The 288,358-nt window shown below is 44.3% G+C and overlaps 1 protein-coding gene and 1 pseudogene across 1 annotated transcript; one reads left to right on the top strand and one right to left on the bottom strand.

Annotated features, from left to right (window-relative positions):
- The first annotated feature begins 28,643 nt into the window (after positions 1 to 28,643).
- On the top strand, positions 28,644 to 47,324 carry LOC138492884 (protein fem-1 homolog B-like; annotated as a pseudogene).
- A 51,632-nt stretch (positions 47,325 to 98,956) lies between these two features.
- On the bottom strand, positions 98,957 to 246,863 carry LOC138491484 (eotaxin-like). Its single transcript, XM_069618001.1, has 4 exons — positions 246,644 to 246,863; positions 229,135 to 229,255; positions 144,001 to 144,078; positions 98,957 to 101,672 (listed from the first exon to the last, which is right to left on the bottom strand). The coding sequence occupies exons 1-4, from the start codon at positions 246,780 to 246,782 to the stop codon at positions 101,648 to 101,650; spliced, it is 363 nt and encodes a 120-aa protein (XP_069474102.1). The 5' UTR covers positions 246,783 to 246,863; the 3' UTR covers positions 98,957 to 101,647.
- Positions 246,864 to 288,358: the final 41,495 nt, after the last annotated feature.

Here is a 288,358-nt window from a genome sequence, read left to right as displayed (position 1 = left end):
ACTTCATCACCGATCTACCTCCATGCTCCGGATACAATACGATCCTAGTAATCGTGGACCTATTCTCCAAGATGGCGCATTTCATTCCACTCAAAGGCTTACCAACAGCAGCAACTCTGGCCCGAGAATTTCTCGAAAAACATCGTCCGACTGCACGGTTTTCCTTCAGTTCTAATTTCGGATCGAGGTAGTCAATTTATTTCTCATTTTTGGCGAAGTTGCTGTCGGTCGGCTCAAATTGATGTGAGACTTTCGACCAGCCACCACCCTCAAACCGACGGACAAACCGAGAGGACCAATCAAACTCTGGAACAGTATTTGCGCTGCATGCTACAACAAACTGAAAAAACTTGGAAAGATATCCTTTGGATAGCCGAATATGCCTACAATAACTCTATCCACTCGGGAACTGGGAAGACCCCGTTTTTTCTTTTATACGGTAGTCACCCTCGAACCTCGGAGTTGGATCCACTCCAAGATCTTGGAACACCAGCAGTAGACCACCTGCATTCTACAATCACCCAAGCCTTTAAGGAAGCCGTTTCTCACCTTCAAAGGGCTAAAGAACAATACAAGGAAGGAGCAGACCAACATCGGAAGGAAGCCCCCCAATATCAAGTAGGAGATCAAGTCTGGTTATCCACCAAATATCTACCTCTAAAAGGACCACGCACATTCAACCCAAGATACCTTGGTCCCTATTCCATCACTACCATAGTAAATCCAGTAGCGGTCAAGTTGGACTTGCCCCCTCACATGAAGATACATCCGGTCTTCCACGTCTCTCTATTAAAACCCGTGCAACCTCAAACCCGACTAACTACATCTCCAAAACCTATTCTAGTTGATGGAGAACTCGAGTTTGAAGTCAAAAGCATCCTGGATTCCAAGATCTCCAAATCTAGACTATTTTACCTGATTGACTGGAAAGGCTACGGTCCCCAAGAAAGATCCTGGGAACCTGCAGAATATGTCCACGCGCCTCGTCTAATCAAAAGATTTCATCGAACATTTCCTAACAAGCCCAAACCCCCAGAGAAGCCCAGTTTGGGAGAGGCCTTGAGGGGGGGTGCTGTCATGATCTCTGCTTCCAAAAGATCAGGACTTGCCCGACTCCCTTGGAAGCAGACCCATAACCCCGGTTCCGAGTGCCAGCCAGTCCCAATTGGGACCTTTTGGACCCTGTCCTGGCGCCAGTGGCACCAGGCTCATAAAGATGCCCAGTCCCAGCGCTGGAAGCGCCTGACTCATAATGCTTGGGTGGACTTACCTGCAGCAGACCATGCTGCTTACTTACCTGCCAGTTGAACCCCGGATCCTCTTCTGTTTGGGACTACTTTTCCTGTTGGGTGGGGCAGGAGCCACTCCCTAGGTTCAGAACACTGGAACTCTTCTGGAAAGCAGGAACTCTTTTCTTACCTAGGCGTGGCTGTGGAAGGAGACATCTAAGCACTACAGGAGGCTATTTAAACCACACCCGATGGATGAATCTTGCTTTGTGTTATTCTGCATTCTCTGCAGCAGAACGCTCATCGTGTCTTCTGCTTCTGATCCTGGGCCTAAGGAAACAAAGGCTTACCATCCTGGAATCCAGTCTTCAGCAGCACCTGTAAAGACAAAGAAAGAACAGGTTAGCACTACGGTCTTCAGTGGCAGCGCATCTCTTACCTGGTCCATCGGCTGTCACCAACGCCTCGCGCTGCATTCCGACATCTGAAAGACAAAGGCTTACCTACTCTTCGCATGTTCCGGAGGTCTTCGCACTGCATTCCGGCATCTGAAAGACAAAAGCTTACCAGCTCTTCGCACGCTCCGGAGGCCTTCGGCGCTGCTTCCCGCATCTGAAAGACAAAAGAAGGTGCTTTTAAAGACATTGGGCAACTTTATTACTCACGTGCCATTACTCCTTCCCACGCCGAATCCAGTGGGTATTCCAGCTTCCTTCAGCTTCTCTAAAGCTCCGAACTTGTACCTGCAAGATAAAAGGGACAGTTAGTGCGCATCGTGAAGCAGGCTACAAGCGCTTACCTACGTGCTTCCAGGCGCTTCTATTCCTCACGCGGGTTCGATCCTCAACTCTCATCAGCCCGCCATCCGCCATCGCCGGAACTCTGCAAAACAAGAGATATCATTACAAAAGACTTTTAAGACATTTGAAGCGCCCAGAACTTACCGTTCGTGCAGTTAACGACGGACAGCAGTCCTCTGAGGTCAAGAGGCCTGCACCCTTATCCAGTGAACGAACTGGTTACGGCACCCTGCCCCGAGGCAGATGGAGAGCTCGGCGTTCACTTACCTAAGGTGAGGGCGTTAACCTTTGGGGTTCTACAGGAGAAGAGAAAGGGAAGAGGAGAGAGGCACCCAATAACCCCAGTTCATTAATCCCATATTTTCTATCTGCAGACATCTTACTCTTCGAGTCAGACATACAGTGCACAGAGGTCCAGCCCAAAGAGCCAACCGTGTGTTACACATCACCTTTGAAGATACGGCATTCACCCAGTCAAGACCGGCGCCTCTGCGGGAATCAGGTGAGCGTTACACTGGGGGTCAGATGTCTCCTGGTTGTGGTGGATGGCAATGGATTGTGTTTTTAAAGATGGCCGCTGTGCATTTTCCTGTTCATGTGCGATGACGCTACTTCCAGATTTGCATATTTACGGTCACCGCTAATAGCAGTTCCCGCTATTAGCGGTGACCGCTAATGCCGATGGCTAGGATGCCGGAGGTGCTATTTTCACTGCATGCAATGCCGGTAAGGGGGATTTTTCGGCCTTTAGTGGCATGGCAGTGATTTCATTACTGGCATGGCGCAATGCCCGTGCCTGCAAACTCGTAATGGGCCGCTTTTAGTGGTCCATTGCCAGCACGGACATGGTAATTGCGCCATGCCGGTAATGACCGATAATTACCACCAGGGTCGTAATGAGGGCCAAAGTCTTGTGGGAGGTTACACTTTACCTTAGCACCTATGGTTCCATTTGGAGCCAAGGCAATTACTTTATTCACCTCGCTTTGCATCGCTTCCAAAGACCACTCCATTGACAGCTGCAGCCTGTTTTCCTCTGCAGACGACAAGTTATTAAGTTACGTTAGCACATTCGGTTAAACTGTTATGTGCTATATCAGCACAAAGAGCCCCTCCATTGACATCCGCATCTATATCAGATGTAGAATGTATCACAGTGTCCGACTCATAAGAGTAAGTACCACTTACTTGATCTGACGCGGCTCCGGGTGGCATTGTGAATGTATCCGATGCAGCTCGAAGGACTTCCGATGGGCCCCCTTTCTTGGTTTGAGCATGAGTCTTGAAAAGTTTAGGCAGAGGGGCAACAAGCATCTCAGCACGGAGAGTCATTTTCAGAGCCTCGGCAGTAGTGGCAATCAGCTGACCAGTATCTGTGTCTGCCCACTCTGCAAAAGACGCAAAACAGCACAACAGCAGTACCTCGCCCTTTCACCGAGGGCTTACGCCACAAGGGCGTAGAGGCGGCCTTAATATAGTCAGCTGTAAAGAATCAGCTGACTCTTCTCCGTAAAGGCACACACACCTCTTGCAGATTGTAGATTGAAGATTGCAAATTGCAGTTCTCAATGTAAACAAAACAAGTTGCGCTGTTTGAAAAGCTATGTACACCGCTTCAGCTTCCTCCTCCACACACAGCAGCACAACAGCAGTACCTCGCCCTTTCACCAAGGGCTTACCCCGCAAGGGCATAGAGGCGGCCTTAATATAGTCAGCTGTAAAGAATCAGCTGACTCTTCTCCGTAAAAGCACATTCACCTCTTGCAGATTGTAGATTGAAGATGGCAAATTGCAGTTCCCAATGTAAATGAAACCAGTTGCGCCATTTGAAAAGCTATGTACACCACTTCAGCTTCCTCCTCCACACACAGCAGCACAACAGCAGTACCTTGCCCTTTCACCGAGGGCTTACGCCGCAAAGGGCGTAGAGGCATCCTTAATATAGTCAGCTGTAAAGAATCAGCTGACTCTTCCCCGTAAAGGCACACACACCTCTTGCAGATGGTAGATTGAAGATTGCAAATTGCAGTTCTCAATGTAAACAAAACAAGTTGCACCGTTTGAAAAGCTATGTACACGGCTTCAACTTCCTCCTCCACACAGAGCAGCACAACAGCAGTACCTCGCCCTTTCACCGAGGGCTTTGGGAGATTTTGATTAGAATTGATAGTGAGAGAAAGGCTGGAAAGAAACCTCCACAAGTGATTTTAACTTTGCCCTCACGGATAGTATTGAAATTGAAAACTTTAGTGCGCGAGAAGAGAATTGTTTGGGATAAATTAAATACCTGTTTACAAGGTAAATCGGAAGGAGCGATGGAATTTTTTAACCGATTTGAAGAGGTATTTGCAGATTTTAGTTGTCAAGGTCTAAGTACTGAACCTGGGAAGAGATTGTTTGTTGATGAAGACATCTGAAATTGCATGGCAAGCTAAGTCACAATCTGAAGTATTACACATGGCCCAATATTTTACCAAAATCAAGTGAATTCAGAAAAGGATAAGGAAGTAAGGAAGAAGGGAGACTTGAAAACTAGAGTATTGCTACAGCAGGTAGCCAGAGGAAATAGAGGTGGCAGAAATGCACCATCGAGGGTCCAATTTGCACTATCATCTCACATGCATGGGGGTCCGATAGGTATAAATAAATGTGCCTCTTGCAGACAAGAAGGCCATTGGCGAGCACATTGCCAGCAATTAAAGAGATTGAATGGAACTGTTTCAAGAAGACCATTTAGAGGTCGTCCAGGTATAGGTGTGGAATTGGATCAAATGAGGAGCCTGGGATTGTTATTATTAGAAGAATCATAGAACCCATTATTAGAATCAGTACTCTCTGTAGATTACCATTACCCATTATTAGACTCACTGTTAGAGAATCATTAGAATCACCTTTACCTTGCTATGGAATCATTCCATTATTGCATTCTATTTAGTTCTGATCAGTACATTGCTGAAGTAGACACTATCCACATTATTAGACTACCACCTTTGTATGCATTTGCAATTTGCTTATAGATTGACATGTTATGCATTGTCTGAGAGAATAGGACCTTTTATATGAAGGGTTTGTTTAGTTATGTTATGACAGAAAGAGTTGCTTTTAGAATGATATGTTATGACTTATAGTGTATAGTGCTTGCCATTAGGAGAGGAACATGCTAGACACTTTGGAGGTCATTACAACCTTGGTGCTAAGTGCACCAACTTTACCACCATGGTGTAAACTCCGTTTACACCATGGTGGATGGCGGATTTACCGCCCCATTCCAAGGTGAGTGGGGAGGTAAATCCCCATTTCCCATTTTCCCTTCCCCATTCCCATTTTTGCCCCATAGGGCATAATGGGAGTGGGGAAGGCGCTAATTACGCCGCCGTAAATTACGGCGGCGTAATTAGCACCATGGCGGGTTAGCGCCATGGATTTTAACGCCTGCTAAAAGCAGGCGTTAAAATCAGAATCAGGCGTTAAGGGTTAACGGTGGCGTTAACCCTTAACGCCTGAGTTGTAATGAGGGCCTTTGCCATTTGCAATAGAATTACACTTGCACATATTTGAAGTGCCATGATTGTGCTTTAGAGACACGGTATATTTGCAGCGTGACAGAGAATGACTTGCTATGCATATATGTTTGCATTACAAATATCGCTTAGGCAGAGAGAAACTTTTTGTTTGCAGTCGAGCAGAACGAATTAGGCCTGGAATGACACACACAGGCATATTTGAAATGCACATAGAGCCATTTAGAATGACACACATGTATGCTTTGTAGAGACATATGAAGAGAATGTCATGTATGTATGTATGTATGTTGAGTCACTTAGAATGAGTTTGCATTATAGTGCTTGGATTTGTGGTAAACGCTAGGGCGCATTTAGCAAGAGGCATTTGAAAGCCATTTTCTGATGGAGAAAGACAGAAGTTGGTTTTGCACTGGGCTCAGCGCGAAAAATGTATGGTTAACATAGTGTACCAGGAATATGTAAACATTTGCTTGGCAGACACAGATAGCATGAACCCTTGTCTGAGAAGGAAGCTTATCAGCTTGGGCTCTGAGCTTTGCGGAGACAACACGAGGGTGGGGACTGCACCAGAGAGCGACATGGAGAGATGGGGGGAGTGCTTTTGCATGAGAGAGAGACTGGACAGAGAGAGCATTTTGTAATGCAGACAGAGCCAACAGTGGAAGTGAACGGAGAAATAGGGGAATAGATGGTTTTTCGCACCAGACACAGATGGCCATGAAAGAAGATATGATGTTCAAATGTCATGCTGACAGCACACGCAATGACAGGACACGAGAACAGGAACACGCAAGCAGACTGGCAGGCATTGTTAAATGCTGACACGAAGGGAGAGACATTTTTAGGCTTATAGAATGTATGTAATCACAGAGATATGTGCGTCATGGGGACTATAACCAAAGGGGGAGAGGAGAGCCCACATGAGAGTTGAAGAGAGTCACAGAGAGAGTTGCTGAGGAGTTGTGAAGTTGTTGGTTGCTGAAGGTGAGTTTGGGAGAGTTGCAGAGTGTTGGCTGGAGATTTTTGCAAGACGAGATGAGAGAGAGGTGTCTTGGTGCAGCAGAATCCATTGGCTCTGATGAAATCGAGAGCTTGGCAGTTGGCAGTTACCAGATCTTGAGAGCTGGCAAAGACAGAGCTGGAAACACAAGCAAATGGGAAGTATGGTTCTGTATGGACTGACTGATTGATTAGAACAGACACTCACATAAGGGGAGAAGGGGAAACCCGACAGGGATTGTGTAGAGTGAGAGTGGGATGGATGGTGTGGATTGGTGTGGCATTTGGATTGGTGTGGATTCATCCATGAAGAGATGGATGCTGACACTTGCATTTAGATTACATTAGACATTATAGGCTTGCATTAGAAACCTGAAAGGCTTATAGTCATTACATGGTTGTGCTGCTGATCAGGCCCTGATGCCCCCGGGCCTGATGGTCTGCGCGTCATAAATAAACAAATACAAATACAAATTGTAGCTTTGCACCAGAAGTATAAAAGGTGCAAATTATACATAGCATTAGAACTGCCTGCATTGATATGCATTATGCTTAGCTGTGTGATCATAAATAAATGTATCCCATTGTTATAAATTGAATTGATTCTTTGTGTTTTCTTTGTGTGGTGTTTTATGTTATTTATTATTGCGTCAATGGTAGTAGGATAGGAGTAACACAGTGCACATAGGGCCTGAGATACGAATGCAGCAAGGGGTGGTATAGTGATCCATAACCCCCTAGGAGGTTGTCAAAGATTGTCTGAGACCGGAGCGAGCTTGCCCGGGGGGGGGGGGCAAGACGACGGTTAGGGATTTTGTTTTTTCAGACTGACAAATGGAAGGGACACCCGGATCTTCAATAAATGCTGACTGATAAAAGGTAGATTGCAGCTGGTCTGTTGGTACACTTATCGGTTTTGCAGTAGTCCAAGTTTGAACATCTTGTGCAACTGTGTTTTGTGTTATTTCTTCTGTTAGTTCGTTGTGGGAAGAGATTTTTTTGTTTTTTGTTTCATGTTTTGTCTGTCTTGACGATGTTATGTAATTGTTATTGAGCATGCTGTCGGCAATTTCGTTTGTCGTAGAAAGGGGAACGTAATTGTTTGACCTTGATTTGCCGGAATTGCTTGACATTAGTCACATTTGATTGACATTGACCGAGAGCAGTATTTCATAACTGGCAATGTTTTATGAATAAATGTACATTGATTCACCGAGCGATAGAAACAGTTTTTTTTCTTGAAGACGCTCGTGGTAATTTGTTTGGAAATCCGCAGTGACTGAGACTTTTTGGTGAAATTTGAACTAGGTTTTGGTTTCCATTTGGTTGAAAATTTGTGTACACATTTTTGGCAGGTTGCCATAGACTAGAGCTGTTAGTTTTAGGAGAAGTCTTGGAACTTGTTTTTTTTTTTTATAAACTCACTGAGGTGTCATCGTGAGTTTGGGAGGAATAATTGAAACTGCAGAATGAGTTCATTTCTTAGTGACCTGAAGGCAATAAGAAATCAGCTTAAAAATATGCTTGAGGCCTGGAATGTATGCCAGGGATCAACTGTATTGAAAGTGAAAAGTGACATAGCTATGAGAGAGGGGAGCCCATATATTGTTGATTTGCATTTAGTAATATATAGTCTCAGAGATATGATTAGTAACTGGGAAAATGTCCCATTGAAAGCAGAATCAGACCCATTGAATTCAATTTCATCTGCAGTGATGGGCGGGAATATAGTTCCTATAATAATGCATATTGTTCATGGGGAGCCAGAGTTACCTCAGAATAATGGGAGAGATAGTACAGATGTGACAGACATGTGCAGTGTGCCTAGAGAATTGGCTAGAGAAATGCATAGAGGCTATGCCTATGAAGACTTGAGGCATTGTGATACTGTGCCATTAAAAAGACGCCTGCATGAAAAGAGTTATGTGCATGAAAAGAGTTATGTGCAGATCTTTGATTTGAACAGGAATAATGACAGTTTTTGCAGTAGTGGTAACATTAGTATTTTTCCTACGTTTTCGAGTGAGAAAAAAATATTGTCCAATGGGCCTCATTACACGGAAGGCGGTAAGGGTTAACGGTCACCGGTAATGCTACCGGTGACCGTTAACCCTTACCGACTTACTACGAGGTCCCTTTGCGGGACCCGACCTTAATGGCTGGTGTAGACCAGCCGTTAAAGTAGGGACCCGCAAAGGGACTTTGGTGCTGATTACAGTAAAGCAATTTGCGGTACCGTAATTAGTGCCTTCCCCATTCCCATTATGCCCTATGGGGCAAAAATGGGATTGGGGAAGGGCCATGGCAGCATGGGGAATTACCGCTCCGCCAACCTCGGAATGGGGTGGTAATTCCCCATTCTGCCATGGCGGAATCGGTAAATTACCGGCATGAACCATGGTGCTAATAGCACCATGGTTTAGCACCTACCGTGTAATGAGGCCCATAGATATTTTGACAGCATTGCAAGAGAACGTTGATAAAGGGAACCGTGCTAAAATTGGATGCTTTCAAAGCTTGCATGCCTTGGATTTTTGTAGTTTAAATGTGTGCATGGAAAAAAAGTTTGTTGACATTGGAGATCATGCAGGACTGGCAGACTGTGTATTTGAAGCACGAGTTAGCAGTGCATTTCTCTCAGGAATGCAGGAATGTGTGAATGTGAATTGCATTGTATATGAGAGAGGCTGTTTGAATGAAACAGATTTCATTTTTCGGCATGTAGTAATTCAACGCTGTGAATTCTCAATGATGAAAAATGGGGAGAGTGTTGTGGCTAGAAGACATGGAAGTGACACAGAAGAAAATGCAGGAGTGAAATTGACTGCAGTTGTGCCATTTGTGAATGTGTAGCACCTGGAGTATGTGAAACTGGTTGTTTCGTTTTGTTTTGAAAAAGATAGGGATGGAACTGCAGGAGTCATGCATTAAGGATGCATGCATTATGATGCATGGTTAGACAGGCATGGAGAGACAGGCACAGTAGTTAGAGGCACTGACACATTGATAGAACACACAGGGGATATAGCATGGATGTCCTTTGAGAGACATGAGAAAGTGTAGAAGAATAGATGTGCACTTCAACGCACAATTTTTGGCTTTGAAAACACCTGAAACTGAGTAAGACTGATACTTGCACTTTTGTTTCTTTGCATGAAATCTGGAGAGACACCTTGACCAGACCGAGATCGCATTGATGACCAGACCAGATGGCATCGCCGCATGAAATGACCAGACCATGAGGCACCAGCATGAGGCCTGAAACCGGCATGACCAAAAATGACCAGACTTTGATGACCGTCTGAGATCCATGATGGCTGACACCTTGTGACTTTGCATGGCTGTTTTGAAGCAGCGCCAGAAATAGACTGGCTTTTGTCACCTTGTAATGTGACTTTAATCATGGCTGTTTGTTTGCAGCAATGATGAGACATTGGCATCTAACCATTTGACACTTTGCAGCAGCACTTTTGGGGAATGCCGACCCACCGATTTGAGGACTTAGTGTGTGGCCTTGTCCAATGGCTGTGCGCTGAGAATGTACCCAGAAAATCTGCTTGCTACCCAAACTAAAAAGACTTTGTGGCATGACAACTATTGCCATGGGAAGTAAAAATCGTGACCGACTGTGCAGAGAGAATACACCTTGCAGCATCCTGTGCCAAGTGAGGAGAAAGAACAGTGAAAGAAATTGTTCAGCAGAGAGCAGAGAGAAGAGAGAAATTCAAATTGCTTTGTGAGCAGCTTTTGTAATCTGCAGCGAGAAGAGAATCCATTTGGAATGCCTTATTTTGTGAAGCAGCAGCAGACAAGTTTGTGCCTGAGCAGAGAAAGAAAAAAGATGCAGGAATGAGCAGGAATACACGCTTTGAAAGCATGTGCACTCGCATTTAACGCTGGCTGTCCCTCATTTGAAGAGCACGGGACTGGCTGGCATGGCAACGGCATGGCAACAGCATGACCTGGCGAGAGGAAGAAGAGAATTTGAAGCTGGAGATGGGCCTATGGAGAAGGGCCAATGTGCATGAAATTGCAATGTGCATGGAATTGCACTGGAGAGTAACCATCTTGTAAACACTCTGAATGAGTGCACCTGTGCTTAAGACCTAGGGAAAAAGGGAGCGTATGCATCAATTGGCATCAATTGAAAGTCTTGACACGCAGGTTTTCCCGGTGCTACCTTTGCAGTGAAAGGGCATATGTTGATTCCCCCATGGAGACAAGTGGGGCACATATGGTACCTGGCACTTGCTTGCTCCTGTCTTTTTGGAGCTATGTGCAAAATCTTGCTGCCATTTATCAAGCAGGCCAACCTGAATTGGCTTGTACACGTTTCTGCTATCTGAACATTGATTGGCTTGAACACTTTGCTGTTTTCACACTTTGTTGCTGTGGAGAACACTTTGCAACCTGAACTTTGACCTTTTGCTGAACACTGAACACTTGCTTTGTTGACACTGCATCTTTGTTGACATTCCTTGGCTGAACCTTTTGCATTAGAATTGATTTGTACTGACATGGAACTGTGCACGGTTGTGAGGACACACATTCCTCATGAGTGACTTGGAAATACCTTGGACTGGAATATAACTGAATTGACCTATATGACCAACATTGGTGGTATACACTGATATGTATGCATTGATCTATGGAATGTTTGGCCTGTTTGGCCACTGACATCTGTACTGACCTTTGACACCTGTGAAAGTGATTGTCATATTTTGTGCTTGACACATTGAATTGGAAACACCAGTATCTGCAGCACTTATGCATTGATTTTATGCATTGCTTTTCGTTTTCTGCTCGTAGAGACATTTTCACACCTTTGACTTATAGACACTTTGACCTTTGACATTTGGCTATGTTCTAACACATTTGCAGTTTTGCATTTGATATTTTAGCTTGTCACTGATAGAGTGAAATGCTAGCTTTTTTAATGAAGGTTTTTTCTGCATCATGAATGATATATGCTTTTTCCTTTCTTCTGTAATTTGCTTGGTATTAGCATACCACAATTGCTATGCTATGTTTTGTTATGTTATGATTTATCTAATGATAAAAGGGGAGAATTGTGGAATTGGATTAAATGAGGAGCCTGGGATTGTTATCATTAGAAGAATCATAAGACCCATTATTAGAATCAGTACTCCCTGTAGAGAACCATTTGCCATTATTAGACTCACTGTTAGAGAATCATTAGAATCACCTTTACCTTGCTATGGAATCATTCCATTATTGCATTCTGTTTAGTTCTGATTAGTACATTGCTGAAGTAGACACTATCCACATTATCAGACTACCACCTTTGTATGCATTTGCAATTTGCTTGTAGATTGACATGTTATGCATTGTCTGAGAGAATAGGCCCTGTTATATGAAGGGTTTGTTTAGTTATGTTATGACAGAAAGAGTTGCTTTTAGAATGAAATGTTATGAATTATAGTGCTTGCCATTAGGAGAGGAACATGCTAGACACTTTGCCATTTGCAATAGAATGACACTTGCACATATTCAAAGTGCCATGATTGTGCTTTAGAGACACGGTATATTTGCAGCATGACAGAGAATGAATTGCTATGCATTTATGTTTGCATTAGAAATAGCGCTTAGGCTGAGAGAAAGTTATTGTTTGCAGGAGAGCAGAACGAATTAGGCCTGGAATGACACACACAGGCATATTTGAAATGCACATAGAAACATTTAGAGTGACACACATGTATGCTTTGTAGAGACATATGAAGAGACTGAAATGTATGTATGTATGTATGTTGAGTCACTTAGAATTAATTTGTATTATAGTGCTTGGATTTGCGGTAAACGCTAGGAAGCATTTAGCACGAGGCATTTGAAAGCCATTTTCTGATGGAGAAAGACAGAAGTTGGTTTTGCACTGGGCTCAGTGTGAAAAAATGTTGTGGTTAACACAGTGTACCAGGAATTTGTAAACATTTGCTTGGCAGACACAGATAACATGAACCCTTGTCCGAGAAGGAAGCTTATCAGCTTGGGCTATGAGCTTCGCGGAGACAACACGAGGGTGGGGGCTGCACCCGAAAGCGACATGGAGAGATGGCGGGAGTGCTTTTGCAAGAGAGAGAGACTGGACAGAGAGAGCATTTCGTGATGCAGACAGAGCCAACAGTGGAAGTGAACGGAAAATAGGGGAATAGATGGTTTTTCGCACCAGACACAGATGGCCATGAAAGAAGATATGATGTTCAAATGTCAGGCTGACAGCACACCCAGTGACAGGACACGAGAACAGGAATACGCAAGCAGACTGGCAGGCATTGTTAAATGCTGACATGAAGGGAGAGATATTTTTAGGCTTATAGAATGTATGTAACCATAGAGATATGTGTGTCATGGGAGACTATAACCAAAGTGGGAGAGGAGAGCCCACATGATAGTTGGAGAGAGCCACAGAGAGAGTTGCTGAGGAGTTGTGAAGTTGTTGGTTGCTGAAGGAGAGTTCGGGAGAGTTGCAGAGAGTTGGCTGGAGATGGTGCAAGACGAGATGAGAGAGAGAGAGGTGTCTTGGTGCAGCAGAATCTGTTGGCTCTGATGAGATAGAGTGCTTGGCAGTTGGCAGTTAGCAGATCTTGAGAGCTGGCAAAGACAGAGCTGGAAACACATGCAAATGGGAAGTATGGTTCTGTATGGACTGACTGATTGATTAGAACAGACACTCACATAAGGGGAGAAGGGGAAACCAGACATGGATTGTGTAGAGTGAGAGTGGGAAGGGTGGTGTGGATTGGTGGGGATTTTGGATTGGTGTGGATTTGTCCATGAAGAAGATGGATGCTGACGCTTGCATTTAGACTACATTAGACATTATAGGCTTGCATTAGAAACCTGAAAGGCTTATAGTCATTACATGGTAGCTTTGCACTAGAAGTATAAAAGGTGCAAATTATACATAGCATTAGAACTGCCTGCATTGTTATGCATTATGCTTAGCTGTGTGATCATAAATAAATGTATCCCATTGTTATACATTGAATTGATTCTTTGTGTTTTCTTTGTGTGGTGTTTTATGTTATTTGCTGTTGTGTCCACAGTAGTAAGATATGAGTAACACAGTGCACATAGGGCCTGAGATACGGATGCAGCAAGGGGCGGTATAGTGATCCATAACCCCCTAGGAGGTTGTCAAAGATTGTCTGAGACCGGAGCGAGCTTGCCCATGGGGGGGCAAGACGACGGTTAGGGATTTTGTTTTTTCAGACTGACATTGGGGGCCTGAACAGAAGTCAGTTCCAATCACAATTACAGGATAATCAGAACCAGCAAGAGAACACCATGAAAGGTGTGAATGTCTTTGATAATCCCTCCAATACATATTATTCTAGAGACTTTACATCTGATGATGTACTGTTCCCCTAGGACAGCCCGAAGCAGGGTTTTGAACCAGTGCCTATTCCCGTTAATCAGAAAGGGTCCTACATAGAAATGAAGGTTGGGAATAGGGAGCATACTATTCTAGTGCACACAGGTGCACAGAAATGTTCAATTGACTATCAGCGGGTTCCAGATAAACCACTGTCAGGGCATAGCAATGTTTCTGTAGGGTTCTCAGTTACACCAGTAATTAATCCAGTCTCACAGCCAGTGCCAATCACATTGGGTCCATTCACTGAATCTTGTCAATTTCTTTTGATGACGAATTGCGGCGAGAATTTGTTAGGATTGGATCTGTTGAAGACTTTGAATGCTGTAATTTATTGTTCACCTGATGGAGTGTACTGGATGATTTCACCACAACAAACTCCTGTGTCGCAATTCATGACTTTACCATTGCCAACTGAATTAAGTGAAGTTCCGACTGATATATGGGCAGTAAATGACAATGATGTAGGTGTTTTGAAAACAGAACCGATTAAGGTTGTTCTGAAAGAAGGAATTACATTACCACGTATTCCGCAATACAACATCTCAACTGAAGATGAGCAATCCCTGAAAAGCATTGTATCAGATTTGATTACTAGAAATGTAATTGAAGAAATATCAGGAAGTGTATGTAATAGCCTGATTCTTCCAGTTTACAAGAAAGGAGGTAATGAAATCCCATACCATTTTATAATTGACTTAAGCGCAATCAGCAAAATTGTTGCTCTGCAATTCCCGCTAGTCCCCGATGTCACCACAATTTTGACTATGATTCCAGCCTCTGCATCACATTTCAGCGTAATTGACTTGAAGAATGCATTTTTTAGCCTTCCCGTTCATTCACACAGTAGATACTTATTTGCATTCACTTCAGGAGGACGCTCATTCACATTCACACGTATTCTGCAAGGCTACACTGAAAGTCCAAGAATTTACAGTAGAGCATTGAAAGAACAACTGGACATGCTTGAATTACCGACAGGCTGTATTTTGTTGCAGTACATTGACGATCTGCTTATAGCAGCAGATTCTGAGGAAATTTGCAAAGAGAGTACTGTGTTATTATTGAAGCATTTAGCAGAACACAAACACAAAGCATCATTAAAGAAATTCCAGTATTGTCGACAGGAGGTGGCCTATTTGGGGTACCTCTTATCGAAGGAGGGAAGGAGATTGACACTAGAACGTATAGAAAGCATTTCTGGTATGCCTAGTCCAAATACGCAGAAGGAAGTCAGAGCTTTAATTGGCATGACTTCATATTGTAGACAGTGGATTCTGAATTTTGCGATGATTGTGAAACCCATAGTAGCATTGACGAGGAAGGATGTTACCTTACCTTTGCCATGGAACATGGAATGTCAAGAAGCTTTTGACCTGCTCAGAGCTGCGTTATGTTCAGCTCCAGTTTTGGGTACGCCAAATTATGAAAAGTGTTTTATTTTGTTTGTACATGAAAGCAATGGATTTGCTTTGGCTGTTTTGATTCAGGAACACGGGGCAAAAATAGACCATGCAGTTATTTTTCTTCCACATTGGATCCTGTTGCATGTGCTTTGCCACACTGCTTGCGAGCTGTTGTTGCTGCTGCCGCGTCAGTGAAACAAACTGAGGGGATGGGTTTAGGTCACTCTTTAACCGTGATGGTACCCCATTCAGTAGATGTTCTATTAAATAGAACACAGATGCAACATCTCACTTCTGCCCGATTAACAAGATACAAACTGATCCTATTTGCACCGCATATCCAAATTAAGAGATGTTGGTCTATGAATCCGGCTGAATTATTGCCTCCTCCAAGTGAAGGAAAAAGTGAGGGGAAAATATCACATGATTGTTTAATTATAACTGAGCAAAAGACAAAAGGAAGAATTGATTTAACCGATACACCCAGATAGAGAATTATTTTGTGATGGCTCCTGTTTTAAATTACCAAATGTCACATCAACTGCTGCTTACGCCATTACCACACTGAAAACTGTTGTAGAGAGTAAACAAATCCCACATAACTCAGCGCAAGCTGCGGAAATAATAGCCTTGACCAGAGCATGTGAAATTTCTGAAAACCTTAGTATAAACATATATACTGACAATCAGTACGCCTTTTGGGTGGTCCACAACTTTGGCTCATTATGGGCAGATAGAGGTTTTCTGACGTCCCATGGAACCAAAATTCAACATGGCACTTTTTAGTGAAACTGCTGTTAGCAGTTGTGCTTCCTAAACGATTAGCGATAATGAAATGTAACGCCCATAAGAAAGTAACATGTGACATAGGAAAAGGAAACACTTTTGCAGACAGAATTGGGAAACAAACTGCCACTGATTTACACACAAAAATGTATGTTGAATCCACAGAGAGGGTGTCCTGCATTATAGATGATGGAATTGGGAATGTAAAAGAAATACACGTAGAGGCTTCTCCTGATGAGATAAAACAATGGTCTGAGGGTCCAGCAGAATTAGATCCCGAGGGTTGGTAAAGAACACCATAGATGGATGTTGTCAAATGCATATGTAATGGCAATGGTTACTATGGCCCACGGTCCAACACATATTTGTGCAAAGAAAATTTGTCAGCATCTTTATTCTGTATGATACAATGACAACAACATTTACCATTAGCTATGTTGTCAATGTGCACAACTGTGCAATGAAGAACTGGTCTCTCCCCATGTGAGATCGTAATGGGGAGACCCGCTAATGTATAGTATGTGCCACGACCGAGCAAATTGAGGGAAATAGAGTATCCATTGCTTATTGAATATTGTAAACAGTTGACTCAAAACTTGCATTTGATTCATCAGCAGGTTCAGGAGGCTCTTCCTGTCAGATACACAGGCCCAGGTCATCATCTGCAACCAGGTGATTGGGTGCTCGTTAACAACTTTGAGAGAAAATCTTTGCTTGCTCCACAGTGGAAGGGGCCTTACCAGGTACTTCTGGCCATGCAGACTGCTGTTCGAGTGAGCATTCACAAACACTGGATACATGCAACGCACACAAAAAGAATTCTGCATCCGTTGCTGCATGAGAAAGAGACTGATGATTCTGATTTCAAGAGTGAACCAGCTTTAATTGATCACAAAGACATCACCGAAATACAGCTGAAACTACTTCCTTAGCCCAATTAGGGCCTGGGGAGATTGCAAGAAAATCTGAAACATCAGAGTTACCTCAAACTTGCTTGCTGCTTCATCATAACCAGTTTCTGCATCATCAGTTGGCACTGTTTCTGCATCTGCTGTACACTACAACAGTGCTTTTTTCATCGATCACACAGTACCTGATGCTATGAGGTACAATCTGCATCCATGAAGTCAAAAGTGATCACAGCAGCCCTTGTTTGGGAATGGAGGCCTAGGGAAAGGGAGCGTATGAGCTGTATCGGTTGAAAAGCACTAACATGAGATTTCCCGGTGCTATCTTTGAAAAGTGGAGGGCTTTGCAACCTAGTACGAGTGAGCGGGGGCAAATGTACCGACACTATGGAAACCTGATGTTGATGCTTGCTCCTGCATTTTGGAGCCTCTGAGGTAAACACCAGCTTGTTGCTGTCCTTAGCAGGCTGAATTGAACTTGCTTGCATCCTGAACTTCTACTTACTGACGTGTGTTGCCGCTTCGCTGAATTACTGAACAAAAGCATATCAGCAAGGCTTTTCTCTATGGACGCTGAGAAACATTTCAAAATCCCTTTTGGCTATGCCGGTATTTGCTCCTGCTGCCCCTTGCGCTGATGAAAACATCATTAGAACTATTGACATTGAGCCTGCCCCGAGAAAAATTTGGTCTATGAAATTCTTACTGATCATCGTACTCATTTGCATTTTATTTACCCTGATTCCAATGACCTGGTATTTGGAAAATATGTATCCCGTGAATACTCTATTGCCCACTGTTAGTGCTCCTACTATGACCCCTGCATATGTGTTTTCTTACACTCTCCCTCCACATCTGTTAAACACAGAAAGGTTATGATAACAATACTTTGCTATTAGTTATGAATATGGCACATGAATTTTTAACCAATCTAATTGTTGGGTGTGTTCGCATTTACACCAGCATGGAGAAAGAGGAATGGGTTGGTATATACATCCTTTACCCCTGAGTACTGCTTGTTATGCTGCATTAAGGGCTCTTTTCTTTGGGAGACGGAATGATAGTGTCACCGGAAATTTTGATGGAACTAATATAAATGAATTTGAGAGATTGGTATTGACATCATTAGGGTGTTCTGTATTTACAAACAAGAGTAAAATGACCACTGCCTCGACCAGTCTAAGTGATAGACTCTCTAGACCGTACCAGACGATGATTACTTTTAAAATGTCTCCTGTGGGTATTAAGGATGCCATTCATTCTTCCTACACTATTAACCATGGTCCACATTCTGTCTCATTTTGTCTGCAGAAAAAAGGTTCTAATGGGTACATTTACCAGATGTATGAATACTGCTGTGCTTGAACATGAAGAAAAGCCACTATACATAGGAGGTCCTGTTTATTTTGTATGTGGGGATGAAGCCTATCCATGGCTACCTAGAAACTGGTAAGGTACCTGTTATTAAGGGATACTTTTACCTGGTGCATTTCTCACTAGAACCTCAGAAATAGCAAAAATATCCAGATCTCGGCCTCGATGAAATGATGCTACTTTGCACATTTTCGTTGACATAGCCAAATCTTTTATACCTTTCTGAGGACAAGCCATACATTCATGGAATATTAGAAGATTGTCCAGAGTGTAAGAAAAAAACAATTAATGAAACCACTGACATATTATACAACATGACACTATAACAAAAAGCAATTAGACTAGTTGCACTTCAGAAGAGAATGGTACTTGATATTATTCTGGCTGACCGTGGAGGTGTATGCAAATTAGTGGGATCAGCCTGCTGTGTTTTTGTAAGTGACTCCCCCCTTACGATATTTGAAGCAATCAAAAAGTTACATGTTCTGAGTTCTGAAATTCATGTTCCCACAGGTGGATGGAATCTAAATTTGAGTGCATGGTTCTGGGAACTGTTGCGATCCTAGGGATGGAAATTGATCTCCATTTTAATTATGATTCTCAGTATCCTCATACTTTGCTGTTGTTGCATACAATGTCTGCCAGCCATTTGCTCCATAATCACGAATGAATGTATACAGATAATTAGTACCAAAATGCAAAAACCCAAACAGAATATGATAAATAATGGTCTCGAATAGGAAAATGAAATAATCAAAGAGTTTATGGTAATCAATATTTCTGATAATTATTATGATAGTGACTTTGGTAGTTAGGACGGTGACATTTGGTTCGATGAGAATGCCTTGTACGGATGATGCTATTTGCTTAAGGCCAAAAGGAGGGTTTATGAAACTGTAATGCAATCGCACAACCCGAATGGTATGTTTTGTATGTTGGCCATAAGCAAATCGCATCATGTGACAAACATTGCAAACCATGATAACCTGAATGTGACCATTGGGAGACCATTTTGTAATTGCCCGCCATTTGTTTTTTTTTAACGCTTTGCAAATATATTCTGTGCTTCAGGTCTACACAAGGTGCAAGGCCACGGCCTGAACTTTGAATGCTAACATAGGCAGGAATGTGAAACCCTGCAGAAATACATTGTTTTTCTTAGTCTGCGAAACCTTGAAGCTGTACATATGCAGCGGCTAATCAGCAACCCAGGTGCCAGCCTGTCTTGCAAACGCCATTTTACAGAGCAGTTAAATAAGAATTATATGTGACTAACAATGCTCCTCCATGAAAGATGGTATTATTACCTGCTTCAGAACTGTCTGACCCTTAGCCCATGAGCAAAGCAAATAGATAACATTGCTGGAATATCTCCTTGCTAGAACATGATATCCTTCCCTGTGCCAGAGCCCCGTGTTCCCCAAAACAGTAAGCTGTCTCTGCAACCTCAGCTAAAAATACTGAATGTTTAGACTGAATTAAGTTACGTGCCTAACTGTCAATTACTGAATTGCTGTATGTCATGTATATGGGCGCACCAAATAATGCCGTACAATGATGATGTTTTATATACATATATTACTGCTTTATCGACGGCTCTCTCTCTCTCCTCTCACAGTGTTTGTGAGCACACGTCGTGCAGTGTTGAGACTCGGTCGGACGACTGAAATACTCTGAAAATAAACCAGACTTGTTTGGGAAGTGAACCTCGCGACTAGCGTTTCATTAGTATATGGTTATTGTGCCTTTATTCCATGTATGGTCTTACAGAATGGCTCAGCTGGAAAAGTAATATAGCCGAACAGCCGTGCGTGTGAGTTTAATTTGTATATATCCATGAGGCTTGTACGGTCTACTGAATACCATATAAGATCTTATTAGATAGACACTTGGTGTATTTTCATGTCAGTCTTTTCATGCCCACAGGGAACTGTTTCTCACTGTATGGAGCATTGCATATGTCTTGGAATTCGACACACGTGCTGTAGCATTTACTAAGAAGCATTTGCGAAGGTTTGAACTGAAAAATGAACACACACGCTGCAGATGTTTGTTAAAAAACACATTTTAGAGGGTTTGCAGTGAAAATAAATAAATCAGGACATCGCGGCTACCTTATTCTCCTCCACAGCTGAACAAGTGTGCAGCGAGGCTCCGTTCGGAATCTCACGCTGCTTGTTTTTCCAAAGAGTTGTTGTGGCAGCACCTACCTACTTTTATGTTGGCGGCTACGGACACGCTGCTGTTGCGTTAACAACATCTAACAGTGGCCATCTTTGAATGTTTTTTTTTTGTTTTTAGGATGTCAAGCTCATAGTAACACACTAGTTCATAATTTATATGTATCGAGTATACACGTCTTTTACTTAATAGGAGAGGCTTCATTTCTTTGCTGTCTCCCCTCAGTATGTTTTATGCAATTGATGTCATGGAAAAGCCTAGCACACCTCACGGAGGGTGAATAAACTACAAGGTACCTTACCACCTGCAAATAGTCCCACGTGAACTGCTGGACAATTCCATGATAAAAGTCTAGGAATAACGATACCAAACTGTGTTTTTATGAATCTTTTTTCTAACACATTCATTGTTGCACCAGAGCAAGAATTGCTCTTCTTCCTATCCCTCTTAGATAGGCGACGCACCAGCACAACCCAGGGCGAGAACATCACGGAGGGACAGAGTGTTCTTCTGATCAGGGTAAGCCACCGGGAACACAATAACAGTTGGAACTAAATTATGTAAAAAATTGACCCCGTACCTGTCCTTTGCATTGCTACAGGAGACATGGCACAGGGGCACAGGGATGGGTATTGAGTCAACTGGTAGGTTGGCCAAATACAGAATACATGGACGCACAGATGGGCTGGTGTACCGCTGTGTACACATTGGTGGCAAGACACACATGGAATGTTGGCTCCCAGTAGACGCTCATGAAAGATTGCCCGTGCCAACACCTGCTTGGGAATCATTCCACACAATCACATCAAACAACATGCCTACCTGACCGCTTGACCTGTGAGCATAGTACACATAAATGCACTAATTGCAGAGGCACATGTCAGTATGCCAAAACCCCAAGCACATACACATGGCATGGGCACACATCAACTCAGTGTACACATGTATTATTATTGTGACCATTGGTTTGCATAAAAGCTTACACAAGTTAAAAGACAGATGCATAAAATGCAATTCTCACCACAAATGAGTTGTGACTAGAACAATTCCTTAGAATAGTCCATAGACAAACTGTCTAATTCCCTGTGGAAGCAGATCGCTCTGACCAAGCTCAAAGTAGTTTTGCAATCTAAAATCCCGGGTCTCAAAGTTTCTGTAATAGTCATTCTCTTGCAGAAGCGACATTCCAAAGTGAAGGCCCTTTCTGTGGATGCAATTGACCAATTCTTAGTTCTTTCCTTCGTATGGAATTGGTTCAGCCTACATTTTAGGAACACATAACGAGACTTGGCACATGGAAAACATTTAAGATAAAACGACAGGTGACCCATTCTGCAAGGAAATCTGGCGTACTCCCCATATAATTAAGAGTTCGACAGGGATTCCAGCATCATTCTCCAATCATCCCTAAACAATTTAAATTTGACTGCATCAGGATTACCCATTAATTCCAATTTAGCAGAGATGATTGGCTCCAACAGATTAAGCATTGTTGCCCTGTACGCGTTGACTGATTGTACAGTGCGATCTTCCATAATATGATGCAAGTCAGTATAGCGAGTATTGAGCAGAGGGTTAAGAAACTTAAAATATGTCGATAGCTGTCTCCAGTGTAACTGGTCCTAAAGGGAAATCAGATTCAGTTCATGTGCAATGATCACATTCGGGACTGAAATAGAGACACCTAGCACCTTTTTCCAGATTGAACCCTGCATGGTATCCAGACAAGGACCCAGATTTACGGAGTCCACTGGCTCAATCTTTCCCAAGTAATATTTCAAGGCAGGAAGAATGGAAAATCTGCATAATTTCCCAAAAATATGCTTCATATGAGCTAATAAGGGAGACGTCTTATCTTCAGCGTTAGTCTCCACATTTCAATTGATGTTGTGTTAGATAAATTGTGTCCCAAATATCAAATAGCGCCCCCCACCGATCAACAATTTCTGTCTCCAAGGACGAAAACATAACCTCAGGTTTTCTTTCGTTAGAAAAAATGTCCCACTTTCATTTGGCCCCATTGGCCACCAAGTTATTCAGTAGGGTATAAGAGTGAAGGATTTTAAGTTTTCGTTGGAGGCCTCGTGGAGTCCTATCAAAAATAATAATGTTGTTCACGAAGGCCAACCAATACATTCTTAAATGACCCAACTTAACAGGTATCAAATCGTGGCTACCCCACAGATGCTCAGTGTCACTGAAATGCATATTGAAAAGCGTTGGTGCCAGAGTACAACCCTGTCTGAGCCCCAAATAGACCTGAATGGGATTAGAGTCTGTCCCTTCCTTAGTTAAACGCATTCTCAAAGATGCGTTGTGATGCAGCACTGCAACTAGCTGAACAAGCTTGCAAAGTGCCTCAAGCCTTAGAAGTTTGTTTCACCGCCGCTGTTGCACAACACAGTCAAATGCCGATGACAGATCCAGGGAGACCACATATTATTTCCCCTCTGAGAGGCCTTGATACTGAGCTGTAGATGTTTAACAAGAGCCGCATTAAGAGACGTACCCATCTGTTGGGAAAACCCCACCTGAAATCGGGATATGATATTAGCTATACTTAAAAAATTGTTCAGATCTCTAAGCAGCAAAACAGAAAAAAGCTAGATGAATCGATCAGGGAAATTGGCCTATAGTTGGCCGGATCGTTGGGGTCGCCCTTCTTGTAAATGGGGACAATAATTGACTGTGTCAATGAAGCCGGCACCGTATGAGTGCCATATATAACATGAAAATAACGCTTGAGGAAATAGGTGCAGACAATCGGATCCTTTTTCAACAAGAATGGCGGTAATCTGTTGGGTCCAGATGCCCTGGAATATTTTAATCTGTTTATTGCCCAAACTATATCATCAATTGCCCTGGGGCAAGGACCATCAGTAACATGAATATCCAACAGATCTGAGTGAAAGTTCAATCCAAAAGGGATGCTAAATCTTTCCCCAACAAAAAGACATCCAGAGATTTTCTTGAATTACATCACCCTGACATATTGAAATTGCATCTGATTTCATATTAATGCAACTCCAGAATTGTCTAGTATCGGCATTCAAGAGCATCCTCAACATGTGCTGATTATCCTTTAAAAAGAGATGAAACCTCAATGCTTTCACAACATTCCTATGACGTTGGCACTCAGGCTTTTTAAGTTTGACAAAATCCTCCCTCAAAGAAGCCCTCCCCCTTAACAATTTAATGGCAAGCCGTTTGTCCCTTTTCGATGCTTTAATTTTGTGATCAAATGAATGGAGGTGAGATCCTTTGACTCGTGCTTCTGTTTCAAACACTTCCCTCTTAATACACTCACAAATATATAGATGCAAAGGTTTATGGCCTAGTCACAGAGGGGACCTAACAGATCCAAAATCCCCTTCTCTCCACTCATGTCATCCTGGAAAATATATGTTTGGACATTTATTATACAACAACAGGTTAACCCATTCCTGTCAGCTCTTACAGTTACTAGCGTGGGACACACTTCATGCCTAATCATACATTGAGAAGTTTATCATCAAATGATCACTAACCGCAGAGTCATGAAAGAACAGATTACAATACCTAGATTTAAGAAGGCTGGAGACAAAAAAGAGACAATCCACAATGGTAAAGTGCCCCTATGCCAAGTAAAAGGAAGTACATCTCGGTCTGTCAAACCTGTAATTGGTGCTTGTCCCAGGTAGACATGAAGGTATCCCACCCCAGACCCCTCGTAAGGTTTTTAGTGAACGTATGTGGGATAAAAGAGATAGAATTAAGGTCCTGACCCTCTGCACAATAGGCATTACAATCTCCCCCACAAACCTAGCATGCTGATAGCCTGCCATCAGCCAAGATTCAAATGTCTGAGATAAAGCAGAATGAAAAACAGAAATAGATTGTTTAGCCGGGTTCCAATAGATATTGACCAACAGAACATCTCTGCCTCCCTTTGGAAAGCAGGCATGCACTGCCAGCAAACCACAAGGAGGATGTAATCAGCAGCTTGATGTCTAAGGCGATGGCCATGCCTCCGCTGCATCTACCCTTCTGCACATACGTTGCTGGACATGTGAAAGTATAATACCCCTCCAAAACAAATGATCCCATACACATTGTTTCTTGTCTAAACAAGATGCTAAAGTTATGTATATCAGGGGGGGGCTGTGTACCAATATGTGTTCATCCCACAAATGTTCCAAGACAGAATCTAAATATCCGTTGTGCTAGGGTTGATTAATTCCAACTGTAAGGGACACAAAGGTTTAAATGTGCAACTCAATCCAAGATAAATCCTGTCCATCTTTGGTCCTGGTGATAGATGGTAGCTCTGCTTGTATGGTAGCTAGTACACGTGAGGCCATGTCATTCGAGAATTCTGGAAGTTTTCGGGACAATAGCAGGCGGTTATAAAAATAGCTTAGCTGCCTCGCTGGACTTAAGTTCAAATAAGTCATATCCCAGGTAATTAAATATGGACCTCTGTGACCAAACCAAATTAGAAACAATCTCACAGAAAACGTATGAGGCCATACGGTTGTTGGACTCCACAGAAATAGAAATACATTCAATGTTCCCAGAATGTAGAGACCTCAACAGGGGGATTTGGGTAAATAAGTCCAGTACCCTTGTCCTGTTCAACCAGGTAAGGCCATGTCTCTGTTTATTAACCTCCCAGCCAATAATCTTAGAAGAACAGGCCACATTGAAATCTGTAAGAGGTCACTGGATCCTTAAGGGATCTGTCAAATTTGTGTTCTTAGGGCCTACCACAAAACATTCTGGACCTATACCTGTCCTTAGTGTGGGATGATCCTGTGGCAATGTTGTCAGATTTGGGTTATTGGCTTTAGAACTTAAACTGTGAGGAGTCCAAAAGTAAGTAATTTTGGACTGATAGATAAGCTCATTCCCAGTACATTGGTCAAGCTCGAAGCCAATAGATCCATTTGACCCTTTGTAAGCTGTTGATCACTCATTGACTGTGGACTACCAACAGTGAGATCCTGATTAAAGGGATCAGTACCTGTCTCTTTGAGCCGCACAATAGGGGTAGTTGGCCAATCAACCATCTTTGGTGCAATTTTGAGCTTAATATTCTTGGCCAGTTTGTTTTGCTTCAATGAAACCCCCACTCTGTTAGTTGTTATGGACCCTGACCCCACTACGGGGGCCAGATGATCATTGCCTTGGACATTTAAGTCAATGATGGTATCAATAGCTTACAACGACTTACATGTTTTTTGGAGACATTAGCGGGTCTGGACTTTAATGGGGGTTGGTTTTAAGATTTTTTCCCTTTATTAGCTTTCCTCAACAAGGAAGAGAGGAATAGTCCTCCACAGAGGCTTGAAAATAACCCCCTGCAACAGAGTTATCCTCCCCTACTGTTATGGTCTCCAAGGGTGGGTCCGGATGTGCCACAGGCGGCAGTGAGCCTCTGATTCTCTCCACCAGGGTGTAGGAGAATTTGTCGATTCAGTGATATCCAAAACCCATGTGCCCACACAGTCTGTCACTGGTATGGTGGACTTTGGGACAGGTACATTTGGCCTAGCTATGTCAGTCCCCCCCCTGATTTACATCCAAATTATAGAAATTAAGGTCACAAGTGTCTCTACAAGAAAGCCCTCTCAGGTAACCCTCCACAAAAGATACTTGTTCATTTATCAGATTCACGGTTTCGGTGTTGGACATTACCGCACTGGAGACCAGTTCTTGTTGGGCATAAAGTTCTGTTAACTCTTTATCAATATTTGTGGAGAATTTACCCCAAGTAGACTCTTCTCTACGCCTGTAGGACTGAAGTGGAGGAGGTTTGTTCCAAGAATCTCCTGCCAGAGATGAGGAAAGCAGAGAATGCAGGACTTCTCGCACCACTGATGGATTGGCTGCCTGCACCTTCAGTGTCTCGATGCCATGTTTTTTCCTATGTTGCACAGTAAATTGGTTAGGACCTGGAAGTCTTTACCCGCCTCCCCAATAGGCAGGCTCCTAGATTGAGAGCCTTGATTACTAAATAGGGGCGATGTACACATAAGCTTAGTGTGTGACTTCACGTGATTATTAAAGTTGGTCTGGGTGCCTTCATGACAACCTATAAATGGCTGAACTTCTGAATCCCAATACCCGCCCATGTTCTGGATTCTGTTGATCTTCACTTGCTCCTGCCCACCAATGCCCCTTTTGGAGACCATAAAAATGGCTTTGGGAACTTTGGTCATTTCACATCCCGACACCAATTCCAGATCTGTGATCTCTTTAATAATGCCCTGGTCTCCTTTGTTCACATGAGAGTTACCATGCACATTTTTATCCAACACATCTTGTCCCAAATCATAGTCCACAGAGGCGTTGCTAGGGGTGGGCTAAGGGGGCTATAGCCCCTGGTCTTTTGGTTGTAGCCCCGGATAGAATCTAAGGAGCTACAACCAAAAGGCTAGCTAGCCCCCAGTCCCGACAGTTCCGACATCAGCATAGCCCCAGGTCTTTTCCAGACCTAGCAACACCCCTGATAGTCCATATATTTCAACCCCACCTCATTGCCTAATGGCTCTTTAAACCTAAACCAGTGTATCCGGTGAGAGCTGAAAACAAAGGCATCTGCCATGGAAGTTTGTCAATGAAGTCCAGGCAGTGCAGAATGTGGACATATCTGTAGATCATCCCCTGCTTTTGGAGTAGAGGGCGGAAAAGCAGCATGAAAGCAGATTGAAGATTGTTTACAGATTGAAGGATTGATAGGAGCTGCTAGCATGTTGCATACTGTTTCAGGAGGTATACATCTTTGTAGAGATGTGCCTGTTCCCCAAGACAGTTTCAGGGAGGTCGAGCCAACCTCTAGTGCCTTAACAATCTATAAACCACTATTGACAGACTCCTGTGTTGAAGATGACCCCTTTTCCAGCAAGGGAGTCTGTTCCCAGGTATTTTCTGCATCCCCTGGCGGTTCTGACTGTGGCTCTCTGGTAGTGAGGAAACAATGTTGTTTTGTTGGCAAGATGCCACTAACTAGGAAAGAAGGGGTCCAGGCTGTGCCCGAAAACAACACTGCCCCATCCTGAATTGGCGTTCTGACATGGTGAAAAGACACTTCAGAGATGACACAGCACCCTCTATGTAAACAACATGGAAACTGACTCACAAGTTGTTTGCCTGCGGTTATCAGCCCTTTTTAAGTTGTAGTATGACCAAATATCCAAGGCTGTGGCCTTGTGGATTTCACAGAGAACTGACTCAAAGGCAATAAGACCACAGTCGTCAGACCTCTAAGAATTGTGAAGTGCTAAAAAGTTCTAAAAGTTCTCAGCACAGTAAAATACCCCAGAGTAGGCTGACTCAAAGGCCTTCTGCCGGCAGGCGGCAGTCCTCTGGTTGCAATGCGCTTAATCCAATACGACCGATACAAAGATTTGATCCAGAATAAGCAGATAAATAGTCACCTTGCCCGCACAGTGTCTGCTAAATGCAGAGTGCCAGAAAAGTGCTGAAAAGGAGGAAGCTTACTATATGTAGGTCAGGGTTAGGTCACGTTGGACAAACCACTTACATCCAGTCTGCATAAAACATAAAGTGCTTAGTCCCCAACTACGGGGCCTGCAGGCTGACCAGTCTGCACAGACTGCAATGACTGCCTCTCTACTGCCTCTCTGCAGGGAGAAAGAGGTTTCATGCATTAGTGCTGACTCTTCCTCACGGGCACTGTAAACAGATTGGGACTGCGAAAAAAACAGGGCTCCTGCAATGACTGCCTCTGTGCCGCCTCTCCGTGCTGCTCCGTTGATGGCAGCCATGATGGTCACCCAGATCTGCTTGCTTCCGTCAATTCCTCGTTGCTTTTCTGGGTCGAAGAGGGCATCATAATTCTCCAGGATGTGATCCACCAGGATGTCATCTTCTCTGGAGCTGAAGTTGTCAGCCCTCTGCCTCTCAGCTGTGGGGGTGCTGCTCTGTTCAGAGAATGATGGTGTAGACATGGCAACCCCTGAGGCAGGTGTGGGTGGGAAAAGTGGTACTGGATATGGGCTGTTTAGCAGGGGTGGTGGAATGGAGAGGTGTGAGTCCAACATGGCAGATGAGGTGGTTACAGGGCCGGACACAGGAGCACAGGCAATGGCAGGTCAACAGGCACTCTCAACGCAGTGAAGGTGGGCAGCAGGCACTCACACCAGGCAGGCAGCAGAATATGGCAAGGTGGGACGCAGCACAGGCAGGAGGAGGCAGTACAATTGGCACAGAGGCAGAAAAGGGGTGGCTTCTGTGTCTAGCATCGAAGGCAGCCGAAAACAGAGTAAAGGCCCTTAGCCTACGCGGCTCACAGCAATGATGGTGATATTTAAGGGTTGCGATGTGGTACACTGGTTGTGCGCATGAAGGTTCGAAGACGGACGAGTATCGCATTCACATATTTGGGGGTGTTACGCAAGAGGGTTCCTTCAGGTAACACGTACCATATTTTGCTGGGTACTGCATATGGAATTTATGTGTTTAGGGGTGTCTCTGCATATTGCGTACTGCTTTTTTCAACTTTTGGAAGCTTTCCAGGTATTGCATATGCAATTTGTGTGTTGTGGGGTGCTTCTGCGTATTGTGTACCGCTTTCTTCACCTTTTGGTAGCTTTTCGGGTATTGCGTACACTATTTTCAGTTTAGGGGTACCTCCACGTATCATGAACACATATTATTGCTTTTGGGGTATATTGGAGCCTTGCGGGACCGCACATCTACGTCGCACATCACATAGACTGTTACCTTCCTAATATTGCCCAGAACAATGTCTTGTTGTTTTCTGACCTAGAAGAACTTTTATGAGATATAACAGGCTTGTACCTTCATGACCTAATTGGGGTTACTTTATGATTACTTTCCTTTTTAGAGTTTTTGTCTTTTGTGGTTGATTCTTTGTCGCACAAGTGTAGGTCACTACGGAGACACTGAGTCCCTCTACTCCGTTTTTTAAACTATAGGAGAAGTTGCAACTGTGCCTGGACTTATTTGCGCCAAGATAGATTGCTGGTGTATTTCCTTTTTCTATGAATAACAAATCCAAAATTCCATTGTATTTGATAATGTTTTTTATTTTTTATTTTCAGCCCCCCCAAAGAGGGGACCTCGTAATGAGGCAGTACGGGGTAAACGGCACCGGCACCTTTTATGGCACCGTTTACCCCGTACCGCCAGGGTCATAATGAGGCCCTATGTCTAAAGCTTTAGACATTATTGCACCCATCAAAATGCGTAGAAGTAAACAGAGTGCACATCTGAATGCCTGGTTTTCACCACAATTTAAAGCCCTAAGACTACAAAAAAGAAAACTGGAAACCTTATGTTGACATACCCCTTCTGATGAAAATAAGGTGAACTTGACCAACTTCGCAAACAACTACAAAAAATAAATAATTCTTACTAAAAAAGATCTCTATAATAAGAGAATCACTAATGCCAATTCCAATACTAAGGAACTATTTGTGATTCTATGAGAAATGGAATCCCCTATTCCTCCTACAGACAATCTGATCAAGGACAAGCCTTGGTGCACAAGCATACAGAATGCCTTAGCAAACAAAATAATATTAATCCAAAATAAGATTGCAGACAAGAAATCCACCCTACCTAATCACGAGATGCAATATACAAGTGAATCTCCAATCACACTAGATCAATTCATATTTTCAAAAGTATCATCCTTGAAATTGAAAAAATGATCTCTTCCTTGAAACCGTCTATGTGCCAGGGCGACAACTGTCCCGCCCAAATAATCAAAGACGCAGCTAGAGATCTAGCGCAGTTCATATCTAAACTAATTAACACCTCCTTCGAGTCTAATATTGTCCCAAGTGACCAAAAAGAGTCCTGGGTCTTACCTTTGCTAAAAAAAAAACCTCTGGACCCTTTCATTCTAACTAACTATAGGCCTTTACAACGGTGCCCTGCTTTCTTAAAATACTTGACAAGTAGCGTACCTCCAAATACAGAAATATCTCGAAACTAACCATCTCTTAGGTGTCCACCAATCTGGCATCAGGCCTCAACACGGCACAGAAATGGCACTTATTGATTTAAAAACCCAAATTAATGAGCACAATGACAAAGGGAAAACTGCCATTCTACTCCTCCTCGACATGTCGGCTGCCTTTGACCTTGATTGACCACGAAGTTCTGTGCAAACATTTGGCCTCGGCTGCCCACTTCTCGAAGGACACAATAGCATGCGTCCAATCCTTTTTAAACAACAGGACTATGAGAGTCTTCTCCTCATCACCGTCAGCAGACCCTATCCAGACTACCTGCCGCACTCGACAAGGATTGTGCGTATCGCCAACTATGTACAGTATATTTTCAAAGCCCCTGTTTGATAAATTGGACAGGCTGGGTGTCACCTACACTAACTATGCAGATGACACCCAGATCCTCGTACCCCTATCGGGTGACTACAACAAGGATACGGCTTTGGTAAATAAAATGCACTTCCTCATTCAGGCATGGATGGCAGCCCATGGCCTCTGTCTGAATGATGACAAAACAGAGCTCCTGATTCCTGGAACAGATGCCAACCTAAAAAAATTGATCTCCAACTATTCTGCCTTTAACATTGATGGAAATACAATTAAGGTAGTAAAAGAAGTGAAAACCCTAGGCTTCTACCTTGACTCTACACCAACCCTAAGTAAACAAGTAAACTCTATGACATCAGGATCCGCCTACACGTTTAAGTTAATCAGGGCCTGCAGACCTTTTTTATCCAAAGCCAGCTGCATTATCCTTGCTAACGGCTTAATACTCTAGAAATTGGATTATTATAACGCCTTAAGCATACTGATTGCAGAGGGCATGGATCAACTGCCTGAGAACATGACCCAGCCAGCAGTCCGGGATGAGCAATGGCTGTAGATCATGCAGTCTTAAAGCCGCTCCCACTGATTGGCCATGGAGGCCAACATCAAAGGCTGACGGCCTGATGTGAGGTGTCTGCAGGAGTCCCTGCATGCAGATTCTAGTGCACATAGAGAGGCCTTGAGGCGTGAGATGTCGCATCTCGTAGATGAAATTGCTGTGAGATGGAGAGATTGAGGACTGCACTGCATGATGAACTCTCAGCCACAAGGACACTGCACCACGAAGAGATGGATGCTTTAAGGCAGATACTGTCCCAGCAACTCGATCCATCATGAGTGAGTGTGCATACATACTCTGTAGCAATTTGTGATGAAGCGAATCATGACCTCACCACCATTGGGATGCTGGTGTATACATCCGTGTCACAGCTGGCTCTGGCCAATGAAGACCAGGCCTTGGCACTGTGTGGATTGGATCCACCACCACACCCACCTGCAGAATAACCTCAGGATGGGGGGCCCAGCATACACACGCCTCCTCATCCACCATTGCCGTGATGTCCATGAGCCTATGTTTTTTTTTTTTTTTGATCCACTCATGTGAATATTAACATGCACCCTCCCCCCTGTATCCCCTCTCTAGGTTGGAATTTCTTTTAGCCATAGTCCGGGATGGACATATTTTTGTTTTTTTACCTGCCCGATGTGGTCTGATTTTTGTTTTTGTTTGACCCCATGATTGGGATGGACCCATTTTTGTTATTTTTATATGCCCCTGTCTAGGATGGAGGCACGTGTTGTTTTTTCCACAATACAAGATGGGCGTTTTATTGTTATTTTTATTTTTTTCCTTGAGAGATGTGCTTTTGCCCCCTCAAAGTAATAATGAGTGCAGTACTGGTGATGTAGCCATGCACAGTGGTGTCAACTGCCATGGGTGCCTTTAGAACAACAGGATGACGTGCAGGTAACAATGAGTTGATGGACTTTTTTCACATATGTGCTGGATGCATGATTTTCTACTCTGGCTGGTGACATACCATGTCCCATGTTGTTGCAGTGATCCTGATTCATCCAGTGACTGCACTCCATGGAGGTCCGCCCTACACCCTTTCACCTTCCTTGTCCCCATGCCCTCTGCCAGGCAGTGGTCATCCTTTCACAAATGTGGAGGTACAGTTTCCGGTGGAGGTGATGAGGGATTCACATCAAGGCAGCTCTGTCAGAAAGTAAGTATGAGCACAGTCACTTGTGTTATGTATGTGTCACCATGATATTTGCGTGCATTCTCACACATTTTCTCTTTGGGGTGTAATGATCGGGTCACTGTAAATGTCAGTGCAGATGTGTGTTTGTCCACAAGCATGTGGTACATGATCCACATCATCCACTCCACCCACCTTCTGTTCATCTGTTGTCCCTGGAGGTGTTGCCAGAGCACCCTGTGATCCACGCACACTTACTGGGACAGTCATGTCCAGGGTGTTTGATCTGTTGGAGGGTGAATGAACAGCTTTGAATTGTTGTCATGTCCATTTACAGTGGTGGGCAATGGGGGAGGGTGTTGGTGCAGGTTACGGGGATGTTGACATGTTTCTCTTTTTGGTTTGCATGGTATGGTGTGTTCTGCATTTTGCTTCTGTGATGTGAAACTGCTGATTGACTTTTCACCGGTGGCCTTAGTTTTCCAGTCTGCCCTTCTCCATCACCCATATTTGTCCTTCGTTGACCCCAACATGTGCTAGTTTTCCATCTATATGTCGTCCAGGATCTCTGACCATGCTTGTTTTTATTAATGTGTTACTGTGTCTGTCTTCCTCTCGTGCCCACCTTCTCTCTACCCTCACCCACTGTAATGTCCTACATGTCTCTCCTCATCTCCCCACCAGCCAGTCTCCTCATTACACCGCAATTCCCCTATCCCTCTCTCTCTTTCTCCACTCCACTGCTATATATTCATCACTCAGTGTCCTGTCTCACTCTTGCCCTCTGTCATCCTTCTCATCAACTATTACACTTGTACTTCCACTCCCGAGACCATCACCTCCTCACTTGGAGTCCTTTTCCTTCACTGCATCCATGAGTGACCCAAAGGAACATGTGACACCTGATATTGGGTGTGCAGGACTTGTATGTCTGCAATCAATGACCCCACGGGGGAATTATGCCTGTTTCCAGGGTGCATGTTGTGCAGTGCTTGTAATCTGTTTGCTACACTGCCAGTGGTTTATCTGTTGGTAGGTTTTGCTGTTGGTATGTTGATAGTTGAGGATACTTGGTTTTTGTACTTTAGGACGTTTACAATGGATGGTCCATGGTTATTTCTTGATCCATACGGGAGTTGACATGACTGTCCAGTATCTTTACATTGATGCAATGCATGTCTTTGCAAGTTCAGAATGTTGTTTCAGGTGGCATGCTGCGGATGCCAGACAGGTAGGTACATTGTGCAGGAAAGTCGAAGGCGCTCCTGGTTGCACTTGTTGTGGTGTTGTTGGTGGCAGAGAGTCTGGCACTTTGTGGGGTGTATTTTTTGTTTCCTTGTACTGAGGTGGGCAGGTCTGGCTTCATGGGTGCGGGAACACATGGTGATGGTAGCCTTGTAGTTGTATGCTTGCTGTGTTTGCATGTCAATCAGGGGGGTACTGGTTGCGGGGGGATTGTTGTGAGGGAGGCTGTCACTGTCAGAAGTTTATTGATGAGTTGTCTTGAGGGTGGCCCCTCCGGCTGCATGGGTGTTGGGACACATGGTGATGGGAGTCTGGTGAGTGAGTGTTTGCAGTTTTTGCAACGGTGTTGCCTGCCGCGCAGCTTCCCGTTCACTCAGCTGTTCATGTCATTTCTACCCACTCTGGCAGTGCACTTTTGCACTTCTACTCCTTCTGGGGGCAGTGTCCCAAGACAAATTCACATACAGCAAAGCCTTGCGGGCCATTTGGGGGATGCTATGTTCACCATAGACACCAAGAACACGCCATTGGCCTGGTGTTTTTTCTTGCCATGGGGACATGTTCTGTGCATGGCAAACCAGCAGATATTTTAATGCCTGTTGACTGCTGCTCAGCGCATCTCAACACTCCCTTCATTTTCCAGAAAATTGGTCCCCATTCAGTCCAGTCCCTGTGAACTCTGCCTTCGCTTCCTCTTGCCTGTTCCCTACTCCCTTTTGTGTGGCATTCTCCTTGACTTCCTTTTCACATTCCTTTCTCTTGTCTGCTTGTCTCTTTTATTCCAGTTATCTCTGTGCCCTTCATTACTGTATGACGGCTGGATCTTTGACCAGCTGCCTTGTGTCGGATCCTGTCTACATTGCAATTGATGAGATATTTGCATTCCGTCGCCTTGGACTTTCCATCAACGGCTCCCCTGCCAGTGTTTACTGCACTGTCCTGATGCCATGTTAATCAGGAGAAGCCATTTTGTGGCACTGGGAGTTCTTTCAAGTGAATTCTGGGTTTCCAAACTCTCAGTGATCTCTATTTGGGAGTCCTCTCAGTGCCATTCTGACTCAAGCTAGATCAGTGTGTTCACAATGTCCCCTCATCAGGACAAGTGGTAATTGGTACCTGGTCCTTCAATGCATGGCACTCTGGGGGGACATTAATGTAGGTGTTGTGGGTGGGGAAGGTGTCACTGTGTGGGGTGATTGAATTGTATTTGCCCAAGTAGTGTGGATCTGACTGCAAGGGTGCAGGGACACATGGTGATGGGTGACTGGGGAGTTCTTGCTTGCCTTTGTTGCATGGCACTCAGTGGGGCAGATGTTACAGTGTGTGTGGGTGCACAGATGTGTTACCTTACCTTCTCTTGTGTTTTTTTCTCTACTGAGGCATTCTGCGGGGGAAGTTGGTTACTGCAATTGAAGGGGACATTGCCTTTAGATGCATGCATGGGACACATCTGCAGAGTTGGTTGGGATGCAGACCTATCGAGGGTAGCATTGATGCATTGGACAGTACAGCTGTTGCAGGCTCAGAAGGGGAAAGATGTGAGATGAGATTTTGCAACTTGCATTTCTGAAAGTGTGCATTACTACTTTTATGTGGATTTGTATTCTGAGCATAATTGTTGTCATGGAATGGGGTGACCACTCCACCTGTTTATTGTTGAGTGACATGCATAGGGTGGCCAGGGCAGTCGTGACATGTGTTACTTGCTGTTTACCATTTGGTGCTGTCTTTCTACTTGTGTTCTACTGTGTGTTGTTGGGTGTCTGCATGCATAATAGTTGATGGTGTACATGTGACAGTGGACAGAGACTTGGTTGCTTGTGTTGTGTGCTTTGTAGTGGACAATGTAGGGTAACCTCACAACAGACAGACATTGAATTAACAGCCCACTAGTGGAAAAGGCTAGGTGCATGCTTTTTCAGGAAGAACAAGGGGTTTGTTTTGTATAATACATAGGAAAATGGTGACAGGGTATTTTTAGTCCACTGCCACAAAGCTCTCTGTCTTAAACAAAGCAAGCAGCACAGTATAACCATGTAAGACGTCATGTGTGACACATTTCATGTACAGTGTTCAGCCACCACACTCATAGACTACTACCTACTTACATGCTTATAGTCACATATTGTCCAGTCTCCCATTGGCCCTGTCATCTTATCCTCCAACTTTTTCACACCTGGGTGATGGTCTCTTCACCTTGGGTCACTGTGAAATGATTGGTTAGGCGTTCGATTACTCCACCCTATCTTGGGGTCTAACCACGTGATGTGCACCTAGCCATCAACATAATCTCAGTAGGTAACTTCGAGGCCAGCCTGGTCCTTGCAAACAAGGCAACTGTTTTCTTAACCCAGGCACGGCGGTCACCACCATCAGGCCTCCCTGCCGCAATCTTATTGACATTAGCATCACCCTTTGCTCTCCCTGGTACATATGATGGACCTTGCTGTTCTCTGTTCCACCTTTGTCAGGTACTCCTCCGAGGGGGTAGGCCTAGAGTTCCTGCATGTCCCACTAATCCATTTGATTCATAAATGATTTATGATATTTATCCCTGGGTGTTTTGTGATTCAATTGGGATGACCATTATCCTGGGGGGCGCTGGTGTCCTAGATCTTTTTGTTTTGGCAGCTCAGGACCTCTGCCCTAGCTCCCATGAGTATGACCGTCACAATCGACCACAGCACCACTCCATTTCACTACTCGAATTCTTGTCTAATTGTGCAAAGTTGTAACTTGATATATTTGTATATGTATGTATGTGCATTTTCCCTGTCTTGCCTGGGGTTGGTGATGTGAGAGTCAAGCAAGAGAAGAGGCCTCGTTGTTTTGTGTTTCCAACACAGCTTCTGAGGATTCAGACTTACTGTCCGATACATTGTTAGTTCATGTTCTGTATATCAGTGTTTGGTGCATGTTATATTATATCTAGTGGCCACACACAGTTTGCCTCTCGCAGACACACATTCTCAGGGTATTGTTATGGGCATGGCAGATATTCCCCAAATCATCATTACATTGCACCAGGACGTGGCCTCACTGAGTGTGCTCCCAGGGACAGGTTTTCACGTTAAGTATGTTTGCACCAGCTGGTTGCATGCAGCCTCTCCCTGTGCCCTTTGGCGAACCAAGGATAAGAGTGGTGAATGTGGCTGAGGGAGATGTCCCACCTACATATCAACTGGTACACCATGCTGTGTGGCTACATTGTGCAGTGCACACATGCTGCAACAATGATTTACAGACTACTGGTGGGGCATATAGCAATATCCCACCTGAGAGGTATAGGGAGCTAAACGTGACTTAAGCACCACAAATGTGTGCTTCACTATGACCCTTGGGGCCACATGTGCTGCATTAGATCTTACCTCAGCTAGTGTGGCAGGATTCCTGTATGGCTTCATCATGAACGGTGATAGCGGGTAGGCACTGTCCCCTGAAAATGTTTACATGGTTGTTATTGCCACTTATTGGCATGGTCTGTTGTTCAGTGTGTGACGTGCATGCTTGCATGTAAGTGCAAGTTCTTACTCACCAATGAACCAGGTGTTGCAATGTTTTCCTGATTCCAGGGGCCGTGAGAGTGGTGACTGGTGGTAAATTTAGCCATCATGTCAGCTGCCAGGGAAATTGCCATCGACTTGCATGATCACTCCATTTGCGCCACAGGCAACGTGCATGTTTATGGAATGCCAGTGCTTGCGATTGTGGTATATGTTCTCCGTCATTGGGGGGGGCGTAGTGCAACATGTGTACAGTCAATGGCTCCAAGTACAAGTGGAAAGTCTTCAACCACATAGAAATCCATTCATACTCTACCTATCCTCCAGTGTTCTTGGCATATATATGTGCCTATGCAGACACGCGCATGATGTTAATCAGGCCTGACCTGGTGGAGACTGTGGGATTGTGTGGCTTGTGATATCCCACCAACTATGGCAGTGATGCACTGGAAGAAGCCTGTGGCAATTAAATGTAGTGCTCTCAGCACCTTTTCAAGGGGGAGCGGGTAAGGGCCTGGGAGCAGATGGTGGATGATGCTAGGTCTTGCTCCCACTCCCTGACAAGGTCAAGGATGATATAGGGTTGTAACCGGTACCTGGCATACACCTAGTCATCAGGCATCCCAAACAGTGTGGTGCGTATATCATATATCCGGGGCCTAGGCATCCTCCTCCTCCTTCTGTGTCCATGTACAATGGCTCCCACTATTGCAGTGTTCATCATGGCTGTGCAACATTAGTACGGTGTGCAATGCATGATTTATACGTATTGGATCCTTTGCGTGTGAAACTTTACGTCTGCTATCTTGTGGAGGTTGGATCACAGGGTTTTCATGTGGCTTTTCCTGATGTGAGGTGTTGCACATTGAAATCCATTAATTCGTTTGGGTATGCAGTGGATTGGGCATGCAATTGCTTTGCGTGTCCCATCCCTCCAAACGCCCACATTCCTTCATTGTGTGTGAAAAAGGGGGTATTTGCATATTCCCCCCTATTTTTATCTCTGCGGAAGCCCCACCCATTCTCTACGAGGAGTGTAGCGCAATGCGCTCAACTGCGCACAGACAGGGACCCCGCAAGGTCCAGAAAAGTCCTGAAAAGTTGTTTCCATAACTTGATGAAAGGGGGTTGGCGTGCAAAATGACCTGCAAAGTCCCTATTTTCCCTGCAAACTATTCCAGTAATCAGGCCCCAAGTTGGGTGTTGCACATGGACAATTTTACTATATTTCCTCTTTCCAACCCTACCCACTAAATGCTCAAGTTCTGTGCTAAAAAAACTACAACAAACCAACCAATCCACACACGTACGGATTCTTGATACCCCTCCCAACAGAACACTGCACCTCTACAACCAGTTTACATAGTATAGCACCGGCCAATGTATCAGAGCACCCTGGACAAGCTAGGTCTCCTTTCAGGACATGTTCCTGACACTAAACATCTAGAAACTCACCCCAAGCAGGGTTGCATGCATGCATCAATCCAAGAGCAAAGCGATGTTGAATTTCCCCTTTCTCCCCCACTAACCAAAACCACCCTTTTTCTTTCTGATCCATCATTGTGCCAAGAGATCATGCAAGCAGCAGGAAGATACATCCTTATAACATAACATACAATAACATACAATAGCATGGGACGAGTGGGTTATAGATGCATACAACCTTGTGCAGTTCATTCATTAAAATGTAAAATGTTATGTATTTGTTGTATGCAACCTAGAAGAAAGACAGCATGTTGTATGTACCATGGGAGTATGCAAGACCCCATTTCAATTCGGAAATTACTTGCAAACACAGTCAGGCAGGTGGTGGCTTGTTTCTGTTTCTCTCGGGTAGTTGTAGTGGTTAACGCCTAAGTTGATTGCATCCACTATGCAGGGACATTTTCCATTATCGTCACTGCTCCTAGCCACTACACATATGACACATTGCATGATGTTTCTTTCTTGTGGTTAGACTGAAGCAAACATGGTGTGACCATTAGTCTCATCCTGTTAACTGGTCACTTCCTGTGACTACCACGCGGAAGAGCATCTCGATCGTCTCCTAACGACACCTCTGCATTTTGGACTGGGTTTTAGCTGAAAATGCCTTTCTACATTTAATGAAGGATGTTCAATGTAGTGTTCTGCCTAATGTTGGTTCTTCAATCTATTGGATGTTCACACGTAACATAAAGGATTCTGACAATTAGTCTGCCACAAATTAGCTCCAGCAGAAGGAAGCTGTCTCCATCCCTACTTATCAAGCTATCGAAAACAGTGGGACTAGTGGTATAAGTTTAACAAAAGAACTAGTGGAGCTGTGACTCTGACAGGTTTCAGCCCTCCTATGAGACAATGGCCCTGATTCATGGAACTATTTGTGTGTAAAATGTCTACACTCTTTCTGCGCATGCTCCCTTGCTAGCATTAGTCCGAGAAGTAAAGGTTCTGGTACAGGCAACGCAGCAGCATGTCCCTCGCCTTGCAGTATGATTGATTAAGTCCGCTCCTAACTCCTATTCTTTTGTTTTAAAAATTAAGTGTTCTACAATGGTTTCTTTTCAATGAAAGTATAGGAATGATCAAAGTGCAAACAAGGGTATAGGAGCACTGCTCCCAACCGCTCCTGCTCACTTTGACCACTGTGCTACAGTGGAGGGTAGCTCAGGGGCTACATGCTCGCCTTGAACGCAAGACGACATAGAGCACCACTGGTTCGATCCCTGAGTCCGGGCTCAAGCGCATTATAAATATCATATCATAAGAGGTCTTCTTAGATCGAATACTATTAACACAGTTTTTAATTGTCAGCAATTCAAAACTTGCCATTGGTTTCCATGTACTGATAGGTTAGATGGTAACTAAGGTATAATGAACATAAAACAGAGGTACTTTATTAGAAACCCCAGGTAGCCTTGGCCAGCTTGTGTCTTCTTCGTCCTGTACTGTAAATGCTGCCTTGGAGTCCAGGTGCATGCACATTTTTCTGTGCATGCGCTCATGCTGACGCTGGCCCCACTGTGGTGCTCTCCTCCCATCCTCATCAAGTTCCTTGGATGCTCCTTCTAATTCTTTTAAGGTTTCCACGTGGGAATAAATTTACAAGGGGTGCACAGCCCTCAATATGTTATGAAATATTGGTAGTCCACTTACTAGCGTCTTTGCCCTGACAAGTGGGAGACACGATGTAGTGTACAGGCAAATGCAATACCTGTTTCTCTTTCTTAAACTTACATTTGAACACACTTTCTACTTACCAAGTTTTTAAGCTTCAGCATACCATAGTGCAATTCCGGCCTCACTTTTTGGCATGGTCGAAGTGTACGAAAAGAAGTAGTGGAACTATGTACCCTGCTGGCCTGCACCCACTCCCCACAAACCCCATCATGACGTCCCCTCCCACACACAATACACATCACCAAAAACTTGCTCCTGCTGTTTAAGGGAACAAAACCATTCCGGAGCGGTTCCTTTTTAAAATAAAAGTATAGGAGCTGTAAAAGGTAATTTAAAAAAGTAGAGGAGCACTGCTCCCAACCGCTTCCGCTGACTTCGGCCACTGCTTTTTGGGGACTGAGGGACCCACACCTATTCAACAGCATGTTACACAGTTCTGTTCCTTACTCACTGACAGGCTGGACAATCTGTTCACACTGCTGATGCAGACACATTGTTTGTTCCTCAGTGAGTGAGAGATGTAATGCATTGGCGCCTACGTGATGGATGTTTATTTGTTTGCATACCCTAGCGCTCAAGCAGTCAAAGTTAGATTGAATGCTCTCTTCATAATCCTCAAGACATCCTCATTTGGAGGACTTTCCCAGCATTGGCAATACTGAGACTATTTCATTTTCCCCACTTGGTATATCTTTTATCCCATTGTACACACCAGAGTCCTTGGGTATCATTTGAATTTATGCCTGGGCCCCGTGTGAAACTGCATGCTTAAGGAGGTGAACAGCACTTAATTCATTGCCAAGCATTAGTGTCCCGAACTAGGTTTGAGTCTGGGACAATTGGGCAGATACCAGCCACAAACTCACTTCTGTGTCTCACTTTGCTAGGGCAGTGGGATCCAACAATTATAATAGCAACACGTGCTGTCCTACATTGCATCACACAGTTTAGGCTCCTGACACGCTGCCACACCAAGAATTGTATTACTCACTCTTGCTGCACATGAATTGAGTGTCCCTTACTGAGTGGGCACATGTCTACATTTGTCTAGTAGACTACTGTATACTTTACCAAAATGAGGAAGTTTAGATGCTGTCCATAAGTAGTTTCTATTAGGAATAATTGCAATGAAAGCTCTCCACATAACCTTGAAGCTGTCCTCATGTGCGGAGTCCAGCCATCAGTAGAGACCATTGCACTACTCTGATCCACCACAGTATTCCTCCAGCACAAAGGACTCCTTTACAGTAGAAATTGGCATATTAGCACCCAGCAGGTGCAGCATTAACTACACATATTATGACCCGTTTTCAGCCACCTGTGGGTGTTGCTGAACCTTCTATTTTGTCTCCCTATTGGTGCATTTCCTCTGCAACTTCAGCAGCGGGACATCCTCAAATCTGCCTGACAACCCCTTCTCCCTTGCTTCTCCAAACACCCATACAGCTCGGGGCATACTTTGTCAGATCCCAATAAAGCTCACCCCTTATGTAGTCCTTCCTTTAAAAAAAAAAATGTGACCCATCTCCGTCTGTCAGTGCGCCATGCGGGCAACACAGGTGCAGCATCAGCAAGTACGACTACCATCGTAACCACCCAGAGGAAGTAGCCTCCCGGTCAGTGGAAGGATTGTTTTGCGAAAAGTATCCATATGGGAAGAGCAGAGAACAACAGTTAGGGTAGAAAGCAGGGAATGATAATACTCATCTCCATGCCAATAATAGTATCCAGACTCTCTGTCATATACTAGGAGTAATTGAGACGCTATGGCATGGAGGCTCCCTATTATGCACGTTCAAAGTCACTCTAAAACAGCTCGAGAAGCGTGCACAATAGGTTTGCAGTAGAAGCAATAGAGTATTACTGCATTGGAGCAATCTGCCGAGCACAGAAGGTCCTGCAGTTGTGCGCCTGACAACAAAGCTCTAGAAGCCCTCATTACAAGTTTGCCAGTCTGGAAAGAAAGTGCTGGTATTTCCGTATACCGTCACTTTTGCTGGTGGGGGTTGACTGACTTACCTCCAGCCAAGTGCTGGAGGTAAATCAGGCCACCACTGGCAAAAGCAGCTGGTATTACCGGTGCTGGATATTCCGGCGTTCCCCTCCATGGAGTCCTATAGGAATCCATGGAATAGAGATTTACCTCTGTTGTTGGAACCTGTAATATCCCGTTAATACCAGGATATCAGGCGCTGGCAACGGTGGATATGTATCTTGATATCCCGCCGGAATTACCGGCGGGATACCGGTAAACCTGTAATGAGCGCCATCTATCCAAGCCAGATCTATGACCCATTGCTAGCATCAAGACAGAGTGGGGAAGGAGACAAGGTGAAAAGGTTAACAAAAAGAAAATAACAGGTGATCTGATGCACCACGGACCACAGCCATTCGAGAATTATACTCATGAATACACCAAACCACATAGAGCTCAGGGAAACCAGGAAAGGAAATAATAACACAGCTGGATTTAGCACAGCGGTGAGCATGAAAGCGCACCTCTGCCTCGACTGGAAATGTCCAATGCCCTGTTGTCCCCAACTCTACGAAAGGATATCAAACCCATCAACATCACCAGCTTGACTGAGATAGCCTGAAGTGACAGTTTGTTGTTCCCCATTCAATCCCTAAATAAGGTCAGCACCAGGTTAACATCCCACAAACAGAAATACCCAGATGCAGAGGGGGGCCTGGATACCTGCATCCGTTTCAAGAGCCTACAGATCTGCGTGTGCTCCTCTGACAGAAAGCCATCAATAAGGGCATGATAAGAAGAAATAGATCAATTATAGGTGTTAATCATATTGCCAAATAAGGAGTCCACCAACCCTGCAAGAAAACTTGCCACCTGAACAACCCCAGCATAAAATTGATCCAAACCCCTTGAACCGCCACAGCAACCCAGGCCTTTCATGCCCCCTCGTATGATCTGAGTATGCTCGGCCACAAGATCCCCTGATGAAGGTGCCATCTGACTGCAAAAGACCTTCAGGGACCAACGACCCACTACAGTGGCCAGCCGACTAGGCACAGAGAACTCTGAAGCACCAGCGGATCAGGGTTAAAGGATGGACTTAGAATAAGGTTTGGGGAGATGAGAATCAGGGGCACCATGACCAAGCAAAATTTGAAGCAAGAGGGGGAACCATGGCTGACTCCAACAAAGAAGCATAATCACTACCAGGACCTTGCTCTTCATCTGCACCTGATGGAGTGCACGCACTATCATGGAGAAGGGAAGTAAGGCGTAATACCTGCTCAAGCCCCATTGCTGAAAGAGCGTATGGATTGCTCTTGCAAATGGAGCCATCACCAGCTGTAATATTTCGGAAGCTGCACATTCAGGTGAGATGTGAAGAGGTCCAAGCAAGCTTGAAGTTCCAGAATCAGGGACCGTCTGAGTCGCTAATTGCTGTTATCTACTGAGCATTTGCAGCAAGATTGTGGGCCCCTGGTATTTACTCCCCTATACCTTGATACAGTGCTTCAGGCTGAAGCCCCAAAATGCCAACGCTAGGTCCACCAAAGACCTGGACAAGGTGACTTGCAACTTGTTGATGTACCAAACCGCTGCCACATATCCATCAATAGCTGGACAACACAGTGAGAGAACCCACTTGCAAAGCATCTAACCATTAACTACCCAGCAAGAAGCTGCAAACAATGTATGTGCCATAATGGCTCCCTCAATGACCATAGTCCCCTATTCAAGGTCTGACCTCAACACACCTATCCAACTCCTTTCACGTGCATCAGATTCTAATTGCAGATTGGGGGTTGGGGGGAATGATAGCCCTGCCCATCCATGCATTTAGATGTCTTACCCACCAGTGCAGCTCTTCTTTTGCTGTGCCTAAAAATGTGGCACCCAGTCAGAATACCCTAAACTCTTCTTTTGAGCCTGCCTTTTCAGCCTCTGAGGAGCCCTTTAATGCAGAGGACCCAGCAAGATTGCCCTATAAGGCTCACAAGCATCTGCTCTGAAATAATGCCCAAGGGGAGCACCCTCCTGATCTCCCTCTTGAGCCTCCAAAGTAATCCTGTGGGTATCCCGAGAGAGGCCACCTTCGAGTCTATGATAAACCCCAGGAACCCCTGAAAAACTCTGTCACTGGCCTGAGCAGTTTGGTATAGCACGAGGGTGTGGCAGATAGACTAAAGGAAAGGACTGAAAGCTGGTAGCACCTTCCATCCCAAAGAAACTGTAGAAACTGCTGGTGTGGCTTGACCACTGGGACTGTGATATATGCGTCCTTTCAGATCTAATCTCACAAACCAATCTCCTGGCATCAGTACATCTTTTAACACTGCAACAGTCTCCATCTTGAATTGGTGATAGATCACAAATTGCTTTTACTCCTTCGGATTTATCGCTGGTGCAAACCCTTCGTTCTTCTTCCTGACCAAAATGATCATACTGAGAAACCCCCTGGTACAGATGCGTGCACATTCTACTGCCTGCTTGTCAAGAAGATCCCTGATTTCCTGCAGAACTTGGTCAAAACCATGCCTTCAAAGGAATTGTGAAAGCATGGGCCGGGACAGCACAGCAAGCTATAAATTCCAGATGAAACCCATTTACTGTTTGCAAAATCCACGAGCCCAAAGAAAGCAAAGCCCTACTGTCATGAATAACCTTAAGCGCCTTTTGACAGGCCCATGTATGTCATGTTCAAGTGAAGTAACAAACCTGGTTGAATGAGGCTCTGCCTCGACCACCTTTGAATCCACAGCCTCAACCACACTGGGCCCTTTTGGGTCGAAGGTTGGCCTGGGCCTTTGCGGCATGGCAACAGATTCTGGCTGTCTCAAGCCTGCTGAGCCCGGAGGCTGGGTGTAGCGGCCGGTTGCACGGCCCCAGCGACCAGCTCTGGAAGCGACCTGAGAAGAAAATCCTTTTGAGGGAATATTGGGCCTTCTCAAAAGAAGTAAAAGTAGCAACATAATGACCCAACAAATTCATGCTTGGAGTGGCGTTATGCCTTTGTGTAAGGAGGGATAATGGCACCATGCTGAGTATGTGGTTTCCTGTCTTGTTTTTGTCCTGCACCATTCATGAATTATTTCTTTATATTTAAAATTAATAAAGTTTAGAAAATATTTTTTTAGTGAAAATATTTGGACTCATTACGAGGCGCTATTACCCTGCACTTTGCAGCTGAAGCTGGGCGCTTGGAAATTGTCAGGGAGCTGGTGTGCTGTAATGCAGCCATGGTCACAAATGGCCATGCCATGACCCCCTTGAAAGTTGCTGTAGCGAGCTGAAAGGCAGATGTAGCGGAGTTGCTTCTTTCTCATGCTGACTGTGACACACACAGCAGAATTGTGGCACTGAAACTCCCTGGAGCCTTTTTTGCAAATGATCGTGAGAATTATGACATCATGAAGACCTACCAGAAACTCTACTTGGCTGTGCTTGAAAGATATGGGTCATTACAAGTTGGGCGGTAAGGGATACCACACGTCCTTTACGGGTCCCGCTAAGGGACCAGGACGCTAATAACAGGCTTGCTATTCGCGAGCCCGTTATTAGCGCCCTCCCCATTCCCATTGAGCCCTATGGGGGCTCAAATGGGAATGGGGAATGGTTGGTTAAATGGGGACTTACCGGTCCCTCCAGGGTCGGAATGCACTGGTAAGTCCCCATTGAACCAGACCGGTGCCGGAGCTGGTATTGGAGGCAGCCATGTCGCAAATAGCGCCATGGCTACCTCCAATCTCGGAATGAGGCCCATAAAGACTCCAGTAACATCCTCTTGAAAGAAGTCCTTCCTCCCATAGAGGCCTATCAGAGGATAACTGAATGTTGAACTCCCAAGGAACTAGATGCAATAAGGCACGACACGGATTCATTGCACATGAAAGGCCTTCTAGTTAGGAAACGGATTCTGGGCTCTGATAACATAGATGTTTCACATCCCATTATTTATCGCTCTGCTGTCTATGCAGACAACATGGAGTTTGAGCACTATATAAAGCTTTGGCTTCATGCGTTGCACTTGAGACAGAAAGGGAATTGAAATACACATAAGGATCTCTTAAGGTTTGCTCAAGTGTTCTACCATATGATCCACTTAAATGAGCCTGTCAAAGCTAAGGACATTGAAAGTGTATTAAGGTGCAGTGTCTTGGAAATCGAAAGGGAAATGGCTAGAATCAAGAACCCTCAAGACACAGACCTGCACACTGCCTTTGACAACTATCTATGTAATATTTGTACCTTCCTCCACCTGGTCTGCATCTCCACCAAGACTCGTTGTGGCAATGACGAGCAGTCAAGAATCAACAAGCACATTTATAACTTAATTCAACTGGACCCCCGCACACAGGATAGGTCAAGCCTGTTACACCTCACTGTCAACTGCAGCACACCGGTGGATGACTTTCACACAAATTATGTGTGCAGCTTCCCCAATGCACTGGTCACCAAACTCCTGCTGGATTGTGGCGCTGATGTCAATGCTGTGGACAGTGCAGGAGAAAGCCCCCTTCGCTTGATCGTACAGTACAACCGACCCATCAGTGACTTCTTGACTTTGCACGCCATCATTATCAGCCTTGTTGAAGCGGGGGGAGCATACAGATATGACAAACAAACAGAAAAAAAACACCTTTGGACAAAAGCACCACAGGGGTAGCTGAGATTTTACTTAAAACACAAATGAAGCTGAGCTTAAAGTGCCTGGCTGCCAGGGCGGTACGGTTGTATGACCTTACTTACCAGAACCAGATACCCAGAGTCCTTGAAGAATTTGTTGAGTTTCACTAGTGTTGCTGCTGGATTCGATCTTTTTTAATGCAGTGCTGTAAAGGAAGGGTGACCAAAGCCATGAAAAAAACAACAACAAAAAAAAAGAAAAAAAAGGGAACTGATGTTACATCATGCCCATGATGCTATAGCTGCAGGACACCGGGGTTCACAGAAAACTTTGGAAATTTTAAAAGATAATGCTTATTGGCCACACATGTCCCAAGATGTTGAACTATACACAAGAGGGTGTCTAGTATGTGCACAATTCAATCCTGCTTCTCCTACTCATAGATCACCATTAATGAAAAGCGGTTTGACCTTTCCATGGTCTGATTTGCAAATCGACTATGTCCGGCCTGTTAAAAGATCTGCGGGGGGAAACACATATATGTTAATGGTAGTTTGTTAAATGTCCAAATGGGTGGAGTGCAATCCAGCACTGGATTGCTGTGCACAAACGGCAGCCACATTACTTGTGAATCATATTTTTTCAAGATTTGGTGTACCCTAAAGGATAGAGTCAGACCGGGGAAGTCATTTTACTAATACATTGATGACAAAAATATGGCACATTTTGGGTGTGAAAAGGAAACTACACATCTCATACCGGTCTTCCTCTTCAGTTGGGGTGGAACGGAGCAACAGGTCAATTGTGGATATATTCAAGAAATTTGTGGCTGAAGCAGGTTCTAGTTGGGATCTTCGGCTCCTATTGCTATTAATGGTGATTAGATTGACTCCCACTCAGCCCTCATGGAATACTGACAGGAAGAAAAATGGTGCTGCAGCATTTACTTTACAAGACCCATGAGCAGACACTTGTAAATGCTTCCACAATTCACATATGTGGAGGAGTTGAGGAAGCACTTACAACATGTGTTTGCATTTGTGCAGCAGAATTTGGAAAAAGCCACTGACAGTCCAAAAACATATTATGATAGGAAGACATTTACAAAAGAGTATGAGGTAGGAGATCAGGTTTATAAATTTAATTTTGGAAAGGGAAGACATAAATACATTTCTTGCAGCATGTGAAGGGCCGTATAAAATGACAGACAAGATATCACCCATAGTTTATAAAATAGCTAAAAAGGAGGGTTAGTTGACAGTGGAACAGTTTGGCCATGTGAGCCAAATCAAACTTTTCCACCTGAAAAACATGAGGTGAAGAGGCTTGACCAAGTTGAGGCTATTTAAAAAAAAAAAAAAAGAATATTGAGTGCAAAATGGAAGGTTGCCCTAGCCAGGGTGTCAATATAAATATAACTAGTACATGGAAAGTGCTAAGGTGTTCTGGTATAAAGGTACAATGTGGGGGGAGGTGTATATTTTTAAAATGGTTTTAGTTGCATGACCTGTTATGTATATCTCTGATTTATATGATACATTTATTTTCAGGTGTATTATTTATGCTGGAACATCTGAAATTAAATGGTATTATTATTATTATTTAGTGCAACCATAGGTACCCGTCCGCCATGCACCAGCATGGCGGACGGGTACCTATGGTTGCACTAAATAATAATAATAATAATAATACCATTTAATTTCAGATGTTCCAGCAGAGGAGGGATGAAACATTTAGGGGGTAATTCATAGAATTTAGCGCACGTGGCACACGTGGCTGGTGCACAGAGTGCGCGTGCAACAGTCTGCGCCAGCCGCGTGCACCACAACCCATTTTAGCGCACAGCGTATTCATGGATTTCAACATCCATAACCAGCCGTGGCGCAGAGCGGCGCAGCGACCCTGCATCAGCGGCAGTAACGCCCCCAACCCGCACCGTGCGCCAAAAACATCGCACAAATCCCTTACATGGTGCAAAGGCCAGTGGACCAGCATAGAGCCCCCCAGCCAGGAAAATGTGTGGAAAATCCCTGCACACCCCTCGGAATACACGTACCCGACTCGCACTATCGAAAACACGTGTAAAACTCCCCACGCACCCCTCGGAATACACGTACCCCGCCTGCACTCGCGAAAACATGTCTAAAAGTCCATGCGCACCCCCGGAATACATGTACCCCGCCCGCACTAGCAAAAACCCGTGTAAAAGTCCACGTGGACCCCGGAATACATGTACCCCGCCCGCACTAGCGAAAACGCATGTAAAAGTCCACATGTACCCCCGGAATACACGTACCTCGCCCGCACTAGAGAAAATGCGTGTAAAAGTCCATGCACACCCCCGGAATACATGTACCCCACCCGCACTAGAGAAAATGCGTGTAAAAGTCCATGCGCACCCCCAGAATACACATACCCCACCCGCACTATCAAAAACACATGTAAAACTCCCCGCGCACCCCCAGAATACACGTAACCCGCTTGCGCTATCGAAAACACGTGTAGAAGTCCACGCGCATCCCCGGAATACGCTAAGGCAGCCCATCCACCCTCCCCATGCCCCACAGGCAGCCCATCCACCCTCCCCATGCCCCACAGGCAGCCCATCTACCCTCCCCATGCCCCACAGGCAACCCATCCACCCTCCCCATGCCCCACAGGCAGCCAACAACACAGGGGACTACCCTACAACCCTGGGCATGCCCTGCGGGCAGCCCACATGGCACCATGCACTCTGGAGCACCGACACATGTCCCCCACCCCCCAGCAGTGACGGGCACCTGCCAGGAGGCCCCGACACATGCCCCCCAAATACCACCCACCCAGCAGTGATGGGAACCTGCCAGCAGGCCCGACTCATGTCCCCTGCACCCCCACCCACCCAGCAGTGACCGGCACCTGCCAGCAGGCCCCGACTCATGTCCCCCAGCCACCCGACACACCCACCCACCCAGCAGTGACGGGCACCTGCCAGCAGGCCCTGACTCATGTCCCACTGCACCCCCAGAAACCAACCCACCCAGCAGTGATGGGCACCTGCCAGTAGGCCCCGACTCATGTCCCCCAGCCACCCACCCACCCAGCAGTGACGGGCACCTGCCAGCTGGCCCCGACTCATGTCCCACTGCACCCCCAGAAACCAACCCACCGAGCAGTGATGGGCACCTGCCAGTAGGCCCCGACTCATGTCTCCCAGCCACCCACACTCCCAGCAGTGACGGGCACCTGCCAGCTGGCCCCGACTCATGTCCCCCTGCACCTCCACCCACCCAACCAACCAACCAACCCAGCAGTGACAGGCACCTGCCAGCAGGCCCGACACATGGCCCACCAAACCACATGTCCTAACAAAACAGACCCATGTCCCTTAATGCCAACCCTAATCCCCCTTGCCCCCCAGTACAAGCATGCAACCATCCACATAACCCACTCCCAAATTACCCATGCCATGACAGTCCTAAATGAACCACCATGCCCATGCAGGAATGCACAACGCAGCCACACAGTGGCAACACATGACTGAGGCAATGTTCATTGAGACATGCACAAAACCAATGATAGAACACAACACCAATCTTGAAGTAAGAATAAATGTATTAAAAACATAATGGACTAACATAGAGGAAATGAAACTTGAAAATCAATGTACAATTACAGATATAACCAAAAAAGAAGTTATTCCAATGAAGAAAAAAAGAATGTGTCATGTTGAATAAAAAGTGGTCCATTGCCAATGTCAATAAGAAAAACATAATACAAATAAAAGAAAACCATTGATCCATGGAAATATTGAAAAAAAAAACTATGTACAAGTCTGCAACTATATACAATGGAAGTCCAAATGGTCCATGATACACAAACAAAAGGAAAAATACAAAATAGTCCTATGGAGAAAAAACGATATGCACGAAGTGGAGCAATGTCCATGAACTCCAAAAAAAAAAAGAAAAAACAAAGGAAACCTAACACTAATGAACTATTTACAAAGGCGGCGGGCATGTCCTACGGCTCACTGTTTGATGTCTAGGGGGTTATGCCATCTACCTCCATATCTCCCTGTGGGGGCTCAGCTGCCCCTTCTGCTGCCGAGGAGTCCACCTCCGACCTCCGCCTCTTGGACCTTCCCTCGGCAGCTGCTGCCACGGAAGCGGCACCAGACTCCTCAGTCCCCGAAGAGATGACAACCCGGGAGGGGAGCTTGGCCTTGCGTCTCAAGTCTGGTGGCGGGATCCCTGCTGCTGTGCTCCAGAGCCCCGTCTCCGCCCTCTTCATCAGTTGACGCTGCAGGCAGGGAGAGACAAAACACAGGCATCAGGGCACTGTAGAATGGTCTGATACACACAAGACATTTGCACATGAGTGGCAGTGTCAAACTTCACAGATGGCATCCAACTCCCCAACACACATATCATTTGAAGCTACACACATGCGCAAATTAACAGTAATTTTGCAGCAGGCAGCAGCATCCATACACATACAACATCATGAATATCCGAAGGTTTGCCTGACGTCACATGCAACACGGGGAGTGCCGAACACATGCACACAGGCCACCAGACATACATGCATCTGTTCATCTGCACCACCTGTCACAGTGTAATCATCAGCAACTATGTCACATCTGCCAATCGGGTTCTCACATGTCTGTGTCACATGCATCCATGGCGTATCACATTCGCACACATGTGAAACACACACACGCACATGTATGCCATGCACATACATGAAGGTGGAAGCAGCATCCATGTGTCACACCACAACCATGCCACAGTACATACACAGAAATGCTAACATGTGTGCATCCCCACATGCATTTGTGCATCATGCATTTTAATACATACACCATTGATGTGCCTCACACAAGACTGGTCTCACATGCGGCAGGCTCATGTCCCTGCACATACACAACCATACATGGGCCTTTCAAGACATATGTCCAAGCTGCACACTCCTGGCACACCTCAACATGCACTGCGTCCAATCAGTACGCATCGACACTTACCGCTCGACTCCAGACAGGTCTGCCTCTCAAGGACCTGGAGGTGGAGCGCTGGGCGTATATGTTCCAGGACACTCATCTGGTTGTCAGTAAGGCGGACCCGGCACCCCTCTGCATCCGGTGCCGGGCCTTGCTGAGGGGCCTGGACCTGAAGTCCTCCTAGCGCTTCTGGACATGTGCCATGTTGCGGGCTGCCACCCCCTCCACGTTTATGGCATCCACAATGTCCTTCCAGATCCTCTTCCGTCCTTCATTAGCGGCTCGTGGTCGTCTGAAGAGGGCATCATAATGCACCAGGACTTGCTCCACCAGGATACCAACTTCTGCGGCACTAAAGCTGGTAGCCCTCTGCCTCTCTGGCTGGGGGTTGCCAGTGCTGTCTGATGTTGTTTCCCCTGACATGGCAACCCCCGAGGAAGGTGTGGGTGGGTAACTGGGTCCTGGTGCTGGGCTGTGGAGCGATGGAACTTCAGTCGGGAGTCTTCTGTTCCAGCAGGGATGGTCACAGCAAGTGGACCCCTGCAGATAGCTGACGTGCAGGCACCAAATGGCAGGGCACGTGGCCAGCAGGCAGGCAGGCAGCAGCAGATGGCAGGTGGGAGTCTGCTCTGGGCTCTGGGGGGCAGGAAAATGGCCTTCTGGGCAGGAGCGTGGTCTTCCGTGTGTTGTCGCGTGGCCTTCCGTGTGTTGTAGCATGGCCAGCTTGATACAGAGTGATTTGGCATGTGAAAAAACAGCACGTCAGCGTATAATTCGAGGAAAGGCCCTTAGTGCGTAAGCGCATATGTGATGTGATATGCACGGGCGTTGCCCTCAGTACGGGTGCATCCGCACGTGTAAAAAATAACAACCTCGTGTGAATGCGTGTAATTTGAGAAAAGGGCCTTAGCGCGTAAGCACGTATGTGACCTTACGCGCGCGGGTGTAGCTTTCAGCACGGGTTAAAGATGAGCACGGGCCAGCAAAATACTGAATGTGCTGTTCGTGGAGACCGACGTGTGTGTTTACTCTGCTGGAATCACACGCAATTACTTCACAGAGTCTGAAGTTGTACCTCTTCTTTTGGTGGGGTATTGCCTACGCGCACAAGCATGTGTGTTTTTTTCCCACTGTGGTTCCCCCTGTGCATGCATACCGTTTAGAGGTCATAGTAGCCCACGTGTTCCATGCGTATATGTTTTTTGTGTTCCTGGGTGCCACACTGTATTGCTGGAGGTAATATTCACGCACGTGTGCTACCGGGGTCGCGTGCACTATTTTTTTTCCTCCAATTTCCTGTCCTTAATTTTTCTTTTACTTTTAATTTTTTGATTTTTTGATTTTTGTGTTTTCTTTTTGGGGGTGCCTGAGCGTTGCGTGACCCGTCATTTCTCCCCAGGGGTCACAGACAGCCTTTCAGGGGCACTGGGATACCTATTCCATCAAGTACCCTGCCCCCTTCTAGCCAATTGTCCAGGACAATTGTTGAGTGAACCTCCCGTAGCCCATTTTCCATCGGTGCCATGGTTGGGAGGCCACCAAAGGCTAACAGAGGCAAAGCTGGGTGTCCTCCCAGGGCTGGACATGGTTGGGCACATGGGCGCAGAGACCAGGGTGGACGGGGAGTCCATGATGGCCAGGGTGGCTACAGGGGTGGAAGAGGCAAGGGTGCCCCTCTGGGACGGGATGCCCAGCCACGTGCTGGTGCAGACATTCCACCACCCCCTGTGGTTCCTGGTGATGCAGCTGTTGCATCACAACCTGGTGCCCATATCAACCAACAGCAATTTACATCTGCTGTCACAGGCCCACGGATGGTGGTAGCTGCAGGTGCAGCTGTGGACACCTCCACCCGGGCTCTGGGTCAGGCAGCGCATGTTGCGTTGTGTGATGAGGACTCCCAGGATGATTTCCATCTTGTCCGGAGGGTGGGCTCATGTGCGTCCACTGTGGCTGTGACTGTGGCACACATATCTGGGGCAGTTATGACATCTGCTGCCCCAAGCAGCCGGGTGGTGGTAACTGCATGTGCAGATGCAGCCAACACTACCCCGGCAGTGACTCAGACCCAAGCCAGACCTTCTGTCCTCATACCAAAACCCACTGCCTTGGTCCAGTCCACCAGTGCCACTGCCCCCACTGATCAGGGCCACATTTCCCCCTCAGGGTAAGTACCATCGTCCAAAAGGAGGAAGCATGCTCCTGCACAAGAGACCGGGACCCCAGACACAGCTCCGGCCTCCGGCACGTCAAGCAAGAAGCCTTTCTACAATCAGGAACTGGACTTCCTTGTGGACTACGTGTCGGAACACGAACACAATATGCTTGTGGGCCCACAGTGCCATACAACGCATCACCAGCGTTGGTTACACTGGCAGCATGTTGCGGATGGTGTGACATCCATGGGATTCCAGGTGCGCACAGCTCAGGACTGCTACAAGTGCTGGAATGAACTCAGATGCAGTGCTAAGCAAAAGTATGCCCCAAATTACACCATGTCTCTGGTGACTGGTGGTGGGCCACCACCAGAGGAGGATGAACTCACTCAGCATGAGGAGATCGCTTCAGAGTTCATCCCGGAAGAACAAATCTGTGGAGTGGGAGAGAGGATGCATTATGATCCATCATCTGTTGAGTATTGATGCGTGTAACTCAATGACATGTCTCTTTGGCATGTGTGACCTGCCCAGCTACAAGTAGGCTCTTTCCTATCTCCAATCTCCCTCACCACCTGTGTTGTTCACCAGGGGTCTTTCCTCTCGGCCCTAATTCATGGAGAGCAAGTGGCAGCTCTTGACTACTGCATTATCATTTATTTTTACAAGTTCCGGTGCTATGCTGATGACAACCAACTCATTTCCTGGCTTACCTTGGCCACCTCTTGTCCCTCCCTTATTTCTGATAGCCTCATTTGCATTTGCTTTTGGTGTACTACCAAAGGTCTCTGTCTGAATGCCAGCAAGACTGGCATCCTCCTCATTGATGCACCTTTGCCATCCTTTGCCATCAATCTTTGGCCAGCCCCACTTGGCCCTCCTCCTGCCTCCACCTGCAAGGCCAAGAACCTCAGGGTCACCTTTGACTCAACACATCCCTTTTACACACACAATTGTGATGTATCTTGGAATGGATTAACTTCTTGCTCCGCCTCCTCAAGGGTACTGTGCCTTCCCTAACATTGTCCTACATGCTCACAGTCTGTCAAGCTCTGGTTCATTCAAGGTTGGGGTACTGTGACAGTCTCTTTCAATATTCGACCTGCCTCCAGCCTCCACCACTAATCCAGTACAGGACTGCAAGACTTGTCCTTGGCCACAAGCCCTGGGATCCTATCTTTCCAGCTCTGTGACCTCTTCATTGGCTACCAGTGGATGCAAGGATGTTACTTCAGATCCTCTGCATTGTGCACAATGTTTTTTTTGGGACTGGGTAGAAAGTACCTTCAACAATCCATCTACCAATTCCATCCCTCTTGAGTCCCTTGCTCCTCTACCCCACACTCCCTCAAGGCCAGTCGTTAATTGAATAAATAAGGTAGGAGCAGATCTGTGTGTACAGATGGGAGCTCACTTTTGAACAGCAAACTGGCCACTTTGAATCTTGAGGAGAGAAATATCTGATTCTGGAAGCACCTCAACACCTTCCTACTTCCTCCTGCATTAGCCCCTCTTCTACCCAGCTGAACAGTTTCCTATGTTGGCACTGTGCCCTGCACACACTCTGTCCATTTACTCAGGTACCTGCTCACCCTGCCTCCTTGCTGCACTGCCTACAGGCCTCCCACATCAATGGGTCCAGTGCGTGTCCGCATACAGTCCAGCACTCTTTGTCTGCACTCATCAGATTTGCCCTGTCCAAAACACTTTGCACTTGCCACTTGCTGGCTGCACTCCCACTTTTTGAATGGACATTCTATCATTGGACTTCATTTTCCTTCTTTGGTCTCCTCTGTTTGGCACGTTCCCCTTCTCCCCCTTCCTGGGTCTTCAACCCTTCATCCCTTCTCCATGCAGTAGCATGTTCTGTATGTCACTGTGCCCAGTATGATAGTTGTTTTGAATTCCTTTTCTCCCTTGTTCCACTCCCGTTGCTTTTTTGCGCTCTGAGCCACTTGTGTACGAGTGCAATCTTGATGAGATGTCACATCATGTCATATGCATCCTTTGTCCTTGGTGCAGTGTGGCTCACTCTGAGTGTGCTGATGGCAGTGGCTCCCCATACACATGGGCTTTAGGCTGTGCACATCTGTATCATGGCCATGGCTCCCCCAGTTACAGGCCCATGACGACTTTTCAACTGGTGTTGTCTTCTACATGCATGGATGTACTATTGATGGTTCCTCACCTCTCCTCCATCATGTCCACTTCTCATCGGCTGTAGTGACATTTGACTGATGAAATGCAATAAACGCACGCCTACATTGTCTGGCAATGCACAGTTCGGCGTGGAACATGTCATTGCCATGCAGTGCCTCCCTCCTATTGGCCAGAGGGCGGGTGTTTCACGGAAACCATGCTACTTGGTGCATGCCATTTGCACATGATGGCTGTAATTGCTGTTACACTGCCATAATGTTTGAATATTGTCATCACTACATACGTCTTGATGTTGTACATTGACGTGCTACACATGCACTACAATGCACACACCCACTCCTGTGCCAAGTTAAGCCCTTCAAAGTGCCTTCATGATGGTGTTGTGTGATGTTGACCTGACATGTATGTACCCATGCCCGTCCTATCACAGTATGGAAATGCACTAGTGTAGGTGCCTCCTATGGCACATGTACTGTGCATAGTTGATTGTAGTTGAGTGCTGCACATGAACATGCATGTTACATGTATCATGGTGTGTTCAGTTACGTTTCTAGCTGTGTCTATTTGTGTGTTAACACATGCTTTTGATATGTGCTAACTATTTGTTACCTTCTCTCGTTTTGGCATTGGATGTATGCCCTCTAGAGGTTGTGTGTGATGCAGGTGATGTGCAACACGCAATACATATGTTGCATTCACATTTTTCACACATCCTTTATTGCTTTTAGGATGGCCCTGCATTGCAATGCCACTGGATGCATGTTGGGGTTTGAGTTGCCTGTGACATGGCTGTTTCATTATTTGTCTTTCAATGTTGTGAACTGTATGTGTGTGGTATGTGCTACTGACATGCATGTTCTTGTTTCTCTTTTTTCTGTTGCAGGTGATGACGCACTGGCGGCAGAGGATGAAGATGTCATCCCAGACACGGTGGTCAGTTCACATGACCAACCAGGCACCAGTGGTGGTCGTGGGGTGGCAGTCCACGAGAACCCACAGGTGCTCCTTGCCATCGTGTCCAGAGCTGACTCTGAGTCAGGCTCTGATGTATCCTCTGACCACTATGTTGAGGCGGATCTGCATCATGACATGTCGTCGCCGGTAGGTGATCCTGTGTCGGATGGTCTTCTGTCTGCAACACCTGCAGTAGGGGGCCAGGCAGGGTTGGAATGTCTGCCTGTGGTTGTTTCGGGTGCACGGTCACACTCGACACCAGTTGGCCATGTTCCTGGGGCATCAGGTCGACGGAGGGATGCAGTCCTGCAGCCGTGGGCGGCACCAACCCAGCAAGGACCACGGCTCCTTTGGCCCAGCAGGTGTGGTGTCCGGCAACGTGGTGGCCGTGTGCTGCCGGGGTCAACTGAGTGGGAGCGTTCCATGATTGCCATAGCACAGCAACAGGGGGGAGCAGTTGAGATGATTGCTCAAGGTATGGAAAGTGTGGCCCATTCCATCCTCCCCTCTGTAAGGCAAATGGTGCTCCAGCAGTGGGCTATGCAGTCCACGTGCCGCTCACTCAGGCTGGGCATGACGGCGTATGACAGGGCACGCTGGGCTGAAATGGTGGGTCTGCGTGAAACACTTAATGCTCAAGCAGAGGCACACCGTGAGGTCCTGAGGGTGGAACAGCAAGCCCTCCGATCTACTCTAGCTGACCTCATGATAGATCAGAGTAGGTGGACAGAAGACAGGATGGAACAGCTTGAAAGAACCATCTCGGATGAACTCCATGCAAGCCGGGAGTCACTCCGTTTGTCATGTGAGGCCATGCAAGCAGAACTCCGTCTCACACGTCAGTCCCTGAAGGAGGAAGCACGTGTGACACGTGAGGTAACGCATGCTGACCTCAGTCTCATTGCCCACCAGGACCTGGTTTACCAGACCCGCATACTTGCTGCCATTGAGGGGCAAGGCATGGCTAGGCATGGTGAGTCAACTGCACCACATCCACCTTCTGATTCAGATCCAGAGCGTGACGATGACAACCTATCTCCCATATAGGTCGGGCCCTGCAGGCGCTGAGCCCAGTGAGTTTTTTTTTTTACATCAACATCTACACATGTGGGTGTTGAGGTGCACCCTGTACCTCTCCCCTCCTGGGTGCCCCCCCCCAACCCACAGGTCATATATGCCCATTTTTGATTTTTTCTTTCCTGCAATTTATTTTTTTCCGAGCAGTTTTTATTCAGAAAAATATTTTTGATTTTTCATCCTAATTGTATGGTTTTTGGTAAGTATGTTATCTTTTTATTTTCATTTTTCATTTTATTGAATTTTTCTGTTATTTTGTTGTTCTTTTTCAATGATTTCACTTTGGTTTTTATTTGTTATGTTTTTTTCCTGGTTTGCTTCGATTTTATTGATTTTGCTTTTGTTTCTTTCATTACTCTTTTCATTTTTTTATTTCGATTGATTATTTGATTTAATTTGTATTTTCTTTAGAATTCTTTTTTTTTCAATTTTATTTTGTCTTTTGTGCATACATGTGACAGTGTGGTGCTTTGTGGCATCGCAAGGCATCCACAGTGTGTTCCTGCTGGGCCCATTCAGGCTTGTCTTGTGTATGTGTTTTACTTGGGGTCCTGACACATATGCTACTCCTGCTTTCCTTTTCCATGGGCTCGCAAGGATGGCTCGGTGTAACAGCATATCACACATGGGCATTGGGCTTCCGTCATATCTGTGGCCAGCCTGCAGTTCTACTTGTGTGTACACCCCTAGTGGGTATTCCAGATGAGTTCTCCAATGCATGTCTGCACTTCACTTTGGTGAGTATTAAGCTGACTGTGCATTTCATCATGTTGCTTGAGATGTTTGTTATGTATTGACTGTCTATGTTGATGCACTTCCTGCTGTAGCTGGTACCATGCACCCTTTGGCTGAGTACAACACACTGATGGTGGGAGGGGTCCATGTGCTGAGAATGTTGAATTGGGACAGTTTTCCCACAGTGATTTTGATATGCCACATGAAGGCTGCATGCTGAGTTACCCCTGTCACCACGCATTTCAACAACCACCCATTCCTTGCTAGCACCACTTTGGACATTTCGCAGCCCTGGCTGGTGTTTGGATGTGACATCTGAGTTATGACTACATTGTTTGTCATTTAAATTTTCAATTTGTGTCCTGGACCTGCTCCCCCCTCCCACTGTTTGCACTTGGCCCTTGTGAAAATCCAGACAACCAGGATGCTTGAGCCTGCCACCACTATCAAAAGCCCACTAAGGCGGCCCTGTCTAGACCTGTCCACATGCCTTCTTAGTCACTTGAATACCCCCTGTCTCCCCTGCCCCTGTCGGTGTCCCTCTGTCTCCCCCCCTTCATCATCACATCCCCTACTCTCCTGCACCATCAGGTTTCCCTCTGCCCGCTGTGTGTGCCTTCTTTCACTATCTTCCCCATTAGTCATTTTGAGCTTGGCCCCCTCCTCCCTTCTCTCCTCCCTCTCCCTCCCCACCCCACTTTGGCCTCCTCCTTGTACTCTGGCTGTCATTTTCAACCACTACGCCAATTGCCATTGGCCATGGTGATACGTAGGCGCTTGTTCTTTGCAGACATTTGCCCTTCTGCCTCCGTCCTTCCACACCCCACCTTCACCATTTTAAGTATTATTTTGACAGTTAATTTGATCATTAGTCCCTCCACCAGTGATTACAGGTCATCTCTTTCCCCTTTCCCTTCTGTCTTTCTTCTCCACCTCCCCAGAACTAAGTTGATTGTTGTAGACCTACCACAGTTTGTCACTTGTTTTGTTACTTTCCTCACCTCTTCCCTCCTCTTCCATCACTCCCCTCCTTATGTGACTCCTGCACTGCAACTATTTCCGTCAGGCATAGGAATGTTGATGCTAGTTATGTCATCCTACATTCCCTCCCTAGACTCTCCCTTATTGGTCCAGGCAATTGTAATATGTACTTTGCTTTTCCAGTTCATTATCTCACTGTGGACTCTTTGAAGGACATGTAGGAATGTACTGTTCTTCTCCCTTATTAACTCCCTCATTGATGTGCTTTGATGAAGTTAGTGTGTTGGTCATATTATAGATTTCTATGAATCAGTAATGGGTCACTGTCTGCCATTGCCAATGTGGTGTACTCTGTACATGATATGTTCTGCTGGTGAATGGCTGATGCAATGTTGTGATTTCTTTTGAGGTGTCGGGGGATGGGTGTGGTTTGAGACACCAGGGGGTCCTTGGTGCTATGTTCATATGTGCTGTGTACGGGACATTGGCATTCACTTCGTTTCACATGCTTGTATTCTAGGCATGTCCATATGGACAAATACACTTAGGCAACACCCCCCCGCCCCAACTACATTGACACGATGCAAACGTGTGCACCCAGATTGCCTTCTCATGCATGCTGTGTCACGACAATCCATGTTAACCTCCGAGTCACTGATCATGTACATGCATGACAGGGTAATATTTGGTTGAATTTCATTTTTTGAAATGATGCAGAAGGGATTTCACCAATGCAATGCACACTCACTGTGCTGTGCAGTGTGCAGTGTTTGATATGGCAATTTGCAATTGTCCAATGTGCATGGCAACAGGTTTTCTGACTTTTGTTGGTTGCACCACTGGTGGCATGCATTTGTGGCACCATTTTTAGTGTGTGAGGTTTTGGTCACTGCTTTCTTCCGATTCCATGTGAGGTATAATTGTCTGGTGCCTATTTACATTTCTCACGTGGCACTTCACGACTATTGTGTTATGTGTTGTACATATGGTTGGATGTTTTGCAATGCATGCCATGGTATGGTGTGGCAGACAGGGTTCAGGAGTGCTGGGAGGGTTTGGGTGGCATACCAGTCCTTTCATGCCTTGTTTAGCAAGGGGGGGGTGCCTTGCATGTGTTCCCTTTGGTCACATGGGATTGGTTGTGTTTAAGTAGCTAGGGATGCACACAATGTGGCACTTCCGTGGACACATTCTCAGGGTGGTAAGGTAGTGACAGTTGACTGTCCCTTTCTCATCATCGATTGTGACCTGGTATGTGCCAGGCCTGTGTGCACTCCGCTGGGGTTGGAGTTTAGGTGAAAAATGTGGCCACAAGCTGGGTACGGGCTGCCTCGCCACATGCCCTTTCCCCTCCAATGCGCAGTGGCCGTGCATCTGGTTGGGGATGTGGGCGCACCACCATGTCCACCGGTACGCCATGCCGTGTTGCAACTTTGTGCAGGACACATGCTGTCACATGATCCTGCACGCTACTGGGGGTGCATATAGTAGCTGTCCACCAGAGCGGTCAAGGGAGCGGAAGCGTGACCGAATGTGCGCTCCACTATGGCCCTGGTTACAATTTGGGCTGCGTTTTATCTTACCTGGGGTGGTGTGGTGGGGTTCCGTATGGGCGTCATCATGTAGGTGCTCAGAGGGTAGGCACTGTCCCCTGGTAAGGTGATAATAGTTGTCATTAGTTGGGCTTGTGTATTTGTCTGTGTGTGACATGTATGCATGTGCACAGGCATTTGTACTCACCTAGGAGCCATGTGTCGCCATGCTTCGCAGCTTCCGGGCCCGGCTCAGGGCAGACATTCTGAATATGAAACTATCATGGGTGAACCCGGGATAGTTTGCATAGACAGATGTGATGATTCCCTTGGCATCGCATACCACCTGCACATTGATGGAATGCCAGTGCTTGTGGTTTCGATATATGTGCTCAGTGGCCTTAGGTGGACATAGGGCCACATGGGTGCAATCTATGGCACCAAGCACTTTGGGGAAGTGTGCCACCCTGTAGAAGTCCAGGAACACTGCCTGCCTTTCTGCAGGTGTTCTGGGCATGTATATGTGCCTGCGGACTGAGGGGCGTGCAGTGATGATTGCCAACACCTGGTGTAGGCAGCGTGACTGCGCGGCCTGTGAGACATCCCCCACTATGGCAGTTGTCAGCTGAAATGACCCAGTGGCCAAAAAATGCAGTACATTGAGTGCCTTCTCCAAGGGGCTCAATGCCTGGGAGCACAGGGTGGGTGATGTGAGTTCATCCTCCCACTCCCCGGCCAGCTCTAGGATGATATGAGGTGGAAACCTATACCTACCAAAGACCTTGTCATCAGGCATCCCAAAAAGGCTGGTCCTGGGCAAAAAAATGCAGGACCTGGCTATTCTCCTCCTCCTGCAGTGTCCCACGATCACTGCTGTGAGGAATGGGACATTCATCGTAGCTGTATATGCTTGTTTGTTGTTTGCGTGCACTTTTATGCTGCATGAGGGCGCTTCCGCCTACTTTCGTGTGGCGGACGTAATTGCGGGAGTGCATGTGTTTTGACGTGCGTGGGTATTCCCTATTCTATTCCATGAATACATGTAGTTCGCGTGCGTGTAGGCGTTCCGTTTACTTCCCAGCCATACTTCCCTAGTTACGCCCTTATTTTTACACGTTTTTCCCCATTCTGAGGGTTCTGCCACTTGTTCCGCCCCCTTTTTGATGTGTGCGCTGACGTTGTGCGCTTTCGCTGCGCACATCCCAGAAAATACACACGCAGGGCCTTCCATGAATCGCACGCATGCGATTTGCACGCGTGTGCTGCCTTTTTCATGCTTGCGCCAGCTTGTGCCACTGATTTCGGCGCACATTTATTTCATGAATTACCCCCTTATTGTGCTGGGTACTTAATGTGTCTTTTTCTTTTTACTCTAGAAAATTAATTGATTAACTCCTCAGCACCGGATCCTTAAAGAGCTGGACCACTGGAGGATGCCGCTGGATCGGAGGCCCCGGGAAAGCCCCCCATACCAAAGAAGGGGTGAAGGTAAAGTCTCTAGAGACCATAAAGATGATGACCAGAGATGAAGGCTGGCTGTTTTTCATAATAGCCAGTCTCAGGGTATCAGGTGCCATGGTCGCAAAGGCACAGGCTGTGATAGAGCCAGGACTGGCATATGGCATTGCAGTAGAAGAAGCACCAGGTTTTATCTTGGGGAATAGAAGGTTGTTGTATCAGAACATGTATATTACCCTAAATCCGGACTTCATCATTGAAAGATTTTTGAATGAAACAGAGATTACGTCAGATCAGGTAAAGGAATGGGTGCAACCCCGCAAGGAGGAAGCTCGAGGACAACCAGAGAGATCATATTGCAGTTAGAAAAGACTTTTGTGAGTTTATGCGGTATAAAGAAAAGCAGAGGGAAGCAGATGGCGGGTTTGCTCGTGGCATCCATTGTGTTGACTATCATTAGCGCCGTAATGGGCATGACAATGTCCACAGCCAATGCAGTGTGTCTGTGGGTGCTTTAAGTGCTAAGGCACAGGAATTAACATATGATTTAAAATTGCTGCAACAACCGTTAGATGGAATCAGGTGTGGACAAAATGAGGCGATCAGATATGTAAATGAGAGTATCTTGGTACTGAACCAACAAGCCAAAATTGTGGAGCATAGTACTGTTGTCATTGTTAAACACGATAAATTGTTGCATGATATTTTAAAAGTTGTAAACCCAATTGAGAGGTTGATCGAGAAATATTTACGGGAAATTCAAAGTGTGATGTTTCAATTAATTCAAGGACATGTACCTTGTATTTTGTGTCATCTGATATCATCCGATGGCACGGATCACACAAAGAGAGGCGGAAAGGATACAGGAAAAGATTGTGTTTGAGATGGGAAGTGCCAAGCCTTTATACATAAATATGGAGAGGATGGAAATAGGTTTCCTGTTATGCATTCCATACATTCCATACATTGCTCCAGAGTTGATTTAACAAACCAAGTTGGTACATAATGTAGGTCTTTGCAGGGTGAGAAATATATGCAGGCTAGAACGCCGGAGATGTGCTGTTTCAATCCTGGGAACCTGTGTTTATCTAATTCCAAATTTGGATACTTGTGTGAAATTCAAACAACAAAATTATATATGTCCGGGCAAGCCATTTATTCCTGATGCAGCAGATGCAATTTGTGGGTTGATTTCGGATCCTGGGGTATCTGGGGGGGTGTGAGGTGGTCATTAGTAATCCCGAAGTTGAGGAACTGGTCCATGCTGAGTTAATTAAGGATAAGTGGTTGGTGAGTACCTCAATGAAAAAGTATACCGTTACTCACCTTAACAATAGACCTTTTATTGTAAAACAGTTGAAGCATTGTGTGTTTTACATGTCTATCCCAAAGGATGCAGTTGTATTGGTGGGTGGGCTAACTCTGTTTCGTGCTGATGGCGATTTGTGGGAGGGAAAGGTACAAAATATTGAGTTTTTTTCAGAAAAATACGTTTCCCATTGATCCAGATGTGGAGTTCTTGCTGAAGCATAACAATTTACATATAATTAGAATGAATCTGAAGAAGGATAATATTAATTTGAACAATCACAGTGGTCAAGTGGTGCTCGCTTTGACATCCGTGCAGAGCCTGCTAACGCAGGTTTGAATCCCGGTGGGGCTAAACTCAGCCTTTCATACTTCTGAGGTCGATAAATGAGCACCACACACCGTGGGTAATAATAAGCAGCGCTCAGATACCTGAGGGTTCGTAGCGCTATATAAATGCCAAATTACTATTATTAATAATCTAGGTTTGATAGAGGCAGATAAGTTCAATTGGGGGACATGGGTTGAAAGAGGTTTAGTGATTTTGGCAGTTCTGATAATACTGATTTTGGTATGTTTGATTGTTCTCAAGAAGAAAATGTTGATCCTTGTTTTGATGACAATGGGAAGGGAGACATTTCAATTGGGAGCAGCACGTACATTTTAAAGCGTTTGATTTTGTTTCACCTGCAGTGATGTCCAGTGGATCCCAGCAGTAGAAAAAGGAGGGAGTATGTAGGGATAAGTATGTGAGGTACAGGGGTTCATACATATGTGGTGGTAGGGGGTTCATGTAGAAATACAAACATCATAAATAGTCAGCGCGTGCACCAAATTGAAATGCACACCTCATCACAGTGAGCACATGTTAAAATTTGTTAATTCAGGATAATTTTCCATTTGACTGAACTTGCACCAAATCTAATAACTAACATACATTAACATACTAACTTAATGAATCCCATTTAACAAACTGAATCTTATATCCTTAACATGGAGTGCAAATCAGTTTACATGGGAATAAATGTTCTGAATCCAAATTTGAAATGCATGTGGCTTCATTCAATGAGATTTATTAAACGAGCAGCATAGTAGTGGATTGTGGTGAGCTGCGAAATATGCAGTTATGCTGTTGAAGAACAATCCTCTGCCTGGAGCTGGGCTGAGCCAGTGCTGGGAGCGCGACCTTCCTTAGCCATGAAGAGCCAAGAGAGAGGGGTTTTCCACAGTCAGCAGTGCCAAGAATCTCATCAATTTCTAGGTAATTATGTTTTTTTAAGTGAGGCATGCTGGAGGATCATGTCCATTAGTCAGTCAGGGGGGCTCATTGCATGTGTAATGTTTCAATGTGAAAAGTGAATGTGATTCTGAATTTACAAGGTTTTGTTTTTATAGTTGGATATTCATAAAGTCTAAATCCTGCCAAGTCCTGTACTCCAAGGTCAGATTAACGGGACTGATTACAGTTCATTCTATTCTTGAGATGTGCTGTTTGTGATAATTCTTTTTCTCATGTTCGCACGAACAAATGTGTTCATTGCAGAGCTGCTACCAAGTGTAATTGGTAAGTGTATCTGTCATGATAAAGACACAGTATACAAATTAATTCATGTCCCGATGCTTTTTGTGACCTGTGGTTAGTTAATATATTTAATCTGCACGCAAAGACAAGTGTGCAAAAGTGAATATTTTTATGGGGATGGTTTGATGTGAATTCTATAGATAGAAAGTGAGCGAGTGTGCAGTATTTCGTTGTGCATGTTTATAACTGTGCAGATCTGCCCTCAGGGCATTTTTCAGCATCGTATATAAGTTGCTGAACGGTAGATTTACCACTCAAGCCAAGTATATTATTTTCAGTAACTAGTATTTGGAGAATCCCTGGGAAAAAAGGACTGGTGTTAGGGGTAACTCCTCCAGAAATTATATCTAACAGGGCCACAGATCTCCCAGCAGGCCTGACCTGCCAGCAGGTTTTACAATGAAGCACTGTTACCGTAAACAACAGTGCCAGGGCTTTAGTGTCCCCATTCTGTCCTACTCCGTGGGAATGGGGATTTACCGTACCGCCACCGCTTATGATATCCCGATAGCACCCGGATGTCAGGCAATGGTAACGGTGTTGTGGGATTGGCGGCAACCCGCCTGTAGCAGCGGTGGGTAACCGCCAACCTTGTAATGAGGCCCATTGCCTGTTTAATGGCACCATCGGAATATGACCCATGTTATAATGTCTGACGATACAAATGTGTCAAAGCAAAACTGTTTTTTTCATAGCCAATGCACACATGCCTACATATTCTAGGATTTGGTCAATTTAATATTAAAACTGAATTCATAGAATGAGTGTGTTAGTGAGTTTTTTAAACAAAATGTGGGTTTGGTGTATTTTGTACTGGCGACCATTGCAACATTTTTGCTAGCCACATTTTGTGTGGGAAACATGTACCATGCAATTTTTTCACTGCATAGAGAATTAAAATCATTTGGTGACAAGTGAGTCATTGAGATGCGGCCAACATCTACAAAGTATCACATTACTAATCACCTCCATTATGGTCTGTGATTAAACATATAAGCAAATATGGATTTAATTTGAAAGCGACTGATGCATGGATTCATCAATGTATATGCAATTTTGAGTGATCATTTGTGGCTCATAGCATGAATGCAAAAACGGTTTAAAGTTTCAAGTTAAAAAAACAGGAATCAGAAGTGAAAGTAATTTCTCGACTCAATATAGTCAGTTAGCTTCTTCATTTTGTAAATGAGTTACACCCCAGCGGCTCGTCTGACAACCCCTCTGCCACCACCGTTATTTTCTCACCTGCACCTCCCTCATTCCACATTCTCCATTCTAGTTCTACATAAGGCAGAACGTTACACACCTCCCTACATTGTGAGCCAACAAATGACATGGCAAGAATAACAACTTAGTAACAAATATATGCATTTTGGATAACTATATACAAAACCTTAGAGCACAAAAAACAATGTATTCACATATCCATGTGTATTAGCAGATTCATAAATCATACATTCCTATTAGTACATTTACTCCACACACTACCTCAAATAACTTGGTTTGCAAAAATTCCCTTTCACCCCTTTCTACCTCCTCTGACAAAATACCTCTTCCTATACTACTTACGCCAGACATCCTGCGTTCTCTATTCACATTTCAAACTTGACCATCTTAGGTTTGTACTGCTCCGTGCAAGCTCTCTGCGACCTTGATAAGCTCAGACAAGATGAATCCTGCATTCCTCCTTCCAGAAGAAAGCTTTATCTGCACCCCATCTCCTACATTGATAACCTTTTTCTTGGTAGCCTTTTTCAGATCAAAATGGACCTTATTATCCTATTATCTATCTTAAACTACACTGATAGTATGAAGATCCATCTTGGACAATTTAGCCCTACCCAACCACAGCAGACATACCGTGGTATTAGGCTTTCTCCCTCTGAGCATCTCAAAAGGCGATACACCTGTGGTAGATTGGGGTGTAAAGCAATAACCTAATACCATATCATCAGAAGCCTTCTTCCAATCTCTCCCTTCTGAAATGGCACCCCGGATATTTTCCTTAATGACTCTGTTGAATCGTTCCATAATACCATTTGTTTCCACACTGGTGCAGAGCTCTATGCCATTGCATGAAAAACAATGTTTCCATCTTCTCAGACACCAACTGCACCCTGTTGTCTGTCAAAGGTATAGAGGGATATGACTCCCTCCTAAAAATGTGTCCAGAAAAAGAATGATATCACAGATACATACATTCTTTACCCTCAATGTCTCTAGCCATTGAGACAGCAAATCCACTAGCACTATACATTATTTAAGAGTTATTTGACTTCTCACAAGACCCACAATGCCCAGTCCCACATGTTCCCACGGTATGGATGGAACAGTCAATAATTTCATTGGTTTGGTTCTGCTGGTGCCACCCTTGGCAGAGTTCTCACACATATTACATTCTCTTATTAATCTTTCTACCTGTGTATCCATCCCCGGCCACCAATAGTCTTGCCTTATCAACTGTTTAGTCTTGGACATTCCTTGATGCCCTTCATGCGCTACCATAAGAGTTTTGCTCCTCACTCCCACTGCAGGAAATAACTTGTCACCTCTCAAAATCATGCATCCCTGCCCATGCAGTTCATCGAAAATCATTCTCATAGCATCTGGTACGACTCCTTTCTGTATCTCTTCACAGCACTTTCTACCTTCTCCTTAATATCCATCATAACAACATCTGCAATCATGGCATCTTTCCATTCCTCGTCTGACACTACCTCCTGATCAACCCCCAGTATCTGATCCCCCCTGTCCTCATTGATATTGTTGCTCCTTTACCACATTAGTCAGACACAAAAGACAATCAGCTGCCTTATTCCTAACACCCAGTGCATACTCCACATCCCAGGTATACTCCTGTAAACTCACAACCCATTTCCTATATCTGAAAGAGACCTGGTCCAGACCCTTTGTAGTCATTATCTCCTTCAACCGTTTGTGGTCAAAGTGAATAGTAAATCTTGCACCCTGGAAAAATGGCATGGACTTATAAATTGCTAATTTCACTGCCAACAACTCCTTATCTATAGTTGAGTAGTTCTTTTCTGCATCCTTAAGTACTCTGGAGGCAAATGGTATAGTACACTCTCTCCCATTATTTCTTTGAGACAGAACAGCTCCTAGCCTTCCTTCCCAACTCTAATAACCTCTTCTAAAGAGGTATTGTTCTTGGACCACAGGGCCTCTCTCATTTTACTGTCACTGCACTCAATAATGAGTTGGTCTCGCAAACTTTCCTGAGTGTTTCCAAAGTTGCACGATGATGCCAAAACCCTCAAAGCACTGACATATTGTTCTACTGACTCGTTTGGCTCTTGCTTTCTCTTCTCGAAATGGTATTGCTCTAAAAATAAATGCTTAGAGTTTTCTCATAGTGGTTGTCCAACATCTTTATACATTACTCAGTCAAATTACATAATTGTTCCTTTGATCAGGTTGGGAAGTTTTCAAACTGGTCTTGTCCATAGTTGCCTAGGCAATGTATCAATAAACACTTTTTCCTCTCACTCGAAACGTTTGGACCGAACACGAATAACCTGTACGTAGTGAACAAATCATTTCTTCCATCATTTCCACGGTATGACAGGCTCGCCTCGTGTTTCAAGAAAGTAATTAGGGGGTGGCACACCCTGCATGCTTGCACTAATACTTATCTTCAGGTCACTGACACGAAGAAGAGAGAACAAAATAATGACTGTTGTGCACTCCCCTCTTTTTTTTATTAGTAGTAGTACAGAGACGAGGAAGAAGATCTAGTGGGGGGTACTTTTTGGTAATCTTGCAATGCCTCAAAAATCTGCTAGAAGTTATGGGGTTCAATAATTTTGCTGGGATCAGTATATCTTGTGTGTACATGCATGATAAAAGTTATGACCTGCGGGTTGGTTACTAATTGTATGTTGACTGTCCAATATCTAAACTGAGTGGGTAGGTGTTTTGGGGTATGTGCTGGCTGCTTTCTTTCTGATATGGCTGTTGGGGAGTGTAAGTTTGTATACAGCTCATGCTACATGTGCTAGGGTTGTCATGAGGTCCATTACATATGCTGGTATTCTGGTGCCGCAGGGATTATTATCTGCATGACAATTTGGATTGTCATTTGGTCGGTGTGTTATGTTAGGTGGATGTTTAGTGGCCTGATAAGTGTGGCAACCACAGACTGTATTTTATGTTTTTGTGGAGGGAATTTGTGTGTAGATTATGGTATATGTTATGCATGGGCACAATTTAAGCATGTCCTAGAGCAAACATGTCCTACTATTGATTACCTTTCCGCAAAAGTGCCCAAACTGATCTCCTTGAAGAAATCAAGGAAGTCAGGATGTAACTCCTCTAACACTTTCAAATATTCATTGCTCACAATAGGGAACACCTTGCCGCCAATAAAACAAAATCACAAGGCTGCTTCCAAGTTCTTCTCATCGGCTGAACAACAAAAGTCTTTACCATAGGTGTCACACATCGCCCCAGTGCTGTTGACATGCTCCATACAGTACCTTTGAAGTAAAACGTCATCACTCTCAGGACTTTTCTCACTCCAAGGACATCTTAGGTCAATAGCACCAACCAGACCCACAGTACTTGTAATGGAAAAGTGTCTTTCTGCTCTGCTACGTATGCAGAGGTAAATGGTTAAGATGACTTCGAAACCTTCCAGCCATCACCTCTTTTGTTTTTCTGCAGTCACCCCGAGTGGGACGTGTATGCCCCAATATGGGTCCCATGCCTGTTGGACCTAGAGACCCAAGCTACTCCCCACTGTTGAGGCCCAACAAGGCCCAAACATGTTTGGGGATGCGTGTGGTCTCGTGCAGAAGAGATGTGAACAAGCAGTTCGGGCTGGACTGCACCTTTTGGGGTAAAACCAAGCCTGATTTTTATATGATCTTTTCCCTTTTCTAAGGCTTGGCAAGCGAAGAACACTGGGTTGGAGAATTTTCCAGAGCAAATCCAGACGTTAAGATTCATTCCAAACCTTCCAGCCATCACCCCTTTTGTTTTGCTAGTGGGACGGGTATGCCCAGACATGGGTCCTGTCCCTGCTGTGCCCAGAGATCCAAGCTACTCTTCACTGATGAGGCTCAAAAATGCTGAAACATGTTTGGGGATGTTTGTGGTCTCCTGCAGAAGGGATGTGACAAACCAGTTCAGACTAGACAGCAACTTTTGGGTCAGGACCCAGCCTGATTTGGATATGGTCTTTTCCCTTTTGTAATGGCTTGGCAGGTGAAGAAAAATGTTCTGGAAGTTAAGATTAATTCTAAACCTTCCAGCCTTCACCTCTTATGTTTTGCTGCTAGCAGGTCGCCAGTCAGAATTTTTGACAGCACTTCTCTTTCTCCAGCACGCTGTCTCTGTGTAATTCACCTGTCACTACCCCATCTTTCAACGGATGTTGTTGGGCACATCAACCATGTAAGCAGACAGCTGAAGAGCACCAGAATGGCAACAGGGCTTCTAGCAGGCACAAGCAGCTCTATCCTCACTGTGACAACAAAGATGATGCTCATGTTTGCTGGACTTCTCCATACGCCTCTAATCCTCCTTAGAGTCACCAAAGCAATGACTCCATAGCCTGCTCCAATATTCAGCCGACCAACCAGCATTTCCATCAATCAGGGACAGAGGACAGCAAGGGTACCATCCCTGCCAAGTGCCTCTGGGGGGCAGTAATCTGGGGTCTCATGCCCCCCCCTACTGCAGGCCCACACAGCAAGTTCTTCAACATGTCACCAATGTTTATGTCTGCGCTGCGGGCAGACAGACCTGGTGGTGCTATTTGGTTGTTTGTTTGTTTTATTATTTGTAATGCGCACCAGACCTGAGGGTATCAGGCTGCAGAAGAACAAGAATACTTTCAGTTTAGGATTACACAGCTGTATGAAAGATACAAATATATACAAGAGGGATAATATATGCAGTGATAAAAGGTCAAAGTAGTATATACAAACAATGTAGTTGAAGACAATCCCTCAAATAGCACAGTAGCATAAAAATGTACAGTGCCGGAGCTAGGAGGAAACCAGTTGTATTAGTGGTCATTTTCTTTAATCCAGTTAATGATGTTGCGTCTAAAGTTCGGGTAAGTTTGGTCCGCCCTTAAGGGAGGGTGTAGAGAATTCCAGAGCTGTGCAGCTTTGACTGAAAAGCTACTACCTCCAGCTTTGGTAAGTTTAAATCTTGGAACAATCAGGCAATGTGAATTGTCAGTTCTTGTTGGTCGATAGGAGGTTTTTCTATTAAATCTCTCTATAAGATAGCAACGAGCACCATTATTTAAGCATTTGCATGTTAGCGAGGCAGTTTTGAGCAAGAGTTTAGCACTAGTGGTGAGCCAGTTGTTCTCTCTCCTTATCTCTGAAATGTGAGCTTTTTTGGAAATACCTAAAGCTGCTCTGAGGGCATTATTTTGGAGGATCTGGATTTTGTTAATGAGGTACTTGTTAGCACCCACATATAAGGAGTTACAGTAGTCCAGTTTCAATACAATTAAAGCTCTGGCCAAGGTGGTACAACTGTTCTTGGATATGAATGGTTTTCCAGCTCTAATTAGTTTGCATGTGCATGCAGTGGCAGAGGCCATGAAGTCAATCTGTTTGGCAAAAGTGAGGGTGGCGTCTAGGTAAAAACCTAAGGTCTTTACCTCATTGGCAACTTTGATGACATTTCCATCGATATTAAAGCTGGTGTATTTATAGCCAAGTTTATTTAGGTTGGAAGTGGTTCCCATGATAAGGAGCTCGGTTTTGTCTTCATTCAGGCATAGACCATGGGCGGCCATCCATGCCTGGATGATGAGGTATATCCTATTCACCAAGGCCAAATCCTTATCATAATCCCCAGTAAGTGGTATGAGAATCTGGGTATCATCTGCATAGTTAGTGTAGTTGACACCAATAAGGTCAAGATCATCGAAAAGGGGCTTAGTGAATATGTTAGACATGGTGGGTGAGACACATGAACCCTGGAACACTCCACAAGTAGTAGAAATGTAGTCTACGGATGCTGAGGGTGAGAAGACTTGCATAGTCCTGTCACTCAAGAAGGATTGGAGCCAGCCTATGTCCTCCTGAGATAAGTGGGCTTCTGAGTCCAGGTGATTACATAAAACCTTATGGTACACCAAGTCAAACGCAGCTGAGAGATCAAGTAGAAGTAGTAAGGCAGACTTCCCTTTGTCCTTCAGTGCATCGATTTTGGCCTTGAGGTCGATCAGCGCTGTTTGGTCCCATGTTGAGGCCTGAAACTTGAATGACGGATGCCTAGAAGTTGGTTGTGTTCCAAATACTCCTGTATTTGGAGATAAGCTATCCTATCTAAAATTTTAAGCAGAAATTGTACTGTGGTGATAGGCCTGTAGTACCAGAGGAGAAAGATGTCTTAATTAACTTAGATATGAATGATGATAAGTCTCTGGCAGCATCTTTCATGATTTGGGCTGGACAATTGTCGCCTTGACAGTTGGAGGGTTTGAGGGAGAGGATGACTTTTTCAACCTCGAGAATTGATACTTTTGTGAAACTAAAGCGGGGTATGCGTTTATGTTCCGGCATGAGAGTATTAGGTAGAGAGAACATGTTAGGGAGGTTCGCTTTTTTATTGGCAATATTGTCCTGTAGTAAAGCAACTTTAGTGGATAGGGCTTTTTGTATATTTGTACACCATTTTTTGTCTTTCACACAGTTGTCTGGTACAAGGATCGGGGTTTCGAGTTCTTTTAAGATTGTTTATGCTTGAGTTAGCTTGTTGGATTCTCTTATTGTAAGTTTCCCGTTTGGAAAGAAGTATTTCCTTCTTGTAGAGGGATGAGATATTAATAAGGTTGAATCTATTCTTGTCAGAAGTGAGTTGCCTCCAGGAAACTTTGCATTTCCTTTTTTCTATTCTTAGCGTTTTGAGGTGAGGGGTGAACCAGGAGTTCAGATGAGTTATAGGTTTGCTGTTTCTCATTTCTTAGGGGGCAATGGAGTCTAGGGCTTTGCTCATGATTTTGTTATATATATTGACTAGGGTAGTGGGATCAGTAGTCGCAGGTAGTGAGTTAAGTGTTGGCAATATTAAAGGTAGTAAGTTATCACTTGTGATGTTCTTTTTGTTCCTTGTTAGTATAGGGGGGGTAGATAGGTTGTTTTTATTAGTAGAGGTTTTAGCTATTAATGAGAATGCTAGAAGGTGATGGTCTGTCCATACCTGTGGCATTATGGCTGTGATAGAGGCACTGCAGTTGTAATCTGCCACCCAATGAAGCGTTCTTCCTTTGTCTTGGGTTGATAGTGTCACTTTTTGAGTGAAGCCGAATTCAGTGAGAGCATTGGCAATTACAACTGCTTGCTGGTCTTTGGGGTTGTTAAGTCCCAGGTTGAAGTCGCCTAGTAAGAGAACTTGAGAGGCTTTTTTAGGTTATCAGATAGAATAGTGGAAATATCCTCCTCAAATGAACCGATAGGGCCTGGAGGTCTGTATATTTAGGTTAATAGATAATGTTTGGGATCCAGAGATGGGTAATTTAGCGGTCAAAGTTTCACAAGATTTAACGTCATGTGAAGGTGCTAGCCTCATGGCTAGGTTAGTCTTAGCTATGAGGGCTATGCCTCATCCGCAAGCCTCAGATCTATCTGCTCTGAGAATAGTATACTTGTCAGGAACTGTGAGCATGAGGGCGGGGCCTGCTGCTGTGTGAAGCCAGGATTCAGTGATAGCTAGAAAATCATAATTTTCAGCCTGTATAAGATCAGCTATCTCTGTGGCATGAGCTACTAAGGGTCAGGCATTGATTAAAGCATCTTTAAGGTCTGGAGCACTGTTGTCTATCAAAGTGTTATGTAGAATTAGGTTATTGGTTTCATTATCTGATATTATCGTGTAGGGTTTGTTCTGCTCATATTTATTGTTAGTAAGGCTGTCCTTTTTGGTTGAGGGCTGAGTAGAATGATTATTATTATTATCAATTGAGTTAGATTGTTTAGTGTGTGGGCATTTTTTCCTAGTGTATACATTAGCCATTGACCTAGCAGGAGGTTCGAATAGTTTTGGAAGCCTAGATCGAAGTCTGGAATTTCTGAGGGAAATGTTACATGGTCTATTGGTTTTGGGTAGACTCTGGCTGCGATCAGACATAGTTAACAGTTGTAGTTGACTGGGGTTGCCAGGCACCTGTGGGAAGGCTGAGGTATCCATGAGGACAGATAAATGACTTATAATGGTCGAGTCCTGTACGGGTTGTTTATATGGGTCCATGATACTGGACAGTGAACCCAGTGCTAGTATGGCCTGCAGTAAGACTGTGTATAGGCCAGTTACAAACATAGCGCGCTAGGATTGAGCATTGTCTCTTTAAAATGGTCTGAATCAATTTGAGTGCCAAGAGAGTGAGGGACAAGCAGGTATAATGCTGATTATTATTGACAGAGTAGGACACTGTCATTAAGATAGGCTCATACAGTTTGCTTGTTCAATATGCTAGCAGTGGAATGAAGTACAGGCATGTGTAAGGCCTTCTGAACTGGATGATGACATGGACACGGGACAGCCACAGAAAGAACCGCGGACGGAGGTTTTAATGTCAAGACAGCAGCAGAGAGGGCCTTGGACGGAGGTCCCAGCTGCAACAGAGATGAGAGATGGGAACCGCGGGGAAAGGGGCTCACGACCGAGTCTCAGGAAGGACAGCGTTGAGATGAGCCGAGAAACTGCAGGTGCTCTTCTGGCCTTGGCGCGTAAGGGCGAGGTGGGGAGGTGCGAAGGGGGAAAGGGGGACCTTGTCGTGGAGAACCCAAAAGTAGAGGAGAGGGAACGGTGTCTCTGGCTTCTGTTCATAAAGAGTAATGCAAAGGAGGACTGTAGCAGGTGGACAGTAGCCGACGCCTAACAGGGTGAACGGCGTGAACCTGACCTTTCGCTACCCGCTCCCCTATAATGCCTGAAATCAGAACACTCACCTTTCTTTCCTTCCAGCAGCGCTTCGAGTAGGTCAGAACCTCCAGGGCCCCCGGGGGTGGCAACCGCTCGCGTTTAGCCAGTCTTGGCGATAACAGCATCATGGCAAACTTCGTTCAGAAAGGAAGGGGGTGGGGTTTATGGGGATACTTATTGACTACTAAACCAAACCCTTCCTGATTGGCTAAAACCCTTCAGCCCCTATATAAAGTGGAAACTAATGATGGATTGTGTGTGTTTCGTTCAATCTCTTTCAGAAAAACAGAACAGAGGGAGAGAGAGCCACACCAGAGACGCTCTGGGCATACGAGGATTAACCTACGGAGGACGCTGGTTCATCATTACAGAAGAGCGATCAGAAGACTGAATTGAACGCCCTGATTTGTTTATTTTCCTTTCCTTCTGGACTCTTTAAATCCTGAATAAAAGGCTAATTCAATTAAAACCACTCTGCCTTCCTGGCTCATCCTTACAAATTTGGTGGCAGTGGTGGGATAAAGGAGCACGCAATGGAGGGCATAATAAAAGCCTTAACTGAAGGTCAACAGCAACTTCAACAAATCATACAGGTCCATTCTCACCAGGCACAGACTGATCGTCAAACCTTAAAGCAAGCCTTACAGCTGCAGGCCGCCAGTCAGGACACTCTGAAGAAGGTGACTGAGGCTGTGGTGTCTAGTAGAGTAAACCCTATGGCCCCAACAGCAGTCCTATGGAAATTCTAACCCGGTGAGGAGCTGTGGTACTTTTTTACCAATTTTGAAAGAGTAGCCACAACGCCCAGTGGCCCCTGGAGAAGTGGGGTCACTTTATAGCCCCCTTGTTAACTGGAACCATGCAGGGGGCATATCAAGCTGCAAGTCCAGCTGGGGACACATTTTACACTGAGATTAAAAGGACAATACTCAAATGTATGGGCATGGACAAGGAACCTTATCGAATCAGGCTCTGGGACACCAAGCTAAAGCCAGGGGAAACACCCCGACAGTTGTACTACCGCATCCAGGATATAACGGACAAGTAGTGTCCAAGATGTGATGGACAAAATAAAGCTGGACCAGTTTACGGAGACCCTGCCTGCTAAGATGCAACGTTGGGTTTGACAGCACCACCGACTCACTTTGGCAGAAGCCATTGACATTGCTTCAGCCTTCCAAAAAGCACAACCATGAAAGGTCCAGGAACAAGCGAACAAAGACCTCTTCAAATGGAGTCCAAGGCTGTTTCATGGCCCAGTGTAAGCAGACAGCCTCAGTGTTTTGACTGTGGGGGTTGGGGGTATATAGCGAGGTTTTGCCCCAAGAAACCTATACCTGCTGAGCCAATGGAAATAGGGTTTGTTCAAGGAAGAGAATTCCGGAGAAGTCGAGAGCCCTACTTCCTAGACGTCTGAGTGAATGGAACACCCAGACAAGCCCTCCTAGACAGCGGAAGTGAACAAACGGCAGTCAGACCGGAAGTAAGTGGGGTTGGGGTAGGGGTGGAGTCTCAGATACCTATAAAATGTGCACACGGGGACACTAAATCCTATCCCTCAAAAGAAATTACCATAGAAGTAAAAGGGGTTGATTCTAAGATGAAGGTTGCCATCATGCCTCATTTGCCAACACTGTACTGTTAGGGACCAACCTTCCCTCATTTCCAGATTATGTAAAAGATATAGAATGGTTACAAACAGCTCCATTCTCCCGAATAGACCTAAGATGTACACAGACGTAACCCCACAAGAAAAGCAGAAATGAAGTACGAAGAGTAAAGAGGGGGTGGATTGAAGGGAACAAGTTTACGGGAGTCATAGACTGGTTACCAGAGGCTAAAAAACATACGTATCGAAGTGAACTAGGATCCGATTCCACCTTGAGCACGGCATGGGAACAGTCCCTTGCTCATCCCGAGACGGGTTCAACCTATCCGTGATTCAAGTCATCAAGAGGACTTTTGTATCGAGTGACTAGAGATTGAGCAAACCAAGAGGTGGAACACTTGTTAGTACCCCTAAGTTTCAGGTCAACGGTAATAAAATGATCGCATGATGAGACAACAGGTGGTCATATGGCCAGGGAAAAAACCCAAGAAAAAGTGTTTAAAAGGTTTTATTGGCCAGGGGTATACCGGGATGTGATCCGATACTGTGAGGAGTGCATTGTCTGTCAGATAACCAATCCAAGATTACCTTCTAAGACTCCCTTGCACCCAATGCCTCTGATAAAAGAACCCTTCATCAGGATAGGGATGGATAACGTGGGAACCCTAGAGCCTAATAACCATGGCCACCAATACATCCTGGTCATCGTTGACTATGCAACACGGTGCCCAGATGCTTTCCCAATGAGGGGAACGAGTGCAACACAAGTATGTAACCTACTGGTACCTTTCTTTGCCCGGGTGGGATTACCCGCCAAAATAATCACTGACCAGGGTCGATATTTTGTCTCCGGGGTCATGCGGAAAGTGTGCCAACAACTAAACATCAGGCAGATCTGAACAACTGTCTATCATCGCCAGACAGATGGCCTTGTGGAACAGTACAACAAGACCATTAAGCAGATGTTAAAAAAAGGAACTGAACCTTCAGGGGCAAATTTGGACAGAGTACAACCATGGGTCCTTATGGTGCTAAGGTGCCATGGGGTTCTCCCCATTTCAACTGTTGTTTGGACACAAACTTTGGACAGTACTTGATATAGCTCGAAGTGAATGGGAAGATCAAGAAGAGGAGACCCAGCTCACTGACTATGTTATAGACCTTTGCGATAATTTCACAAAACTAAGAGAAATGGCCCAAGAAAACCTTGGCCCGTCCCAGGCTACACAAGAGAAGTATTATAACCGCAACGCCAGGGTACGCACCTTTCAGAAAGGCGATAAGGTACTAGTCTTATTGCCCACTTCATACAACAAAATTCTGGCCCAATGGAGGGGCCCATACTGTATCAGCGTGCTAAGGCCAGTCAATTACTTAATAGAACAACCAGACAGGAAAGAAAAGACAAAAAACGATCACATACATCTTTTAAAGGAATGGAAGGAACCCACTATGATCCCAATGGGAGAGGATGCAGTTATTGAACCAACCATCAACAGTGCGGCAGAGCCATCAGCCCTTCAGTCGGTCCAGTGGGGTCCTGAGTTGACAGAAGAAAAGAAAAGAGAACTTCTGGAGTTCCTTACACCTTTAAGTAGTGTGTTTTCATTTTTCCCTGGTAGTACCACCCTAATAGAACACAGCATAGAGACACTTCCGAAACGGTTTGTCAGAATACGGCCCTACCGGTTGCCATAAAGCAAAAGAGCCTCAGTTCAGGCAGAAGTGTAGGAAATGTTGAAGCCAGGAGTCATCGAACACTCTACAAGTCATTGGTCCTCTCCAATAGTGTTGGTACCCAGACTGGATGGATCCACCCGGTTTTGTATGGACTAGAGAAAACGAAATGACATATATACCTACCAAGCATATTCTATGCCTCGCCTAGACGAATTATTGGAAAAGCTAGCGGCAGCACAGAATCTTACCACAATAGACTGTACCAAAGGTTACTGGCAGATACCTTTAAGACAAGAAGACAAGGTCAAGATGGCTTTCGCTATACCATAAAGATCATACCAGTTCCCTGTCTTGCCTTTCGGACTACACGGCGCCGAAGCAACTTTTCAATTGCTAATGAACATGGTACTAGCTTCCCATGGAGACTATTGTTCGGCGCACTTAGATGATATCATAGTCTATAGCAATTGCTGGAGCGACCATCTCAACCATCTGCAGAAAGTGATAACAGAACTGGATACGGCGGGTTTAAAAATCAACCCAAACAAGACGACCATAGGAGCACAACAAACCAGGTATCTGGGTAATCTGGTTGGAGGAGGGAAAATCAGACCGCAACTAGATAAGGTAGAAGACATTCTACATCTTCCAATGTCAAGTAACCAGAAACAGATCAGAGCCTTTTTGGGTTTTGTGGGTTATTATAGGAGGTTTATTCCCTTATTCTCTTCAGTAGCAGCTCCATTGACGGAAGCCCTGAAGTCTACCTACAAAAAGGACATACACACTGATACAGAGGTCCTTCAAGCGTTCCACCGATTTAATTCTTCCTACAAACGCATGCCTCTGGTTCTGTTTAGGGGCAGTACTCTCACAGGGTGTTTATGAGGACTTATATCCTATTGTTTTTATCATTCGAAAACTCTTGCCCCATGAGGAGGCTTAATCAACAATAGAAAAAGAATGCCTAGCCATTAAGTGGAAAGTGGAAACATTAAGGTATTATCTCTTGGGAAGGTCAGTGATGACTAGGGGAAAGACCAATCAGGGACGGTGGGTGCGCTGGGAGGCAGGAGGCGAATACAGCGGGGAAGAGGGTGTCAAGGGAGGAGAGGCTTCTCAAAGGGACATGGGCATGGCACGGAAAAGAAAAATAATAATCAAACAAGGCCCAGGTGGGTCTGCACACAAGCTGGAGCTCACCTGCGTCGCTGTCTCCAAGAAGTGAGAACGGAGCACCGCGGGATGGTAGACCCAGCTGCAGGAAGTAGGAAAGGCCAATCAGGGACGGTGGGTGGGCTGGGAGGTGGGATGGGGAATACAGTGGGGAAGAGGGTGTCGAGGGAGGGAGAGGCTGCACAAAGTGACAGGGGCCTGGCACGGAAAAGAAAAACAATAATCAAACAAGGCCCAGGTGGGACTGCACACAAGATGGAGCTCACCTGCTTCACTGTCTCACAAGAAGTGAGCACGGAGCACTGCGGGACCATAGACCCAGCTGCAGGAAGTGGGAAATTCCAATCAGGGACGGTGGGCGGGCTAGGAGGCGGGATGGGAATACAGCAAAGAAGAGGGTGTCGAGGGAGGGTGAGGCTGCACAAAGGGCAGGGGCAGGGCACAGAAAAGAAAAATAATAATAAAACAAGGCCCAGATGGGTCTGCACACGAGATGGAGCTAGGCTGCTTCGCTGTCTCACAAGAAATGACCCACCTGAAAGCTGCAAAGTCCACAGAACACTGCTCAGCCCCATTTAAAAATGAAGACCTAGAAGCTAGTACAACTATAGTGCAGAGCAATGTTTGCAAAAAAGCAGTTCATAATGCAGTGCCAAATGTTACATCGGGGAAAGGGATAATGCTAAATTTGCCACAATGAGATAAAAAAAGAATAGAATCGTGCCACTTAGAAAGTATAAATCATGAAATTGAAGGGGATGGGGCTGTTCATTCAGTCAATAGACATCACAAGTAAAAGGCTTCTGTTATGTCTGCACTGAGAGCAGACAAAAGTGGTGGTGCTGTGTCTTGTTAGATGAACGACAGACTCCCAGGTGAGTGAAACACATATCCTCTTTATTGCCTCCATCTAGTATGCACTTGCAGTGTACGACAAAGATGGTCCTTCCCAGAACCTGGGGAACAACGTTCTCCCCTCTACAAAGGGCCAGATTCATGGAAATGTGCTCAGAAATCCTGCAAGAGCTGCATGCCGAGGAGGACATTGCACGCACAATAAAAAATGCACGTCCCGCATATTAATGGATTTATTTGTGCAAAGTAACCGTATTTTCAAGTTGCGGATGAAACGCCCCCAACACGCGCACACGCAAAGCATAAACAGCCAGATCAGCTACCTATGCGCTCCCCCGTGCACAAATACATGCACCTGTCAAACAGTTTGCAGAGTCCCACGCAAGCAGGCCTGCATCTCAGGGTCCCTGCTTAGCGTCCCCCGTAACTGTTCCCGGCACCCTGACAACATGCGTCTGAAAAATCATAACTCGGTCTAAACTTGGAAAATCTGCATGTGAACCCCTGAATATCATTCCTGCACCCCGCTAAAATGCATACATGCACCCCTAAGTCACATCAGTACCCCGGTTGAGTACGCGCACCCCAAAATCTGACATGCAACCCCACCTCCGCACTGCAAATCCCATGCGCAAGTGTACTTACGCCTGCCTTCGGGTGGCGTATAGTATGAAGGACTTACATGACCATTTCCCGGCCGAGAGGCTGCACGATCAAATCCATGAATACGTCTCATGCCGTGCAATTTTGGGCGACCGAGGGACTGTCTGCAGCCGTCCCTCATAATGCCCATTTATTAGCATGTTCTTCCCCATTTTTGGTGTGCCGATCCCTTCCCAGCCCTTTGTGCAAGTCACGCCCATGCTCTGCGTGGAGTCTCGCGTAAGGCCCTTGACGGCTCATAGAGACAAACACGGATTTATGCACAGTTTGTCACGCATCTACTGTTTTTTCCATGCAAATAATTCTATAAATCGGGCCCATATTGTGTAAAATTTCACCCACAGTTCTTCACACACCTGATCGAACTGCATGCTCAGCCCTGAGGAATACCTAGGCCACTCCCTTTCCAGCAATTGATCTACTCTACTCAGCTCACTATCTTGCGCACACTCTTCCCACCATTTCTCCAACTCCAAAATACCCAGAGTCAGCTGCGCAACCATGGCTTCCTACTCAACAGCAACACATGCATTCCCTCTATGGGGAGCCGGGACAAGCAGTCTGCCACCACTTTACCCAAACCCTCTTCTAAGGCCATGGCCCAATGGTTTATCCTGGGTGAGACACCCATGTTCTTTCCCACAAGTGCATGCACAACGGGTTTATGATCCATTTTCATCACAAATGGGACACTGCATAAGAAGTACTTAAAATGGCACACTACCGAATAACACGCCCAGTCATGGAATGATTATCTTCTTCACCTTGCAAAGCTCTAGAAGCAAATGCAATAATTACCTCATGCCCATTTTTCACCTGTGTGAGCACAGCTCCTGGCCCCACAGCGCTCGCATCAGTAGTTAGTACTGTCTTCCTGAAAGGATCAAACATGCAGAAGGTTGGAGCAACCATAATCCTCCTTTTAATGTTCTGAAACGCACTCTTGTGACACAAAGCTCATTCAAAAGCAACATGCTTCTTCAACAAGTCCCTTAATGGGGCACTCAACGTAACAAAACACTGAACAAATTTGGGATAATTTGCTGCCAACCCTAGGAAAGTTCTGAGGGTGTCCTTGTCATGCGGTGCCAGAGCCTTCACCACAACCTCCACCAGGGTCGTTTTTGGCTTGATGCCTTAATGATTTATTACATGACTTTGTATGACACCACCCTGACCTTGAACTTACACTTTTCTTTCTTAACCGTTAGCCCAGCACGTTTGAGTTTGCCTAACACCTTCCTCAAACACACGTCATGCTGACATGAGTCAGCTGTAAATATCAAGATGTCATCCTGAACACACCTCACGTTTTTCATCTCAACAAACAGAAACTCAATTTTCCTCTGAAAAACAGCCTGGATATCAATAAAGACTTCTTCCTCTCACTCAAAAAGTTTGGAACATGTATTGCCTGTAAATAGTGATCGAGGCTATTCTTCCATCACTTCCACGGTATGACAGGCTCTCCTTGTGTTTCAAGAAAGTAATTAGGGGGTGGCACATCTGGCATGCTTGTACCACTACTTATCTTCAGCACACTGACCGGAAGAAGAGAGAGCAAATTAATGACTGCTGTACACTCCTCTATCTTTTCCTTTTTTTTTTAGTAGTACTTAGACGAGGAAGAAGATCTGAATCCAATCATCATGTTCATCCTTAAGATAGTATCAAAAGGATCCAAAATGGTTTTACGTTCACCAACATTAAGTGGTCCTTTTCTCTAAAGTCTCTATTAACTTCCCAAGCGCTTCCTTCTGCACGCATGCACCAGAGAGTTTAGAGGTCTGTTCCTCTAATTTTGCCCCACATTTAACGGTAATGGACACACTCAAGCCTTCCTGCAATCAGCTTGGGCCGGCTCTCACCAGATCCGAGATCCGGCAACAGATGTGTAGCCTGATCTCGGGATCTGGCCAGGGTCAGCGTTGGTAAAAAAAAAAAAAAACAAAGCGCCTGCGAGCAAACTATAACTTCCTTTGGTGCCGTTGGTCAAGGGGTCACCAGAGGAAGTTACAGTCCTCTGCCTGTATGTGAAACATATTGCATATATAAATAAATATACAGGTATCCGACAAACATTGCATGAATACATACCACTATTAGCATTGAAACTATCCCACACGATGCAGCCACCCAACTGCTTTCAGAGGGGAGCTGCAGGAGCTGTGACCGGTGTGGTTCAAGTAAAATAAAACATTGTGTACACTGGTCAAAACTACTATCCGCATTGTTAAGTAACTCATCACCAGTGTCATGGAAGTGGTTCAAAGTGGAATTGATATATAGTTTGGAAAAGAAGCAGCATGAAATAAATAGCGCTGTTTTAAACTATTATTTTGGACATTTCCTTTGATCGGAGATCAACTGCCAGCTCCGCCCCCCTAAACCACGCCTCCTCGGCCAGCGCCCCCCCAAACTCCACCCCTACCCTGGTGAGGTGGCCTGGACAGAAGACAGGACACTGTTGGGATGTATCTAGGTGTTTATTGAGACACCTGAAGTAGTAACACAGTGTGGGCATTTAGTCCAGGGCAGGGATGGACTCAGTACCCATAGTTATTTTCCATTTCCACCACTGCCTGCAATCAAAAGTCACTCACCACGCGGCCTCACAAAACCTATTGCCTTGCCCTTTGTCATCTCAGGCAATTACGGGGCTCGAAGGAAGCAACCCAAAAGGACAGAGAAATCCTCCAGTAGACCGGCAGATGAGGAAGAAGACAGCAAATACTGGAGTGCCTCCTCTGCACAGCACGGTTTCCAGATGCAGCACACAGCTACTCGTTATAGTGGACTCAATATAGTGAGTTGACTTCTTTATTTTGTAAGTGGCGCACGCCCCTCTGGCTCCTCTTACAACCTCTCTCTGAAACTGCCTCTACTTGCTCACCTGCACGGCCCTCGTTCCACAGTCTCCACAGTCTCCATTCTAATTCTACATAAGGCAGAACGTTACAAGAAGCAAACTGAACAGTGCTGCAATGAGCGATGGTGGCTCGAGCACTGAGGCGAGTTATGAGTGGACTTGCGAGTGGGATCGTGAATGGCACTGTCAGCAGGACTGTGGCATTGTTGTTAAAGGAATTCTCATTTGGTAATGTGTGGAGCTGTGAGTGTAGCTCTAAGTGGATTTGTAAGTGGAGCTTTGAGTTTGACTATGGGGGTTTATGTTAGTTTGACCGGAGCGTTAGCTGGATTTGTGAGTGGATTTTAAGCAGATCTGTCCGTGGAACTTGTTTGTTGCTGTGAGCAACACTGAGTGCTGCTGCTTTTGTAACTTTGGGCCTGATCCAATGAATTAACAGCTCAGTAAATTGGGACTTTGCCGCCAAACTGCACACTAAATCATGTTTGTCGATTCATGGACTTTTTTGTACTTTGCGTGGACTTTGTGCAGGCTTGTCACGTCTCTGCGTGCAGTCGATCACCCAGCGCAAGATACCTTGCAGAGCATGGCCGTGGCCTGCGCAGAGGCCAGAGTATGGGGCGGAACATGGATAATGGGGAAGAACATGGGACAATGTGAGCGTTTTGAGGGACAGGCCGCAGGCAGTCCAATGCGCAAGAATTTGTCAGGGAAAGGCAACTGCAAAGCCCTCAATCTATCCGCCAACCGAAGGCATGCATACAGACACTTGGGCATAGGAATCACCTCTGCGTGGTGAGATCGCATGTTGGATTTAGGGGTGTGTGCACGCAGACTAGGGTTTGGAACTAACATAAGGGTGCGTGTACATAGTGCAGAGGGGTGCATGAACTGTTTACGGGGTTCACAGGCAGGTTTTCTGGAGTTTTACCAGAGTTATGGAAAATTGTACACATGTTGTTGGGGTGTCAGTAATAGTTATGGGGGACCCCGCATGGTGTCCCTGAGGTGCAGACTTGGTTGTGGGGACCCCACGCACTGTTTCAAGGTTGCATGTGTTCACGCCTCAGAAGCACGCAAAGCTAGCTGTATCTGGCTCTTTTTGGTTTGCATGGGGGTGTGTCTGGGGCGTTCCGGATGCAACTCGACTATACGGTCACTTTGCATAAACAATTCCATGAATACGCTGAGCGCGCAGGTAAAATTCTGGGTGAAGGCTCGCGCAGAGGCGTTCTCAGCACCTGGCCTCTGCGGGGTCTCTGCACACTTTTTCATCAATTGGGCCCTTTGTGTTTTGCCATGAGTGGATATGTAAGTGAGGCTGGCAGTGGGGATACAAAATAAACTGTTAGTGTGAATCAGTTGAGCTGCAAGTAGAGTTGTAAGTGGAGCTTTGTAGTGTACTGAGTGTGCAGTTTTCAGAGGGAATATCAGTGCAGTTGGGAGTTGCTTAGAGTTCAACTGCAGGAGTTGGGAGTTAAATATTGAGTGGAGCTTACCGGTTGTGACAAGGTCCTTCTGTTATGCATTATTTTCCCTTGTTTCCTCATGGGTTTCAGTGCCAGTAGACCATCTTGGGGGTGATAGCTACACTCTACAAATTAACTATAACATGGCAAATCGCGTTTTGAAAAAATGGGGCCGAATAGAACATTTTAGTGCACAATTTTGCCAATAAAGTATAGAAGTCATATGTTTTACAGGAATTTCTAACAGGGTTTAAAAAGAATTTCCAATATTAATATTTCTAAGTTTGTCACTGAAAATATGGACAGAGTTACACCATATCAGAACATCACCTAAATGAGTGAGAGTATTGCGTACAAGTTGACAGCACTTGATCTCCACAGCAGGAGCAATGTTTATGAATGAATTAATTAATTAATGAGTATTGTTTAAAAGGAGCACTCCTGCCGATCTCAAAACCCCAGACCAAATGTTTATTACTGTGATTGTTTCTGCAAGGACATTTGTAAATTGAGTTTTCAGCTTGACTGTTGTTAGGTAAGAATTGGAGCAGTCACACTGTGTGAGACCATCCAACGCATATCTACTTCGTATTAAGTAATCCACCTTTTGGTAACTGTCTGTATTACACAAGTTGGTAGTGTGACTGAGCAGCCAGGCCTATCTGAAGAGGGATAAATGTGAGCTGTCGAGCTGTACAAATGAAATCCGTAAATACAAGTAGCCAAGTAACACTTACCCTCAAGGTTTCTGTTATAAATAGTTATTTATTTAACATACATTTTTAAATAAGCGTTCTTTGAAAAGGCAATTCTTGTCACAATGTAAATATACTTGAAAAATACTTTTCAGAATCAAAACAAGTTAGTGGATAATCTTTGGATATGCTTCTTGCACAATTCCAACACCATGAGGTGACTTCAGTCAATAGGACAGTGCAGATTCTGAGGTTGCAGAAAGGAAAGGTTTAGGGAAGGTAAAAGTTTAAACAGGTTCTCAGTATATGTGAGGACACTTAAATCTTCCAATGAAATCTATACAAACCTTTCACAGCAATAACAGTATAAAACAAGTTACCAACTAGCAGGGACAAACAATATCAAAGTCAATGGGCTAGAAGAGTCGTCAGGGAGCCAGGACAGTCAAAGTCCATTTGAAACAGTCTATGGAGCTGAGGCACTTCTTAGAATCAATATCTTGCTCTAAGTTATATAGTTTGTAAGAAAATCTCTTGTACGGCCACAAGTTGTTAAGCCTGTGAAAAAGGAGTTGGTATCAACTCTAAAAGTAAGCCACTGCAATTCCCAACTGAGAAAGGCACAGCTAAAAGACAATGAGGAAAGTACACCAAGCCCAAACAGTACCTCTGGTTTGAAGAAGAGTGGTCCAGCTGAATTTTGTCCTGTTACAGTGGTGCAGACCCTGTGTTCCTGAGCCTCAGTCGTGGTGACAAGAGGGAGGACGTCTGGAGGGCTCCTGGGCGGTAGTTGGGAGGTCATTGACAGCTGCGGGCTCTTTTTGTTTCAGCTCCACTTCGCCGTTCAGCGCTTAGTAAACAGCACCATCGCCGATCTCAGATACTGGTTGGGCTTCCTTTACTCCTTGGGTCCTGCACTCTGGTGAGGGGACTGGAGCGTTGGTCGCCCTGCTTCTGGAGGGTCCTTAGGAGACTTTTGGAGCTTCTGGCCGGATTTCAGATGTTGCACTCGACTATGGGTTTCTCGACCCCTGGCACTCGGTTCTTGCAGCAGCGAAGAAGTACAGCCAGTTAGGCAAGATGGTCCAGTGAAGTTCGTCTCGGGGTTAGTTGGTCCCACTAACCCAAGGGAAGAAGTCGTCCCTTCCGGAGCTTCACTGTTGAATTGAAAAAGGAGTTTCAGCACAGCAGCAGGTCTTCACCAGGAAATTCAAAGGTCCAGGAGGATGCAGCAAGCTTTGTTCACGGGTTTCTTCATCGGGCATTGTTAAGAAGGATTTCTGAACTCTGACCTGGAGGGGCAGAGGTTCAGAAGGCCAACCTAGTTTCTGGGAACAGGGTAACCTCTAGACAATCCATACCAATCAGGTTAGCTATGGCAGGCGGTCAAGACTAAGTCTCAAGAGGGGTGAGGGTGACTGAAAGACCTCAATGAGCACACAAAGCAAGGACACTTACAAATTACTCCAGACAGGTGTTACATAAAAAATATAGACACATTTACTGCAAGGTCTTTGTAACATAGACCATAGCGAAGAATCACAGTAACACTAGAGTAAACCAATACATTACAATCAATACAATATATCAACAAGACCAGAGGGTTCTAATGGATTAAAAAGCACGAAATATGTAGACCACCTAGATGGGGAGGAAAACAGGCAGTACAAGTGATCTTTAGAACCAGTTTCACATCAAGAATACACCTAACTAAGAGGCAGTCCAAGCCGTATGAAGAGAGGAGCCTAATGCTCAACAGTACATGCACACGCTTGTGCCAAAGGACAAAATAGGGTCTCTTCAAGGGTCATAGCAGCTCAGGAAGGTGGATAAGGCGATGAAGAACACGTTCCCACTATTCAAGCAGGACCTCCACTTGGGGGCAGAGGCAGGTTGAGAGTGCGATATGGAGACGCTATTTTGCAATAGCTGTGGAAAGGAAAAGGGGCCCTCAGGGGCCACTTCATGCGTAAAAATGGGCTCCTGCGCTAGGGGTCACCAGTTGGGGTATGGACTACTCACTGGTCCCCGACGCAGGCGGACCCAAACTTCGCCAGTACAATCCACTTCGCTGGCAGGTTCGAATGCGACAATCAGGACGTCTCGACACCGTGTAGTTTCCGAGATACAGCGGGGATTCCCAAATGGGACAGTGGCGATTTCTCCACTCTGGGTGGAGGAATCAGCCCAATTCCTCTGCAGCAGGCTTCAGGGTCAAGGGGGTCACAAATGCAGCGAACTTGCACAGGTTGTTGCCACAGCAGAGCAACACGGTAACCGCGTTTACTCCGGTCCGGGCGCACTCGTCTCACTTCGGACCTGGGAATGCCAAGTGTACAAAATTCGGTGTGAGGGTGCCGTGGACACAGAGCAAGCAGTATACCATGTTTTGAGTGACTCCTCAAAACCGCGGCGGTAACAGAGCAAACATCCCGTGTAAGCAGGTCAGACCACTGGTTGGCCCAGAGACACTTCCGAAGAGGCTTACTTGCAGGGTTTGTTGAAGGTACCGAGAGTAGTTGGTCCCACTATTCCAATGGGTCGAAGCGCCTTCGCAGACCTTCTAGGACGATCAGATGCAGGGGGGTCCCACAGGACGACAGCGGGCTCAGGGTGCCAAACCTTCCAGCTGGTCACCAGCGGTTCCTCGACTCGGCTTCTTGTTGCAGGATACTTGGCTCCTTATCCTTTGTTCGTGTGAACTCAGGATATCAACATGGTAGTGGTGTTTTCAGCCTCCTCTTATCCAAAGTTTCCTTTGCACCAAAACGGAGAGGACCCAAAGGGAGATCTGCTCACAAACACTCACTCCATAAGTGGACCAATCACGGACCACAGTGGTCCAAGGCATTCAGGACACTCCAGAATCTCTGGCACCCAGGATGTGTATTGGGAACAGACATCCCAGCCCACATCCTGGAGGCACACACACAAGACATGCAGAAGCCCGCAAAAGCATTGGGTTTCGCTGGAAAGTGCATGCCCGAATAAGGACAGTCTCGGGTCGACTCGGCCTGGGGAAGGTGAAGGGGCAAGATGGCCAAAGGACAGGACAAAGAACCTCGTGGCATGGCCATTTTGGAACCAGGCCACCTATTTGTGCCAAACGCGGTAAACGCGGTTAACATGGCAAGAAAGGGTTAAAAATATAAGAAAGCTATAGCTGCCACCAGTCCTGTCCATGACACATCTGCACAGTTCACAAAAAGTCCAGCGAGAGTTTCTAGGGCCTTTGGAACGACTAGAGACCCAAGTGTGCTGTAAGGTAAGTTACTTTGCACACTTGTTACATGTTGCACAAAAGCTGCAACATGAGGAAAGGACTAAGGGAAACAAAGTCTCCCAGTACTGACTGTCTTAAGGGCATGTCAGTTTCCCCATTAAAAGTGAGCAAAAGCCCAGAGGAGTGCAGTTTAGGGCTGTGCTTCTCTGGCAAAGTTTAGTTCAGGGGGTTTAAACAGCAGCAAAAAGTTTGGGGGTTGACACATGGAGGGAAAATTACATACAATTATGAAATCTTTCCTAACACTCGCCCTCCCCAGACTAAGGACAGGGGGAACTAATCCACCCCTGGATGAGTTTCTTGTTCAGGTCGGTTAAACATTCTGGACAACCCATCAGCATTGCTTTGTTGGACACCTGGCCTATGCTCAATAGTAAAGTCAAAGCCTTGCAGACTTATTGACCACCTAAGCAACTTTGGATTCTCTCCCTTCATGTTTATTAACCACGTTAAGGGCTTATGGTCAGTCTGCACAGTGAAGTGGGTCCCATAGAGGTAAGGCCTCAGCTTCCTAAGGGCCCACACAACAGAGAAACATTATTTCTCTACTGTGGACCATCTGAGCTCTCTGTCCTTAAGCTGGCGACTAATGAAGCCAATAGGGTGTTCCTTACCCTTCTCATCTACTTATGATAGTACAGCTCCTATCCCAGTGTCAGAGGCATCTGTCTGCACAATAAAAGGTCTTTGGTAACCAGGGGCCCTGAGCACAGGTGCCTGGCACAAGGAGTCTTTTAAGCCATTGAAGGCCTTCTCACACTCTTCAGTCCAAGTTACCTTGGGTTTCTTTGGAGTTGTGAGAGGAGTCAGAGGGACAGTTATGGTGCCATAGTCTGCCATGAAATTTCTGTAGTACCCAGTGAGTCCTAAGAAGGCTCTAACTTGGGTCTGTGTAGTGGGGGTAGGCCAGTCTTGTACTGCTTGTACTTTACTGGGTAGTGACTGTATCCTCCCTCCACCTACTTCATGTCCAAGGTAGACCACTGATCCTTGTCCAATATGGCACTTACTGGCCTTTATGGTCAAGTGGGCCTTCTGAAGAGCCTGTAACACAATCCCAAGGTGTTTCACATGGTCTTCCCAGGTGGTACTGAAAACTGCTATATCATCCAGATATGCAATACAGAATTCATCCAACCCATTCAACACATGATTCACAAGCCTCTGGAAAGTGGCAGGTGCATTCTTCAACCCAAAAGGCATTACCCTGAACTGGTAAAGACCATCTGGAGTTCAGAAAGCTGTCTTCTCCTTGGCATGTTCTGCAAGGGATATTTGCCAATAGCCTGCAGTGAAGTCAAACGTGCTGAGGTACTTGGAGGCACCCAAGGCATCCACCGGCTCATCTGTTCTAGGCAAGTGGTGGGCATCTGTCTTGGTGACAGCATTCAGAGCCCTGTAATCCACACAGAACCTCAATTCAGAAGTACCTGCTTTTGGAACCAAAACCACAGGGCTGGACGAAGAACTACTAGAGGGTTCAATCACCCCAAGATCCAACATTTTGTTGACCTCTGTCTTAATATAAGACCTTACTTTGTCCGACATTTGGTATCCCCTATTTTTGGTAGGTACATTGTCGCCTGTGTCTATGTTATGTTTGCACCAAGGTGTGAAACCAGGGGACTGTGAAAACAGGGGGGGAAATTGCCTAAGACTGCTGATCAGACATTTCGCCTTAGCCTGCTGTTCAGAAGTCAGGCGAGGGGCCACTCGGACACTTTCAATGGAGCTATCTGAAGGACTGCTTTGGAATAGGTCAGGAAGAGGTTCAGACTCCTCTTCCTCAACATCTGAAGCCAATAGTAGTGCTGTGATTTCAACTCTTGGGATGAAAGCCTTCAGCCTATTTACATGGAATACTTTTGGAGCCTGTCCAGGCCTTCCAAGGTCCAATAAATAGTTGACCTCACCCAGTGACTCCACCACTGTGTAAGGGCCTGACTATTTATTCTGTAAAGCTCTAGGCCTCATGGGATTAATGATCAGGACTTTCTGACCAGGTGTGAAGTTGATGAGGGAAGCTTTCTGGTCATACCAATGTTTCACCAAAGCTTGTCCTGCCTTCAACTTGTCACTAGCCAGACCCATCAGGAGTAGCATCCTTTTTCTGAGCCCTAGCACATAGTCTACTGCGTTGGTATTAATGGGGGGAGTGGGCATCTCCCATCCCTCCTTGACTATGGCTAAGGGTCCCCTTACAGGGTGACCAAACAGAAGTTCAAAGGGGCTGAAGCCAACACCCTCTTGTGGTACCTCTCTGTAGGCAAACAGTAAGCATGGTAAAAGAAGATCCCATTTTCTTCTTTGAGGTTCTTCCAGAGCCCCAATCAAACTTTTCAAGGTCCTGTTAAACCTTTCCACCAGACCATTGGTCAGGGGTGGTATGCGGAAGAGAACTTATAGGTGACCCCACATTCCTTCCACTTAGCCTGCATACATTTTGACATAAAGTTGCTGCCTCTGTCAGACACAACTTCTTTAGGGAAGCCAACCCTAGTAAAGATGCCAAGTAAAGCTTTTGCAACTGACTTGGCAGTCACAGTTTTTAATGGGATGGCCTCAGGATACCTGGTGGCATGGTCGACCAGCACCAGGATAAACCTATTGCCTGAGGATGTTTGGGGGTCAAGGGGACCAACAATGTTGATCCCTACCCTCTCAAGTCGTACTCACACAACTGGGAGTGGTACCAATGGAGCTTGGATTGTTGAGCCACTCTTACCAGATAACTGGCAGGAGGCACAACTCCTGCAGTGACTTTCTACTTGCACCCCCATCTTGGGTCAGTAGAAGTGTATGGATAACCTTTGCTTGGTCCTCTTAATGTCAAGGTGACCAGCAAGTGGCACTTCATGCGCCAGCTGCAGGAAGAAGGGTCTTACAGCAAGGGGAACCACCAACCTCCTATGGTCTCCTTCTGTAGACTTTGTGGGCTTGCTATACAGGAGCCCACCTTCCCAATAAATCTGATGCCTCCCAGGAGGTTGACCCTCAAGCTGTGAGCAGGCCTGTCTCCATTGGCCTTCCAGAGATGGGCACTCACGTTGGCCTTTACTGAATTCTTCCCTGTCAGGACCACCTTCTACTAACAAATCTTTTAGTTCAGGATGGTCGTTGGGGTCAAATACTTCAGGCATCACCACCTCCCCGTCAGGTCCTGGTGATTGACCAACTACCTCCACCTCAGTGGTAGGTGAGTTAAGGGGAATATTTTCTTTCACTCTTGTGGATTTTCTGACTCCTTTAGCGTTGGGTTTCCCCTTTGGCTGGGGCAGGGCATTGGTCTTGGCCAGTGCTGCCCCTGTTTGAGACCTTGTGCAGGGTCTGTCAGCAGTGTCTCCCACAAGCCCTAAAGCTCTGAGATCATTGCCCAACAAGACCTTTCCTGGGACACTTCTCTGTATGCTCACTGGAATCCTGACTGCTGTACCATTTATAGTAAGATTTACAGGTATTACTGGGGACATGAGAGCCAACTTAGTGGGCATCAGAGTAGCTTTGGCAATTTCCTCTGGGTCTACCAAGGTAGAATCCACTGCAGGTCAACTGCCCTCACTATCCCTAAGAGCTGGAGTATCTACTCCATTAATCAGCACACTGTCTTTAAAGTAGTGCTTGGTGTTATCTGGAATCCTAGCATAAGCCTCTGAGACTTTAGGCTCCCTGGAACCCAGGGAAACTAAAACTACCTCAGCTTCTATCCCACTGGGGAAGGAGTCTGAGGAGAAGGATGCTCCTGTAATCTATTCTTCCTCATACGAGGAGAAGGCCAGATTAGCAGAATGGACCCCCAAGGTTTTGACCTTACATCTGGGATCCTCCTTCATGTGGTCAGTTGCTCCACAAGCAAAACAAGAGCCATTGGGTCTGTTTACATAGGGAGGCTTACTATAAACAGAGTTCTGTTTTGGAGGCTGACCTCCACTACCCTGTGAGTTCTCTTGTGTCTTACTCTTATTTTTCTTTTTGTGGCCTTTATGGGAGGAAGATTTCACAGTTTCCCCACCCTCTTTATCTTTGGACTTTTTCCCTTCCCCCTGCTTACCAGGATGAGTCTTGTCCTTATGGGACACTCTATGTGACACCCACAAATCTGCTGCAATGGCTAGCTTCTTAGGATCTATCTCCTTTGAATCTGCCAAATGCTGCTTAAGCACAGGGGAAGAAGATGCAAAAATGTGTTCCAGCATGACAAGACTTATCATGCCTTCAAAGTAGAAACCTTGTAACCTTAAACCGAGCCAGTCAAGTTCTTTAAGGATTCAGTTACATAAGATACCAAGTACCACCTTCCTTTTTCTTGTACTCTCTGAATCAGTTTAAGTAATGGGCAGGAGTCTTTCCAAACTTTAAGATGAGAGTCTGCTTCAACATTGCAAGATCTGCTCTCTCAGCTTTTGACATTTCCATAATGGCACTGCAGCCAGAATGGGGCAGTCTACTAAGTAACCAGGCAAATGTATCAGCATTGTCAACTTGTTGAACTTCACATGCATACTCAAATGTATTCGGCCAGTCCATAATGTCATTCTTTTCCTCATACACACTGAGCAGATCTTCTGGAAACCTTGGATGAGAGGAGGCCCCAGACCCATGTCCAGGACCCTTGGATCCATTGGCAACTTGAAGCTTGGCCAGTTCCAACTGGTGATCCATGTCTATTTGTTTTTCTGCCTGCTCTATCTTTGGTTTGGACATATTGAACTCAAGCTCCTTCTGTCTAAACAGCAGCCCTTGCTTCTTGAATTCAAGTATGCCCCCCCATCAGCAATGGCAGAGGAAACATTCAACATTACATCCTCCATGTCCTCATGGTTTCTGTGTATCAGTGCAGCGGCAGAACCATCAGTTCTAAAAGTGAGAGCAGCCCCACCTCCTTCTGCACTGTCCTCAGATTCTATAGCTCTAACCTGAGCTTCTTGCCAGTCCATGATTCTCTGGATCATTTCTACTTTTGTGCCTTGAGAGGAGACACCTCTCTCAGCACACATCTTTCTTAATATGTCGGATTTAGAAGCATTTAAAGTTAACAAGGTACTTGTTTCCATACTGTTAGATAGGACTGTGGCCTTTAAAAAGTTATCCTACAACGATTCACTATGTGTCCTGGTAGAAATAACTTTAAATGCCTTCACTCGTGTGTAACACTGGATACCTTCAGTCCTATCCCACCGCTGCCACCAATTTGTTAAGAAGGATTTCTGAACTCTGACCTGGAGGGGCAGAGGTTTAGAAGGTCAACCTAGTTTCTTGGAACAGGGTAACCTCTGAACAAGCCAGACCAATCAGGGTAGCTATGGCAGGCGGTCAAGACTAAGTCTCAAGAGGGGTGATGGTGACTGAAAGACCTCAATGAGCACATAAAGCAAGGACACTTACAAATGACTCCAGACAGGTGTTATATAAAAAATATAGACACATTTATTACAAGGCCTTTGTAACATAGACCATAGCGAAGAATCACAGTAACACAAGAGTAAACCAATACATCAAAATCAAACCAAATATCCTCAAGACCAGAGGGGTCTAATAGATTAAAAAGCACAAAATATGTAGACGACCTAGATGGGGAGGAAAACAGGCAGCCCAAGTAATCTTTAGACCCAGTTCCATATCAGGAATACACCTAACTAATAGGCAGTCCAAACCCTACGAAGAGAGGAGCCTTATGCTCAACAGTACATGCACACGCTTGTGCCAATGGACAAAATAGGGTCTCTTCAAGGGTCACTAGCAGCCCAGGAAGGTGGATAAGGCGATGAAGAACAAGTTCCCACTATTCAAGCAGGACCACCACTTGGAGGCAGAGGCAGGTTGAGAGTGTGGGATGGAGTCGCTATTTTGCAATAGCTGTGGAAAGGAAAAGGGGCCCTCGGGTGCCACTTCATGCATAAAAATGGGCTCCTGTGCTAGGGGCCACCAGTTGGGGTATGGACTACTCACCGGTCCCCGGCGCGGGCAGACCCAAACTTTGCCAGTACAGTCCACTTCGCTGGCAGGTTCGAATGCGACAATCAGGACGTCTCGACACCGTTTAGTTTCCGAGACACAGCAGGGATTGCCAAATGGGACAGTGGCGATTTCTCCGCTGCGGGTGGAGGAATCAGCGCAATTCCATGGCAGCAGGCTTCAGGGTCAAGGGGTCACAAATGCAGTGAACTTGCACAGGTCGTTGCCACAGCAGGACAACACAGTAATCGCGTTTACTCCGGTCAGGGCGCACTCGTCTCACTTTGGACCTGGGAATGCCAAGTGTATGAAATTCGGTGTGAGTGTGCCGTGGACACAGAGCAAGCAGTATACCAAGTTTTGAGGGCCTCCTCGAAACTGCGGCGGTAGCAGAGCAAACGTCCTGTGTAAACTGGTCAGCCCACTGGTTGGCCTAGGGACACTTCCGAAGAGGCTTACTTGCAGGGTTTGGTGAAGGTGCCGAGAATAGTTGGTCCCACTATTGCAATGGGTCGAAGGGCCTTCGCAGACCTTTTAGGATGATCAGATGCAGAGGGGTCCCACAGGACGACAGCGGGCTCAGGGTGCCAAACCTTCAAGCTGGTCACCAGCGGTTCCTCGACTCCGCTTCTTGTTGCAGGATACTTGGCTCCTTATCCTTTGTCCGTGTGAATGCAGGAGATCGACATGGTAGTGGTGTTTTCAGCCTCCTCTTATCCAAAGTTTCCTTTGCGCCAAAATGGAGAGGACCCAATGGGAGATCTGCTCACAAACACTCACTACATACGTGGACCAATCACGGACCACAGTGGTCCCAGGCATTCAGGACACTCCAGACTCTCTGGCACCCAGGATTTGTATTGGGAACAGTCATCCCAGCCCACATCCTAGAGGCAGACACACAAGATATGCAGAAGCCTGCGAAAGCATTGGGTTTCTTGGGAAAATGCATGCCCAAATAAGGACTGACCCGGGTCGACTCGACCTGGGGAAGGTGAAGGGGCAAGATGGCCAAAGGACAGGACAAAGAACCTCGTGGCATGGCCATTTTGGAGCCAGGCCACCTATTTGTGCCAAACGCGGTAAACGCGGTTAACATGGCAAGAAAGGGTTAAAAAAATATAAGAAAATGATAGCTGCCACCAGTCCTGTCCATGACAAATCTGCACAGTTCATAAAAAGTCCAGCGAGAGTTTCTAGGGCCTTTGCAACCACTAGAGACCCAAGTGTGCTTTAAGGTAAGTTACTTTGCACACTTGTTACCTGTTACACAAAAGCTGCAACATGAGGAAAGGACTAAGGGAAACAAAGTCTCCCAGTACTGACTGTCTTAAGGGCATGTCAGTTTCCCTATTAAATGTGAGTGAAAGCCCAGAGGAGTGCAGTTTAGGGTTGTGCTTCTCTGGCAAAGTTTAGTTCAGGGGGTTTAAACAGCAGCAAAAAGTTTGGGGGTTGACACATGGAGGGAAAATTACATACAATTATGAAATCTTTCCTAACAGGTATTTCTCCCAGTGGTCGAATCTGCGACTAGTCCCAAAACCCTCGCCTTTTAAGCAGGTTTCTCCCAATCACCTAGCCAATCAGGACTGGTTGCATTCAGGCACTCCTAGAGACAAAGTACAGGGGAGTTCCGGGAACCTCCCTCACATCTTGCCTTTGCAGACACACTGGAGCTAGAGGCGGGCTTCAGGGCTAAAGCCCGCCAAAGGCAAAATGAACAAAGGGCTCAAACCTGGCTCAATGCACAGAGTAAAACCCATGAAAGACCTCACATACAGAAAATGGTGAAAAAAGAAAACCAGGGCCATTTCGATGAAATGGTCACCCATGGGTGCTCTAACGTCAGGGAAGGATTCAGCCTGCTGTAGAAAAGCACAATTGTAGGAAAATTAAACCCCTGCCACCAGCCATTCACAGTACCGAAGGTAACATAAAAATGTTACATGAGAATGTAGGATAAGGGGCTACTAAGTAACCCCCCAGGGACTCCACATAAGATGGTGTGTGCTGGACCTACAAAGAGAAAAGGTAAGTAAAGTCAATTTCACTTTACTATTCTTGGGACCTGTAGTTCACCCAAGAAAAGGTATTTAAACCTTACGAGAAATCTAGAAGGATTTCTCTGTGACACTGCACCGAACGTGCTGTGTGTCACCATACAAAAAGTAGATGCCTATGGAGTTTGTCAGACTCTGAAAACAGTGAAAACACATAATCCAAATCAGTTCAAAATACTTGAGAGTGAGAAAAAGGTCTCACTCACTCCAGGGTTAAAATTAAACAGTCCTAAAGTCCAGCAAAAGAGCTAGGGATCTCTAAGGTTGAAGAGAATTAGCACAGAAAGGAAAATTCTCCCTAACAACTGTGAATGTAGATGCATGTTTATTAAAAGGGCAGTAACTCCATTTGCAGTGGAGCATTGGATGGAAGTTTGACAGTTATTGTCAGTTGCCATGAAAGTAAAACTGTGAATACGTTTGTGAATCGGGCATTGAATGTAATTGTAGGTGCACTGAGCTGTGAGCTAATGGGTTGAGTTTCAAAGTGACATTTCAGTTCAATTGCGCATGGGTATGTAAATGGAAATGCATCGACAGCTGTCAGCTAAGTTAAGAAATCTGTGATGTGGTTGTTGGTGAGTTGGTGGCCACCCATTTTTCGTAGCAGTTTCACTGGATTTGCTGAATGGCTGTTTTACTGCATTTTTCACAGCATGTATTTAGTAGGTGTGAAATAAGGATATCTTTTTTTGGGAGTTTAAAGGTTTTATTTTATTTAGTACCAGAATAAACAGTTACTATCTGAGTAAATATGAGCTATCAATACATGACATAAGATTTCAGAACAAATATAGCACGATATTCATTAACTTTGAAGATATTTGTAGCGTAATAACTAAGAACAGAATTATCATGAATTCATTAACATATACGTAAATCACTCAGATTGATTGAGAGGAGAAAAGGGATGAAAGGGAGGATGAAAAACAGGAGAAAAGAGAAAGAAAAAAAAGGGGAATGAGTTTTATCTCCGATGGGTGATAGGTGTTAGGATAAAGCGAAAGAGCCATACAACTGTATACAGAATTCGCAATACAGGTAAGCTTAAACATTTGTATTGTTTAAATAATCTATAAAAATATGCCATCTTCTATCATGTCTAGAGGAAAGGGATGGTGAGTTAGAAATACACCTGTCCAGTCTGTGGACATCACATATGTTATTCCACCAACCTTTTAAGGAGATTTTAGTGACATATTTACAGGTTGATGTAATTAAGCGTATTGCCAGAAGTATAAACAGGTCAATGATAGCAAAGGATGTCCTAATCTTGCCTTCTTTGAGAGCTTGGCTACCAAGTAGGATATTAGTTAAATTTAATGGAAAAGAGATTTTAAAGATCCATCCAAGAAAATTCCAAACTTGGTTCCAAAAAGTACTTACCAAGGGACAGGCAAAAAACATATGTCTAAAGGGCCCAGAGGTTGAATGACAGGACCAGCATACATCATTATCTGCCAATTTGGATACAAATATTTTCTTGGGGGTGATAAATGCATGAAAAAGTAAAGGGTCCGGGTTAGTTTCGCTGATGTGTCCCCAGTTAGATACAAGTAGCACTCACAATGCGACCTTTCAAGCTTACCTAGAAAATGTGGTGTCTCTCGTGTTGATTCTCAGTCAGTTCTGCTAAATTACATGTAAAATTAAGCTGAAAATCCAAAATGTTTCAAATCTTATTCACCATAACAAAATGAATGTGTCATAGAGCAATGCGGCATCTTTTCAACCAAAAGTACTGATGTGATTGTGTTTCATATTTTGATGCTGTTTATTTTTATGGTTGCCATCATTCATGAAAGTAAGTTTCCTGTGTGTGATCCACGGTTAGAACAGCCACGCACTGACACTCATTTATGGAGGGTTATTTCTTTAAACAATTAATGCTGTTTCTGTATTCTATTGTATATTTGCATTAGTGAGACCAAAACTAGGCAAGTTATATAATGACATATGGAATTTCAAGATAACCACCGTTTATTTGCAGCAGTCTGGTGATTTTGCCTGTTGTAAAGTGGGGCGCTCTTGCATTTCAATTACTTTATTCGTTTGATATAGGAACAAATAATTATAATCCAAAACAATATATTGAATGTCCCAGACTTCAGGGTGGTATGGTAGGCACAACACACTGGTGTTATTCTCATCAGTTAGAGGTCTTGGCAAGGAGGATTGTGTGTTCTCGATTTCAGGCAGGTGGTTAAATTGCCCTTGGGGTAGGGATGTCATTCAATCCAATGCGTTGATTCTGGAGAGGGTATATGGTCCCGATATATGGTATGTGGTAATTGTCCCTAGACATATGTGGCAAAAACATGGTACATTCCTCGCTCGTCTCGCATTGGCATTCCACCTACCTAGCTCTGGTTTCCACTTGCCCATTATTGGCAAAAGAGATAGGTAACCCCTACTGTATAGGATGCTGACTATTGCGTGGGTCTAAACGTCAAAGCCTTATCACTCTCCCTCCCTCCAGAGTTCTTCTAGGTGAAACCTGTGCTCATCTCTCATGGATGCCTGGATCTTACAATCAGAAATTGCGCCTTCCAGCGGCTCAGTTCTTACTCTGTCTTCCTTTTCCACACTCTTTTATTTCTGTCCATGGTGTCTTTACCTTCCTCTACCATCCTTCTACTCTTGCTATCCTTCCTCTACCAACTTTACCCTTTCTTGACCTTCATCTACTCTCCTTCCATCTCCCGACTACTCCAGACTACTCTACAATCTCCTCCCATTCTAACATGATTTACAGAACAGCCATTATAGAGATGTGTTTGTATTATTTTCCATGATTGAGCAGTGCTGCAATCCACTAATGTACCCTATCAAATTCCAGAGATGGAAATGTACTTTTTGCTATTAGCAGAACATAACATGCAAACTTTGTGAAGCGCATTGAGCAGTGTTTCGAAATATCTGCATATTTTAATGCTAGTAGGGCGGTGCATGCCTAATGCTCTAGCGAGCCTCAGATTTCCATAAAGAATATTCGTAATTAGCTTATGTGGGACTCGGGGCCAGAAATCCTATAATGTCAAATTAGGCCAAAAATGTTGCTACCAAATGATGGGGAGACTTTTTTGTGCTACCCAAATAGAAAAGTCCCCAAGCTCTGTCTACAATTGCCTCCGCTACAGGGAAGGAGTTTAACATGGCAACAATAGTTAAAGATCAAACTCTGCTGAGGAATTTCTAGGAGCATGTAGAGAAGCGGTGTGATCAGGTGTTTTTAATGATACTCCCAGTTGTGGTCAAATGTGGTGTAAACACATCAAATGGTCGAAATATCAGGGCCTTATACCCATGGAGCAAACCATCACATTGCATATTATTGTGGAAAAAATGTTAGGCGAAGGCTTCCAGCTTCTTCTTCCATCACTGGCCTTTCTGTTGTTTGTTTCTGCATGAAAAGAAAGGGCAAAGATTAGAGAGGAAATGGGCAGGAAAAATACAAGAGTTATCGCAATTTGCGGTAAACACATTGGACCTATGTCCAACTTATGCAGTGCAGGGAAAAGGTGTAGGCAATTCTGCTACAGCCAATTTTTCAAGTGTTACCGCTGATTTTCCCACACCGCCAAATTACACTTCTTGGTGGATTTACCACCCATGGAATTACTGGGCAGTAAATCCAGCAATTTTTGGAGGAAAAGTCACGAAGGTAAATCCTCCACTTTACCTCCAAAAATTCAGCAGCTTAACCAGTCGGTAATTCGACAAGCGGTAAATCAGTCAAAAATCCCAATAGAGCCCTATGGACTTAAAAATGAGTAATTACCACCACCTGTAATCCAGTGATAATGCCATGGGACCAAGTATCGGTATTAGTAATCGAGTTTGGCACTTCTTTGGTGGAATTTCTACTAAATTATCACCAACCATAACCACACATACACATCATATAACTAAATTGACCAATGGTGCAAAAGAAACATGCTATGTTGAGCAAGGGAAACTTCACAATAAAAATGTAAAAAAATATATTTAGCCAAAATGTGTACATAAGTAGGGCACCTACTACACCATGAGCACACTATAAACGTGAAGTGCTGTTGGAATCAGCATCTTGGTCAATCAACAACAATGTTTGCCATTGGCTGGGAAGTCAAGAGAAGACCGGCTGAATTGATGAATGCAAAATGGAAACATACATGGAAGACCCATATACGTCAAAGCACAATTTACGGCACACTGCAATGTGTATTTGAAAGAGACAATCAGTACAAGAACCGCTTCACTCCTGGGATAATATGGAATGTATGCCATAACCTCTTGGACAGTTGCAGACTATCAGTTTAACTGGTGTTATTAAGCTGAGTGGTATGGAAGCATGTTTTGAAGGATATTTTCAAAATGGCTGCTTGTGGTTGGCACTATGTTCAAAAATGTATTCTCCTGAGCTGGATTGGCACTTAAATCTCAAGGGTAAAACTATTGTTGCTAAAATCACCCACCCCAAATATAGATGCCCGTATCTGCTTTTTTGGGTGGTGCATGCACCTACTCAAATTTACGGAGTTTGGGGAAAGAGTATCACTAGATCACACGTTCACAACAATTTTGCTCGTGTGGCGAGGTTTTTTGGATGCTTTTGTTACATATAAGAAAATGACTCTATGTTATATTTTGCATTATCTTAAACCAAACAGAATAATTGTAATTAAATGCTCTCAGGAGGATGTCTTGAAACAATTGATGACTTTATTCCAGCTAGAATGTTGGGTAGCAGTGAAACGTTGTAAGCCTCAGGGATCTTTAAATATTAAGAACACTTATGACTGAAAAACAACAGTAACATAAGTAAGAACAACTTATTTTAATGTCTTTTTTTACCAAATTATTTGAACATTCTGATGTATTTCTGTTGTATTGAATGCCTTGGTGTCAATTAAGGCATTAGCTAAATACAAGTGTTTGGAAATTGAATGTAAAGCCTTCATATTGGAACCATATGATATTTCATTCAAATAAGTTGTCCTTAATGAGCAGAAGGCCCAAGCCTAAGCAGATGATGTAGCAGTTTTCTATAACTTATTTGCATTCAAGCCCTTTCCGCAAACAATCACATATTATTGAATAAGGTCATGATTGATGTTAATGCCAAGTTAACAGATGAATACTATGACTGGATGAATATATTTGGCTACAAACTAAACAGTTATTTTGGAACTTTGAGGTGGGTTCAAGGTAAATTGTAGGGCAAGTGTGATTCACATTTAGAATCAGTCTTATGGAAGCAATAGCAGGGAAGAGGCAAACATTGATCTGATTTAATTGAGGGAATGATAGAAAATCATACTAAGAATTAGTTGAAGGAGAAGTGGATAATTAAAGTAGGATTTAGTTGTGTGATAGGTCAAAAATTAAAATTGGACTTAATGGAGGGAGACGTAAAAAATTAAATGGGACAAGTAATTTTTGGAATTTGAATTGGGATTTATAGAGCGCCACATACAGATTTAACTGGGCAATTTGCTAAAGAAAAAGGGCATTCATGGATCCAAGGGAGCAATCAACAGAAAAGCCAGGTTTCCAATGACTTGTTAATGAGTCTGAATGACATTTGGTAATGAATTCAAAAGATGGGGTCTGGCAGAGCAAATCTGCTATCACCTCTGAATTTAAAACTGGATCTAGGCACTAAGAAGCGATTACTTGATTCTGCCCTTAACATTCGTGTTGGGTTATATAACTCAATTTTAGTTTCTGAAGATGAGTGGGGGCTTAAATGGGAATACATTTAAAAATTACGCAGAGGTTTTTTAAAAACATTGCAGCATCTCATTGGCAGCCAGTGAATAGATTATCGAAGAGTGGAGATAGGCTCCATTATAGAGACTTGAAATATCGAAATGGACCGGTGCATTCAATGCTTTTAGTAACATTTCTGTTTGGTACACCCTAATTGATAGAGTTACAGTAATCAATTCTAGAATGGATTAAACAACCATTCATCTATGAAAGTTCCCTTTTCTCAATATATTGAGTGTTTTGACAGAGCATTATCATTTTTTTAAAACGGATGCCCTAATCAGATGGTGAATTTGGTCATTTAGGTCCAATTTCTGTTGGCAGAAGATCGCAATTTTTTTATTTTTGATAACTAATGCGTTTGCATATAAAACAGGATTGGTGGAGGACAACTACAAACTGGCTTGGCTAGCTTGGATTTTGGGCCAAACAGAATAACTTCAGTTTTTCCAGGATTCAATTCTAAGTTGTTTTCCAGCATCCAAATTGCCACCTCATGTAAACATTCTGTCAGGGTTGATGGTAAATCCTTTTTAGTTCTGATAGATATTTATGTGTTGTCCACAGAGTATTGATAGTTAAGCTCATATTTCAAAGAGTTAGTCTTAGAGCCTCATTGTGAGTTGGGCGGTAGCCAGTAAATGGGGCAGTAACTCTATTACCGCTGTATTTAAGGGTCCGTCCATACATGGGTCTGGCGTGTGTGCCAGAAAAATTCCCATTTACGGGCATAATTAGCGCTGCGCTATTAGCGCATGCTAATTTCCCAGAGAAATCCCCATTGGGTCCTATGGGGAATGGGGAAATACAGTTACCTAATAGCGCCGGACCAGTTGGGAGTAACGCTATTAGCACAGGCAGTAAACCAGCAGTAATACCACCGGGATACCACCCAACTTGTGATGATAGTCTTAGTCTTTTGAGACTACTACTTGTGTTGCATGCCAGAAATGCACATGTCTACTTATCAGAAGAGCATCACAGAATTGTTTGAAGGCAGCACCATTCAGGAGATGACGTTTAGTGAATGTAACATGGCTCTCCACCATTTGTTGCAAGACCACATACTTGATGATTGTGAATTGTGAATAAAAAGTGCTAGAAATTGTGTTGGTGAAAGAAAAGTCTTAAAAATATTTGAAGGCAGGAGAGTGCCTCCGATGAGGTAACTGAGCGTGTCATCTGTTTATGGCCATTCCTGAGACTTGGTGCTTGCGAAAAACAGTCTTAGAAATGCTTGAAGGCAGGAGGATATTATATACAGTGGGTGTAACTGAATGCACTATTTGGTGGGACAAAATCTCAGTGACCATGTTTGCAAGCATATGTGCAGTTGCTTACCATATTGATGGGAACAGCATCACAGAATTATTTGATAACTGTCAATAACATTACCTTTTTGTGTGCTTCACCATGCCTTTAGACAAATCAGTTTTGCTTGCGAAATTGTAAATAAATAAGTCTTAGAATTCAAAAGTAAAGTCTGAGAAATCTTTTTGGCAATTGAGTGCATTCATTGACTGTAACTGAGCGTTGTCTTTTTATTACCAGTTCTAAGACATACGTCTCAAAATTCCTTAGAGGTAGGAGCATATTGTACTCACTTGCTATAACTTGATGAGCTATCTTTTTGTGGCCAACCCAAGGAGTTGTTGCAGTACCTTTCTTTGTTAACATGGTTTGGGCTGTCTGGACCAAGGAAAGGTCTCCTAGCTTTCGCCCGGACTACGTGGCCTGTCTGCGTATTTCTGTATGGTCCATCCCCTGCCATGTCCGATTTGCACTCCCTGTATCCAGTCGCGGTTTTACGTTTATTCAATAGGGGAATTATGGGACCTCTATTTTTTTTCTGGTTTGTTTATCTTAAAGGTATTGGTCAATGACCGGGGATATGATTTTACTGCAGACAGCTACTTTTGTGGTCTTGGGTATACCCTACCCAGATTGATGTGGTCAGTTCACCACATGAAACAAGTGGAAATTGCCAGAAGAAAAGAGTGAAGCAGAACATTTAACAAACACGGGTCTCGACACAACCCCCCTTAGTGGTGTCAAAACTGCTAACCTGCATCTTTACAGTATGAGCAAGTCATTAATTCTGCAATGGTTATTGTGTGCTCCCATTGGAAAAGCCTGGTAGGGCCCATTTTGAACAAGAAATATTATAGCAAAATATCTAGCCAGAGCCTATTGTCATGCCGCCGAGTTCCTGGCGTCTATGGAGCCGCTGGCGACGCGGAACTTAGTCCCGTTCGCCGGCAGCTTTAGGCCACGCGGGGTCGTCCCTATCTACATAAAAAAAAGGTGCGATCACGAAGAAAGGAAAAGAAGGTTTCTTGGAAGGAAGAAGAAGGTGAGGAGTCGGGGGAGGGGGAGATCTCAGAATCTACACTGTCGGACGAAGATATCACCGACCCCGTGGACAGTTTGCGACGCCAAAAAGAGATGACCACCCCACAGCAGGTACAAGAACTCGTAGCCGCTGTACAAAGTCTAAGTTTGGATATGCAGAACCTTAAGACAGCTAACGCCACCCTTCAACAGCGTCTGACGGACAGGGAAAGACCTTTAACCGATTTACCTCCACTTCCCCTAGTATCAGGGAAGTTCGATGGTTCCCCAAAAAAGGTTAAGGAGTTCCTGGACGCATGCAATCTTCATTTTTCCTTTCGCCCTTAGACCTTTGCCTCAGACCACGCCAAGGTGGGGTTTATGATCACCCACATGACCGGGAATGCCCTGGCTTGGGCTATCCCTCTAGTAAACCAGCCAGACCCAGTTTTACAGGACTATAATGCCTTTAAGGCCCTGATTCAATAAACCTTTCTGCGAACAGAGAGTACCTACTTGGCCTCGGAGGACCTCCTTGACATCGGTCAGGGGAATTCTGATCTACTGACATACATCACCGATTTCAAGCAGGTGGCAGCTGAGGCAGGTTGGCAGGAACAGGCCCAGTATGCCATATTTCAGCGAGGTTTAAGGGAGGAATTGAAGGACGAACTAGCCCGGATAGAAAGACCGGTGTCTTTTGCCGAACTCCTGACAGCTACCCTCCGAATTGACTTCAGAATGACAGAAAGACATCAAGAAACGAAGAAGACCAGGTTAAGTGTACCCCCTCTCTTGGAGACTCACTCACCCGCATCTGTACCCTTCCAACGGACCGCTAAGGAAGAACCCATGCAGATCGGAACCACCAGAGCCCCGCTCACACCTGAAGAAAGGAAACGGCGCAGGGAGGGTTCCCAGTGTATGTACTGCGGGTCTTCCTCACATTTATTAAGAGATTGTCCGGAAGTACCGCCCAGAAGGTCGGGAAACGGTCGCCCTCGGTAAACATTGGGACGCATTACCGAGGGGCTGCTCTCAGTCCCAACGCGCCTCTTTCTGTATCCTCTACTGAAACGTCTGAGGACTCCCGGTTGATGGTTCTCACAGTTTCTCTCAGAGTGGGCCCCAAGGAAGTAACCACTTTAGCCCTACTCGACTGTGGAGCAGCAGGGAACTTCATGGATACCCATTGGGCAGAACGACACGGAGTAAAAGGATAGCCAAACGAGAAGATCAAAAGGTGGAAGGGGTTGATGGCGAACCTTTGAGCTCGGGTTTGATCACTCACACCACGGAAGCACTTACTTTGTCCATCCAACAACACACCGAAAGTATCACATTCGATATCATCAGGGCTGCTCACTTCCCCCTTATCCTGGGTATATGTTGGCTACGCAGACACAACCCCAGTATTGACTGGTCTAGAAACTTACTTAGTTTTCAGTCCTCACTATGCAAATCGGAATGCTTGCCAGAACCAAGATTCGAGACCGTCAAGACCACAAATAGCTGCAAGGTCTGAACTGTACACTGTCTCCCACACTACCTGAAGGAGTTCAACGAGGTGGCAACTGAAAAGATACCCGTAGATCTCCCTCCGCACCGGCCTGAAGACTGTTGCATTGATCTCACCCCAGGTGCATTGATACCCTTCGGTAGGATGTTTCCACTGTCTTTAGAAGAAAAACAATACCTCCGAACGTACTTGGACAGCAACACGGAAAACGGGCTCATAAGGCCTTCAAAGTCCCCTGCAGGGGCATCCTTGTTCTTCATCTCTAAAAAGGATTCAAAGGAGTTGAGGCCGTGTATAGATTATCGCGGTCTAAACAAGGTTACCATAAAAGACCGGTATCCTATGCCATTGATCACCGATATCCTACAAGCTGTACAGGGTGCTACCATCTTTACCAAACTCGACCTGAGGAATGCTTATCACCTACTCCAGGTGCAGAAAGGAGACGAATGGAAGACAGCATTCCGACTCCTTTCGGACTTTTCGAATACCAGGTAATGCCGTTCGGGTTGGTAAAAGCCCCGTCGGTATTCCAACGGTTTATGGATAGACTATTTTCCGATCTCCTGTGCCAAACCACATTGGTATACTTAGATGACATTCTGATATACTCTCGCACTCCTGAAGACCATGTGGAACATGTCAGGGAAGTATTCAGAACGCTACAGAGAAATCAGTTGTCTGTTAAACTCGCCAAATGTGTGTTTTCATCCTCCTCCATTCCTTATTTAGGATACATTCTGTCAGACCACGGTATCTCCATGGATCCTGACAAAGTGTCTTCCATCATTGAATGGCCTTCACCCACCTCAGTCAAATAGATACAGAAATTCCTGGGGTTAGCAAACTTCTACCGGAGATTTATCCCTAATTTCTCTCAAAAGATACTACCCATCACCTCACTTTTAAAGAAGTCTGCAACTCCATTCAAATGGTCAGAGGAGGCGGAAGACAGTTTTGGGAATCTTAAGGAAGCCTTCTGTTCGGCACCCATTTCACAACAACCAAACCAACATCTACCCTTCATTCTAGAGACAGATGCTTCATCAGCCGCAATAGGGGCTGTGCTTCTTCAAGAAATCCAGGGTACAGAACATCCGGTGGCTTATTTCTCGAAGACCCTAAACACTAAACTACTCGGTCATAGAGCGAGATCTTCTAGCCATGAAGGCGGCCTGTGTAGAATGGCGCCATCTGCTTCAAGGAGGAAGGTTCCCGTTCACCATACGGACCGATCATAAGAACTTGCAGGTTCTCAAACAGTTCAAGTGCTACAACACTCGACAGGCCCTCTGGGCTCACTTCTTCGCCCAATTCGAATTCCACATAACCTACATCCGTGGCAAAATGAATGTTGTAGCCGACTCTCTTTCCCGCCGGTGTGATTACCTGCCAGAGACAGATACGCCTCTTGAACAGATGTTTCCCCAGTCCAGGACTATCGGAATTATTTCTAAATTCCTTCAGCAGGTACAAGAGGATTCTGGAGGTCGTTTTGAAGTGGAAAGACATTCTAAGGATCTGGCCTATGAAATCAGGAACGGCCTTTACCTTGTCGGAGGGAAACTCTATCTACCCACACCGGCTTTCCCCAAGACAGCACTTGCATGGTGTCATGATTCTAAACTAGCAGGACACAGGGGAGTGGCTGGCACTCTCGACTACCTTCAAAGACATTTCTACTGGCCTACGATGAGAAAGGATGTAGATCGGTACGTTCAGTCATGTATCGTCTGTCTGCGGAGTAAGTCATCCCGTAAATGACCAATTGGTCTGCTGGAACCAAGTGCTGTACCTAAGGGTCCTTGGAGCATGATCTCTACGGATTTTATAGTGGATTTGCCCCCGTCTCAAGGATGCACCTGTGTCATGGTAGTAGTAGATTCATTTACCAAATTGGCTCACTTCTCCCCATTGCCTGGTGTTCCTACTGCAGCCAAGATGGCGGAAGTGTTTCTCCAAGACATATTCCGGTTACACGGTCTACCGAACAAGATAATTTCAGACCGGGGTAGTCAGTACACCTCCCGGTTCTGGAAGGCACTGTGTGTCAGACTAGGTATCGAAAGAGCCCTCACCTCTGGATTCCATCCGCAATCCAATGGGCAAACTGAATGCCTAAACGGAACCCTGGAACAGTACTTAAGGTGCTTTATCAACTCCCAACAAGACAACTGGTGCACGCTACTCCCTCTAGCTGAATTCTCTTACAATAACTCCACACATGCCGCTCTGGGGTTCAGTCCTTTCTTTGCTACTTATGGTTTTCACCCTCGCTCCATTCTTCCTGTCTCGGGCCTCTCTACTAGCGTACGATCAGTAGATTCTTCCCTCTCCCTCCTTAGAGAGACACACAAGAAGGTAGAGGAAGGCTTTAAGTCAGCCCAAGCTCAATATTGCATTCAAGCCAACAAACACTGTAGACCTGTACCAGGATGGGATGTGGGTACCAGAGTCATGCTCTCCACTAGATATTTACCTCGTTGGGTACATCCCTCCAAGTTATCTCCCAAGTATCTAGGGCCACACGAGATCATACAGAAGATCAACCCTGTGGCTTTTCACTTAAAATTACCCAACAACCTCAAAAGGGTCCACCCTGTTTTCCATGCCTCTCAACTCAAGTCATTTCATGCTGACACATGGGCACGACAGGTTAGACAGGCCCCGATTCCTCAGGGTTCCACTCGGGCGGAATATGAGGTCGCCCAACTCTGTGACTCCAGGTATCATAAGGGCAGGCTGGAATATTTGGTTAAATGGAAGGGCTACCCTTCATCGGAAAACTCTTGGGAACCCATCACACACATTAATGCTCCTGTCTTACTTCGCAAGTATCACTTCTTTCATCCAGGGAAACCAGGGGGAGGAGCTTATAGGAGGGGGCATACTGTCATGCCGCCGAGTTCCTGGCGTCTATGGAGCCGCTGGCGACGCGGAACGTAGTCCCGTTCGCCGGCAGCTTTTGGCCACGCCCCCTGTTTCCTGGTTTTACTTTCCTTCTGTTCCTATTGGTTGGACGCTCCGCAGGCCGGTGTTATCACCGGCCACTTCCGGGTCACGGATGCGTCGCAACGCTTCCGGTTTCGTCCGTTAGCCCTGAGTTGCTTGCTACCTGTTGCTATCTTCCTGGCTTTTCCGCCGGTCGGGTCCTCGTGCCCTGTCCGGCCCCCTCTGTTCTTCCTTCGTCCTTCCGCTGGTTCTTTCTGCCTTTCTCTCACTCCCTTGGCTTTGTTTCATTCGCCCGTCTCCTCTGCCCTCCTTCCAACTTGCTTACCCTCCCTCCTTCCCATCTTCACTTACTGCTTTTCCTCCTCTTGTCTGTTCCGCTTACTCCGTTCTTCTGTTTCCTACTTCCTCTCGCTCTGCTCCGTTCCTTCCGTGTGCCAGTTCCCTGCCTTGTCCTTGGACTTGCTCTTGCATACCTTCAGGATTGTTTGCTGTGACCTTCTGTGTACCAGACTCCGGCCTGTTCCCCTGGACTGCCTTTGCTTGCCGCTTTGTACTTCCGCTTCTAGCCTTGTGTACCAGATCCTCGGACCGCTTACTGGACTGCCTGTGTTCTGGGGGGATTCACTCCATGTGTTGCCTCCAGACACTTTCTACCAGCTTTCACTCTTCAAGGATTCCTGGTTCCACACCTCCAAGGCACTCAACGATAACACTGGGGTTTTTTGTGCCTAAAGGCTTTTTCCCCTCTTGGTCAATCCCGGGGGAGGGGCCCCCTGGTCTCCCCTCTTGGGGGGCACTGTGGCTTCCTCCCGGGGTCGTCCCTATCTACATAAAAAAAGGTGCGATCACGAAGAAAGGAAAAGAAGGGTTCTTGGAAGGAAGACGAAGGTGAGGAGTCGGGGGAGGGGGAGATCTCAGAATCTACACTGTCGGACAAAGCTATCACCGACCCCGGTGACACCTATAAACAGCTGTGAAGATGAAGATGTGTGGTTTGCATAAAGCCACACACGGAAACGTGGAGTGGGATTGCTAGTGGGGCTTTTGGTTTTGAAAGGATAGTTCTGGTGATTGGCTGGTGGAATGGATGAGGAGTGGCTGTCATATGATGACAATATGCCATTGGAGTTAAAGCTACTACTCTTCTGTTCTTAGGTCCTACTCAGGCTGTTTAAAATCACTGTAGTTTCGGGAGGTATACCTCTCTTTAGTTCACACATTTTCTAACTGAATACTAATTTCTATTCAAAACGACTTAAAATCCAACTTATTTAATAGCAGCCCATTAAAACTGACAATATTTAATTTGCAAGAAACATACATAGCTGAACCAACATTGTAGGGCAGATTAGAGGTCCAAAACATACCAAAATGAAGGGATAGGAGAGGTGAAGAAGTGAAGCTAACTCAAATCTAATAACAACCTAAAAGTGCAATGTGGGACAAATTAAGGCTTTATGACAACATAACTAAAAGTTAAACTCATTAGACAGCCATGAATTGTGAAGCGAAGACATAAGAGTCTCCTTTAAAAATCACTTTAATGAATATCTCACCATTCCTATAATACTGTGGAACTGCATTAATACCCAGGCAACTAAGCCACACTATTTGCAATGTGAGCATTCAGGAGGATCAGACTGCATTATTGTGCTGCCTGCCTTCATGGGATTTTGATGAGGATGATACATTTAGAACAATGTCTGATAAAGGAGATCCAGGCCCACCACATATGCACTGACACCAGATCTGAAGGCTTTTTAATTGGATATGGTGGAATTTAGGGCAGTAGTTAAGAGTAGATTTAATAGATCCCTTTCTTTGTCTGATAGGTTATCTGCCCCCGTGGCTGATTTACAGACAACTGTTTGTATTGTGATCTAATTTTTGTCCAGAAAGAATATATTTAATTAAGCTTGAAAACTCACATCAGTAGTTTTTAACTATAGAGGAGCCAACTATTAGATGTTCTAACAAGCCCAGCATGTTACAAAATGATTAATTTGTGAAAGAGCAACCAGGCCGATAGCTATGCAATCAGTCATCCAGATTCTATCCCAAGCTAAGTATCCCTTTCTGTTTCTTCTACAGACCCGCAGTGGCACAAAACATTTGGGGGCCTATTCGTGGAATTTGTGCACCAAAAAACAGGGATTTGAGCGCCATTCTGTCCGCAAATCCCCATTTGTTAAACAGGGATTTGCGGGCAGAATGGCACACAAATCCACGTTTTTCAGCACACAAATTCCATGAATCAGCCTCTTGGTCTCAAAGCAGATGATATGCTTTGGATACCACATAATCAGTGTCTTCCTAGGTTCTCAACTTGATTATCAATTTAGCTGGGTGGTATTCTATAGATTCCCTACACAACCATTCAGAGACACAAGAGCAACATTGTCAGTTGTCAAATTATTCATGGTTAGAATGTTTCAATTTAGGAACCAGCCCTGAGAGTGGCAGAAGTAGCCTAGCCACAAAAAGATATCCAATTGGTCGTATTTCACTCCTGACCAATGCGTTTAAACATGTGGACCTACCACCAATCAAAAGTTCCTGGTTGCCCCATATGGATGCATCCTGACAGGCCTACACACTATTATGTAAACTCTGCCATTGGTCTGGATAAGTCTCCACACCATTGTATTTCAGTCTGCCATTCCATTACTGAAGGAGAAAAGCCATATGCAAATCTAGTCTTGGTCCCATTCTAAAAGGAGAAAACCTACTTAAACTGTTGGGTCACATTAATTCTGCCTGAGACTACAGGCAAACCTATGCTGATTTCCAGCTCATTGGCCATCTTTAGTGATGTGCGTCCTGGGTCGCTAACAAGGCAAGCTCGGGATGCACGTCTAGGCATGCCTGTCCCACTCAGATTCCCTTTCACAAAAGAGAAAGTTGATGGCTGGAAAGTTTTAAATAAATCAGAACGTCTGTGATTGCTCTGGGCAAACCTCAACACCATTGTATTTCAGCCTGCCATTCCATTACTGTAGCGGAAAGGCCACATGCAAACCTCTCTTGGTACCACCCTAAAAGGGGCAGTCCTACCCAAACTTCTAGAGTACATTGCATCTGCCTGAGAAATCACAACCAAAGCTGTGCAGATTTCCAGCTCATTGGCCATTTGAAGTGATGTGTGGCTTGGGTGACAAGGAAAGGCAAGGCAAGGCAATTTGGGACCCATCACTAGGCATGCTTGTCCCACTCAGGTTCACTTTAGCAAAAGAAAAATAAGTTATTTGCTGAAAGGTTTAGAATTAATCATAACCTATCAAATGTCTCTGGGTGACCCTGCAGACCATTGTTTTTGAAGCTATAATGCAAGTACAGAAGTGGAAAGACCATATGGAAATCAGACTTGGTCACACAGCAAAAGGGGCGGATCCGCCTGAACTGCTAGGTAACATCCCTTCTGCACAAGACCATAATTAAAACTCTAATGTGTCAGCCTTATTGCCCATTGATAGTGAGATGTAGCTCAAATCCTTTAAGTTTTCTTTTCTAATGTCAAACAAGAGGGGTTCCAATGGGTTACAAGGGGCAATCTTGCCTCGTGCCACTGACAATGAAACATAAGAGGAGACTGTCCCATTAACCAACACCACAGAAGGATTCCCTGAAGCCAAATTCCCTCAGGGTCATGATCATAACATTCCAGAAGACCCTTCTCATGGCCTTCTCTACATCCAAGGCCATCTGGACTTGAGGAATTCCTTGGTCTTCCCCATTTTCAATGATATGGCATACTAATAGAGCTTTGTCTACAGAGAGCCTGCCTTTGAGGAACCCAGACTGACCAATAATTAGGAGATTGTCCAGTACTGTTGAGAGTTGGTTTGCTCCCTCCTTGGTAAATATTTTGCCGTCCTGCTTATAAGGGAACTACGCCAGGAATTAGCAACACTTATCCAAATGTGGGTAACAATAATGAGTGCATTCCTTTATGTGACTGGCATCTACTGAAAGCGATCAAAATTACTGAAACAGGGCTCTTTGTTAGGAAACAAAGATATCCCTGAAAGGTTTACAAAATTAGGACAGCAACCCATTTGGAATGAGGTCGGTGCTAGATTTCATTTACTTAAATGCAACACTAGTATAGTCGCTGAAGCCTCTACAACCAGGCTATCCGCCTCAAGAAGGACAAGCAAGTCACAATTCCCCAAACAATCCTGGAATTGGGCCATATGGGCAAATCAGTGCAACCAAATATCATACTGGTGAAATCCTTCACATAGATCTACCTTTAAACACGGTAGATACCTGCCAACATTAAACCTTTTTGTGTTCTGCTAACTATGAGAGAGTGACCACCAAGAATATTTTTGGGGTTTTCCTAAAAACCAAAGACACCAAAATAACAGATTGTTGTGTTCTTCCTGTGAATGAAGAGACACCAACATGAGAATTGCTGGAGTTCTCGCCACTGTCTGAGAACCACTTACATGAACCATATATATATATATATATATATATATATATATATATATATATATATATATATATATATATATATATATATATATATATTTACTTTATTGTGATACAATCCTAAACTAGGACTTTATACAAACAAGAGCATACATCATACAAAAGCATAAAAACATAAGAACATAAAAGCTTAAAACATACAAAGCATTACTTTAACATATCATCATGTTATATTATGTAATATAGATTTATAAAGCGCAGCGTATGCCAAAGGCATCTTGGTGCTAGAGGGTAGCAGGTGAGAAAAGAGTACTAGAAAAGAAGAGTCTTCAGCGTGCGTCTGAAGGCCAGATGATTAGCAGTAGCACGGAGTGCCAAAGGAAGTTGGTTCCATGCTTTGGCTGCGGCCACCAAAAAGGCGCGGCCACTAGTTCGAGCGTGTTTGAAGCGAGGAACCAGAAGAAGTAGTGCAGTCTGGGAGCGCAAGGGGCACATAGTGGACAAACTTCTCCTGCAAAATATTCATGACCTAATCATGGAATGTTAGTGTGTAATACGGTATACAGAAAAGAAGTAAGCAACTTGTTATTTGTAAGCACAATGCATAATAGTCATACCCATAAGGCAACATACGACAAGAGACAGGCTGCCCAAGCAATCATTTACTCAGTTATAAACAATTACTGCAGATGTATACAAGCGTCTCCATGTTACCAAGAGCCAAACAGACCCCTCAGTCCCTTGGACCTTTAATCCAGTAAAACGGTTTTGACATAGGACCACACCCTAAAGAGGGCAAGCTGAAGTGCTAAAGATTTAAGCATAAATCCAGAAGGGTTCCCCAGTTATTGTCTCATATCTATGAACCCATTTCGCAAATTAACACATATACAATGGGCCTAATTTGGGGAATAGGATGAGGACATGTGTAGTTTATTCCAACATTCCCGGACCCTGACAGCTTCGACAGGACCTAAATTCCAATGCCACCCCTAAACGTGGACCAGTAACAGCCAACACCGGTAGCTGGTTTATCCGCAGCTTTAAGATGAAATGCCTCACACAGATAGGGTTGAGGCTTCCGGTATCTGTGGGTGACATGAGATACTGCCTCATATCCACTCAGCTTGGACAGATGGGTAGAGTTCGAACACCAGTCCCATCTGTTCATTTTCTGCTCAAAGGAGTTTGTTCAGGTGGATAAGGGGCATGTATTTCTTATTTGCATAGGACCAATCAATCTCTAGAAAAAGAGATTTGTTCAGCTGTTTAAAGTTAAGCCCTCGAGGATGCTACTCAGTGTCATGGCTGCCACCAGCCAATGCAAGTGATTTACAAGAGGGTGCAAAGCATGCTTTTAAATAAAATAGACCTCTTGCACGCTCGGCCATACCTCTCAAAGAGATGGGGCCCAACTCTAAGTGCAAATACTGCATTTAACAAGATGGACCAAGTCCCAATACATTGCGCCAATAATGGCCCTCCAAGATGTTCAACCATTTTAAGTCCTGCATGGCCAATGCTTACAGGCCGTAAAGGATGGATGGGACAAAGCATTGTTGATATAGTCTTAGAATGCCCGTAATACTAAAGCCTGCCGTGCCCCTGGAGGATTTACAAGCCTGGAGAGTGAGTAGTTTTGCTCGCCTTTTTTTCTGATTCATTATCGCATCATAGTTGTGATAGAACCTTTTATGGGTTGTCCCCACTACTGAAGAGCAGCCAATATCATAAATACTTTGCGTTCTCCCCACTGCTTGAGCTCTGCCTGCATGAGAATTCTAAAGAGTACTCACAGTGCCACACTAGAGAGATACAGGTATGGCATTTTTCTTAGGATCTGCCTGGCGATGGTGGGTGAACTGCAGGACATGAACTGGGGGAAGAGAATAGACCAACAGGTTAACACAGTGTGGTATTTTCTGACATATGCCACCAAGCACATAGACTGTGGCAGTCAGGGAGAGAGGAGCAAAGGGCGGGAGGATGTAATAAACAGTCTTCCAGGCCATTACAAGTTTAAGGGATGGAATTGGTGATTTCTAAGGGTAGCAACTACCTGCTACCCATGGCACTTTCAATGTTCTAGCAACCCCTTATCAGATGTTAAAGTTATAGATCCAGGAGTTGAGATCTGTGCTGAAGCAACACTGGGCTGTTGTGCATTGAGCTCAATGCAGCATAGCTATTGTCAGCTCAAATAGCTCTGTTAGCTGGGCAAGTGTCTGATGTTGCTAGATACCTACAAAACTGAATTCAGTAGTAGACTGGCTGACAGGACTGGTGCTAGAATGCAACATGACTGTCAGAAAGGACACCAGGGTGGCACATTCTGGTGCTGTGGTTGCTGTGGTTGCACACCCACAAAATCTTTCTATACTCTGTGCTTGCAAGTGACATGATGAACTTCCTTTATAGTGCAGATTAAACAGATTTGAATATGTCTGCAGCAGAGCTCTCAAGTTTCCCTGTGGCATATGGACGAAGGTTACCCAGTTCTGTTTTGTCTTGGAATTATGGTATTTACAGTACTAGATATAAAATGGGAAAAACAAAACCTAATTTCTCAGAATTCCAAGAAAAATAAAAGACTGGATGACTTTCTCATGCATGGCAGGGGAAAATCTGAGAGTGCTGATAAAATGTTTATGCTAATGTTATGTTAAAGGATATTTATAACATGCACTATCACCACCGGAGTGGTCCCTTGGCGCGATCTGAAAGGCAAGAGGGTAGGGTAATTTAGCAGGTCTGAGAAGGAAAAGGGGCAAGAGAGCAGTGATGTGCTGTTGGCAGCTTCAGTTCAGTTTACACCGTTCGCTGAGAGTAAGTGTGATTTCTCTGTCAGTAGTTGTCATGTGCTTTTGTGCAAGGCTATGTTTGGTTTGTATTGTTGTTGTGGTGTAGTGAATTGAGTGCGGTTTGGTGTGCAATATAGGTATGGTTGTGTTATGTTTAGAATTTGAGAGGTGTAAACAGAGGGATGAGATTTTTAGGGGATTGATTAGTGGCATCCCTTTGCTACGTGACCCTGCTAATGTTGCATATTGTGGTGCGCTGTGGGGGTCTCCCTCCTATGTTCTGTGCAGGGCTGTGGGTTGTCTGCAGGGCTATTTAGTGGTGCTGCATCCTCCAACCCCCTGTCCATCCTGTGTCCTGAATAATGGATTCCTACACCGCTTTGGCCTCTGGCATAACTTGATGTGCAGCCGCCCTCACATCCTGGGCCTCGAGAGGGCAGGGGGTGGCGGGTGGGACCTCTTCCCTCTGCACTTGAGCTGCGTGGTCACAGTGGTTTACCTGTTCGGTCATCACTCTTTCCCTTCAACTCTTATGTCCTCTATCTGTGGTTCAATTTAGGACTCCCCCATCTCTCTCGTTAGCCTCTGTTAAGGCCATCCATGGGAACCCGGGTCTCCCTCCCACTCGGAAGTCTCTCCACCTCACTGCACTTATCGTGGTATACTTTAGTCCTCCTTCTAGGGATGTTGTGTTCATTCTGAGGGGTGTGGGTGTTGCTCATTCGTTTAGGTCCGGGTCTGATTTGAAGAGCAAGGTTTTTAAGGAGTTTTCTTTATTGTATATGGTCCTTCATGTTTCATATTTCTTTCGGGAGGGAGTTCCACATTTTTGCGGCTAGGCAAGAGAATGCTGATCCACCACGTTTTTTCCTTTAGTAGGGTTTAGGTTCCTGGCAGATCTGGATCTGAGTGTTCTGGTCGGCATGTAAATGGTGATTTTCTTTTGTAGGAATTCTTCTCCTTGGCTGTGGATTGCTCTGTGCGTTATGCACAATTTTTTAATGTGATCCGTTGTAGCACAGGAGTGAGTGGTCTCTTCATGAGAGTTTGAGGAGGAGTCTGGCTGCTGCATTCTGTATGCGTTGCAGTTTCTCCAGTAAATGATCCGGCATTCCGAAATATGGGCTGTTGGTGTGGTCTATCCTGGACATGATGAGGACATTGATGGCTAGTGTTTTGTGCGTAAAGGAGAGGAATGGTTGGATCCGTTCGATCGTGTGTGAGTGGAAGAATCATTTCTTGATTATTGCGTTTACTTTGATTTTTTTGATGGTGTGGGCACTGTTCCTAGTTCTGTTGGCCATGGGATGTATTGGTTGCTTTTCTGGTTTTTGGACATGATCATGATTTCTGTCTTGCCCGGATTGGGTTTGAGGTTCTTTATGTTTGTTTTAATTCCGGTCAGATACCAGCAAACTGCCCCTAACGTTTCCGCCATCTGATATCCTGTTATTACAAGGATATTGCAGGTGGCAGAAGAGCTGGTAAATCCCCATGCGATGGAGCCCTATAGGACTCCATGTAGGTAATTGTGGGATTTGTTTGCTCTTGGGGACCCGATTTACGGGCAGGTCAGGCCTGCAGGTAAGCCAGTGTCGCCCCCAACAGACTTGTGTTTTACCAGTCTGGAAAAATTGCTGGTGCCGGAAATTACCAGCAATTTTACCAGAAATGTTTCCAGACCGGCAAAATTGTAATGAGGCCGTATGTCTGTTTAATGCCAGACATTCTGTTCTAATCTTGGCCAAAAGGCTGTGATGCTGTTAGAGTAACCATTTGTCTGATTGATGTCAGCATTTTTGTCTCCTCCTCTACAAGTGTGGCTGTAGTATGAATTGGCTGACTGTACCAGGCATGTGTGGCTTTCACTTACATTAAACTGCATTACTGAAACATTTGAGGTTGGACTTGGCATTTGATACCAGCACCTGCACATTTGATGGTGTATCTGACATATGGCGAAAATACCAGGAACACAATGCATTACGTGGCATAACATGGCACTACTAGTTCATCAGTTTAGCTTGGACTAATGTAGCAGCACTGGTTATCGGCACTATACCATACATATTCAAACTATGCCTGGCATGCAAAGCTTTACCAGGCATAAAATTGTAGTGTCCGCATGTTGTATACCAGAGTTGACATATTATGGCAGTGCCCAGGAATGTGCTGCTCTGTTTCATATATGATGTCTACATCTAGCATGTGAGTGTATGGATAAGAAGGCATTAACTGGCAATATGGTGCTCTGCTGGCATTTGAAGGAAGTACCCTGGTCTGTGTTTGTCTGTGAAGGTTTACCTTCAGCATATCAGAACCTCACTTGTGGCATACAAAGATGGCACTTCAGTTAAAATATGTCTGGCAACTAAAATAGTCTAATGTCTGATTTTGTTGCAACTTGTACTATTAATCAATAATGTTGCTGTATATTTTCATAAAATTCAAGTAACAATAAATGGCAATGGCCTTTTATATATGGAAATTGAAACATTCTCTGGGGTGCGGCAAGGATGTGTGTTGCTGCCATGCTTATTTAACTTGTATGTGTCAGATTTATATTTTGGTTTCAGTGATGCACAGTCTGTTCCCCCAAAAATGTATCATTTGCAAATAACATGGTTTGCATACGCTGATGACATAATCATTTTTGATTCCACTCAGACAGGTCTTCAGCATACTTTGAATACAATGGTGATTTATGTAAAAGAGATAATCAATATTGAGAAATCAACTATTATTAATTTTAATAGAAAGAGAAATATTGACAATTTTAAATGGAAGCTAGATAACATCGGCCTGAAACTAGTTGGGAATGTTATATATTTGGGGGTAACCGCTTTTAGTTAAAATAGAGAGAACCAAATAATTGATAGTGTCGGGTTTTTTGTGGACTAGCTGACCTGCAGGGATAGGGCCAAGAAGTGCCCCTCTGGACGGCAGACTCTTTTTCTGCCTTGCCTCTGTCCCTTGCACGGATCGTATGTACGCGGAGGAGTTTCCCTGAGTCCCGACAGCCTGTGGATTGAAGCGGCCTGCAACCCTATTCTGGCTGACTTGTCAGCAGTTCCATCGTTTCCTCAGAAACAGCACGCCTTGAAGTCCAGATGGCTATTGAAACACTGGCGGGCGTGCACTCCGAGACTGAGCCCGCTTCATCTAGGCATTTAGCTAAGGCTGTGGAGGTGGGTGTTGGGAGGACGTCTCAACCTGGGATTAAAAGTTCCGAAAACACTGACTACAATGTCAAAACCATCCCAAAGAGCGATGCTAAACCCTATAGTCAGGCACTCCCCGTTTCCTTGTCCTTGCTTTTTCAATTTGGAGGTGGAGGTGACAGCCAGCACAGCGAACTACAAAGACACTCAAAGATCCAGTGTACACCTGGACCCTTCCTGGCACCTGAAGGATTTGGGGAATTATACCCTTAGATCTGAAGCACCCTTCCTGGCGGTGCTTATTTGAATCTACACCCTACTCTTTCCACTGACTCTCCTGGAATGAGCCAAGGGGATATCGTGCCCAGCATTGAGCCGCAGCCTGAGGCTTCCCCATCAACTAACCTAGAACAAGCTAACCTTTCTAGCCCACATTTCAGCGCTGTGTGCTCAACGTCTTATGTAGCCAAGAACAACTTGGACAATATGGAATTACCCTGCTCCAGCCCAAACGCTCCAACAGTGGCTGAAACCTCTAAACCAAATCTGCCAGAGCCAGACTCGGACCCTCCTTTTAGGATGCTGACAGTACGAGAGCAAGAGCGTACTATGGTCTCTCTGGTCAAACCATCAAGGGATTCTTCCAATTTGCTGATACTGCTGAACACCCCATAACCCAAACTTGCTCCACCCTTATCCCCCCACTCGGAGGTCAACATGGCATCCTATAAGTTTGGTTAGGGGAGCCTTTTTGAATAATCAAAGGTTCCATTACAAGAAATTTAACCCAGAACCTGACCAAAACAGGACTAAGATCAAGCCCAAATTCCTACCTTTTCCACAAACTAATGTCCAGTTGGATGCAGGGGCTGAGATACCAGATGAAGAGCTGCATGAAAACATGAGCAGATGTGACACAGGAGCACCTATGTCCTACCCTTGTGACTCCACCCAGTCTGAAAATAAGACCTACACCAGAGCAGAAAAGACTTTCATCCACAATGGAGAGCAAACTTACTGACGCTTTTGAGGGTGAAGTTCCACCTAGATGTAATAGGTCGACCGTCATGGAGCCAATCAAGAGTAACTCACAAGATGGGTCGCAAGATGGACCTAGTGACAGTGGGAATAAGCGAATTCCCCAAAATATTAATTCAAACATCATTGCAACCCTAACTCTCACCTTGGCTCCATTTATGAAACTTTACAAAACCTTGATTGACCAACTGAAGGGCAACACAACAGTACTGGCTATGTTGCATTGCAAGCTGCTCTTTGTAGAGGGTTTTGTGACAGCATTGCAGAAAAAACCTTTGCAGACAACAACATTTTTACACAACATGTTGGACCCCATAATTGAAGAAAAAGACAAACGTTGCATGGAAAGATCTATATTAATTGCTGGGCTTTAACAAAATACCTCTAGGCCTACAACCTCAGACCCTAAACTGACGCAGGGCCCTGCTCTGGTCAGGCTAACAAGCGACCATCTTACTTTGAAATTGACTAAAGCTCAGACTGTCAATTCAACACTAATACTGTCCAGGCAAGTATAAATGAAGTGTGGGTGACCCCACTACTAAAATAAAATCAATTCTTGATGCAACAGTACCCACTAACTACCGACCAATACTCATGGTACCGTTTGATAAAATAGATTACAACCAACTCCAAGCCTATCTTGAACAAAATCAGCTCCTTGGAGCTAGACAATCTGGATTCAGGCCCAACCACAGCACAGAAACAGCTCTCCTGGATTTAAAATCCATATAGACACCATCATGGACTCAGGCAAACTCTGTATACTACTGCTGTGAGATTTATCTGCAGCATTTGACTTAGTGGACCATGATAAATTATGTGCCACTCTGGCTAACAATTTCTGCTTCTCTAAAGATGCCACCCTCTGGGTGAAATACTTTCTAGCCGAACGCACGTCTAGAGTAAGCATTGGTAAAGAGGCTGCAGATCCCATACCAGTCCCCATAGGGGTACCCCAAGGATCCTATCTCTCCCCCACATTATATAACGCATACACTAAGCTTCTCTTCTCTGCTTTGGATGCGATGGGTGTCATCTACACCAACTTCGCAGAAGACACCAAGATCCCCTCCCGCTCTCAGGGGACTATGTCGAGAACACAATGATCATGAACAAGATTTATGCACAAATTCAAAATTGGAAGGCTCTGAATAGCCTCTGCCTCAGCAATGAGAAAACAGAGCTTCTCATTGTGGGCTCCCAAGCTAAAATCAGAGCCCTCCATTCAGACTATGCATCTATCAACATTGATGGTTCTCTGATCCCAGTATCAAAACAGGTCAAAACACTAAGAGTTTATCTAGATGCTAATTTAACAATGACTAGACACGTAAGCGCTCTATCGTCATCCACATCCTACACTTCCAAATTGATTGCCGAGTTGCCAGTACCTCACACCCACAAACTGCATCACACTAGCCAGAGCCCTAATACTATCTAAGTTGGACTACTGTAATGTACTCCTACTAGGCACCTCCAACTTCCAACCTAGAGAAACTACAATTAATGTGCAAAACAAAGCTCTACGAGCAGCCCTAGAAATCAAGAAGTCCAACCATATCTCTAACATCAGGAGGGAGACTCATTGGTTACACATCAAGGCTAGAATCATTTTCAAATCATTTTTTGTTACCCACAAATGCCTTACCAATAAAGCTCCCATCTAGTTAAATAACGGAAAAAGCAAAAATGACTCTAACAGAACGCTTAGATCCAACAAAAAGTCATTTCTTGCGGTCCCCCGCTTCAAAAGTTCCAGAGCAGGAGGCAGCAGCTTCCTAGTCATGGCCTCGAAACACTGGAACAAGATCCCACTAAATATTAAAAATGAAGACTCCATCCTCTGCTTCAAAAAAGTACTAAAAACCTTGCTACTGAACCAATACTAGTTAAACCACACATATTCTAAAATAGCTACCCGCTGTAGGCCAGTTAGATGCCTCCCTAGGGCTGACTGTTACCAGAATCTGTAAATAATGAGAGTGACCATGCAATGTTTTAACCTATGTATGTATTTTTTGTACCAGTGCCTCACTGGATGTAATTGAACTACTATTCAATTTTACTGTAAGATGACTGCAACAACGATGTGACACCCGAGGGTTTGGGCGTTTAACAAATGTAATAAATAAATAAATTGTCTTTTTTGTTAAGGGCAGAAACGAAATTAACTTCTTGGGCCCTGTTATCGTACTTGAAGGTAGCAATGTATTTAAGAAGGGTCTTTTTGAAAAGATTGACAATTGAATCTTAACATTGTTGTAACATGTGGATATATATCTTTTTTTTTAATACCTGTGTATTTTATTAGCACCAATGCACTGTTTTTATCTGATTTTTTTATATGTATGTACCTGTTTAATTAATATTTTTATTATTCGAATAAACATTCCAACAAAATAAAATAATGAGAATTGGTATATTTCTTAAATATGTACATAGTAAAAAAAAATTAGGAACTGATCATTTTTGGAATGAGTGATGAGTAAAACATAGATATCTATAGGAATTGCATTAGTTAAATGTAATGATGAATTGTTAGAAGAGAAAAAGATTAATATCAATTTTAGATTTAAAAAAGTATTGATGTATATTTAAATATTTGATGTGTTGTCTGATTTGTAAATGATGAATGCAAACACTTTAAATAACAGCTCTATTGCAATAAATACAAATTATACATTATTAATGTTTAGATTGAGTATTTTTGAATCTTTAATGTCACCGTATTGGATCATGTGATTTCACCTTTTGTGATGTCATCAGGTGACAGCTGCCACTACTGCTACCCCCTGGCATTTGTATGACATGGCATCTTCTTGTAACCTCTCCCTCTGGCAGGGGAAGGGATTGCAGCATCCAGCTGGTGCTCAGATCAGGGAGGGATTGGGTGGTACTTTTTCATTTGGTCCCTCCTCTGACCAGCCTTGATATGTATTTATAATAAGCCGGCCCTGGACAGGTGCAACAGGGGCAGCATTATATAGCTGTTTATTAACAATATTGTAATTTTCTAAATATGGAGCTTGTTGTGTGGACCTGTCTGAAGCACAACAAGGAAGAAGATATATTGAGCTGTTTGCAGTCATTTCACTCTAACATCTAATGTATTTGATGTAAACTTGTATATGTGCTTGATATTTACAAATGCGTTAATGTTACGGTGTGCGTTAATGTTACAGTGTCTTTTGTTTAAAAAAAGGAAATGCATACCAAACCCAGCATGAATCAGGTTTTTAGTGATTTAGTCAAACAACTCTCACAGACATAAGACAGATATAAAGCTCTTTTGTCATTCTCATGTTTCCAACATGCTCTTTAATATGCAAAACAGCCAGAACCTCATTGGTTTTACTGGTACAACTCCCCAGTATCATTGGAGCTCTTTCAACTCAACACACACACACACTTTGTTAAGCAATCACTTTTATGTTCAAATTAACATGACATGCATTTTTTAAACCGTTGCAAAAATGCTACCCTTGGCATTTTGTTGAAGTTGTGTCCCTCGTCTCTTCTCGGAACCTCTCCCTTTGGCGAAAAAGGGGTGAGTCAAAGGGGACAACGTTTTCTACGTTCGAGGGAAGAATTGTTCTGCTTTAAAATGGGATGCAAACAAAACAGCCTTAGTGCTAATAGTGATATTGCATTTGCATTTATTATCATGCGTATGTAGTCCCAGCAACCTCCAAGGCCTCTTCGAACCAGGAGCCTACTTTTAAATGCAATTACAGATGAGATTACATATACTGTCTCTAGGTGAGATAAGAGCAAAAAGGAAACGTCAGCTCCAAGTAATCAGTCAGATGGAAAAGTGGTGGCTGCAAGGTCTCAGGGAAGGCTTTTTGAGGAAGTGCTTTGAGGGATTGCTTAAACCTGGCAAAGTTAGTTTCTAGTTGCAAAGTTATAGTTGGGTTGTTCCAACTTTTGGTACCATTGAAGCACATGTTCTACCTCTCTAGCAGACTTTTGTAACTATTGGTTATGTGTGGGAAGGTTTCTTATTTGTAGATCTCAGAGTTTAACTGGAGTGATAGGAAGAAAAGAGGACATAGACATAGGGCCTGATTCATAGAATCTGGCGCAGAAAAGACGAAAACACTGCACATCGAGAAGGAGCTTGTGCCAGACGTGGCGCAGAGAAATGATTGCGCGGCAAGTGTATTCATGGATTTCCAGAAGCATCAGTAGCCATGGCGCAAGGAACAGAAAGCTGCGCCAGTAACGCCCCCAACACGCCCCCACACGCAGTAAAAAGCAAGTGAAATACCTAACATGCGCAAGCCTCCGTGCCATCCCAGGGCCCGCATACAGCCCCCCCCAACCAAATCGCATGAAAACTCTGTGCGATTCGCGCCCGCTCCCCAGCCAAATTGCATGAAAACTCTGTGCGATCCTTGGCCGCACCCAAGTGTAATCGCACGAAAACACCTCGCAATCCCCGGTCGCACTACTGCTGCCAAATGGCGTGAAAACTCAGCGCAATGTCCAGCCGCACCCCAGAGAAAAAACGTGCCCTCCCACGGAAGGCCTGCCCCTCCTGCAGCCACATCGCATGGCAAAACATTGTGATCCCCGTCCGCACCCCAGAGAACGCATGCCCTCCCATGAAAGGCCTACCCCTCGAGCAGCCACATTGCACGCACACATCTTGTGATCCCCAGCCACACCCCAGCGTAATCTCCTGAAACCTTAGCGCGATCCCCGTACGTACCCCATAGGAAACGCGTGCCCTCCAACACAAGGCCCATCACCCGTCACCCTGCAGGCAGCCCCCTCCAGACAGGCCAACCCAGCCCCCATCACCCATCACCCTGCAGGCTGCCCCATCCACATGGGGCACCCCAGACCCCATCACCCTGCAGGCAGGGTGAAATTGAGCCTGCTGGACCATACTAGTACATCTTACTTCACGTACCCTGCACCTCCCATTGTACAAATTCATCTGCATCTTGAGTGGGAAGGCTACAAGAGGGAAGGGTGGCCGAGGTGTCCAGGGTCGGGGAGGTGCAGGGAGAGCTATGCCCCACACCCAACATGGTCAGGGAGATGCAGGTGATGCTGACGTCCCCAGCACCCAGGGTCTGGGAGCTGCAGGGCCAACTGCTGTCCCCATCACCCAGGCTCAGGGACCACCAGCCATGGGTGTAGTGGTTGCGGCCCAGATCCACAGAGATGCAGAGGTAGATGCTGTCCATGCATCCCAGGGGAAGGGACGTTCCCACAAAACCCATTTCCCCAGCACCCAGGGTCTGGGAGCTGCAGGGCTAGCTGCTGTCCCCACCAGCCAGGGTCATGATGCTGCAGGGGCAGCTGCAGGGGCAGCTGCAGTCCCCACCACATGGGCTCAGGGACCACCAGCCATGGCTGTATTGGTCACGGCCCAGATGTTGTCTGTGCGTCCAAGGGGAAGGGACGTGCAGTGAAAGGATCTGGCATCAGCACCTCGGTACGGCTACCTGCAGGGGAACCTACTGTCCCAGCATCAGTGGGTCATGCCATGGCCCAGGCCACTAGTGCTGCAGCCCCTAATGACCCGAGTGGTTCCCAGCCACACAGGGTCTGCACAACCTTCCAAGAAGGTAAAGCGTGCAGTAGCAGAACATGCTCAATCCTAATGCACAGCACAGAAGACCGTCATGTCGAGGAAGAGGAGCTTCAATGATGAAGAAATCCAGATCCTCGTGAACTATGTGAGCATACACTACCGTGACATGCTCAGGCAGGGAGCACACATAATCAGCGTATGGTCCTGCAGACTGCATATAACCGATGTGCTGCATACCAAGATTCTCCTCATCACCACATCTGTTCCCTCCTTTCCTGTCACTCTCTGGCTGGCCTCTCTTGACCCTCTTCCTGCTCCCACCTGTGATGCTGGATACCTTGGGTTAATCTTTGACTCCACACTCTCCTTCTCTCCTCACATTTCTGATGTCTCTGAGAGGTCGAATTACCAGCTGCACCTACTCGGAGGTATTCTTCCTTTCCTCTCCTTCCCCCAGCAGCTCACTGTCTCCAGAGCACATGTTCTCTCTAGGCTGGGCTACTACAACAGCCTCTTTCTTAATTTGACTGCTTCAACTCTCTGCCCTCTGCAACTCATCCAGAACAGGACTGCGGAAATTGTCCAGGTATTGTATCTCTCCAGGGCTGTAATCATGGCACTGGCTCCCAGTGGCTATGATTATTAAGTTCAAAACCCTCTACATTGTCCACAATACCTTCAACGGTATCTTCCTAAATATGTTCCTTCTCAAGTTCTTCAATCATCCCGCTGCTACTCCCTCAGGGTCAGATGCTTCTCCTAGCAAAGAGTTGGTGGTTGATGTCTTTCTTTAGCTGGGGCCTTCCACTGGAACAACCTCCCTGCCTCCCTGAAACTTGAGGTGACCCTTCTCCGGTTCTGGAAGCACATCTGATACTTCCTCTTGGGTTGTGCTTTCTCTCCTCCTCTCCCCTGCTGAACTCCTGGTTGAATATGAAACTGCACTTGTCACCTGGCCACCCACTGACCTCCGGCCCGGTCCGCTAGCCCTCCAGTTGCACCCATGCACTGCCTCCATGGCATTCCCGCACTTGGGGACTGTTTACTGTCTCCCTACAGCCTCCTACCAGCACTTGACACCTGATATCTGCACTTACCCTACCACTGCCACCAGCTGGGCGCATTATACTTAGTGCTTATGTTGTTATCTTTTTTTACTGCCGTTCCCATCTACTGCACTGCCCCGTCCCGTTACCACCCCAAGTCTCCCCTTCCCCTTTCCCCTGCACTTGCGCAATCTCAATGTCACCTGGCCTCATTAGATCGATGTTTGGCTTCACTCTATTCCCCACTCTTGCCTCGTTGCACCTTGTAACACTTGTGTATATGCACTTTATATGAATATCATATCATATTATGTCACATACATTGTGCATGGCTTTGGGACAGTAGTCCTCAAGAACCATCTCCTGCTAATAGACAGTTCCGGCATGCCTCTAGAACGTGGCATCTGGGTATTTACATCAGTGATGTTAGTGACTCAACTATGCCAATCAAGTGATTGTGTCTGAAGCAGGTGCTATACACCATGGACTGCATGTGGTGTTAAGTCCATCACACATGCCCATGGGTGGTTTCATGCTAAACATACCTTCCATTGACACTGGCAACGGATGGGACATTGTGCCATGAGTTACATAGCATGTTAATGTGTTGCAGGACACAATTCTGATACCTATGTGTGTGGGCAATGCTATTTACATAGCTCTACATGTATTTTTCTGTCCATGTCCAGGTGATGAGGTACTGGATGCAGAGGAGGAGGTTGAGGAGGTACAGGATGCTGAGCCACAACAGAGCACCAGTGGAGGACGTGTTGTGGCAGCCCATGAAAATCCACTAGTGCTACAGGCATCCGGGGCCTGACTCAGTATGAGTCCACCTCTGATGAAACCAGTGGCTCTGGTGGTGAACCGGATGTGAATTCTTCTATGCTGTCGCAGATGAGTGCATCAAGTGTTGGTGCTGTTGTAGCCCAAGCCCCTGCAGGGGGTCACGTCCCCTCACAGGGCCAGTCAGTGTTGTCGCGTCCGTCTGTGGTGGTCACGGCTGCAGGTTCACGCTCCACAGTATTGGTTCCTGGTCCTAGGACAGCTGAGCAAGGGAGGGATGCAGTCCTGCAGCCAGACAGCGGTATCACACCAAGGGCCATGCTCCCTTGGGTCAGACAGTCGTGGGGCCTGCACACGCGCTGGCCTTGTTGCGGCTGGTGATACAGTGTGGGAGCAGGCCATGAATACTGTTGCACAACAACAGGGGGCTTCCTATGAGATGTTGGCTCTGGCCATAGTTAGGGTGGCCAATTCCATGATCCCACTAGCAATACAGGTAGAGCACCAGCTGCAGGCATTGCAGCATACATGCCGTCCCACAGTGTGCATCTGTTATTCCTTTGTTCACAGTTAGGCTGCTGGCTGTCCAGCAGGCAATCTGTGCACCTTCCCTTCCTTTGTCTTACCTGTGGTCTATTGTGAATTCATGTAACAGTGTGTTGCGTTCTGTTCCCTCCGAGGGCATCCACTGTGGGTTCCGGCTGGACCCATACCGGCTTGTCTCGTGTTAGTACACTCCTTGTTTGTGCCTTAGGGTCCAGACATAGAAGCCACTCCTGCTACCCCTTTCCATGGGCTTGCAAGGGGTGGTGCTTGTAAAAGTAACTTACACAGAGGCATTGGGCTTCCCTTAAATCTGCAGGCATTCTCGAGTCCAACCCGTGTATACACCCCTAGTGGGATTCCTCATTGTTTGTCCAGTGCATGGTTACCATCCCTTTTTGGTTGAACATTGAGATCCATCATTTGTTCCTGTTCCGTTGTTATGAATTACCTGGCCTATCTCCATTCTTGTTTTGACTTCCTGGTGTATGTGCTTACCTGCCCCCTTAAATTAGCATAGCCACACAAAACCTACTTGTGTACCCTGTGCAAGTTACAACACATTGAGGCACTTGTGGAAATATGATAAGTCACTGTCAGGCAGATTCACTGTTAGGTCTAGTATTTATGGTATGTTGTACTAGGCAATTACTGTTCCTGTCAATATTATTATGGAATTGTATGAGCGTGTGTTATTTATCAACTTGTTCCATGCATCGTTGAGCGCTTTGTGACAGTAGTGTTATGTGTTGCCCCTTTATATATCTCGTTTGACATTGCATGCCATGGCACGGTGCTGCGATAATTTTACATGACGTGTGGGAGGGTTTATGTGACACACACGGCAATTAGAAGTGTACTTTGACAGGGTGTTACTAGCATACTCCCTCTTGCATGTGTTCCTTTTGTACACACCAGATTGAATTAGTTTAAATTCTAAGGGATGCACACAATGTAGCACTTCCACGGACACATTCTCAGGGTGGTTTGGTGGGCACAGATGATTGTCCATTTGTCATCATTGAATGGCACCTGGAATGTGCCAGGGCTGTTTGCACATTCCGCAGGGATTGGATTTTATGTGAAAAATGTAGCCACAAGCTGGGTACGGGCAGCCTTGCCACGTGCCCTTTCCCCTACCATGCGCAGGAAACGAGCATGTGGTTGGGGATGTTGGGACACCACCATGTCCACTGGTATGCCACGCTGTGTTGCAACATTGTGCAGGACACATGCTGCCATAATGATCCTGCACACTACCGGTGGTGCATATAGCAGCTCACCACCAGAGTGGTCAAGGGAGCGGAAGCGTGACTTGAGCACTCTAAACGTGCGCTCCACTATGGCCTTAGTTGCAATATGGGCTGCATTGTATCTTACCTGGGGTGGTGTGGCAGGGTTCTGTATTTAGGGAAGTGCACCACCCCGGAAAAGTCTTGAAGACGGCTTGCCTTTCTGCCGGTGTTCTGGGCATATGGATGTGCCTGCGGACTGAGAGGCATGCAGTCCTTATTGCCAACAACTGGTATAGGCAGAATGACTGTGTGGGCCATGAAATGCCCCCAAATATGGCAGTTGTCCTTTGAAATGACCCAGTGGCCAAAATAAATCGGGACATTTAGCTCCCTTTCCAAGGGCCTCAGTGCTCGGGAGCTCAGGGTGGGTGATGTAAGGTCATCTTCCCACTACTGATATGTGGTGGAAACCTATACCTGGCATAAACCTGGTCATCAGGCATCCCTGGCATCCCTAAAAGGCTAGTCCTGGGAAGAAAATGTGCAGGCCCTGGCCATCCTCCGCCCCCTGCGGTGTCCCATGATCAATGCTGCGAGAATTGGTACATTCATTGTAGCTGTATACGCGCGTTGGTTGTTCGCATGGCATTTTTATGCATTTGTTTTAGTGCGCGGTGACGCTTACGCCAGCCTTCTCGTGGCGGACGTGTTTCCAGATTTGCACTTTTTTTTCAGCATGCCGTGGACCCCTGTTCAATTCCATGAATACAGGTTGTTAGCGCACGTATGGGCGTTGCAGGGACTTTACTCTGGTACTTCCCTCGTTACGCTGACGTTTTTTGCTTGTTGTTCCCCATTCCACGTGTTTCGTCCCCCTTTTTAGGTGACTGCGCATGATGGTACGCCCCTTTACTAGGAGTATCACGCAAGGCGTTGTAGTGTTGCAGTGACGTGTTGGACCCGCACGGATTCCTCGCAAGTCTCTGGTAAGCTCAGCGCAGTGTGTTCCATGAATCGAAAAAAGGGTTCTTGCATGCGTTTTCACGCGCAAGTCCCCCTTTTTCAGCAATTAATTCCATGAATCGGGCCCACAATGTGGTCCTAGGTTCGAGAAAACCTGTTGAGACAAGCATAGGATTTTGAGTCGAATGCAGTAATCAAGGGGCATGAAACTCAATAGAGATGTGATCACCCGACTTCAGAACTAGAAACAAGCTTGCCACTCAGTGCTACACATCATTATTTAAATAAAGGCAGCATGGATTAGCTCCAACTGTAATGCTCACCTGTATGGCGATCTTGCAGGGGTCACCGTGGATATCCTCACCTCTCACCAACAGATGCTGATGCGCTTCAAACAAGCTTAAAAGGCATCCAAAGAGGAGGGTGGGGGTTGTTTTGACAACTTGCACTGAATGTGTGGTTGGTTGTGTCTCAGAGGGATGTGTGTGACATGCAGTGGGTGAGAGGTGCATGCAGTTATGTTCTCTAGTCACTCCTTTTCCCCACCACCCTAAAGTGAACTTTGACTCCCCCTTATCCTGTACCTATTTATTGTGTGAAGTCCTGGAAGATTTGGGAGCATTGGAAAGAGATTCAAACCAGTTATTTCACTGAGGTCAACGATGTAGTCCAGATGACTTTGGCTTCTTACTGGCGACACCCGATTCCGGTAAATTGCATCTAAATTTACTGGCCATGTTTATCCTCACTTTGCACCACTTTGGATGCCCATAACAGCGTGCAGACAGTGCCACTTATATCTGCTCTGCTTTTGTTAAGATTCCTCACCATGAGGAAATAGCCATTACAAAATGGCAGCCCGCATCTGTGCCTGATGGCTTTGGTTTTGATGAGGTGCACCTAGTGCCATCCTCCGTGCCTAGTGGCTTCCAGTCCCTCTTAGTCAACCAATAGTGAGCCGGCAGGCTCAAGAGCCGGCCCACACTAAGGCACTCACAAAGGCACAACGCCTGTTGTGAGCCTGCCTGGTGCCTTTCTGTGCCTTGGGCCACAATTCCTACTCCGTGCCCATGCCTACCCGCCAATCTCTGCAACTTACTGGATTTCCAGCCAAGCAGTGCAACACCCGCCTGTTCAGGACATCCTCAACATGAACTCTGAGACTTGGTAAGCCTACCCACAGGCCACTTTTAAACTCTGAATACTGCACACATGCATACATGCCTAAACTTGCTGCCATATATCACTTGGAATGCATTAGTGCTATTATGCATTATATGTGTGCCACTGCCACTGCACTAGTCTTGTTTAGCCATTAGCATTGTTTTCCCATGATTACTGCTGCATTAGCCTTGTTTCCCCATGTGTGCTACTGCCACTACACTAGCCTTGTTTAGCCATTAGCATTGTTTTCCCATGATTACTGCTGCATTAGCCTGTTTTCGAATGTGTGCTACTGCCACTACACTAGCCTTGTTTAGCCATTAACATTGTTTTCCCATGATTACTGCTGCATTAGCCTGTTTTCCCATGTGTGCTACTGCCACTACACTAGCCTTGTTTAGCCATTAGCATTGTTTTCCCATGATTACTGCTGCATTAGCCTGTTTTCCCATGTGTGCTACTGCCACTACACTAGCCTTGTTTAGCCATTAGCATTGTTTTCCCATGATTGCTGCTGTATTAGCCTTGTTTCCCCATGTGTGCTACTGCCACTACACTAGCCTTGTTTTCCCATGTGTGCTACTGCCACTGCATTAGCCTTGTTTAGCCACTAGCATTGTTTTCCCATGATTTGCTGCTGCATTAGCCTTGTTCTCCCATGATTTTCTGTTACATTACCCTTGTTTTCTCATGTTTGCTGCTGCCATTGCATTAGCCTTGCCCTCTCATGACTAGTGCTGCCACTGCATTAGCCCTGTTTTTCTCATGTTGGCTGTTGCCACCGCATTAGTCTACCACCCATTGCCGCGCTTACCTACCACACCAGCATCGCCTGCGCTGTATAGTATTAGCCCAGCCTATGCAAACTGTTGAACCCTACTGCCTTGTCCACTCCACATTCCTTCTGCACCCACCTTTGAATGAGCCTACTATCAGCCCTTCGGGCCCAATCACGACACAGGCCTATAACCTATTGTCATTATGTACCCCCATTGTTCATACAAACTCCTAACCAATGTCCTACCGAAGCTAGCTTGGCTAACGCTTAACATTGCCTTCTCCCTCCTCCTAGCATCACAGACCAATAGCCTGGTCACCAACCAGCACCACTATGCTCTCCTGTACAATGACCTCACACAATACTTATACCTGCCCCATAATGACAGACACAGAAAACTGCAAAACTGCACACATAACCAGCCTGCAACAAGAATACTTTATCACACAGGCTCCATGCAGGACTGCTGATAGAAACATAAGATTGCCGGCTCGCCTATCTAAACTATATGACTACCGGCAAAAAAGATGGAGCAACTAAACTACCTAAAAATATGCCTACCTCATAAAGTAGTCATAGAGCCTACCAATAGCCGCACCAATCGCAAAAGACCCACACCCAACTATCCTAGTCAGACGACTCAAAAAAAGTCCCAGTGCCATTGCAGCATCAGAAAACCACCCACCAAACCTTAAAGGAGCTCTCATAAATACCAGGTCTCTAGTTGCTCATGCAACTGAATTATCTGACATTATCATAACAGATAACCTTGACTTCTTGGCCATTTCAGAATCATGGCTGCATGATGCTGAAGGCCCTGCCTTATCACTGGCAGTCCCTGACAACTATAACATCCAGTCCCTGACAACTATAACATCCTGCGTGCAGATAGAAATAGCCCTCGAGGTGGAGGATTAGCAATTATAGCTAAGTCCAACCTAGATATGAGAGTAGTTATAACACCCACTATGAAATCCTGCGATTGACTCATGGTCAAAGTACCCACGGCTAACTCCCAAACATTGAATATCTTTCTCATCTATAGAACGCCAGGCCCTATTGAAACCTTCTCGGAAGACATATCCACGGCCTTACCAAACAACCTAAAAAACACATCCCAAACCTAAGTGCTAGGTGACTTTAACCTAGGCTATAATGATATCAAGGACACCCACTGTACTGTCATTGCCACATCACTGACAGAACTTGGCTTCATTCAGAAATTAAAATTGCCCATGCACGACAAAGGTTGAACTCTCGACTGGATCGCAGAGTACAACTGTAATGTCAACATCACGTCCATTGCCCCCCAGATTTGGACGGATCAAAATCTCCTAGCATTTACACTGGCAACTAATCTAGCCACAGTCCAGACCTCCCCGCTTGCTCCACTCGCCTTTGCGAGGAATAAAAAACGTATGACAGCTGACAAACTGCTGCCCCACATATTACCTAATCTTAATTCCTTACCTGACAACTTGGACCCCAACTACTTAGTTGAACAGTATAACACAATCATGAACTCAGCCCTGGACAATATTGCTCCTCTCAAATTAAGGAAGAGCAAACCCAAAAAACACCTTAACACCTGGTTCACCCCTCATCTAAAAAACCTTATACTACGCAAAAGAAAGCTAGAAACTGCCTGAAGGCTCTCATCCTCAGCAGAAAACAAATAAAACCTCACCAACATTTCAACCCAATATAAGAAAGGCATCCTCCTAGCTAAACAGGAAACCTATGATAACACAATATCTCAATCCAAATTCATTATCAAAGAACTGTTAATTATTCTAAAAGAATTGGAAATACCCATTGTACCACAAAAAACTGCACCAAAGATAAAAAGTGATGCTCCAGTATCCAGCACGCCTTAACTAACAAAGTTGCCTACAAACTAAAATTGCCCATAAGAAAGCCTCTCTAGCCCCTCAAACACCTCGTAGGATAGCTCCTCTTCCGCACAGTGAACACAAAACTCGCTTCAACTTCTCTAAAGTTTCTGTCATTGAGGTGGAGAAGGTTATACTAGAATCCAAACCGTCCAATTGCAAGGACGACCAATGCCCGCCACAACTTATCAAGGACGCGGCGAGAGAACTAGCGCCCTTCATAACCAAACTTATCAACTCCTCATTCACAACTGGTACTGTCCCAAACAATTTAAAAGAATCCTAGGTACTACCACTACTCAAAAAGCAGACCTTGGACCCCACCATACCCACCAACCTAAGACCCATCACAACTGCCATTTCTCTTAAAAATCTTAGATAAAGTGGCCTACATCCAAATACAGAACTTCCTGGAATCTAACCTCCTACTGGGCTCTCGCCAATCCGGATTCCGTCCACAACACGGTACGGAGACAGCTCTAATTGATCTTAAGACTCAAATAGATGAGCTCAGGTATAAGGGCCAATCAGCCCTATTCCTCCTACTAGACCTCTCGGCTGCATTCAACTTGGTTGACCTAAAGTATTATGCAGCCACCTAGACTCTGCAGCTCACTTCTCTAAGGAGGCCATAACATGGATTGAGACGTTCTTGAGCAACAGAACCATGAGAGTCTTTTCACCATCGGCATCAGCAGACCCTATCCCGATAACCTGCGGTGTACCTCAAGGATCCTGTGGGTCACCAACACTATATAATGTATTCACCAAGCCCCTCTTCGACGAAATGGACCATTTGGGTATTGCCTACACAAACTATGCAGACGATACCCAAATCCTCCTACCCCTTATTGGAGATTACGTCGAGGATTTGGCTCTGGTGAATAGAATTCATGGCATCGTTCAGTCATGCATGGCCACCCATGGACTATGTCTGAACGATGACAAAACTGAGCTAATTATCTTAGGCACCCCGACCCACCTATCTAAACTAAGCCTAGATTATGCCAGTTTCACCATTGATGGAAATGACATAAAAGTAGCCAAGGAAGTGAAGACCCTAGGCTTCTATCTGGATGCTACCATGAACTTCACTAAACAAGTAAACTCCCTAGCCTCTGCTACCGCATAAACGTGCAAACTTATCAGAGCTAGCAAACAATTCCTCTCCACTGACAGCTGCCTTATTCTCGCGAGAGCCCTCGTACTCTCTATATTGGATTTCTGCAACGCGCTATACATTGGTGCAAACAAACAGATTATCCAAAAAATACAGGTACTCCAGAACAATGCCTTGAGAGCAGCACTCAAGATCAACAGAAATGAACACATTTCTTCCACGAGAAGAAAATACAAATGGCTATCTGCCTTTGATAAAATCCATCTTAAAATTGCCTCCCTCACATACAAGTGCCTCAATAATAGAGCACCGCCATACCTCACTGACAATCAGTAGGAAAACCTCTCTCAGACCGACCAGAACAGCCAACTCCAACTGCCTCCAAGTACCACGCTTCAAACTCTCCTCTATTGGAGGACACAGCTTCCCAGTTAAGGCTGCACAATTGTGGAAATCCCTACCCCCTGGCCTTAGAGAATACCGATCCTTTTCTAAATTCAGACATAATTTGACAGACTGGCTAAAAGCAAATGATAAATAACTTCCTGAATAACACTCACTTGACTATCCACATGCTCCTTCACTACTAACCCTTCTGCACATTGAGTCACTTACTATGTGTTAGTCTCCTCGGGACACCCTCTCTATGTTGTGTTGTACTGCGATAACTCTGTGTCTAGCCGCTCATGCAAGGCACATTGTATTTATACCTTTGTATCTTGTGCACCTATCTATGTCTTGTATTTCTTGTACCTATGCAACCAAGCTGAACATATCCTTTTTGCCTACGTCTTGATGGCCCTGGGTCTGGAGCGCCTTATAAATAAAAAAAACAAACAAACGAACAGGTAAATTTGAATCTTTCTTCCTTGTAGGGATCCATCAATTGCAGACCGGTAATGTGCCCTTTCTTCCTTTGTAGGACCAAGGAGGAGAACAATAGGCAAGCACAGGAGAGAATGCTCAGATCATTCCAGTGCTCGAAAGAGCCAAAGGTGAGGGATGTTCTTTGTGATAGACTTCCAATGGAGAAGGGCCCCAAAGAGACCAGAGTGCTGATTCCAGGTAACTCATTGGTCTGATCGAAGAACCCCTTGTTGTAGTCCCAGGTAAGTGAGGGCGATGATTCTAGTCGTGCAGGTCCAGGTAAGCATCAGGAAAGGATCCGCCAGCACATATCCATGCCAATGCAGGTGGTGCATCATTTCAGGAGTAACGCTAAACAAGTGGTAAAGGAGGGGCAGGCTTTATAGTGTGCCTAGGGCAAAATGACAATTTCTTGCAGGATTTCGCCCACTGGGCAAACCAAGCCCTGGTGGCTGTATGGACCACCTCCAGTAGTGAACCATATGCGTCCAGGACCCCATGTGTTCTTGGAGTGTGGGTTTTGTCTAACAAGGGTGCCTGTGCTGGAGCCTGTGTGTACTGGCGTGTAGGTGTATTCAGTGGCACCTGCATAGTGGCTTGTGTATGCTCCTAGGCATGCCTCTAAGGGGCCTGGTACCTTCGTGCACCCATGTTAGTCCTGTCAGTCCAGCAACCATGACACCAACTTTACTGACCCACACTATATGTGAAATTACTTGATTTTACATACATTTGGGCTCCCCCTCTAAAATCGAAGATGTTGATAACATCTAGTACTGATCTTCTTTATGGGCGATTTAATCTCCTAGCTTTAACACGTACCATCTGGTACTATAATTGTAAAGTGTTGATTGGTTTCTATATAGGGAAGATGGGTTTAAGATCAACTTTCATTTTTCCAAAAAGAGGCTTTCATGCAATGCTAAGTACCTTAAAGTGAAAGATTCTAACTACCGTGATCCGAATTAAGTGAACTAGCCATGGAATGACGTGTTGCCATAGCGAAAGCAGGTGACCTAGCTATGGAGGGATGTGCTGCCATTTATTCGTTTTACAGGAAACTGGCTGATTTTCATAGATTGCTTGGGTCCTGCTAATTAATAGACAGGCAGGGTCGTATGCACACAAAAGGCATAGTCTGGCATGAAAGGTATGATAGCTTTGAATAGTGCAGTTCCATGAGCGATGGCCAGGGGAAGTGTGGTCAACATTGCCAGTCACAGGCCATAAGTGAAAGGTTTTGCAACTTGCAAGAAATGTCTCCAATGCAATATTTTTGAGTTGAACCCCATCTTTGGTTTTCAAGCGCTGAGGGATCAGAAGGCCCAGAAAATGTGACTATCTGAAAGGAAGGGCAGGAGAAGTGGTAGAGATTTGCCGGTTTGGAGTATTTGCTCTACTGAGAGACAGTTTACTCTTTTTCATTTTGTCATAGATGTCTTACAAGCAGCAAAGAATTGCATGTCCGCACAGTTCTAGTTTTGTACCATCTTCTGGGTATCCGTTGTATACGTCTGGAAGTCTTTTTTCAAACTCAATGTATCTGATCTATTTGCTGAGCTAGAGCCCTTTAACCCGTGTTCACTTTCTTACGTAGTCTGATTCATCTTTACTTGCTTTCGCTTGACTAGTCACCTTATGTTACATATTTTGCTCTCTTCTGGGTCTTTTCATAATTTCAGGTCTTCTATACCTATCAATTGTCTCAGCATCTTCCTCCCACCATATATCTTTCCACTTAGTTTATTTTTCAAGCTACTACATAACAACTCAAACTCAGATTCTTTAAATATGTCCTAAAAGGATAGCAATTAAGGGCCCAATTCATAGAGAAGAGTGCATTAATCCTGCAAGTGATGCGTGCCGAGAACAACACTGCGCGAGCCTGCACGCATAAGTAAATCTGCACTCTCTGCGTATTCATGGATCCAAACGCACATAAATAATGGCTGCACATATTCGAACCACCCACCCTACTTCCACTGCACACAAAGTAATGGAACATACCCCGACTGCACATCAGCCCCTTCAAGTCCTGACACCACCCACCAGCCCTCCTCACCTTTGCCACCACCCCAGGCAGCCCCCTCAAGTCCGAACACCACCCCCAAGTCCACCTCACCTCTAACACTACCCCAGGCAGCCCCCTCCAGTCCTGACACCACCCAAAAGCCCCCTCACCTCTACTACTATCCCAGGCAGCCCCTTCAAGTCCTGACACTACCCACCAGACCCACTCAGCTCCGCCACAACCCTAGGCAACCCCTTAAGTTCAGACACCACCCACCAGCCCCTCTTACCTCTGCCACTACCCCAAGCAGACCACTTAAGTCCTGCCACTATCCACCAGCTCATCTCACCTCTGCACCACCCCAGGCAGGCTACCCAAGTCCTGAAACCACCCACCAACACCTGCACTCCCGCCACTACCCTAGGCATGCTACCCAGGGCCAGAGACTTCCTACCAGCCCCCCTGACCTCCTCCACTACCCCATGGCATCCAGTCTACATGCAGTACAGTTGTTGTTGTCCATGTGATGGTGGTCAGGGACATTGTTGCATGTGCTGTGTGCTTTTGGGTGAACTACATGGACACTGTTGTTTAAACTTGCTATGCCTGTTTTGTTCATTTGTGCACTGCCATGCAAATTAGGGGCATGAGTCACAGGCTGTTTTCATGTGTGATTGCACCATTATTTGACAATTTTCTAAGATTTGAATGTGACCCTTGGGGTGTGTCAACCAATTTTGCTCACTTAAAAATTGGCTCTTATTCAGTGTTTGCTTTGATATGGGGTGCAATGTCTCCCTATTCCCGGTATGTCTGCCACATGTGGAATCTTGCCCCCCTGCTTACACGCTCACAGCAACATGGATATTTTTGTGCCTGTAGTGCACATGATCCCACGGGTGTTCAATCTGATTTTGGTTTGCTAATAGGAATTTGTGGATATGTTGCTTTTGGTGTTCATGAATGGCTAGGTGCTAAGATTTGAATGTTGCCTAGTTGATGCATTTTTCTTTAGAAACATATTTTTAATTGTTCTTGTATTTTGTGAATTTGTACAGTTGTGACTGCGCCAGCTGTGTGCATGCAGTCTCTCCACGTGCCCTTTGACCAGGCATGGGCAAGGGTGGTGCCTGTGGATACAGCCGATGTCCCACCTGCATTTCCACTGGTACCCCGTTCTATGTGGCAACATTGTTCAGGACACATGCAGCCACATTGATTCTACAGACTACTGGTGGTGCATATAGCAACACACCACCAGAGGGGTCAAGGGAACAGAACTGTGACTTTAGCACTCTGAATGTGCACACCACTATGCCCCTAGTGACTACATGTGCAGTATAATATCTCACCTCAGCTGGTTTTGTGGGATTCCTGATGGGTGTCATCATGAAGGTAGTCAGTGCGTAGGCACTATCGCCTGTACATGTCGACATGGTTGTTATTATAGCAAACGGATAGGTATCCCCTTCATCGTGGACCTGGGGAGCATATATGATCAAAAAACCAGCGAAAGTGGTCACACTGACAAACAATTATTTAGAAAATTAGCAAATTGGATTGACTCAAATATATGGAAAAGGGGATAAGCTATGTCAGTAAATGATATATTCATATTTTATTATTAAAGTACACATACTTGTATAAAAATAGACACATTTTTTATCATAAAATGTGTACAAAATTCTAAAAAAAAGCATTTGAATTTGATACTGCATGAAATGGAAATGTCTAATCTATCTATGGAGAGATCAATACTAATTAACATCTGTAAAGGCTAGAGAAATATAGCTACTAGCCCCGATTAAAACAGGGTCAACACTAAGCTGTGGCTAGCTATTACAGATGTTATTTAGTATTGATCTCTCCATAGATAGATTAGACATTTCCATTTCATGCAGTATCAAATTCAAATGCTTTTTTAGAATTTTTAGAATTTTGTATACGTTTATGATAAAAATGTGTCTATTTTTATACAGTTGAGTGAACTTTAATAATAAAATATGAATATATAATTTACTGACCAAGCTTATCCCCTTTTTTCACATATTTGAGTCAATCCAATTTGCTAATTTTCTAAATAATTGTCTTTCCGTGTGACCACTTTCACTGGTACTTTGACATGGTAGTTATTGTCATTTATTGGCCGCGTCTATTTGTTTGTTTGTTTGTTTGTTTGTTTTGTTTGTTTATTTGATATGGCGCAGCCGAGACCCGAAGGTAGTTGGGTGCGAGCATTACAAGGATACTTATCAGCTTAGTTACACAGTAGTTATATACATACATAATTATATACAGGCATAGAAATCTCTACAATGTTGCAGTTGATGATCACATTACCGAGAAGGGTTTACAGATTATCAACTTGTGCTACAGTGGCATATATACAATTGGAATAGAGGTCTGAGGTCAGGAAGGAGAGTTGTCTGGGTGTGGGGGAGATTCATTGTTCAGTGTGTGACGTGCATGCATGTGCATGATGGTGCGTTGCCAGGTTTTTCAGATACCAGGGTCCGGTGCAATGGTGACATGCAGGAGATATAGCTTTCATGTGTGCTGCCCGGGAAATTAGCATAGACTTCCATAATGATTCCCTTGTCATCACAGACCACCTGCACCATTGACGGAGTGCCAGTGCTTTCTGTTCCAGTAGATGTGCTCTGTGAATCGGGTGGCCGTAGTGCAACATTTGTGCAGTGTCTTGCACCTAGTACACAGGGAAAGCGTGCTACTGCATATAAATCCTGCATCACTGTCTGCCTTTTAACCAGTGTTCGAGGCATATATATGTACCTGCGCACACATACACATGCTGTTATGTATGACAGCACCTGGTGTAGACAGAGTAATTGTGTGGACTGAAATAACCCACTAACTATTGCAGTTGTCTGCTGGAAGGACCCAGTGGCAAGGAAATGGAGTACAGTCAGCACTTTATCTAGTGGGGTAAGTGTCTGTGATCAGATGCTTAGGCCATCTTCCCACTCCCTGACAACGTCTAGGATTATATTGGAGGGAAACCTGTACCTGCCATTGACCTGGTCATGCGGCATCGCAAAAAGCATAGTGCATGTTGTGAAGATCCAGACCCTGGGCGTCCCCATCCTCCTGTGGTTCCCGTGCACGATAGCTCCGACTATTACTGGATTCATCATGCATGTAGACATTTGTTTGGTGTGTATTATGTGCTTTATTGGCATTTCATCCTATGCGCTTTGACGTTTATGCCTACTATCTTATGGCTTATGGGTTCTGGGGTTTGCATGTGCTTTTTCGCGACCCGACATTCAGATTTCAATTCCATTAATACGTTTGCATTTGCACGTGTATGGGCGTGCAATTGCTTGGAGGTGGACCGTCCCTCAAGATGCCCACATTTTCAAGTGCTCTTCCTCATTCTGCATGATCCACCACCTAGTTGCGTCGCTGCGTAGGCCCAGCTCACACTCTGCCTGGAGTCTCGCGCAAGGCGCTCATCGACTCGCAGAGATGCGCCAGGTCTGCGCAAACTCCATTTAAGTCCCTGGAGAGGTCCCGGCAGTCAGTTCCATGAATCGCCGAACAGGGATTTGCGTGCAGATTGGCATGCAAATTCCCAATTTTCGACGGAAGTATTTCCATGAATCAGAGCACAAATTACCTGCTCAGCTATGGAGACATATTTGCTGTTGGAGTGGAACATTTATAATGAATGAAGCCTCTCAATTGTTAGACATGTCATTGTTTTGTCCTCTGATTTTAGGTGTCTCTTTCACAATGTATTTTTCCATTTTTCTACTTACTTAAGATTTCTAATCATCTTCAGGACCCAGGGGGCCTTTGGATCAGCACAGAAGGCTCCCTTTCTTTCAGTAGTAAATCTGCAAATGAAAAGAGATTTTACAGTTTTAGCATTTTTTTTTTGTTTAAGAGATGTTCAATAGAAAGTAACTGGTAAAGGGCTGATATCTGATACACTGTCAATCAAAGTAAAGAACTGATGTACACCAATAAAAGAAATGTTTTCTTAAATGTATATGAATAATGCATATGATATATTAAAAACATTGTTACAAAAAATGATACATTCATGGCAACTCTGGTTCGCCAAGATCTTTGCATGGTAAAGACCCTGGATCATCAGGGGAAACCATGTCCCGAGATTACACATATAAGAGGAAATTCAAATTTTGCAAATTGTGGCACATTTGAGTTGTGGCTATGGCAACATACCATTTAACAGTTCACAGTGATTAAAAAACACTGACCCTTGCATTACCAAACCAAAGAAAGAACACCAGGCTGGACATTAAGGGAGGTAGAAAGTGGAAAAAAGAATAATAATTATGATATTATTGCTTGAAAGTGGTGTCAAAGTTTGTGTAAAGTCAGTCACTTTGAGGATTTTTTTTTTCTTCTTTTAAACTGCATTTGTTCCTGCAGATTTGCCCATGTCTTGAATCAGACTTTGGCCAGGTTGGAACATGGGCAAATTGCTAAAGGTACAATTTCTGTGTGTGTGAATAAAGATGTTCATTGTGTGTGTAGGTGTGTCCTCAATTTACATCGGCGGGACATTTCCACATCTCCTAGACATACCCATTTTGCATTGCAAAGTAGTTGTGCCTGGTGGTACCCCTCGTTGGAACATTAGGCTTCAATTGCACTTTTAGTTTTGCCTACTAGGTGACGCTAAAGAGCCACCTTTATGCTGAAGCTATTCCATTGGAATAGAGTTATGAGGTGATGGGATGTGAAGAAGGATGCACAACCTGTGGCTGTTGTTTGGTTATTTACCCATCCACCGACTGCCCATAGCCTACCTTTCACAATCCAACACACAACTCAATGAGATCTCTTTAAGATAGCTGTATCACTTTTCACTGGATAGGGCATCCAATACTACTTCTAATAAGTCTTCTGAGAGTTAATGGCCTAATTGCGGCTGTAAAATGGCCCCTAGGGGTAAAAACACGTCTTAACCCCTCAGCCATTTGATTTATAAGTCCTTGCATCTTCTCCTTGCACTGAAGCACTGTTAAAAACAAGCATTGACAACAGTTTTGGCTATTGTATAACTACTATCACAGATGGTTTCAATAATTCAAGAATTCAGTTATGCAAGTTAGATTTCACAATTTGGCTGATGATGGACTGCAGGGAGGTCCCTGCTCTACACCTCAAACTCGCATGTGCTCCCGCCACCCTAACTCAGGCTTCCCGATTTCCTATCCCGTCGTAATGCAAGACTAGTGATAGGTAACCTCAAATGTCCGGCTCTACTGTGGGCTTCTGATGACGGCCTAAAGGCTGCTGCATTACCTATTTTACTGCTTCTGGGATTTCTAAGGAATCTCTACTCTGATGGTATCCCACAATATGACAGATGATTTTCCACATGTTCCTTCTCTCTCACACTGTCACCCTATTCTCTCCCTCGTCTTCTTGCCCCTCCCCTTCTTCTCCCTCTGTTTCTCCTTCTATTCTCTCCCTCCCTTTCTCTCCCCTTTATTCCTCAGCATTCTATTTTCTCATTTCCCCCTCTCGCTACTGTCTACTACTCCCTTCTCTCTCTCTCTCTCACCTCTCTCTCCAACTGCTCCCACCAGTGCCTCCTGTCTCTCTCTGCGTCTTTCTCCCTCCCATCTTTCTCACTCTCCTCTCTTCTCTCTCTGACCCTCCTGCTGACCTTCCAGTGCCACTGGAAGAGGAGAGGACCGCAGAGCCCAGCAGCAGCGCCGCCGTAAGGGGAGAGGACTGCAGGACCCAGCAAACGACAAGGAGCGACCGCAACTGTACAGCGCAGAGGTACAGAGATGGCCCAGAAAAAAGGGGACAGTGGCACAACACCCGCAAGCAACCTGAAGGGAGCGACCCCCCACCTATCAACCACTAGAAAGCGAGGATCCGTGAAAATAGGACATATACAAACAAAAAAAAAAGACACAGGCAGGCATAAGGGAGAAAGCGTTTGCCACATGAATAAACCACTAGAAAGCGAGGACTATCAAATATACACATATATCAAATAAAAGGGTGAGGCACACGCAGCGGCAAAGAAAGCGCGTGTCACAGAACGTGGCGAGCCCACACCAAGAATCCACTAGAGAGTGAGGACCAGCAGCCAAACTTAATAAGGACAAGGAAAACACACACACGCAGCTACAAAGAAGAAAGCATGTGTCGCAGAACGTAGCAAACCCACACCAAGAAACCACTAGAAAACGAGGATCACCCCACAAAGAGCGTGACCCACAAGGAAACCCGCTATTGGGACTATCCATACAAGAAGGTTGGTGACCCAATTCCAAACATCATGGTAGAGAACCAAATGCCGACACATCACAATGTCACAATCTGGAAGCGCAGCAGTCGATGGAGCCGCACCGACCCCCGCAGGAGTCACACCCACAAACCCAGTGTCATTTTTGCGCTGCCCCAATCCATTCTCGTTTGAGCCTCAGGAAAACCAAGGTCAGAGATGGCAGGAATGGATGGATGAATTTGAAGAGTTCATGAGAGCTGTGGGCAACCAAGACGCCCCCAACAAACTGGACATCTTCACAAACCTTGTCGGGAAGGACATCAAGAGTGTCATTAAAACCATCCCTACCCAAGAAAGAACCACTTACCCACTACTCATCGGTGTAATCAACAGTCGCTTAGTGGTGCTACCGAACAGAGACTACGAAAGATACACATTTAACCAGTGCACCCAGGCACCCCATGAAACAATTGGACAGTTCACTCTATGCCTGCAAAGGAAAATAACCTACTGTGACTTCGCAAACTTCAATGACGACGAAATCATCTGACTGAGAGTTATAGAAGGATGTCTGTCTTCCCAATTCTGGAAACACCTACTAATGAAGCCCCTGCCCCTGCAAGAAATAGTGGAACTAGCAAGGGTGTGTGAGCGCGTCGATGTTCAAGCTGCCAACATCGAAAGCCCAAAGAAACTGGACAATATAGAGGCAATCACCAATAACCCACAAGGGCAGACCCGCCAGTTCGGCACCCAATCCCGACAAGACTCCTGGAGCTAGGCACGTCGATCCCAGCCAGAGAGACAGTACTATTGATGCGGGTTCGAGTTTCCCCACAAAGGACAATGCCCGGCAATCGACGAGATGTGTATGAGATGCAGCCAGGAAAACCATTTCCAGAGCATGTGTCGAGAAAGGACACCACAACAGCAAGCCTACAGACCCCCGGCCCAGATGACACCAAACCGACGATATGAACCGCCCAGGCCATCAAACACGCGACCATACCCCGAGAGGGACAACGCCAGGTACAACATCACCAGAAGCACCACGACCCCTGATTCAGCAAATAGAGCTGGCTAGTGAAGCATACAACAACCCGGAACAACTTTACCAAGGACAGCCTATCCTTGAGGATGACCCGATGAGAGAATTCAATGCCTGAGACCCATACGAGAATCCTCCTGTCGAAGAACAACTGCCAGGTACGGAGCACTATCCGGAATACAACTGGTACATTAGAGAATACTTACGACTGATAGCGGACTCATCAGACAACAGTGCAGTGCCCCGAGTGACCGTCCATCTAGGAGGGACCGACACACCGTTCCTCATTGATACAGGTGCAACGGTCAACATAATGAACCAGAGAACCTATGAAGCGCTCGTTGAGACATGCTCCCTAGGGCCATCTACAGCCCACATCTTCCGATGGGGCGCGACCCGGCCCCTAACATCCAAGGTTCAGTTCCTGTGCGATCTAGTGTATCGAGGAAGAAGAGTGCCAGCGATGATCCACGACATCCACAGCCCAGTAACAGGAAGATTTCTATTGAGCTACAAGACTGCCATCACACTACACCTAATAGACCTCTGCTACGACCAGTCAGAAGCAATTCAATGATTCCCACCCACCACCCAATCCATACAAACCATATCCCACAAGGAGCTCGACCTAGACACACTGAAAGTCATGTTTCCAAACTTGTTCAAGGGCGTTGGCAGGTTAAAAGACACCATGATCAAACTGCACATTGACTCATCGGTACGGCACATCCCGCAACACCCCGGAAGGATTGGATTCCACCTACAAGCCAAGGTAACACATGAGTTACAGCTACTACTCGACAATGACTTTATCGAGAGAGCCAAAGGGCCCACCCTGTGGGTGTCCCCAATAGTAGTCGTCTCCAAGGCAGACGGACGCCTTCGCCTTTGTGTCGATATGAGAATACCCAACACGGCCATTCAATGCTAGTGAGACTCAACCAGGCCACCAGGTTCTCGAAGCTGGACCTGAACCAATGCTACCGCCAGCTAGTCATCGACCCTTAGTCAAGACCAATAACGACCTTCACGACGCATGAAGGCTTATTCCACTACAAGAGGCTGAACTTTGGCATCTCATCAGCGGCCTAAATATTCCAAGAAACCATTCGCAGACTGATAAGCCCGGTGACCAATGCTTTCAACTACAGTGACGACATCTTAGTGTTCGGAATAACACAGGACCAACATGATAAAGCACTGTAACTGTAACCTGAAGGAGAGCTGCGTATCATACGTGTAACACTGAAGGCTGGAGGTGAAGGTGGCTATGAGATGGGCCAGGGGGGCCATGCAGCCATTGAAAAACCAGGGGATAGGTTAGATCCCTGGGGGACACCACAAGTACAGCGAGTGATAGGGGAGAGGAAAGACCCCAGTTCCACCTGCAATGGGCGTTCGGAGAGAAAGGGGGTTAGACATGCCAGGGCCTGATGAGTGATGTCCAGGGTATCACGGAGACATGTGATCAGGGTGTAGTGGTTCACTGTATCAAAGGCAGAGGAGAGGTCGAATAGAATGAGGATCGAGGGAGAGTTGGAATCAAGATGTGAGAGCAGATCTTCACAGGTGTTCAGAGGAGCAGTTACCATGCCTCTGGATGCTCTTAAGCCAGACTGGTGGACATGGAGGCATCCAACGTCTCTAGAAGTTTGCCCAGGAAAGGAGTGATAGAGATCGGGCGGTAGTTTGCCGGAATGGAAGGGTCAGCAGAAGCTTCTTTGAGGAGAGGGTGCACGAGGGAGTGCTTAAGAGCAGTGGGGAAAACTTCAGGGGTGAAGGAGAGGTTGCAGAGGTTGGCCAAGGCTGGAGACAGAGAGTCAATTATGTAATTGATGGTTTTGGAAGGACAGGGGTCCACCTGTTTGGAGGAGGTTTTCATAGACCGGACTTGTCTAGTGACCTCCTCAGGTGTGACTGGGGAGAGAGAAGAGAGAAGAGAGAAGAGGAGGAGGGTTACAGGTGGCCAAGGGTGGTACAAGAGATGTTGGTGCATGAGGTAGTGGGCAAGAGAGGGAGGATAGGATATGCTGTGTTATTTTGGTGAAGTGTGCAGCCAGGGCCAAGCAAAGGGCCTGGGTGGGTGCAATGGTGGAGGAGGCTGTGGTAGGGTTGGAAAGTTCCTTGGAGACTTTGAAAAGTTTGGCCATGTTATTGGATGCTGCTGTGATGCAGGTTTGAATAAAGACTCTTTTCTTCGAGTGGTTGCAGAGTCTATACTGCCCTTGTAGGAGGCAGCAGACCAGTTTGTCAGAGGGTGCAGCCTCACTTCTTCCAAACTGATGCTCACAATCCACTGGTCTAAAGTCAGTTGTTTTCAGTATGACTTCTTCCATGAAGTTTCCAATTTCAGATTTGTACAGACATAAAACGTATTCATTCTTCTTGTGAAGATTCATGAGTTAAGCATAGCATAGGGCAGAGACCCCATAGCCCTTCAAATGATTGCCTCTAATTATATTTGTAATTTACCAATTTCATGGAACTGAGATGTTTCTATAATTATTTGTTTTGTGTTATGTATGATGTGCAATTATTGTTCATGTTTTATGTTGTGAGGTTTTACAAATATGATTTTTTTTCCCTTAAAGTAAAATGAATCTATTAATTTATGGATACTAAAGAGGGCATGCATGTTTCTGAGTATTCTTGCCTGACCTACATCAAGAGAACCTGATGGATTTACTTTCTTAAGGACACATTCTAATTGCAAAGATGTCAAGATTGTAAAAGTATTCAACCTATTAACTGACATGGTCTTAAGCTCTCAAAAAGGGAACTCGGACCTGTAGGTGCGACCCAATGTATGAGATCTGTTCTTATTCCCTCGAATTCTCAGGTGAAAAAGAAAGCTGTGTTATCACACAGGTCTTTAGAGGGGCATAAGGAGTTAGAGAATGCACTGGGAACATTATTTGCTCCTTAAAAACTTTAACGTGTTCCTTCAATATATTGTCTGAATTTATTAGTCTTTCTGTAAAATGGACCATTCTTGTCCTTAACTATTTCTTTTTTTTCAGTGTTTTACTTAACTTTTTATTTTTAATGTATCCTTCGATTATTTGAACAATGACCCTTTGCATTCATGTTTGCATATGATTGTTCTTTCTTTATTAAAATTTTATGTGTGCAGAGGATGATAGATTTTTCTAGGTTTAGATGTTGACTTCTGATGAGGAGTAGAGATTTTATCAAGTGCTTATTAGATGGTAGAGTTTTTGAAGGCGGGACTACAGTGTCCACAGTAACTTGTGACCACTGCCTATATTAAGGAACCGCTTTTAGAAAAGGAAGTTTACATGTCAGTTTCTGATCAGTAAACATAAATGGAATTCTCAAATAGTCAGTCCAGCACAGCATTACTAGTGACCTAGAACTGAATTTTGTGGCTAAAGAGAATATTTCATAAAGCTTATAGCGCATGCAAGAGTAGGCTTGGGGATCAATTATTTGAACCCTAACTTAGATAGGGTACTCAAAAAAGGTCTGGGTCTAGGATGGTTGGGGCAATCAAGCCGATAATTAAAATCCCTGACCACAAAAAGGCGTGAGAAAGATGCAGCAATAGTGGGAAAAATATCTGCAACAGAGCCAACAATTGTGGGGCGGGCGGGCCATACATCAATATTAAACCTAAAGAAATGTAAGATAACATTTATATTTTAATGTGAAATACGTTAATAGTATTGTGTTTAAGAGTGTTGTACTTTTTAAAGAGCAGGAATTTTCTACCACGTTATCTTTGTCCACGATTTATAGCAATTATTTTATAACCTGGCAGAGTGAGATCATTACTAATACTAGCATTATTATCCTTGGCCAAGATGCAGTGGGGCAAGTTGAAGTCCAAGATTATATATTTTTTGAGAAATCTAATATTTTTCTGCTTGAAATCTTTTTATCCATTAAATGCAAAATTACTCCCAACACAGATGATCACCATACCCTCAATTAGTATTGTTTGGAAAGCCATCCTCCTGATGTCCCACCACTCCCTTCAGAGTTGAAGAGACATAAACATAAAACAAAAAATAACTTCCCAGGAACAGTTAGCACAGCTTATTATCTGAGCTCACATAGATCACACATGTGTTAACTTAAATGTGTAAACTTCCCCCAATGACCCTCCTTTCAAGGAAAACCGTTTCTAACCTAAAACATTTAAGCATATATGCATATGTCTCATAAACCAGATGCCCTCAATATAGCCGGCCTGGTACAGACCTTATTACGTTTTTTTACATGATCCATAAAAGGCTTCCAGATGCTAAATAAGACTAAATGTGCATTCTTCATGATACATTGTTTTTTAATGTATTAAGATCGTAGTTCAGAGCATATTCCATCCAATTCTGGGATCTCATCATATGTCTGGCAGGTTGAAATCAATAATCTTGCTACCAATAAGCATTTAGTGATAACATTTTCAGAAGTGCTGTCCAACGAGTATGCTGTATCAGGGAGTTTGCCCAAGAAGCACACGTCCGGATTACACTATAGCCGTCTGCTCAAGATTACACCAGTTTTTGTAATGATTTGTTCCCAAAATGTAACTAGTTTGGGCATGTCCATTGGATAAGGAGAAAGGAACCTATGCCCCAGAACCCCTCCAGCACAATAGCTTGTTAAATTGATCAAAATATTTCATATTCTAAGGCACCACATAATACCTAAAGATAATTTTGTAATGTTCTTAATGTTGCATACATACTGATGACCTCTGCACCCTAATCCAAATGTTTTTCCATGCCCTGTCTTATAAAGTATGTTTTAAGTCCCTATGCCAGACCTCAATAAATGCACTTTATCTCAAATAAGTTTGAGTGCAAATGATACAGTAAATGTTCGAGATCTTTTCTTTAGAAGTCGCAGATGAGAAAACCAGTTTCTCAAAATTGTGAATTGGTCTGACCAGTTGTCATATGAGCCACTTAGTCAATAACCACTCGCTTATATCAAACAGTGCCGAAAGACACTATATTCTCATCCTAAAATAGATGCTATGCAAATTCACATGCATGAAGGGATGGGATGAAATATGGGTCCAAATGTAGTGGAGTGAAGGCACCATGGAAAGTTGTTCAGTTTAGGGTCTAGTCTATCCCAAATTAGCATGGTGGTGCTGATTGTCAATAAACCATACACCACTAGGGGTCTTTCCTTCAGCAGAAGACAGGTCACATCCCCACATGGGTCTCTGAAGCAAATTATCTTGCATTCGCTTCTATATCTTTAGTGTACCTGATGAAAACCATTCCACATTCACCCTCAAACATGTGCATATGCGCAAACAGGTCAGTTCAACAGCATCGGCTACAGCATACACCTGTAAGCTCATCCATGCCTGTGAACCATTTCTTTCCACAAAAAGCTGCATCATCTTGGCTAGAGCTCTAGTATTAACTGAAATTGATTACTGTAATGCACTATACCTAGGTGCTAATAAATATATCATTAAGAAACTCCAGATCCTGCAGAACAATGCACTTAGAACTGCCCTGAGACTACTTCGTAGACAACACATCTCTGCAACTAGACGCAACGGCAACTGGCTCTCCATCAACGAAAGAATTCGACTTAAAACAGTATCTCTCACCTATAAATACCTCAATAACTCAGCCACTCAATACCTTACTGATAAATTCACAAGATACCATTGTGCCCGACCCACTAGATCATCATACTCAGGCTGCTTACAAGTGCCGAGGCATAAACTCAAAAAAGCAGCTGGCAGCACCTTCACAGTTATGGCTGCCCAACTCTGGAACTCACTACATACCACATTAAAGTCTGACAAGTCCTTCCATAAATTCAGGAAAGATATGAAAAGTTGGCTTATCGACAATGATGCTCCATACTAGTTTATGTTGGCCATCCTCAACTTGAACCATGTACATTAATCAGTTAAATCTATGTGGACCTACTGTATTCTATGACATTGCCCAATTTGTATATGGCCCAGTGTGTAAATATTGTTCACTGTATTCCCTTATTTTATCATATGTCAGCTGGTCAACTGTACTTTTTTCTTTTTTTTTCTATTTATCTAATTGTATTCTCCCTGTATTTCCAACTGTATATTGACCGTGTGTAACTATGAATCTGCAGATCCTTGTAATGCACCCAGATACCTCCGGTTTAGGTGCGCACCATAAATAAATAAACAAACAAGCAAACAAACCCTCAGCTGTGTGGCCTGATAGTACTATACCATATTCAGAAGTATAAGCCTCCCTTGTCTCAGGGTTTGTGCAATTCTACGTATATGTCCCTACCATATCAAAAAACATAATCTCTCTGTAAAGAGGTTAAGACATCCTTAATGAAAATGTGATTGGTAGGGTTTGAAAACCATAAAGAATTCTAGGTACAATATCCAACTTTACCTTAGCCATCCTTCCCATCTGAGTAACTGTAAGTAACCTCCAGGATCTTCAATCTTCATGTACCAAAAGCTATGAGTTTGGGACAGTTGGCCCTACAAAGCTCGTTGACCATTGCCTTAATATAAACAGACAGGTATTTTATGTAGCTATCCACCACCTTAAAAGGTAACTTTGGCCTCAAGGCCACCATTATGATTCTGAAAGTGCAACATTCAGCATTTCACACCTCATTAATATTTATCTTGAAACCTATCACCTTCCCATAGGACTCTAAATGCAACTAAACTGAGCGTATGGAAGATTACATTTTTATAGCATCAATAATACATCGTCCACAAACAGGGAAACCTTAGATTTGTGCCCATTATAGTGATATTCAATATAGTCCTCCTGATTCAAAATATGCTCCTGTTATAAATAATACATAAATATATTTGCATAGGTGGGAGCCATGCCAGTTCCCATAAATGCTCCCGTCAATTGCAAGTAATATTTGTCCTGATACTGAAAACGCATATTTGTAAGTACCAATTTTAGCAACATGAGACTACAAATTGTGTTGGCTCCAATTTAATTGTACTGTAAAAGCAACCATTCCATGGCCTCCATGCCATCATTATGGAGGATTGAAGTACATTTATGTATTATTCAGAAAAGGAACACATTTTGTATTAGGAGGAATATACTGGATATGTGTTATACTGTTAAAGATGTATCGATGATGTGTTTGGTATTTGGAAAGGAACGATGCAACAACTACAGTCATTTATTTTAACATAATGAATACTATCCACCCTAGAATAAAATTCACATAGGAAGCTAGTAGGAACGAAATTCATTTTGTACACCAGAATCTACATTCAAAATAATGAACTGAAAACGACTATCTATTCCAAAAAATCTGACAGGAATAATGTATCACTAGCAGATAGTTTCCCCCAAAACCAGTCATTAAAGAGATTCAATTTAGTCAGATAAATTGCTAGAAGAGAATTATTTCTGAGGATGAATTATTCAGAGCTAAACAAGACAATTTAATTTCTATATGTAAACAGAGGAGATATGATGACAATACTGCACAGGCAGCAGCTTTAAAAGTGCCCCACATACAAAGGAGCATTTGGCTCCAGGATAGGACTTTTAAGAAGTCACCAAAATTGTTAAATGTAACAGTATATTCACAGCAAAGTAGATTGATCAAGAGATGTATATTGCAAAGTTGGAAGATCTTATATCTAGATCCAGAGCTTTTGCAGATTTGAGTACATCCACTGATTTTTGCACATAGCAAGAAGAAATTGCTGAAAGATATTTTCGTGCTTGCGACATTAAAGGGCAAACTACATACTAAGAAGATGTTTAAAGGAACTATACCTTGTCACAATTGTATTAACTGTAACCATTTGATGAAAAGGGTAATAAACAACACCATCTTTACACTGGAAAAGCCATTGAATTGAATCATACTTCTACAAGTGAGACAGAACATTTTGTTTATGGGATTAAATGCCCCTGTGGGCTTTTCTATGTTGGGATGACTACCACAAAAGTTATTCTTAGGTGGAGCGAGCATAAATCAAACATCCGATGGGGAATTTATCATCACCCCTAACTTTATATTTTCAAGAAAAATCCCATAAAATCAGCCAACTGCAATTTGTAATACTTGAATAGATGAGACTCCCACTGAGAGGTGGCAACATCACACACAAGTTGTTACGTAGAGAAGTATACTGGATGAGGAAATTGGATTCTTTGCACCCACAAGGATTACATCTGGAATTTGACCTTTCTTGTATTTTATGAAGATTGTATATCATTAAGAGGTCTGTACCATCAAGAGTGTTTGTGATATTTTAGGCTATTGTATGTAAGCCTAGGATATGCCATTCGAAAAGATTTGAATTTTGCATTACATAACCTGTTATCATAAGGATGTTAAGTACCCTATTTATGTAATTCGATAATATCTGGAACTTGTATCAGAAAATCTGCATTATTGTCCCCATGAATGTACAAAGTAGACTACCCCACAGTTAGTTTTCTGTTAATGATGAGCATCATTTGTCTCATATTTTTTATTTTTACACTCATCATTGTTTTGAGATTATGGATCATAATGGTGAATCGGGTGAATTTAAGACCCCTTCCATGTAAACATTATGAACGTGGGTATTGTTTCTGTAAGAATTTACATCAATCAAAAGAGGGTCAGAGTTTAAATTACACCTGTTTTTGTTTTATAACTGATGCTTTTACTGTTGCATTGTGATAGGGGTATCATTTTACTTATGAGCTGAGCAACACTTACGTTTACATATTTATAAAGGTACTTGTCCTATTTATTAAAAAAACTTTTCAGCATTTTCAGGAATCCATAAGCAAAGAACTTGTAAAGAATAGTAGATTTCTATATAATGTTTCCTGTAGGTCAAAATGTGCATAAGTAGGAGTATACATTTGATATTAATTAGTACCCTCAATATTGTCGACTCATTTCAACAGTATCATAGGTATATGTTGGTATATTGCCATTGAGCGGGTGGATTAGGATTTTAGTTTAAGGCGCATTGCTAGTTTCAGACCACATGCCGTTCTGTACATCGAGAGATCATAATGTGGGGTTATCACATGAATGGATACTCGTTCAAGCAGTAAACTGCAAATATAAATGGTAAGCAAATAAGTGGTGAGTTTGATCAAATGAGTCGGCATTCTCTCCGTCTCTTAGAACTGTTGCTTCCAATAGAGGTAAGAAAGGGGCACACTCTTAGTCAAACTATCAGAATGCAAACCATTAAGGCAAATCTCTGTCTTTAATTGCAGATTTCGGTAACAACGTTTTTCAGTACTTTTCACAAGCACACGTTGAGAAGAAAATTCATGAGTTGGTTTTATAGTTACTCTTATGTGATTTCTACCAAATTGAATGTGGCTCTAGTAGATGTATTTTTTCTTGTAGGTTAATTGATGAAAGCAGTATAAATGCTCAAGGCACAGATCTAGTGAAGAATGTTTTTCAGGTCAGTGTATATCATGATGTTTGGGAACAGTTGTATAATTAGGAGATTACAATCTAATTTGGCCTAAACAAACAACTTTTCATTTTATTTTAGACATATAAAACTGGACATTTCCTGAAGAATTTTTTTAATTAAAAAAACATCGAAAATTGAACACCTTACCAATTTTGATTGGTGAACATTCAAAACAATTATATCACCACTAATAATGGCAACTATATGTTAATATTGTTTCCTTTTTTGTAAGATAACATGTGAAGTAAAAGCATTTTTGTTACATACACAAATCGAATGTTAATACATTATTTGATGAACATTAATACATGTATTTATTTTAGAAGGAGAACTACATACGATTTTTGATTATTTGATTGACTATTAAAGAATCCTCATTAATTTGAAATTACTTTATTTATTGATTAGAAACAGATTATTAGTTGATTAACACACTTGAAGGGCTTGGAGCTCGAGTGCAGGAAACACAACCTTCAGTTTGGGTTGAAATTTAGGTGTGATTGTATCAGTATCTGGGTGTCTAGAACCCAAAATGTTTTTTTTTTTCTGCATCATAAGTGAGATGATAACTGTTAGAATTTGACAAAACATTTGGCAGAAAGAATTTATTGAATTTGTGTGCATCTGGCATAATTGAGGTTTTGGTCAATCAAAGGATTTCCCCACACAATCTCCAAGCCTCCATCCACCAATTTTAAGTCTATGCAGGAGTAAGATCTGTGAACATGGGGATAATAAGATAACTACATTGCTTATGAATTGTTAATGCACCAACAATCCCTAAAACCATCATCCCTAAGCTCTTGAATAGCATATTTGCTGCTTGATTGCTTTCCCATACATTGTTGAACGATTTATCAAGGTTGTAGTCTCGTACTGCGTTGTCTTGGAGTATGAGCACAAAGTCCTAGAAAAGGCATTCCGACCCTCATTTGTCCTATTCACTCTGGCCAACTTCAGTTCCTCACCCACCAATTCCCCCTCAATATTAGATATAGCCTTTTCTATCTTAAATTTGCTTTGTGCAGGTAAATGGGATTTACTCCCTCTTTTTTGCTTTGGTAGTGGAAACATATTATGCTGGGAAGTGTTCGAGGCCTGTTCTACGTGATAATTTCGCTTGTTGTAGGTCACCCGAAAAACGAAAAAAAAAATACTGTTTTTTTTCCGGCCGATTTTGGGTGGCCTACAAAAAGCAACAACCCACATTTCCTCACAAAGATTGTAGTTTCTCAGTAGCTTTATAAATAGCAAACCTTTCACTCAGGTGGTCAGGGAAGGTCCTGAATGAGGGACAATTACTGACCTTTATAAGAATTCAAATGTATTTCTTGTGCCTTTTTCAGCAGCATTTCCTTGACAGAATTATCATGATGTCCCTTACACTGCCTGTCCTACTCCAGGTGTTGTTTGGAAAGGCATACATCAACCCCGCCACCGTCCATTCTAATTTTGGAGGCCACACTGTGGTTGTCATTCTTGCAAAGCTTGCAGCAGCTGAGGTTTTTTCTTCTTTCTTTTACTTGCCCTGTAAATGTAACATTCACAGTACGTGTGCTCCTCTGCCTTTTCACGAACCACAGTGGGGGTTGCTCCCTTTCAAGCTTCTGTTTACTGGATATCAAGAGTCTCGTTGGGCAGTGTTCTCAACAGCTACTGGAGATCAATGGGGGAGCATGGACAGAAAGCTTTATCTGCTCATTTAATGTTGAGAATTATACTATGCGCTCTTCATTGACACGCTCCTTCACTTGCAAAGAAAAAAGGGGCACTGTCACATTTGTAATAAGCTACAGACAAGCTTTGTTGCTGTTCATGTAGATCTATGAAGACAATTCAGTACTACTGCGGATCAGCTGCCCTTTCTACTTAGCTCCATGCAAATGCTGGTCAACCTGCAGTGCCGTCCGAGTCTCTTTTGGTGCAAATCTCAGGACAAGGATTGCTTCCTTAGCTCGCCCTCCTGCTCCTCAGATAGGCGCCCTCTGGTCTGAGGAACACCATGGGTCACCCCATTTATGGCTCAGGGGCTGTTCCTGTTGAGACACTGACTGGAGCATAGAGCTCGGAGTTTGTGTCTGCCAAGCTCCCTGATATGCCACTTTGCTCATCAAGTCGATTATACGTGATAAACATATGCTGTAAAGTACCAACACCTTCATCATAAAACCAACACCTGTTATTTCCCAATAGCCTCAGTTTGTATAATTTCTGAGCAGCCCATATGACCCAGGATACAACTCAATACATAGGTTGAATGATAGCAGCCGAGTTGGCCCCCATATTTAATCCAATGCAATGGCGCAACCAATGATTTGTATCTATATTTTCCCCCAATTCCAACTCTCACAGTGACTGTTCTTTCAGTGTATGAAGAACTTTAATTGCTCATAGAACTCAATACCATTGGGCTGCTTTCACGGTCTGGCTGCTTCCATGGTCCCCACTATAAATGATCTGCGGGTAATGTTTTTCCAGTACTGAGGAAGTCAATAATGTTTCACCCTTCCTTTGCCCACTTCTCTAACGTTTTATATCATTGCCACCAGTTCAAAACATACAAACTTCAAGCCCATATTCATGTTAAAGAACACTTTACTCAAGAATCTATTAAACAATGATGTATGCAGCACCATTTTCTTAGGTGTACTATTCTATCTAACTGACTTGTCTTCTACTTTCATGCGTGAATTGCATGGCATAATGACTTGTCTGGACATGTGTGGAGGTCCTGGACAACTTGCCCCCAGCATTTTTCGTGTCTGAACAGACAAGAGGAGAACTGGATTATCTCTAGCCCATCTGTAAACGTAAGCATACAATAGTGCCCTCCAATGTAGGGGTGTCTGCTCCATCCTGCTCAAGATTAAACCACGTAAGGAGGTCTCCCTGTATATCTTTCTCTATCATTAATTGGGAAAGTGGTTGCACAGTGAAGGCCCTATGATAATCCTTGAGTACTTGGAAGGAAATTCTTGCAAATGTTTTACTTTTTAGGGTCTTCCTAATTAATGCAACTTATTTGTTTCCCCACAAATGTAGTCAGGACATTATCTAACTGATTGAAAAAGAGATAAGGCAATTTAGCCCACATATGTAATATTTTAGAGACCAGATAAATCTTAATAGGCTCCCCATACCCAACCAGTTAAAGGATATCACTGATTTGTTGCTAAATTGATGTATGCAGATCCAAAGGAGCAGGGCTATATGTAGGGGGTAAGAATCTAAAAATGTTGCAACTACGGTCCGGTTGGTCTCGAACTGTGCATGACCTGATTGGGGAAAGTAAAGTTTTGAGGTAGTGCTCCTGGGTGACCCGCCTGAAGTGTTTGAGTGAGATGGTGCTATAGAGTTACTAAATATTTGTCTTTGGCAACTAGTGTGGGTTCATATGGAAGCAAGGAAAAGGACACTGTATGCACAATATGGACTTGGAGGTGGCTGATGTTACTGTGCTTGCACATGGTTGAGTGTTAGAGTGAAATAGCAAGATGTGGCGCCTTTGAGGGTAAAATTCTCAAAGGTTTGTTAGTGGATAATATTTGCATAGGGTGACATGGTATAATAGGGTGAATTCTAGTTATATCATTCCATTTAAGGACATATTGATGTGTGCAAGTTCCTGAAGCTATTTTACTAAACAAACTGTGAAGACAGCATAACATAAAACCAGATGTTTCAGCATAAGTGCTTGTCACGTATGAGATCGATTCTGGTAAAATGACTCAAATGCCTTGGTGAAATTCAGGCAGAAAGAAAGATTAAAATGTGCATCCCTGACCCACAATGGTTTTCATTTCAGGGCATCAGATCAAACTGAACACTAGACATTAACGAATTTTCCTGAAACAAACATGAATCTAATGAATTTCTCTGTGAATTGTCAAATAAGTTTGTCCACATGTCCTAAAGGGAACCATGTGGCAGGGGTGCCCATTCAGTCTCAGGCAGCTTTCAGAGAGTCAGGATGTAGTTGAGGGAGTCAGCCTTATGATATTTAGGGGATGCCTAATAAACTGGAGTGCATTTAGAGTATTTGTAGTGTAATGAATCAGGAGTAAGACATGAACAAAGGAGTTATTCAAGAAGGGTTGGAGAAAGACCTATCCTGCCCAGTCACGATGAGGGGTTTCCCAGCCTCAACAAAACTAAAGGATGTCAGTGTCAGAATGTCAAAAAATAAAGAGTTCTCCATCCTGTGTCCAAAATGCTATCCTGGCCTTTACAAGCTAAACTTGAATAAATGTGCAAAGGGGCAAAGTCTTTTACTAGGCCATCTGTAGGCTTTCCAGTATTGCAACACACACAAAGTTCAAAAGGTGCGCAAACAAATGAATAATCAAAGTTCCACAAGGTTCCACACACCTCTGGGGGTTAGGGTGGGGGGGGGAATCCTACCTCTGAGTCTCTCAGCTTCTCCTCTGTTCAGGATTATCATTTGATTTGGAAAAGCTTCTCCCCCCCCACTGGGATCTTCAGTGATGTTTTATTGGTTATGAGCACTATAGCTAAAGGGGTAGTGTTCTTTGTTCCACAAGATTCTATTTTCTCATCCAGCAGGTGGGCTTTACTTTCCCTTGGATTTCACATATGCACAAAATTAACTCCCTCAATCAGTTAATTTTATGGCTACGGGTTTCATACTTGTGATCAATTCACCTGGGGCATTCTCTTGCTGGGCCTTCTTCTCAATTCCACACAGTCAAAAGGCTTTCCTTTTCTTGCTCTTCTTCAACTTCATAAACATATATATTTACTGAAGAGGTTATGTCTCCCTGAACTACACACTGAAGGGTTTGTCTCCTGCCTTGGATCTCTACATTTCTGTCACTTTTCCATCCCAGGGGTATGTGTTCCTTCTCCTGGGTTTCACAACTCTCAGTCACAACTCTCTTTGCTAATTAACCCTAAAGGCCTTTTTAATCAAGGTAACACATCATACTATGGATGGGACAGAGAATAATGATATAAACAAAGCCACCTTCTTCATAGAACAGGAACCACCAGAAGGCAAGTTTACATGTAAGTTTATTCTCCAGTTATATAGTAGAGAAAGCACTGGGACATCCATCCAGCCCAGCACATTAAGTCCAACTGACAACCATAGAACCCAGCACTCCAAACCTCCACCAATACTCCAACCCTCCACATTCTATGTCAGTGACATCACTACACATCATAAGAACACATAGCCCATAATCAGGCCCCAGCATGACAAATAACTTCTCAAACTAAGCAATAAGACCAACTCAGGAAGTTGGCAAATAACTCTGTTTTATTTGCAATTGTCTAAAACAGGGATTACAACAGACATCAACGGATGTCGCACAGCCTAATCTCAACGTATTTCATAAAAACAGCACCTTTATATCAAAGAATCGTCATACGTGACGTCATACTAAGTGGCAAACTAAGAAAACCTAAGGGAGGTTTTGGTTGTAGTAAGGGTACTATCTAAGTATACTTTCTATATGTGATAGGATCGTGATTGGGTCTCTATAATCAGATGGACACCTTAAGCCTGCCTCTAGTGCAAGTCATCTTCAACAGTAATTAAGTACACAGAATACTATTGGCTCTTAAACTATAAGGTTCTTCGTTATACGGCCTTCTACAATTGGTTGGCATGCTTGTACCCTTCTAGAACATTTGATTCTCTAGCAGCATGTAAGCTGGTACCCCAGGTGCTGGTGGGTGAACTTGACCATGTTTTCCCACCCAATTAGCCCACCATCTCTCATCACTCATGCCGTCTGTCATTCACATTGTCTTTGAACTCGGCCTTGTAGTAGCTTCTCGTCTCTGGGAATATAAGGGAGTATTAGCACTTGCTATCTTCAATCTGGTGCACCATGCCATCAGCTATTTTCCCCCTCAGCTCATGTGATCAGAGACCGTTATTTAGTCCATATAGTGGCCTTTGATTGTCTTTAATAAAGAAACTTGGCACTCATGGTGTTCTCTCTTTGCAACTTACCAAGGAATGCCTCTGCTTCTCACATATGCTGTTCTTTGCAGGCTGATAACCAGTTCTTGGCTGCTTCCAGTCTTTGAAATCAAGCCCGACAGCCTCCTTGGTCTTGCTTTGAATTCCAGCCTATTCTTTTCTTCAACACACGCATAGCTCTCAATCTGTCTTTCTTTGTGGAGTCTTGCTTACTAAATCGAATGTCCAGAATTCTATATACATATATGTTGGCGGCACCACCAGCATTCTATATACAATGTATAGCCAGCCCTATTAATACTTAGTCTACTTGCTTTGCAGCGTCTGTACAATTGTAAAACGGCTTGTGTTTTCTGCAGTGCTCTTCACACATGCAATCTTCATTCCTCACATAAAAGCTTCTCGATTCTTTACTTCGCCATCAATTCCATACCGTTTATACATTCTATTCTTTGGTCATCCTTCTCAGTGTGTCCTACACATTTCTCGAGACATCACCAGCTTCTTCTTTTCACGTCTTCATACTTCTTCAGGCGCTTCTCTCAGAAGACTACCAGTCTTTCAGGGATACTACATGTAGGGTCTTCTCAAGGGACACCTTGTCTCCAGGACTCTTTGTGGTATAGATATCATTACTGGGGTTGCACATGTTGCAATTTCCAGTTTTCAACATGTAGGCAAAATAAGGGCGGGACTTCCTGTAGAGGCATTCGGCTGCTCCTCTACATTCCCCCCTCTGGTCGATTCATTGACCACTCCTTCATCAGCTTCCTCATCTCGACATTCTTTCTTGAAAAAGTGCTTCTTTGGAGACCAAATTTTCATTACTCCTTTCAAAGATCTTGCTGATTTTACATGTTCATCGATACTCCAGGTCATCTGGCTGCATCAGCCATTTGGATTACAATAAATCCATTGTCCCACGTACTTCTTGTGTTTCCTTGGATGCAGTAGCTTTGTTCCCTCTGGTGCTAACATGATAGATTTATGCGCTCTCTCACCTCTTCATTCGCCAACTCCTTGGGCCCAAACTCTGATTCAGCATTGATCATAATCTTCATTCCTACAACCTTCTTTGCTGTCTTTTTACACTGTGTAATCAATATCCTGATCACACAGAATCTAACCATCACCATCAGCAATATTGCTTCCAAGTGCTTGAAGATATTCACCATCCATTGTGGAACCCATGAGAAGGACCCTTAGATTACTTCACAACTAAAATTGACCTTTACAATTTCTGCAGGTGCCTGAAACTAAAAAAGTACTTTTCCAACCTGATTTCACCTAGACAACCCAAGATTTCATACATCCCTTCGGAATTATCAGTAACTCATGTAGAAGCAACGGTGAATCTTTTGACTATACAAGAAGAAAATTAAATACATACAATTCAATCGCTCTCAGCTGATCTAAATATAATCAAAGGACTGTCAGAAGAAACATCATTAAAACCTACGTCTCAGTTTATTCCACATCTAGCAACGGGCAATGTGATAGATATGTTCTACAAAGCTACAATGCAAGACCTGAGAAGTAAATATCTTCCAGGGAATAAATCAAAAAATCAACATAACTTGACATTAAAAGACAAAATGGAACTACTAGAACTAAGCAAAAACTCTCAAGTCACATAACAAATAGCAGACAAAAATGAAAAGAGAAGACTATGTGAAATCGGCTCTTCAACATCTAGATAATGACAATTGATAGGAGAAATTGAAAACCAATCCTTTACCTAAATTAGTAGAAGATTGAAAAATCATGAATACTTACTGGTTGGAAGCTGGCATGCGCACAGAAGACAAGCACAATGTTATGTATAATCCATTTCCGACTGTAGCTAAAATATACTTCATACCCAAAATTCATAAGCCTTTTCAGAATTTCCCATTGAGTAGAAGCATCATTAACAGTAGTGGTTCATTAACAGAACCCATATCGCAATATATAGACAAGCACTTACAACCTTTGGTAACAGGTTTGCCATCATATATCCGGGATAATGAGCATGTCATTCAGCAATTGGAAACAGTGTCATGGGAGACTAACTACAGATTAGTGACACTTGATGTTTCATCGCTATATACCAGGATCTTACATACCAAGCGTATTGGGACAACACACTACTTTTTGAAAACCAGATCCATCTCTTTTCATCAACAAAACCAAATGCTTGCAGGAATGTTCAATTTTACTCTTCAGAACTATATATTTACCTTCAATAAAAAAAACTATATAGACAAAAACAGGGTACGGCCATGGGTGAAGAATCTGTACCTGCATATGCCAACGTGTACATGGGCAATTTTTAAATCGAGTTTGCCTGGCAACACCCTGCATTTACCACTAAAAACCGTATAATATATTGGGGCTGCTATATAGATGATATATTGATCATTTGGAATTGTGACCTCGATGAGCTCAATGAATTTCATACCTAGCTTAATGCTAACGTGTATAATTTACAATTTACCTTACAAGAAAAGACAACCTCCATCAACTTCTCGGATTTGGGATTATATATCAAGAATGGTACCATGCACACAACTCTATTTGTTAAACCAACCGCAGCAAATAATATTCTTCACGCAAAAAGCAATTATCCAGATCATGTCATCTTGAATATTTCATATGTAGAACTGTTGCGTATAAAGAGAAACTGCACAGAAAATCAGGAATATGAAAAACATGCAAGAGAATCAATCCAAAAATTGAAAGAAAGAGGTTATGATTGCCAGCACCTCCAAAAAACTATGAGAAAACCAAACTACGAATGAGAGCTGATCTGCTCACTAATAAACCCAAATCTGCTCGCTCAACTAATTCAGACAAAATAAGGTTTATAACTACATACAGCTCCAATACTCAGGTAATCCGAACAATACTGTCCAAACATTGGCCAATTCTTCAACTGGATGAAGATCTATTAACATATTTGGAAAATACACTGAGTTTGACATTTCGAAAAGCAAACTTTAAAAGATATGCTGAGCCCTTCACACTTTGTGAATGAAATTCAAGATATTGGCTTTCCACAAATGTGGAATAAGAAGCCACTAGTAGGAAACTACAAATGTGGTAAATGCAAAATATACCCCTACTCAGCGAATGGAAAGCAAGAAATGTGCATGCTTATTGAAACAAATCGCAAAATCTCCCAGTTCATCAAAGGTAATACCAAATTCATGGTATACGGTATCCAATGTACTTCCCAAAAAATATATATAGGTAGTACCATCATACCTCTAAAGACAAGAATATCAGAACATCTGGGATAAATTAGGAATAAGGATTTAAGATTCCCACTGGCCTACCATTTTCAACAGGATCACAAAGAAGACTCCATAGACAGTATTAAATACTTTGTACTGGAAAGTATTCATCTGCCTCCTAGAAGAGGCAATAAAGAAAAATTCTGAGTTGCAAAGAAGCATCCTGGATAACTCTAATGGACACTTGCCACACAGGTTTAAATGTGTACACAGAGATGCACCATTTCCTTTGAAGCTCTTGAGTTTTTAATGATCACTAGTGTATGTGAAATAGCTAGTACAGCCTCATTAGTGGGGCAGCTTTGGTCCCCTATCTCATTTCCTTTCACATATCTTTTTCTTTCCTTCTTAATGTTGAAATTATATGAAAATGGCTCATTCTAGAAAATGAATCACAACTAAAACAATTAATTTTGAATATTGTGAAGCGTAGGAGTGAAACATTTGTTTTATATTATAATTTTGTTTGATGTATTATGGATACGCTTCTGATTCCAGACCAGCGTCAAGCCTAAAAACTCACATCAACAAAATCAAGGAATTAGTATAATAACCAGCACTGAATGGTTTCGGCAAGACAGAATATTCATAGAAATACGAGAATGCGTACAATATACATTAAAACAATTAATACAAACCCAAAGCAAGATGGCATATGCGTGATGACGCGATAGTGTGTAACGAGCGTGATCGTATCATGATGCAACTATAAGCATTCAGCCATCTTTAGTCCTCTGTCGCATACTGCGAGGAACACGTTTCAAAATGGGAAACCGGTGCAAAACTCAATAATGACATCAGTTAATCAAAAAGGCTCTCCGATTATGCTAAAGCAGTAAAAATACTCAGATATAGACCAAAAATCAATATATATTGATGTATAGAAAATATTACAAGCAACTAAAACATAGTATGCTTGTTTATATTTTCCAGCAATACAACTGTTAGACACATGCATAAAGAAGCAGGTGTTCTTTAAACCTTTCATCTGGTTTCAACATAGTGATTCTCAAGCAAAAAGATAAATATTATTGTGAGTATCAAACCCCTATATATTATGAGGGAGTTGGATCCAGATACATGTATAATTGCCTAAAAAAGGAAACAGCTGCACTTTATTCTAGATTGAAAACTTAATGGAATAATTTGTCCCTCCTGATGAACCACCCATAATACACGGTGGAGAAACACGTGTCGAGGGATTTTCTTATGATGCACTTATAATGAATTAACATAGATTTGGAGAAATTTATCAGATTATTTTCTTCCTCCTGCATGAGAAGATTGATGCGAACCAGCTATCATCTGCAATATCTTCTGTCTCATATTCCATCTTGTTGTGCAGTCTTGTCAACAACGTTATGGCCTCTGTCAAGTTCCCATCCTCGTCATCATGAGAAGGTATGAACGTGCAACATGATGGCCCGATTTTGGCGCAAACTTCTCCATCCACTGCTGTGATCATATCAAGGACATATCTGTTCTGGAGATTTACCAGCCTTATGGCCCTCAATTCTTCCTTGATCACATTGAATGCCTTTATGGTAGTATTGATCATCTGCAGGAGTTCCCATCTGTAGCCATTTGGCATTGGCCATCCTCTGGATCCCCGGCATAAGGATAGTCATGAATATCGCTGAAGTCTGGCTGAACAACCTGTGCACATATCAAATGGCATCGAAGGCTTATATTGATTTTGTTAAAAAGTAATTCTCCCTCCTTGTCCGGTTGAGGAATTCTAGTGATCTTCTCTTCCTCAAATGAGCATCTGATTTTGGAAATTCTTCAATGTTCAAGTCACTTTTAGGAATCACTAACGCTGGAACATGTATGAGTACCAAGGAACACGTCCTTCCCCAATCCTTGGCCAGTTTCATGTAAGCTCTGGATCCACAAGCCCAATATCGGTCCATCAGGACGGTTGTCCCTCCTCCCATTCTAATGACGTCAATTGTAGACTTGCAGCCTTTATTTCTTTCCATACATCCATAATATCCTGTTATTGCTGGTGCTTTGCACACAATCAGGCCGTCTGCCCATCCTTCCAGAGCCAGTATGGTTCCCTTGATTTGCAAATGACCTCTCTCCTTGCATCTCCATATTTCTTCTGGTTTCTTGTCATGACAATTTAGCATCTTGGTTTCTTCCCTTCTGATTCCTGCTTAATTTATTCCAGGCTGTCAATATCTTGTCACTAGATTCCGTGTTTCAGACTTCTCTATTGTCTTTAAATCTTGCACATAATGATCTTCTATCAGAGATGTTTTTTCAGTCACCCATATCAAGGAGGCTGTTTGACCCTGGAACTGTCCTCATGTCTGGCAGAGTGCGAGATGGGTTAGGCATTGAGCCTTCTGTACTGCTACTTTTGTAGCTATGAATATCTTGGAAGTCCCCATAGTATACGGGGTGTGCAGTCATAAAATCGAATAAATAATGTTGAATTACAAAAAATTCGAAAAAATAATGTAAAAAAAAGTTGAATGTTTTATTTATTTTTTTATTTTATTTTTGGGTTCCGCATGTAAAAAAAAAGTTTACAGAAAAGAGGTAACCCCCCCATTTCAAATGAAAAACGTGATAAAAAAGAAATTCACTTTTTTTTTTACATTATTTTTTCGATTTTTTGACTTTCGACATTATTGTATTCGATTTTATGACTATATGACTATAAACCAGTATACTGTATGAGAACACAAACATTCAACTCCTCTTGGAAGTTCTCTCTCCCACCGTTTCATGTGTTGATACCACATGATATTACCCAAATGTGCTGTACCGTCTAAATACGTGGTAATCCCATTATCATCTTCCTCTGTACTTCTAATGTGTCTTCCCCTTAAAATGTTAGCAGCCCATGGAAATAATTCTAAAGCAGCTCTGCTCTGGGTCAAAAACAGTTGTCACTTTGTCTCTTTGTCACTGGGCAAATCAGCACGAGTTCCTGAGGTGGGGAGAATCAAAGGAACTCCTGCCTCCTTTGGATCATAATAATAGAAAAGATTAATCAGAAGGAAGAAAAGGACACAAACCATAACTGTGCATATGTATATTGCAAACCAACACAGTAATCCCCACTATTTGTGCCTCTCTGGTATCTCTTGAGGTTGCTCATTCTCTGAAATCGTTCCATTTTCAAGATTCCTCCTTTTTGCGTATACTTTTAAGGAAGGAAAAAACACTACTTTGGCAATTGTAGTATATTCGGTATTTCCAGTAATCCTCTACAATTGCTATAAGCAGCCTCCTTATTAGAGGCCATTTTTAGGGTCCTGTAAAAACGTGTGGATATCCACATCTCTTCTAACAAGTACAGGATAAGCTTGAAGAATAAATATAGAAATAGCAAGCACAATTCGATGCACATTACTCTCGGTGATAGCCACAAACTCAGTCAACCAAGTATTCAATAAGGAACGAATCGGGGTACTGTTCCCTCTTCCAGTTGGCACAGCCAAATTCAAAATCCCACTCAGGCATAACTTCTGTGGCTCAAGAAACGAATTTGCACACCTGCTATAATATCTATAAGGAGTGTCCAATGAGAATCTCAGTCCAAATGCAAATCTGCATGTATTAATCAATCCGCTGGTTTATCGTCCTTCTTCTTTATCATCGATTGAGTCTGCACACGCTGAAATTATTCTTCTTGTCTTGCTTCTGGATCAGTAGTTGGGGGTGAGACGGTCTCAGTGGTGTAGATTTTTTTTTTTAACATTTTTTTTTTAAAACTTGTATTTATTAGTTTTACATAAATACAATCAGAGAAATAACATTAAACATTATTAACATTCCCTTCGTCCTCCCCCCTCCCTCCCCTTTGGTCGGATGATCTCAAATTGTCCCTAGTGTTAATTATGCGTTGAAGATGTCCGTAACTTTGATATTATGGGGGCACCACTGTTCCATAAAGTCTGACTGGAGGTATTGCAAGGTTCCTTCCCATTCCTTTCCGAATTTGTCTCCGGTTCCTTGGATTTTGTGGGTGATTTTCTCCATTGTTATGTGGGCCCATACTTTTTGCAGCCATGTGTAGTTCAGCGGGGTATCCTTATTCTTCCACATCTGTGCTATAGTGGTCCATGCCACAATGAGAAGTCCCATGAAGGCTCTCCATTGTGATTTACTGTATAGCCTTGCTGTATCATCACTGATTCCACAGAGCCAGACTTCCTCCCCAAGCAACCCCACATCTGGGAAAACTTTGCCCATATCGTTTCTAATTTCTTCCCAAAAGGGTTTAATACCCTCACAGTCCCACCAAATATGTCTCCATGATCCCACTTCGGCACATCCTCTCCAGCATTGATTTGACGTGTTTGGGTACATGGAGTGGAGCCTCTCTGGAGTATAGTGCCACTGTGTCATAATTTTGACCCACATCTCCTTGGTTTGTGCCGAGCGGGTCATCTTGGGGATCAGCTTCCATAGGTCCTCCCACTGTCTATCCGTTGGTTCCCTCCCCAGCGTTCTGCCCCACTTTATTCTATATGACCATTTAATGTCCTCCCCTTGTGTGTTTATGTATTTATACAGAGTTGACACCCACTTTTTCTCCCCCGTGTTGGAGATGATGTATGTCTCGAAAGCAGTGAGATCTCTGGTTGCTGCCTCAGTGATTTTCGGGGAGTTTAGCCAGTGTTTCAGCTGCTCATATCTATAACTATCACCTTTGGGGAGATTTGAGCCTGTAAAGCAGGATTCTAGTGAAATAATTTCCTTGCCTGCAAACATCTCGCCAATTTTAGTTATGCCCTCCTCTTCCCAGCGGTCATACGCCCCTTGTTCCATCCCCGGGGGAAATTGTGGATTTCTACAGATGGGTGTAAAGGGTCCCAGCTCCGTGGTCATAATACCTATTCGTGTTTGGAAGTCCCATGCTTTCAGCATGGTCCTCATTATTTCGCTAATTCTTAAGTTTTCATGTCTGTGCTGCCTCTGTTTCCAAAGAAGTTCTACCAGAGGGGTCCTTGCTACCTCTCTATCTTGTTTGGCCCAAATCTGCTGCGGGTTCTCCCCTACCCATTCCCTCAAGACTTTAAGCTGTGCCGCCTGATAACATTTTTTAAAATGTGGGAGCGCCATCCCCCCTTCTCTGGTTGGGGCCGTGAGGACCATCTTTGCTATCCTGGGCGTTTTCCCTTTCCGTACAAAGGATGATACCAATTTTGTTAGGGTTTTGAAAAATGTGTCGGGGACCCCCACCGGGATAGCCTGAAAATCGAAGAGGACCCTTGGGAGGACCGTCATCTTGATTGATTGTATTCTGCCCTACCACGAAATCTGTAGTGGGTTCCATCTGCCTAGTTCCCTTCGAATGTTTGTGATTAGCGGCGGGTAGTTTTTCCTGTAGAATTGCTAAATTATTTGTGGTACTATTATTCCCAGATATTTTATACCTTTTTCTATGATCTTAAGGTCCTGTATCTTTGCTTCCCTTTCTATGTTTGCTCTGTCCGCTGCCAGGATTAGGATCTCTGATTTTTTTCTATTAATTTTTAGACCTGAGATAGCCCCATAGTTTTCTAATTCCCTCACCGCTGCTGATAAAGTGGATTCGGGGTTCTCTAGGGTTATTAGCATGTCATCCGCGTACGCAATCACTTTATGTTGCTGTCCAGCCATATCTATCCCTTTAATGTGTATTGACTCCCGTATTTTTATTTGGAGGGGTTCTATGAACAGAGCGTACAGTTAAGGTGAAAGGGGGCATCCCTGTTTCGTTCCTCTTGATATTATTACCTTATCCGTAACCTCGCCGTTAATGACTATTCTACTGGATGGGGAGTTATAGTTTGCTCTGATGCTAGCAATGTACTGTTCCCCGAACCCCATGCACTTCAAGATTTTGAATAGTAGAGACCATTCCACTCGGTCAAAGGCCTTCTCGGCGTCTACCGACAGTAGTATCGCTGGGGTGTGGGATATACCTATTTTTTCCACTAGGTGGGCGAGCATCCTTGTGTTGTCATGGGTTTGCCTGCCGGGAATGAAACCTGATTGGTCTTCGCCGATTAGATTAGGGAGTAGCGGGGACAACCTTGTTGCCAGAATCTTCGTATACATTTTTGCATCTAAATTAATCAGGGAGATTGGTCTATATGATGCAGGTTTTATTGGATCTTTACCTGGCTTGTGGAATACCAATACTTTCGCTTCATTCATTGTGGGGGTCACATTGCCGCTCTCTTTAAACGAGTTCAAGAGCCTGGTTAGGATCGGGGTCAGTATGTCTGAATATTTTTTATAGAATGAGGCCGTGAACCCATCTGGGCCTGGGGCTTTGTTACCTGGGAGTCCCTTTATTGCTTTACTGACTTCCTCTTCCCTAATAGGGGACTCTAATGACTGTTTATCCTCCTCTGAAATTTTCGGTATCTGTAGGGCCTCTAAGTATGAGTCTTGGGAGCTTGTATCAGGATGTTCAGTGGAGTAGAGAGTTTGATAGTATTGCCTCAGTGCTTCCCCCATGTCATGTGTGCGTGTTTGGATATCCCCCTTCGCATCGCATATGGCCTTAATCGTTGTTTCTTTCTGTTTTGCCCTGAGCTGTCTCGCCAGGAGTCTATCTGCTTTGTTTGCTTTAATGTAATATCTCTGTTTCAGATAGAGTAGCTTCTTTTCTGCACCCTTCGTACGTAGCATCTCTAGTTGGCCCTGTGTGTGTTTCAGTGATTTTTTTAATATCCTCGTGGGGTGTGTTAGCATTTTCTCTTGGGTGTCCTCAATCGCTTTTTCCAATTCCTTTTCCCACTGGAACTTTTGTTTGTCTCTCGTGATTTTTAGCGCTATCATCTTTCCCCGCAATACTGCTTTGAACGCGTCCCAGACTGCGCTCATTGCGACCTCCGCTGTGTCATTTTGTATAAAGTATTCCTCTATCATTTCCCTTATTGACTCCCCAGTTACAGGGTCCTGGATCAGATCCTGCAGTAGCTTCCACCTCCACAGCTCATTCTTCCTCCCTGGGAAAGTTACGTCTAACCATAGTGGGGCATGGTCCGAGAGGGCTATTGCTCCCTTATCAAACCCTTGTATTTTTCCCAGTAGTCCCACCGACACCCAGAAATAGTCTATCCTAGACATGGTGTTATGGACATGTGAGAAATATGTGTAACCCCTCTGTTCGCCCTTCCGCTCCCTCCAAACATCTTTCAGGGCCATGTGGTCCATTTGTTGTCTCAGACGCTTTGTTGGCGCCTCCTGGCCCTGTGTGTTACCCGTACTCTTATCTAAGTGTGGGTTCCACGCCATATTAAGATCCCCCCCCAGGATCACTTCCCCTTTTGCAAAGACTTCCAGTTTTGACAGGGTGTCTCTGAGAAAACCATCCTGTCCCTGATTGGGTGCGTATATTGAGGCAAGTGTAATGTGACATCCCTCGATTTCCACATTGGCGAAGGCGTATCTGCCTTCTTTATCTACGGTTATGTCTAGCAGTTTAGAGTCCTTCTCTTCTTTCACCGCAATCAGCACCCCAGCTTTTTTTTTTCCGTTGCCGTCGCCTGTGCCCATATTTTGTATCCTTTTATCCTTGTTTTCTGCTTATCCCTTGTTCTGATATGGGTTTTTTGGAGAAGCAGAATGTCTGCCTTCCCCCTTTTGAACTGTTTCTCCAGTTTCGCACTTTTTGTTGGGTGATTCATGCCCCTAATATTGTAGGTCAAAAAGCATAGCATCCCCATACTGTTATGCTTGTGTGTCGTTGCGTCGGTTCACCTGTTGTGTTTGATTCATTTCTTTGAATTCTCCGACCTTTTCCCCTCCCTTGAACTTCCCACCCCCCAACATTTAACTTTAAACCAAACAAACTGTCCCCCGAGTAGGGCGAGGGTTCCTATTGATGCTAGGGCATTGCACCCTTTGCTCCCTGCCCTCCCAACCCTCGGGGGGTATGTTATCGGGATTCCTAAACCCCATTGATCCATTAGTCTTTACCGAGTTCCAAACCGTCGGGTCTCGGCCAGACCGCCTTCTGTGTATTGTCCGTTCGGCGCCGCTCCCGCGCCCCCTACCGGGTTCCAGTATCAACATTCCCGTGTCAGCCCCCCTAGTTTATACTTTTCTTTAGTTCCTCATGGGATTTTTCTCCTGGTCTCCCTCCCTGCGTTTGCCTTCTTCTGCTTGCTTGTTTCCCAGCCCATAGGTCTTCTCGTTCGCTCTCTCCTGTTTGTGGCTTCCCCCCGCTCCATCTCTTCATCTTGTAGACCCATGGTGCTGAGGCCTTCTTCTAGTGTGGTCACTCTCCTCTGTTTTCCTTCCCAAGTGAATAAGAGTCCAAATGGGAAAGTCCATTTGTAGCGGATTTGTTTTTCTATTAGCACTTTCACCAATGGGGCGATTGCTCTTCTTTTTTGGAGGGTTACCAGAGCCAAGTCCTGATACAGTTGGATGTCTTGCCCATTCATTTTGATATGCTCCATTTCCCTGGCCCTTCTGAGAATCTATTCTTTCTGCGGGTAAGAAGAGGGGGCCACTAAGACATCGCATGGTCTTTCCCCTGGGGCCCCAGATCTTTTTGGTCCTACCCTGTGGACTCTGTCGACTCTGATATCTTCGGTTTCTTGCACCCCCAATATGTCTCAAAACACTTCCTTTACCGCCTCTTTCAGATCTTTGTCTAGCACTGATTCTGCCATGTTCTTGATTCGAATGTTAGAGCGTCTGGAGCGGTTCTCCAAATCCTCACATTGTAATTCCATGTATGTTATGAGTGAGTGTCACCAATTGTTCCTGTGTCTCGCTTATCTGTCTCGTATCTTCTTCAAGACTTTGCACTGTTTTCTCCACCATGTCCGTTCTCTCTTCAAGGTTATTTTTGTCGATTCTCATGTCTTGCACCACTTGTTTCATTTCATCCTTCATGGTCGCAAATTGCTCTTGGACTGTAGACCTGAATTTTTCTTGCAGGTCCTTGAACCATGTTTGCATGTCTCCGCTAGTCAATGGTTGTTGATTCTGGGAGATAGTCTCTGCATCTCCCATCGGTTCTCCCTGTATTCTCCCTCTTGATTGTGATGACCCTTCTGTTGACCACAGTTGTAATATATCTGCGCCTTGTTTCGTCGATTGGGGTGTCTGTTGGGTGGGGTTACCCTCCCCTTTTGCTCTTGACATGGTATTGTACTTCGTTGGAGTGTCTATGGGGCTATTGCGCCTTTGTGCACCCCTCCGGTTCAGTTCCCCTGTTGTGTTGTTGTGAGTGGGGGTTAGCCCTAGCTTTGTGTGGTGTCTGCCACTTCCGCTCCTTCCCCCGTCGTTCCGCCGTACAGTATGCTTGTGGCTGCTTGTATCTTCTTTTCTGATTACCCCTTCCGTGTTTTCCTCCTCTGGCTTGCTGGGGAAGGGGGGGGTCCTGTGTTGCACCTTTCTCGATCCTGGGTCGGGCTGTGTGGGTGGTCAGGCGTAAAGTTCCCTTATAGGGTGAGCCCCTCTGCCGGCCTTCTGCCTGAGTATGGGCCTTGCTGGGACTTTGTTATGGATGTCCCCTTCCTTTTGGGCTCCCCCCCAGGGGTAAAGCTCTGTTCTTGTATGGGTGGATGGGAGGTTTATTTGCTCCCCCCCGGGTTGGCTCACCTCAATTCCTCCAGGCGTGCTGTTCCAGGGCGGCCCCCGCTTCCCCTCTCCAGTGGTCCGCCCTGATCACCCCCGCGCCGTTCCTCTCCTTGCCGCAGCTGTGGTCGCGGCGCCTCCGCTCTTCTCACAGAGCCCTGCCGACAAGGCTTTGCAGGGGAGGGCGGTCCCTCTCCACCGGGCCTCGCGTGGCCTCCGATCCTGCTTTCTCGCAGGCCGCAGCCTCGCCGCTGCGGCTTTCCGCCCTGCGTTTGGTTCTTCCGCGCGGAAGAGTCCTTCTCGGCCCCGGTGGGGGAGGGGCCAGTCCTCCCTTCTCTTCGTTCCTCTTCCCACGCTCGCTTTGCAGCGGCGCCGCGTTCCTCCAGGTGGGGGGAGAAGGGGGGTCCTTCAGCTGTCGGGGGGGCAAGAAACGTGGCGTTACTGCTGTGTATTGTGCCTAATTTTGGCGGCCCGGGCGGAGCGCTGTTTAAGTGCGACTCCTCTCCCCGGCGGCCATCTTGGATCTCCTGTGTGGTGTAGATTTTAACGTTGTTGAGATGAATCCAAGCTTGTCTGCCTTGAAATTTTACTGCTGAGGGAGTAATGTCCTCCACAACATAGGGTCCAACAAATTGTGGCTCATGCCACTTGCTAGTAAAGTTACGGATCAACAATGTATCTCCAGCAAAGAGTTCAGCTGCTGAAAATAATTTTGAAAGTCTCGTTGCTGAATGGTTTTTATCGATGTTCTGAAACCAACCCCCTGATGCTTCAGTTGATCTGGAATAACAGAGATACTAGCAGTCATACATGTCAAATATTCATTTAATTCATTTCCTAGCAATTTTGCAGTGCTTTGGGCATCACCTCTCCTCGATGGAGGAGTTAAAGGCATTCTCATTCGTCTTCCTGTCACTAACTCGTGGGATGTGAGGTGATGGTCAGACCTGGGCTGATTTCTTAAGGCATATAGAGCTAGTGGTAGGCAATATAGCCATCCCTTCTTCAGTGTCAATTTAAGCTTGACAACTCTTTCTTTTAAGAGGCCTTTGAGTCTCTGACATATCCCTGTGCTTAATATTCAGCAATAATCAAATACTTCATTAACAAAAAGTGGCCCATTATCGGATCTCAGCACCTCAGACACTCCCCATCAAGGAAAGACTTCTCGTACTAAAAACTTTACTGCGTAAGAGGCATCAGGGACACACCACCTCTATCAGATACCAGTATCCATTACATACTTGCAGCTCTTTTCCCTACTTAAGGAGCCCTCCAGCCTCTTTTCCTTTGCAGCAGGGAGCAGGTGTAAGTGGATCTAGGTCACCTGGCCTAAGCACCACCCACCTTCTTAGCCCTGCCTCTTCCTTCCTGCTCTTAACTCTTAGATCAAGGGCGTCTCTTGCCCGGGCGTCCAAAGCAAAGGGCAGTCAAAGAAAAGGGCAATTCCTGTTTGGACCTGTTCGGACCAGGAAGATCCAGGGTCCCACCCCCTGCTAAGATACAGGTAAGCATGCACCAAAATGTGTTTACACCCTCTGTCCCCACAGGCCATCCCCACCCTCTTTGGTCCCCCCCTATGTTGTTCCCTTGCACCCCCCCGCACACAGGAGTCTGTCCTGATACATTCTGGTTTCGCCACACCTTCTTGTGGCCAATGCTGTATTTTACTTTTATGAACTTCATTGATTCACGGTGCGTCACCCTTTCTCAACTCTCATGCTGGACTTCCTTTGCATCGTGTACTCATGGTGGCCCTGACTCATGCTGTTCCCATCTTCATCTTGTATCCTGGCTTGCAACATTATGTGTTACTACTGACTTCTGCAATTGTATTCACTCTTCCCCTCTTGCTTCTCCACTCTTTTTGACTGCTTACTCTCTGTTCTCTCCTCCCCCCCTCTCCCTTTTCCAATCTCCTCCCCTTACTTTCTTCTATGCACTTTCTCTATCAGAATTGTCCCTGGACCTAGTATGATAGCAACCTCGTCTGTCGATCCCCCATCCCCTTACTGTTCCCCCTCCTTCCCCCAGCACTATCTGAAACATTGTCAGGCCTAGTACGATAGTCGCTTGTTTTGTTCCTCTTCTCCCTTTCTGCACCCCTCTCCCTCACCTTTTGTTTTTCTCTGGCTCTACCAGAAATGTCGTCAGGTCTAGTACGGTAGTCGCCTGTCTGTTTCCATTTCCTTCCCACTCTCCCCCACCCTTACTTATCTATGTCTTAGCTCTTGTACTTTCCGAAATGTCGTCAGGCCGAGTACGATAGTTAATTTCACATCCTTATTGTTCATGGCCTGTAAGAATGTCATTGTATTTTCACTTGTTCCCTCCCTTGCCTTGAAGCGCTTTGAAACACATTGTGTATAGGCACTATACAAATAAACTATCATATCATATCATATCATGTCAACATAATCAACTTGTAAATGCTGAAAAGTACCATTTGGTCGAGGGAATTAGTCCTCTAATCATTCGCAGTGTATGCCCAGCAGTAAACATTTTACATACGATGCAATTTACTACAAAAAATGCAACGTGCTTTAACAGGTTTGGTAGGAACCAGTCTTCTGCAATTGCTGCAGTGAGACTATCCTAAGTTACATGCACAGGGCAGTGCAGCTGTTCGAGCGCTACCTTTAACATTGCTACTGGCATTACTGGCTTTCCAGTGTTGTCTTGTCATCATAATGCTTCCGTGGGGGATAAAGAACACCCCCTTTGTTTCCATACTTCCTGCTATTCCTGTGGTGCACTGCCTTGAATCTCCATTAACTGAGCTCTTGGTAAACAAATACATCCTTAATTTACTACCATAATCGTAACTCCTTTATCCTTCACATTTGGAGTATCAAAATTTGAAATATCTGGTGAATATGCAACCCACTTGGCCTCTGCGTCTGTGGCTTGGTTTCCGCAAGAAATAAAGTCAATTTGCTTAGTGTGCGCTGCACATTTAACTATCGCTATGGTTATGGGGAGTTGTAGTGACTTAATAAGCCTGTCCAATAAGGACACGTGCTGCACTGGAGTGCTGTCTGCATGTAGGTAGTCCCTCCTCTTCCAACGTGCTAGCCCTGCGTGTACAGTTAATGTCACATAGGAGGAGTCACTGTACACTGTCGCTTCCTGCCCTTCGTGTTTCTCGAGCACGACAATAAGCGCTACCAATTCTGCCACTTGCGCTGAAACCTGAGACTGTAGTTTTGCACTTGCCACAGCCTCAAATTCTTAGTTTGCTCTATGCCTCAATACACCTGCACCAGAATGCCTTTCTCCACTTGTCTGATCAATTTTCGAAGAACCGTCAATAAAGAAAATCTCCCTCCTGCCAGTGCATTTTTTTTAACGCACAGTATTTCATTGTATAACTCCTCATAGTTCAAGCAATCATGCACATGCTCACCCTCTGCGACCTACTGAGTCATAAAGGTGGCAGGATTAACTATTTTACACCACCCAATTTTCATCACTGGATTTGATATAATCACTTCATAATCAGAAGCTCTCTGAGATGTCAATGTACCCTTAGGTTTCTCTAGAATGGCAAACAAAGCATGCTCCTCAAAAACTGTCATAGAACAACCCATTACAATATTTGTAGATTTCTCAATTGCGAACGTGGCGGCTGCCAATGATTGTTCACAAGGAAAATGCCCTTTCATAACCGGGTCTAAAATCCCACTAGAATATGCCAAAGGTTTATACCCTAATGTAGTCCTCTGTGTAAGAACTGCTTTCATTACTGTCCCTTTAGTCTGTGAACATAAGAAAAACTTAATTGGGAATCCCTAAAACAGGAGCTGTACAAATCGCCTTTTTCATTTCTTCAAATCCTACCTCCATTTCTTCAGTCCATTCTATTTTCTCCTTATTCACCAGTGCTTTCTTCAAAGCCTGCACAAGGGATCTTGTGTATGAACTATAATCAAAAACCCATGCTCTTACATAATTACATAATCCCAAAAACTGTTGCATATGCGTCAGTGTATGTGGTTTTGCAGTTTTCATAATCGGCTGAGCTCTTTCAGGTGTTACCTTCTTTCCCTCATGTAAAATTAACTGGCCTATGTAGAACACCTCTTCTTGACAATACTGTAGCTTCTTTTTGTCTAACTTGTATCCCTTGTCTGCTAGAATAGTCATCAATTGAATCAAGTCTTCTCTACACTCATCTTCTGTTGTGCTACAAACCAAAAAGTCATCTATGTACTGTATCCCTGTGCTTTTCAAATCAATATTGCCTAGGTCCATCTGTAGGACTCTATTAAAGATCGATGGAGACTCACAGTACCCTTGAGGCAGCCTTGTGTGATTCAGACGGATTTGGCAGAACGTAAATGAAATCAAGTTTTGTGAATCTTTGTCCAAAGGGATTGATAAAAATGCATATTGCAAGTCAATCACTGTGAACTATCGCACTTCTACTAGGATACTGCATAGTATTGTTGCTGGATTAGGAACTAAAGGAAACTCAGCCTCTACAATCTGGTTAATCTGTCTCATGTCTTTTATGAATATCTACAACCCTCCCTTTAATTTCTTCACAGGGTACTCTGCGGTATTGCACAATGACGCTGATGGTACCAGAATACCCTGATCCATTAGTGCTGAGATAGTCTAACAAAATGCCCTCAATCTCCTGGTTTCAGCTTTATTTTAGCCTCCACTACTCCCGTTAGTAGGCCTACATCATAAGAGCCCTTTGTCCATAAACCGCTTGGCACTTTCTCCAAGTCTTCATCAAAAAATACTGGGTGCTGTCACACTATCGCCATGCGCTGCGGGATCTGCCTTTTCTCTATTCTGATCCAGTACGTAATGCTTGTAAAGAACACCACTACATCAGCTGATGGATTGTCTTTAAACATATCGTTTTCAGTGACTTCAGTCAATCTAAACCCTTCCCCAGTGGCAATCACTGTTCTCCATGGTCTACCCTCATCATCTGTTCCTTTGAGCATTGCCATTTCCCCTATTACTATGGCTGCATCTAATTCTAGGGCAATAGTCTGTCCCCCCTCTTCGTCCATAGGTACCTGTGGTCTCAACAAAAATTAATCAGGTATCCTCATAGTCTTTCTCACTAAACCAGGTAGCCATGTTAACAGAATGCTCACTCATAAGGAAAAAAACTTCAGGTTCTATTGGCACACCTCACAGAGCCATTAGCCCTGCAAATGCCAGTATACACTTACCCACATTCATATAATGTAGCTCAGGAGTGGAGCACACTATACCTTTGTCAGTAAAAGACAGCATCGTGTTAAGTTTTGTGATTAAGTTTCTTCACAAAATATTAACTGGTGTCTGCCACAAATACAACAATGGAACAGACATATCACACTCTCCTATAGAGACTGGTGATTCATCAGTAAAAGGAACTAGCATTGTAGCTCCAGAGAATCCTTGAGCATTCATGGCATTTCCCGACATTGAATATTTCCCCTCTCATACACATGAACAAGTTGTACCAGTGTCTACTAAAAATGAAAAGGATTAGCCTCCTATCGTCCCCTCAGCCCTTAGTTCCTCTTGGGGTCTGGTGTCACGGATAGTACTGAACACATCAAGTCACCCTGTCAGCTTTCCTATTGTACATGCATTCCCCTGTACATGTGAAAGGATCCCCTCTCACCATAGTGACAATCCCTATTCTCGGCGTCAGTACTTGTCCTGTGGTTGCATTCTGCTGTATCTGCATGGGAGTGTGATGTGACTGCCCTTGCAGTATATACACTTGTGTTTGCTGTAGCTGTTGTGGTAGCTGTGCCTGCTGCACTTGCAGTGCTTGTTCTTGATACACTGTCTGATCTTGGGCGAATCCTTCCCTAGTTTCTGAGCAATAAGCTGTCCCCCCTCTTGAAAACTGACCATTTTGTACATACCCTTGGCTTCCACATGTGCATGCATGTAATGTGCCCTGTAATCCCAGATGTCCAGCATATAGGAGGACCTTGTCTGACTAGTACCTCTTGGTTGAACCCTCCTTGCCTATTTTTATTCTCATTTTGTACATTATGAAATCCACCCCTTCCTCTGTAACCCGTGCCTCTTCCTCGTGGTATAAACTTGTTCCTCCTTGCTCCATTCGGTGCAGGTTATTCAACTGCTATGTACCCGCTACTTGCTGTGCTCCTGTCCCTTCTCCGCTAGTCAATACCACCCTTTCTATGGCATACTTTGACAATTTCTTCTTGACTAACTTGGCTTCCTCAATCTTTCTAGTGTTATATTTCTTTCTGTTTTTCTCCTGCATCAGTCGACAGAGATGCACTATAATCAACTGTATTTCAGGCAACAGTTTCACTTCCATTCCCACTTGCTTTAGTTGCCTTTGTACCTGCTAAGGCAATCCCTGACATAAAATGTGGTAAAATACTGCAACTGTCTTTTCCCACGGCTCGTGCATTTCAAGTGTCCAGCGTTCCTGAAAGTCCTGAATATAAGCAAGTGGAGCCACGTCATCTTTCATCTTACATGTCATAATTGCACCCATGTCTGATACATTGGGATACTATACTCCAAGAGCTCTCCAGACATCTGCTCTACAATTATTAAATGGTGCTCCATCGTGGGCCGTGTTTTGTGCCGTGCCACTTGAATATCCTGCTTTTGTCCAAATGTCATCAGCTCTTTCCCAAGAATGGCTGATAGAAGACCCTTAATATTCCCCATTCGCGTCATTTTTTCTAACTCATAGATCCATTTTCCGGCACCCGCTATTAAACTGAGGAGTTTGCACCTTAAATGATCCTTATCCATCTGTGGCCATGGAATATTCTGTGGCCTTGCTCCCCCTTTTCAAATAAGGGAAACTGCGTAAATCTCGATTTGCAATCGGCTCCCATAGTCGGCCTAACCATAGTTACAACGGTTCCTGATCGCCTCCTTCCTGGCAATGACCTTAATCGGTTTACATTTGGCAGTGCCTCCCCCCTCTCGCTATACAATTGCCCTTTAGGGTGATCTGGACATGCTATTGGATGTGGCGCCCTTTCTTTAGACTGCTCTAGATAAGACCATCTCACTTCCTTGTCTGCCTGCAGGCCTCCCTTTGGGGCACATTGCACCTCCTCCCTATTCCACACGGAAGAATTCTCTGTCCTCGTCTGACTTATCTAGTCCCAAACTCGTATGGCTCTCGTCCTCTTCACCTTTCTCTAAGGTCAGTCTGCTTAAAGACAAGGTTCTATGCTCAAAACTGAATGGATTATTCTCTTTGCTTTGTGATTGGAGGACCAGGGTTTGCACTCCCTTCCCTCGGCTTCCCGATTTGCCACATTCACTTAAGTCTTGATAGGCTTTATCGATCCTATCTCTGATGCATCCTATATTGAAGTTCTCTTCTAGGGTTACTCTGGATGGCCCTGACATTGCTTCCTGCAACAGGAGGAACTCCTCTATCCTGCCCCATTGTATTACTGGACTTGGCTCCATTAGTTCCTTTTGAATGTGATCATCTCATCTCTCCATACCCCCGTTCTTCTTTCTTCCTCTTCTCTTCATCTTTGTATTCTTCTGTCTCTTAATTTCTGTGCTTCCCTCTTCCTTTCTTGCTCGTCCCATTCTTCCATTGCTCTCTGTCTGTTGTCATACTTTCTTTGCTCCTCTGCCCTTCCTTCTTTTTTTACTGCTCCTCCTGATACATCTGTTCTCACCCATCTGCTCTTCCTCTTATGCTCGTCTTCTTTCAATCTCCTCTATTGTTCCCTTCTATCCTGCTCTTCTTGATCTTCCCTTTGCCTAACTTCCTCAATACTTTTCCCATCTAGCTTGAGTAATATCTGTCCTCCCATCCCTTCGATCTGTATGAGCCCTACTTCATCGGCTTTATCCTTCTCTCCTTTCCACCTCTTGATCTCTCGTTCTATCTCTCTCGATACATTCAATTGCTCGCTTTTATCTTCCATGTTTTGTAAGACCTTAAAAATCTCCTCTTTTCTTTTAATCTCCTCTGGACTATCATCACTACTATAAGCAGGCGGTTCGTATATATATATCGGATTACTATACCCCACCGCCGCTTTTAGTTCCGTTAACAGATACAATCCTACGTCTTCCGTGCTATCGCCTTTTACTTCAGGCATAGCAAGGGGAGCAGAAGTCTCAACACTTTCCCCTTTGCATTTATTAAGCATCCAAACCTCTGGTATCGGATCCTCCCTCTCTTCCAGGTACATTTTCCAAAGCTCTAAAATAGCTAACCATTTCTCCAATTTGTTTCCCGTGTACGCAGCGTACAAGTATGTGGTCATGTGTTGCAATACTGCTTTCGACAACGATCCCCTTGTGGTCATGGCATGAAAATGTTGTGTGCCGTGCCTTTCACCCATTCTGCACTGTACTGTTTTAGCTTGGGCCTATGTTCTGGCAATGTTTTACATAAATACATCAGAGGAGTAATATCTCCTATTGTGACGAGTCTCAATTGACTGTCAATACTTACCTGTGTTTACATAATATACCTTTATGAAAACAACAAATATGAGCACGCTCCAACAATCGCCCCTCACACCTCTATATTTTCACTAATCACAGTCTACCTCTAAGTTGGTACTGACAGTTTCTCTAGATAGACGCTATATCTTTTTTACCTTTTTTCAACTCTCCTTACACAATTGTCACTCTTTGACACCTTAATAAACTACAAATACGCAAACAGACAAACTAGTCGACTCTTCACATTTATCCTCAGTGATGACTCCTTTTGTTTCTGCCCCTAATTATACCCTTATCACAGGATTTGAGTTGTTATCTTCTATGGACCTGTCCAATACATCACCTAAGTTCCTTCGACTAGGACTCTTGGGCCTTCTCTCTTAATTACACACAAAAAATCACACATTACTTTTCCCCGTTACTTTCTAATTACCTGTTACTTTCTAGTTACCCATTACTTTTTAACTACTGCAATCTCATCCCCTTAATTTTCCATTCTCCTTAGTCTACTCACCCTTTGTTCTTTCAGCTCGAGACATTCGTTATCGTCTCCCCCTCCAATCGACCACTTTTGCCTTACATCCGCAAAACGCCTGTGGAAACCAGGAGGTATTTCGTCAAAGAGGGACCGGTCCCACCTGTCTCGATTTTCTTGCAAGAATTCTATATCGGCCAGCTTTCCAAAGGAAAGCTTGTGGTTTTACAGCTATATGCCGGAATGAACTTGATCGTCCGAAGCTCTAGAGTCTATAGTTCGATGGGTCTTTCTACTCAACCATCCTCTGCTACCAAGTGAACCCTTATGGTCCTTTTAATTAAGGTAACATATCATAAAACGGATGGGATGGAGAATAACTCTCACACCAAACAAGAAGACCGATTCAGGAAGTTGGCAAATACGTCTGTTTTAATATCAATTATCTGAAACTGGGAGTTCAACGGACATCAACGGACGTCGCACAGCACAATCTGAATACATTTCATAAAAAACATTACTTTTATAGCTTTTACTTTTATAGCAAAAACTCATCATACGTGATGTCATACTACGTGGCAAACTACAAAAACCCATGTGAGATTGTGATAGGACTAAGGGGACCATTTAATTATACTTTCTATATGGGATAAGATTGTGATTAGGTCTCATCTTCAACAGTTATTAGCTACACGGCACACCATTGGCTATCAAATTATAAGGCCCTTCAATTATATGGCCTTCTACAATTGGTTGCCCCCCTTGTACATTTCTGGAACATTCAATTCTCTAACAGCACGTAAGCTGGTACACCAGGTGCTGGCGAGTGGACTTGCCCGTACCTCCCCACCCAATTAGCCGATCACCTCTCATCATTCATTCAAATTGTCTTTGAACTCGGCCTTGTAGTTGCTTCCCGTCTCTGGGAATATAAGGGAGTATGAGCACTCGCCATCTTCAGTCTGGTGCACCATGGTAGTGCGAGCACGTTCTTATTACAGTTCAGGTGTGCATGCCCACATCTATTTCCATCTTGGACTCACGTGATCAGAGACTGTGAATTGGCCCGTTTTATAGCATTTAATTGTCTTAAATGAAGAAATCTGGCTCTCATTGAGATCTCTATTTGCAGCTTAACAAGGGACAATTTTGCTTCTCAAGTTTTACTATCTTTGAGAATAAATAACCAGTTCTTGTCTGCCCCAGCCCCTGACACCAAGCCAAGCAATCTTCTTTTGGTCCATCTTCGAGCTTCAGTTTATTCTTTGCTGCGACACACACACACAGCTATCAATCTTCCTTTCTCCATGGGTTGAGCTTACTAAAATTATAGCATCGATAGCCAAGATTATATATATATATTCAGTGAAAAAAACTTTGTTAAAGGGACGTTATGGTCCTGGGTGCTAGTCTTAGCAGTGCACGGTGGTGGCACAAGTTATGGTTGCTTAGCTTGCCACAACTGGCGAATTTCAAGGGTTTTTCGGTTTTACTTGGAACCATAACGTCCCTTTAACAAAAGTTTTTTCACTGAATTTCATAGGTTTTTAGTAGCGCAACTTAACCATAACGTCCCTTTAACAAAGTTTTTTTCACTGAATTTCATAGGTTTTTAGTAGCGCAACTTAACCATAACGTCCCTTTAACAAAGTTTTTTCATGGAATTTCATAGGTTTTTAGTAGCAAAACTTAACAATAATGACTTTGACTTTATATACATGTCATATGGAACTGACTAGATCTCTTCTTATGAACTTGATGCCCGCAAACTTATTTAATGTTCGCGGACATGTTCGGAGAACAGTACCACTACCTAAAAACTGTGAGGGGGTGTGGGGGGTATGTTTGATTGTTATATCATAATATAAGAACATTTAACAAATTCAAAAAGCAGCACACAAACACATTATATATAGTAATACATAAGAAATGTAACCCATATATGTAACACACTAACCATTAATTTAAATACAATATGTTCTGAAATGGAATATACCACAAGAACATAAATTGGCTTCCAACATAATTACCTCACAGACACAACAGAACTGAGAACAAGACCAGACCCACTGAATACATAGGACTTATCTTACCAGAAATAATAAGTGTACTTCATTTTACTCATATATTTATAAACTTTCTGTATTAGATTAAAAAATATATTATCTTTTCTTTTTTTTTCTCACAGAAATGTCTAGTACTCTGGAATGGCTAGAGGACAATTTCCCACATGAAGAAATGTCACAAGATAGTGAAACTAATGGTAAACACTTTATAATATAAACCATTTAAATATTATTATTTTGTATATATTTAACATATATATTTTTTTTTTGTACAGAGCATAACGAAATAGAAACTACCTCTGAAGAATCTGTTATGGAAAACACACTTGACAACATAAAAGAAAAAAATGATTTACTGTTGACCAATTTTAATAATTTGAAAACTTTTGTTGAAGATCATTTTAAAACAAAAACGTCATACCATTGCCCCACATGTACTTGTCCCTCCTCACCATATCCCAGTCAATTATCCCCAAACCCTCTCCATAATCCAAAACGTTTTGATGAGATTTCCATCCCTTCCTCACCTAATACCAATCATGTTGAAACCCCAAATTCTCCTGTTTTTGTTTCTGTTTCTGCCTCACCTTCTCTGTCATAAATTATTAATATATGTTAAATAAAGTTTCATTTTTATATTTTTATATAGTATTGTGAACAGTTTCCGTTTTCTTTTTTTAAAAACAATAAAAGTGTCCGTGGACAGTGCGATTGTTCTGAAATGTTCGTACATGGAGGTGTCCGGAAGAACACCACACCTGTTCGTACTGTTCGCTAGCAATTTGAAACTGTTCTAAGAACGCACGTGGTGTCCTGCAATGTTCGTAAAGAACAAAAATTAAAGTGTTCTAAAGAACACTATATCTGTCCGTAATGTTCGCTATCAACTTAAAACTGTCCTAAGAACACAATTGGTGTCCTGAAATGTTCGTAAATACACGAAAATGATGTGTCCTGAACAACAGTACAACTGCTCGTAGTGTTCGCTACCCAATTGAAAGTGTTCTAAGAACACAATTGGTGTCCTGGAATGTTCGTACATAAACTAAATTACACGTTTCCTGAAGAACACTATATCTGTCCTTACTGTTCGCTACCAAGTTTAAACTGTTCTAAGAACACACGCGGTGTCCTGAAATATTTGTTTCACGTGTGACGCACTTTTAATTACTTCAGAACCCGAACAGTGTCCGTAGGACATAAATGCGCATGCGCTAACCAATCTCCGTGCACTTGGTGTCCTGCGGACAGGCGCTTCCTTCGCAGACTAGTTCGCAAACAGATCATATGACCGCGCCCACGCTCATCGTGTGTCCTGAAATGCGGACACTGTTCGTGTCCCTGAACAATTTAAAAGTACATTTTCAGTTAATCCATAATATTTTTCAATAAAATCTCACCATGCCACAAATCCCACATAGCAATCTTGAGTTTCTATATACCTTTTGAAACTTTCCGATCCTTTTTTGTGTTCGATCTGTCCGCGCACAGTGTGCATGCCTGCGGACCGCGCACAAGCACCCCTATAAAAGACCACGCCCAAGAGCTTATTCCCATTGTGTTTCTGGCTATTCTTCAGAACACAGTGATTTTTGCTGCCACCTGCAGACTACACCATCATCGACATGGCATCCTTGGCTGCTGAACTGCCACTTGGTGCTGCACCTGCTTCAGCACCACCACCACCCCCTCCACCACCACCACCTCCCCAAGGGCCTGAAGAGGGGAACAGGGCTGAGGATGCTGAGGAGGAAGAAGAGGATGATGAGAATGAGGTAGAGGAAATCCTGACTACCCGCACTAGGCGTGAGTCTTGGGTGTGGCGGTTATTTACCATTCATGGGAATGGTCCTAAGGCTCGTGCGAACCATGTTACCTGCAATGAGTGCAAAATGATACTCAGTCGCGGGAAGCACGGTAACTACAGCTTTGGGACCACTACTATGAAGCGACACCTGAGGTCATTTCACTCTGGGGCTATTCGCAGGACGAATGCGAAGAACGTAGCAGGTTGATTTCCTCTACTTCATCCTCTGTTTCTGATCCTGTCACCACAAGGACCACCTCTGTGCGACAGCGTCTTTCTCAAGCTGCCTCACAGGCCATGCAGAATGCTGATGACCCTTACCTTTCGAGGGTCACAGTTGTATGTATGTACTGTGACACAGTACTCTGCAGGGGGGAGCGACTTCGGAGTGCTTTTGAGACTATCGTCTCAGAGCACGAGAAGACCTGCTCACTACCCAAATAAAACCCACTCTACATCTTCCTCTCTCAGCTCGCCCTTTCTTATCCCTGTGGTTGGTGTCCCCCCCTTTACCCTCCTTTACCCTCCTCTCCTAGTGTGTTGTGTCTGAAAAACAAAAAAAAATACAAAATTACAAAAATAAAAAAAAAATAAGGCTCTGTTCAGAGCCGCCTTTCCCAGTTAAAAAATAGAAGTGAAAATAAATGAAGCAGGGCTCTTTGTATTTTTTAGAAGTCTGTGAACAGTTCGCGAACATTAAAAAAATTGGGTTACTACTCCATCACAAACATTGTAATTTTCTCTGGAAAGAAGTGGTGGCTCTGAAAAGAGCCTTTGGGTGCTGTTTTTAAGTCAAAAATTGTAAATGCTTAACATCTACTTCAAAATCATTGTTGTAATTCCAAAAAAGGTTGCAATGCATTTTGTACATTTCTCAGAAAAATCTGATTGCCAGCATAAGTAAGAATGACTCCATCTCTGCGAAAAATGTATGTACTACAAAACATAATATTTTCATTGTGAAAAGAAGACATGCCAAAATCTCTTAGAAAGCCACAAACAGCCTTATTAACATTGCGCCGTGAAAATATCACTTGCGAATTAGGAAACATGTCCACAACCTTCCTCAGTCCTTCTTTCATAGCAAATTGCAAAAAAATTCCAGTCACATGCCCTAAACTGTTCCCTCCACAATGAATTACAATTATGTCTGGATGTTGCTCTGTCTCCATAGTAGCACAGAGAGGTAGCAAATCCAACCACTTCATTCCACGTACTCCATGCCAGTGTACTTCCACATGTGGGAATCCAAGATCTACAGCTACTCCACAGCTTTCTGCATGCACCTTCAACCAATGTATCCACGAATCTCCTAAAATCCAAACAATCTGTTTTCTGAAACACAGAGCCATAGCTATCTTTTGTTCTCTCAGCAAAAAGAGTATCTCAGAAAATCTCTCCTGGCACAACACACCCACCAAACTTTCCTGACCAATCCCTTTCAGTGCTTATTCTCATTTGCATGACTTCTGAACCCAAAAATCCCTGGATGTAACTCCCGATGTCCTGGAACTACCGCCATGTCCGCGGACATATCGTAACATGAACAGCCCTTCTACTATTTCCACTACACTCTCTCTGCCATTCCCTCATTGGATGTACCTCAAAAATCACATGACCATGCACCAATCACATTCAAGACATCTACATCTAACTGCATCATCATAGATCAGCACTGCAAATGTACTCTGAATCTCTCTGAGTACAAGTGCCATATCATTGGCAAGCAGCATCTACCACAAATACTGTACAAGTCTTCAAGATTTCTACTTGCAGCTCCATGCATATCCATATGCATGAACACAAACTTCAGGTATGCATATTTTCTGTATAGTACATGACATAGCTCTCAACCATTTTTGTTTTACAGGCGGGTGAAAACACCCGATTTTGTTTTTAGCGGGTGAGACGCCCATTGGAATGAATGGGCGTGCAGGAGGCTTGGCGGGTGAGTCTGCCCTTTACAAGGCGTGTGACACCCGCTAAAAGCGTGTGACTTGAGAGCTATGGTAGATGAACACATTTTCAAACAGACTTTTACCTTGTAAAATCTGTTAAATGAATTTACTGTACTTTTTTCAATTTCCTAAAATCAACTACCACTTATACACCTTTATACTTTTTACTTTCTTTAAACACACACACTCAAATCATGTTAAACTAACATTTTTTAAATGAATATATAGACTACATATATTCAAACAAAATTGCATGCAAACACAATCTATGTTTAAACCTTTATAAAAATACTTATACAATTTCATATTTTTTTGTTTTGATTTATTTATTTACTTCATTACTTTAAATTAGACATGACATTGAGGCGCTATTACCTAGAACAGTTTCCTTACAGTAATAGTGGTATTCACTAATATATTATAAATTTCACAAGACATAGTAAAGATATTTTATTTTTGCTACAGTTAGTCATTCAATACAATTTGTTCATTAAGAACATATCATATGCACTGAACTGATGCAATGTATCTTATGTAAATGAATTAGTTTAATGGTTATACAGAAGGCACTGAGGATTTCAATTAAAAAAATCAATATCTTAATTAAAAACAGTGCTATATACAAACAAAGTTACTAATTTGAAGCTTTCACAGTTGCAGTGAAGACCAGTTTCCTGAAAAGAAGCAGCCGAATTCGAAGAAGAAAGAAAAACTAAGACGTTACCTGTTAATTAAAAAAAAAAAGTAAGTAAAATATCACCATATTATTTATATTATTAATCAAATATACTATAACATTAATACCAGCTATTTTGGTTTCTTAAAATAGAGATTTTGTACCATTTTGTCCAAAAATGTCCATGTCGTAAACGGCGATTTACAACCAGAATGGCCCACAAATTTCTATTTTTGGACACACAAATTAGCCAACTGAACCACTACAATTTTCATATTATAGAACAAACAACTGTTTTAATTTTATACATTACATTTACTATTTGTACTTTTCCACACCACTAGCTTACTTTTTTTTTGTCATCTGAACCCCAGTTTAGTGACACATAAATTCAAGAATACCTATCCCTACTAGTTTTAGTTCCCAATGCACAATCACACACCATTACATACATCTTTATCATCTTACTCAAACACTCATGCACACAGCACACATACATTCCAGAACACCCCAAACCATATCTTCTTTATTTTTTTCAACAGACCCTAAAGAATGCCTACCAAAAGACAACTCTGTAGAAAGCAACGCAAAATTAGAGCAAATGATAATAAAGGTGTCCAACATAAGCATCCATCTCTAGCAGAATTTGTAAAAAAAGTTGAAACAAAACAGCTAATACAATCATTTAGTGAAACACAAGAAGTTTCAAGTACAACAACTTCGCTTCCTCTATCAAAATGTAAAACAAACCAAAAAACAATTAACAGAAAATCACCTATCAGTACAGATAAAACTACTTCTTCAAATTTTAATATAGTGCAAAGTAAGCATACCAGGAAAAGTATTTTAGCCAAAATATACCGTCACAAAGTCCTTCAAAATCTTATAAAAACAGGAGAGAAATCAGGTTCAAAGCTTGAAACCTATCGTAGGAAATTAATCTTAGAAGCATTGATGGACAGTGCAATTCTTCTCAAAAGAAATGTATTTATTTTACTGTTAAACAAAATGAAACCACTAACAAAACTAATAACTACATTACAAAAAAGACTTCTCAATAAGCAAAATGTCAACAGAAAGAACAGCTTAAGTATCTGCGGAGGTGAATGGAATCACACTACGAGCACAGAACCATATTTTAATGAAGAAGCGTACAAACAAAAGCAAACGAATACAATTGCCATAAATAGCAGTGGTCGAGGTTATGAAAAAGTGAATAATACCATAATGGAACAAGAAGTACTCCTTACAAAAATATGCCCTGAAAACTTAGAATTACCCCTCCATTCAACTGAATCAGAACGCCTAGTGTACAAATGGCCATGCACGTCAATGTGTAACATTCCCAAACAATGTTTCAAATCTTTATACCAATTCCTCAATAAATATGTAAAAAGCAAAGACAAAATCAAAATTAAATTACTGCAAAATATAGATACCTGTCCAGTGCGCAAGTACACAGGACTACAAGGACATTCATTGGCCTGCATTACAGGACCTACTTGTAAAACCACTTTCCATGATATCAAAAGGATATCAACACATCATTCAACTATAAGAAATCTAGTCTATAAACTGTACTATGCTAAAAGTCCTGCTTTAGCACTAGCAAAGTTAAATAACATCCTTCTACATGGTACAGCAAAACACCTACTTGAAGAAATTCACTATATCCAGAAAAAATATTTTGGAAGTGAAAGCCATTTACAGAATGAAATAGCTTTAAACCAATTAAGCAACAATTCTACACATGGCAACCTTTTGCTAAACACATACAAAAAAGAAATACTAAAATGTAAAATTACATCAGCTGAAGTACCAAACCATGTATGTGTATGTTGCCGTAGAATTTTTTATAAAAGTAACACAAAAACTGTGGGCCTATCATACAAAATAGAAGACAATGAAGATTCTAAATGGTTTGAATTAGCTCTCTACCTTCTAGCAGAAAACAAATATGAAATAACTGAGCCCTTAATACTTTGCAGTTATTGCACTACAAAACTTGACAACAACCAAACTCCTTCACGTTCTATCACAAATAATTTGGAATTATACCCAGTACCAAAACCTCTACAACAACTTAATTTATATGAGAGCATCATAATTCAAACAGTACACCCATTTCAAGCAATAATACGCCTTCAACCAAAAACAGCAAAATTACCTCCCTCTGAATTGGTAAAAGGCATTCGTGAAAAAGTAGTTTATTTACCATTAAATCTAAAAGAAAATGTGCATACTCTAGGAGTGCAACGTCCAATGCAGCAATCTTTAATTATATTAGTAAATGGAGTACCTACAAAAGACAAAAAAATATGGCAACAGCTGGTAGATTTATATAAAGTTAGACAAGCCTTCCAATATCTTAAAGAGAATAATGAATATTACAAATAAATTAATATTGAAGAAAACTTGAAAGATACAACTGAAATAATTCAGGGAACACAAGAAGCTGGTCAATTTGAGCTACTAGATCCTGCTACAATATCAAATACTTTAGACCAGTATACAATTCATCCTTTGCACTGTAATGACACCGTACAAGATGTACTGGAAACTTACCAAATGCGTCAAACAAAAGGATCGCCAATCAGTATATGGGAAAAAAGTATAGAAGCACGTGCTTTTCCTCTACTCTTTCCAACTGGCAAAGGAGGAAGATATGATGATAGACATATTCAAATATCAGCTTCAGAATACCGCTCATTACGGATGTATTCTGAAGATCCCAGATTTAGACAAAATGTGGAATACATATTCCACCTACTCTTTGAAAGTGAACTAGCAATTTTATGTTACGGAGTTGCACACATATTAAAATCAGGATCACACTTTCAAAATATGACAGCTACACAATTATTAGAGAAAGTGCAACAAAAGGATGAGGTTTTACAATCAAATATTACAAATCTATTAGCAAATATGCGTGGTACTAAAGAGTACTGGTTTCGACGTCATGGAGATGTACGTTGTATGATCAGAAACCTTGGTCCACCCACTTGGTTTGTTACATTAAGTTGTGCAGAATATGCATGGGAAGATTTACATGATTTCCTACGCATATCAAATAAAAACAAAACAAACATAGATATTCTAACACCTGGAGAACTTTGTTCTTTGGATCCTGTTAATGTTTCAAGATATGTTCACCATCGCTTCATTGCTATGCTACATTTTATTTGTAATAAAACTGTTCCTCCCCTTGGAGAAGTGCAACACTTCTTTTGGAGAAAAGAATACCAAGCCAGAGGAGCACCACATATCCACATGCTTTTATGGATTAAAGATGCTCCTAAATTTGGTCAAGACAGTGATGCCACTGTTTTACAGTTTATTGAAAAATATGTCACTTGTCAAATTCCATCAGAAGCCACAAATAGTGATCTTTGTGCACAAATTTTACAATTTCAAAGACACAAATGTGGAAAATATTGTCGTCGCAAATACAAAAACAAAGGCAAATACTACACCAAATGTTGATTTGGTTTCCCTAGACCAGTTACAAATACAGGTCAAGTAAACAACCTCATGTCTTCAGTTAGACATACTGTTAAAGGAAAGTCACCTAAAAATACATATTGCATAAAAAGAAAAGAAGAAGAAAAATATATCAATGATTATAATGCAATCATTGCCCACTTATGGAATGCAAACATAGATGTGCAGTACATTGCAGACAATTCTACTGCAGTTGCACGATATGTCACAGCATACTTAACTAAAGCAGAAAAGACAGAGCTCCAAGACCTCTGGAATGACCTGTCATCAGATAAAACAGTATCTCAGAAATTATACAGCTTGGGCATAAAAATGCTCACCCATAGAGAATGTGGATCTTATGAAGCAGCTGATCGTTTAACTGGTACTTCATTGTATGGTAAATCTGAAAATATAGTATGGCTAAGTCTTGGTCCAGCTAACTCTAGAAAAAGGGTTCTAAAATCATATGAAGATATAGAAACAATAGCCAAACATGATCCCAACAGCCAAGACATTTTAAAAAACAATTTATTGGACACATACTACCCAAACAGAAGTAATACTTTGGAAAACATGTGTCTATACCAAATAGCCCAAAACTACACATACAAAAATAATATGAAACCCGATGAAAAAAAAGGTAAATATAGAGTGACAGACTGTGAAGGCAGCTTAGTTAAACTCACTAAACCACATTTAATTAATCATATCAAATTGTCATTGAAGACTCCTCAACATAAAGAAGTATATTACATGTCCCTGCTACAACTCTTCAAACCATGGAGAAAAGAAGAACAATTACTAGATAACTATGACTCATATGAGGATGCTTTCAAAGCAAATGAAAGCACTATAACTGATGTAAACTTTACACAGTACAAAACAATGTTGCACAATGAACAGCAACATGAAGAAGAACTCCAAGCTCAACTAGATAAGGATACTGCTGACAGTAGTCAACCTTCTGTAACAGGAAGCCAAGAACCACTGGGAGAACCACTAATAACAAATGAGGCAGAATTAGCTATGATAGAAGTAGAAAACACCATGTGTCAGTATGAAGATAAGGAATACTTAACTATACTACAATCAAAACTAAACAATGAGAAAAGTAGCATTTTTCAAGAAGTAACAAAACAAATTGCACATGGTGTAAAACATGAAAATAAAGAATGTTCCTGCCATAATTATAAACCTATACTACTGTACGTCAGTGGTGAAGCTGGTTCTGGCAAAACATTCCTAATCAAAATCATTAGTAAGTTCCTTCAACACTTGACAAAGAACAAACTGTCAGCTGCTGTCACTGCCCCCACAGGTTTAGCTGCCTCCAACATAGGTGGTGTTACATTACACCGATTACTACTATTACCAGTAGAACACCAGAACAAATTAGACTATTACAAACTTTCTGCAGAAGCTGCAATGGAATTACGCAGAGTATTGAAACAAATGAAAATGCTACTAATAGATGAAGTGAGCATGGTCTCCAACCTGATGTTAGCTTTGATTCACCTCAGATTACAAGAAGTACTCAAAACAGACTATGAAGAGCTCTTTGCAGGAAAACACATTATTGTTTTTGGAGATCTGCTTCAATTAACACCAGTAAAAGGTGAACCTATTTTTAAAACATATGGGCACAAACTCTGCCGTAAAACTGTTGGCAGCATTGGAAATGTCAACCTTTGGCAACATTTCCAATACAGAGAATTAACAGAAAACATGCGCCAATCTGCAGATCTAACTTATGCCAACATTTTAAAAAGTTTGAGAGTTGGTATACTTTCTAAGGAAGCAGAAGCAACATTGAAAACCCAGCACATTAATGCACTTTTTGGCGATAATGCATGTGCTACAGATGTTATGGAACAATTAGCCCACAAAAATGTCAATTGTATGGCCTTAATGCCAACTCTTGCAAGCTGTCTCAAATTCAATGAAATCATGCTAAGTAAAGAAATGCAACCAATAATGGAAATTAGCGCCACAGACAAACTAGATGTACATGGTATGACGCTACCCATGTGTGACCAAACCACAACAAGACTAAATAGTTTAGAAAAATCAATCTCAAACACAGCAGGCTTAGAAAAGATGTTAAAATTATCTTTAAATTGCAGAGTAATGCTTAAACGTAACCTTGACGTGGACCAAGGACTAGTTAATGGAGCACTGGGTACAGTTGTTGGCTTTCAAACATACCCACGTGACAACAAAATTCAGTTTGTCAATATACTCTTTGACAAACTTTCAGAAGTAAAAAAGATAGGACTCTCAACAGCTAGATTCCTTCTCTTCAAAGATATGTATGTACGCAGAGAACAATTTTCTCTAACTCTTGCATACGCAGTCACAATTCATAAATCACAAGGTCTTACCCTAGACAAAGCAATGATAGATATTGGTAACACAGTCTTTAAAGAAGGCATGAGCTACGTAGCACTATCACGCTTACGTACACTTGACCGTCTATTTCTAATCAACTTTGATGCAAGTAAAGTAAACGCTGATATTCCTTGCATTTTAGAATATAATAGACTTCGCTCACTATGCACTCCCCATCTAAACACATATTCTGTTCCACAAAAACTATAACATTGTAAAAGAAAACTAAATCAAACTGAAATGCAACAGGACGTCACTGCAAATCCTACAAAGAGAGTAAAAGAAACTAATACTTCATCAAGTACCACAAACAAAAAACGAATCAATTAGAGAAAGTAAACCAGGTACTTCTTTAAAAAGGAAGAAAAACTCCAAAAAAAGCAGTTAGATACAGAACTACCTGGACCATTTAAATTCTCAAATATAGTTGGTGTAAGTTGCTATGCAAATGTAGCAATGAATTTTCTATTTCAATTACCACCAATTGTTGACAACATTTACTCACACAGTACAGACCCATTGTGTTTGCAAATGTTAGTACTTCACAGAAATGCAGCAAACAATCCTGACAATAGTGTTTTTGGAATAAGACGACAATTGGACTACTTTGCTGGATTGGTGAAATTCACTATAAACTCACAGGAAGATCCACAAGAATTTCTAATGTACTTACTACAAGTACTGGAAAACAAAAACATACCTATAAATGAAATCTTTCAGATTTCATACATGTGGAAACATACATGCACTCTCTGCAACAATGTGACACAAGAAGAAATCCCCAATGAACGCTTCATATATATATATATCAATACCAAATTGTGAATCCATTGCATTTCAGCAACTTGTACAAAATGCAACCCATGGTAGATTATGCTCTACCTGCAATTCAGATAATCGCTCCACGTTAGTAATACAAACACATAGTAAATACGTAATACTAATGCTTCTACGTTACAATGCAGATGGTACCAAAAACAACTGCAAGCTGACTGGATTCACACATGGTCAAATATCACTTGGTAAGAAAACCTTCACAACAATAGGTATAATCTACAACGCAGGAGCCACAACCAATTCAGGGCACTACACTGCATACATAAAAAAAGTAATGTGGATGGTTTGAATGTAATGATAGTACCATTACTCTAAAGCAAAGATTACCAGCAAATCTTACAAACGCTTATTTAAGTTCTTAAAACCAAAATTTGATAAATAAACTGTATTTAAACCTTTAAGTAAATTTGTATTACAAAAATATAAACTGTTAGAATACTCCAAAAGCTATCTAACTGCTCAAAGATTCTACAACAACTAATCAGATAAATGAATACCAATACCACTAAATTAGACCAAAAAATACACAGTTGGAATACGCCAATTGGTATCTAACTGTCCCAAAATTATAAATGTGTGTTAAAATAATATAAACTGTTAGAATACTCCAAAAGCTATCTAACAGCTCAAAGATTCTACAACTAATCAAATAAATGAATACCAATAAATTAGGCCAAAAAATACACAGTTAGAATACGCCAATTGGTATCTAACTGTCCCAAAATTTAACAATATCCAAATAGGTAAATGAAAACCACTAAAATATATTAAAAAAATAGACAGTTAGAATACGCCAATTGGTATCTAACTGCTCCAAAATTTTATAATATCAAAACAAATGAAGAATCTGTTACTGTTCCAAAAAAAATACAACAAAGCAAAGTATAAAGCATTAGCCGGAAACAACAAGTGAACACTGAAAACAAATAAACAAATAAACTGTAGCATAACAGAAAAAGGTTTTTTTTTAAATCCAACATGGATTTTTTTTTCTCCCACAGACCCAATGATTTTAGCAACAAATACAGAAACTGAGCAAATTGCACAGTACTCTGATTTGTACTCTACTAAATATGAGGGTCGAAAAAAAAAAAGTATATTGCTTATACAATGTAATAAGTCATTACAAAATACTAATACTAACATGTATTTTCTTTTATCACAGAAATGAAGAAGAAAAATATGGACTCCCATTACTAGACCAAACAGTAAGTATACAATAATAAGGACAACCATAGCACATCACATCCATAGTATCTAATACCTTTGTTCCTTATACATTTGTTTTTCACCCAAAGTTATAAACAAATATGAATGTGATATGCTGCGGCACCCAAGACTCTATGCCCTGGCAACAACCACCGCAGCATATCACATCCATAGAGTCAAACATTTCAACTATCATCTATGGGAAACTTTTAATGTCCGCGAATAATGTGAGTGTTCTTAGAACACTTTGAACTTGCCAGCGAACAATACGGACACCGTTTTCAGGACACCCCCTACAAACTTTTCAGAACAACGCAATAGTTCTTAGAACACTTTCAATTTAACAACGAACAATACGGACAGCGTCCTAAGGACACCCCCTACGAACATTCCAGGACACCGGGATTGTTCTCAAAAACGTCTTCAGAACACCCCCATCTTGTTTATTTGCGAACATTTCAGGACACCGCAAGTGTTCTTAGGACACATTCAACTTGACAGAGAACAATACGGACAGCGTCCTCAGGACACCCCCTACGAACATTCCAGGACACCGGGAGTGTTCGCAAAAATGTCTTCAGTACACCCCCATCTTGTTTATTTGCGAACATTTCAGGACACCGCGAGTGTTCTTAGGACACATTCAACTTGACAAAGAACAATACGGACAGCGTCCTCAGGACACCCCCTACGAACACTCCCCGGACACCGGGAGTGTTCTTAGAAGCGTCTTCAGAACACCACCATCTTGTTTATTTGCGAACATTTCAGGACACCGCGAGTGTTCTTAGGACAGACTCAACTTGACAGAGAACAATACGGACAGCGTCCTCAGGACAACCCCTACGAACACTCCCCGGACACCGCGAGTGATCTTAGAACAGTTTCACTTTGCTTGCGAACAAAACGGACACATATTGACTCCTTAGAACACCCCCTAGTCAGTTTATTTAGAAAATTTCAGAACACCCGTGATGTCCGCAAACAAATCGAACACAAAAAGAATGTCTAACACATAAAAAACACAACTTTCATCCTATCTCACACACTCCCACCCTCCCCAAACACTCCTACACACCAACACACTCTACAAAATACACTTTTTGAACAAAGTTTCACCGCCCTGTCCGGGGACGTCCGCGAATCCAATATGGCGGGCGCTACTGAAAAATCTGACGCGCTTCACGCTCCACGCCGTCCAAACAGCGAACACTTTGCATGTCCGTGAACATCACGCAAGACGATTGGCCAATCAGGACACTTTCAGCGGAGCGAACAGGGAAGTGTATCCGCAAACCGAACACAGATATCACTATTTTTTTTTTACCTACTTTTTGGTCATTTTAAAAAAAAACTACTGGATGAATTTTCACCAAATTTGCAAAAGCACGCTTTCGGGACCAAGCCGCTGCTCCTGGTCCAAATTTGGTGGAAATCCGTCCAGCGGTTTCGGCTGTAGACGCGAGCAACATTTTTTTCCCATTCACTCTATGGAGAGTGAGTATAATGTATACAAATATGAGCATATAGAGGGAAGGTAGAGTAATAAAAATAAAACTATGACAAAGTGCTGATAACCATAATGATTATCTTCATGCACAGAAAGGATTGCTCTCTTTCAAGCCTGTATCTTCCGCTATGTACATGTTTCATATATGATGTGACTGGACCCCAAGTCTACAAATATAGTACCTTTTCAATTTTTACTTCCTGACTGTTACTGTAGAAAACTATGTGGCTTCGATATGTCAGTAAAGGATAAAAAGGGAGAGCCAGCCATGTGATGTCATCAGTTATGTCATCAATGACATTTGTGATGTCATCTTTGATGTCCTTGGTGTTAGTGTTAGCAGTGCACGGTGGCGCGAGTTATGGTTGCTTATGTTACCATAACTGGCGAATTTCAAGGGTTTTTCGTTTTTACTTGGAACCATAACGTCCCTTTAACAAAGTTTTTTCACTGAATTTCATAGGTTTTTAGTAGCACAACTTAACCATAATATCCCTGACATGTAACATAGAACATACTAACCCCCTCGTAGTGATTTTCATGTCCGCAGACTACCGACATGTCCGCGGACACATCGAAAATCTGAGCCTGGTGAATGTAAATTTAAATAGTGTGCCCCATTTCCCCTTTGAAGTTGGCTCTGAAAAGAGCCGTTTTTTTTTTGTTTTTTTTACAGATGCTTGACAGACACCTGTTATTTTATATTTTTTTGTTGTTTTTTTTTTTTACTTTACTCCTAAAATCTTCACATAACCTTCTCCAAAGCAACCCTTACATTCCAAAATAAAAAGGCATTTCCGGTAAAAGATAAACAGATGCCATCTTCTTTAAAATTAACAGCATTACTGGCATCAATATTCTCATTGTTAAAGAAGAACATACCAGCTCTAAGCATGAATGCACACATGCCTCGGTTGATGACACACCTAGCAATGTTTTGCTGAGGACAAAAAACTGAACTATTGTCCCATATTGCCCTAGGTAGTAATCCAGAAAAAATTACTTTCGCATTTGGAAGGATCTTCACTACGGCTTGAACCAAGCGTTCCAAATCAGCCAACAAAGTAGGGGCACTGACGTTGCCCAAATGGAAAGCACCATAGTGCAAAACTACCACATGCCATATCCGCACAAACTTGTACAATTCCCTGTACATTGCAATCAGGAACAGTGCTCCACACCACCTCCACTCCTTTGACATCAAAGTTCTTTGCAACATGCCTGCATTCAGCGTACTGCTGTAAACCATGCACAAACATATCTCTGAGCACCAACACCCTGACTTTCTCCACTTCTGCCATCTTCACCACACACAGTCTCTTTCAACACAAATCCACAACCTCGACATCTGATTGGCTGATCCGTACAGTCCTCTTTCCATGTAGGATTTCCTGGAAAAACCTGGATTTACCACGCCCTGTCCACGAACAGCCGCGGTGTCCGCGGACGGCGTCCACTTTACTCTCTGTACCATTCCCTCATTGCATACAGCTAAGCAATCACACAATACGAATAACGTCCTCAGAACACCCCCATTTTGTGAATTTTCGAACATTTCAGGACAATTATCATTTCATTATTCTACATATTAACATTACAAATATTATACTTTTATCTTGTACTCTGCACACAATGCTATCTTTCTCCATTAGTAGCTCAGTATACTACATAGAATCCCATAATACAATGCTATTTATTGATATAAATGCATCGTTCAAAGCACTAATAACGGTATGATATTTATTGCAATATCCTTGACACTTTTTTCGGAACATTATAATAAAAATCCCTAGTACACAAATTCCATGAAAAGTACATACACATGTGATGTCATCAGTGATTTCATCAATGACATTTGCAATGTCATCTTTGATGTCCTGGGTGTTAGTCTTAGCAGTGCATGGTGTTGGCGCGAGTTATTTTTCATAGCTTACCATAACTTGCTATTTTCAGGGGTCTTTCGGCTGTACTTAGAACCATAACGTCCTTTAAACAAACCTTTTTTAATATCACGCAAACAATATACAAACATGGCGTGCAAAAACCAACTTCTACAGATGGCTTTACACAGAATGTTGCAAAGTAAGAATTTATGCTCGTTCACAGTGAAGGTCAGCTGCTTCCATTTTTTTCTCGGGCCCCGGAGAGGCTCACGAAGCAGACTATAAGGTTGTATTGTGTTTTGACCTTGACAGACAGAGATTGTGATGAAAGACTTCTCTTGAAGGAGTGTTGCTAAAACGTAAGAGAAGATAAAGATGAAATTTCTGAAACGAAACCACTTTTACATATTATATCACTATGCGAAAGATTGTTGGCACACGCGGAGTCGTATTTTGGGACTGCACCACTCGTAGACAATGGAAATTGCAATTGTACTGTAAGTAACCCTTTAGATTACTTTATACCAAATATAATTACAATAGCGTAGCATTAAAGACCGCTGAAGTTGAACTTGTTCGTTGAAAGTGGCATAATGTTTTCTACCACGCACTATCACCGCCGAATTGATCCCTGTCGTTTAGAGGGCTCTGAAAAAAGCAGACGACACAGAGTGGGTTAATATAAATAATTTAACCGGTCTATAGGCGGTCAAGCGCTCTACTCACTGTGCCACTTCACTGTAGCCTGTCAAGTGGCACAGCGAGTACAGCATTCGCTTTGACATCCGTGCACAGCTTGCTAACGCAAGTTCGAATCCCAGCAAGGCGAAACTCAGCCTTTCATCCTTCCGTGGTCGATAAATGAGCACCACACACTGTGGTTAATAATAAGCACCGCTTACATACCTCACAGTTCTTAGTGCTATATGAATGGGAAAATATTATTATTTTATTATTAACATACTCTGTTGCACTATCTTCGATAGCAAATAGTTTCACGCCTAATAAATAAAATGATGATTTTTAATGAAGATCGGCTGGTGAGACTAATTTATGTTTTTTAAAACAGGTACGTGGCCCCGTTTTGTCTATGTCACGATTTACAGACTCCAGCGGATGGGGTCTTCAACTGCCTGGTGCAAGTCCAAATATGCAACTTCATGACCCTCACCATTTTATGGGACAATCGCCAAGGACCAATATGCCCTTACGCAGAACTAGCTGCTACAAACAACATACCAACCAATATGGTGGTCTAATGGCTCTTTGTTGGAGCAACCTTCCGATTATCAGAGAGACCATTTACTGCTTTTATCATAAACCAACAGCCTATCTACCGCAAAGGAACAACGCGTGGCCCCAAATAAACTTTTGCTGATCGACAGCAGAGACAATAGCATATCGCTGAATATTCACTAAACATTTAATGTGAAATAAATGTACTTTACCAAATGTACAATCCTGCTGTTTACTTTTAAACCACAGTTTCATATTCCGAATTGTGGCGCACTGAGTTGTAACCTGATCTAACACTCTCTGTACCGCAAAGGAACATCGCGTGTCTCAACATGAACTTTTGCGGATCGACAACAAAGACAAATGCAAATTTCTGAATATTCTCTAAACATTTGATGTCAAATAAATGTACTTTACAACATTTACAATCTTGCTCTTTGCTTTTAAATCACAGTTTCATATTCTGAATTGTGGCGCGCTGTGTTGTGAGATAATGTGCGTTGTCTTACGGGTTCTGTGTAAAGTCGCGTAGTACTGGAGACGACTGGGCGCGTTTCATTACGCACCCTGTAACGTCACGGAGAAAGGCGGGGAATATGAATGCTTTGATAATATCAGGTTTAGGGGCGGGAGATATGATTTAGTGTCGCAAAAGCAAGTCAGCCAGGTCAATAGCGCCAGTCATAGGATTATCACATAATGTCGACGCACACCAGCCGGATTTATCGTTTCTTTAGTGGACAAAAAGTCGGTTGACGCCCCTAGGAAATTGTACTATTAGCGAACAAAGGGAGTGCTCTTAAAACACTTTCACCCTGACAACGAACAATACAAACAACATTCTCAGAACACCCCCATTTTGTGTAATTGCAACCATTTCGGGACACTGTGAGTGTTCTTAGAACACATTCAACTAGACAGATTACAATACGGACAGCGTCCAGAGGACACCACCAGTTTGTGTATTTACGAACAATATACAATATATATATATATATATACTACACAATATTACACAGCCATGGTAGTGGCTGTGTAGTTGTGGTTAAGTTGCTGTTTCCATAGGAAGAGCCCTTTTTGGGTGGTTTATAAATTCGCTTCCCCTGGATGAATCCTCACCAAACTTTGCAAACAAAGTATATGGGTCACTCTGAATTCTTTTGCATAGTTCGGTGAGGTTTGGTCCAGGGGGGGCAAAGTTGTAGGGGGGTCTCCAAACTTCTTTTTTTCCCAAAGACTGAAGGGGGAAAAAACGTTGCTCACACCTACAGCCCAAACCGCGGGACGGATTTTTACCAAATTTGCACCAAGAGCAGCGGCTTGGTCCCAAAAGCATGCTTTTGCAAATTTGGTGAAAATCCGTTCAGTAGTTTTTTTTTTAAATGACCAAAAAGTAGGTCACAAAAAATTTGTGATATCTATGTTCGGTCCGCGGACACACTTCCCTGTTCGGTCAGGACGCAAGCTGATTGGCCAATCAGGACACCGCCCGCGGACATGCAACATGTTCATTGATTGGACGGTGAAGAGCGTGAAATGCGTCAGATTTTCAGGAACGCCCGCCATCTTGGATTCGCGAACGTCCGCGGACAGCGTGGTGAAACTTTGTTGAAAAATACTATTTAGTACAGTGTGTTGTTGTGTGAAAGTGTTTGGGGAGGGTGGGGGAGTAAGAAATGGGTTAAATGCTTTATTTATTTAGGTGGTAGACCCCCCTGTTGTGTTCGCTTTGTACGCGGACAACGCGGATGTTCTAAAATATGCTAAATAACGAAATGGGGGTGTTCTGAGGACACTACTCCTGTCCGTATTGTTTGCAAGCAAGCTGAAAGTGTTGTAAGAACACATCATGTGTCCTGGGATGTTCGTCAATAAATAAAATGGTGGTGTCCTTAGGATGGTATGCCTGTCCGTTCTGTTCGCAAGCAATTTCAAATTGTTCTAAGAACACATGTTCGCAAGCATGTTCAAAGTGTTCTTAGAATACATTATGTGTCCTGGGATGTTCGTAAATAAACAAAATGAGGGTGTCCTGAGGACACTATGTCTGTCCGTACTGTTCGTAGGCAAGTTGAAACTGTTCTAAGGACACTCATGATGTTCGAGGACATTAAAAATGTCCATATAGTTAATAGTTGAAATGTTTGATTCTATGGGTGTGATATTCTGCGATGGAGCATAGCCATATGGCCATGCACCCAAGACTCTATGCCCTGGCCACAACCACTGCAGCATATCACACCCATAGTGGTTTATAGCTTTGGGATCGAAGAACAAATTTATAAGCAACAATGTTATAAGCCACTATGGGTGTGATTGCTATGGTGGTTGTGGGCAGGGCCTGTAATTTTGGGTGCATGGACAAGATCAAATTTATAGGCAGCCAAGTTGAAACTGTTCTAAGAACACTCATGATGTCCGCGGACATTAAAAGTGTCCATATGGTATAGTTAAAATGTTTGACTCTATGGGTGTGATATGCTGCGGTGGTTGTGGCCAGGGCATAGAGTCTTGGGAGCATGGCCATATGGCCATGCTCCCAAGACACTAAGCCCTGGCCACAACCACCGCAGCATATCACACCCATAGTGGCTTATAACATTTGGATCCAAGAAGAAATTTATAAGCAGCAAAGTTATAAGCCACTATGGGTGTGATATGCTGTGGTGGTTGTGGGCAGGGTCTATAGTCTTGGGTGCATGGACAAGATCAAATTTATAGGCAGCAAAGTTATACGTTATTATGGGTGTGATTTGCTGTGATGGTTGTACTTAATATAATATACTTACTGTTTGGTTTAGTAACTGTAGTACATGTACTTCTTGTTTATTTCTGTGACAAAAGAAAAGATCATGTTAGTATTGGTATTTTGTAACAACTTATAACATTGAATAAACAACATTTTTTTTTTACCCTCATATTTAGTAGATAACAAACCAGTGTACTGTGCAATTCACTCAGTTTCTGTGTTTGTTGCTAAAATCATTGGGTCTGTGGGAGAAAAAAAAATCCATGTTGGATTAAAAAAAAAAATCTTTTTTTGTTATGCTACAGTCTATTTGTTCGTTTTCAGTGTTCACTTGTTGTTTCTGTCTAATGCTTAATATATTGGCTTGTTGCAGATATTTGGAGCAGTTAGATACCTGTTGACATATTCTAACAGTCTATTGTTTGTTATAATGAAGTGGTATTGATTTATCTATTAGGATATTGTAATATTTTGGGTTAGTTAGATACCATTTGGCGTATTCTAACTGTCTATTTTTTGTTATAATGTAGTGGTATTGATTTATCTGTTTGAGTATTGAAAATCTTGGGGTAGTTAGATACCAGTTGGTGAATTCTAACTGTTTATTTTTTTCTATAATTTAGTGGTATTCATTTATCTGTTTAGTTGTGTAGAATCTTGGGGCAGTTATATAGCTATTGGCATATTGTAACAGTTTATAGTTTTCTAATAAAAGTTTAGTTAATGTTTAAGTACAGTTTAGTTAATACATTTTGGTTTTAATAAATTATAATGAAGTGGTATTGATTTATCTGTTCCGATATTGTAAAATTTTGGGGTAGTTAGATACCATTTGGCGTATTCTAACTGTCTATTTGTTGTTATAATGTAGTAGTATTGATTTATCTGTTTGGTTATTGAAAATCATGGGGTAGTTAGATACCATTTGGCGTGTTCTAACTGTTTATATTTTGATATAATTTAGTGGTATTTATTTATCTGTTTAGTTGTTGTACAATCTTGGGGCAGTTATATAGCTGTTGGCATATTGTAACAGTTTATAGTTTTCTAATAAATTTTAGTTAATGTTTAAGTACAGTTTACATAATACATTTTGTTTTAAGAAGATTAAATAAGCGTTTGTAAGTTTTGCAGGTAATCTCTGCTTTAGAGTAATGGTACTATCATTACATTCGACCCATCCACAATTCTTTTATATATATGCAGTATAGTGACCTGCATTGGTTGTGGCTCCTGCGTGGTAGATTATACCTATTGTTGTGAAGGCTTTTTTACCAAGTGATACTTGACCATGTGTGAATCCAGTCAGCTTGCAGTTGTTTTTGGTACCATTTGCGTTGTTATGTAGAAGTATTAGTATTACGTATTTACTATGTGTTTGTATTAGTAAGGTGGAGCGATTATCTGAATTGCAGGTAGTACATAATCTACCATGGTTTGCATTTTGTTCAAGTTGCTGAAATGGAAGGGATTCACAATTAGGTATTGATACATATACAAAGTGCTCATTGGGGATTTGTTCTTGTGTCACATTGTTGCACAGAGTGCATGTATGTTTCCACATGTATGCAATCTGGAATATTTCATTCATAGGTATGTTTTTGTTTTCCAGTACTTGTAGTAAGTACATTAGAAATTCTTGTGGATCTTCCTGTGAGGTTATAGTGGATTTCACCATTCCAGCACAGTAGTGCAATTGCTTTCTTATTCCATAAACACTATACGTGTTGTCAGGATTGTTTGTTGCATTTCTATGAAGTACTAACATTTGCAAACACCATTGGTCTGTACTGTGTAAGTAAATGTTGTCAACTATTGGTGGTAATTGAAATAGAATATTCATTGCTACATTTGCGTAGCAACTTACACCATTTACATTTGACAGTTTAAATGGACCAGATAGTTCTGTATCTGAGTACTTTTTTTTGGAGTTTGTCTTCCTTTTTTGAAGAAGTACCTGGTTTACTTTCCCTAATAGGTTCTTTTTTGATTGTGGTACTTGATGAAGTATTAGTTTCTTTTAATCTCTTTGGAGGATTTGCAGTGACATCCTGTTGCATTTCTGTTTGATTTCGTTTTCTTTTCGAACATTTTACTTTTTGTGGAATAGGATATGTTTTTAGATGGGGGTGTATAGTGAAGGTAGTCTATTGTATTCTAAAATGCAAGGAATATCAGCGTTTACTTAACTTGCATCAAAGTTGATTAGAAATCGAGCGCCAAGTGTACGTAAGCGTGATAGTGCTACGTAGCTCATGCCTTCTTTAAAGACTGTGTTACCAATGTCTATCAATGCTTTGCCTAGGGTAAGACCTTGTGATTTATGAATGGTGACTGCGTATGCAAGAGTTAGAGAAAATTGTCCTCTTCGTACATACACGTCTTTGAAGAGAAGGAATCGAGCTGTTGAGCGTCTTATCCTTTTCACTTCTGAAAGTTTCTCAAAGAGAATATTGACAAACTGAATGTTGTTGTCACGTGGGTATGTTTGAAAGCCAACAACTGTACCCAGTGCTCCATTAACTAGTCCTTGATCCAGTTCAAGTTTACGTTTAAGCATTACTCTGCAATTTAAGGATAATTTTATTTTTTTCAATCCAGCTGTGTTGGAGATTGAATTTTATAAACTATTTAGTCTCGTTGTGGCTTGTTCACACATGGGTAGAGTCATACCATGTATGTCTAGTTTGTCTGTGGTGCTAATTTCAATTATTGGTTGCATTTCTTTTTTTAACATTGTTTCATTGAATTTGAAACAGCTTGCAAGAGTTGGCATTAAGGCCATACAATTTACATTGTTTTGGGATAATTGTTCCATAACATCCATAGCACATGCATTATGGCCATAAAGTGCATGAATGTGCCAGGCTTTCAATATTGTTTGTGCTTCTTGAGATAATATACCAACTCTAATACTTTTTAAGATGTTGGCATAAGGGAGATCTGCAGATTGCCGCATATTTTGTGTTAATTCTCTGTATTGGAAATGTTGCCAAAGGTTGACATTTCCAATGCTGCCAACAGTGTTACGGCAGAGTTTGTGTCCTAAGTTTTAAAAAATAGGCTCACCTTTCCATGGTGTTAATTGAAGAAGATCTCCGAAAACAATAATGTGTTTTCCTCCAAAGAGCTCTTCATAGTTTGTTTTGAGTACTTCTTGTAGTCTGAGGTGAATCAAGGCCAACATTTGGTTGGAGACCATGCTCACTTCATCTATTAGTAGCATTTTCATTTGTTTTAATACTCTGCGTTGTTCCATTGCAGCTTCTGTAGAAAGTTTGTAATAGTCTAATTTGTTTTGGTGTTCTACTGGCAGGAGTAGTAATTGGTGTAAAGTGACACTGCCTATGTTGTAGGCAGCTAAACCTGTGGGGGCAGTGACAACAGCTGACAGTTTGTTGTTGGTCAATTGTTGAAGGAATTTACTGATGATTTTGATTAAGAATGTTTTGCTAGAACCAGCTTCACCACTGACGTATAGTAGTATAGGTTTGTAATTTTGGCAGGTGCATTCTTTGTTTTCATGTGGTAAACCATGTGCAATTTCTTTTGTTACTTCTTCAAAAATGCTACGTTGTTCATTGTTTAGTTTTGATTGTAGTATAGTTAAGTCTTCTTTATCTTCATACTGACACATGGTGTTTTCTACTTCTGTCATAGCTAATTCTGCCTCATTTGTTATTAATGGCTCTCCCAGTGGTTCTTGGCTTCCTGTTACAGAAGGTTGACTACTGTCAGGAGTGTCCTTATCTAGTTGGGCCTGCAGTTCTTCTTCCTGTTGCTGTTCATTGTGCAACATTGTTTTGTACTGTGTAAAGTTTACATCAGTTATAGTGCTTTCATTTGCTTTGAAAGCATCTTCATAGGAGTCATAGTTATCTAGTATTTCTTCTTCTTTTCTCCATGGTTTAAAGAGTTGTAGCAGGGACATGTAATATAGTTCTTTATGTTGAGGAGTCTTTAATGACCATTTGGTATGATTAATTAAATTTGGTTTGGTGAGCTTTACTAAGCTGCGTTCATAATTTGACACTCTGTATTTACCTTTTTTTTCATTGGGTTTTATATTATTTTTGTATGTGAAGTTTTGGGCTATTTGGTATAGACACATGGTTTCCAAATTGGTACTTCTGTTTGGGTAGTATGTGTCCAGCAAATTGTTTTTAAAATGTCTTGGCTATTGGGATCATGTTTGGCTATTGTTTCTATATCTCCGTATGATTTTAGAACTATTTTTCTAGATTTAGCAGGACCAAGACTTAGCCATACTATATTTTCAGATTTTCCATACAAAGCAGTACCAGTTAAACGATCTGCTGCTTCATAGGAGCCACATTCTCGATTGGGAGAGGATTTTTATGCCCAAGCTGTATAATTTTTGAGACAGTGTTTTGTCTGATGACAGGTCATTCCAGAGGTCTTGTAGCTCTGTTTTTTCTGCTTTGGTTAAGTATGCTGTAACATATCGTGCAACTGCAGTGGAATTGTCTGCAATGTACTGCACATCTATGTTTGCATCAATAATTGCATTGTAATCATTGATATATTTTTCTTCTTCTGTTCTTTTTATGTAATATGTATTTTTATGTGATTTGCCTTTAACACTATGGGCCTCATTACAACCCAGGCGGTAAGTTTACACCATGGTGGATGGCGGATTTACCGCCCCATTCCAAGGTGAGTGGGGCGGTAAATCCCCATTCCCCATTTACCCTTCCCCATTCCCATTTTTGCCCCATAGGGCATAATGGGAGTGGGAAAGGCGCTAATTACGGCACCGTAAATTACGGTGCCGTAATTAGCACCAAGGCGGGTTAGCGCCTTGCATTTTAATGCCTGCTAAAAGCAGGCGTTAAAATGGTAATCAGGCGTTAAGGGTTAATGGCGCCAACGGCGCCGTTAAACCCTTAACGCCTGGGTTGTAATGAGGCCCTATGTCTAACTGAAGACATGAAGCTGTTCACTTGACCTGTTTTTGTAACCGGTTTAGGGAAACCAAAGCAGCATTTGGTGCAGTATTTCCCTTTGTTTTTGTATTTGCGACGACAATATTTGCCACATTTGAGTCTTTGAAATTGTAAAATTTGTGCTTGGAGATCACTATTTGTTGCTTCTGATGGAATTTGACAAGTGACATATTTTTCAATAAACTGTAAAACAGTGGCGTCACTGTCTTGACCAAATTTAGGAGCATCTTTTATCCATAAAAGCATGTGGATGTGTGCTGCTCCTCTGGTTTGGTATTCCTTTCTCCAAAAGAAGTGTTGCACTTTTTCAAGGGGAGGAGCAGTTTTATTACAAATAAAGTGTAGCATAGCAATGAAGCAATGGTGGAAATATCTTGAAACATTAACAGGATCTAGAGAACAACGTTCTCCAGGTGTTAGTCTATCTATGTTTGTATTGTTTTTGTTTGATATGCGTAGGAAATCATGTAAATCTTCCTATGCATATTCTGTACAACTTATTGTAACAAACCAAGTGGGTGGGCCAAGGTTTCTTATCATACAACGTACATCTCCGTGACGTCGAAACCAGTATTCTTTAGTACCACACATATTTGCTAATAGATTTGTAATATTTGATTGTAAAACCTCATCTTTTTGTTGCACTTTTTGTAATAATTGTGTAGCTGACATATTTTGAAAGTGGGATCCTGATTTTAATGTGTGTTCAACTCTGTAACATAAAGTTGCTAGTTCACTTTCAAAGAGTAGGTGGAATATGTATTCCACATTTTGTCTAAATCTGGGATCTTCAGAATACATCCGTAATGAGCGATATTCTGATGCTGTTATTAGAATAGGTCTATCATCGTACCTTCCTCCTTTGCCAGTAGGAAAAAGTAGAGGAAAAGCACCTGCTTCTATTCTTTTTTCCCATATGCTGATTGGTGATCATTTTGTTTGACGCATTTTCTACGTTTCTAGTGCATCTTCTACGGTGTCATTAGAATGCAATCGGTGAATTGTATAATGCTCTAAAGTATTGGATATTGTAGCAGGATCTAGGAGCTCAAATTGGCCAGCTTGTTGTGTCTCTTTAATTATTTCAGTGGTATCCTTCAAGTTTTCTTCAATATTAATTTCTTTGTAGTAATCATTATTGTGTTTTAGATATTGCAAAGCGTGTCTAACTTTATGTAAATCTACCAGTTGTTTCCAAATTATTTTGTCTTTTGCAGGTACACCATTTACTAAGATAATTAAAGATTGCTACATTGGACGTTGCACTCCTAGAGTGTGCACATTTTCTTTTAGGTCTAATGGTAAATACACTACTTTTCCACGAATACCTTTCACTAATTCAGAGGCAGGTAATTTTGCTGTTTTTGGTTGAAGGCGTATTATTACTTGAAAGGGGTGCACTGTTTGAATTATGATGCTCTCATATAAATTGAGTTGTTGTAGGGGTTTTGGTAGTGGATATAATTCCAAATTATTTGTAATAGCACGTGAAGGAGTTTGGTTGTTGTCAAGTTTTGTAGTGCAGTAACTGCAAAGTATTAAGGGGTCAGTTATTTCATATTTGTTTTCTGCTATAAGGTAGAGAGCTAATTCAAAACATTTATAATCTTCATGGTCTTCTATTTTATATGTTAGGTCTACAGTTTTTGTGTTACTTTTATAGAAAGTTCTACGGCAACATACACACACACATGGTTTGGTATTTCAGCAGATGTACTTTTAAATTTCAGTATTTCTTTTTTGTATGTGTGTAGTAGAAGGTTGCCATGAATAGAATTGTTGCTAATTTGCTTTAAAGCTATTTCATTCTGTAAGTGGCTTTCACTTGCAAAATATTTTTTCTGGATATAGTCGATTTCTTCAAGTCGGTCTTTTGCCATACCATGTAGAAGAATGTTATTTAAATTGTCTAGTGCTAAAGCAGGACTTTTAGCATAGTACAGTTTATAGACTAGATTTCCTATAGTTGAATGATGTGTTGATATCATTTTGATATAATGGAAGGTGGTTTTGCAAGTAGGTCCTGAAATGCAGGCCAATGAATGTCCTTGTAGTCCTGTGTACTTGTGCACTGGACAGGTATTTTGCAGTAGTTTGATTTTCATTTTGTCTTTACCTTTTCACATATTGATTGAGGAATTGGCGTAAAGACTTACATTGACGTGCATGGCCATTTGTATACTAGACGTTCTGATTCAGTTGAATGGAGTGGTAATTCTATGTTTTCTGAGGATATTTTTGTAAGTAGTATTTCTTGTTCCATTATGGTATTATTAACTTTTTCATAACCTCGTCCAATGCTATGTATGGTAATTGTATTTGTTTGCTTTTGTTTGTATACTTCTTCATTAAAGTATGGCTCTGTGCTCGTAGTGTGACTCCATTCACCTCCACAGATACCTAAGAAGTTATTTCTGTTGACATTTCGTTTACTGAGAAGTCTTTTTTGTAATTTAGCCATTAGTTTTGTTAGTGGTTTCATTTTGTTTAACACTAAAATAAATAAGTTTATTTTGAGAAGGATTGCACTGTCTAACAACGCTTCTAAGATTAATTTCCTACGATAGGTTTTAAGGGTTGAGTTTGATTTCTCTCCTGTTTTTATAAGATTTTCCAGGACTCTGTGACGGAACATTTTTCTAAAATACTTTTTTTGGTATGCTTAGTTGCACTATAGTTTGCACTATATCAAGATTTATAGGAGCAGTTCCATCTGTAGTGGTAGCTGATTTTTTGTTAATTGTTTTGTGGTTTGTTTTACATTTTGATAGAGGCTGCAAAGTTTCTGTACTTGAAGCTTGTTTTGTTTCCTAAATGACTGCATTAGCTGTTTTGTTTTAACTTTTTTTACAAATTCTGCTAGAGATGGATGCTTGTTTTGGACACTTCTATTTTCATTTGCTCTGTTTCTGCATTGCTTTTTACAGACTTCATTTTTGGTAGGCATTCTTTAGGGTCTGTTGAAAAAAATAAAGAAGGTATGTGTTGGGGTGTTCTTAATGTATGTGTGCTGTTTGCATGAGTGTGTGAGTAAGATAATAAAGATGTATGTAATGGTGTGTGATTGTGCATTGGGCAACTACAACTAGTTGGGATGGCTATTCTTGAATTTATGTGCTACTAAACTGGGGTTCAGATGATAGTAGAAAGTAAGGTGGTGGTGTGGAGAAGTAGAAATAGTAAATCTAATGGTATACAATTAAAACAGTTGTTTGTTCTATAATATGAAAATTCTAGGGGTTGAGTTGGGTTATTTGTGTGTCGAAAACTAAGAAATTGTGCGTCATTCTGCCTGTAAATCTCTGTTTAAGAAATGGGGATTTGTAGACAGAATGGTGCATAATCTCTATTTTTAGACACAGAAATAGCATGAATTAACATTACAGCATGTTTGAATAATAGTACAAATAATATGGTGGTATTCAACTTACTTTTTTTTTTTAAATGAGCAGGTTTCTTCTTAGTTGTTCTTTGTACTTCAGATTTGGCTGCTTCTTTTCAGGAGAATGATCTTCACTGCAATTGTAAAGAAAACAAATAAGGAATTTTGTTTGTATATAGCATTGTTGTTAATTTAGACATTGATTTTTTTAATTGACCTTGACCCTCAGCGCCTTCCTCAAAATCATGAAAACTATCTTATTCACATAGGATGCGTCGCACCAGTTGAATACATATCATATGTTCTTAATGCATAAACTGTATTGTAATGACTAACTGTACCAACCAAAATATCATTTGTATGTCTTGTGGAATTCATAATGTACCACTGAATACCACTATTTCTGTAGCTAAGCTCTTGTGAGTAACAGCACCTCAATTCCATGGGTTGCTTGTGCAGTATATAAATATAAGTAAATAAATGTTTACATTATTGTACAAGTATTGTTGTTTGATTTTTGAACATACGGTGTGCATGCAATTTTGTTTCAGTATGTTAACTCTTCATATTGTACTTTAAATATGTTAGTTCAACATGCTTTGGAAATGTGTGTGTAAAAAGAAATTAAATAGCAGATAGGTTTGGAAGTGAGAGTTGATTTTAGGAGATGGAAAAAATGACAGTAAATTCATTTTATATATCATACATACTAAAAGTCAGTTAATCTGTTTATATGAATCTATACAAATTGTACATGTACTATATAGAAAATATGCATACCTCTAGTTTGTGTTCATGCATATGGATATGCATGCAGCTGCAAGTAGAAATCTCAGAGTCTTGTACAGTATTTCTTGTAGAATGTGGTTTCCGATGATTTGACACTTGCACTCAGAGAGATTAACAGTACATTTAAAGTGGTGATCTATGATGATGAAGTTAGATGTAGGGGTCTTGGATGTGATTGGTGGATGTTCATGTGACTTCTTAGCTATATCCAATGAGGGAATGGCACAGAAAGTGAAAAGGAAATGGTAGAAGGGCTGTTCATGTTACGATATGTCCACGGACATGGCGGTAGTTCGCGGACATCGGGTGTTACATCCGGGGATTTTTGGGTTGGGGAGCCATGCAAATGAGAATGAGCAGAGAAAGGGATTGGTCAGGAAAGTTTAGTGGGTGTGTTGTACCAGGAGAGAGTTTCTCAGATACTCTTTTTGTTGAGAGAAGAAGGGATAGTTATGGCTGTGTGTTTCAAAAAACAGATTGTTTGGATTTTGGGAGACTCATGGATGCATTGGTTGAAGGTGCATGCAGAAAGCTGTGGAGTAGCTGTAGATCTTGTATTCCCACATGAGGAAGTGCACTGGCATGGAGTACGTGGAATGAAGTTGTTGGACTTGTTACCTCTCTGTGCTACTTTGGAGACAGAGGAACATCCAGACATAATTTTAATTCATTGTGGAAGGAACAGTTTAGGACATGTGTCTGGAATTTCTTAGCAATTTGCAATGAAAGAAGGACTTGGGAAGGTCATGGACATGTTTCCAAATTCTCAAGTAATTTTTTCACGGATTGCGCAGAGACAAATGTGGCTTTGTTCTTCTTCATTTGGTCCATAAATGGAGAAAGCAAGGCACAATGTCAATAAGGCTGTTTGTGCCATTCTAAGAGATTTTGGCATGTCCTCTTTTCACAATGAAAATATTATGTTTCGTAGTAGATACATTTTTCGCAGAGATGGAGTCCATCTTACTTATGCTGGCAATCACATTTTTTTGAGAAATGTACAAAATGCATTGCAACCTTTTTTGGAATTACAGCATCCATTTTATAGTAGTTGTTGAGCATTTCACATTTTTCAAACACAAATAAACCCCACCAAAAGGCTCTTTTCAGAGCCACCACTTTCTTACAGATAAAACTGCAATGGTTATGATAGGGTAGCACCCCAAAATGTTAGATGTCCGCAGACTGTCCGCGGACTTCTAAAAAATACACAGAGTCCTGATTCATTTATTTTCACTTCTATTTTTGAACTGTGAAAGGCGGCTCTGAAAATAGCCTTATTTTTTTATTTTTGTTGTTTTAAATTTTTTTTTTTATACAAGACACACTAGTAGAGGAGGGGAAAGGAGGGTAACGGGGATAAGAAAGGGCGAGCAGAGAGAGGAAGATGTATAGTGGGTTTCACTTGGGTAGTGAGCAGACTTTTTCGTGCTCTGAAACGATAGCCTCAAAAGCACTACAAAGTCTCTCCCCGCTGCACAGTACTGCATCGCAGTACATACATACAACTGTGACCCTCGAAAGGTAAGGGTCATCAGCATTGCGTATAGCCTGTGAGGCAGCTTGAGGAATACTCCTTGTGGTGACAGGATCGTAAACTGAGGATGAAGTAGAGGAAGTCAACCTGCTACGCTCCTCGCAAGGTACAACTTTGCAGACGGCCCCCAAGTGGAATGACTTTAGGTGTCGCTTCATGGTAGTTGTCCCAAAGCTGTATGAACCATGCCTCACATGACTGTACCATTTTGCACTCATTGCAGGTGACTTGGTTTGCATGCGCCTTAGGACCATTACCACAAATGGTAAATAACCACCACATCCAAGACTCACGTCGAGTGCTGGTAGTAGGGACTTCCACTACCTCATTCTCATCATCCTCTTCTTCCTCCTGTGCATCCTCACTCCTGTTCCCCTCTTCAGGCCCTTGGGGAGGTGGTGGTGGGGGTGGGGGTGGGGTGGTGCTGAAGCAGATGCAGCACCAGGTGGCAGTAGTGGAGCCATGGAAGCCATCAGCTTGACATTGAAAATCTGCAAATTGGCAGGAAAATTCACTGTGCTCTGTAGGATAGCCAGAAACACAATGAGAATGAGCTCTAGGGCGTGGTCTTTTATAGGGGTGCTTGTGCGCGGTTCGCAGACATGCGCGCTGTCCACGGACAGATCGAAGAGAAAAAAGGTTTCAAAAAGTCACAAAAAGTATGTAGAAACTCAGGATTACTATGTGGGACTTTTTCTACGTGAGTTTCTGTTGGAAAATATTATAGATTACTTGAAAATGTAGTTTTAAATTGTTCGGGGACACGAACAGTGTTCACAATCAGAACACACGCTGATCGTGGGCGCGGTCACATGATAGCTTCGCGAACATGTCCGCGAAGGGAGCGGGTGTCCGCAGGACACCAAATGCATTGAAACTATTTTGCACATGCGCGTTGGTGTTCTACGGACACTGTTCGGGTCCTGGAGTGATTAAAAGTGCGTCACAAGTGAAATGAACAGTTACGGACAGGCGTTTGTTCTTAGAACAGTTTCAACTTGTCTGCGAACAGTACGGACAGGCATAGTGTTCTCAGGACACCCCCATTTTGTTTATTTACGAACACTCCAGGACACATAATATGTTCTAAGAACACTTTCATCTTGCCAGCGAACAATACGGACAGCGTCCTCAGGACACCCACATTTCGTCAATTGACGAACATTTCAGGACACTGCGTGTGTTCTGAGAACAGTTTCAAGTTGCCTGCGAACAATACGGACAGACAGAGCGTCCTCAGGACACTCCCATTTTGTTTCTTTACGAACATTTTAGGACACAGCCTGTGTTCTTAGAACAATTTCAACTTGCCTGCGAACAATACGGACAGGCAGAGCGTCCTAAGGACACTTCCATTTTGTTTCTTTATGAACATTTTAGGACACAGCCTGTGTTCTTAGAACAGTCTCAACTTGCTTGCGAACAATACGGACAGGCATTGCGTCCTCAGGACACCACCATTTTATTTCTTTACAAACATTTTAGGACACAGCCTCTGTTCTTAGAACAGTTTCAACTTCTCTGCGAATAATACAGACAGGCATTACGTCCTCAGGACACTCCCATTTTGTTTCTTTACGAACATTTTAGGACACAGCCTGTGTTCTTAGAACAGTTTCAACTTGCCTGCGAAAAATACAGACAGGGATAGCGTCCTCAGGATATACCCATTTTGTTTATTTATGAACATCCCGGACACATAATATGTTCTAAGAACACTTTTATATTGCCAGTGAACAATACAGACAGCGTCCTCAGGACACCCACATTTTGTCCATTGATGAACATTTCAGGACATCGGGTGTGTTCTTAGAACAGTTTCAACTTGCCAGCGAACAATACGAACAGGCAGAGCGTCCTAAGGACACTCCCATTTTGTTTCTTTACAAACATTTTAGGACACACCCTGTGTTCTTAGAACAATTTCAACTTGCCTGCGAACAATACGGACAGGCATAGCGTCCTCAGGACACCCCCATTTTGTTTATTTACGAACATCCCAGGACACATAATATGTTCTAAGAACACTTTCATCTTGCCAGCAAACAATATGGACAGCGTCGTCAAGACACCCACATTTCGTCCATTGACGAACATTTCAGGACACCGCATGTGTTCTTAGAACACTTTTAACTTGCTAGCGAACAGTACGGACAGATATAGTGTTCTTAGGACACCTCCATTTTCATTTCTTTATGGACATTTCGGACACCCGCGCTGTCCGCGGACACCTGAATTGCTTTTTTTAAAAAAAAAAACAAGAAATGATTTAGGACACAATATTATAATTTTACTTTATTTTACATATATGTTACATTTATGACAGAGAAGGTGAGGCAGAAATTGAAACAAAAACAGGAGAATTAGGGGTTTCAATCGGATTTATATGAGGTGAAGAAGGGATGGAAGTCTCATCAAAACGTTTTGGTTCATGGAGAGGGCTTGGGGATAATTGACTGGGATATGGTGAGGGGGAGAGGTACATGTGCGACAATGGTATGTAGTTGTTTGTTTGAAGTGATCCTCCACAAGGTTTTTCAAATTATGAAAATTTGCCAAAGGTAGGTCCATTTTTTCTTCTATGTGCTGAAGAGTCTTATCGAATACAGCTTTTTCATTAGTATTTTCAATTTTTGTATGGTCTATACAAAAAAAAATATATGTTAAATGTATATAAAATAATATTAATTAATTGGTTTATATAGTAAAGTGTCTACCATTAGATTCACTATCTTCTGACATTTCATCACGTGGGAAATGCTCCTCTAGCCACTCCAGAGTACTAGACATTTCTGTGAGAAAAAAACATAATATCACTCTTTTTTGTACCTAATACAGAAAGTTTATGAATATATGACTAAAATGCAGTACACTTACTATTTCAGGTAAGGTGTGTTCTGAGTGGTCTGTAGATCTGCTGTTGTTCTTAGTTGTGGAGTTTCTGTGAGGTAATCATGTTGGAAGCCTATCTTTCTTCTTTTGGTATATTCCATTTTAGAAAATATTGTATTTAAATGAATGGTTAGTGTGTTATATATATGGGTTACACTTCTTATTTATTAATAAATATAGTATGTATGTGTGCTGGTTTGTGAATTTGTAAAATATACCCCCCCAGACTTTTTGGGTAGTGGTGCTGTTGTCCGAACATGTCCGCGGAAATTAAAAGAGTTCGCGGACATCAAATTCAGTAAAGGGAGTTCAGTATGTTCCATATTACATGTACATAAAGTCAGAGTTATTATTGTTAAGTTGCGCTACTAAAAACCTATGAAATTCAGTGAAAAAACGTTGTTAATTGCACAATTGCTTACTTTACCATCAGATTCTATAAGGTCTATGCCTTCTCTTCTCTGGTCATCCTTCTCAGTGTGTCACGCTTATCTCTTGTGACGACACCAGCCTCTCTTGTTCACATCTTCACACTACTTCGGGGCTCTCTCTCTCAGGAGACCATCATATTTTCGGGGATACATCCTGTACGGCTTTCTCAATGGATACCTTATCTCAAAGGCTCTTCATGGTATAGGTACCATTACTGGCGTCGCGCATGTCACAATTTCTGGTTTCCAAAATATAGGCAGAATAGGGGCGGGACTTCCTGCAAAGGCATTTATCTGCTCCTCTACAAAAGGACTGCTCTCCCAGCAGGGTCTAACTTAATCTACTTTGAATCATCCTTTGGACTTGATTCCTGAAAGAAGTGGTGTGGGACCCCTTCTTTTGAAGGTAAAGGTCTGCAGATTATTGAACTAAAGATAACCTGCATTAGGGGTCCAATCCCTGCTCTTGAAATGAGTGGACTTTGCCCTTCTGACATCACACCCAAAGTACTCTGTACTACAGGAAGTCGAGGGGACAGGAAGGAGAAAGAGAGACAGAGAGAACCAAGATTGCAGAAGTTTCCCAAACGTGGACAGATCTTCCGCCGGCTACACTATCCCCTCTTCTTAATTGAATCAAAGGCCTTTAGATATGCAGCACACTGGTGTGAGGCTGCTCCCTTTGAGTGTGTATTCTCCTCTGATGCCTGGGCCTAGGGCAGCTGCATTCTTTGAGGCAGTACTTGGCAGAGGGAGTTACCCCCCTCACAAAGAGATCAAAGAGGAGGCATGTTTATTGACATTCCTCGACTGTCATTTGACAGGCTCAACCCATCTGGACCAAATACACATCACTTTCCACAGCTGAGCTTGCCTCACAGGAGCTGACACATGTGTGATATAAAATTGGAAGTGGCTGCAATGATGATAAGTAGCGCCATGTACTAAGCCTTAAATCAGGCATAGTTGTTATTAGAATGTATCCCGCCACCTCATGGGCTATTTATGATTATAATTTTGGTACAATGGGTGCATATTCTTAAATGCAGCCCCTGCGCTGAAGAGACTTGGTTTTCACTGCAGCTGTCAAATGGGCAACCAACCTTTGAACCTGGTCTGTGCCACTTGTAGAGAAGGTGCTGCAAATCAGGATACTAATGCACGGGCCACAGATTCACACTGTGCTTTTGGCACTGGTGTTTATGGAAGGGGAATCTGATGAACAGATTGCCTTTTTAGAGATGGAATTACCTGCATAATTGTAATATTTAATAAAAATAAAAGAATCCAGGGGTCTCACACTCTTGCCAGATGGTAATTCATCACAGATCGAGATCAAGCGGCTCAGCAATACAACCTTAAAAGAAAATATTATTCAAATACAAGGCCTAATTTATCCTTTTCTTCATAACTTTTTTTTTATTAAGTGATTTAGTTTGTTACAAACTTTTCATCAATGCATATGTTCATCATTATTCATATTCATATACAAAGTACACATCCATGAAACAAGCACAAATTTAGAATAAAACAAATTAAAAATAAGTAGTGTCCACAGGCCCTTGTATCATTCTACAGAAGAACAATAATTGTCTCAGACTGCGCTCCGCTTAATGCCTGTCATCCTGCCAAAGTCATGATTTCTCTCCAACATTGAACAACTCTGAATGTAAGCCTTTTTTTGTTCTCCCATGATCAATGACATCCGCGATCTTCCGTAGCTAACGAAGATGCTTCTGGTTGCAACATTGAGGTGCATTTTTCCCTTATAGCAGACAGCGCCACGCAAACCATTAATAGGTGGTATAATGATTCTTGTTGTGTGGTATATTTACAAAACCAACATATACTTGATTGGTCACTCAGTTGTTTTGATTGTACCAGAACCTCTCTCGTCGGTAAAAGATTAAGCCTCATTCGAAGGAATAGGTCTCGAGTGTGTGGACAAGGGGAGAGCTGTAAATATTGTGGCAATTGATTCAAGGGCCTATTCTCTTGTAGGGACTTGATGGCCAATTTGTAGAGACTTTTGAGTTCTTGTGTCTCAATCGAATCATTATGCTGTATTTTTACCTTCACTGCCTGTGGTCACTACTTCAGCATTTCGGTCGAACACTCCAAGTTTCCAATCCATTTTTTGGAAGTTAATTTCCATTTACTCAACACCATGTTCTGAATCACTGAACCATTCGTTCTCAGAATGCCAACCGGTGGTAAATGATCCTCAACTATGGTTTTCCTGTAGAAATCCAACAATTTCCATGGTATAATGGAATGTATGGATTGCAATGCAAGCTCATATCTTATTCGTTGGACTGGATAGGATTTGGGGAGGGAGATATTTTTCCTCCAGAAAATCGCTTTCAGCAGGTCCCAAGTCTGCCATTTGATATTATACATTGCTTCTCCCCCATATGTTGAGGTTGGGATTATCTTTTGCAGATAAAACGCCATAAGTGGATGGAGTGAACACTTCCCGTATTTTTTATGCAGAATCGCGCCTTGTTGGGCTAAGGATTCAGTTTTGGTGTGCAGATGTTTCTCCCATCTATCTTCACAAATACTGTGATTTAGCCACACTCCTAGATATTTAGTTGTTTTTACATGTTCCAGTTTTTTGGAGCTGAGAAATATGTAAAAATCATTCTTTTTAGGTCCTCTCTTATTAACGAGGTACATAGTTTGCGATTTTTCCGTATTTATGATGAGATCATTGGCTTCATCATATGTAGCTAATGCATTGACTCATCGTTGAAGCCCCATTTGGTTTTTATCCAATAATCCAAGATCATCCGCATATACCATTTGCGGGACGGTTATCCCATTCCGAATCGGGGGATTTGATCTTATTGAATCTTGATTATCTGCGATGTCTGAAATATATAGGTTGAAAAGTGTGGCTGCCAAAGGACAGCCTTGTTTCAACCCATTCCACGTTGCCATTTGTTTAGTAGTAGCTGCCCTTGCTGATAGCCTCACAAGTATTGACGTATTAGTATATAAGGCTTGAATTCCCGCAAGTAAGTCCGACGGGCAATTCCAAGAGTGTCATTTTTTCCACTATTTCACGTGATTCACTTTGTCGAAAGCGAGTTTTAAGTTGACAAACATAGCATATATGTTGGTTTTTGGCATGATCGCTTCTATTTTCAGCAAACTCAATAATATCAGGTTTATGTTTGTACCTGCACCCTTGATAAACCCAGTCTGATGAGGATCTCTTCTATTGAACTGAACTGACCAGGCAATCAATCGACGTAGAAGCATGGTGGTTAAAACCTTTCCCAGCGGACCAAGTAGTGCTATCGGATGATAATTGGAGGCCATTGTTCTATCACCTTTCTTAAAGATGGGTATAAGGACTGCGGTTTTCCATGTGGCAGAGATCTGTTTTAGTTCCATAATCAATTAGAATAATCCGTGGCAGAAATCAGTCCAACCTTCTGGGTTTGCCTTAAGAATTGTATTAGAAAGCCCATCAGGGCCTGGAGCTCAAGATGGGGATAGATGTGTAATTTGTTTCAACAGGTCCTCACGTTCCCATTCAATGTCCCATTTGTTTGACGTTGATTGTCTCTTGCCAGTCAGAATTTTTCCGAAACAGTGTGGCAAAATATTTCACCCAATTTAATTCGGCTACATCCGAGATTAAGAGGTCAGCGTGTTGTGAATGACCATTCAACAAGCCCCAACGATCTCGAGTATTACGTTGAGATAGAGCACTCATCATGCATTCTGCATTCCTCAACCATTCCTCCAGGGATGAAGAATCCATTCATAATCAAGTTTTGCAGTCCCACTCTTGATGTATTTAAGAATGTTTCTGTTAGGGCCAGAGCTTTGTTCTGATGTAATTTGTAGGCGGTTTTTACCACTATTCAAATGGAGCATCGGTAAACAATAGTCTATTGTTCTATTCTGTTTTTCCTTCACGGTGAGGATCAGCATATGGTGGTCACTAGTTGTTGTAGGAGTAATTTCCATTGTCTCAAGTGTCTTCAGTATTACTTGGGAGGTAAAAATATAATCCAGAAGTGCCTTTGAGTTTCCCTTCTGCCAAGTTGAAACTGGGGTAATATCTCCCTTCATCTGGCCATTTGCTATTAATATATTTCTTTTCTGAAGTTCTTCCAGCCATATTTTTGCTTTTTGCAGTAGCTTACTTCTTGGTATTGGAGCTCCCGTTTCTGTGAAGAGATGAAGGTTTAGAACTCCACAGACAATGAAACGTACATACTTGTAGCGCCCCTGTAGATCGTCAATTGCTGAGAATAGAGCATCCATAAAGGCATGATCATTGATGCCTGCAGGGTTCCAATGCAAGTTGTAGATCCCTAAGATTTTTCGATTTGTTTGCTTACTGTTTAACTCTTCAATTACTGTCACCTGTATAAAAGAATTGGGATGTGTTGCCTCGATGACTGCTAAATGAGCTGCAGCTTTCACAAGGGTCAAAAGCCTTGAGTATGGATGATCTGTCGTTCTAGTGATTGCCGGATTTAGGTATGATGTATATCTGTCACCGAGAGGTTTTCTTAGAGAGCCAGGTTTCTTGCAGACATATAATGTCACATTTTTTTAGCTCCCGATTTCCTTCTCTAAATAAATGTGTACATCCTCGCATTTCCATGTGCATAATTTACACAGGTATGTCTCGGTAAATCGTGATGGCTACTGACTCTTCGCCACTTGGGAACTGAATTTCCTCGAGTTTGTTACCTTTGGCTTCCAGCCAGATGCACTGTACCTCTCCATGGTTTTTTATCTCTGTAGGTTTCCTTGCATCTTTAGAGTCACATTTTATTTCCATGTGTTGGTCATTCATTTCTTTATCTGGGTTTTATTACATTTATTTATTGGACATCTGGTTTGTTAAAGTTTTCTTAGGTTGATTATATTTATCACAGACCCTGAAATTTGCTTCATTCTTGGACTGATTCATGTGGATATTCCTCACTGATCCTGTTAAATCAAATCCAAAGGGTAAGAATGCAGCAGCCTGATCCAGTATGGTCGCATGGATTCTTCTTGATAGTAAATGTAAAACAATCCAGTCACTTCTGGATTCTTCTATGAACTCAGCAATTTTGATATCTTGAGTTTTGATGTATTGAAGTTTAGGTATTACATGTAGCAGTCTCAGGACATTAGTTCAAGTGAGAATTAACCCAGCTCTCTGGTCCGTCATTCTTTCAATCACAATAGTATTTTCTGAACCCTTGTTTCGTGGATCCTCAAATTGAGGTAATTGACTTACTGCCTGTGTTGTTGCCACTCTTGAATCCATCTCATAATTCTGATCTATATCCTCTTTTACAGAGGTTTGTTTCTGGTCAAGTGTTTGAAAGAGGGACCCCTGCAAGGCTGACAATATATCATATGGCAATTGGTCATCATTATTTCGGGTCAAGTTAGGACTCGAACAATCAAGTTCGTCGTCTGAGATCTCTACACATGATAATCCTGAATCCATTATTGATACTGTATTTTCGCCAACTTCTTCCTCAGTTTCATATATCGATAAATTCATCCGAATTTCTCGTTGCTCAAGTTCTTCTTTCAATAATGTAGATTCTTGTCCTTTAGTATTTTCAGAAATAACAGGGGGGTCTTTCCAGAGGTGCCTTTGCCAGATTTTGTTGATGCAGTGATCAAGTTTGTTGGAGGGATTTTCAGGTTTCTTAGAAACGCCGGTTCTAGAAACGCCCTTGGCCCCTTTGTTCCTGATTTGGCAATTCTTGGTTGGTTTTTTGTTTTCTGTTGAGAAGCTTTCTTTAGCAGAACACCTTTTGGGCATTTCTGTGCTGGTAGATTTTGGAATACGGAAAAGGATTGTTTCAGGTCATCATTTAGAGATTCTGTTGTTCGGATATTTTCTCTTGTCGACCTTGTTTCTGCCGCTACAGAGTCAGTCTGTATCTGCGTGACTTCTGTAATTACCTCTACATCTGGTAAGGATCAGATTTTTATTTCTCCATTTCTTGTGTATTTGTGGTTTGTTGCGAACCTATAACTTTTGAGGGGAATAAAGGTGGGAGTTTCACTGCTGCATGCAGGAAGTGCTTCATGTTCTTTTTTTTGTATTCTGTGACAGCTGGCTAGAGGTGTCTTCCACATTAGTTTTTGAATTTGAGCCTTTCATCACCATTGGCATGCTATATTTCTCAAGCTCCTCTTACCCCTCCTCCTTCATATTCAATGTATTCAAAGACTTTACTTGCCCCGGAATCATCCTTCTCTCCAGGTGCAATTATTTGGTTAGTTCCAGCAATGTAGACATCATGGTGGACTTGTCAGTATGATCACTCCTTGCAATGTCAAAGAGTCATGCCTGTCACTGCGCAGAGCTCTCTTCTTCTATGTCCAATCTTGCTTGGATCTTATTAACAAAGGATTCCATGTGAATCTGTTTAGTGTGAATCATAGCTGTCAGCGTAGCTTGTTCCTTCATTGCTTCGCTATAAGACTCACAGGGCCTCATTAACAGAAGGCGGCCACGTAATGAACGGTGCTGGTAAGGGACCGGCACCATTCATTACGTGCCTCCACATTACGGGTCTGCTCGCGGGTGGAGGTATGGACGTTTGGTCCAGACCAGACGTCCTTAGCGGCACCCGCAAGCAGACCATGATGCTAAAAACTGGCCCGTCATTAACAGGTCCGTTGTTAGCATCCTCCCCATTCCTATTGAGCCCTATGATGGCTCAAATGGGAATGGGGATGTACCGGGTCTCGGTCCCGAGAATGGGAATTACCAGGCCCGCCAAAGTCGGCATTGCCCGGTAATTCCCTATTTTCGGGACCCAGACCCCGTACCCGGTTTGGGGGTAGCCATGCCGCTAAAAGCAGCATGGCTACCTCCAAACTCGTAATGAGGCCCAGTTTAAAAAATGGAGCTAATGATATTGTTGTTGCCGCCATTTAGCTATTTTGTAGATTCATCAATGTTGTAGGAATTGATGGATGGGCATCCTGGTCCCCAGGTGAACATTGAGGTAATATTTTCATCGTCGATCTCTCCTCACTGTTCATTCTGTTAGTGGTATTGGGCGCCATCATTCTCATCTGAGTATGTTCGTTGGTATCATCTGCATCAATGAGTGGAGTATTGTTGATTTTGTCTGCTGCACTCAGCAGAGAACTCCTCATGTTGTCTTGTGAATTCTTCATTATTCTTGGCAAGGTTATTGGAGTGGTGACAATGTTAATGCCGCGAGCATCTAAGGGCAGCAGTGTTCTTTCTTAGATCATTTGTAGGATGTAACAGCGGCGTGGATGTCCTCTCGGTTTCGTTTTCTTTCATGAAAACAGGTAAAGAATATCCAAATACTGATTTTCTTTTTTCATGATTGAACATCAGAGATTCAATTTCTGTTATGTCCAGTGAGAGTCTTGCAGCACGCCCAGATAGAAAGAACGGGCGCATTGAGGAGTCTCTGTCAAATTCGTGGCCGGTGGAATAAATTGCTGGCCAGGGAGGTACACCAGTGATGGCAGTTTTGCTACAAGAGGAAGCATCACTTTCAATCTAATTTCCGTTCCTTGGTGTGGTGAAGTTCCGATTTTACATTCCTCCATGTCTAGGTGTGTAGCTTTAGGGTCATTTATAAATGACTCTTTCTTCAGTGTTCAAGTCCATTCCCAATGTTCTAGGGGATCGTAGTAGCGTATTTGTAAGATGGTGAATAGTGGGTAATATGCAAGTATATTCCTCTTCTAAATCAGTCATTGGTGGGAATATGTTAGTGTTAATGTCAGGAGCACAATTATAGAACGGATCACATACCCCCAATTCTGACTGCAAGCTGCAGCGGGGATCTATTTTTTGTGAGAGGCTGAGCGGGTTGCTAATTATTTGTCTTTGCATCTTACATGCTATCCCTTGTTTATCCAACGCGGACACACTCACCTCTTTTTGCGGATCTAGAGCTCGGTCACAGCCAAATTCTACAACAGATTGCTCCTTACCAGGTGGCTCATCTGCCGGTTGAGATGGTCTACTTTCTGACGTCGAGCCAGTCATTGGCAGACAATTCCTTGCTTGATTCCGGGTCCTCGGGCCGGTAGACACCAAAGTTACAGTCCTCTACGGACACTTCTCGCCTCCACGGAACTCTCGTGCTAGCGTTTTGTGTCAGGGGCTAGGTTTATTCACTGCGAGAGTGCTTCGAGCGTTAAAGCTACACTGTCCAGTCAACAATTTCCCTGCCAGTCCTGCGGACCACAAAGACTTCTTTCCTCTCCACTGTCCACTGCTGCATGATAACACACTGCAGCACAGCGCTGTGCTCGACCAGACGGCAGCGTTATCACAGGTAAGCTGCCTCCCTGTGAAAATGACACTGTAAACAGACTCAAGCAGACTCAAGGGTCCGTGATTCAAACAGCACCTTCATACCTACCATTCCCCTCTCCAAAACAACAGCACCACTCTTCACAATAACTCAATAAATGTGAAGACGATACTTTATGTGGTGGTGAGAAGCCCAAACACTGTGTGAGTCGTTTTTTTAGAATTTCTATTCTGTTCATATACCCTTGTTTTGCTGAGTGATGTTTATCTCTACCTCAAAAGAATGTTAAACGTGGTGTCTGCTCGAATGGATATAGTCTATACTTCCGCTTTGTTAGGAGGTCGTATTGACATCCAGTCATGAAGGTGAACGACTTTTGCCATTTTAAATGTGGAAAATTGTAGGTACTTACATTACAGCATACACACAGGCCTCAAAGTGGTTTTGAATTCTGTAGTCAGTAATAGCAAATGGAATCCTGGATTTGGAAACGTTCTTGCAGCAGCGTGTGGTCACCTTCGAAGGTCTGCGATCTGTGCATGGAAGAGGAACACACATGCTTGAGCTTAAGCCAATGGCATTCCTAAGGAAAGTGATTGAAATGCACAGTGCAAAGAGTACTTTTCATCCACACACACTTTTAAACCAACGCATGGGTATTACCATTATTTTTCACAGCAGGGCCATTTACACCAGATACTATATCCAACTTGGTTTTGAGAAATGTCTGTGCTTCTAGAGCTGTTTCTACATATGTAATGTTATGTCATTTGTCTTGTATACTACGCACATCACCACTTTAGTGGTCTTAAAGCAGCAAGCCTTTCCTTGTATAGGTGATTTTTGATGCCGTCCAGAGTGGCCTCCAGACCGGGGTCTTTGGGGTAAAAGGGAAACCGGGCTAAGGAAAGCAGGAAAGGGGAAGTATGGGAAAAGTCAGGGAGACAAAAACATACAAACGTAACTCTGAACTAGCAGGCAATTGAAAACATAAGGTTGCGTGACTGTGGTTGTTCAGATGAATGTTCAGATTACAGTGTATTGACCAGAAGAAAGTGTAATCATAAGAAGGGATGAGAGCATCCCTTATTGGGGATGAGAGCATCCCTTATTGGCCTACAGAACTTTCATGGAGGACATTACTTGTCTGGTGGTGGTATTATGATAAGGCATGTTGTGGATGGGTGATGCCCATGAGGTGTGTTCAAGAGTCCCTAGGAGTTGTCAGGGCTGCTAACCAGACAATCATATTGGACTCACTCCTGACGATGGCTGTAGGCAACTCTGGTAAAGCTTTTGTTGCTGGCGTAGGTGACAGAGACAGGAGTTGGTGGCATGCAGAATGGGGTCTGTGGAACACAGAAGAAGAGTTTGACTAAAAGGATATCCACCACCACCAGAAATACCCGACTGGCCTCAGGTGGAAATAAAGTGAACAATTGTCACCCTTATAGTAATATGCAACCAGACACAGTTTATACATTCTAACACTGTGAAATGAAACCCTGTTTTCAACCGAGAATGAGCTGCTCCTGCTGGGCTACTGTCGGTCAAAGTCTATTCCTTCTAGCAAGAAGAAGGGATATCACGAGAAACCTATTTATCTCTGAAGATGGGGGCATTAACAATACTAGCAACTAAAGTTCCTTGATGCTCAACATTTAAATGTCACATATTTCAATTAAAACATATTGCCCATTGCAAACCGTGCTTTTTAAAGGGACACCCACAAAGAAAATAAACACATTTGTAATATAAAATATAAAAATGACACAACTACAAAATGTATTTGTTGTGGGACCAGTAAGAAACGTTGCTCAGTTAACACGTATATGAGCATACCCAAACATAAACAATATTGATCTAAAATGCACCGAATTTCACATAACAGTACAATATGACATATTACGAAAAGAAAAGTCAGACCAGACAACAAAAAAATAACAATTTACATTGTGTGGTTAGTTCAGTACCACATCACAGTGTGAAAGGGTTGTACCCTTACAATCGTCTTGAAAACCATTCAATCTTCTGTGAAGTATTGAGTAAAAAGGCAGACAGCTTGCAATCCGTTTTGTAGGGTTAGTCATGAAATAATACAATAGATGAAAGTCACAAACAATGTGCAGCATCATTCTCCAACACATTTTCATAATGCCTTTTGCCACCATATATGCCAGTAAAAACATTGTAATAATGACTGTGCCCATACATGTCAATTCTGGTTGCACCAATATTTGTGAGTATTCACATACAAGAACATATTCATGTTTGATTTGCTCATAATGCCAATAATGATGCAATAAGAAAACATGTCCATGCTGGCTCTGTGAATATATGCTAGCATTGCCACTTAAGAACATATGTGTGTTGGCTTTGCCAGAAAAATTAGCATGCTACAATATTAAAACATGTCTCGTCTGGCTGCACCAATGTAGACCAGTGTAGTCACGTAATTATACTTATAATGTTTGCTTTACTACAGATGACCAGTAAAAAAAATGCTATGCTACAGTAAGAAAATAAGGTAGACTGACTGTACCAAAGTAGGCTAGTCTGTACACGTAATAATATATATGTTTGATTTCCATGGATGCCCAGCACAAAATGCTATGCCAGAGTAAATAAATCAAGGTCGACTGGCTGCATCAAAGTAGGCTTGTTTAGCCCTGTAATAACTTATCATGTCTGATGTGCCATTGATGGCAAGTAGAAAATGACATACCACAATATAAATGTGCCTGGACAGTTGACAAATATCCCTTCTCCCCCCATCCAAAAGCAACCACACACATTCACACTGCATTGCCTCTCTCAGTCACACATGTACCCATACACTCGCTCATTCACATTTTCACCTATACACTGTACACTAGCAAATTTTCCTGCCCATTCACACACACTCCCAAAAGCCATGCACCTGCTCATTTGCACATGCATAAGCACATAAATAAGCGTATAAATGTGACTCGTCAGCCTTCTTCCATCTACCATGAAGGCCCTCTGCTCCCACAAAGCACATGTGTGAAAGACCAGACGCACTCTCTTCTCGATGCACCAGGTTGTCTGAATGTCCAGGAGATGCAGGAGCACCCCCAATGCACATTCATTCAGACAGGCAGTTACCCAGCCTGCATTCCCAATAGGCCATGCAAGGCTGTGGAAGCAAAGCACCTCCAGCCGTGCATGGCCCATTGGACATGCACGCTGGCAAACCCAAACTGTCAAAGGGAACCCATGTTTCATGTATAATTTAACGCCAGCCCATTAGCACTCCCTCAGCTGCTTAATGCAATTAAGGGAGAGCTAAGTGTTTCATTGAGTTGGATTGGCTTGCTGTTAGGCAGAATTGCATGCAGTAACCTCTGGGTCCACCACATGCAATTAGGACTACAAGTGCAAGTCAAACCAACCTTTGGTATAAGTCTGTACCAAAACAGTTTTTGGTAGCGAGCTGAGCAGCCAGGCTTATCTCAAGAGTGAATGTGAGCAGTACAAGAGGTTACACAGAGGTCTTTCAATCACAGTGGTTCAAGTAGACACTTATACTCAAGGTTTCTTGGTAAAACACTTATTAATTTATTACACAATCATTTAGAAAACATTTCACTAGAAGGAGGCAACTTAATATCATACACTAATACACTTCAATACAAAACTCTAAGATTTGAGAGAGTTTGAGCTCCCCTGAAGTAGGAGCAAAATAGCAGTTCAATTACTAGAAGTGAGCAAAAGGGACAAGGTAAGCAGAATAAATCCCATATACTTGTAAAACAGTGCAGATAGTTTCAGTTCACTAGAAGAGTTCAATTCAAGTCAATAGGCCTAGGCCAAAGTCAATGGGCTAGTGTTCTGGAAGGAAAGAGCAGTTCTGGTATCAAATGGTAAAGTCTTTACAGAAGTTCTCAGAAGTAGTTTAGGCAAAAAAGAATCATATGGAGGGTCATAAGCTGATTAGGCCTGTAAATTGGGAATGTTTCATGAACTTTCACCGCGAGAGTGGCGTTCTCTCAATCGGGTAGGCACAGTACCTTAATTTGAAGAAACAAATGCTGCTGAAGCCGTTGGTTCCTGGCAGTTCCTGCAGATCTCACTGTTCCTGAGCCTCAGTCATGGGGACAAGAGAGAGGATGTCAGGGGACTCCTGCACTGCACAGGATCGTTGAAGAAAGCAAACAAGATGGAGTCACTTCAGTTCCAGTAGCTGTAGATTCAAGAACACAAACTGGTGTCCCTCTCCCTGGTTAATCCTAACCAGCCTTAAGAATGGTATCCAGGTGTCTTACAAGTTGATTGGTCGCACCAACTCAAATGAAGAAGCCGTCCTTGAAGGAGCTTCTCTGTCCAATGGAGTTTGTCAATTTCAGACCTGCAGCAGAGCTTCACCGGGCAAACCAACGGTCCAGGCATTGCAGCAGCCGTCCATTTCCAGCTCTTCTTTTGTTCTTTCATTCCAGTGGTCGACTCTGCTTTCCAGTCCCAGAGAATCACCTTTTAAACAGTTCTCTCCCTTTCATTCCAGCCTAGCTGTCACTCACCCAGCAGGGCGGCTGTTCTTGCCGGACAGTCAGCCAGCCAATAACGCCAGAGTGCATTTGGGTCTCCTAGAAGACTAAGCACAGGGAGTTTTGGGCACCTCCCTCACTTCCTGCTCACCCCAGACACTCAGAAGCCAGAGGCGATCTTCACTCCTGAAGCCCACCAAAGGCACACAAACAAAGGGACCAAACCTGGTTTGGCGCGTAGAGACAAACCCTAGAAGGACCTTTCCAAAAAGAAACAGTGAAAAAAGAAGACTGGGACCCGTTTAAACAAAGGGGCCTAAGGTGCCATCTTGAAAAACATGGCTCCTGAGATTTTTAGTTACCGGTGTTCGCAGTCGGGAAAACACATGGTAGTTTGTTGTAAAACCACTGCCACCAGCCTTTTCAATCGGAAAGGGTAGCATTTGACTTCTACATGAGTATTTAGACACAGGGGATACTATGTAACCCTTCCAGCACTCCATTGTAAGATGGTGTGTGCTGGGTCTATGAATTTGGAAAGACTAGCAAAGTCAATTGCACTTTACATCTATGGGAAACAGTAGTTTATCCCAGAGAAGGTATTTAAACCTTTGGGAAGTTTCAAAGACATCCCTGTGTCACTGCACTGAAGGTGCTCTGTAACACACACAAATAGATGATGCCTATGGAGTTATCTAAAACCCCATATTCAAAGAACACAAGTGTAAAACACACATCAAAATACATGAAAGAGTGAGAAAAAATCAAGTCCTCAAAATCCAGCAAAGTTTCTGGGGGTCTCTAAAATGAAGGGAATTAGCACATTTTTGAGAATTCTCCCTAACACTTGTCCATAATGGGTGGCAGGTTGGCATGCTCGCGCACTTTAGGATTGAGCCGCTTCAGTGATTGGTCATAATTTGCAAGGAAATAATGGGGACTCTTTAAGCTGGCTATTTGTTTTGTACCCTGCAGTGTTTGACACGAGACAGTCCTTAATCAAGATTTGGAACCTGTTTTAGGCCAATGTTACAATGATCGGTTTTGGTCGTCTTTTGTTATTACATTTTTTATCATTTGTTTGACAGTCTACACATCTATTTCAGTTTTTGGGTATCGGTTTCTCATCTTTTGTGACTCTGAACATACATATGCTTGAGGTTAGAGATGGGGCGATCCACGCTCTAAGAGGAGAGACTCCTTTCTAAATTATGGCCTACTTTAGAGCTGGCACAATATTATAATGGTCAATGCCTTCAGGGAATGTCACTCCTGCAGCGGTGCCAGGCTCGACATTGGTACTAGCATAAAATGAGACATTAATTTCCACATTTTAGGTGGAATCATCTAATCCTGGAACAAGTGGCCCATGTTGATATACAGCTTTATTAACCCACATTTAGTAAATATTGTGACAGGTTGATTAGCCTATTCTACAATATAATCTATGGCCATAAATGTTGAGGCTTAAAGCTAGAGCCTTATTGTCTGAGTTCAGTACACTACCCACTAAACCAGGCCAGTTACAGCAAAGAATACCTGTAGGCTAGAATTTGGAATCCAATAACAGAACTGATCTCAACAGGTCACTTGAGTTTACAGTTTTTGAGAAGAGATCAAATTAATGACAATGTTTAACTCCTGTTTAATGTATGACTTGGGGTTGAACCCACAGTCCTAAAACAGGCGGGCTACCCCTCTTGTTCATTCATTCATTGTCATGATTTGGATAGTGCCTTTCACCATAATTATGGTCCCAATGTGCTGGTGGTTGAACGCCCTCGGAGGGACCAAAGTCCAAAGTATGGGAAATTGGGAGGTACTATTATGCGTGTGTGCATTTCCCTGCTAGTCACCCATGTCGGAATGAACTGTGGATTAGGTGGAAGGAGGAGCTAAGCGGGAGGGGCTGTGTGAGAGGATAGACAATTATGTGTGTAGCTACAGTTCACATTTTATGTCGGGAAAAGTAGCTGCATTCTTATGGTAGGGGTGTTGTGCAGAGGTTTTTGAGTTGAATGTGAAAGCAAATGTTTGTGAGAGTGAGGCCGTGCCTCCGGCTAAGTTCCGAAGGTATGTTCATCCTGACGGTAGGGGTTGGAAAGCCTCGGTGGGAAGAGTGTTTAACAGTGCAGGAAAACAAGCAAATAGCCAGTGATTTGAGATTCAGACTGAACAGTCAAAACAATTGTACCAAATTCAAGTAATACCCCTAGGGCACAAGGCAGATGACAATATTTTTTTTAAATTGTGCTTTTTATGCCACTTTGAAACACTGTAATATAAGGAATTAGCAGCTGGAGGTGATGTAGTGGCCCCTCTCAGCCAGTCAGGAAGCTCGTAATGCGGGCTCTACTTCTGGTTTTGCCAACGTTCTATCTCTCCCAAATAGCAGGAGGCTGCTATGTTCCTTCCGGGGCAATAGCGTCCGTTCCCTCGCGCCCCTTTCATCCTCTCACCACCGCCCTCACCCAATTCCCGTACTACCCAATTTCAAACCCCACTTGCCTCCCTGTTAGCATGATTGCACTGCTATATATAAATACACACAGCGTGATGGTGCTCGAGCCAGCCATCTACAAGCACTGCTTTAAAGAAGCTCCACAAAGATACATATGCAAAGCACTGTGCCCTGAAAACACTTTGCTAGGCCCAGGTTAGTCTCAGACTTCTTGGGTCGCAGTCTCCTGCAAGCCATTTCAGCACAAACAGGGCACTTGTGGTACCTCTAGCAGCCGCCATCACTATGCAGTCCTGGCCCTCAGGGAGGGTAAAATGAAATGTCCATGCAATGGCACCGGGCGGCCTCAGATTATCACCCCAGCCTCTGCAAAAGTCATGAAGCTGATCAGAGCAAGATACTGACTGTAAGAGAATAAAGCAGGAGGAGCGATAGGCTGGGTTGCATTCTCCCTGAAGTTAAGGCAGTGTGAGAAAATGAATACTGTTTAGGATTGGAAAAGTACGGTATTTACCCGCTTAGTAAGGACTTTGATAAGGAGGGGTGGTGGAAGGCAATGTGAGTGCTTGCCCGCTTGTAACTGTGCACTGGAAATGTGCATTTGCTTTATATGAGTTCCCCAGAACTGAGCCGACACTTCCGACTAACACCACGGAAGTGCATTCAAAATTCTAGTGGAGGAAACAGACATTAAAAATATATTCTCCAAAAAGGTGCCAGGGCCATATCCTGCTTTCAGGGAGCAGCCTTACAAAAGCATGGCCTCAGACTATCATTTGTGATAATGGGCCTCATTACGACCCTGGCGGTAAGGGGTTTACGCCAGCGTTAGCTGCGCCGACCCCTTACCGCCAATTACGAGGTCCCCTAGCGCCATGGTGCTTTTAACACCTGCTTTTAGCAGGTGTTAAAATCCATGGCGCTAAGGGACCATGGAGTTAATTACGCCACCGTAATTTACGGTGGCGTAATTAACGCCTTCCCCACTCCCATTATGCCCTATGGGGCAAAAATGGGAATGGGGAAGGGTAAATGGGGATTGGGGACTTACCGCCCCGCCAAGGTCGGAATGGGGCGGTAAGTCCGCCAACCACCATGGCGTAAACGTAGTTTACGCCATGGTGGTAAAGTCACGGCCCAGGCGGTAACTTACCGCCTGGGTCGTAATGAGGCCCAATGTGTCTTGGACATTTCAGAACGAGTGCAAATATCAACTATGCACTAGAAACTTAGCTTTTAGTGGGCCAGGGCTACCCGGGATGGGGCTCCGGAAGTCACCAAAAAGTGCTTCTGATCCGGGACTCTGACGGCCCCCCAACTAGCCCTAGAGTTATCAACCCTGAGCCCCCACATACAGCCCATTGTTTCACTCATCAAAGCCGCGTGGTGAGATAGCTTCCTGCAGGGTTCTGTGTTTCTGATTAAGACACTTAAGACAAAAAGGGGAGGTGGGGGCATCAAAAGGTATGATAGCAGTGTGGCTTCTGTTTCTAAATCAGAGGCGCCAACCCCTACAGGCATCCCTTTCACTTTGTGACTGTGTTTAGTGAAATGACGGCCTGGGGGGTTTAGCTCCTCTCTTAAAAACAAAAGGCGAGGTGATTACACTGCTATCACATCGTTTGGTGCACCCTCCTCTCCTTTCGTTTCCTTATCACAGTCTCTGGAATGTCAATAAGAAACAAAGGCAGAGGTGGACAAAGCAAAGACACGCACATGCCTTCCTGCTTGGCTCCCAGTGCCTTTGGGACTGAAGCAGTATCCAGCGACTCCGCCCATACTGTTCCTTTTTAGAGCCCCCCCCTTCTGTCCCCATCCCACTTAAAGCACTGACACGAAATAACATTGCAAGATTTCGAAACAATTATACCAAAAACTGTATACACATTTTGGTTTTGGTGAATTGCTGTGGCGCTTGCACAAGAGAGAGTGCGATGGGGGATTCTGAACTGAGAATATATGGTTGGCATAGCAACAGGCAATGCTACAGCATGACAATACCAAATGACAAGTTTCTTTTTCCAAACTCCTTCACCCACTACCCAATGTGGAGTTCCCTAACAATATTTGGTCTAATCAGCAGCTTTCCATTTCCCAGCTGTACAGTGATTTGTTAGGTTGCAAAATTGGGCTTTTTGGGCTATTTTGAGAACAAGTGGGCTATTTGGACTGCTTTCGATTGCAGATCTGTTTTAAGTCTTGCGGAGGCTGCCTCTGTAGCCACCCCATGCCCACTCACCAAACCACCACCAACCCTACTCCCACTCTCTCTACCCCCACCCATCCCACCCTACACATCCCATCCCACCCTACCCATTATGTGCTGCTTGGGTTTCGATTGGGCTATTTTGGGCTGCTTTAGACAAGTCGTCCAGAGGATGCTTTGTTCTTCATGCTTCCTGCCCCCAACCAACTACCACCAGCCACCCCACACACTATCTCCACCAACACCCACCCACCCTACCCTCACTCTCTCTACTGACACCCACCCACCATACCCCATCTATCTACCCCCACCCACCTACCCCAACCCCCATTCTCGCTAGCCCCACCCACCCCACCCCTGTTTCTCTACCTCCAGCCACCTATCTCACCCCCACTCTCCCTATCCAGCCCAACCCACTCCACTCTACACCATCACCCACCCACCCATCCCCAATCTATATAACCCCACCCAACCCACTCTTTCTACTCCACCCTCACACACTGCCCCCACACTCTCTAGTCCCACCCACCCCACTCCATTCTAATTAAGCAAAACCATCCACCCCACTCTTTCTAGCCCCGCCCACCCACTCTCTCTACCCCCACCCATGCCCCCACTCTCTTTACCCCGCCCACCCTACCCCCCACTCTCTTTACCCCGACCGATCCACTCTACCCCCAATCGCTCTACCCGATACACCTGCTCTACCCCCTCATCCACTACCCCACCTACCCTACGCCCTTTCTCTCTACTCAACCCTACCCCGTCTCTCTTTAACTACACCCACGCACCCTACCCCCCTCTCTATAGTCCCACCCACCCAACCCCCTCTAATCCCCTTGGAACGGAAAAAAATATAGTTTTTTAATTAATTTTGAAATGGAGTTACAAACTCAGAAAAAGTATTTCTTGTGTTTGTTTCTTAAGTAGACAATATAGCAACAGGGAACATGGGCCATTAGAGTACCAGAGAGAGGAGTTGACGTCTGTGGCGGTCGGCGCCTGCTGAATGTGTGTGAGGGCTTTGGAGGCCCATTTCAACAAGATGTTTTTGGACCTCCTTGCCAACATCTGGGAAAAGAAATCTGAGACACCTGTGGGTGTTTACATCAGAAAGGAGACAGAGGAATGCAGCAAGAGTTTCATGTGCAGATTGTCACAGGACATGAAGCTACTGGGTTGCTGAGATACTGAGGGGCAGATTCTGATGTGCCTGCAGATGTAAGACAGTGTTCCTCCATGAAGGAGGGACACTTCACTTGCAAACACCATATTCTGATGAAGAAAGAATGTGGTGCAGGGACATAAAAGCTTTGGCTTTTGCATGTGCCTGATGTATGGCTTGACAACAGCCTTAGCAACCATCAGGAATGCAAGGCAGCCACATGGATAGGATTCTCCTCCAGGCATCACTGGTTTAGCACAACAAAAAAGGAGTAATAATACGGTGCCTTTGAGGCGCCGTTAAACTCTAATGCACACTTTTTCCCTTTAAAAATAAACAATTTCTTAGACTGCAGCACCACTTCTCTAGTTTAATGAAAGTTTAAGAAAACTTTCTTAAACTAGAAAAGTGACAGTATATTAAGAAATGCTAGCAAGGTCACTGTAGCACATGTTTCCCCCACAACATGTGATTTTATCAGCTTTTGCTGTTGAAAAGCACATCTCCCCTCCACGCAACTAATTTCGGCTCACACAAAACCCAAATCGCAAACCATCATTCTAGGGGACTTCAACCTAGGACTGAACGACCCACTCGACTCCAATGCACTTTCCTTGGCCAACACCATGTCAGCACTTGGCTTCACGCACAGAATCCAGCAACCCACACATACCAAAGGACGCACCATCGACTGGCTTGCAGATAGCAACTGCACCACCCACATCACATCTAGCTCTCCCTGCCCCTGGACGGATCGCCACCTTATCACTTACAACATAAACACCATAATCAACCCATCCAATCCTCCCATTTTGGCCCCGAAGGCCCCCTCGAGAAACAAAAAGAACATTGCAGCCAATAACTTGCTCCCACTACTGCAACCCGTCCTGGCCTCTTCCATGGACAACACAGCCGACCCCACCTCATTAACCAGTCTCCACAATGACACCATTCTGTCTGCCATCAACAAAATTGCTCATCTCACACTAGGCAAAGCAAATCAACCGGCCCACCTCAATGCCTGGTTCACCCCCGAGTCAAAAGAGCTAAGAACAACAAAAAGAAAAGCAGAATCACAATGGAAAAAAAAACACATCTACTAACAAAAACAACTTTGACTCCGCTGCCAGGGACTACACACTCAAAGTACTGCTCACCAAAGGGACATTATACAATGACAGAATAGCCAAAGCCGCCAGCTCTAACACCAATGAATTTTTTTAAATCCCCAGAGAAATACGCAGACTGGTGCAAAAACATCCAAAATGCCCTTCAAAACAAAATCAGCCGCCTCCAATCTACAATCGAAGCCAAAAAGAATAGCCTAGTCAAATCACACAAATCCACACCTATCACTACCAATATCACCCTCCCAAAAATGCTCCCACCATTTGAATTCACCGAAGTCTCCATTCCAGAAGTCCTAAAGATCATCCACAGCCTAAAACCCTCAAGATGCCAAGGCGACCCCTGCCAACTCACAGTCATCAAAGACTGTGCACCGCAACTCACTCCATTCATCACCAATTTTATCAATGCCTCATTCAAAAACAACTGTGTCCCATCTGACCTAAAGTAAGCCTGGGTGTTACCCCTTCTAAAAACGCCATGGACCCCAACACCCCCACTAACTACCGACCGATAACACCAGTACCGTTTCTTCTGAAAATTCTGGATCGGGTAGCTTACCTACAAATACAGAACTTCCTGGAAACAAATAACATCCTGTGGCTACGTAGTCTGGCTTCCGTCATCGACATCGGACAGAAACAGCACTTTTGGATTTAAAAATCCAAATGGATATTCTGAGGGACAAAGGGAAACTAGCTGTGCTTCTTCTCCTCAACCTCTCAGCCGCATTCGATCTTGCGGACCACAACATTCTTTGTGAACACTTAACATCAGCAACCAACTTCTCCCCCAATGCCACCCTATGGATCAATTCCTTCCTCAGCAACAGAACCATGAAAGTATTCTCCCAAAAGCCGAAGCCCCACCCACCCAAGTTACATGTTGAGTGCCACAAGGATCCTGTGTGGCCCCCACTTTGTATAATATTTTCACCAAGCCATTCTTTGACTGCCTCGACGACCTGGGTGTAATCTACACTAACTATGGAGATGACACCCAGGACCTCATACCTATCTCAGGAGACCACCACACAGACACAGCCAACATTAATGCCATATACCGCTCTATCCAAGACTGGATGGCGCAGCACGGACTATGCTTAAAAGACGACAAGACCGAGCTACTCATCATTCGCTCACAACACAAAATGGATAAACTTAATCACCTTTTCAAATCCTTCATCATAGATGAACACTCCATTAAAGTCACCAACCATGTAAACACTCGGTTTCCACCTTGACTACTCACTCAATCTCAACAAACAAGTAAATGCCACCACCTCAACCACCGCATACACATGCAGACTCATCAGCACGTGCAGAAAATACCTCTCACCAGACAGCTGTCTTATTCTAGCAAGAGCCCCAGTCCTTACGCGCCTCGATTACTGCAACTCACTATACACCGGGACGAAGTCACAGAACATCCAGAAGCTGCAGACCCTACAAAACAATGCCCTTAGGGCTGCACTCAATATCCCTGGATCAGTACACATCTCAGCCACTACACACCGACAACACTGGCTCCCCGTACAGGAACGCATCATATTCAAATCACTCACCCTCACACACAAATGCCTCCAGCAGAAGGCACCTGCCTACCTGTCGAACAGATTCACATTATCACAATGCTCTAGACCCACCAGAACTATCTATAAGCACCGCCTAGCCACTCCCAGATTCAAGCTTCAAAAGGCAGGCTGCAGTAGCTTCCCTACCATCTCCAGCAAACTTTGAAACTCACTACCCCTCCCACTCAGAACCCAAGACTCCTTCTGGATCTTTAGGAAACAAGTCAAAACACACCTCTTCACTCAAAGCCTAAGCAAACAAGCACCCCCTCTCACATAGCTCACACCGCCACCCCCCAGCTCCAACCGTTAACCGAATTGCCTATCTGTTATTATGATCACGTCTTCTATTTGTAAATCTTTCCTGCTTTTCACTTGCAAGTCTTGTACCTGCTAAGACTAACACCCAGGACATCAAAGATGACATCACAAATGTCATTGATGACATCACTGATGACATCACATGTGAAATTAATTTTGATGCAAAGTCCCTAAAAGGGGTTGTGTTTATACAGTTGGTAAAAAGATGTCAGCGGTGATCGGGAGACCTATCGTGTACTACTTAATTGATTAAAGAATGTGCTCATCTAAACAACATTGTATTTGAGTGTTGTTAATACAGGAACCTAATCCTATATAAGCATAGGCAATGGCTGCAGCATGCATCATAGAAGTACAATATTTATAATCTTGTAATTTTGGAAAGAACAATAATGAATGCCACCATATGCAAGTTTTGAGTAATGTTAAACATGTAATAACTAGCTGACAATTCAAGACTTACTACACTTTTGCTAGTACAAACAATACATATGAAGAACCACAATACATACAAATCAAAGGCACATACAGGGAAACAAAAGTAAGGAAGTAAGAAACAGCATCATCAGAAAATGTTAATAACATTACAGTTTATCTTCATGTACACAAATGAAATGTGTGTTTGAGGCCTGCTTTTTTCTCCATGTATGTGGACCATCAGCTGAGACTAAACCATATGGACCATACTTTAAGAACATATGACAAGGTTAATGTCTAGATACAAAACCACATGGCCTAGATATGTCAGTGAACAAAAACAAGTGGCCCAGATATGTGATGTCATCAGTGATGTCATCAATGACATTTGTGATGTCATCTTTGATGTCCTGGGTGTTAGTCTTAGCAGTGCACTGTGGTGGCACGAGTTATGGTTGCTTAGCTTTCCATAACTCGCGAATTTCTGAGGTTTTTTCGGTTTTACTTATAACCATAAGGTCCCTTTAACAAAGTTTTTTCATTGAATTTCATAAGTTTTTATTAGTGCAACCATAACGTCCCTTTAACAAAGTTTTTTCACTGAATTTCATGGGTTTTTACCAGTGCATGCTATTTTCCTACAATTTACTAATATCATACTTACCCCAATATAGCAACACTTCTGTCCAATTTACAATGTTTCACCTTACAACTCTGCCATTTCCCACTTTGTAGCATCATTTTTAACTCTTCTATACACTTTTTGCAACTTTCTCCACTGTTTTTGCATCTGTCGACATCCACAAACATCTGATATCATCACAGACCTTCCGGACAGTGCCACGTGACCATGCGCTCACACGTAGCATGATGATGTGTCTGCGAAGGCGTCCGCAATTCGGAATCGGGTCCATGCTTGGAAGACTGTTTGGAACTGCATTTTTTTCCGACTGATTTGGGAACTTTCAAGCTTAAAATGTACCCCTGCACAGCTCCTACACCTATACTTACTGATTATCCTTTAACGTTCTAGTGCAAGCACATACTTGTAAGAATATTAGTAAAACTGCTATTCCTCTTCAAAATGGCATCAGATTTTGCCCTCCCTCCTCCCCAAAGAGCCACCACCACCGCCACCAGCTGGCGGACCTACACAACAGAAAAAGCGCAGTACTTCCAAAGACAATGAAGAGGACCAAGAAGATGAGGTAGAGGACGTGCCTACCTCCAGCACCCAGAGAGAATCATGGGTGTGACAGTTCTTTACCACTGTTGGGAGTGTATCAAAGACTTAAAATACCAAAGTGAAATGCACAAAGCGGGAACCCGGGTTGCTAAAAAATGTTCTTCCTTTCTCTTCCTACAGCAGGCTGCCATGGAAAGAGAAGGCGGGGCTCCGTACAGAGCCCCTCTTCCTTTTCTATGGCAGCCTGCAGAACCCTATGACCATATTACCATGAGCACATTTTTTTCCCTTTCTAACCTGTACAACTTTCGAATTACTTTACCACACAGCCGGTCCCAGGTGGACATGGCCACTTTAACACCCTTTTAAGTCCCTCGCGGTCATGGGCAGTAGCAGATTGTCTGCGTCATGCCCTTATGCCATGACCCAGACAATCTGGCTACTGCCCAAGGCCACATGCTATAGCTCAGTCACCAAAGATATATGACTATGGCCTCTGGCCTCCGGCCATGCAGCCTGTGTGCACATTCTTGGGTGCATGGCCGTATTATGCTGCAGTGGTTGTTGCCAGCCCCTAGACTCTTGGGTGTATGGCCTACGGCCTGGTGGCCACAACCCACAAACATAAGGCAGCCGCCTGAGGCCCCGTCCACTTCTGTACACATACTATTACAGTACTTGCAACCAGTGGGCAGCATGCACCCAAGAGTCTAGGGGATTGCCAAAACCACCACAGCATAATACAGCCTATACAAACATCCTCATATCATCTACATTCCACTCCCCTACCCTAATGAAGCCTGCCTGCAGTTACCAGATAAGCTGTTCGCCTGAGCACCTAGCCGCGAACTGCTGCGGTGTCAGCAGACTGCCGCGGACACAGCACAGTCTTTTTCCACCTAAACCTAAACAAATACATCATATGAACCATCTTTCACTCCCCCACCCTTTCCAGACCCACTTCCCAACATTTATGCCCCAAAACATGTTTTCCAGCCCTGTTTGCTGCCGCGTTATCGGCGGATATCTGCGGATACAACATGGCGGCCATTTCGGGAAAATGTGACGCACATCACGCTTCTGTCCAGTCAATCAGCGGGTGCGTTAGAAGTCTGTGGACATCACGCAGACCGCCAAACCAATCGGAGTACTGTTTGCGGAGCGAACAGGGAAATTGGTCTGCAAAGTGGACCCAGAAATCACAAATTTTTTGCCACCTACATTTTGCCTGTTTTAAAAAAAAATACTGGACGGATATACACCAAATTTACAAAAGCATGCTTTCAGGGCCAAGCCGTCACTCTGGCGCAAATTTGGTGAAAATTCGTCCAGCGGTTTGGGCTGTAAGCATGAGCAAAATTTGTTTCCATTATGTCTATGGAAAAAAAAATGTGGGACCCCGTTATAGCTTTGTCCTCCCCTTGGCGAAACCTCACCAAACTTACCAGAGAAATTCACAGCGTGCCATTTACTTTTTTTTTGCAAAGTTTGGTAAGGATTGTCCAGGGGGAGCAAAGTTATAAGCTGCCCAAAAAGTGCTCTACCTATGAGATGAGCAACTTACCATATCTACACGGCCACTACTGCAGGCCGTGTAATTAACTACCTACAAATCATATACAACACATGTTTCAAAAATACTGACAAGCCTATCTTTCCGTTGCACATTTTTCCTTGCTATCACAAAGGGAGCTTCTTTAACCCACAGGAGTGCAGTGAACATGAACAGTGATGTGTCAAGATGGCAGCGATGATTATGTTTTTTTGGTTCTCGTGTGTTCAAAGAGTGCAAACGGGGTGGGGTTTTAAGTGGAGATGGGTGGGAATGGGTTGGAAATCATATCCATTTAACTTAGCGATTGGCGTTAAATGGTCGGGACACATAGCCAAACAACACAAATCTATCCTCAAATGTCATCTGCATTGAAAAGCATTAGAGACTCTCTTTCAGTCCACCTCTCCGAAGCTCTTATGTTCAAACTCTTATTTTAATTATAATAGTTTTGCTTTAAGGTAGCGTTTTCAGCACCACCTAATAGCCAAAACTAAAAAGTCAACAAGGTAGTCAGAACGCTGCTGGGAGCTCATAAGCCTGAAGAGGTGACAGTCTGACAGTGCCAGCAAACGCAGCCTCTAATGTGCACTCTGGAAAGCAACCATTTAATTTCCTGCATTGTTGTATTTTGTTTTGTCATAAGATTTTCAAAGTGCGAGCAACTGCTCACGGTCCTCTCTGAGGCTCAATGCCCATTTCAACTGATAAAGCTGAACAGGCCTGACACTATCCCTGGCCGCAGGCCTAGGGGAGAGCTAAAAGGTGATGTGTGGTTTACCACACTAAAAAGAAGAAAGGCAAAGGGGAAGAGGGGGGGTTCACGGGGGCCCATCAAGGCAAAGACCCTTTGAAACCAGCCCTACTGTGACAAGTCCACACAGACCATGAAGAAACCCATCCCGACTACACACTCAACTCAAGAGGATGGAGTAATGAGGCTTAAGACTCAGTTTACAAAAATCACAGCCAATGGATAAAATATGTCAGCAAGAAGAACACGAGATTTGAAAAAAACATGCTCAGTTGAAGCAACCATCCAAAATTGAGCTTTAGAATGCGAAACACTACTTAAAGCTGTTTCCCCAATGATTGCATTGATTTATTTTAGTTGTGCCCTTTGACATCTTTAAAGATGCTTCTTGCTTGCATAAAGCCTTGCAGTAGGAGTCTGCAGAGTCATGGCACTGTGCACTATTCTGCTATGTGAGACCTGCCTGAGGGCTGATTTCAGGGCGGATAGCGGGGCGCTAACCTCTCTTTCGAGAATGAACACCTGCACAATCGGAACACGAGCAGGGCACTGGCAAACAAGTGAATACCTTTATGTTTAATAAAGATGTTTGGTTTTTAAATACAGAGCTCTCACTAGTCAACCCTTGGTTAAGTGGAATTGGTTTTACTTACAGTCATTGCCCATTGCAGCTGCAAGGCAGAGGAGCAGCACGGCGGACGCCCCTAACACGTATCTGTTGAACGCCATTTTGCAGTGTGGTGCCAGCAAGAACGAAATACCTCGGTATGAACACACTGTGACGCTGGCCATCTCACCTCCTCCCCGGTTTGCGGGCGAGCTGGGGGTGGCGGAACACTGCTATTTTTGTAGCTCACAGACCACCAACAGAGGAAAAGACTGATGGCAGTTAAAATGGAAGAAGGTTAGCGCAATTTCCTTGCCACAGCCCCTAGTGTTCTCTCACCTCCTCGGCCTTTCTGTCGCTCCGTTCTGACTGTGTCTGTATTGCATGGTGCGGTTTCAATTCCCAGAACTAGTGTCAAGAACCTCGCAACCCTCACGTGTGCACTGCACAGCACTGCGCTATATCAAAGTTCTAGAATAAGAACCGTACAGCATCATTTTCTATATACTCTAACACGCAGGCAAGGTAAACAGGGGCTGTTTTCATTATGCGTCCGCCTCTCAGCTAATTGTCTCCCTTTTTCAAAACTTGCAATGATCCACTCATTAATTAGAAATGCTTCATCTGTTGATATTGTGATGTTAGAGAGGTAAGGGGCAATTGTCATGGCCCACCACATGCTCTGGACATTGACCTAACTTTGACTTAAAACTGGCAAGGACTATTTCAATCACAGAGGTGTTGCAATGGGTAATTCTGACATACTCAAAGGAACGCAAGACAGAGGGCCTCATCACGACCCTGGCGCTAAGTGAAAAACGATGGCGGTAAATGGTTACCGCCATCTTTTTCCGCCAGGTCCGATCATGACATGTGACCGTTAACTACGATGCCATTAGCGGCATCGTAGTCAACGCTGCCGCTAACTGCGACAAGGGTCCGCGCCCGCGCCCGCCCACACCGTACTTAGCGCCATGGCGGAAAGTTACGCAAATCCCGACCCAAGCGGACATGCACCTAACGCCATCACCCAGCCCGTTAAGTACCTTACCACCATGGTGCTAACAACGCCATCGCGAACCAACCGTAAAGGGCCATGTTAAGTGAATGCAGCTGCCACAGGTGCACTGAAACAGCACAGGTGAAGGCAATACAGACTCAGGAAGTACAAAAAGAGCCCACCCCACCCCTTCCCACACCCAGACACACTCCACAATGATACCAATTCGAATGGCAATGTTGGGGCTGGAGGACCTGATAGCAATGCATGTGCTACAACAGCAACAACAACAACAACAACTACTACAACAGCAACAACACCAGGCAGCACAGAGGAGACGCAGGAGGAGAAGGAGGGCAAGGCAGGCCCAGCAAGCCCCACCTGCACAGCCAGTGCCACCACGCAGGCAGCCCCCAATCCCACGCATCAGAGCCAATCCATTCAACCTCACTGCTGAGCAGATCCACACCCTGTACCGTTTGGACCGGGACACCATCACCGCCATCGTAGACATGACACACAACGACATCGTCAGCATGATAGAAAGTCCAACCGCCATCCCCCCCCTACTGAAGGTAGTGGCTGTACTCCACTTCCTGGCCACAGGCAGCTACCAGCACACAGTGGGGCACCTGCATGGCATTTCACAACCATTATTCTCGCAAACACTCATCCAAGTGCTCGATGCCCTCCTCAAGCACACAGACAACCACATCTCATTACCACGGACTGCACAGGAGATAGCTAACACCAAAGTGGGTTTCCATGCACTAGCCGGCATACCCGGTTGCATTGGTGCCATCGACTGCACCCATGTGGAATTGGTGGTTCCACGTGCCGTGGAGGTACCGTACCGCAACCGGAAACAGTTCCACTCAATCAACGTGCAAATGGTCTGTGACTCCAACAAGATCATCACACATTGTTGTGCCCGATTCCCCGGATCAACCCATGATTCCATGGTCCTGAGGAACTCCACAATACCACGCTACATGGAGCAACATGCAGGCCCAAGATCCTGGCTACTCGGTGAGTCCAATGTAATGGAAGTGGGCAGGTGAATGACGTACCGATGCATACTCCACCTGGCAGAAAGGGGGGGGGGGAATGCATACTCCACCTGGCTGAAAGGGGGGGGGGGATGCATACTCCACCTGGATGAAAGGGGGGGGGGATGCATACTCCACCTGGCTGAAAGGGGGGGGGGATGCATACTCCACCTGTCTGTGAGTAACACGGAGATCGGATACAGAGGATGGGCACTTACAATGCACACAACCCCTCTGCATACATTGGGTGATGGCATGCAAAACAGGCCATGGAAGCCATGAGCATATACAGGTAGCATTGTGTGAATAAATTAGGTCATGTAGATGTGAGCCAAATTAACAGTTGGAAGCAAGCCATGATGGAACATCATGTTCCTGATCAGACAACATGACTGACACATACATTCTCGCCTACATACAGGTGATGCTGGCTATCCCCTGAAGAGTTGGCTCCTTACACCAGTCCGGAACCCGCAGAACCAGCACGAGGAGGACTTCAACCGTGCACATACACGTACTCGTGTGGTCATAGAGCAGACATTCGGCCTATTGAAGGCACGGTTCCGAAGCCTCAGTAGGTCTGGTGGGGCACTCCTGTATGGCCATGAGAAGGTGGCAAAGATCGTCATGGCATGTGTAATGCTACACAATATGTGCGTCAGGCAGAATGTGCCCCTGCCCCCTGACGCAGAACTACAACCACCTGACGATGAGGATGAGGAGGGAGCAGATGGGACGGCACCCCATGGAGGAGGCGATGCACAGGAGGGGCGTGCAATGCGCCAAACTATCATCGACCACTGCTTCTAGCACACATGGCTGGTGTGTGTCATATGGTGACTGCACTTGGGGCACTGTGTGGCACCGGGACATGCACACTGTGGACTGTACACCAATAAAGCACACATGCGCAAAGAAAAAATCAACACACTCTGGGTTTTTTTCCAAGGTAAAAGTGTATTCAAGACATGGAACGTTGTGACCCACCACCTCCCACCTCCCCCCTGCACACACACCCCCCCAAACTCCCCCCTTAACTCCCCAACACACCTCCCCGCCACCCCCCTGCACACCCCAACACACCCACTCCCCCCTCCACCCTCCCCCCCCCCCCTGGAATCCCAACAAAGGTGTGAGTTAGTCTGTGCAGCAGTGTCAGAAGTAGGATTCCTACACTGTCCGGCCACTATTGGCAGCCCCCTCCACTGGCCCCCGGGGCACCCCTGCCTGTGCTGCGGAGGTTCCTCCCCGATCGGCGGATGGGGCTGCTCGGTGTCGAGCTGGCAACCGAGGAGGATCCTGCCTGCTCATTTGGACGCATGGCCCGTATTGTCTGCACAAGGTCAGTGATGGCGTGCCGCACAGCAGCTAGTTCCGCGCAGATGTCCTTTGTGGACGACTCTATAGCTGCCTTCACTGTCTCTGCACATTTCTCCATTGCTGCACATGAACCCCACATTCAGCAACATGTTCTTCGAGCAGCGAGGAAAGTTGCTGCTGCCGGGTGGCAATCGCATCCAGAGAATGGTTGGTATTCTGGCCCATGGCTAATGGCAGTGGTATTCCCATTGGGCTGATCTGCCCCTGCAGCGGGGATGGAGTGGCTGGCCAATCATCATCCTCTGGCTGACCCTGTGTGGCATCCGCATGCGGGCTGCTTAGGGACAGGTAGGGGGAATGAGGGTGGCCTGTGGGGCTTCTGACATCACTCTCCTCAAAGATCCCTGCTTCGCTGTCGGAGGAGGCAGCAATGGCAGCAGTTTCCCCAATTGTGCTGCTTGCAGCAGAGGCTGTGGCTTCTGTGGGCATGATTTGTGTGATGTCTGCTGCTGCTGCTGCTGCTGTACTGCCTGCTGGGGTGGCTGTCTGTGCCCTGTCCTGTTTCCCTTGCATGGATTTTGGCTGCTGTGGGGTTTTCCTCGGGAGGGCAGAGGTGGAGGGTTGTGGTGTTGGCACAGTTGGCCTGGCCCTCTTGGTGGGTGTGGAGGCAGTGGTGTCCTCTTCCTCAAGGTCGGAATTTGAGCCTGTGGTGGGACAGAGGAGGGAGAGTGTTATTGATGGGTCTGCGGACATTGGCCGGGCATTGTGGCGACTGGCATCTTATCAGTTAGTACATGTGGCACATTTCATGCAGGGGAAAAAAGTTGTCTCCCTTTTGTGTGGAAGTAGCATGGAGGTATGTGGGTGGCTGCTGTTAGGGTGTGCATACTGCATGTGTACAGGGTGCAGATCGGATGTATCTGTGGGCAGTCTCCGGCTGATGTGTTGCATTTACACTATGGGCCAACATTGTACTTCACATGAATGGACTTAGGTGAGATTTGCATGCCTTGATTTGAGCCACTTACCTGCATCGCCCGATGTCGGGGCTCCTCTCTCCATTCCTCCTACTCCTTCAATGCTCTGCATTCCGATTGTGGAGGCACAGATTTCCTCCCATGGCTGCAATTTTATAGGGGACTCCGATCCTCCCCCAGTTGCCATTGCCAGGTTCATGTTAGCTGATAGTATGCTCCTGACTCTGAGCCGGAGATCGTCCCACCGCTTGCGGCACTGTTTGACATTGCGGGGTGTTGTTCCCACGGCACTGACCCGCTGAGCTACCAGTGCCCATATGGCCTTCTTCTTGGATATGGCCGGTCTTGTCAGTTGGTTGGAGAATACCACTGCAGCGTTCTCCTGGAGGGTCTCCGCTAGCATGGTAAGCTCCTCTCTGGAGAAGCGGTCTTGCCGCTGGCGGTCACAGGCTTTTTTCACAACTTTAGGCATCTTCCTGCAGGTAGAAGGTTGAAGCCGGTATTTGCGGGGTCTCAGGCTCGGATGTCCAGTGGTTTCGGAGGATGGCAATGGATTGTGTTTTTAAAGATGGCCGCCGTGCTCTTTCCCGTTCCGCCGCGGTGACGCTACTTCCGGTTCCGCTTATCTACGGTCAACGCTAATTGCGGTGACCGCTAACTACGGTCACCGCTATGTACGGCGGTGGCGGTGGTGCACCTTGCGCCGCATACGATGCCGGTAGGTGCCGTTTTGGGGGCACTACCGCCATGGCGCAGTTTACATTACCGCCATGGCGTAATGCTCGTGCGCGATGGGTCGTAATGTGGCGCCCTTTACGCCATCGTCCCACGGCGTTAACGTTCATTACGCCATGGCGGTAATGACGGCGGATTACCGCCAGGGTCGTAATGAGGCCTTATAGACCCTTAGGAAATAAAGACGTATGCAGCTTGAAATGCGTTGAATAAAATGTTGGTATATTTATTGGTAAAGGTGTCTGAATCAGTGGGGAAAGACCCTCCTGTCCCTTTCTGAAACTACTAGCTACCGACCCCAGAGGAGGGAACTGACAAGAAGGCTCTGTGGGACTGATTCATGCAATTAGCTGCGCGGAAGTACTTGCATGCGCAAATGCACACAAAACCACCTTCGTTGATTCATGGAACCGTATGCGCAGTACTTTCACTGGACTTGCATGGATTTCGTTCTGGCTCGGCACATCTGTGCAAGCCGTCGAGGGCCTTGTGTGAGATTCTGAGCAGAGCGTGGGCGTGGCCTGTGAAGAGGGCTGGTAAGGGGTCAGAACACCGAAAATGGGGAAGAACTTGCAAAGAAGTGTCTTAGTGATTTCAATCAGGCACACACCCAAGTCTCGCCTAGTATGTAGTGCACAAGTGAAACCCTTATTTATTTTTATCTATAGGTTCAATATTCTGAATGATATACCACTCATATCACACCCTTCTCAAAATACCCCCAGGTTACACTGAACCAGGAATCAGGCTAATTTCGAACGGTAGATATTTATTTATTGATTTAGAATTTAAAAACACAATATATTTTTAATAGGTCACAACAATCACCAATGGGTGACAGGAACAATGCATAATATCTTTAATGCACTGGGAATCAGGTAATGAACACCAAACGAATGCAGCACAGAAAATAATACTTTTGGGTTGGTTTGGAACAGGTAGCACTGTGGTTAGAGGGTCCCCCTGCAACACCACTCAACCCAACAATAGGCAATTTAAATAGATGTGAGGAGAGAGCAGGTACTCTGGAATAATACAGAACAAACAGAATATCACTCCCACCTTCCCCCTTAAACACAAGAGAAAAACAGATTTGACTTTTCAACTGTCAGATGGCTTTGAAACTTGCTGAGCAAAAACACTAAATTTGGTCAAAAATGCTTTAATTATTATAAGATTCTACGGGAGCCACTTTGAATGGATGTAAACAATCATAAGCATTGATTTAATCAAAAGAAAACAGTTGGAATCTCAAAGGCAAAGAAATAATTTAAAGGCAATTCACACGTGTAAAACGTTTGCAAGTGTAACTTCGGGCCAAACCTTTACTATGTGATTTTTGATAAAAACGGGTCAATCGCACTGTTTTGCACTGATGTTAGGTATTTCGTTTCTATCTTTAAAACTGAGGGAGTTATGGAGGTTTTAGTGAGAGATGTTTTTCGGAAATAAAGACATGAATTTGGACAAAAACTTCAGTTCAAAACCAGAAAATATGGCTTATGCTTCTACTCAAGACTAGAGCATGCAGACTAGACAACAAGGTTGGGCTGCAGTAAACTCTGAGACTGATTCATGACTTCACGAACAGATCCCCAGCACATTCCCGGGCGGAGTGAGGCCGCATATATAGCAGAGTGGGTCAATACATCCGACAAGTAGGCATTCCGAGGAACGGCCTGCAGGAAGTCCCCTGCACCCCGACTATTGCGCGACACGAAATGTATTCATGGATTTGATTGCGCAACGTCTCGGCTTGGAAATGGCCATACAAGTCCTTCATACGATCCGCCACCAGAAGGCAGGCATAAGTACACTTGTACGAAGGATTTATCAGCACGCAAGGTGGGGTTGCATGCCCGATTTCGGGGTGTGGGTACTCAATCAGGGTTCCAATGTAACTTAGGGGTGCACATAAACAGTGTAACGGGGTGCAGGAACATTGTTTACGTGGATTCACACGCAGATTTCCTGCGTTATTGCTGATTAATGACATTTTATGTGTATGTTGTCGGGGTGCCGGATACAGTTACAGGGCACCATGCCCAGGGCTGCTTACGGGGGACCCCACACACCTTTTGAAGGGTGCATGTATTCGCACCTGGGGAAGGGCGCAAAAGTAGCTGATCTGGCAGTATTTTGCTTCATGTGTGGGCGTTTCGGGGGCGTTCCAGCCGTGACTTGTCAATAGGGTTACTTTCCGCAAACAATTCCATGAATACATGGGCGTGTCTGGTTTCTCCTGCGTGCAGGCTTGCGCAGTGTCCTTCTTGGAGCACGGCCCATGCGTGATTTCTGCATGGAATTCTATGAATCAGCCCCTGTGTCTTTACATATTTAACCATTTGCATTGGCGCTTTTGCATATGTACATGCTCTTCCTTCACAAAAAACAAGTGGGACAGGCCCCTGTACTTCTTTCCTTTTATTTTTCCTATACCCTCTTACCATATTATACATGTTTTTCATAATTCCCTGAAAAGTGGGCACAATGAATGTAAATGCACGTGTGCAAATGTATCAATGCATTGGTGATGCAAATGCAATGACGCAAAGCCTTGTTACTAACTAGAGCTATACTTCAGACCCAGAACAGTTAAAACGTTGATCAGAGATTTCTGTCTAACATGTTAAAGGCCAAAGAGCAGGAAGCATTAACGGGTAGCACAAGTTGGCAGGGCAGGCAACTCATTGGTACTGCTCCCTTCACTGTCTTCAAATTGCCTTCAGAACGCCAAGAGGTCATATTTCCATGTTTGTGTATTTACATCTTCATGCATTTCCATTGGTGTCATTGCATATGTGCATTTGCCTCTTTTTTATAAAGTTGGGGCAAGTCACTGTACCTCACCCACTTTAAGCACCTGATACATGGATAAGTGCACAGAAATCCTGCAATGCCCACGCGCTGAGAATGTCACTGCACAATCCTTCGTGCAGAAGTTTTCCTGATTGCTCAGCGTTTTCATGGAATTGTTCACGCAAGTAACCGTATACGCAAGTTACGGCCGGAATGCACCCGACACGCCCCCATGCAAATCAGAAACAGCCACCTTTGTGTGCTCCCATGGCATGAATACATGCATCCTGAAACGTGGGGTCCCTCACTAGCAGGCCTGCATCTCAGGGACCCTGTGCAGGGTCCCCTGGAACTGTATCCGACACCCCAACAACTTGCATACAATTCATTGTAACTCAGGTGAATCTTCATGCAAACCCGCATAAACAGTTCCAGCAACCCGCTACACTGCATAGAGCATCCCTAAATTAGATCGGAAATCCGGCTGTGTGCAGGCATCCCTAAATCCGATACCCGATCTTACCTCTGCGTGGTGATTCCTATGCGCAAGTGTCTGTACACCTGCCTTCGGGTGGCGGATAGTATGAGGGCTTTCTGTGGCAGGTTTGCTGGCAGGAGGTTGCGCAGTCGAATCCTTCAATACGTATTATTCTCTGCAATAGTGGGCGTTCGATGGACTGTCTGTAGGTAGTCTCTCGTAAATCCCACCTTTTCGCATGTTCTTGCCCATTTTCAGTGTTCCGCCCCCTACCCTGCCTTCTGCGCAAGCCACGGCCAAACTCTGCATGGTGTCTCGCGCAAGGCACTTGGCGTGCTGGGCTGCAGCAAAATCCACGCAAGTCAAAGGAAAATCCTGTGCATTCGATTCCTTGGATTGATGAACGGGATTAAGCACGCAGTTTTGCTACGCAAGTTCCCTATTTTCCATGCAAATAATTCCATGAATCGAGCCCTTAATGTACATTTTATAGCTTAACTTTTTTTTACATGTGATTTGCGCGTTTCCTGAAAAATGATCAAAACGAATAACAATAGGGCTCCAAGTAATCCCACAGGATTTTGGAGTATTAACACTGTGGCACGCATTGCTTGTGTCAGGTGCCCAGTACAAAGAGTGGATAAAAGCACCCTTGGCAGGAGTTGACAGGCTTGACTCTCTCTGCAGGCAAATCATTCACAAAGTACCCAGCTAATCCTATCAAGAATATAGATTCAGGGAAGAATGTGAGTTTACAGAGGTTAATCTGACCGTTTACATTTCTCGTTTAGCTCAGGTGTAACTGAGGAGCTCGAACAAGTAAGGCCACCCATGACAAATGTGAGTGACTTGATTGATATGTGAAATGAGCTCAGCCTATATGATGGAGACAAGCCAGTGACGGCCAGCTCCCTATGTTGATTTAGTTTTCCTATGGCAGAGTGGCACATGGCTTGTTTTAGATTTAGGGTCGCACAGTGCTTTTCGTGAAAAAATAAGGCTAGAATGTAAGCACTCCCTTGTGCACCCTCTTCTTAAGAAACCCTCTTCTAACCCCTCCTGCCCAGCTAACTATCGCCCAATCTCCATCACTCCCTTCCTGGGCAAGCTCCTGGAGAAACTGGCCATCTCCCAGCTTAACCTCCATGCTGAATCTGTTGGTAGTCTTCATGACCATCAATCTGGCTTCAGAGCTGCCAGAAGCACGGAAACTGCTCTCCTGAACATCCGTGAGGACCTGCTCTCGGACCTCGACTCCAACACTCCGTGTGCTCTCATTCTGCTCGATCTCTCTTCTGCCTTTGACACTGTCAACCATGCCATCCTGCTCAACCGTCTCCGTGATAACCTGGGTATCACTGGTCAGGCTCTGGCGTGGCTGACCTCTTTCCTTTCCAATCGACCCTCCCAGGTGCAACTGGGGTCCTTCCTCTCTGACATCTTTTTCTCTACCTCTGGTGTTCCCCAGGGATCTAATCTCTCTCCCTGGCTGTTCAACCAGTATCTGGCACTCCTTGCCCACCGCATCGCAGCTCTCTGTCCCAACTTTTAGTGCTATGCGGACGATACCCAGCTCATTTTCAGGCTACCCTCAGCCTCCTCTCCTTCCCTCATCTCTGACTGTCTGTCTGCTATCCAGGAATGGTGTGTCACCAATGACCTTTGCCTTAATGCCAGTAAGACTGAGATTCTACACATCGGCCCAGCCACTCCCTCCTTCCCTGCAGCTCTCTGGCCAGCCTCTCTTGGACCTCTTCCTGCTCCTACCTGCAAGGCAAAAAACCTCGGGGTCATCTTCGACTCCACACTCTCCTTCTCTCCTCATATATCTGACGTCTCTAAGAAGTCACACTACCAGCTGCACCTCCTCAGAGGTATTCTTCCCTTCCTCTCCTTCCCCCAGAAGCTCACTGTCTCCTGAGCCCTGGTTCTCTCGAAGCTTGACTACTGTAACAGCCTCTATCTTAATCTGCCTGCTTCCACTCTCTGCCCTCTGCAACTCATCCAGAACAGGACTGCGAGACTTGTCTTTGGCATCAAGCCCAGGGACCGTATCTCTCCAGGACTGAAATCTCTACACTTGCTCCCAGTGGCTGCGAGGATTAAGTTCAAAACCCTCTGCATTGTCCACAAGGCTTTCTGGGGCCTGGGGCCTAAATACCTTCAACTCTCTCTTCCTAAATATGTTCCTTCCCGAGCCCTTCGCTCATCCATCTCCAACTCCCTCAGGGTCAGCCGCTTCTCGAAGCAACAAGCTGGGGGTAGATCTCTCTCCGAGGCAGGGGCCTCCCTCTGAAACAGCCTTCCTACCTCCCTGAAACTTGAGGAGAACCATCTCCGGTTCTGGAAGCACCTCAAAACCTTCCTCTTTGCTTCTGCTTTCTCTCTCCCTCTCCCCTGCTAAATCCTTCACTGAAACTGCACTGAATCTGCAACTGGGCCACTCTCACCGACCTCGGTCCCTGGCCCAGCCACTCTCCACTTGCACTGCCTCCCTGGCAACCCCTGCACTGCGGGACTGTCTCTGTATCCCTACAGCCCCCTCCTTCCCAGCACTTGTCTGCACTTACCTTGCACTTGCCACCAGCTAGCCCTATTTATTTATATTTATTCTACTTACCCTGTACTGCACTTCCCCCTCCCCTTCCCCTTGCACTTTTCCCTTCCCCCTACCCCTGCACTTGCGCAATCTAAATGACACCTGGCCTAGTAGGATCGTTGTCTGTCTTCCCCTTGCCCCCCCCCCGCCTCGTCGCGCCTTGAAACACTTGTGTATAGGCGCGTTACAAATGCCATATCATATCATATTATATCATACATGGGTAAAACAGTTTTTATGAGGTTAAGGAGCGCAAGAAGAAGTTCCTCCCTTTGGCCTGCAACTGCTTTAAACTGCATGAGAAGGTTTTCACTAGCAGGGCCTGTATTAATGGTATGCAAAGAGTGCTAGGAGTAGTCCGTCTTTGTCACCGATGGGACCAGAACATGGGCAATACTTTCAAACCTTCACCCTAAGTCTTGGGGACTCAAAGTAAGATATGTGATATGCAGCTGTTGCTGGAACCTCACAGGGATTTGGACAATGTCTTTGCCGTCATGATAAACATGTCCCTCAATTCACTGTCGGCAGTAGTTCATGGACTGAACTGCTAGTTCTGCTCAATTCTGACACAAAGGTCAAGCCAATATCAGCCAATATCGATGGACCTGCGGGAATATGTCTCCAGATCCTAGATATCAGGGTCCTCAACAGGGTTTTCTGGCAGCTAAGGAAATTCTGTCTATTGTGTTGGCCATATCATCAGTCATGGAGCTCTGGATGTGCATATAAGGTTGACCAGTGTCAATACAATCCACTACACAATCATTCCTTATTCTGAAGAAATGTGTACATGCCCCGATCTGAAAGCATCAGTCAACAATCTCAGTAATGGACTGAACCCTCACGCTAGACCCTAATGCAGTGGTCGAAGTGTACGAAAAGAAGTAGTGGAACTATGTTCGCTACTGGCCTGCCTCGACTCACCACAAACCCCATCACCACGCCCACTCCCATGCACAATGCAACCCCCCCAGTCACTTGCGCCTGCTGTTTAAGAGACCATTCAGTGGAGTGCACTGAAGTGCACGTTTCAACTTCTTCCTACACTTTTATTTTAAAACGAATGCATTTCGGAACGGTTCCGTTTTAAAATAAAAGTATAGGAACAGTACAACTTAATAGAAAAAGTAGAGGAGCACTGCTCCCAGCCGCACCCGCCCACTTGGACCACTGTCCAAATGTTAAAGCTATGGTAAGAAGCTGACAGATCCATCTGCTATATCATGCCATGCCTGCCATTACCACACAGAAACCACAGCAATCCTCACGTAGTACAGTCCAGACTGGATTACGCCAAGTGCTTCTACAAGGGCCTCTCAGAATATTAGATCAATCTACATAGATTTGAAAAGCAGCAGCTAGACTTCTAGGCCTTTCCACACGGGAATGCATCACTCCGGCACTGTGTCTGCTCCAGTAGCACCATATCAAATCTCTCTGTATTATCCAGCATAGCTTCCATAGCATGAGCCCAGAATCCAGCAAGAACACATTCTTCCACTAAACCCCTGCCAAAATACTTTAGTCTAGCACTGCAGCCCTTGCAGCAGTCCCACACTTTAACTGGCAATGTCAAGGAGGATCCTTGTTCTCATTCCTGGCAACTCATCTATGGAACACCATGGGCCTCATTACGACCCAGGCGGTAAGTTACCGCCTGGGTCGTACCCTTACCACCATGGTGTAAACTATGTTTACACCATGGTGGATGGCGGATTTACCGCCCCATTCCAAGGTGAGTGGGGCGGTAAATCCCCATTTCCCATTTTACCCTTCCCCATTCCCATTTTTGCCCCATAGAGCATAATGGGAGTGGGGAAGGCGCTAATTATGCCACCGTAAATTACGGTGGCGTAATTAGCACCATGGTCCCTTAGCGCCATGGATTTTAACGCCTGCAAAAAGCAGGCGTTAAACTCACCATGGCGCAAAGGGACCTCGGAATCAGGCGTTAAGGGTCGGCGCCGTTTACGGCGCCGTTAACCCCTTAACGCCTGATTCGTAATTAGGCCCCATGCCTTGTTCCCACAGCACAGTGGAGGACCACCGAGACTTTAGGAAATCCCACAAACCATTGGTTTTCATGAGATCACCACAGACAAATTAGCACAAATACACACCTTACAATTACCAATCCAATCAGGCCGTTACAAAGTATTTGCCTTTATGGACTCTGATCCTAAGACCCACTGGAGCAGAAAGGTTACAGAAAAAAACACACTTGAGATTTGGACTCAATAGGGTAAGAGTTACTTAGACATGCCTAGACACCTGTGCTTCAGGTACTTAAGGCTGAAATCCTATTGGGACAACAGTCAATTGGCTAGACTCCCCAACATGTCCGTATTACAGGGAGGGATTATCAACACAACAGTACAAGATCCACCCCTTTAAGCCCAGTGACAGACTGAAACCATAGCAGATCATTCAAACCATCAACTTCTAATGAGTTCTTCACCCAAAACTATTGTACTCATATTTCAATCTATTACCACCTCGACACTTCATACAGGGTTCCCATGCACACTGTAGCCTTAGGTCTACAAGGACCACCATCAACCCATTAACCAATGCATAGATACTTGGATCTCTCAGTATGTCTAGCAACATCTTTAGTCATATAACATTCTCCCCTACCCTCAGGCCATTGTCTTCCCAGTATCCCAGCTCTCGCAGCTCAAAGAGCTTGGATGCCCTCCCAACCCCTAGATAAAGTGACTCCCAAGTGACCACCACAAACCACCTAGAATAAAACTGGCTCAAAGGACTTGGTTTCTTACAGTAAGGACCAATGAAAAATCTCAGGTGTTGCACTTGCCTATCGCTCTAGCCCCACTAGCCCGCCATCCACCCCACTTTATTTCAGAACCATGCACCAAGAGACTGCCAAAATGGCAAAAGTGAGCTATGCAAGAACGCTTTACATTACATCACCGGTAGCATGTCCTACATGAGTGCGTCAGAAACTTACACACTTTGCATGGATTAATCCTCAACCTGACACAGATAGTCTTCCCTAGGACTGGGGATGGCTCTCGAGATCGTGCACCTGTGCACCTCAATGAAATCAGCACACATTCTGCCTTTCTTTGTATTAGTGGCAATTCTTCTTCCCAAAAGCCCACACTGACTACAGCTAGCTTGGGAGAACCCTTGCAAGCCAAATGTCCAGGTCTATGGACCATATCCTCTTAGTATTTTCAAGGGTGGGTTCAACATTGAGGGTACTGTTTTAAAAAATAAAATGATATTATTGTGTTCCGGTTAAATTAAACCTTATACAAATATACACAAGGAGAAAGAAAAGAAAAACAATTCAAAATGTCATCTTGATTACACTATTAAAATTCTTTAACAGCAACACATGTAAAATCTAGATATACAAAGCAAAAATGTAGGAATATATACTATTAGTACCCGGCGAGAGTCAAGCAGAATGCAACACACATTCTGATTGGCTCTCGCCGGATCCTTACCCGGCCGAGAATCCTTTGATTCTCGGCCGAGATTCCAGCCGCTTAGTCCTCGGCGGGGGGCGTGGCCACCCCTCAGCCAATAAGGAGGCTGGAAGCGGGGCCATCCCCGCTCCAAGCCTCCCCTGCGGCTGAGAGGCTGCCTTCGCCCCCCACTGGGGACTCGGGTAAAGATTTTCTTTTTTGGATTCCCTTTCCTACCTCCTCTCCTCACTCCCACTTACCTTATTGCTCCTGCGTCCCCAGTGGGGGATGATGGCAGCCTCCAGCCGCGTGGAGACTCGGAGCGGGGCCATCCCCACTCCGTGCCTCCACACGGCTGGAGGCTTCCATCGTCCCTCGCCAGGGACGCAGGTACGTTTTTTTTAAACTTTTTTTTTTCCCGTCCCCCTCCCGCCCTCCCAACCCCTCTTACATTCTTTTTGGTCCTTTTTTGTGTTCCCAGCGCGTCCGCTCCCGTTGGCCGTCATGGAAAGGGAAAATGGACTCCGTTTTCCCTTTCCCAGCGGCCATTTTCATGGTAGTTTCTTTTTTATTTTTTTCTGTCCCGAAACGCTGCAGTGCTTCGGGACAGAAAAAAATGCTTTTAGTGCCCCGGTCATGCAGATATTGCGGGCTGGGGTACTAATAGCAATATGACCCTCGCGGCGGGGACATTACCGACTCAGGTAACTATGGGCCCTGGGCATTATCTGAGTCGGTAATGCCCCCTGCGCGAGGGGCATATTGCTTAATTAACAAGATTAAAAACCAACATTCTCCCAATATCACATAATTTTTTTTTTTTTTAAATATATTTTTATTTTATATATATAAACCACACGACATTACAACTTGAACATAAATAAACACATTTAACAACAAACAACACTGCAATCCCCATCCCTCCCCCCTATGAGCCTGTATGGTGTTCGCCATTGGTATCCGCTGTGGACGAGGGGGCGTCATCACTCTCAGATTCAATTGGAGCCGACCCCGTTCCAAACAGTTCAGCTATCAACAGTTTCCATGCCGCAAGAGAGCACATTTCCTCCTCCTCCCCTGCAATACTGGCATCCCGCCACACAGCCGTCTCGGCCTCCGCCCATTTTTGGAGATCCCTCCACCAGACCTCCGTTCGTGGCTTATGACACTCCTTCCAACCCATGGCAATCCTACGTTTAGCAAGCACATAAGCCAGATCTTTCAATTTATCGACATGTCTAAGTTTACGCGCTCTGGGATATCCCCCCAGTAAGCAGGCCCAGGCTGAATCCACTTTGAGCGTAACACCCTTTCCTGCCAGCTTCTGCGCCACTTCACCCCAATAGCTTGCAATTACTGGGCACGCCCAAAACATGTGTATCATGTCTGCATTCTCCTCGTCACACTTGGGGCACGCCTGGCGTCCAACATCCCGAAATTTGTATATTCTCAAAGGGGTCAGGTATGCCCTGTGCGTTATATAAAGCTGTATTTGCTTAAACCTGGCGTTTCTCGATACTTTTTTATGATACCCGAGGGCTCGCTCCCACAACCCATCTGCCATCGGGGCCCCCATCTCCGTTTCCCATTCCAGTCTCAAGTGCTCTAAATCGCTCCCAACCTTCGTCATCAACATCTCGTACAACCTAGAGACCTCATGCCCGCCCTCCGATGTGTCATATAGTATCTCCACCGTGGCATCCGGTTCATCGGCCAGGGTAGTTTCGGGCCACCTATTCCGGATCTCCTGCACTATCCTGTGATATGTCATATATTGACCCCTGTGCAGTCCCGACCCTGCCTCTAATTCTTCGAACTCCAAGATGGTCCCATCCTGCCAAATATCTCCCATGGTGACCAACCCCACTGACTCCCAGTATGTCCGAATGGTTGCTCTGAGCTGCCCATCTCCCTTCGCCAGTGCGACCAATGGGAACTGCAACACACACGGCAAAGGGTTGCCCATCATCCGGCAGGCCCGTTTCCACATGTTCCGTCCCAAAGCTAGCATACTAGGCCGCTCCCTCATGCATGCATTAGCCACCCAGATCACTTTTCGCAAGTAAAAAGGGGAGCAATCCCTCCCAAACAGCCTGTGTTCAGGGGTCTCGTCATCAGAGAGCCACCTGGACACATATTGTAGCTGCGCTGCCACATAATATGCCTCAAAGTTCGGCAGCTTGATTCCGCCCTTCTCATAGAAGTTCTGCAGCTTCCACAGTGCGACTCTGTTGCGCATGCCGTGCCACAGGAATTCTCTGCAAACACTATGTAGCCTCACAAAAAACTTCTTAGGAATCATGTAGGGGATGTTGTTAAAATAATGCAGAAGCCTGGGCAGCACTACTATTTTAAGCATAGCTCCTCGGCCCATCATCGCTAGTGGCAATCTTTCCCAGAACCTCATACATTTCTCGATCTTCCCCACAGCAAGTTCAGTGTTATGCTGGTGCTCTTCCACGGTCGTGTGATACACATCAATTCCCAAGTATCTAAAGGATCTCGTCGCCCACGGGATCTGCAACACTGGCAACATCTCCACTGGAGTCCCCACATAGCCCCCCAGCGGAAATAGGGTGGATTTCTGAGGGTTTACCGCTATACCGGACAACCAGGCATACCTCCCCATCACCTCTAAGACATACTGCAAATTTTCTTCTGGGTATCTTAGGTATAACAGCATATCATCTGCATACAGGGATATAAGTTGACACTCTCCTCTCACATCGATGCCGACCGGGTCATATTGCTGCCGGAGGTAAATTGCTAAGTGTTCTAGGGCCAGGATGTACAACATTGGGGACCAGGGACACCCCTGCCTAGTGTCTCTGCCCAACTGCCATCTCTCTGACACCACCGCACCCGTACGGACCCTGGCTAGTGGTGCACTGTATAACATCTTGGCCCACCTAACATAACCTGGTCCCATCCCGTACCCTCTCAGAGCCGCTAGCAGCCAAGGCCACCGAACAGAGTCGAACGCCTTAACCGCGTCCAATGCCACTATCGCCATTTCGCCGTCCTCACCACCACCCCACTCGACCACCCTGTGGAGGCGCCTGTGGTTGTGAGTGATGTTCCTATTAGGGACATAGCCCGTCTGGTCAGGGTGGATCAACTTGCCGATCACTCTACGCATTCTAGTACCCAGGACAGCTGTCAGGATCTTACTATCTTGGTTCAGCATCGACAGGGGCCTGTAAGAGCCACAATCATGTCCCGGTTTATTTGGCTTGGGGAGCGGTATTATAATCGCCTCCCTAAGTGACTCCGGCAACCGTCCCATCTCATACGCTTCATTGAGCATTTCCAGCATGGGCGGGAGCACTTCCTCCGCATAAACTTTATAAAATTCACTGGGGAACCCATCTGCCCCTGGGGCCTTACTAGTGGGCAACTGTCTCACAATCTCCTTCAGCTCTTCCAGGGTGATCGGAGCATCTAGCTCCTCTCGCTCCTCATCGCTGACCTTGGGCAAGCCTACATCTTCCAGCACTTCGTCTATCTCCTCCTGGCTGCCCCCCTCGCAATCTTCGTATAAGACCTTATAGTATTCCACGAATGCCCTGTTCACGCCTTCTTGGGTGTCTACCTCCTCCCCCTTTACATTGGCTACCAATCTGATCGAGGATCGTGGGGTCTCACTCTTGTACAGCCAAGCTAAGAGTCGGCCCGTTTTATCTCCCCCCGCATGCAGTCTCTCAATATACTTTCTATAGTTCAAATTACAGAGCCTGTCCCAATGTTCGGCACACTCCTGTTGCAATTTGGAGACCGCCTCCGCATCTGTCCCACCACCTTTCAACTCATCCTCCAGCGCAGTCTCAGCTCTATGCAAATCCGCCAGGACTCCCCTCATCAATCCCTTAGACTTCGCAATGGCGATCCCCCGCATTACGACCTTAAAGGCCTCCCATAAGGTGCCAGCCGACTTAACGCTCCCTTTATTCACCTCAAAATAAGCAGTTATCTCTTCCCTAATATCCTCTCTGAAGGCAGGGTCTTTGAGCGCCTCCGCCCTTAGGCACCATGTTGGTATACGCGCTCGTGGGGAATACAGTTGCCATCGCATGACCAGGGGCGAGTGGTCAGAGAGGACCCTCGCCCTGTAGTCTATATGGTCGCGACTATGTCTGGCGTAGTGAAAAAGTAATCAAGCCTCGTGTGCAGTAGATGCGGAGCCGAATAGTGCGAGTATTGTCTCGCGCTCGGGTGTTTCGCTCTCCACACATCCACTAGGCCGAAATCCGCCAGCAGCGTCTGCAATACCTTAGCCGCCGGACTGGGCTTAGCCATCTTGTCATCCGACCTATCCTCCCTGGGGTTCAACACGCAATTAAAGTCACCACCCCATATCACCGTTCCCCCCCATCCCAACACTGAGCTTGGTGCACAGCGTCCTAAAATATGTCGCCGTTTCCTGGTTAGGCGCGTATGTGTTTACAATGCACACTACTTTGTTCTCTACCAGCCCCCTCACCATAACCAGCCTCCCATCCTCCTCCACAACCTCCTCAATTAGCTTGAATGGGACGTGTGGCGCCACCCACACCAGCACTCCTCTGGCATAGGCGGAGTACGTTGATCCTACCACTGTTCCCTTCCACTTCCTCCCTACCAGCTCCAGTTTCTCTCGCTTTAGATGTTTCTCCTGTAGCAGGGCTACGTCTATCTTCTGCCTCTTAAGATACAACATGACTTTATTTCGCTTGAGATAACTGTTAAGCCCCCTAACGTTCCACGTTAATATCCTGAGGTCTCCCATGGCCTATCAGTAGTTTCCTCCCTCCATCCGAGGCAATCCCTCCCCACTTTGCGAACACCCACTCCCGGTTTCACCCCCAGGCTCATACAAAAACTAAAACTCCCCCCAAACCCCTACCCCCAACAACTGCCCAGCTCCATCCCTGGATCTCAGGCATCCCTGTGTTCGGTCCTCCTTGGAAAACCCAAATAGAGAACCCGACAGGGTGTCACCCCACTAACAGTGACTAAACTAAACACAAAAAGGGGGTGTAAAGGGTGGCTTCAGGCTGCTCCTCAACTTCGCAACCATGTCCGCGCAAGGACCACGTTTCATAACCCCTGACGCGCGCATGTTCTCAAGCGAGTTCAATGACTATAATCTAGTCCCAATGTTCATGACCCGACCGGGCCTACAGCGTTACTTATCTCGTCCTTTATTTTCCACCGGCCGTCTGAACATCTGACTCCTGAGGGCAGTTTTGTGCATTCAACCACTCCATAGCATCCTCCGGGGTGACAAAGAACAGAAGCTTGCTCTGAAAGAAAACCTTCAGTTTGGCCCGATAGAGCAACATGTATTTAAGCCCCGCTTCCCGCAATCTCCTCTTCACTGTTCCGAAGTTCATGCGACTGCGCTGTACCTGCAGGGTGTAATCGGGATAGGCCGTTATATTCGCCGCTCCTCGTTGTATTGTGCCTCCCTTGCGGAAGTGTTCAAGGATCCTTTCTCGGTCCCGGTAGTTAAGGATCTTAGCTATCACTGGCCTGGGCGGGTTTCCCGGTGGTGGCTTCCTAGTTAAGGCCCTGTGCGCTCTCTCAACCGCAAAACCCTGCGACAGGGTGCCTCCCGTGATCTCCTGCAGTAGCATGTTTTCGATAAATTCCGTTGGATTGTGGCCCTCAGTTCCCTCCGGCAGGCCCACGATACGGATGTTGTTCCTCCGGGCGCGCCCTTCTGCCTCCTCCGCCCTACTCTCCAAGTTGCCCACGCGTTGCACCAGGGCATGGAGTTCACGCTTGTGCACAGCGCAGTCCGCCGCGGTAGGGCCCAATTCTTTCTCCAAAGTCTCTGTGCGCTCTGCCAGGGTACGCACGTCCTGCCTTAGGAGGTTCACGCCTTCCTGCACTGCCCCAACCTGGAGTTCCATTGCGGTCTTCAGTTCAGCCACAGCGAGCTGGAGCTTGGTCTCCCAGGTCGCTTTCAGGTCTGCGATCGCAGCGAGGACCTCGTGGTTCGCACCCCCGGCGGCCATTTCCTTGGCTTGCGTTTTGTCTTTGCTTTTGGCTCCGTCTGGGCCGGGAGGCGTTTTAGCGTATTCGTCGAGCGTGTGCTGTTTGGTCTTCGCTCTCAGGGGCTTGTTAGACATGTCTCCCGTCCTTCTATCCCCGCTCGGATCTGGGGCAGGGTGTCACAGTGCGCTCTGCGGGTGCCCCATTGTTATCACCACTTCTCTGACACAAAGTTCCTCTGTCCTCCGGCTCCCCCGGCCATCTTGTCTATTACCTATCCAAGCCAGGTCGCGTCTCACCCTCTGAGGCGCACTTTAGGCCACAAAGGGCCCGGGGCACAGTTCCCGGTCACACCGCACGCTCCGGTTACAAAGTATCTTCGGTCAGGCCCTGCTCCCTTCCCAGGTCCACGCCGTCGGCCTCGCAGGACTGGGTGTCCTTAATGACCTTGATGCACCCGCGTCATGCACCTACACCACCACCACGCTCCAGTGCGACCGTCAGGCGCCCAGATCAAGCACCCCTTTGTTCCTTCGTTCGGCGGCGGCGGCCATTTTCTCGTTCATCGCACTTTCGCCTCCAGATCTTCTTTTAGCTTTTTGTTGCGCTCTCACGGTGCAGGCCCGTATCGAAACGTATCCACACGTTCACCTGAGATTCATGTATGCAGTCATATCAGTCTCAGCCAAATTACATCGGTCCTTGCACTGTTTTCAGTCGGATAATGTGCGGATCTTCGGGAGCCCCCGTACAGACACGTCCTTTCACATGGCTTCCTAGCCACGCCCCAATATCACATAATTAATTCACATGTCACAGGAGACCCCCACCTGTCTCTGGCCCCATCTGCATTTATTGTCTCAACACGGAGGCAAGCTACTTCACCACTGTTAGGTAAGATGTTCATATTTATGATAAATCTTCCTGGCCTATGTCAACCCCATGAACGTTTTGCTTGGACTTGGTAATTACTTTGCCTTTTCCCTAGGTGAGTGGGAATCTTTTTCCCCCTCTCAATAGGGCCTGATTCAAAGAACCGTTTCATAATGACGCACTCCCATAGAAGAACGTTCTGTGAATTGGGCCCCTAGTCTTTTACTTTGTTTATGGGTGACCTTTTTATGTCTCTTCATAGTGTGCGGTTGGATTTATAGTTTCCTATAATGTTTGGGCTTAGGCTGGGTTGCCCCTTTGGGCTTCCCCAGTTAATTTCTCTTATTATCTCATGGGTGAACTACTGTTCCCAAGAAGTAAAGTGGGATTCCCATCCCCTTTACATTTATTTTAGTGAGCCAGCACTCCCCACCTTATGTGGAGTACTGGGGAATACAATGGCCCTCATTACGACCCTGGCGGAGTACCATGGTGCAATTTGCACCATGGTCCATGGCGCTAAGATGCCAACTCCGCCATGGTGGTTGGCGGACTTACCGCCCCATTCCGACCTTGGCGGGGCGGTAAGTCCCCAATCCCCATTTACCCTTCCCCATTCCCATTTTTGCCCCATAGGGTATAATGGGAGTGGGGAAGGCGTTAATTACGCCACCGTAAATTACGGTGGCGTAATTAACAACAAGTCCCGTAGCGTCATGGATTTTTCCGCCTGGAAAAAGCAGGCGAAAATAGCACCATGGCGCTACGGGAACTCGTAGTCAGGCGGAAAGGTACGCCATGCTTTACGCCGGCGTAAACCCCTTTCCGCCAGGGTCGTAATGAAGGCCAATGTATCCACTTGCTTTATGTTACAATGACAAGTTAACTTGAATGGCTGATGGCAGTGAAACTACTTTTATGTTTTTTAGTCCTCATTACTCGCAGGCTGTCAAATCAGCCTCAGAATTTTACAGGAGGGTCACCATTCTGCTAGAAAGGTGAGCCCCTTCTTTTTTCGCCATTTCTCATTTGATTGTTGTTTCTCAGGTCTTCTTCTGCCCTTCTAGGTAGGAAAGACCTCGGGTGACATTTAGTCTTTGGTGGGAATCCTTTGTATTGCCTGTAGAGGCTCCAGAAATGTGCAATCCTTTGTATTTCACATTGCCTGAATGGAACTAGTTCCCACTGGGGGGGGGCTGGCTGTCCTGATTGGACTGCCAGACTGCCCCTTTCTGTAAACTGCCGGGAGAGTTTGAAGAAGGAAAAATACTCCAATCCTGGAAGATGCTCACAAGCCGACCACTTGAACTAAACCCAGATGAAGAAATGAGGGCTGTAAACATTTACAGCGACCAGGGAGCCTGCTGTGTAACCATAGCCTGATGTAACCCTTCCTTCAAAGGAAGTTTGGCGTCCTCAATGCGATGACTCCTACCCAGAAGCTGATGAGATCTACTAAACTTGAGAGGACCTGCAAAACGAGCCATCCTTCAACATGCTGTGACCTTGCTGGGCTGCAAACCACCAATTCCAGGGGACCTCTAGCATGAGTGCAGTGCATGGTCTTCGAAGTCCAAATCCTGTTGAAACTTTGGCGGACTCCTGCTGGACCTCCAGAGACATGACTCAGAGCCTTGAATTCCCCTCACTAGAGTGCAGTAACTGTATCCATTCTCGACAGAAGAAAGTTACATATATTGCAAGATATACTTGTAAAAGTGTTGGTCTAATTGTGACTGAGTGAATAACACTTTATATTATAACCAATAGGGTCTACTGTCCTTGAATTACTTATTGTATTCTGAAACCTGGTTTCACTCCCCAAGAATAGCTTAATGCCATTCTGAATGTGTTATAGGTTTGACTTACCCTGACTTACCCTGACTACATATTGTCATAAAGGTTATACTTTGGTTTGTAAATCATAAGTTTTTTGTTGGTTTTTATAATTGTGTTTATTTGATATTTATATTACTTACTTCCCCAAGATTTATCTTGGCCTACTTGTATTTAAATAAACCATTTATTTTTTTACAATACATAGGCCCTCATTACGACCCTGGCGGAATTCGGAAAACGATGGCGGAAATGCAATACCGCCATCGAATAGCGCTCGGTGCGACTATGACCCGTCACCGCAAAGTACGAAGCCACTAGCGACACCGTAGTGAACGCCAACGCCAACTGCACCAAGCACGCGCGCGCGCGCCATGCCAAACCGTAAACACCACCATGGCGCAAGGGTACGCCAATTCCGACCCTAGCGGACATGTACCTAACGCCATCAAGCATGGCGGAATGTACCATTCCGCCATGGTGAGAAGTACGGCATCGCGAATCAACCGTAAACGGCCCCACTGAGTGCCTGTACACCGCTCCCTGCCCACAAAGTACAACTCCCCGTAGGTGCAATGAAGCCACAATGCAACCAGTGAAATGTACAAGTCACCCATGCATGCCAACGAACAAAAGAAACACAACAGGGGCCAATGGGAGCTGCAGGGCACAGATGGCACGAATACAGAAGCCATCCCAATGGACATGACCACAGTCCCCCACCAAGAAACGCACGCAAACACAGGCACCTGTGACCAGCAATATTCAGAAAATCACATCATTCCACCAGTCCACCTGGCTGACCGGCATCTGTTACACAAAACCCAATCCCCCGCCCCTGAGCATGACAACATTCAAACAGTCATATTGGCAGCCCCCATCCCTGACCTCACGGGCTTCGTAGGCAAACGCGCCCAGTACAGTACCACGCAACTAAACTCCGAAGCTGGAACCCAATGCAGATCTCCTCACAATACATGGCTCCCCAAATAGGCATATGCCACATCACTTGCAAAGAAGAACGCTACACGGGCCAAATCAGAATAGAAATTTAATGCACAACAAAATCACCAAGCCCATACAGCCATCAGGCCATGAACTCCAAAACACATTTCACCATTGTGGGCTGCATCCGCAAGAAATGACCAGCCACTACTTGTGTGACGCCCTGTTCCATCATGGTACACAGAGCCACATTCACGTACGAAAAGGCAACATGGAAGCGCACAGAACCGCAGGGCCGTCCCAATGGGGAGGCACTAGTCCAGCTGAAAGGCCGAAATGTTGCTCCGAGCCACCAGTACTGCGTATGGGCATGTGGCCCATTGCCGATCGTCCCATAAGATCGTAATGCTGCTCCACTGATTAACACGAAGCAGCAGGTGTCGGGAGTAAAACCCATCTGCAGGAGTGGCATACAGATGGCAGTGGCAAAAGGGGAGGAGATACCTGTCAACCAAAAGAAAAGAAAAAGAACAGAATGGCCATCAGAACTACATTCCAACAACTCACTTCAATGATCACACTAAATCCACAGCCATATGCATGCTAGCCCACTCCAAAGGTTCATCACCACCCAAAAACCACTTGCGACTCATAACTATCTATATCGAGGTGTAAACACCATCACAAACGAGTGTACCTGTGCATGCGTCTGTCAAAACAGAATCCATCAGATGGGATTGGTAACGTGCATGGACACAAGTGTCTGAGGGCGCGTCGAGACAGGGAGGGCTCAACAAGGCCAGATAGACGATGGTCCCACTATGGCAGCCCTGCATCACATAGCGTAGGGGAGGCGGATAGATCCCAAGAAGCCCTGTACATGGCAAACTCTGTATCAAATCACCTGCCCATGCATCCATTCATCATTCCCTCATCCCGGGATTAAAACGCCTGAATATTTACTCACATAACATTAGAAATATCCATTGAGTCTGTGCGTTATGCAGCCTGCGAAATCCACAGTGCCCCAGCCCGTAATTCCAGTGTAGTGAAGTAACATGTATTTGGGAACGTCCGGCCTCATCGCCCACATCGCCATTGCGCATCCCAAACCATTCATATCAATCATTGCATCCTCGCCATGGCCCCTGTCCCAAGGACATTGAACAATAGTACGTTATATTTGCAGTCAGACCTGTGGGCATTTCCTCGCCGCCAGCTGAAAACCGAAAGCGCCGCCCTTCGAATTCCTCATTTGCAACATCACGTCGAAGAGGCATCTGTGGCCGTTTGAAATCACTAATTAATCCATCGAGTGCGGCTGTGTGTGAAAATGGCAACTGCCTTCACCCACAAATGGGACGCCCCGCCCGTCGTTGCAACTCGGTACAGTGATGCATGAGGGCCCACCGTTACTCGAGTACTACGTTCCACTGACCCTTCACAAGTCTGTTCGCGACTGCACAGATAGTATGTGAAACAATGGGACCACAGCAGAATGAACATAACAACCAATGTTACACGGCCATCGGGTACAAATACATGATTGCAATAGCAAGATGCCATTCCCCGAATTGCAGCGTTGTGCGCGGGACGTGCTCGGCCAAAGGGGAGAGCAGTTTGCACAGGTGGAATGAATCACCACAGGTGGAGGCCATACAGCCTGATAACACATAAATTGCACAGCCAGTCTCCTCCCACAACCACACCGAAATGCTACCGGCAGGACTCGCGATGTTGGCCCTGGGGGACATGATAGCACTGCAAGTACTCCAACTCCAAGAAGAAGACGAACACCAACTACAACCGGCCGCACGGAGGAGACGCAGGAGGAGGAGGAGGGCAAGGCAGGGCCAGCAAGGGCCGCCAGCACAGCCACTACCACCACGCAGGCAGCCCGCAATCCCACGCCTCCGAGCACATCCGTTCAACCTCACTGATGAGCAGATCCACACCCTCTACCGTCTGGACCGGGACACCATAGCCGCCATTGTGGACATGTGTCACGCGCCGCTGTACCTGGCGTCTTTGGCCCTTCAGGCTACGGAGTAGCCGATGATCGCTTTTTCCTCTTCCTGGTTTGGTTGTGGGTCTAGTCTTTCTTTTCCGGTTTTCCTCTTAACCCCTCCCCTCCCCCCTGTCTGTGCGTTGCAACTCACTGTGTTTCCTTCCGTGAGTAACGCTCGTTTCACAGCTACTCTCCTGTTTCCTTCCCTTTCTCCGTTCCCCTACCTCCTTATTCTTTCTGCTTGGCGGGGTTACTCCAGCTCCGTCACCCCTCCTGCTTCAATCCAAGTCTCCGCCGGAGTTCCTTCGGCTCGCGGCTTCCACCAGGCTGTTTCCGACTTCAGAGGGTTCTCCTTCTGCATACGGAGTCCCTTCAGATCCGTATTTGCTACACAAGCCTTCCGGACCATTACCCCCCCGGGTAGGAACCTACGTCCTCCTCAGTTGCATTCTGGGACCTGTGGTCCGAATACCTACCTTTCCGGACTTGTTATCATCAAGAGGTTGTTTTTGCAATCGCCTTTTTTCCTCTTGAATACCGGACTTCTTCGGAAGGAAGCCCCTCCTGTTTGCCAACACTAAAGGGCATCAGGGTGGCTTCCGACCGAGGAAGACCATTCCTCTTCGACCGGAGGCATCCGAAGCCAAGGAAGGAAAGACGAAGAAAGGACAGCCCCATAACAACAGGTGAGGAGGCGGAGGAGGAGGAAAGGGGCAAGATTAACAGAGTTTCGGAACAGTCTATTTGTGTAGTTCCCGAAGACAGACCTGTTTACCCGACTAGTTGTGAGAGAGAGAGGCCCTTTAAGTGTGGAGGAAAGAAAGAGAAGAAAAGACCATAACCTTTGTATGTACTGTGGTTCGGCCAAACACTTATTACGAGACTGCCCTCTCGTACCCCCACGGCGCCAGGGAAACGATCAACCTCGGAAGTAGAAGGGGCCGATTTCCGAGGTACATCAAGAGGTCCTTACGTTACCTTAGCCATTACCACCACGTTGCCCTCCGATGATAACCGACTCATGGTAATGGGTGTCCAGCTTCAAACCAAGAATGGAAGACTTGAAGTACTAGCACTAGTGGACTGCGGAGCCGCTGGCTGTTTTATGGACATTTCCTGGGCAAAAAGGAAGGGCATCGAGACACAAGAGAAGGAAGAAAATCAGAAGGTAGAGGGAGTCGATGGCAAACCACTTTGTTCCGGTCTGATTACTCATTCCACGATTCCCTTAACTATGTGGGTCACGCACCACGAAGAGACCATCCAATTTGACCTTATTAAGGCAGCGCATTTTCCAGTCATACTAGGCATAACTTGGCTCCGGAGACATAATCCAGCCGTAGATTGGATGAAGAATCAGATGGCCTTTTCTTCTGACTACTGTCATCAAACTTGCCTCCTGAAGGAGCACTTCGCCAAAGTAGACATGGTCCCAGCAGAAACGATGACGATAACTGCTGCAGAAATCCTTCCGTTTCCAGCCTTCTTGACGGACCTCAAGGGGGCGTTCAACTGCGAAGGTCCTCTAGCACTACCCCCGCACAGGCCGGAGGATTGTTCTATTGATTTAGTTCCGGATGCCATTGTGCCTTTTGGTAGGATGTTCTCCTTGTCCCTCAAAGAAAAGGAAGCGCTGCAGAAGTACCTAGATGGGAACCTCCAGAACGGTCTTATCCAACCCTCCCGTTCTCCTGCTGGGGCACCACTATTCTTCATCCCAAAGAAGGATTCTCAAGAGCTCCGCCCCTGTATAGACTATCGTGGTCTCAATGGGGTTACTGTTCGAGACCGATACCCCATGCCCCTGATTAAGGACGTATTGGAAGCAGTACAGGGGGCTGTCATATTCTCTAAACTGGACCTCCGACAAGCCTACCATCTCTTAAGGGTCAGAAAGGGAGACGAATGGAAAACGGCTTTCCGGACTCCGTTCGGTCTCTTCGAGTACCGTGTCATGCCTTTTGGCCTGGTTAACGCCCCTGCGGTTTTTCAAAGGTTCATGGACCGTATTTTTTCGGACCTCCTTTTTCTTAACACTATTGTTTATTTAGATGATATCCTTGTTTACTCGTCTTCACAGACGGAACACAAAGATCACCTACGTCAGGTCATTCTAAGGCTTCAAGAACACAAGCTGTTAATAAATCTTAATAAATGCCTTTTTCAAGTATCCACTATCCCCTACTTAGGATTTCTCTTGTCCCGAGAAGGAATCCGGATGGACCCCAAAAAGATCACCGCCATACTAGAATGGCCAACACCAGATTCAGTCAAGGAAGTTCAGAGGTTTTTGGGTTTGAGCAACTTTTATAGGAAGTTCATATCAGGATTCTCCAAGACGGTACTACCCATTACGGCCCTTCTAAAAAAGGGGATCCAACCCTTCAAGTGGACTGAGGAGGCCAATCAAGCTTTTAACCAACTCAAGACCGCCTTCTGTTCAGCACCCGTTTTACGCCAACCCGACCAAACTCTACCGTTTATCGTTGAGACGGATGCATCAGCAGCTGCCTTAGGAGCAGTCCTTCTGCAAGAGCATGGGGGTCTAGAACATCCCATAGCCTACCTTTCAAAAACGTTGACACCCAGTCAGACGAATTATTCAGTCCTTGAAAAGGAGTTGCTTGCAATGAAGACAGCGTGTGAAGAATGGCGGCACTTACTCCAAGGCTCAGCTCATCCCTTCATCATAAGAACTGACCATAAGAATTTAAGGGTGCTGCAACGAATGGAGTGTGTTAATTCCAGGCAAGCCAGATGGGCGCATTTTTTTTCCCAGTACGAGTTCAGCATAACATACCTACCCGGAACTAAGAACATTCTAGCAGACGCCCTTTCTCGTCAACCTATGCCGGGCAGGGTTGTTTGTAGCAGTCCAGAGTATATGTTCCCTCCAAAAAGAATCATTAATGCTGTGTCCTTTTTTCTCCAAAAGGTGAGAAGGGCCATGATTTCTCATTCTCCCTTACCTCCGGATGTGACTCACAGGGAAGGTCTGTGTTTTAGGAACCAAAGGTTGTTTCTGCCTGATCCAGAGACCAGGCGGCAAGCACTTGAATGGTGTCATGACAGTCCGATAGCGGGACACAGAGGGATCACTAATACCATTGAGCTGCTACAACGGCAGTTTTGGTGGCCTGGGATAAGGAGAGACACTCAAAGTTATGTACAGAATTGTCCCACATGTTGCATGTCCAAATACGATACCAGAAGACCGTTGGGTTTGTTACAGCACGAACCCATCCCTGAAAGACCTTGGTGTACCATAACTACAGATTTCATAGTTGAATTACCGCAATCAGAAGGTTTTACGTGCGTTATGGTTACAGTTGACTCCTTTACCAAGATGGCTCATTTCACTCCTCTACCTGGTGTACCCACTGCTGCTGAGATGGCTACGGTGTTTATCCGAGACATATTCCGTCTACATGGTCTTCCTATCAAGATCATATCCGACCGAGGAAGTCAGTATACTTCTCAATTTTGGAAGACCCTCTGCGCCAAGTTAGGTGTACAAAGAGCTTTATCGTCTGGTTTCCACCCACAAACCAACGGACAGACCGAGAGACTGAATGCCTCACTGGAACAATACCTCCGGTGTTTTATAAATCATCAGCAAGATAATTGGGTGGCACTACTCCCCTTGGCAGAGTTTTCGTATAACAACAGTAAACATAGTTCTACTTCTCTCAGTCCGTTTTTCTGTTCCAACGGAATCCACCCTCAAGCCATATTTCCGGACGATCTTCAAGCTACATCCATTCCTTCGGTTGATCACTTGCTAACTAACATTGTGGAAGCCCACAAGGTAGCCAAGAGGAGTCTATTAGACACCCGTCAACGTTACTGCAATCAAGCCAACCGTCATCGACTGCCTTCCCCCTCCTGGCAGGAAGGAACCAAGGTATGGCTTTCTACAAGATACTTACCTCGTTGGTTGAAAAGATCAAAGCTTTTACCTCGCTATGTGGGTCCGTTCACCATCTCTAAACGGATCAACCCTGTAGCCTATAAACTTCATTTGCCCAATCACATGAAACAAATCCATCCGGTGTTTCACTCCTCTCTGCTCAAGGAATGTCAATCAGATCCCTTTGAGAGATCTTCTCCTACCATAAGACCCCCCCTAGGTGTCGAACCAGAGGAATACGAGGTGGCTTCCATACAGGATTCCAGGTACCGGAATGGGAGGCTGGAATATCTCGTTCACTGGAAGGGGTATCCTCATACGGAGGATTCCTGGGAACCAAGACCTCATGTCCATGCTCCGTTATTGGTGCGCCGATTCCATCGATCCCACCCGGGAAAACCGGGTGGCATCTCTTCAGGGGGGGGTCATACTGTCACGCGCCGCTGTACCTGGCGTCTTTGGCCCTTCAGGCTACGGAGTAGCCGATGATCGCTTTTTCCTCTTCCTGGTTTGGTTGTGGGTCTAGTCTTTCTTTTCCGGTTTTCCTCTTAACCCCTCCCCTCCCCCCTGTCTGTGCGTTGCAACTCACTGTGTTTCCTTCCGTGAGTAACGCTCGTTTCACAGCTACTCTCCTGTTTCCTTCCCTTTCTCCGTTCCCCTACCTCCTTATTCTTTCTGCTTGGCGGGGTTACTCCAGCTCCGTCACCCCTCCTGCTTCAATCCAAGTCTCCGCCGGAGTTCCTTCGGCTCGCGGCTTCCACCAGGCTGTTTCCGACTTCAGAGGGTTCTCCTTCTGCATACGGAGTCCCTTCAGATCCGTATTTGCTACACAAGCCTTCCGGACCATTACCCCCCCGGGTAGGAACCTACGTCCTCCTCAGTTGCATTCTGGGACCTGTGGTCCGAATACCTACCTTTCCGGACTTGTTATCATCAAGAGGTTGTTTTTGCAATCGCCTTTTTTCCTCTTGAATACCGGACTTCTTCGGAAGGAAGCCCCTCCTGTTTGCCAACACTAAAGGGCATCAGGGTGGCTTCTGACCGAGGAAGACCATTCCTCTTCGACCGGAGGCATCCGAAGCCAAGGAAGGAAAGACGAAGAAAGGACAGCCCCATAACAACAGGTGAGGAGGCGGAGGAGGAGGAAAGGGGCAAGATTAACAGAGTTTCGGAACAGTCTATTTGTGTAGTTCCCGAAGACAGACCTGTTTACCCGACTAGTTGTGAGAACATGACACAGGCTGACCTTGTCAGCATGATAGATAGCCCAACCGCCATCCCACCCCTACTGAAGGTGGTGTCTGTACTCCACTTCCTGGCCACAGGCACCTACCAGCACACAGTCGGACAGTTGCATGGCATTTCTCAGCCACTGTTCTCACGGACACTATTGCAAGTGCTCGATGCCCTCCTGCAGCACGCAGATGACTACATCTCCCTACCACGCTCGGAGCAGGAAATTACCAACACAAAAGTGGGATTCCATGCACTTGCCGGCATACCGGGTTGCATTGGTGCCATCGACTGCACCCATGTGGAATTGGTCGTCCCACATGCCATGGAGGCCCAGTACCGCAACCGAAAACAATTTCATTCTCTGATTGTACAAATGGTGTGTGACTCCAACAGGATCATTACACATTGTTGTGCCCGATTCCCTGGATCAACCCATGATTCTATGGTCTTGAGGAACTCTACAATACCACGCTACATGGAGCGACACGCAGGGAACAGATCCTGGCTACTCGGTGAGTCTCATTACATGCATGATAATGTGGGGTATGTGATTCGGCAATGACCTGGCAGGAAGGGGGGGGGGGTGTGCGTACGTAGCAATGGCATTCCACATCATACGTTTGTCGTCCACATACAGGTGATGCTGGATATCCACTGAAGAGATGGCTCCTCACACCAGTCCGGAACCCACGGGACCAGCATGAGGAGGACTACAACCATGCCCACTCACGTACCCGTGTAGTCATTGAACAGGCATTCAGCCTACTGAAGGGTCGTTTCCGCTGCCTCAGCAGGTCTGGCGGGGCACTCCTGTACCGCCATGAGAAGGTTGCAAAGATGGTGATGGCATGTGTCATGCTCCACAACATGTGCGTACGTAGAAATGTGCCCATGCCCCCTGACGCAGAACTGCAAGCACCTGATGATGGTCATGATGAGGGTGGGGATGTGGCAGCACCTCAAGGAGTCTGCGAGGCACCGGAGGGCCGTGACATTCGTCAGCATCTCATTGATGTATGCTTCTAGCACTCACGCCTGGTGGCTGATACATGGACACGGGACTCGTGGCACTGTGTGTGTCTGGGACATGCACAACATGGACTGTACGCCTATGATGGCCTAGTACACAAAGATCAATGTCCACACATCTCATTGGTTGATCGTGCACTGTTTATGGCATATGTGATATCATGTAGTACACCCTATCGACCCGCCACCCACGTGAGCCCAACACACCCCCTCCACCCTCCTACCTCCCCCCTGAACACCAGTGTCCAAAGATGCTCATTGTCAGTGGGCTGTCGCTATTGCAAGCCCCCTCTGCGGGTATCAGGGGCACCCCTGCCTGTGGAGCGCAGGTTCCTCCCAGATCTACGTTGGGGGCTGCCCTGGACGGAACTTGCAACGGATGATGTCTCTGCCTGCTCACGTCCATGCATGTCCCTAAGGGTTTGCGAGAGCTCAGTGAGCACACGGCGCACTGCGGCAAGTTCGGCACATACGTCCTTGGACGTCGCATGCAGTTCCCCCCTCAGGCTCTCGGTGCTTCTCTCCATTTGGACTCCCAGGCTCTCGGTGCTACTCTCCATTTGTGCCCTTAGTGTCTCTGTACCTCTCTCCATTTCTGCCCTAAGTGTCTCAGTTGATGTTTCTATGTCTGCCTTAGTGCCCCCACATTCATCGGCATGGTCCTTGAGGAGCGTGGCCAGTTGCTGCTGTTGCACGATTAACTGGTCGAGGGACTGTTGCCTCTGCTGGGTATGGCCATTTGCGGGGGTGTCACAGAGGGGCTGTTGTCCTCATGTTGCCTTGCCACAGGGCTTGTGGGGGATGGCCAGTCGTCGTCTTGTGGGTGCCCCTGCGTGGTATCCTCATGTTGTACGGGATGGGACAGACAGGGGGATTGGGACAGGTCATGGATGGATCTGACTTCGACATCCCCGTCTTCTGTGTCGGAGCATGCTGCCATCAATGGGGTGTCACCTATGGTGCTGCTGCCACCAGAGGCAGTGCCTTCTGTGGCATCCATTGGGGGGACCTGTGGTGGTGGTGTTGTGGGCATGCTGGCTGCTGGGGTGCCTGTTGATGTTCCCTCCTCTGTGCTGCCACCTGATTTGTGCTGCTGCCGTGTCTTGATGCGTGCAGCTGAGGTGGAGGGTCTTTGGCCGTTGGTCTTGGCCCTCTTTGCAGGTGTGCTGGTAGGGGTGTCCTGATGCTCGTCGTTTGGATCGGACCCTGTGGTGGAGTAAAGGAGGGCGAGGGTTATTAATGGGTCTGTGGGTATTGGAATGGCATTGTATCACATGCATTGGGGTGGTACCTGAGGGTGATTTGGGTCGGGGCCTTGGAGGTGCTTTCATTTGTGTGTGGGGTGAGGGTGCAGTTGTTTGGCAGCCTGCAGTTAGGGTGTGCCTGCTGCACGTGTAGTGCGTGTTTTAGGGGTTTTTAATTATTTATGTATTTATTGTGGGTTTTAACGTGCGCTATCAGGCCGATGTGTGTGGACGTTCTCCTGGACATGTGTTTCTGTTGCACTATGTGGACACATGGTACTTCACATGGATGGACTTTGTGGATTTGGCATTGTTTTATTTGGCCCACCTACCTGAATCTTCGGATGTCTGCACTCCTTTCTCCATCCCTCCGACTCCCTCTATGCTCTCCATTCCGATGGTGGAGGCACAGATTTCTTCCCAGGGGGTCAACTTGATGGGTGATTCAGGACCTCCCCCGGTGGCTGTGGCAATGTTGCGGTTGGCAGAGAGTATGCTGCGGACGCGTATCCGCAGGTCGTCCCATCGCTTTCGGCATTGCTGTGGGGTGCGGGGTGCGGTCCCCACCGCACTTACCCGCTGTGCCACCAGAGCCCATATGGCCTTCTTGTTTGCAAGTGCCGTCCTGGTCATTTGCGTGCAGAAGACGACGGCAGCATTCTCCTGGAGGGTCTCTGTAAGCACGGTGAGTTCCTCACGGGAGAAGTGGACCTGCCGCTTGCGATCGCACGCTTTCTTCGCTACTTTTCCCATTTTTCTTGGTTTCGCTAGGGTGGATGTCGGGTTGGGGTGTGTCTCAGGGTAGTGTTTTTAGTGGTTGTGTGGTTTTAGTGGTTTTATAGGTGTACGGCGGGATGTTTCCCGTTCCGGGCCCATGTTTTAACTTCCGTTTCCGTATATTTCCGGTCACCGTACTTTACGGTAGGCGCACACTGCGGTGTCCGCTGTGATGGGTGGCGGTATTGCACCTAGGGCGCCGTACGGCGGCGGTGTGGGCCGTTTTGGGGTCATTTCCGCCATCGCGGACTTTGCACTTCCGCCATGCCGTGGTGCTCGTGCCCGATGGGTCGGAATGGGCCGCACTTTGCTCCTTCGTGCAATGGCGGAAACGCTATTTACGCTGTGGCGGTCCGGTCAGTCACTTTCCGCCAGGGTCGTAATGAGGGCCACAGTGTTTCAGTGTTTCTTTGGACCAAATGTGTACTACAATTTCTTTGTACCAAGCTACAGCCCTCTCTCCCTCCTAAGATAAGCCTGGCTGCTCTGTCCATGTACCCGATTTATACTAAGAGTTGGAGATTCTGTATTGCCTCATTTGTGTGGTTTTATGAAGCCCTTACTTGGACTTTAGAAAAACTGTCATATCAGCCACGATGGAGCCAGTCTGTCTCTCAAGGGCTGGTACCTGAGCAGGGAAAGTTTCATGACCTCACACTAGACTCTGAGCGCTGAGATATTATCAAGGCGGCTACAGTGCAGTCCACGCATCACACCACGCATCACACCTATGTCAAGATGTGGAAGCATTTTAAGTCGTGGTGCACAAGATCACACACAACCCCACTCAGTGTCAGTGGAACATATCTTGCCCTATCTCCTCCACTTGGTGAAGAGCAGCCTAGCCCAATTGTCTATCAAAGTGCACCTCTCAGCCATTTCGGCTTACATTACAAGACCTCATCAGGCATTTCTGGTTTCCAATGGATCAGTTACGGTTTTCCTTAAAGGGCTAATGCGCAAAGAGTAAAGACCTGTACCATCCTGGAGTCTTAAAACAGTTTGGACAGCATTGATGGGAGCACCCTACAAACCCATTCATAAGTGTGACCTGTGCTTTCTCTCATGGAAAAGTGGCCTTCTTGGTGGCCATCACTTCAGCCAAGCACATTGAACCACCTTTCATGATCTTCCAGAAGGATTGGTTTATTTTTAGGTCGCACCCAACATTTTCTCCTAAGGTAGTGTCAGAGATGACATTGGCCCTCATTACAAGTTTGCTGGTCTGGAAAAAAGTGCTGGTAACAACAGTTACCGGCACCTTTTCTGAATCGGCAAACTACAAGTCTGCCGGTAGGGGCTGTGAACTACCGGCAGGCCTGACCTGCCGGTAATTGTGGACCCTACCGGCAGATTTTTCACTTAAGCACTGGCACCGTTACTAAACCAAAGGGTGTGGTGAGTCACAGGGGTAACCCCCTAACCCAAACTATTGAATAAAACCTGCTCTAGAGCAATGCTCTTTATTCTTATCCAGGCAGGGTTTTTCACCTTACATCTGTTGTCACCCTGGTAAGCTGAATCGATGCAAACACTTGGCTTCACATGCTAAACATGCAGTGTTCTGCAAAGATACAGTGCAACACTGTCTTGGTGTAGTAGAATATAACACACTGGGAGCAGCATTTGCCTTTGCAGTCGTAGTAAGGTGTGTGTGCTTTACAACCTATTGAGCTTTCATTTGTATTGCAATGCTTTTTTTTTACAACATTGAGTCGCATGACTGGGCCTGATGTCTTGTAGTGCAACACTGTCTTGGCGTAGTAGGATAGAATACACTTGGAGCAGCATTTGTCTTTTCCTTTGCAGTTGTGGTAAGGTGTGTGTGCTTTACAACCTATTTAGCTTTCATTTGTATTGCAAACCATTTTTGTAGAACATTTATCTGCATCTTCGTGTGTTTTTTGGGCCTTTTCCATCCAAGCCCTCTTCCTTCTTTGCCTTGCCCTCAACCCACCTCCCAGTCCTCCCCCGACCCATGATTGGGCCTGATGCCCTATAGTGCAGCACCATCTTGGCGTAGAAGGATAGAATACACTCAGAGTGACATTTGCCTTTGCCTTTGCAGTCGTGGTAGGGTGTGTGTGCTTTACAGCCTATTTATCTTTAATTTGTATTGCAATCAGTTTTTGTAGAACATCTAGCTACATTGTGGTGTGTTTTCAGGATCTTTTCTACCCCAAGCCCTCTTCCTGCTTTGTCTTGCCCTCAGCCCGCCTCCCATCCCTCCCCACTTTAGGGTTTAGGCCTGGTACCCTTCTTACGTCAAGTGTCTAGGGTAGCCCCCCTGCCCTGGCTGCCCCATTGGCTAAGGGCCCCACTGCAAAGGACAACTCCTGCAGAGGCACCTCCAGACTATGTTTGCCATGTTCGCCTATGAACCTAGTAACCGCCATCATCCAGCAGCGACAGATAAGGTAAGGGTGGTCGGGTTGGGGAGTGCAGCAATTACTGTACTCCATTAAAAAACCTTACCACTCGTATTACCCTACATATTATTGCACACCCATATCAGCCAGATAAATAATAGTGCATGATTCACTGCAGTGTCTGGATTGAAGTGGTGTATCCATCTACTGCTCCATCACAACGTTAAGAATGTTTCTGCAACTTCTCAGATATCTCACATCACATTACCTGTTACCTGCTGCTGCTGTCTCAATTCTAGGTCGTTTTTCCCACTATTCAGGTGTCTCACATCTAGCTGCTCATTACCTGTTGCTGCTGTCTCAACTGTAGGCATTTTACCCACTATTCAGGTGTCTCACATATATCTGCTCATTACCTGCTGATGCTGTCTCAAATCTAGGCTTTTTCCCCCACTATTAAGGTTTCTCACATCTAGCTGCCTGTTACCTGCTGCTGCTGGTGTCCCAAATTCAGGCGTTTTTCGCACTATGCAGGTGTCTCTTGTCTAGCTGCACATTACCTGCTGAATCCTTCTCAAATCTAGGCTTTTTCCTCACTATTAAGGTAGCTCACATCTAGCTGATTTTTACCTACTGCTGACCCAAATTAGGGAATTTTCACCATGTTAGGGAGAATTCTCAAAATCTGCTTATTTCCCTTACCTTTTGAGACCCCCAGCAACTTTGCTGGATTTCTAGGATTAGATTTTTTACCTGGGAAGAGTGTGAGCCTTTTTTCCCACTCTTCCATGTATTTTGTGTGTGATTTACTTTTGTGTTCTTTGGTTATGGAGTTTTAAAACAACTCCATAGGCATCATCTTTTTCTGTGTGTCACACAGCACCTTCAGGGCAGTGGCAGAGGGGTGTCTTTCTGACTCCCCAGGTTTAAATACCTTCTCTGGGACTGACTACTGTCTCTGAGAGCCTGTAAAGTTAAATTGGCTTTACTAGTCTTTTTAAATTTACTGACCCAGCACACACTATCTTCCTATAGAGTGCTGGAGGGGTTGCCTAGCTTCCCCTGAGTCAAAACACTCATGTAACAGTCAAACGTTACCCATTCCTACTTTAAATGGCTGGTGGCAGTGGTTTAGATCAACTACCGTGATTTTTCCCGACCGCTAACAACGGTGGCGAATAATCGGGTCAGCCATGTTTTCCAATATGGCGCCCCAGACCTATCTGTAAAAAACAGCATCCGGTCATCTTTTTTCACCATTTCTTTTAGGAAAGGTCCTTCTGGTGTTTGTCTCTGCGCGCAAAAACAAGGTTTGGTCCCTTTGTTCGTTGGCCTTTGGCGGGCTTCAGTGCTGAAGCCCTCCTCTGGCACCTGAGTGTCTGGGATGGACAGGATGTGAGGAAGGTGCCCGAAACTCCCTGTGCTTAGTTTCCTAGGAGACCTGAATGCACTCTGGTGTGATTGGCTGGCTGACTGTCCGGCAAGTAAAGCCACCCTGCTGCATGAGTGACAGCCAGGCTGGAATTAATTGGTAAAAACTGTATAAAAGCAGGTCTCTGGGACTTGGAAAGCAGAGTCGACCACTGGAATGAAAGAACCGAAGACGATCTGAAGGAAGAGGACTGCTGCAACACCTGGATGACCGGTGAAGCCCTGCTGCAGGTCCGAATTGCCTGAAACTCCATCGGCAGAGAAGCCCTTCAAGGTTAACTTCTTCCCTTGAGTTTGGTGGGACAACCAACCGTAAGCCACCTGGACACCGTCCCCATCTGGTCCAATTTTCATCAGAGTGCTGTTGAAAACCGTATAGCCAGAGGGAAGGAAACCAGCTCGTGGACTTTAAGGCACTCATTCCTTAAACCGACATCTTGCTAAGCTTTTGGCCTCATCCCTGGGCAGCGCAGGAACCTCCCGACGTCCTCCTTCTTGTCCCCACGACTGAAGCCCAGGAACAGCGAGGTCTGCTCAAACTGCCAGGAACAACTGCCTCAGCTACAACTCTTCTTCCCAAAAAAGGTACTGTGCAAACGCGGTCCGGAAACTGTTAAACTTTCCCGACTTCGAAGGCTTGTCCTTCTCTAAACATTCATCAAATGTTTCGCATAGCCAAATTCTTCTAAAAACCGTGGCAAAGACTTTACCGCTACTATCAGAACTGTGCTATCCAATACTAAGACTTTGAACCATTGACTTTGGCCCAGGCCTCTGAGGTGAAGTGCTGTTTGTAGTTTACTTAAACCATTTGCCCTGCCTATGAATGCATTTGTGCTGTTGATTCTTTCAACCATGTATTTTTACTCCTTTTTAAAGTATTTGAAGTGCCATTTTGCTCCCATTGCAGGAGAGCTAAACTTGTTCATTTACTTACCGGTTGTGTATTTGTAGTTTATTAGTGTGTGATATTGAGCTGCTCTTGCTAGTGTAATTTTTTCAAACTGAATGTGTAAATAAATGTATATACTTTTACCAAGAAAACCTTGAGTAAGTGTTTGTTTGAATAATTGTATTAGTTGGTCCTTTGTGTAACTTATTCTACTGCTCACTTAAACTCTTGGGACAAGTCTGACTGCTCAGCAATCGCTACAACTTTACTGTGTAGCACAGGCTTGTACCAAAGATGAAATTGTGCTTACACTTGTAGTGTTAATTGCATGTAGTGTTCCCAAAGGGTACTGCATGTGATTCTGCCTAACACTGGTGTACAGCGGTGAGTATACAGTATACTTGTTACATTTAGAGTGCTACTTTTACCTTTGTTCAAATAATCCTCACAAGGCTAAGCAGCACTAGAGAAGCAATTGTTTTATCATGACTGATATGGAAAGCTACAGACAGAAGACTCTAGTCACTTTAACAGTTGATCAATTCAGAGATATGTGTAAAGCTAGGAATCTCACTGTAAAATGCAAAAAGATTGAATTGATAGAAAAGCTGTTAGAATACCAAAGTCTGAGGAGTGGGTCTGAAACCCCCACCCCTGCAGCAAATGTGGAAAAGATTGACGAGGATGCTAATGTTTCTGACAGTAACTGAAAAGTTATGGATGAGTTAGATGAGGAAGACAAGTCTCAAAATGTAGGCCCTGTTTTACCTCTACCTGCTCATAGGCCTCAATCTTTGACCACAGGGACCCCACCAGGTCCAACACTAAGTCCTGAATTTGTCTCTTCATAAAAATGAGACTGGAGTTAGAGTTTAAACAAATCCAAGCTCAACCTGAAAGTAAACACCAAGAACTTAAACTCAGAGAAATTAAGTTGAATCATGCACTTGAAATGAAAAAGTTGTCTCTTGAAACTGGTTCTCTCCCAGAGTCTTCTAGGTCTTCCGAGGCCTTGCATGCCCAAAGATGCAGTAAGTATCTATGAGGTTAAGCTTGATATTTCGGATTGGTTGGCTGATTTTGAATATAACCATGGGATTCAAGACATTACAGGGAATCAGCTGATTCATTGGCTTTTTTCTAGGCTACCCCCTGTTGCAACTGATGTGGTAATGGATTTGAGGGATATAGACAGAAAGGAGTATGTAACTGTGAAGCTAGCGTTGATAGCTAGATTTGGGGAGACCCCTTCTCAGTACCTTAAGAGGTTTAGGACCCTCAAAAAGCATTATGGCACCCCTTGGGCTACCTGGGTGACTGAATGTTTGAAAAACTTAGATGGGTGTGTTAAGGGTTACAGAGTGAACACTTATGAAGGTTTTAGAAATGTGTTTATTTTGGAATCTATTTATGATGCCTGCTCTCCTGAACTGAGGCAGCACATGGCACTCAAAACCTAGCTCCTCCCCTAAAATCATTTCAGGTACCGTAATGATCACTCAACCTACCACCACAGGCAAGAAATGCCTTGGTAACACCTTCAATAAGAGCAGGTAAGAACGACCGACACACTGGAACTACCTCCAATGATCAATTAAATTGAACGCTGTACATTGGCCCCCTACAAGTTCGGCAAAACCTCTAGCCACTCTCACACGGCCCATGGTTTGACTGTGCTACCCTTATCCAGACTAGGATTTAATAGCCAGGACTCCTAACCGTGGCCACAGTAGCACTTATGCCATATGCTATGACTGGGCCTGCTGTTTGACCATTTTCTTCTACCAGGCATACTCTACGCTCTCAGGCAAGGCTACATCTACCTCCAACTATATAGAAGCATTGCCCCAGCCCTAGTAGCACTTATGTATTTATGCCATGACGAAGCTGAATCATTGCCTTCCTCCCCAGGTATACACTACGCTCTCAGGCCAAGAGATATCTATCTAAAATTATCTGAATCAATTTCCCTAGACTCATAACCCAAGTCCTAATAGCACTTATGTACCAGCGCCATGACTGAGCTTGACCATTGCCTCTTCCAGGTATGCACTACGTTATCAGTTCAGGAGCTGTTGATCTCTGCTAACCTTACTAATCTTGGAATCCATTAAGCAGAACAACATTCTGAGAGCATTCTAGCACTTACATCTTTACTAATCCTACTTATCTGGGAATGTATTGAGCAGAACTACATACGAAGGGCCTTCTAGCACCGATACTGAAACAATATGATTTGGGTCAGATCTGGTTGTCATCGTCCAACAGACATGAAATGTTCTCAGATCTTGTGATGCTTAACCTGATCTGTTTGGGAATTTATCCCAGAACTCATCTCATGAGAAGCACAGTGTCATCTGTATTCTGATGCATTATGGAGCCTGTTCTTTGTCTGTTGGGGTTCACTACGCTCTCCCATCAGAAAAGCACTCGAGCGCTCTAGGACATCCAGCTCTCGCAAGGGACTTGGATGCAGTGTAATTTCACAATTCTGAACCATAAACTAGGATGGGAATACCCGACCACCCGCTACAAAGAATTAACCGCAACCCAAATAATTTTAGGATCAAATAGCACTTATGCTCTTACTGTAGTTCCACCTTCAAGGGAATACACGCTAGAAATCAGGGAACGAAATTAGTGAGGCAAGCTCCTGCAAGGGGCATCAATGTTTTGTCAGTTGTATATGATTTTACCAAAAACATTTACAGAGAAGCATTTTTTACTGAAATAATTTTATCGAAAAAATCACTGATTTAAAAGAAAAAAAATCATTTGGGGGGGCTCCCCCAAACCCCTCTTTTCCCTATGTTTGTAACCCCGCCCCAACCCCTTCAC

Source organism: Ambystoma mexicanum, chromosome 10 (genome assembly GCF_040938575.1).
Source record: "Ambystoma mexicanum isolate Mex_15411 chromosome 10, UKY_AmexF1_1, whole genome shotgun sequence".
In the NCBI taxonomy this organism is placed as follows: Eukaryota; Metazoa; Chordata; class Amphibia; order Caudata; family Ambystomatidae; genus Ambystoma; species Ambystoma mexicanum.
This window is presented reverse-complemented; position numbering and strand designations above follow the sequence as displayed.

Excerpts from the sequence above, each read along its gene's own strand:
- LOC138491484 (XM_069618001.1), bottom strand. The coding sequence starts at position 246,782 with ATGGCCAGCGTCACAGTGTGTTCATACCGAGGTATTTCGTTCTTGCTG. Across the intron at positions 144,079-229,134 it reads GCCTGTGTGTATGCTGTAAT|ATTTACTACTGAAAGAAAGG; the intron begins GTAAGTACCTAC and ends TTTCATTTGCAG. Across the intron at positions 101,673-144,000 it reads AAGATGATTAGAAATCTTAA|AAACAAACAACAGAAAGGCC; the intron begins GTAAGTAGAAAA and ends CTTTTCATGCAG.